This window comes from Hesperophylax consimilis, chromosome 10 (assembly GCF_061612785.1).
Source record: "Hesperophylax consimilis isolate HC1 chromosome 10, BYU_Hcon_1.0, whole genome shotgun sequence".
Classification (NCBI taxonomy): Eukaryota; Metazoa; Arthropoda; class Insecta; order Trichoptera; family Limnephilidae; genus Hesperophylax; species Hesperophylax consimilis.
The window spans coordinates 28,659,478-28,947,835 of NC_142845.1; the positions used below are offsets into that span (position 1 = coordinate 28,659,478).

Sequence of the window (288,358 nt, forward strand, 5' to 3'; positions counted from 1 at the left end):
ACAGGAGACCTTTTGTCCTCTCCAACAGGACTCTCAACAGGAGGGATGGGTTCATACGTCCTAGACTCACTGACTGACGCCTAGATTCCTACCCACCCTTCGTACCTTTTTCCTTCCCAGAACTTCCTATCCTTCATACCCTCCATACAGCATCCCCGAAGATGACATAGGCCCTGAGGGGAATGATTCTCCTCAGGGCCTCCTGTGTGGAGCTAATGTAAAAAAATCTGGGATGAAAACGATGGGATTTTACATGATAATTAATATTTTTCATGATTTAGTGCACGATACTAATATTAAAGAAGTAAGATTAAATCAATCATATATGTATAATAATTATATTATTAAATAAATATATTTGTACGGAGCCTTTCAGGTGATTTTTCAAAAAACGGCGCAATATAAATTAGTAATATATCATTATTATTATTAATAGATTGACAAATATGGTCAAGTTGGTTAAGACGCCTGTCCCGGTAAGACAACATATCCTGGGTTCGATTCCTCAGTTGTGACTGTTACCTTTTTTATTTTCTTGTTCTGTTTCATGTTTTGTTAGGATTTACTACTATTATCTGCTTCTTCAACGATAATATAATATCGACTGTATTTTGGTAAAACCATTCAAGCCACATTTTTTGGGAATGTTACTTTTCAGTGGCTTCATAATAATAATATCATAGCATTTATTATAGTACATCTACGCCTGTGACATCGACTGTAAAATGCCAGTTTCCTCTCGGGAGTTAACCACCCAAGACGACCCTCACCTACAGGAAGACATCGCAGCACGCCCATTACAACCAGCACTTCATCTCGCCTAAAATAAACTATTAAACCTTAATAGTTTATGGATAGCAGTTGCATCCGGACAAGGACAATCACCGGGACGATATACTCTAATCACAATCCCTGAAACGACATATCAACACGTACCCTTCTACGGCTACTTGGAGAAGACCATTAATAAACAAACGAACATTTAGATGAACTTAAAACAACACGCGGCCACACGCGCAGCAATCCCAAAACAAAGGATCGATTTAAGAAAGACCACGTGTTCCACGTGCACTGGTACAATAACCCCATTATCGGAATGACACATTGACACTTTGACACGCAGCCCGAAAATAGGAAGATGACGCCCCACTCCACCGCACCAGCATGGACTATATAAACCCCAACTCCAGCTTCCAGACGACTCTATTCCGTGTATCGAATCCAAGCACTTGCTTGTCGTATTGTTCACTTAATAGTTTCCTTTTGAAATTGTACTTACATATTTTAAGTTGTATTGTTTAAATTAATTAATAAAGGATAAATCATCCACAAGTTATATTCTTTTTTTTAACACTAAGAAGACAACAAAAGTTAACTCGGGGGTACCTTAGGGAAGGATTTGCAATAATAATAATAATAATAATATTTGTATAGCGCCGTTATCGTGAGAAAATCAACTCAAGGGCGCTTAACAACTTAGTTGATACATTTAATGTATTCCTATGACTTAGACTTATAACTTATTACTTGTTGCTTATACAAGTTTAATAGCTCGTGACTTATAACTAGTGGCTTACCTATTTTTACGCACAATTTAAATGGTTCAGAACAGACCATCTGTGTCCCATCTGTGTCCCACAGAATTTAAAATTAATAATCTCATGATTATCGATCTTATTTAATAGTATTTGGTTTGTAAAACATTAACGCTATGGTTCTAAGCAACATTAAATGAACAAATGTAAACAGAAAGTCAATAAATAAACGTTTAACAAGATATAATATAAGCAACGCGTGGAATTTTATCACGCGATGTAAAGACTGAACAAAAATAGCCGAATTCATAAATAAACCACTCTGTATTACTGGATAGATTGGTGCGGCGAAAATAAACAATACACGGCTATCTGAAAGTTGGTGCCGAATGCCAGCCAGACGAAAGAGCAGAAAACTTCCCACGGTTCCCGCTTACGGGACGCAGATGTTTGTGAGAAATTGAGTAAAACCATGTAGCGGTGTGCGACCAGTCGCTTGTGTTATGTCGGAAGAGCGAAATTGTATCGAACGTGGAACGACTCCAAAGAAATAATAAGAATTCACAAATGATTGTGTTAATAATGCGTTTTTTTGATATATTCTGTTTTAGTTAGAATCATTGATACAAAAAGGAAAGGAAATAGGAAAACAAAAAGCATTTCACCAACAAAATGAATAATAAATGGATTAACTAACGAAAAGCGATGTAAAACAATTTCGCGAATGTCGTCGGACAACTGACTTTAGGCCAGTTGTTTACGTATTTATTGGGTTAAAATTCAACAGTTTGAGGAAGCTACCAGCCAAAAATGTGTATATTCTCGGTACACCCTATATTGTAGGTAATGTGCATTAAAATCGCATGACAAACGGAGTCTAGAAACGTACAATTTCAAGCAAAAAAACTGTTTTTTACTTGTTTTGTAAATAATTTTATAAGAAAGCAAAAAGTTAACCAAGTGAAACTGTCACAGATAATCTTAGCTATAAAACTGTATTTTTTAAAAGTTGTTTCCTTTATGCGTTCATACATTTCTATTGAAAAAATATTTTTTGTAGTAGTTTGTATTTATATTTTTATTGAGTAATTTATTTTTTTATTTGTATTCTACTCAAGCGAAGCGATAGGAAAACCTTCAATTTAACTAAAACGTTTGTTTTTTGGTTTTCATAATGTACACCAATTCGTTATAAATATTAATCAAAATAGTGATTTGGCATTAAGCTTCGCCTTAATGTGCAGCAATTATTGTAATCTCTAAACAGGAGTTCATTGAAAATGCGTCCTAGCCCTGTTCATTCTAGAATGAATGCGACAATACTCATTGTAACTTGTAACTTAGAGATAAGTTTAATTTTTCCACCACTTTGAATTTTAACATTAGCACAACAGAATTATTTGTTTCCTACATATGAAATGTAAAATCCCAAATAAACATCTAAAAGCCTGGTATTTCATAATCACAATGTCTTTCAAGGATTAAAAATTTCTCTGTAATACGTCGGTTCGGTACCTTTGAAGACCCTGCATATTATTTTGTTTAAAATTTCCCAAATTTTATTGCCCTCAGCTCCGAAGACCGACTTTATTGCCCTCTAATTGCAATTGCAAGGATGCCGCTAACCTATCATATAATAAGAGCTTACAAATTTCAAAATGCAATCCTAAGATAATGTAAATATTCCTATTGTCACGTCCCTTTAAAATTTGGAAAAAACTTATTATTATTATTATTGTTTTAGACTAAGAAAAAATGTATTTCACACGCCAAATAAGGCGTGGGAGAAAAAAGCCTTAGCAAAGTAATCTTTTTATTGTGTTTTGTATTTTTATAAGGCAGATGCCCCGAGGATGGGGAGTGAGTCATGTAGATTCAGTCATGTAGAGTCAGTCATGTAGAGTCAGTCATGTAGAGGCAGTCATGTAGAGTCAGTCATGTAGAGGCAGTCATGGAGACAGTCTGGGACAGTGGTCTGTCACTTGTGGCGATAGAAGTACCACTAGTGATTAAGGGAACTTAATTTAGTATTAGTGGTCATGTTCTTAAAATTATTCCTACCATACAGATCTAATAATATAACACTGAATGTATACTGTATACACAGCGATGACAAAACAAAGAATGTATCATATGTAGAAAGACATTTTTAATACTCGAAACTAAAATTTTGCGTAATTTTTTTGTAACTCTCAAATCTTTCATAATAATGAACAAAATTATAATTAGTTTCACGAATTTGTAAATATTCTTCTTAGCAGAGGTCATCCGAGGTCGAAAACGTAATTTTTCTATGTACCAACCTTTCTTTACAATATATAATCAAAATATCTTTTAGACCACCTTTTATAACTGAACTACGCTGCTAAAAGGGAACAATAATCGTGTTTGAATTTTCGAAAAGCTTTACACTGCGTTCTTTTTAAATTCCCCTGACCCAAATATGACCGAGAGTCCAAATTTTATAAAAGTATTTTTATCTTTTTTTATCACGCGGAAATACTTATTTTGTTGAAGTTAGAAAGAGGAATAATAATTCTTTCCAGTTTGCCTCAAATATTTATACTCGAATCCATCAATAAAATCGTAAAAATAGCCAAAATGAATAATGTTTATCGCGCCACCAGCGTAACAATCGGTTTAACTTTAAAAATGATTTCTTATTTTTATTATATGAACGAGATAAAAGTGAAGGTACAGTTTTCTTACAAATTCCCCATACAAAACGAATGTGTTTCGAAATATCGAGTTATATTGATTATGATTGGAGTAAAATTTAAGTAAAAATGTGGTTAGCGTTTTAGACAACATTTTTCATGTCATTTAAAAATAGTAATGTTTATTTTAAACGCATACACCGGAAAGATAAGTTTATCTAGTTTCTAAAACAGTATTTGTTTTTACGGAAAATTAAGAAGTAAGATGTACATAGGGCATTTGAAATACACAAAGAATATTGCAAACTGTACAAAAGTGATAGTGCTGAAGGGTTATATACTAAATTAGACTAGACACGTTATATCCATTGAAAAATAACCCCAACACAATTTTGGTTTGGTTCACGTGCACATTTATGAAAAGGCCCACGCATTGTGTCGCAATTTCGAAATGGGCACTGTGAATTGCGTTTTACCTTTTGTTGGTCTAGAATAAGCTATTTTGCTCGTCAGCTATGCTGGGCAAGTTCATTTTTTCAATCACAAAAATAACCCAGCCCAAATATTTTAGATTGTACCTATCGCGTACTTTAATTTAGAAAATGTAATCAGCTGTCTGAATACAAAAAAATACAAGTACCTTAAAGATAGTTTGAGGGCAGCGTATTAATAAATGTGAAAAATTCAACGAGATTAGATTTAATTGTAAAAAGCATTCACTTTGTGGCTCATCATAATTTATAATAAAAACACATAAATTTGTTTTTGACCACGATAGTTTTATTTTCACTCTACCGGTTTCGGAAGATCCCTTCCTTCGTCAGGAGAATATTTAAAACTAATCTACTACACAAAATATTGACACATAAATACAAAAATGTTAAGTGTTTGAGAGAGATGTCGACAAAGTGGAAGGGGTAATTACGGGAATTCCAGGAAGAACAGAGCGGTTAACTGGAAATATGTCAAGAATAGGACTATAAGACAGATTAATTTGGTTATTTATTATACTGGAGTTATTATTGATGGCTTTTCTGATTTCAAGTGCTTCTAAATTATCTAATTTTTTGCCTTTATTACTACGGTGAAGAATTTTAACCCCTGTATCTTTACTAAAAGTATGATCGGTGGAAATGAGATGATTGGCAAACTCCGAAAAATTATTGTTATTTAAACATCTTAAATGTTCGGTGATTCTAATATTTATATTTCTAGTTGTCTTACCTATGTAGAACGATTGACAATCATTGCAACATAGTTGGTAAATGCCTGAGTGGCTAAATTTGTGATCTTTATCTTTAGTATTTTTAAGTAATTTTCTCAAGTTGTTATCAGTATAGAACGCGGGTTTAATGTGGGTAGGCAAATTTTTTGTACTAAGTGAAGAAAAATTGGATATGTATAAAATTTTACGCCATTGAAAGGGATTTATGATTTTATTATTAGTTTCAGGTGTACCAAATAAAAATGTATTCGTCGAAATGAGTTTAAGTTTCTTATTCAGGATTTTATCAATTAAGTGTGTCGAGTAACCATTATTTAGAGCAATTTGTTTTATTATATTCTCCTGACGAAGGAAGGGATCTTCCGAAACCGGTAGAGTGAAAATAAAACTATCGTGGTCAAAAACAAATTTATGTGTTTTTATTATAAGAGATTAGATTTATTTCCGGCAAATTTGTGACGTCACATGCATAACACACCCCCAAGTGATTCCACCGATAGGGTGATTCATGTTAATTATTATCACGTGGTGAGCATACGAATATCACGCAACCAACGCGTGATAATTATTGATGTATTAGTCGTCTAGCGTTGACACGCGCGACAACTCAAGTGTGTGTGATTTATTTGGTCCGTGCATTTTGCTAATCAGGGTTGTATTAAGTCGTCATTACCTTTCGGGTAATATCTGCTTTGCCTTTTCGATTTTTTGCAGAAGAATTGATAGAAATAAAATTGCGTCATTTAATAAATTCATATATTTTTTTTTGTATTTTCGCTTAGGTTTCCCCACAAACCGGAAAAAATGGAGAAATGGTTAGAAGCAATCCGGATTCAATTATGTGACAATAACTGGGTACCATCAGCAGGAAACCGCATTTGCTCTAATAATTTTCACGCCAAACATATTTATCTAACTGCAAGCGGCCTCCGACGTGTAGACTGCAAAGCTTTGCCTGTTTTTCCGGTAATTATTTTGTTTGATTTTTGTGTGAAAACTTAAGCAAGTTTATTATGGATTGATCAGGTTTTAATTGATAATGTCGTCGTTTTCAGGCTGATATCGGACAGTCGCTGTCCACCATGGGCACAGGTCCTGCGAAAAGAGATACCGTCATTGTTTCTTCTCGAACAGGACTGGTTCTCAATCCTGCTGAAACTTCTTCTGTAATCGAAAAGCCGGTTGTTCCTTTACTAGAATTGCAACAACCGATGTGCGTGAATGCGGTAAATAATACGTAAAATCCTATTTGACGGGCGTAAATAAATAAATAAGTATGTATTGTAATCATGTAACCTCCACCCCCCTCCTTACCCTCACCCATACGCTCCCTGAAGCTTTGTCCTCATCATTGCTGCTTATTCATTTGCGAACCGGAACGCGAGCCGAACTACGAATTATGGGAAAGATGAGACGAAGCAACCTAATATTTATTAATAAGTCGTGGTTCAGCTCGCTTGTGAACACGCAACATTATATGATTTATCTCTCTCTTCATGTAAATCTTACATTATGTTTAATGTAAAGTCTTTAGTACTTAGGTTAGTTTTCAATAATGCTATCATGAAGAAGGTTGAGAAACTAGCTGACCAAAACTAGTTGACACAATGTCTTAATTCTAACAAAGTGGTTGAAGACAAAATAAATTTTAATTTAATGATAGTAGTATACTTATTTAATGATACGTAGTGTTGTTCTAGTCTCTATAATTTTTACGTTACTGTTAAAAGTTTTAATAATATTATTTTATATTCATCAGCTTTAATTATTTTGTATAATTTTCGATAGCTTACTAGATATATTCTGTTTTAAAATGCATGCAAAAGCCCGTCTGGGCATAAAACCAAATAAAATAAAATGATGTCAAGTCACAATGTGATTGCTTTCTTTTGATGATATACCATTCTATATAAATACTATGCTAAATTAAAAAAAAAACCTATGCAAATAATAAAAATGCAAACGTTTTTGGTTGTATGGGACCTGTATAGAATTCAAAAACACAAATAAAATAAATTAAAATCATTTTGTGTTTTTTATCAATTCTTTTCCTGATTCAGCCCTTATTCAGCACATAAAATTTGCTGTAAGTGTTGGTTTCTTTTTGGCTTTATGTCCATATTACAACACCTCTGACAGCAAATTCTCCGTGGTTTCGCTTACGAGTTTGAACACTTGTACAAGGAGTTTAAACAGAGTCGGGTTATTAAGTTCATCTCCATATTTGTGACGTACGCTATGTGGGGTCATTTTTAAAATGAATTTAACTAGACAGGGCTAATCTAGTACAATACATCAATGGTTATATAAGATAATTTTTATTAAAACTTTATTCTTGAAAATCAGTATTGCCAGAAAACTGAAAAATTTTGCTTCCATAGAATTTAAAAATATAAAAATAATTGTACTGCAAAATATATTATAGGTAGGTAGGTACTTTATCTACATTTGAAAAGATTCCATTCTTTATCTTCAGTTCTTAATTTAAACATGTCGCACTGGTACCTACGCACTTGCAAGGAAATCGTAATTATTGTTTCGTGATATTTTTCAATTTAATTGGATTTTTTTTCTGAAGTAGAACAACAAGTTTGATGTTTGTTGGCACTTAAAGTGAAATGTCAATAAACTGAGCTATATAAATGCCATGTTATTATTATTATTATTGTGTTAGCGTCAACATTACAACTGCCTTACAACGAATGCCAAATAAATTATTACGAAATATTATTTTTGCCGACACACCGTCGATATACATATAAATACCGGGTAAGTAAGTAGGTATAATTTATTTTTAAACTGTTTTTCTCGTATTTCATAATCCACATTCGCAAATTGCATGAATGCTAAATAACTAGACGGAATAGTAAAACAAAAGCTGCCTAGTAACATCTGTTCAACCGTCTTTTCTTTAAAATACAAACAGCGACCACATGCGGCCAGTCTAGAATTAAATTTTATATTAACACCTCGTACAGCTTTTGAATTCTTTCAGTGTTTCTCAAACACAGCCAATAAAAGAGCAAATGTATTTCATCGAGAATAATACGTACCTCTATTGTGGATAATTTTTTGTTGACCTAAGAAAAATAACTTTTGTAAATTTATTAGATAAGGCCATTCGTACATGGAGATATACAGGGTGTATCGGCACTAACCCGACAAACTTTAACCAGCTATTCCTTAGCACATTTGGAGTAAAAAATGTTATGGGCACTTTGCTGTCCGGTAGCATTTTTTTTTTCAATTAAAAACAAAAAAAAAAAAAATTTCCACACTACATCACTGTCATTGGCATTGCGTTTCGTGTTAAACAGCTGTTATAAGCAAGTATGTCAAAAAGCGTCTTCGCTCTTTCGCACACACTAAATAATAATAGTTAAAAATGAGACGAATGGTGCCGTGGCATTTCGTTGTGATTGTAAGTGTGCGCCAATATAGGTACACACGTGCATTATTCAACGGAATTCGAATAAAATATTTGCCAGATGGGTTTTCAAACTTTGACAAAGGATAAAACAGTGGTGACATGTGGTGAAAATATGAATAATAAATTTTTTATTAAAAAAAATGTTACCAGACAGCAAAGTGCACATAAGATTTTTTACTCCAAATATGCTAAGGAATAGCTGGTTAAAGTTTGTCGGGTACGTGCTGATACACCCTGTATACTTACAAGCGTCTAGAGTTTTGAGTACCTACGCGCCGCTCTTTAGTTTCCGCCATACTATTTTGTTAGTGTTCGTACACGCAGGGGTGTATAACTGAGATCAAAAATTTGAACCGAAATATTGTGACGTCATATGTGTGCCTAATTATATCCACCAATGAAAAACTCTGAAAACTAATGAATAAACTTTCAAAGTTTTTCAATGGAGTATAGCAGGGGTCACCAATTACTTTCATTGGGGGTCCGATTTTTTAATACAAGACCGTCGCAGTCCCATAAAAACAAATGCGTTCCGGAACATTATTTTATTAAAAAAAAAACAAATTTTCTGAATAAAAAGAAGTTTAATGAGAAAAATGACATTTTTTGCTTTGGACTAACCATCTAGTTTGTATAGTTTGGACTAAAGTTTGTGTTATTTTTAATTTTTAATGTTTATCTTGGAAAATGCTGCTTCACAAACATAAGTTTCAAGGCTGTTTCTTTTAATTCTGGGTATTTATTACCACAAACAAATTTTATCTGATAAATTTTTTTTTTGATAAGAAACTTCCTGTTTTTCGTGTTTTAAAACTGAATTTTCTTGGAATTCGATCATTTCTATCTGGAGAGCAGCTTTATTACTCCCGAGAATATTTGCAGGTTCATTGCTCCTTTCATCACCGGGATGCAGTGAGTAAATGTTACTAAGGATTTCTCAATTTTCTTAAAATCTGTTTTCAAATTCTGATTTAACATCCTTAATGAACGTCTTGTATTGGCTGATGTCAAGCTCGGTGTCACTGCTGATTTTTTTTTAAATTAGGAAAGTACAGGCGTTCATCATCAAGATCAATGTTGAAAAGATAGAGTTTTCGCAAAAAGATTTTTACTTCTCTCAGGAGCTCCCATACAAGCTTTCCTTGGTCTTGAAGTTTAAGGTTCAGATCATTGATGTGTTTAAAAATATCTGATAAAAAAGCAATGGAAGTTACATTTTTTTTATTGCTAAGAAAACTTAAGTAGGCATTATAAATATAAGTTTAAATAGTGTAATATTCCCATCAGTTAATAAAAAAATCTATCGTAACACCTGTTTTTAAATCTCTTTTCTCAAACATTGCAAACATTTTTGAACTCTCATTGGAGCAATCTTGTTTATAATTTACGTTAATCATATGTTTAAACTATCACTTCATGGTTAACTCATATCTTTAGCTGACAACACAACAATAATTATCGAAAAAAAACATGGAACGAGATTACCAATGTAGCCAATCGCAACATGAAGGTTATCAGAAAATGATTCGATAAGAATCTATTATCACTCAACACAGAGAAAAGTTATTATATTCTCTTCGCTCTACAAGAAGATGTGGCAAAAATTAATTGAAGTACCTAACCATTCATTCAAAAAATTGCATAAATGACATTACATTTAATACGGACTGCGGTAAACTAAATTATAAATATCTCGGAATCTTAATAGATAAAAATGTTAAATGGAAAGACTATTTCAACCTTACAGTAGAAAGAATAAGAAACTTATCTATGTCTTCTATAACATATACAAGAAAACTATCAAAATTGTCTGTTAAGCATTAAGGGCCTTCCTTACTAGCGATCTCAATCGTTGTATGAAGAATCATGAATTGTCAGATTCAAACGACAATCTAAGTTATTAATCGTCAAAATATCGATAATGTAGCCACGCTTGGCTATCGTAAATACATTTTTCTGTCGAGATATATGTTTTTACTAACAATTTATTTTCGTTAAATACTATATAATGAACATCCAAGAATTCTCCTACTCATTCGGCTCTATGAGGTGGCCGTGAATGCACGCTTTCTACGGTCCGTCGTGTCAATATTTTTTCAAAGTTCGAAATTCCGCGTAATTATTACACTTCCATGAGACGTTTCAACAATATTCCACTCTATGCGTTGCGCGTAGGGACTATAATAGTGTGTCGCCTTTTTTTATGTTTCATCTGTGCGTTTCCGTCGAAGCTGTGTAGTGTCAAATAGTATTATTAAGAACCAATTTATTGTTAACATTTTTTTGGGTTTCTAGGTAATAAACAATTTAATATTATTAAGAATTAATATATTGTTAACATTTTTTCGGGTTTCTAGGTAATAAACAATTTCATATTATTAAGAATTAATTTATTGTTAACTTTTTTTCGGGTTTCCAATAAATATAGTAATAAACAATTTGATGTTTTTAAAATATAAAAGTATATAAAATATTCCAGCACTTACAATAAAATAAAAGAAGCACATCGTATAAAAATGTTTCAGTCGAAAAGATCGAATGCCGAAATCACTTACTTCGAAATTATTGCAAAAAACTTAAATCACTGTTAGAAGTATCCCTTAGCATTGAGGAAGATTGTGTCAAGCCGTATTTTACGCCTGAGAACGGCTGTACGTTGTGCAATAACGTACCGGAAGACTTTGAATTAGGAAAAATAAAACAGTTTTATTTGGATATATTGAATGGTCCAAAACATGTATTTGGAGACCACTCACTATGCAAGGAACGGGCATACTTTTGCAAACGGGATACTGGCGACACTAATTACGTACCCAATATGACTTCGAGCTTGATAATGTCAAGAAACGCTTTTACAATTTTTGCATGCTACCCGAATTAATTGATCCTCGACACAATCGCTGCATGCCTATTAGAAATCCTGAGTATTTAGAAAAGTGCATAATAGCGAAAAGAAACAAAGTAAAATTGGTTTCAGCTAAAACCAAAACATGTAAAAAGGAATTGTTTCGAAGAAATCAATAACATTTTATTTCATTGAAGTGTCTTCAGAAGAAATTTTATTTATATTCCTAATGTATGTAGTCCACATTTTTAGAAATAGGGAAAAGGAGGGTTGGAAAGTTCCTGGCTATTCAGATCTAGTCACTAAACAACTAAAGAAACAAACTACCTTCAAAAATTGAAAATTAATAGTATTATTACTTCAATAGAAGAGAGTCCAAATATAATTACTAATCATATAAATTACTTCTTCAGTGACATTGGTCCAAGCTTCGCTAGTAATTTGTGCAGTGCTAATAAAACTATTGAGATGTGTCTGGTGAATGATTTTAAATCTGAACTTCACGTTACAGGGGACAATTTTTATTTTAAACCAACTAGCATTTCTGAAGTCACAAATGTGATAAATGATTTAAAAATGTCTTTCTCGTGCGGTATTGATTCTTTAAGTGTTATGGTGTATAAAATGCATGTATCCGAATTAGATTGTCTCATATCTCACCTTGTAAATACAGGAGTTTTCCAATAAGAGGTGTAATTTTGATATTTAATCGTAAAATATCAATGGTTTCGTTGCTTGTGTGGCACGTAGCGCCGTCTTGTTGAAAGTAAACGTTGGCCAGATTAATACCATCCGATTCCGGCCATAAAACATCATTCATTTTTTTTCGGTAGCGCAGTCCATTCACTGTTGTCCATTCTGTTGCTCCAGCCTCATTTTCAAAAAAGTAAGGTCCAATGACTCCGCCGGACCATAAACCGCACCAAACAGTCACACGTTGAGTGTAAAGAGGCTTTTTAACAATAACTCTTGGGTTTTTCGAGCCTCAGATGCGACGATTTTGCGTGACGAAGCCACCGAGGTGGAAATGGGCCTCATCACTCAAAATGATTTGCATTTGATTCACTCAAGTGAATTTTAATAAGTTCAATGCGTTGTTGAAGCGTGTATCGTTCCATTTTATTAATGGCGTTGTTTCTACTTGTCAAATGTCAAAAAATGACAGCTTCAAAAGTAACATCTACCGAAATAGCGGGCTATTCAAAATAACACCTCTTATTGGAAAACACTGTATTAGCTTCGAGAGTAGGATGTTCCCTTCTCATTGTAAGAAAGCTAAAGTAATTCCCCTTTTTAAATATGGAGATCGTCTAGATGTTAATAATTACAGACCTATATTCTTACTCAATACTCTTTCAAAAGTAATAGAGAGATTAGCTATGTCGAGATTGGTATCATTCTTAGAAACATATAATATACTCTCTAGCAATCAGTTTGGTTTCAGAGAGAATACAGGAACAAGTGATGTAGTGTTGAGGGTATTGTCCAAAGTCAAAGTCAAACATGAATACAATGTCCTGAAGGAGCTTGCAGAACTAGAAAGCATTACCATAGAAAAATGTGGTCTTTTCATACATGAAGAGTATCCGTATATGGGTGCGACACCAGATGGAATTTCTTCTGAATACACCGTGATTGAAATTAAATGTCCTTTCGCAGCACGCAGCATGCTCATATAAGAAGCAGTAAAATCCAAAAAAATTATGTTAGCAAAAATGGAGAAATTCTGGTAAATACATCTCACGATTGGTTTTACCAGGTTCAGGGCCAATTACATGTAACAAAAAAAGCTATTTGTATGTTTGTTGTATGGACTGAACTCGGATAAAAATCGAAAAAATTTTACGGGATGACGAATTTCGGCAGACTAATATGGTTGAACAGCTGAATCGCCGTTCTCAAGCAACTTTCAATCCTGAATTATGGTCTCTCACCAGATTGATACTGAACGTATCTTCCACTTTTGAACGAGGTACAGATTCATTATATGTAAGTATATAAAATTTATTTTAATTCTATAATAAGACATACTTATATAAATTAAATTTAATTTGTTTTGTCCTCGCCGGCTTTTGAACCCGTGACCTCAAATTAAACTATACAATTTAGTATTAACAGTGCCCCGCCGCACTGCGAAACCAGGCTGGAACAAAGGGAAGCCTTTTGTAACTCTTTATAATTGTATTTATCAAAAAAAAATCCAAATAAAAAGTTATATTAAATGTTGTTACTGAGAACCTCCTCCATGAATCAAGCTATTGTAATATTGCATTATATTCTAAAATATATTTTAACATAATTTTCATAATCACAATATCTTTAATTAATAATAATTTGTTTTGCTCTGTGCGTGTCTTGTATTGAATGGAACGCACCGGCCAGCTGCCAGGTGCAGCGAGTTAGATATTCGAATTCGCGCTAGAAACATTTAGTAGCGAGGGCCGTTAATACAGTCCCTATTGCAATATGGCATTATTGGGTGGGGAGGGGCCTTTAAAGCCACCTTACAGCCCATAATAACAATTCAAAGAATAATTATTAAAATTATCCTTAGGAAACCATACGACTTTCGAACTTTAGAAATATTTCGGGAATTTAATGTACCAACTATTACAGAATTGTATAAAAGAAATGCCTTACATCAAATTTATAAAGAATATTTCATCAATAAAATTCACCCCTTCGATAGCATAAGCAATCGATTCAAAACAAAGGGCCTATTAGCCATCCTAATGCTAAGAACGACCACGGCTCAGCACCAATACAAGTATTTAGGTGTGAAATGGTACAATACATTATTGTACAAAAAAAATTACAGTAGGTACATACTTACTACTCCCATAAACATGAGCTCCTGGAGCTCACCTTTTAATAAATAATTATTTTGCATGCTGTTATAATTTGAAATTTTGGATTATTTTGTAATAAATAAATATAAGTAATTAAATAAAAAATTACACAATAATGCTTGATGATTTTCACCAGAAGTTAGCTGAAGTGGCTATGGTTGTTCACTAAACTTATGAACTTTGACAATACAGATTAGGAAGCATCTGAAAAAGGTACTTCCATCAACATAATATGTGAATTATTAAATATTATATGAGTATTTCTCAAAATAAATGTACGTAACGAAAATGTAGTTACGAAATAGTGTTACGAAATAGTCCTAAGACGTAACTAAATAGTAAACATAAGGCTTGTTTACACAATGGCAAATTTTATTTTACTTTTTTTATTATTTATTAAATTTAATTAGTTGTCGTCTTTTTTAAATGTAAGTAATTATCCTTTACTTTTGTATTTATTGTACATACTACAAACATACATAAACTCACGACCCAAATATTTGTATTTTGTTATACCAAAGGGGTTTAAAAAAAACAAGGGAGTATAAATAAATGTTTTTTAATCAAATTATCAGCTCCCAAATTGAAGTACCTAACACAATATTCAACAAATCTTAAGGAATTAAAGAACAGGCACTGTTTAAACTATTAAAAATTTAATAACATACAATTATTTAGTTTGAATCACTATCCATTAGCGTTTTATAAATTTCTTCCTCATCTTTATAATAATTGAAATCTTTTCGAGACACATTTGGTCAGTTTTTCAGTCTTTGGTTTATCACTCCGCTTTGGCGCATGAATATAGTCATTTAGTGATAGAGATTTAGAGATAAGGCCCTTACAAACCACTTTCTTTTTTGAATGTATATTTTCCAGTTTTTCGTTTTTAAGATAGTCACTCCACATGGTTTATCTTTGATTTTGTTAGAATCTTCATTTTCACTATTCAGATTTTCAATATCAGTGTTATTTTCTATGGCATTATTATTTCCTATTATAACATCTCCGATTTATTATATAATCCAGTTTCAATGGGAATAGCATCATTATTAGTCTTAGTTTGTTTATGCAATAATATTTTCAGAATATTCACTTGCCTTTTCATCCGATTACAGCACTGTCTTAAATTCTTATTTCGACTTTTTAATCGAGTATTTTCTTCAGTCAGCTTTTGTAGTTTTTCCTTTAGGATTTTTTTATTATTTTTTCTACGTTCAAATGTATTATTGTCTTGTGTCGTAGGATTAGCCTTTTTCTTTCGTTCAGCTCTTTTATCATTGGCTTGTCTCCACTTTGCTCGTAGCTCTTCTTTTTCTTCTTATGTAAGAATTTCTTTTTTATTTTTGATATTTTCTATAACTTTTGTTAAATGCTTAATTCGGATTTCCTCATATTTATTTGGCTTTTCTTTTTTCAGTCTTTCTCTTCGGATTTCCTCATATTTATTTGGCTTTTCTTTTTTCAGTCTTTCTCTGTAAGCTTTTTGCCTTTCGGCATTGGTTTTTGAGGGCATTCCTAAAAAAAAGTTATGCTGTAGTTATGGTTTTATCAGAGTAAATAAAAATAAATTTATATTTAAATAAGCTTTTATAAAAAACTTAAGGCACTTATAAATATTGTATAGAGCGCCTGTAGAACGGATAGTGTGTATGAGTGCCTCAAGCTTATTTAAAATAAAACCAGTATTGGACGGCTCAGCTTGATCTTCAAGTACTTGTCATTATTTATAATGCCATATAATCGCGATGATAAAACATACAAGTCCGACGACACCTGCTCTGCCATTGACCATCAGGAATTTCCAGCGCATCCTATGTATTACAACCTACCTACTTTCCAGCGCCATTAACAGATCTGCTCTATGGTATAATAAATTTTATTTTTTTCCTATTATATCTAAATACATATGTATATTTGTGCATTGTGCATAATATATTACATTATTACTAAACTTACATAAGACTTTCATAAAAATGCTAGACACACTTACAATATACTTACTTTTCTTAATCACGTTGTAACTGTGTACACTCAGCTTTACATTGAACTTTTTCGTTACGTTACGAAATTCATAACAAACTTTACGAAATTGTAATAAGAATTTATGTTATAAAAAGTCAATGGTTTGATAAAATTTAAAAGTGTTAATATGTAAGCTTAGCAATGTTCGTACCGCACATGTTACAAAAAGATGAGTAGAAAAAGACTTACCGTTTTGTGAAAAATGGCTAAAATATTTCCTGTTACGAAATAGTGGTCCCACTAAAGAAACACGTTGTTACTGATTTTAAAAAATAATGTTATGGCGGAGAAGTCAGACCAACAACCAATCAGAAAGAGGCTAGTGTTGCCCATGTTAAATTTTACGAATGGGTAAAAAAATTACGGTGGAAGTACTAATAAAACGTAACTAAAGAGTAGTTACTAAAAAGTAAATGATGATGTCTCACTTTGTTTTTTGTGCATAAATTATTAATTTATTATGAAACCCCATAAAAAATTACCTTTTTACAGAAACTACATTTAATTAAGACCCTAAAACTTACAAAAAATCACACATTATAACGTTATTATCGCATTTTATGAAGTATAAACAAATGAGGTGGGTAGGGTGGCAATTTTATTTTGTATGGAAGGTAAAAATCGATATTTTTTAAAAAATTAAAATATTTTCGAATTAATACGATTGTAATGTTTATTCTTCGATATTTTAAAGCCTAATATTTATTCTACAAAATGGTGCATATTTTTTTTGTATGATTAATTAAAAACATGTGAAATTTTTGAACTGTTTGTAGGCACACTTTATGTTTCCAAAATGTACACTTTTTTGAGAAATACTCATATTTGTGCATACATCAAAACATACTCAATTGCTATTGACTTTCGTATTCAACTGCAGATTTAGTTTGTGATTAGGTACTGATTAGATTACAGGCTGTAATGATCTGCCCTTTCTATCGGCATTCCTTCCCGTGGGAACGTGTTTACTTAAGGGCCTGCCTGTAATGTATTTTATGTTGTTAGTCTAAACAAAAATTTTTTTGGAGTACCTTCGTCTCGTTTATTTATGTAAGTGTTCAAACCATCACAAGGCGCCCTCTGAGCAGACAGATTATGAGCAAACAGCATAGTGATATTATGTTGTTACAATTGTTAGTATGTATTATGATGGGCTTTTACTGCTACTAACCTAATATACAATAACACTTTATTATTATAAAACATGCGAGCACCCCAGTAAAGGTACTCATGGTGAGGTGTTCACAAAACAATTATTTACAACTAGCTGTACACCGCCACGTGTTGCTGTGGCTCAGTCTGTCTGTGCAGATAGAGAAACAATAGTGCATAATACAAAAACACAAGCGTATTCGAATGCAACATTGTGTCAAAATTTGAAAGCAATCAGTGATAAACTTTTGGAGATTTGAGATTTTGAACAAAGATTTACGTTTTTATTTATATAGAAGATTACTGATTATTTTACATTCTTCTACCATATTTTATTAGGAACATTTGTTGTATTACTTGCACTTTTCATCTATTTTCCTGTAAACTGTATTCATGTATGTGTATAGAAATAAATAAATAATTACTTATTATGTATTGTGTTACTCAATACAAAATTATTTGCATGTGGTAAGAAGTATGAATAGGTCTATCAACCTTAGATAACTTCATAACAATACTTACTCACACAGATGAATAACTTACAAACAGCGTGTTATTATTATTGCCGTTGTTAAATACCAGTTATTAAAATAGTTCATCTGAATGTGATAATCTTCAGAACTGAAATCAAATGCGTAATAAACAATGACTAGATATGCACTCTTAGAATTCTAACACAGTGAACATATAAACTTGCTGTGCCTTTTCTGCTCGTCACAATAAGTAGGCTCGTTATAATCTATGTGTTCATAGATAACGTTAATTAATTTATTCTATTAAAATACGTTTTTCGCAAGTTATTGCTTTACAATATTAAGACAAATTATTTGTTTGCCCCGTACATATGCAATATGAATAAACAGTTTTGTCTGTAAAAAACCCAATTCTTTCAAGAAAGGCATACTTTTTAATATAAGTGTGTTTGTCGGAAGTGACTTGCCAGGTAAGTATGTTTTGGTATCTTTCCTAAATAACAAATGTAGATCCTAGGAAATAAATTGTACAGCGCCCTTGAGGTGATTTTTCACAAAAACCGCGCTCTACAAATTATCCAATTATTATTATTATTTAATACAATATTGGATAGAATCACCGGTACAATATTGTATTTGTATGCCTATCTCGAAAGAATTGAGTTTTTGAACGAAGAAAACTATTTATTCATATTCATATTGCGTACGTACGGGTCAAACAAATAATATGTCTTATTATTGTAAAGATTGCTTTAATAACTATCAAGGAATATTGACCTTGCAACGTAGATTATAGCGAGCATCGCCTTTAACCTTAAGGTTTTCCGCTCGGTTTAAAACGATTGGTTGACGAGGTGTATGAAGCTCCATACTGTTCTGAAAACGAGCATTTGCCTCGGTTAGCTCGTTTTATGTTCGTTTCCGAAACAGCACGTTTCATACACCCTTTCTGAAACAGCTCTAGCTCATTTAAAAGTAGGCCTATCACGTATATGACTGTATACGTCACACCTTCAACGGTAAATGCTTCACACAATTGTGACACTACCCAACACTGTCACAACACGCTGTTGGTAAATAAAAAAAATAATTAAATTGTGTTCTACGAAATAGACACAATAAAAACAAATAATTTTGCATGTCTTAAAACATGTATTCATTATTTCTTTAACTGCTGACATACACATGATGAGTCTATCGACATATCGTATGCAGATTGGCACGGTTCTCTATTCGAAACACTGCCAAGAAATTGCTCTCAATATTTTAAAATTAAAGTTTGTGCAAAATATGAAACTACAGTCTCAAGAATTTCGGCGAAATACCGCCCCCATAAAAATTGCCGCCCTCGGCAGCTGCCTAGGTTGCCTAGGCCTATAATAATCATTGGATTACTTGTATAGCGCCGTAAAATCACCACAAAAGTCTAACCTCAATTTCTAAGGACGGGTTGTTTCGGAGAATTTGAACAATTCATGAATTTTCAACGTTAATTTTCAGGTTCTTTGAAATTCCTATTCAAGTTCTGTTGTTATATCATTATAGGCTAGTAGCTTGACAGAACTGAAATAATAACTGAACTTGAAAAAATCTTTCACAGAACTTGAAAATTAACGTTGAAATTTGATGAATTGTTCAAATTCTCAGAAACAAGCGTCCTAAGTATTTTACTTTTGGTTGCCAATATCTTCATATAATTTGTCTTTTTTTAAATACAATAAACATAGGAGATGCAGATGTTGTTGATTAGAAGTCGTAATGTCCGTACTCAGATGCATACACTGCACAAACGCCGTTCATGACCATGCTGTAAATTATTAAAACGAGCATTTATGAAGAAGTCCAAATCCCACTCTGGGATGTAGCACTGTAATGATAAGACCAACAAATACATAATAAATTAAACGATATTGATGTTTGAATAAAATAACACTTTATTAAAATAAAATGACGGAATATTAACAGTGTAAGGCACATGAATTACTATGAAAGGTACATCGAAGTTAAAACGCAATAAACCTCCAACTTTATTGCAAAATAACATATTATAAAAATAACAAATAATATACAAAGCCAGCCGATCCACAACAATGAATTATTAATTTCTGGAAATAGATAAATATAAGTCTTTTTTACAAATTGACATTAAGCTGGAAAGCAAGGGATTTTAACGAAATTACAAATTTATGACTTTCTTGTAAAATAAGTTATTCTATACATTTCATGTAGTTGAAATATTGCATACAAAAATAGTCTAAATATAAATTTTAAACTTAATAGGTAAATAATTATAATTACGTAGTGAATTGAATTAATATCTAATTAAACAACTATTAAAAAACATAATTAATTTGCAATACTGATCTGTTCTAAACATTCCAATATCCACTAGAATAAACATAACTTATTTAGGAATTATTAATTACATATATATAATATGGAAAAATCGACTTCAGCTTGGAAAAAGAAATACTTTAGTTCTAATATTATGGCTTTTTTATTCCTTTGTTAAATATGGGTTGTTTCATAGAATTTGAACAATTCTTCAAATTTAAAAGTTCATTTTCAAGTTCTCTGAAAGATTTTTTCAAGTTCTGTTCTTATATCAGTTCTGTCAAGTACTTGGCCTATAATTATATAATAACAGAACTTGAATAGGACTTTTACGGAACCCGAAAATGAACGTTGAAATTTGATGAATTGTTCAAATTCTCCGAAACAAGCGGTCCAAAGTCTTACACATTTAAAAATATAAAAAAATTCTCAGGCACTGTTTTTTTAAAAGGCAATTTTCATACGCAGAAATATAATGAAACAAATGTAAAATATAATTAAATTAGGTACTTAATAATTTGTTAATTACGCATTATTGATTAACAGTATTTGTACCAAGCTCACGATTCATCAAAAGGCATGTGAATAGTATAATTTTTACATGGACTACTGGTGATAATTGTACGTAATTGTCAATAATTCATATATATGTACAAATTATGAAATGCTAGCCTTTGAAATATGTGCAATAGGCACTTTATGTGATTAATTTTCAATCATGAATAATTGGCACATTGACTGTAAGTTGGTGTAAATTGTTTGCAATAATTAATTGGTTCGTAGACTATTGATGCGTTTTTAGTATTGTATTTTTACCACACAGGACACCCTGAAACTTCCTTGATGCTTATTTGTATGCAATCGTGAATAATTTGAATACTATTTCATTACATTCAATCATGAAAATTAATAATAATTGGTATGAAATATTAGTACTTACTTCTTTTCTAAGAACTTCGATATCAAATTATTTTCAAATTAGGGATAGAATAGATAAAATATTTTTCTTTTAGATAGCACCGAATCAATAACTACCTATCCAACTTGTCTTAAATAAATGCAGCGAACGCTCTAAGTTAATGTCACATAAAATCACAAACACTTCCAATCTAACTGGAGTATAACTATTAAGTCTACACTCTTTGGTGCATATTTACACATTGTTTTATAAACAATCCAAAAATATACATTTTTACTAATTGATAGCACAATAAATTTATAATATATTATACATATATGTATGGCCATAACACAGGGGAAAATCTAACATTAATACTGGCTACTTATAAAAATATACCAAATCTTTACAACGCTGGCCTTAACAACGCAATCCATCCCATCACGCGGCACATTTTGACACATTGTGCTTTAGCGAAATAAATGGATCACATACGCTTACGGGGATAGATGCCGATGGATCAAATATGCGACAGCCGCGCTGACAAGATTAAAAAATTATATCATCGAAACATATGATCGACTAAAGGCCCCGCAGTAAGCGTTCAAAGATGGTTTGAAGGGGAGATATGTAAATACGAATGTTAGAGGGAACGCGCTAATATTAAAAAAACAGTAATAATTAAGCGAAAATGGTGAAAATATTTAATAAATCACAACTCGTTTGAAATAGAGCAAAACTCTCTCGAAAAATGCTTTAGTTGCATTTATAGATACACTGTGAATTTTTTCATGCCTATAAAATATTAAATAAGAGAACAAAACGCGTATTTAAAAATTTTCGGAGCTTTGCGAATTTTTTCTATTGAGGGAATTTCACATAGTTAACATTTCGGCATATTTTTTTTGGAACATAAAAATAAAGAGTTAACGAGAAACTTGTTATAAATCGGTAGAAATTGGGTATGCGGGGGACAGTCAAAATCATAAAGTAATCTGTAGCATAATGGTAAAAGCAGTAGATTGTGAGCTCGATTCACTTGAAAGAATTTATTTAAAAGCTACAGTTGTTTTCTTCCAAAAATTTTATCGTATTTTCAGTCGATTTTAATGAAACACACAAAAATGGTATTGAGAAACATTGATAAATAAATAAAGATTAATTGTTCGTCGATAAATAATAATACAAAAAAATTAAGTAAATTTAAAATAAACTTGATAAAATTAATGAAAATAATGGATGATATTTTGAATTTTAGATATAGAATTTTTTATAATAATAATAATGGTTATTGACAGACAAGTATATTTTACGAAAAATTACTATTCAATAGATTTGAATAATGTTGATTTTATCGTCTGTTATTCATTTGAACAAAGACACCGAATATACAAACAGAAGTTCAGCAGATTGTAATTTAAGCTTGCATTGTATGTGTAGTGCATCCAACAAAACATGCGACAACTGTTGATAAGCACAAGGTTTCGCAATTCATTACAAAACAATTTCATTCCAAGAATAGAATTTCTCAGAAATACAAATCATTGGAATTTGTGCGATACATTTACAACATTATTCAAATTGATAAAAATGAGAAGCAAATAATTTCATGGTTCCACTGAAGTTGATGAAACATTTTCAGACATCAACATTATTTTCATTGGCCTGTCTAGGACCTAGGAGTCGATAGAGCTTAGGTTTGTAAAATGGTGAAATTATTTTTCTTTTAAACCGGTAACACCACTAAGGATCTGCTTAACACTAAAGTAATTCTGTGTATAAGGAAATATAGCATAAACCCAATCTCATTTCATAGAATTATTTCTATTTATTTACAAATTATATTTTAAGGCACTATTTCATTCATGGCTCAAATAATTCAATCAAATATAATTCACTATCAGACAATTTTTTTTACAAAAATAATAGGCATATTAATTATTGTACTTCTCATCAGTAGTGATATTTGTATGGAAAATTATTGTATTTGTCATCGGTACTGATATTTGTATGGAAAATTCTTGTACTTCTCATCGGTAGTGATATTCGTATGGAAAATTATTGTGCTTCTCATCGGTAGTGATATTTGTATGATAAATTATTGTACTCAAAAGAATTACACATTTTAAAATTTGTTTTATACCTAAATTAAAATACTAACATTCATTCCAAAAGCGGAAATTTACTGAATATTTACATATTAAATTCATAAATATATGACCGCTTTCACCTTGACTGAGATAACACTTAACGGAAGACTTATCAAAGGATTGAACAATTTCATTTGGCTGACATTTTTTGACTGAGCGAGAATACCTTTTTTACAGCTCAACTCAGCTAAGGTCGGGTCTAATTGACGCAAATATATTGATTAACTTAAGTGTAGCGGCAAGTTGGCAGTGCCAAAAGTACACTCAGCCACGTTGATGACACCGAAATATATGTGCTAATTTTATGTGAGTGTTAGCTCTGTTTGATTGGTGAAAACGGCCATCAATAAGGAAGCATTCATACTTGAAAAAGTATCTAATATTGGACATAAAGACACATAATGTCTTACTTACATTGAATAATTAAAAGTAATATAAAATCTATTACGAATGTTGACTACAGACTCAATATTTCATTATCATTGTTTTATATTGGTGAGGTATTTACAAGTGCTAACATTTTTGTATTCACTTTAGTCTTGACATGTGAACAAACTAACTCAACAACATCCAACTCAAACTCACAATATTTCATTGACAGGCGAATACTCTCTCAACTTTCCCTGACATCCGACAGTTCTTCTTGACAGGCGAACAATCTCACTCAACTTCCCCTGACAGGTGAACAATCTCACTCAACATCCCTTAGCAGGTCAAAACAAACTCACTCAACTTCGCCACAGGTGAACGAACTAACCATTTTAACAGAGAGAAGTTAATATTGTATTAATGGTTGGATATCACAGCGAGTTGTCTCCCTGACCTTCGATTCCATCGCTTGAGTGACTTTTTTGACAGATAGGCGGGGTCTGCTAGACCCGCACCGCATTGGGATGGTGGTTGATGGTGTTGTGGGTGTGGGAGAAGGGCCCTGGGGCTCCTGCGCCCTGGGCCAGCTGCAGGGGGCGCGCCTTGCCCCCCAGCATGCACCGGGTGGTCTCACCGACCTCCACCTCTATAGATAGATCGGAGCCTCTTAACCTGTAAAAAATATTTTCATTAATATAATAACTACTTGCATGTCCAGTGTAAAAATTTTGTGCTGAGAAACATTCCCATACAATTTCACTAAATATTGCAATCTTGTTCATTTAGATGTAAAATAGTAAAGAGTAGTCTGATTAATTCCATTTCTTTTTAGCTGGAACATCGTTTTCACAGCAAGCCCTCAGTTAATTTGTAGACAAATGGTATCGTAAAACAGAGAAATTACAATCTCCCTCTCAAAATACTACATTTGAGGTATTTGGAGAGGGAGTGGGGAAGGGAAGGAGATGGGGAAGAGAAAGGTTGGGAACTTTCTGGCTCTTCAGATCTGGTCACGGTATTTTAGGTTAACAAGGTTGTTAAGTTTTAAGGTCTCTTCAATAAAGAACACACTGATAGTAACAGAAAATGTTTTTACCCTATAAGCTTCAGCAGATCTCTGCCAAAATATGTACACAGATTTAGTCAAGTTCAAAATCTTGAAAATCACAATAGCTTAAGAATTAATACATCTTTTCTCTTTATTTGAAATAAAGAGAAAAGAGGGCGGCTGTCAATCTCTCCCTCAGCCAAGTAAGGGAGTAGGTAGTACCCAATTTTTTTTTTTTTTTTAAAAGCGGAGACGGTTTACACGTAGTTCCTGTGAGCACTTAGGCTATAGGCCCATTGTGCTATCTCCCATTTTACCTCAATCCTTTAACAACAACCCAGTCCCTTTAATAAAGTTCACCAGGGTTGCATTGGGTATGTGGCTATGTCTTCTGGTTCTACTGTATGTCTCCCCAGCTGGTATCTGAGCCTAGTTCCCACCAGGGCAGGACATTGGCACCATAGGTGAATTGGAGTCTCTTCATCCTCTTCACATTTCCTGCATCTATTGGTGTTTTCTACTCCCAATATCTGAATGTGTCTCCTGAGATGGCAGTGTCCCGTTAGTAGTCCTACCAGTCCCTCAATGAGTTTCTGTCCATATCGAGTAGTTTCTTGGTTCGTCACACTACCCAAAATTACTATCCTCCTTATATTAGATTAAATACTTGACATATCATTTTAGTATTTTACGTATTTCTGCGCAAATACATATGTTACCACTAATAATTGACTGAACAATTGGGATTTCTATAGTTTAAAAGCCCATACGACAGAAATATGCATGGGGTAGTCGGAAGACCCACTTGGTTACATACGTTTTGTTTGGCATCTTGGCCTGTCAAGAGTTAACAAAGGAAACAGAGCTTTGGAAAAAAATAGGCACCAGCTTAGTCTTTCAGAAATGAGAAACAAACGTGGCAATCTGTACAAATGTTAGGATCATAACCGGCAATCTCACACTATTGTGGAATCAAAGGCGGCAATAAGTAAATGTCTAACTAACTAACAATCACGCCGTCGCAGGCGTAGGCAGAGAAGATGGACCGCCAAACAACATGGTCTTGGCACTCACTCCTTGCTTCATTCACATTACATACATACTCACATAGCCTGACTCAAGTATCTTAGTTCCAGAAGGGATGTTGCATTACTCCTGATGGCGTATAAACTTCTAAACGGTTTAGTCTCAATACCAGATATTCTGGCTAAAATAGGATTCTATGTCCCGGATAATTTTGCGCGAGCAATATTATATTTGTGCATACATCAAAACATACTCAATTGCTATTGACTTTCGTATTCAACTGCAGATTTAGTTTGTGATTAGGTACTGATTAGATTACAGGCGCCCTCTGAGTAGACAGATTATGAGCAAACAGAGCATAGTGATATTATATTGTTACAATTGTTAGTATGTATTATGATGGGCTTTAACTGCTACTAACCTAATATACAATAACACTTTATTATTATAAAACATGCGAGCACCCCAGTACAGATACTCTTGGTGAGGTGTTCACAAAATGGTGATGCCCTTGGGAAGAATCACTAGGTTAATTAACTGCCTCGCAGGAAATGTGGATATTTTCGACATGTCCTACAACGTATTTAAACGTGAAATATTATTATTCAAGACTTAACATTGTAAACCTACCTTTGAAACTTTTTTTTTTGTCCCACTTGTAAATGTATTTGTTATTAACTTTTTTGTAATTTTTAATTACCGATATTGCAATGTACTGGTTTATACTGTTTTTGCAAATAAATCTGATTCACTTGATCGTGCCATATATTTCTCGGGTGTCCCTGACTTCAGCTATCATTCGTATTTACGTCATATATTCTCTTTACACTCCTTTCTTCGGTCATTCGCTCTACATGCCCAAACCATCTAAGCATCCCATTTTTTGATCTCACTCATTACGCTTACATTAGCCTTGCACTCTTTGCGAATCTCCACATTTCTCGCACGATCATACATGGTTTTACCACACATACGCCTCAGGGATCTCATTTCTACAGCATTCAGTAAATGTCACTTTCAAATATGGCATTTTGGAAAATTCTTTTCAATTCATTTTACGCAAATTAATATTAAACTCAACAAAAAATCCTTCAAGTGAATCAGAAATAAATATGCTACATAAAAAGCAACACATTTATGAATTTTATCAAAGTATTCTGAGAAAGATTTTTTGACTGCTGAAATGACAAAAATGAAACATCAAATTGCAATGTTTGGAATTATAGGACTCTTTAACAATGTACATTATTGTTTTTGTTTGTTGAAATGAGTCAAGGAGAATGTGTCCATAGTCTGGAGCCCATGTAGTAATATGAGTTGCATGATGATACATGCAGCTCATATTACTATCATCAGGCAGCTCATAGTAATATGAGCTGCATGATGATACATAATTTGATATTATGCTTTTGGAATAAGAACCAACACACATGCTAGTTTAAGATGTCATTTGAGAACATGATTTGTCATTATTTGACAGTGTGAATTGTACCAGTTAATTTCTTTTTAAATTAGAATCACACAAACATCCACAGGTTATGAATAACCTGACAATATTTGAATTCATGTTATTTGCATTATTAAAAGTCACAAATTATTGTTGCTTGTATAATGATGGTGTACAGAGGACTGAGCGCATCTTGGTGGGAACCTAACGTTATTGCCCACTTGGCCACTAAAGTTTTTCTGTCTTTCATATTTGTTAGCTGGCATTCTGAAGATATCAACTGAAATCTTAGAATCTTCATAAAAAAAAAGAAGAATTTTCCTGTTTGCTAATGTTTTTTAATCCATCATTGTATTTGAAAAAGACATGTTTTTTTATTCAAAATCAAATTACATGTCTGAAAAACTTTATATGGAGATTTTTCGTTAAAAAAAATTTATTCAAATCAATTTTTTGTAGTAAGTAATATGGCAATTGGGACTCGGACTTGGGGTCGGTGGCCGAGTGGACATCGCACTTGGGTCCCGCTCGGGCGTAGTGTGTTCAATTCCTCTGTCTGGCTAAGTCCTCCATCACAACACAAGCAACATTTTCAGCTTACTGTGGCGGTAGTAGGAGATTTTCAAATATTGTCAGGTTATTCGTAACCCGGGAATGTTTGTCTTTCTTTTAATTAATAAAATTAAAAAAAATATAAAAAAAGTGAAATATTCAGGCCCCTAATAAATATGTATACTATTTGAAATTGGCTTGTTCATTTGTTAACACATTTCTGGCAGGTGTTTTTTTGCACTAGCGCAAGGCTGTCTCCGGGGTAAAATAAAGGTCCGGCGTTAATTTCTTTAAAGTATTTAAATAAAAATTTATATGTAGTAACTCTAATATTATTAACTAATATTATTTAAAATGCAAATCAATTAACCTTGTAATATATTTATTACGGTCCGCCTATCGGTATTTGCCCAGACCTGCTTTCTTTAAATACGCCCGACATCTCTCGCTCGCTTGCACAAAGGAGTTGAGTGGGTGAGGAACACAGATAGAGATTCGAATCGGGTTGCACGGTCATAAAAACCCTCATTCCAGGAATTGAATTATTACAATAACAAAATATGTTATAAATAATATACTATCCTTTTGTTGAAATACCAATGTAAACAAAAGGCACGAAGATAAATAAAAATGAAAGACTTGCATTACGATTCGATAATTCTGTACATATAGTTGGGATCTTTACAAAGAGATTGGTATATAATATTCATAAAAAAACATTGAATAATTCCATCTTTTCTGCCATTGAAATGAGGCCGGCGCAAAAAGGTAGAACTATCCTTCCCGCCGTTAAGCATCAATCGACCGAACGGGTAGAACTACGCTTCCCGCCGTTAAGCATCAATCGACCGAACGGGTAGAACTACCATTCCCGGCCGAAGTGTGTTAATAAGAATGTGTGTAAAACATATGATTTATGTTTAAGACTGTTATTAAAATTGAAAATAATAATTACATAAATCATATTTTCATTCTTTTATCTCGGTACCCCTAAGACAAAATCGGGTCCGAGGAAGACATGGCACGATCAAGTGAATAAAGTACTTGAGTCAGGTCATGTCAAGAATCAGAGAAACAGAAGGGTAAGTATGAATGTGAATGAAGCAATGAATGTGTGCCAAGACTGAGTTGTTTGGCGGTTCATCTTCTCTGCCTACCAGCGTGATGGTTAGTTGATTAGTTAGATGGTATAATTGAATTGATCAGTGCTCACATGTGGTATCTGTTGGCCACAACGCCCACCAGTTCCCCGACCAGATCCTGGCCGGGGCCGAGTGGGATTAGCGCCACCACCAGGTCGTTGTTGGAGGCGGGAACACCCAGCACCACCAGCTGGGCGTTGCCGCTCATCACTCGGATTACGCCCAACTGCAAACAAACACAAAATTAGAAATGTACAAATCATGCCGTACATTGTATTATAGGTTAAAAAATATATATTTATATAGATCAATAAACTCTGAATCCGAATACATAAATTCTATTAAATACAGTGTATGTAGAATTAATCGACATATAAAAATGATTAAACGCGATTTAAACGCCCTGACGGTCGGCGGATTCTGACAGAACTACGGCTGGTTCCTCGCAGGTTGGTCCTCTGCATGCCTGAAGAATGTGGACAATTTTGCGCTGCATGGACCCGCATACCGGTCACCACATAGTATTAATATTTTTTTGAATTCTTACTAATTATAATTTATTTATTTTAAGTTTTGTTGATTTCATATTGACGTTAAAAAGCTGTTCCTAAAATTTAATTAAGACATTTAGAAAAGTCAATAAGGATCCCATAAAAATCAGATATGTTTATCCGAGACACTATCTAGGTTACAAACCAATTTCATTACAAACCTTGTAATTATTTAAAAAAGAAGCTGCCAAAAATATGCGAAAGGTGATATTGTTAATTCTGAATTTGAAATATGACGTTTAATAAATAGTTTAATAAATGGTCAAGTGGTTTAAGACGCCGGTCCCAGTAAGACAAGAGATCCTGGGTTCGATTCCTAGTTATGACAGTTATCTTTTTATTTTTCTATCTTGTTCTGTTTCATATTTTGTTTAGATTTATTAGTATTGTCTTCTTATTGATTGGTACAACCTTAAAATAAGTTAGAGAAAAAGTCGTTCTATTTTATTTTTCATTTAATTCACTATTATTTATGGAATCCATTGCACCACTTGCTAGAGGTGAGTAAAATAAAGTGAAGCCGTTTTAAGTTCTGAAACAGTTTTAAAAGTTTAATAGATTAACAAAAACAAGTGTAACTACAAAAACGCCTGGAATAAATCCGCGGTAAATGATTCCAAAAGAGTACAATTCATTTAAGATTTCCGCGCAAAACATTTAAAATAGCTCCTGCAACACCAAATTGCAATACCCGTCGTAAACCGTTTCAAACAAAACCTTTCGCCCAAAACTCTTTCTCGTGAATGTCCGTCGCCGACCGTTGCTACACCCACATGTGCTACTTACCCCTGCATACCTTCTGGAAGACATGTTATTATTATTATAAATGTTGTTAATTGTTTTACCTCTGAAATGGGTAGTGGCTTCTTCATTGGCTTGAAAGTCTTGGGATCCAGCTTGTAGAGGTGTCCCTCAGTGACCAGCAGGCATCGCTCAGCCACCTTGTTGAAGCGGTTGACCTTGAAGAGGCGACAGGAGAAAAGGGGGCGGGCGGGGGGCTTGAGGGAGGCCAGCGCCTTGCTGTAGGCGGCGATGTTAGGGTTGTAAGCTGGCTGGGAGAGGTAGTCGCCGGTCCAGGCGCGCTGGGCACCCCATTCGGAGCGGCGCCCCTTCAGGCAGCCGGCCGCCGCGATTTTCATCCTGGAAAACAGTCATTTTGTAATGGATTGCAACATTTGCAGACACTGAAATTTTCATGAATGGGGCATCAATTTTCATACTCGTTTTGTGTTCTTTGTTTTGAAATTATTATACAAGGTGTCCGGGGGGTAAAGCGTAGCAACTTCGGGAGATGACTCTACATGATGATAGTACAGGAAAAAATTATAAACAAAGCTTAAAGTGGTACAAAAACATCATAGAGCTAGTTAAGAGAATAAGGAAATACTCATACAGTGTTATCTTAGTAATTTGCCACCAAAAGAAAAACCGATCAAGCGTCCAATTAGTGAAATTGGAGGATTATATTATTTATTTATTGGACAATTTGTATAGCGCCGCTTTTGTGAGATATTACCTCAGGGTAAATCACCTATAGTGCATACATACAAAATAGGCATGATACGTATTTTGTAAAAACAGTTTTGATTGTTATTTATATTCAAAATCATACATTAAACTGTGTTTATTTTAAGTCTCTTAAAAAATCTTCAATATGTTAAATTCTTCTTCTTTCGTATGGTGGGGGGGTCAGAGGGGGACATAAAGGTCTGCGAGCCAGTTTAGGGCCTTAGGCGTCGCCATGTGGACCTCATCAATCCCGCCGGGGAATGAATGGAGAGGGCATTCGTTGACCACATGGTCGGTGGTCTGCACCGCACCACATTCACACATCGCCGACTCTTTAAGGCCCCATCTGTGCATCATGTGGGCACAGCGGCTATGGGAGCACCTTAACCTATTGATGGCTTAACCCGATGGCGGACCAGGTTTTGCGAGGCAATGAGAACCCAGGCTGTCTCTCGGTGGGGTCCTGTATGAGTTGGGCATTTCCCACGTTGGCCGTTTGCCACTCAAGTTTCCACCTATCTTCTGGGGTGAGAGGTAATCGGAGGAGCCTCTCTCCTTCCGCCCAGAAGGGCTTTCGGGACTTCAAGCGGCATGCCGGGTGGGAGACAACATCTTCGTGCAAAGTTATTGCTTCAAATCATCCTTTGAATTTACCTAACCAAACCTTCACTATATCTGAAATTATTTTTTTAACAAATTTCTCATAATGTAATGTAAGTGACTTTTGGTGTAAAATGTAACCAGTGCATGCCGCTAGGCGCTTACAAGAACCACAAAGAACGCTCGAGTCTAGGTACGCGGCGGACTTCTATATACACGAATATCAGCAAATTATAGAGCTTGATTTTGCGCTTTCAACTAGTAAAAATAATGGCGGATTATAAAAGGTGGTCCATCGGATATAAATTTCTCTCCATTTTTTTTGTATTTAAGTTGGCAACTCTAATGTTTGACAGTTGTCATCTGCTGTTATTGAGATTATTAAAATAGAGTTGCTATAAAAAAGAACATAGTCTTGTTATTGTTAAAACACATTACAAATTTTATTTCTAAATGAAATCTGGTGTATCTGATGGACCACCCTTTAGTTATTGTACTGTATACTCGTTAGGTTAAGAAATAAGGTGTTAATATTAAAAGAATGACAGATGTCAGGGCACAAAGGGCTATGAAAAAGTGGGCACCCCAGTGGAAAACTTATTTTTCTTCTTTCGTATGGTGGGGGGGGGAGATCAGATAGGAACATCTATCATCTAACATCTGTCAGTGAGCGAGTCTAGGGTCTCAGGCGTCGCTCTGTGGACCTCATCAATCCCGCCGGGGAATGAATGGAGCGAGCATTCGTTGACCACATGTTCGGTGGACTGTTTAAGGCCCCACTTATGTATCATGTGGGCACAGCGGCTATGGGAGGACCATATCCTATTGATGGCGGACCAGAGTATACGAGGCAGTGAGAATCCAGGCAGTCTCTCAGTGCGGTTGTGCACGAGATGGGCATTTCTCACGTCGGCCAATTGCTACTAGTTTCCGCATATCTTCGAGAGTGAGAGGCAATCTAAGAATCCTCTCTCCTTTCATCCAGAAATATTTTCGGGACTTCAAGCGACATGCAGGGTGAGAAAATTAAGAGTTCAAGAAAGAAGTGGGGTGTGAGCGAGGAAGAAGACAGGATCATTGTGTGAAGATTCTGCAGCTGGAGACGAATGGGTAAGGACAGGTGTTGGTGTAGATTGTTTGAGAGATCAAATCGGTAGGGTAAAGAACATGTAAAAATTTAGATAGTGAGAAAGAGTTTTGAAATTTCTGTATAAAGAAAAGAGATATGTAAAAAAACATCAGTTTTGAGTAGGCAGTTGTATCTTAGTTAAAATATTTGACTCACTTGAGTTGAGGCCACTGGTCCTTTGGCACGGGCTTCAGCACTAACCAAGCCCTCCAGCGGCGGTGTGCGGCCTGCAGCAGCGCCACGGGCACACCACGCGGGGCGGGGGTCGGCCAGCTGTTTGGCGGCAAGGCCCCGTTGCGGGCGGCGCGCACCCGGCGCTGGAGCTCTGCGATGTACAGGCGCCGCTTGCTGTTCCTGGAGTGGACAAATTAATATGGTTAGAGTTTAAGATTGATTGAATGTGAATTAGGACCTTAAGGCGATGCACTACGTCGTGTAATATTTTAAATTTAGCCGCTATCAATAAAAACCCTTACGTAGATGGCGATAAGCTTTAAATTCCCGCTTAACACCATCCGCCTGTTTTGATTGATGCAAGAATAAAACATGGCCAAAAAGTGCCTTTTATTTTATTTTGTGGATGTTCAGGCATAAATATTTAATGTTTTTTTTCGATCATTTCATAAATAACTTAATTTGCCACATTATACAATAAAATCATAACCAAAAATGGGTTCGTAAGTAGGAGATTTTGAACTTTAAAGCAGTTTTCATAGGCCTTTACATTATTTTTTTCTGGGCTTATTAAAATACTTATCTAAAAAATACTCGATTATTTCGAAGGCCAAGATGTATTCACTCACAGTATTTAATTAAAGCATCTGAAACATTTCTAGGCGACCAAATTTTCAAACCAAAAACACATGATTTTGCATTACTACGTATAACATCGACTTAAGAGGCAAATATCATAGTCTACGGCCAGGCACCACTAAGTAAGATAAAACAATTTTCGGTTAAATTATTATACTGGGTTTTTCAATAAGAGGTGTTATTTTGAATAGCCCGCTATTTCGGTAAATGTTACTTTTGAAGCTGTCATTTTTTGACATTTGACAAATGGAAACTACGACATTAATAAAAATGGAACGATACAGGCTTCAACGACGCATTGAAATTATTAAAATTCACTTGAGTGAATCAAATGAAAATCATCTTGAGTGATGAGGCCCATTTCCACCTCGGTGGCTTCGTCAACAAGCAAAATTGTCGCATCTGGGGCTCGGAAAACCCAAGAGTTATTGTTGAAAAGTCTCTCTATCCTCAATGTGTGACTGTTTGGTGCGGTTTATGGTCCGGCGGAGTCATTGGACCTTACTTTTTCGAAAATGAGGCTGGAGCAACAGTTAGGGTGAATGGATTGCGCTATCGAGAGATGATTAATGATTTTTTTATGGCCGAAAGTGGGTGGTATTGATCTGGACAATGTTTACTTTCAACAAGACAGCGCTACGTGCTCCATAAGCAACGAAACCATTGATTTTTTACGATTGAATATCAAAATAACACCTCTTATTGGAAAACCATGTATTATAGAAAGTGTTTTATCGCTCGTCTGAATTATTGTCACAATCATTTCCAATTTTGAAAATGATGTAGTTTTTTAATAATCCGGTTCATTGATCAGAGTTTTAATCACAGACAGACCCATAACCGAAATAATAAGTAGCGGTGAGTATAGGTACCAAAACCAAGAACCTCCCCATGTGAATGGTATAGCTATGCCACTGGGCAGTATACTTACTTCCACGCCCTGGCGATGACATTAGCGGCTTTGAGCTTCTTGTAGTGCATTCTGGCGAGCGCCCCCCTCCATTGCTTCTGCAGCAAGATGACGATGCTTGGCAGCAGCGCGGCCCGGGCAGCCTCCAGAGCATGCAGGGTCTTGGCACTCCTAAAACAAACAAAATCAAATAAATAAAATTTCAAAAGCATTGGAAGATTTTGATTTAATTTCATTGTCAAAAGCAATCAATTGACTAGCAACATTTATTTAATTTTTATTATTTTTTTTTATTATATAAGTACATTTTTGTTTATTTGTTACAATATATGATCAAATATTTCAAGACCCCTCTTCCATAGAAGCATTAGCTTGTGGCTGGAAATGGAGTGTACATTGTTTTATTACAGTATGTAGGTAATTAAAAATAAAATGATTTTAAACTTATTTGAAGACTGGAATGTTACTTAAGGAAAATAATTGAGATGAGTTATTCTTAAGATTAATTCAATTGGAAACATTTTTATTTTTTGTAAGTTTGTCTTTAAAATATTTTTTCAGAGTGTTTATTATTTGGATGTTATCATTAATGTTTCTAATTTCTTCAGGTAGTCGATTGAAAAAAATTCTTGCCCGGTAAGTGTAATAATTTTGTGCAAAGGAAGTGTTTAATTTTGGGCATGGAAAAATATATTTAAGTCGAGTACGGTTTTCAGTTAGAAATTGATACTTGTCTTTTTCTTTTATGATTTGAATTAATGCATTTTTAGTATAAAGATCTTTAAATGAAGGCACTTGAAATTCTTCGAATAATCGATCCGTTGGGTAATCGGAAGGTTTTCTTAATATTATTTTAATTATTAACCTTTGTATCACTTCTATTGGAGTAAGGTTAGTTTTGTATGTGGATCCCCAACTAATGATACCATACTGTAGAAATAAAAATAATAAATAATAATTCTTGTACAAATCTGAAACCGTACCTGATGAAGAGTTTGGTGTGACCATACTGTACGTCGGTAATGTTCCTGTCCCTCAGCAACACCATGACGCCCTCGCGGTCACTGCCCTGGCGGAAGTTGGGCCACGTGAACTGTGACAGCATCTTGTAGCGCTTCAGGAAGCGGTCGTAGCGCTGGCGGTTGGCAAAACCAGCCCTGCGCACGCGAACATTCTCAACGAGACCAAGGTAGGCCACTTGATGGGCCACCTGAAAAAGAGATGATATTAGAAAAGTGCACCATTTTAATGCAAAACACTCTCTAAAAGAAGAATCAACAATGCTAATTGTCTTCAAAGGCATTGTGATCTCCATAAAACACACCAATCAGACCAGTGCTACACGAAAGCTCAGAGGAACTTCACAAAGAACAGTGAAAGTTTATTTGATTGAGATTGGATCTTTGTTTAGAGAGGAAGATCTAGCATATCCACTCAAGTGATTTTCGGCATATTATGCCAAGTTTTGCAAACGTCTTGAATGATTGCACATCATAATATGCCATTTTCCTTTATCTTTTGTAAAACATTCTCGCGTATAACAGTTATCATTGGTAGAAAGCTGATATAAATCTTTCATATTTTATCTATAGATGTGTAAATTCCGCCGTTTTAAGAATGAAGTGGAAACTATTCTAGAAATCATAGATTTTTAATTCTTTCTGAACAAATATTTTTTTTCGAACGCGTCTGTCAAAATAATGCAAATGCTTGTTTTATTCAATGTTTATCACATATTTACACACTGTTCCATTCGTAATTGAATTACCCATCTATCTCGTTAGATAGATGGGTAATTCAATTAAATAATTTTCAATTATTTTTTGGTTTCTAACTCAAACTAAAAATTTAAAAATTTCTGTAAATTTTTTGTTTTATATATATAATTGTAAAAATGAAACTGTAAACTCACTATAATAAGATTTATAATGTAAAGAACCCGTTAGACAAACTGCTAAAAAGCAGTTTATCGGGACTTTTTTGCCGTATATTTGAAAAGTGGTTTTTATTCAATATTAATCTAATCTAATTTGCTGCCACGTTTCTTTTACATTGTCAAATGTCATGTAAATGGCTATCTGTATAAAACGTTTTATTGAAGTAAATAGAGCAATCGAGATTATTCTTACTGAAAATTGTATACAGTGAACTTATTTTAATTTTTTATTTATTTTTTAACTTATTTTACAGCAAAATGTACCAGTTTTTTGTGGTAAAAGTATTTAATATCCTAATTCAGTGAATTCAATTTTGACAGTTCGCGAACCCAAGTTGACACAGATTCTATAAAATATTTTTTGCACAAAATTTTTAGAATATCTGTTTACGATTAAAAATTAAGTCTTGTAATATATATTTGTATCTATGATTATCAAGTGGGCCATAAACTATATACAGGAATGGAAAATATTCATATTAATAGAAAATAATTGATAAGTACAGCAATTTTAAAAGAATAAACTCGCAGAATTCGCGTGTTTATAAAGATTATGATTTTTTAATATATTTTTTATAAATCCTAAAAATTTGAAATAAACGACCAAATATTGATGAATTCATTGGCTATACAGGGTGTATCGGCACTAACCCGACAAACTTTAACCAGCTATTCCTTAGCACATTTGGAGTAAAAAATGTTATGTACACTTTGCTGTCCGGTAACATTTTTTTTCTTTTAAAAACAAAAAATAAATAAAATTTCCACACTCCGCTACTGCCCACAGTATAGGGGTAAAATAATTGGCAACGCCGCGCTACTGTCATCTCTTTCACACATATTCTGTCTCAAGTCCCGTGTGGTTCCCGCCACCCCGTCTCGTATCAGTGGTCAGTGCTGTTTTGGGAGTTCGCATGTCATCAAGTTTCTAGTTTCGTTTTTGTTTTGTTATCTAAGTTTTTACTGTTGAAATATGCCCCTCAATTATCCACCTGCCGAGCAAGCAGATATTGTTTTTGTTTATGGATTTTGCAATGGAAATTCACGAGCAGCCGTAAGGGAGTATCGCATGAGGTTTCCTGGAAGACGCGTCCCACACCATGCTACCTTTGTCCAGGTTTGTACCCTATCAATTGTTTATTGAAACTATTTACATTCATTGATAATGCCAAAAAGCGCTTTTGAAATTTAAACTGGGAACATTAAAAACATAACAAGGGGCCACCAACTTTAAAAATGTAAATTGTACTTTAGGTGATTTGTGTTCAGTGGTCACTAAACGGCGTTTTAAAAAGTTAATTAATTTTAATCTCTAATAAATGCATCATTCACTGCAATTGAATTCACTCCCTTTCTCACCATGGGATTATTTAAATTACTTGAATTCAATTTCACCCCTGTGAATCCAAGATATCAACCGTACCTAGTTAAGAAAATTATAATTTAAAACACTTTGTTATACATTTTACTATAAAAAAATGAAATAAATGAAGAGAAAACGTAAGTTTTCTGATATGTGCCTAAAATAAGTGTTCTTTAAAAATAAAATGAGTGAAAAAGCCCGCGATTGTTTATTTGACATTATTACTGAGCTGAATAATAAAAGCAGTTGTTATTTGTTGTTTTGTTTCAGATGTATCAACAATTGCGTGACTGTGGCATCGGACGGATTGAAGGCGCCGGCGGAGGACACAACATCGTTCCTGTGGCAGTTGAGGAGAGAATCCTGAACTTAATTACCGAAGACCCCACGCTGTCCGTGCGTCGGGTCGCTCTGATGATAGGACACAGGGAACACATGGCGGTATGGAGAGTTCTGAAGAAGCACGGGCTCAAACCTTTTCACTATAGGCGCTGCCAAGGCCTCATGGAGAATGACCACTTTTCCAGAGTCGTGTACTGCAGAAGAATGCTGCATAATGTCATAAGAGATGCAGACTTCATGAAAAACATATTGTTTACCGACGAAGCACAGTTCACTAAAACAGGAGTGCTAAATGTGCACAACTTGCACCATTGGGCTGAACAAAACCCCAAGCTTGTTCGGGAGTCGTCGAGCCAGGACAGATTTTCCATCAACATGTGGGCAGGAATCCTGGGAAATCAAATACTCGGTCCAATCGAGTTGCCTCCCAGACTAAATGGACCGATGTATTTGGAGTTCTTACAAGTGCAACTGGGCGAGATTCTGGAAGATGTGAACCTCGAATTACTACGGAGAATGTGGTTCCAGCACGATGGAGCCCCACCACACTATTCGATTGCCGTGCGGAACTACTTGGATGTCGAGTTTCCTGGTCGTTGGATAGGCCGTGGAAGTCCGGCCATTGCTTGGCCACCAAGATCACCCGACCTGACCCCCCTGGATTACTACCTGTGGGGGGCTCTCAAGGAAAAAGTGTATGCTAAGCCAATAGCCTCAAGAGAGCAACTGCTCGAACGAGTGATGGAAGCCGCTGCAGAAATTAAAGCAAATCCTGCAAACTTAAATAATCAAAATATAACAAGACTACACGCTTGCATCGAAAATAATGGTAGTCACTTCGAACAAATGCTCCAATAAAAAAATTAACATAAACTACATGTCCGCATTTTCATTTATTATTTATTGGTAAAATTCTCACAATGTCATTCATTTACACATCAATATTACCTACATATCAATATTTAATAAAATCTGTAGAAGAGTATGCCCGTCGGCATTCAACAAGTTTTTCGACAAGTGTGTCGAAAAGCGTCTTCTCTCTTTCCTACACACTAAATATTAATGGTTAAAAATGAGACGACTGATGCTTGTAAGCGCGCCAATACGTAAAAACAACGAAACTCGAATAAGAATTGCCAGGTGGGTTTTTTAATCGCTTTAATCTGACTTTAAACAATAATTAAACACGTAAAAATTATTTAATATAATATTACAGTACAGTACTTTGAACCTTCGCAATAAATTTATTTGATTTTAAGTTTAGTTTGTAGAACTCCATTTCAATTTAGAGATTTTTTTTATTTTAACAGTCTTATTAAAAAATTTATAAAAACAGTGTGTTTATAAACAAGTTCTGCTAGTTGTAATTATTATTACGCGTGACAGCTGTTTCACCTTCTGACGGCATTATCAAACTTTGGTAAAGCCACTTACAGACGACGTAAGTGATAACTTTCTTTTTTTATTATTCTGGCTTTATTGATTTCCGAGTAAATTGTCGTAAATTATTATTTGCTAATCCCAATATTATTTGCTAATGCTAATAATTAAGTGAAATTTTAAACAATGCAATAATAGGATTATTGCATTGTTAATTTCACTTAATGTCGTTGGTATTTCCAACTGATGACTCAGGGGTTTATTTCCCTGAATAATTAAGTATTTTGGGGTCTAATTATTATGCATTTCATTACATCCGATAATTTAAACAATTTTTATGTTGAATTGGGGTAAGTTTTATGGCTAAGGGAAGGAGTGGAAGGTGAGGAAGTACCTGGATATTCAGATCTGGTCACCAAATACGGCTAGTCATTTCAAGCAACGTTTAAATTCTAAACCTGGATATTCAGATCTGGTCACCAAATACGGCTAGTCATTTCAAGCAACGTTTAAATTCTGAACCTGGATATTCAGATCTGGTCACCAAATACGGCTAGTCATTTCAAGTAACGTTTAAATTCTAAACCTGGATATTCAGATCTGGTCACCAAATACGGCTAGTCATTTCAAGCAACGTTTAAATTCTGAACCTGGATATTCAGATCTGGTCACCAAATACGGCTAGTCATTTCAAGCAACGTTTAAATTCTAAACCTGGATATTCAGATCTGGTCACCAAATACGGCTAGTCATTTCAAGCAACGTTTAAATTCTGAACCTGGATATTCAGATCTGGTCACCAAATACGGCTAGTCATTTCAAGCAACGTTTAAATTCTAAACCTGGATATTCAGATCTGGTCACCAAATACGGCTAGTCATTTCAAGCAACGTTTAAATTCTGAACCTGGATATTCAGATCTGGTCACCAAATACGGCTAGTCATTTCAAGCAACGTTTAAATTCTGAATTAATTAATCAATTACGAAAAAGCGTGGGGTTAAGAATATTTTTTTTAAATTATAGTTGTAATTTATTGTCGATTTTTTAAAAAAATTGCGATATTTTAAATAAAATTTAATAATTATTGTTTAAATAAATTAGCAATCTGGCAGCATTCATTTGCAGGTGGTCAATCCAATGCAGTCATGACGTTTGTGTGAGTGCTTTCCTTTGTCTCAGTGTGTTGCGCAGCAGTTTTATATGAACCGTTTTTTGATTCATCGGGATTGTTTTTAAAACTATACATTCTTTGTACCTTCAAATTAGTGGAAATAAACTTAAGTGTGTCAAGCTGCTCGTTATATTCCGGTAATTCTGGAAGGCTTTTAACATAAGCAATAATATTCATAAATCACATTCCGCGAAGTTGTAAATAACTAAATTTATTAAAAAATATACGTTGTAGGATAGCCTAGCAAGTAACATTTTGACAGAGCACTTACGGTGATTTAAAAAACAACGGCGCTGTTCAAATAATCCAATTATTATTATTGATAAGTACCTAAGTGAGGAAAATTGTTTTTAAAAGTGCTCAGAATTATTGGACTTCGATTATAAATTCAGGAAATCTACTAATTAGTTTCTTAGTTTCAAAATTAGACTATTTAATACGTGAAACGCGTAAGAGGTGAAACCAAAGCATTCCAGAGGTGAAACAATTTAGATACAAAAATAAAACTGATGTGTACAATACAAGAAGACAATCAGTGATTCGCATACGAAAAATGTGAATAATCATTATTGTTAAATAAAATATTTCTTTTCTGGTACTGGATTATGTAATACGGGCTTCGTTCGCAGCAACACGCGAGAGTTGCGATGTTGCTTTCAAATTTTGACAAAGGATAAAACAGTGGTGACATGTGGTGAAAATATGTTTAATTAATTTTTTATTAAAAAAAAACGTTACCGGACAGCAAAGTGCACATAACATTTTTTACTCCAAATGTGCTAAGGAATAGCTGGTTAAAGTTTGTCGGGTTAGTGCCGATACACCCTGTATAGCACTATATAATCAGTTTGTATGTCTCCATATTAAAGTGGCACACGATCGCTCGACACATATTTCAGCTATTGATGCGATCACTCGAGTGGTTAAGACAATATTGATTTTATTTAAAATAACAATTACGTGATTTTCTTAACTTCCATAACTAGGCTCATGCCCGTTTATAATAATGGAGCAACACAAGACAATGGTCGCTGGTGAACATGTACCAATTTATTGTTTCGTGAGCTGTCAATAAAACTAGAATGGTTTGTAGAAGTAGACGACACAAAAAAGGATACTTTATAATAAACCTATAGGACGAAGGAATATAGGGAGATCAAAACATAGTTGAGTGGACGGTGTGGAGGCAAATACCGCATTTTTGGAAAATTAATTCTTGGTTATTCTGTTTTCTTGTATTTCTGTAACTATTTATGATACTTTCTTGCTGGGAAGATATTTCGGTCATGAAAAGATAGTCAAGATTGCACAAGATTGTCGTGTATTACCTATTTTTGTTCATTATTAACTCCGGACCAAATATATTTTCTTCTCGCTCTGTTAAATATGTGCGTCTCTGTTAGCCACCTAGCCACTACCTAAACTGTTCGTATTAATAAATAATTTTGTGATTTTTTTTTTTCAAGATTATGTGTATGTTATTTGTACGAGATTATTTTTTTGTGTTGTGAATTTGTCTTATACATTACAACAATCTTGATGGGACATGACAATATTGACGGTTAACACCTTGAACGGTAAGTCTATTGACGACCAAGACAATTTTTCGGTAATAGGCAATTTGTCTTGCTCATTTACAAACACCTTTAGACATTCTGATGCTAAAATGTGGTAACAAGATCCCCTAACACATAAGGAGCTGGTAGGAGAGTGAAGAGGGGAACAGACTACAAGAGGTGGTCAGGACTCTTCAAGAGTTAATATTCTCACCAGTTGTTTATCCCAAACTGAAGGACTCTGTATGGGATTAGGTTTCACGCATCTGACGTAGAAAGGTTCCTTGGTCTGCAGGTCCAGCACCAGGGCGGACATGGAGGCCCGGAAGAGGGAGGCGGCAGAGGGCGGCCTCTTGGAGGTCTGCTGGATATTTGTGGCGCCCTCGGGCCACATGTCTCGCAGGCTGGAGTTGGTGGAGGAGTGGAGTAGACGCTTGAGGTCCTGCCAGAGGGCGTCCTTGTTCTTGTCCATGAAGCCTTTCACGCTGTAGGTTACATCACCTGCATAATGCCTGCAAAAAAATAACACGTCAATTCTATTTTTACACTTTTGTTACAAGATTTCGATACAACACGGTCAACAAAGCATAAGTGTAATGTTGGTATTCTCCACTGTGGATGCTGCTGGAGTGAAGGTGGTAGAGAGATAAATAAACGTTATTATTGAAATGAGTATTTATTCACTGTTACACAAATTACTTAACTGGTTGTGTGCCTTAAGCGCGTTTACGCGGTCTAGGTAGCCGTGCTCACAAGGCCGGCCGTACAAAATGAGCGCGTTAACACGCTGTTCTATATGAAGATTTTGCTTATCAAACTCAAGTAATTTGAAAAATCTAAAATATGGAACCCACGGTGACATCTATTGGGATGATGAAGAAATAATTATAATATAACAGTTCACAGATTATATCGACTTTAGAGAAGAAAATGAAGCTTCTTTTGACTTTCAATATGTGTCACTAATGCAGGGTTGCTACTTAGGGGGACTCCCTGCACACGGGGCGACCGTATTTCGTGTTTCGTGATTGCTTGGCGTATATTTCTCCGTTGGAATATTGATTTTTATTGTTGATTATTTCGTTTTTGTGCTGTAATAATTATTTTTACTTGTGCAAGGAAGTATATGTTTTTAGTGTACAAAGTGTGGTCTCTGTTTTTTTACGATTTTGGAGATTTTATACGTTTTTTTAAAGCATTTTTCTGTTTGAGTGACAAGAATTTTTTTTACACCCATTGTAAAGTGTGTGATTTTTTTACGTTCAACGATGGAGGATGGACAAAGTATGCCTGGTGATGACCAACTGCTTGAAGATTTCACGGATGAAGCTGGCCGTACTGCTGAATCAGATGACAGTGATCTTGATTTCGAAATTAGTGAGGAAGAACAAGATGTCTCTTCCATCAATAATAATAATAATAATAATAATAATAATAATAAAATAGTCAAAACACTTCAATTATCTCAACCAAACGTATGTTGACAAAATTTCGTCAAACAAATGGTTGAGTATTGGAGAGTTGAGCGCAGAAATAGAAGGATTTATGCTTGCCATTCAGGATAGAGTCATTAATACTAAAAATTATAGAAAGCATATAATCAAAGATACAAATCAAATTGATGATTTGTGTAGAAAATGTTTGGCTTTTCCGGAAACTATAGAACATATTATATCGGGATGTTCTATATTAGCACCGTCCGAGTATACATTTAGGCACAATCAAGTTTTAAAAATAATTCACCAAAATTTGGTAATTAAACATAACTTGATTGACTGCCGTAATGTAGTACCATATTATGAATACGAACCAAATTCATTTTTAGAAAACGAATTTTATAAAATATATTATGATAAAACTATACTAACAGACCGAGCGATTAGTCATAATAGACCCGATATAGTTTTACATGACAAAATTAAAAAAATAACTTATATCATTGATGTCGCTATTCCAAATTCCTGTAATATTCAAAAATCTGTAAGGTGTAGTCATTGTATGAGCCGTCCATGTCAAGACTGCTTGAAAATCTGATACTCAAATTGTTGACTCTGGTCTGTCGCGATGAGCAGGGGCGAACCGAAAATTCTCCAGGCTATCGAACGTCCAGAGGATTCCGGTCGGCGAAATCCGAAGCTACGATTCACCAGATGATTAACCGCGCAGTTGCAGGGTATTGCATTTTTCAGTTTTTATTTTTTTTTACACAGCATTTTGTTGAACGTATCCTCGGTGTAGATTACATTTAAGACTTTTTGTTGTTGTCAAGTGTAAAACTCCAAAGTTAAAAATAACTTTGGCGTTGAATCACTATTCTTACTATTAATATGGCGATGGTTTACATAAGAAATTCACAAAATAAAAATTTTGCAATTTTTTTTGCATAAATCAAAACTGGCTACTGGTGCTAAGCGGGAATTTCAGCCTTATCGGCATCTATACAGGATAGGATTGCGTGATTTCGCCTGATTCTGAATGTCACTAGTCGAGGTTGATCGCCTTCATAAAGTGCAAAAATGAATTATGTATTATATTATTACTGATGGTGGTTTCAAGTTTTTTCATCATGTGTAAATTTTAATAATACTAACTATAAAAAGAGAAAACCACGGAACAATAAATATTCTAGAGCGGTGTCTAATAAATATATTCTTACGTGATCCTGAAGTGCTCCTTGTGTTTGAGTGCCTTGTCTGTGGGCAGCAGCTGGCGAGAGGTGTAGTGAGCATGCTGGGCCAGTCGGGAGTCCAGGGCGCCGAGGAGGACCTCATCAGAAACCTAGAATCATAATTGGAGAGAGGTTTAAAAATTCATAATTTTATTACAAGTTCTGATAGCGCATGATCTGGAACTAAGTCTCACGTCTCGATTAACGTCTCACGCCTTTCAAAATATCAAATTGACAAACTTCAATCAGTGTAATGCAGCAGCACGGCTCATAACCGGGGTTTCAAAATATTTGCACATTTCAGAACACCTTCGTAACCTTCACTGGCTCAAGTGCCCTGAAAGAATCCAGTACAATTGTGCTGGATGGTGTTTAAATCCATCAATCAAATGGCCCCACCCTACATCTCTGAACTATGCGTACCAGAAAACACTGGTCTGAGGCAGTCAACTCTTATAGCCCAGCTACACTACTCGCGAAGTTGATCGAAGTTGACCGAATACGATAGTGTGGGCACGAACTTCGCTTCGCTTCGGGCAACTTCGCTTCGCTTCGCCCGACTTCCGATTGTTGTCGGTAAATGCGCCCGAGTCAAAGGACTCGAAGCGTCACGGCATAAATAAACCAATCACTGACTGGATGGACTGAGTTACTCGCGAAGTTGCACGAGTGTGTGGGCACGCACTTCGAACTTCGGCTAACTTCATCGAGGACTTCGTCGAAGCGTCGAAGCGAGTAGTGTAGCGGCCGCTTTAGATGAGCAACATCAGCAGCTGTAGGCAGACTGATGGAACCTAAGCGCAAGCCAAATACTAAATTTGGTGATCGCGCTTTCGGAGTATCTGGGCCGAAGCCTTGGAATAAACTCCCTCCGGAACTAAGATCCATAACAAGTCCAAAAGAATTCAGGTCTGAACTAAAAACTTACCTTTTTAAGCTGTCATACCCTTAAATTAAATATACCATTCCTGAGAGAAAGTCCAGTTATATTCAATTTTCCAATTATGTCCTAAAGCCTGTGTCTAAATTTCGCTAATAAACAATTAGTTAATGTTAATTAAGTGTTAATCTCAAGTGACCTACCAGGTAAGTATTGTACTGTATATTATCTCCATATATAGTTAGTAATAACATAGATCATGGTAGAAATGTATTATAAATTTGTACAGCGCCCTTGAGGTGATTTTACACAGGAAAAAGTCGCTATACAAATCATCCAAATATTATTATTTATTTATTATTATGTAGAATGATAATACTGTTGATATTGGTCATTGAGAAGGTGAATGGAAATTTAATAGCCTACCTACTGATAAATTTATATTTGGGTCACACTGTAAATGGGAATTAAACAGTGGATTTGAAATATGCGACGAAATATTAAGGAATGGATTAAGATGGAATTTTTTAACGTGGGTCTCAATAAAAAAAAGAGATATAGATCTCTATAAAAGTAAGACTGATATCAGAAACTGGTTCAACGTACGTGGCTTTAACACAAGAGCAAGTTAGAGAAATGATTTTGCATGAATTCAACATCAAATGTGAATGGATATTCCGCTTACGTTCACCGAGTTCTCGCTTATGTCTACTGCACAAGAGTGCTACTTGTTCCCAGCCGTCTGAAGCCAGTGAGACAACGGTATCCCCAATTAGAGTATGTTTTGAGGCTGAGGGAAGTGGGGATGGGAAGTAGATGGAAGGTGGGGAAGTACAGGTTTTCCAATAAGAGGTGTTATTTTGAATAGCCCGCTATTTTGGTAGATGTTGCTTTTGAAACTGTCATTTTTTGACATTTGACAAGTAGAAACTACGACATTAATAAAAATGGAACGATACAGGCTTCAACAACGTATTGAAATTATTAAAATTCACTTGAGTGAATCAAATGCAAATCATCTTGAGTGATGAGGCCCATTTCCACCTCGGTGGCTTCGTCAACAAGCAAAATTTTCGCATCTGGGGCTCAGAAAACCCAAGAGTTATTGTTGAAAAGCCTCTCTATCCTCAATGTGTGACTGTTTGGTGCGGTTTATGGTCCGGCGGAGTCATTGGACCTTACTTTTTCTAAAATGAGGCTGGAGCAACAGTTACGGTGAATGGATTGCGCTATCGAGAGATGATTAATGATTTTTTATGGCCGGATTGGATGGTTTTGATCTGGACAACGTTTACTTTCAACAAGACGGTGCTACGTGCCACACAAGCAACGAAACCATCGATCTTTTACGATTGAATATCAAAATAACACCTCTTATTGGAAAACCCTGTATATGACTATTAAGATCAAACACGGCTAGTGCAATTTCAAGCAACGATTCAGTTCTGAGTGGAAGTCTTCCACTATTGTACTTAGGAGATTAAATCAAAGAGACCTTATCAACACAATCGATCCCGCCGTGGCATGTTAAATTTATTTTATTCAATTTGTACAAATTTTTCCTTATAACATTACAGATTGGGGTCTTGGTCATTATAATTGTACCGTTATACAAAGTATTTTCAGTGAAAAAATCTTGTAAGAGCGTTGTAGGAAGTGAAAAACATATAAATTTTTTGATCAACTACATTTAGAAAGTACGTGGCTCTCCCCTTCAGTTCCCGTTGAGTTTATGAACAAATTGGTGCGGCTCTCTCTACAATGAAGGATTGTGGTTATGATTATGGCGACGTCCTCGAGAGTGAGACGAATCCCATCGTTAGATATGTAACCATTTATTGAGACAGTGTCTCTAAAGAGTGGTAATTGGTCATATCCAGGATATAAGTAGATGAAAACAGCCAGGGGTAATATCCGTAGAGACGCATAAATAAAAATCTTAAAAAATTCTTCTAAACTCTTTCAATGCACAAAATGTACGTTACTTCGTGTGGGGCCCAAATGATCGAATTTGACTCCAATACACTTAACCCTTTCACACCCTCATTATTGTTTCCACATATATAAAAAATATGTAATGCTTGATTATACCTCAGAAAATTAGATGAAAATTTTTGGTTTTTAATTTTTTTTTTTTGAAATTATTCTACTTTAATTTGGCTTAACATTAGACGTCAGAGGGTATTTTTTTAAATAGTACGGTATAATAAGCATAACACAAAAGTAATACAAATAACTGTTTCATGTCAAAAATGCACAAAATACAATGTAGTGAAAATCTCTAAGGTTTGAAACAAATAACATTCTAACAAAAATTCATTCAGAAATAATCTAGGATAATAATCTTTAAAAATTCGCCATATTAGTCGCAAATATGTGCATCACTACCAGTGTTAATTTGAATGAACATTGAAATTCATTTACTATATTCTGGCAAATGACTGTGAACAGTGAATTGAACTGATGTTATTATTATAGAACACATCTTTATTGTTTATTTATTATTATTGTTTATTGTGTTATTTTAAGTAGGTACATAGTTATCTATGTCCTAATACAATCCTTATATACATATACATATAATTATGGTAACACATTTAAAATGAATCAATCACATATTTTCTTAATTTAATTTTAAATGTTTTTATGTTTTCTTCTGATTTTATTTCTTCTGGTAGCTCTCCAAATATCTTCAACGCTCCGTACATCAATGACTTTTGACTCTGTGTTTTTTTCCTGAAGGGGAGTCTCAATTCATTTCTTTTCTATTATGCGTTAAAATATTCGTAATTCGAGTAGAAACTATCGATATCTCACCTTAAATGAAGTAATCAAAGAAATTCTATGAAACTCACAATCAGCAGATGTCAAAATATTTATCATTTTTGTGGCGGAAATAAGGATTTCAACTGAGTAGAAAAAATAGCCGCCACAGAAAAGATTACAAGCTATAAGAAAACCAAAACATAGCTTTTCTAAATAGCTACCGTTACGGTGAAAAATCACAAAGTTCGTGTTAATTTGAATTAACACTGGGGCTGAAAGTGTTAACCCGTCGTATCCCGGAACCGCATATGTGAGTGCGGCACATTATCTACGAATTAAAAAAAAAAAAAAAAATTATGTGCGATTTTGACCCTTATGTATAAGGAATTTGTAAGAAGAACAAGGTCACAATCGCTTGGGCTATTCTCGTTCTTTACGCAGCAAATACCGGAATGACTTCTAGCTTTTCAGATTTTTTACAAAGAATTTTTCTGTGGAATGCCAACGAAATATTTGCCGCGTTTTTAGTGTCAAAGCGTCTTCTCTCATTATTTTTGATATAAATTGATTGTGGAAATAATAGATTTGAGGTACAATCAGAAAGATAGTTTTATTTACATTATTTTGATGTAATTTTTATAATATTTCACCCAAGAAAAGTGATGAAAATTAACTTCGTAAGAAATGTCAAAATTTTTACGTCATAATGAATAATTATATTTTTAGCATTATTTATTTACAGGTTTCTTGTACAAAATAATATTATTAGTAACAACAGTTGTATAAACTACCGAAATCTGGAAGAATTGTTATCATATACTTATATAATGCGACACAAAAAAAATTTAAGTGGACACTTGACGTTTGATTTTCGAATTTGAGCTTTTGGAAATTGAGCTAGGAATTTCCTGGTACACCACAGGTTAAGAGTAGTGCGTTATATAATAGCCTCAGCGTTAGTGCGTTGTGAATGCTCTGCTAACTAAAGCGTTGATGTGTTGGTGAAAAGTGTTTTAGTGAAATTTCATCACATATGTGAGTGGCAAGATTTAAGATCTGTAAAAAGTATTTGCACACTGTGATATGTATACACATTACTGCAATGGCTTCAATTGGCGTAGCTACAATCCCCTAATTCCAATTCTACTAAATCTCCTTAATTCCACATCTTTTAGATAATTTTACCTGGGTTGGATTGAGGCAGGCCTCATCCATGATGGAGATGATTCCCTTGTGGGGCGCGTCCACCAATTCACAGATGACCCTGTTGTTGAAGTACTGGATGGGCGTCCACTGGATACCCTCGCGCTGGTATTCTTCCTGCTCCTGTCTGAGGACCAGCTCTGGAAGATAGATACAAGAAAATAGATTATAAGGAAGATACAAAGTGAATTTGATACAGAGTATATTGAAGAGAAGTGTCCACTATACCATTTGAAAACGACAATGGTCGAAGAACCCGTCACTTCATCATTACTCTCCACCGTACAAAGAAGAAGATATATAATAAATCTGGCCAGAAACAATACTTTATTTTATTTTATGTAAACGACACAGTGTAAGTAGTAACATAATGGCTTATTGAATAATGACAAGTCTTTTATTGCCGAATGTTAGCAGGACCAAAGAATAGAGAAGGCATGTTGGGAAGGCCTGGCTATTCAGATTTAGTCACTAAATCATCAATAGTAATTGTGAATGGTGGTCATTTAACCCATTCCCTCTGAGCCTCCACTATTTAGGACGGCTATCTTAGAAGGTCTTCTCTTCGGGCGGCCATAATTTATGCATCTCGACAAAATATTTATTTTTACGTAAATATGTAGTAGAATGCATTGCCATCTGAAGATATTTTATCTTAATTTTTAAAAGATAATTAACTTTTTTATCTAGCTTTTATATAAAAACGTAAATATTCATTTGTTAAAAATCTTAAATCTCCAAAAGTTCTTCACAGATTGCTTTGAAATTTTGACACAATGTTGTATTTGAATATGCGTGTGTTTTTATATATCTATATTATATAGATGTCACTTGTGACAGGTAAAAACTTTTTTTGAAAAACAGCGCCATCTGTTGTACGTAAAAGCAACATGCGCTATTGTTTCTCTATTTGCATAGACAAACTAAGCCACAGAAATGCATGGCGGGGTACAGCTAGTCTTAAATAATAAATTTGTATTAGATAAATACAAAAACAAAAAGGTATACAATTTTTACTACATCAATAAAATGAGTACAAAATTTAATTCAGTTGATTTGGTCAGTTTCAATCAAAATTGCTTTGGATGGGATGGGATGGGTTACTGCTATTACTGCAGAATTGGTGTTATAAAAATATCTATTCTTATGGGATATGCGTAATCTTTATGGTAGTCTTCGTCCGATAACATAAAAAGAAGAATAAATAATAATTACCAATAAACAGTTGCTGCAGTTTCTCATTACAATAATTGATACAGAACTGCTCAAAGCTGTTTGTCTCAAAAATCTCAAAACCGTAAATATCCAACACTCCAATCAGCAGGTTCTTATAGGAGTTTGTTGGCACTTCGATGGCTTTATTGATGCGCGTCACAATCCACGTGAAGAGTCGGTCGTATACGGCCTTGGTGAGTGCGTCTCGGGTGTATTGCGCGTCCGTTACGTTGTGTTCTTTGCTGACGAGTTCACCGCCTGCGCTGAGCACTCGGCCGACCAGGGCAGACTTCAAGGCAGACTCGGAGACACCTAGAGCGCGGCAGCAAGGGGCTAGGGGACCTCCGACTTTGAGGTCAGAATCGCTGTTGCCCGGGGAGAATGTCAGCTCACTCTGGAATAAGACAAAAAATGTAAAGATATACTCTCTATGGGACTTGCGGGATTACACTAACCTCCCCACATTGTGGAATAAAGAAATTTCCTATTTTTAAGCTTAAATATGTACAACTTCGGACTGAGGCCAACGGAAGTGGCGCCATCTGTATGATCCGATATAGTATTGTTCGCTGACATGTAAAAAAGGTCCCAAATTCACTTTCAATCGCAGATAATGCATAACATTTTCAATATAATCTTTTTAACACATGTGTCAAAAATAAATTACAGCCACCTTCATAGATGGCGCTGTATGTAAATGCAACTTTAGCTTCCATAATATCAAAATCAAGAGGAATAATTACAACTTCTGTGGTTATGATAGTTATTATCATCTACACTCCATATAGATTAAAATCGCCAATTACCCATTATGTAATTTTTATTTATTTGGACATCCACAGTACATCTTTTACTACAAATGATAAGGTACTAAATATTCACGTACGTAATGTAAGGTTTCAATTGCAATAACGCTAGGTTAGGTTCTATTTTGTCTTGGAACCATATTTAATATAAATATATTTCTTACCAGTAGTATAACAGCAGCAACAATGGTCCAAACATCTCCAGTCTGCTCTTTTGTGAACCCAAGCGATGTGAAAGACGAATTAGTAGCGGAGAAGAGCTTGATATCTTGGGGGGTAGGCTTCTCGGCTCCTGTGAGCTTGTACTGTTGACCCTTGGACAGGCCCCAGCCCTTGCACTGAGCGTCGGAGCTGCCGCCAAGCATCTAGAAGGATTTTGGTATTAGGAGCACAGAATTTAGAAAGTTGATGCATTTTAACAATACAATTTACCTGTATGAAATGGATAGCATCTGGAAGGAGATCGGATATTAGGAGCGTAGAATATAGGAGGATGATGAATTTTACAGTGCAATTACATGTATTGAAAATAGACCCAGGTGGATCAAGACACACTGGCGAAGTGATCGGGTCAAATGTACACAATCTTTGATCTAAAAACGACACATGTAACAGGAGGAGATTTTACAATGGAGCTCGCAGTGATAGAACCATAATATCAAAAGAATATATAAATGGGTCATACATTTTAGGAAATGAGAAAAGTTTGAACGAAGACCAGAGTATTGAAGATAAAATTGAACTAAGTTTTTGGAAAGAACTCTTAACCTAAAATAATTGTAGGTTAGATTCCAGTTTCTGACCTGATAGAAGGCATGGAAGTTCCTTTCCCCAATCTGCTGAGACATGACCCTGGACTTCTCCAGGAGGTAGTTGCTGATATGACCTCCAATGGGGTCTCCCTTGTAGTCAAAGTGGATGTCCATGTATTTTCCAAAGCGGGAAGAGTTGTCATTACGGTTGGTCTTGGCATTTCCAAAAGTTTCGAGAATTGCATTGGACTGGATGAGGACATTCTTTACCCTGGAATTTGATGAAATAGATTAATTTACGAAGAAAAGTAAAGAATACATTATAATACAGTTATATAGCCATACAGAACATAGCAAGTATAACTATTAACAGGACCCTGTCAACTCAGTAGACTCAGTAGTAGAGTAGTAGTGAGATAATGCACCAATAGCTGTGCAAAATGTTCAGAGGATGAAGAAACACCCATTGATCTATTGTGCCAATATCCACTTTAATGGGAAGAAGGCTAAAATACCTAGGAGAAATGTTTTAGAGCCAAGAGACATTTTCATATACCCAATCATAACTTTGGTGACAATGGGTGCTTTGCAAATTGTTTTTGTATCAACAATAATAATTGTCAATACCTTTTGACTGACAATATTCTTATCGTAAAAATAAGTGACAATCCAAACTCAAGATGCACACTGCATACAATGTGCTTACCACGAGTTTCAATGTCTGGAAGTAGGACATTAAACTAAACAGGCATTAACAATCTAAAGAACTACGATAGCCATTGTCAAATGAAAACAATGAATCATTAGAAATAGAAGTTATTTGAAGGATAAAACAAAAACACAAAAAGAAATTATGATTCACATAAAGCCTTGAACCCAAGGGGTGCTATACCTAATAAGTATAATGGCTTCAGGTCCCACAGTTTACATAAAATTGTAATAGTCGTAAAATACCAGCTGTGAAAGAACCATTTGCATAACATTATCAAAACACCAATGTTATGGCTTGCCTATGGATATTGAGATTTAAGTTTGTTAAAAATGCAAATGATTATTGTTATTGATACCTGTCTATGTATTCTCTATGGACTTGTGTAGTGTTAGCAGCTATGTATTTCATGATGAACTTGGAAGCTTCAGTTTTTCCAGCACCAGATTCACCACTGATGAGAATGCATGTATCTTTGCTCTGAAACAAATAAATAAAACATCAGTAAAAATAAAATTATTGATGAATGGAAATAAAATTGAAGATCTAAGAATGCTTTTAAATTCTAAAGGGAATACCGATTAAAATTAATAGATTACCTACTAGTTTATTAATATTGAAGATAAAAACAGAAGTGGATCTAAAATAGATCCTTGTGGAACTCCATTATTTTTTTAAAACTATTATGAAATGAAAACAACATTTGTTTAAAACAATTTTTTAACCTATACTATGTAGTGACGTGCATTGCTACGTGACCAAAGGTAGGCTGTGATTAGTTACCCATAAGAACGCCTACGATTGAAATTTTCAATAGTTTTGATGTACCAAATGTATAACAAATATACTATTGAAACTATTAAAATTACTGAATCTAAAAAATATTCTAGGTCATAAAACCACATTCGGACAAAGAAATTATATTTATTTTGCGACGAAACTCCACAACATCCTTCCCCCTGATATAAAGTGAATAGAAAATTTGAATGATTACAAAACAAGAAAAAAAATCTGGCTGTAAGAGATTAATGAAAAACGACATAGAAAACCAATAAAACAGAAATGAATAACTGCGGTCCGCCTCAGCACAGGTTACCCTAGTAAGGTGACTAAGAAATACAATTTACTATACATATATTTAATATCATATTTTGTATGTACAATGTTTAAATTGTCGCTATAATAATAAAAAATAAAAAAAGTTTGTCAAGTTTGGGTAAGAATCTGAATAAATAAGCGTATAAGTTCCTTACTTATTTAAACATAATATATTTTAAAAATATTATATTCGTTTTTCTTGGGATAGGCACAGCATTTTAGTCCTTATGGACTGCCGCTGACACTAAACAAAGTTTTATTATTATTATTTTTAATGGTAAACTAATGTTTGAGAGACAAGGTTTTTTTATGTGTAGCACAAAGGATAACATATTATTTTTAAGTAATAATTATTACCCTGATGTTGTTGATGACAAATTTCAATTTATATAGGTGTTATAGGCTAAAAATGATTGCTTAAAAATAATAAAGTTTCATTAATTTAATTTGTAGCTAATTAAGGTAAATCTACGAACTGATTGGTTTCTACGAAAACAGCTTAAAATTATGCAATAATTATAGAACAGACCTCGCCGAATATTTATGAACATAAATAGAAAGTGATTTTTTGTAATACTTATAACTTATGTACCATATCTAGATAACCAAAGATAAATTCCCCTCATTACATGGTTATTGGATTACATCACTGGATAAACTGATGATTATTTGATATTCTTATATGTCAAATTCCTAATATCCCAACTCATATAGTTTAATCACATTTTCCAAGCAATATGGAAACTTAAACAAAATAAGTCAATATTGGCTTCAAAGTCCGTGCTTTGTATCGTGATTGTTTAAAATTACAGAAAGGATGAAATTTTCAGCTTTGGTACAATTGAACAAAAACATTATTGAAATTATTTTTATTTTAAATATAAAATATTATGAATGTTCATCATTGTTATATCAATTTTCTGCTGCCCTATCCATTCTGGCACGTGATGTAGATTCATGCGGAGTTACATAGAACAAACTTGGAACAGCCAGTGTAAACTGTAAATAAGTTATTTTTATTTGTTGGACAGAAAGGTATTCCACAAAAGACAAGAAAGCAGGTTGAGAACAAGCCATCTGAGGGTCTATGTTAATCGAAACTGGACACAAGAAACCTAATTTCAAAATGATGATTTTTATATTGTCCTAAAAATACATAAAATAAATTATTAACCAGGCTGTAATAAAATACTGTGAAAAGAACACGTGTGATCTTCGCCTACATTCTGCCTGAGCATTTTTTTTTGTCTTTTCATAAGCCTAGAAAAAAATATTAGTATTAAGATGACTAAAAATGGACTAACAATGTTATATTCACCATAGAAAATATACACGGTGTCCGGGAACTCTTTGTTCAAGCGGGAAACCGATGAATCTACATATCATTTGGAGTCGATTTTGAAGTAGAACTTTTTTTGATTCGAGTCCGAAGTTGGAATTTTTCAGGTAAAATTTGAAAAAAAAAATCGGTCGCTAGAGGGTTAATTTCAGCTATTTAATATGTTGTATTTAAAGCATAGATACGGCTCTAAAAGATTAACCCTTAAGTTGCCGGAAAAAAAATAAAAAATCGAAATACTCAGATCGAAAATGATTTTTTTGGGTTCTTTTTGTGATATAGATTCACTAGTTTTCCGCTTGTACTACGAGTGTCCGGACAATATGTGAATTCAAGTAGTAAAAATATCATGAATTGCAGAATTTCTAACTAATAAGATTTTCTAGTGTATTGTATTGTATAATATTACAAATTTAGTTCGGCAAACTCTGAAGAAAATTTAAAATTTGGGCAAGAGCTCCACAAAACAAAACACGATTTTTTATCAATTTTGACAGGTTTGAGGCGACAAAGCAATTTCAACCGCTCCCTGTACTAAATTAAAGAAGAATATTACCTGTTGTCTGAGGACCCTCTGGCACGCGTCGGCCACGGCGAACACGTGCGGGGACACCTCGAACATCTCCCGGCCGCGGTACTGACTCATGCTGGTGGCCCCATAGATGTCCAGGGTCTTGTAGGGGTTCATGGACACCAACACCTCTCCGATGTACGTGTAGATCTTGTTATGCTGGAACCTGAAAACCAAAGAGACAAAAAATCAATTGAATTCCGTAAGTCTAAACTTAAACTTTAGGGTGCACAGTTTAGTGTTTTTTTTTTTTACACAATTAGTCCAAAATCTTTTTTTTTTAAGTACCCCCCAATAATTCGACGTCACAAATTATGTCACGTTAGTAGGTAGACCAAATCCCCCATCAAATTATGTCACGTTAGTAGGTAGACCAAATCCCCCATCAAATTTGTAGAATTCTTAAAAAAATGTAGCTTTTTTATGTTGTTATTGTTGTTGTTGTTGTTACTGCTTCTTATTGGAGATGCCAGTGGGTTTATGACATCTCCAGTTGGAGTATGTTGTGAAGGCTAAAGTGTGCGGGGAGTGCATAAATCGATGAATGTGCGAAGTACGTAAGGTCGTAAGTCTCCTATTAAAATCATTTTATGAATGCAGCAAATTGGATTGCAGTTTATTTTATATTAGCGCAGACCTGAATTCCAATTAAAAAAAATGAAACAGAAAATAATTTTCTATTAAAAATATTATAGGTATCTACTTTATCGCTTACCTCAATCAAACAAACAAACACTTCCAATTTTAAAAATGACCCTTAAATCCAAATAAAATCCGAGTTTTAGAGTTCATTGAACCGGAGTTACAGGCAGATAGACGGAGTCACAACGGAAATTAGTATTTTGAATGACGAAAAGGTAAAATAAAATAGGTTACATCAGTGTTAAACAGACCCAAAAGTTCCTCTTATTTTTTATTGTTCTATTTTCATAGTGCATACGCTCTCGGTTGGGTAAGGTTAGGTTTGTTGGAGTGGCGCGCAGAATGCTATATTTTGATTTAATAATACCTACTTGCAGTACGCATTTTGCAGTATATTTTATGGTGTTGAAGAAAGAAAACAAATTCATAATAATTACACACATTCACAAATTCTGTTATATTTTGATACAATCAGTTGAAAACTTTTAAATATTTAATTAAACAGTGTACAATGATTCCAATTATATTATATTTATATTATTACAAGATTATTTATTTAAATATGTGAAGTGAACCAATACATTTTGTATTGATCAATATTTACATAAATTAATTGTAACATACACCGCCGGTCAAGGTCGCCGTATTGATTGCAGTGGTAGCAGATGTTCGAGTCAACGTCAAGAAAGTGGGACGTCGGCGAAACGGCCGGTGTCGATATTGTTTACTGACACTTTGGCCGGCGTGACACTGCCCCCGTAACGTGCCGCGCAGTCTGCTCGCGTAAAGGCATACCGTTATACATAACTAGCTGTAGTCCACCAAGCGTTGCTGTGACTCAGTCTGTCTGTGCAGATAGAGAAGCAATAGCGCGTGTTGCTTTTACGTTCAGATGTCATCTGTGACAAGTAAAAACACACGCATATTCGAATAAAACGTTGTGTCAAAATATCAAAGCAATCGGTGAATAACAATAAACGAAAGATAGCTTACAATGGAACTCTCGGGGTGGCAGAATTCACAATCTCTAAATAATAATAATAATATTTAATTTATATAGCGCCGTTTTCGTGAGAAATCACCTCAAGGGCATTAAACAAATCAATAGTATTAAACAAAGTTACTATCCGCGTCTGCATGTTTGTGTGCTTAGTACTTCTAAACTATGCAAAGGAGTTTCACTACCACTTAAAGAATTTCTTCCGGAAGGTTTATATTTACATATATAATACATGGATATTATATTTATTGAAAGTAGAGAAAAGTCGAGCAACGCCGGGTTCACGTCAGGTAGTATAATTATAATGAAGGATGAGTATTGCATTGCGGGGAGGCGAAACAACGATTTAGTTATTGTAATTAACATATGTCTAAATGTATGAAAGAGATATAATAATTATGCCGACGTACAAAAGGGTATGTCTGCTTTTGTTATTGCGTATTTTACCAGTAACCTTCCTTCTAGTAACTTGTACAACAGTGCGACAATAAACAGTGTTAATATTCTACCTACACTGTATTATTATATTTTACCCATCAATAATAATACTCAAAGATCATCTTGTAATCATTTAAAGAAGAAGTACCACAAGTAAAACACAAATGCACTACAGTGCATGAAGTAAAATAAAATTAGTTTTCCTTCTTTATAGCTGTCGAGCTTTTCTTATCTTTAAACCAATCACAGTCATTTCACAAAGTGTCTGTTTATCTACTGCGCCTGCTACGTCGGCTGACAGGGTGTTATGTCGTGATTTGACGGAAATAAGGATTAGGGGATCCGTGAACGGAAATTTGCTCTGACTAATAGGATTTGGGCACGCACTGTGGAACGGAGAAATCAATCGGTCGGATAGAAGACTTTCATTCAATTCGCGAAAGAATGGCAAAAATGATGTCCGTGAAAGTAGAATAATTTGGCAAAATCATAATACTTATTTATTCATACTATAAGCCCATACGGGCTTTTACAAACATGTGATATACATACAGGGCCGGCCATATGCGGGCGCAATTGGAGCGGTACGCTCTGGGCGCCGAATTGTCAAGGTGCTTATAATATCTAACTCCTAACAGTCCTAACACATCACCCTTGAGATTATTTTTCACAAAAAAGGCGCTACACAAAAATACAAATCATCCGAATTTTATTGATTACAGTGATCACCTACCCAGGCAGCCCACATATATTATTATGTGACCGGATAAATCATCAAAATGATAATTCATCACATCTTTAAAAAGTTATATAAAGTCATGGAAAGTGATGAAACAAACTTTATTAACTGGGTTAAGTAGGTTAGGTTAGGTTAGGTTTAAATTAAATTTTTTCATCATTTCTAATGACTTTATACCACTTTTTAAATGTGTGTTGAATTGTCACTGTGTTGAGTTATCATGGAACCATATTATTGACTAGCTGACATCTACCCGGCGTTGCTAGGGGTAGTGAATGATTTGGAGTTAAGTTTTGAGGTTGTGAATTCTTAGAAAAACATCCGACTTTTCTCCACTTTCTATAAATATAATGTGCATGTATTATATATATATATATATAAACCTTCCGGGAGAACTTCTCTAATTGATAATGAAAACCCTATCAAAATCCATTGCGCAATTTAGAAGAACTAAGCGCACAAACAGACAGATACGAATTGCGACTTTATTTTATACTATTTAGAGATTACAGTGATCACCTACCAAGACAGTGTTGCCAAGTTAGCATATTATATGCTAAATTTGGCATAATTACTCCATGTTTAGCATAACTATTATGCTTTTAGCATATAGCATATTTATTTGGCTTATTTTTACAGAAACATGAAATTAATAAAAACCACTTTTTTAACTAACAAAAATGATATCGATTGAAAAACTGGTGTCTCAATGGAGAAACATAGTTATTAAATGGGAATCCTTGACTTCCACTGTAGAGTTTTGGAATGAAGTCATGCAATATAAAGATGCAGCTAATAATAACCCCTTCGGTGATTTATGTCAGTTTGCAATGTCTATTTTAACATTGCCACATTCAAATGCGGACATTGAACGTGTATTTAGCCAAATGAGTCTGGTCAAAACAAAAACTCCGAAATCGTTTGGCAGTGAGAACCCTGAATGCCATTTTGTACGTGAGATTTGGCCTAACGAGAGCAGGAAAGTGCTGTTATTCTTACACTTATCCTGACGAAGTACTACGCTGCATTGGGACCAAAGAAAGTTACGACTCCGTCTCTCAGCCTTCCACATCAGCTGCTGTTAATGAAGAAGAAGAAGATGAAGATGAAGACATTGATATTTTATTTCACTGATTTTATTTCTAAGTTAAATTTATGTTAGCTTTTTGTTGGTATTTTTTAAAGTAATTTAGCATTTTTCTGGCATATTTTTCCCATCACTCTATTTCTCAATAAATACTAAGTTAAATTTATGTTGGCTTTTTTTGGCATTTTTTAAGGAATTTAGCATATTTCTGGCATATTTTTCCCATCACTCTAGCATATTTTGAAGTAGTTGAGTTGGCAACACTGTACCTAGACTACCTATATTATTGATAACTGATCACCTATGAAATTTTACAGAGCCGGCCCTGTTTACATAATAAGTGTCAATTAGTGGAACAGTAATCTAATCATGAAATAAAATTTGCTATTAATTATACAGGGTGTCCGGAAACTCGTAGTACAAGCGGGAAACTGGTGAATCTACATCACATTTGGAGTCGATTTTGTAGTATTTTTTTTTTTATTTGAGCTTTCGTTATCGAGTAAATCGAGTTAGAAGTTGATTTTTTTATTTTTTTTTAATCAAATTCTTATATATTATTACTGAAGATCAAAGTACCCAACTAATTAAAACTATTTGAAAGTAAAACAAATGAAGAAACTCGGATTTGAAGCATTATTTTGAAATCACCCTTCATTTAATCCGGTCTAATCATAAAATATTTCTGCTCTGCAGGGTTAAAACATCTGTTGTTCAACCCTAAACACCAGAAAAAACTTTAACCCTAAAATAGCCGAAAAATATTTTTTTTGTTTTTTTTTTTTTGTGAAAGTGCTCAAATCAAAAAACTTTATGTTTATTTGGGTTCCCCATGTGGTGTAGATTCTCCAGTTTCCCGCTTGTACTACGAGTTTCCGGACACCGTGTATAGAACCCGCGCGGAAGAATAGTATTATGCAAACATTATTATTATTATTGAGGTAGGTATGTTATTATAGTCTTCTTGTAACTATATTCCGTTCAGTAAAATACATTTACAATTACTGCAAAAGCGTTGCTAACTGTATGCAATCTAGATACAAGCGAGTATCTTTAGTATCTTAATGACTCAGTCCTGATATTGTAATTAGCAATTAAAAAGAATTTTTGATCGAGTAGTTCTAGTCGGTATTTTGAAAGTGGTTAGGCTCAGTAAATCAGGGCTAAAGTCAAGTCGGAAACAAGTCTCCTATGAGAGTTATAATAATTTTAATTCTTTCATCAAGTGGTTGCAATTTATAGTTTCTACAGGTAGACCGAGATTACAATAATATACAAACATTAATAACTACATTTATATCTTGTGAACAAGTATAAGTCAGGAATATAAATTATTTAACATCATTGACTAAGCTTAGAGAAGCCCCTGTTTTAACTCGAACGTTTTGCATTTCGTCTATCTTTAAATTTGTTTGTAAGTTCGGTTTCCATTTCAAGGTGGTAGCCGTTTGATTCAATAAAGATTCTATTTTCAAATGTAAAATCGTCATGTTTATTAGGACTTTCTTACTAGCATTTTTCCAATATTATGGTACCTACCTGCCTGAAGAAAGTATGAAAAAGAGTTGTCATTGAGACAGTGACATTTCTTTGGACAAATTGTTTAATTTTTCATTTGATTTTTTTTTAGGTTGCAAAAAATATAAGTACTCATTTACAAATCTAATGATTTCAGCGGAAATTTTGGTTTTAATTTTTTAACTAAGAGAAAATTAGAAACATGGTTCCCTGATGTTTAATCAAAATGAAAATTCAACACACCTTTAAAAAGTGATATAGAATCATTACAAGTGATGAAACAAAAACTAAGTTTAATAGTTACCTATGTAACCTATTTAACCTAGTTTTTGTTTCGTCACTTTTCATGACTTTATACCACTTTTTGTGGGTGTGTGGTATTGTCATTTTGTTGATATACCCGGTCACCCAAATTAATATACTACGGATATGTATACCTTAAAAAGGCCCACAGAAAAGTACGCGATGGCGTATGTATATATTCTAAGGATAACCCTTATCAACGCCGGGTACACGTAAGCTAGTTTATGATAAGTGTAAGTGGCCTTAATCAATAGTTTTATAAGTTAACTAGCTGTACCCCGCCACGCCTTGCTGTAGCTCAGTCTGTCTGTACAGATAGAGAAACGAAAGAGCTTTTGCATCTACGTCAAAATCATGTTTTTACCTATCACAGGTGACATCCATATAGGTATATAAAAACATACGCGTATTCGAATGTAACGTTGTGTCAAAATTTCAAAGCAATAGATGTAGAACTTTCGGAGATTTAAGAGTTTGAACAAACGAATAGCCGCTATCAATAACAACCCTTACGTACATGGCGATAAGGTTTAAATTCCCGCTTAACACCATCCGCCTGTTTTGATTTATGCAAGAAAAAAACATGGCCAAAAAGTGCCTTTTATTTTATTTTGTGGATGTTCAGGCATAAATATTTATTTTTTTCCGATCATTTTATAAATAACTTAATTTTCCACATTATACAATAAAATCATAACGGAAAATCGTTTCGTAAGTAGGAAATTTTGAACTTTAAAGCAGTTTTCATAGGCCTTATACATTATTTTGTTCTGGGCTTATAAAAAGACTTATCTAAAAAATACTCGATTATTTCAAAGGCCAAGATGTATTCTACTCGCAGTATTTAATTAAAGCATCTGAAACATTTGTAGGCGACCAAATTTTCAAACCAAAAACACATGATTTTGCATTACTACGTATGGCATCGCCTTAATTATATTTCGCTAATTTTTTCTTCACCGGAGACTAAAATTTCATCTGCATTTTTACCCCAAACAAGGTCAGGAATCACTGGTTAAGGTTTGTCAGGTACGTTTTTTAACACCCCGTATTTGAACGTCTGTAATTTTAATCTTTTGATTTTATTGCTAACTGCATTGGGTTGACTTTTTAGTAGTTTTATTTTTATATTGCACCTTTGTGTTTACTACCCTTTTGAGAGACGGGTTTTATTGTTGTCAGGTTGAAAGAGCGAGGTTTTCAAAGTACCTGAGTTAAGGCAAACATCGGTTTAAGGCGAAGCTTATAGTGCTAAATCACTATTTTTGATTAATGTTTATAACGAATTGTTTTACATTATGAATACCAAAAAATAATATAGATAAATTGAAAATTTTCCTATCGTTTCCCTTGAGTAGAATACAAATAAAAAATTTAATTACTCAATAAAAAATATAAATGTAAACTACAAAAAAAAAATATTTTTGCATTAGAAATGTATGAACGCATGAAAAAACAACTTAAAAAAATACAATATTATCTGTGCCAATTTCCATTAATTAACGTTTTTTGCTTTCTTATAAACTTGTTTACAATATTAATAAAATCCACTTTTGGGCTTGAAATCGAGCGTTTCTAGACTCCGTTTGTCAAGCGATTTTAATTCCTATTACCTCTAGTCGTGACGATATAAGGCATACCAAGAATATACACATTTTTGGCTTGTAGCTTCCTCTTATTAGACATCTCTTCCAGAATCGATAGATTAGTACATAGGTCTGGCTTCCATGGAATCATGATGATTCTTCGCTGACACCACTTCTCTAGATCGTCTATTCTTTACGCGTCATTTTCACCACAAATCCAGAATTCGTGGATTCAATTCTCATTGAAGAACGTTAAAATATATTGAATTGAATCTCGCTTGTGGCGAAGTATGCTGTAATATTAGGTTGATGTTTTGTTTTGACTATGAGGTGCAGCGACACAATTTCGCAATTTTCGAGACAAAGACTCGATGACATAAGACGCCTGAATTTTAATGGTATTTATAGTTCAAAGAGGGCATTGTTGCGGGTTGCACAAACTCAACTGGACGGCCGTGAGAATCTCAGGAGGCTAGAGTGTTTTGTGAAAAAAGAAACACTGTCACTAGTCTGGAGAAATAAAAATGCCTTTGTTTTCATTATGTAATAAAATACTTGTCTCGTTATGCTACCCGTAAGAAACGTTAAAAAAGATATTAAATTAAATTTTATATCGACTTCAAAAAGAAAGAAGGCGAAATTGTGACATTTACCGAAAACAACTATGTAAGTTTTTTAAAATTTAAAATATAATTTTTTTAAATGTTTATTATTCACAATCATCCAAACATGTTATCTTCTTAAGACAACACAATACCCTAAAATAAAATCGGAATATTAACGACGTAAGTGAAGAAACCGTGTACAAAAATATGCGACGCGCGACCCTGGTGTATTGGATAGACCTACGGCCGAATTTGCCTTAGCAAATATTAACGACGTAAGTGAAGAAGTCATGTAAAAAAATATTCGCTTCGCGCCCCGGCATATTGGATTATTTTAGCAAGCCTAGAAAATCGATCTTTCCGCGGGGTTTATTTTAATTAATTCTGATAAACGTATTATTAAAATCTCAGATGTTCCTAAACGAACGTCTCGTGAAGTTACTAATTCATCATCTAGAAAAATAAAATCCGGTGCTTAGCCCTAATTTTATGGTTGAAGAACGTTTTATAAAATTTTCAAACCGTTTAATATAATTTAAAAAAAAAGATAAGGTCCTATTTATTAATCAATCAAAAAAGCACTTATATTCTAATCTTCTGTAAACAGTTTAAAACAAAGTCACTATCCGCATCTATCTGTCTGTGCGAATAAATAAAAATAAATAAATTATGTGGTGCTATTAAACTACTGAAGGAAATTAAACACAATAATGAAAAGTTGGACCTAATTCTGGCACACACACCCTGTTTTAAGGCAAATTTTGATTAATTCGTAAGAGAACCATTTGATCGATTGATTTCATTTACATACATTTACAATATTACTTGAAGTAAAGCATAAGCTTTCAAAATGAACTTGGGTAACACATATATAATAGAAATGAATGGATCTGATGGATAGAATGGAGCAACAAACTCGGCTATTAATTACATAGAAACCGCACAGAATACGATCTTAAAGGTAATACTAAAAAAACATAGACTGACTGATACAGACCAAATATTCAACAGCTGTGACGTACTAGATATACGCAAATTATACATTAAAACACTACTAAACTACATTTTTGACAACAAAATAAATTTCAACATACACAAAATAACACTAAAAGATCAGTTAGACAAGCGTACAAAGAAAACATAAAAACTCCGACAGTAAATTCAAGCTTTAGACAAAGACACTACCAATACCATGCAATAAAAGCTTTCAACAGTTTAAAACTTGAAATTAAAATTGAGGAAAATAAAAAATAAATTCACACACAAAATTACAAAATGGATTAAAGAACAAAAAAGACAATATTACCAAAATTTCATAGCATAAAATAAAAATAAAACCTACACGTAACACACAAAACCAATATAAACACACATCACTCACAAACACACAAGATTATTTTCAATGTACTATTTTTTTTAATTTCAAATATATTATTATGTATTTTTAATTTTCAATGTTTAATTTTTCTCATTAAATGTATTATGTAATTTATATTTCATATTATAAAATGAAGGCCTCAGCACGGGCAAGCCACCCAGTGAGGCCTACATTACTGGAAAACTTGAATTGTAAAAAATATTGTACCTAATAAAAAAAAAATAAAAAAATAGAGCAAAGAATGCTATTTATAAAAAAATATTAAAAAATTTATTAACAATCTCTTCAAATTATTACTTAGAAGTGATGATACATAATATTTGTTTTAACTATGCATCATTTAGAAAAATTCTTCCGGAATGTTTATATATAGTACATGGCACAGACATAGGAATTAATAGACGAGAAGATAATGGCGAGGGGTAAAATCAACTGTTGAAGAACGAAGGGAGTGAAGCTGACTGTGATTCGTCAATAAATCAATCTGACAGTAAATAGGCATCTCGCATTACAATATCACCATTTACTTCTTAAAAGTAAAATCTGCTCTTGAATGAATAGACATTTTTACATGGGAGCGCAAATTACTCGCTACGTTATGAACAAATTTGCGAAGTCCAAATTCGGCAAAAAAATTCGGTTGTATTTTCAGAGTCGAATATTTCGTTTAAGTATTTAGTTAAGACACTTTTATAAATGTTCATAATTTACTTCCCAGCAACCAACCAGCTTTGTGTTTCGCGTCCAGACGTTTCTCGATGTGATAGTAACAACTGATTCATGTTATACGATGTGAATATGCTTAAAATAAAGTAAAATAATGCTTATATATGGAATGTAATACGACAATTGGGTTTATTCTCTTTTTCACATCTATTTTTACAAGTTTTCATAGTACAAGTCAACATTTTGCCGTTTTATTTCGTAAAATGAACCGATGATGCCTCGACCATAGTTCGCACAAGAATGATGACGTCACGTTTTCAAATTTCACTTGAGGCCATACGCGAGCACAGCCGGCTCCAATGGAACCGGTATGGGGAGTGGGGATAATACGCTTTTAATCACTTAGGGCAGGTCTACTAATATTCATATGTCTATGGTACATGGATATTATATTTATTGAAAGTAGAGAAAAGTCGAGCAACGCCAGGCACACGTCAGCTAGTCGTAAATATAAATATAAATATTACATTCGTGAGTGTCGGTCTAAAATAAAAAAAAAAGACATTATAGATATGAATTCGTCGGAAATATAATGTGAACCTAGAGCAAACCCCCGTTATTAGAGTCTAAAGAAGACGTTTCCAAAAGACAAGGCACAATTTCTATTTTCTATCTTTCAATTTTAAGGCGATGCCATACGTAGTAATGCAAAATCATGCGTTTTTGGTTTGAAAATTGATATATATATATATAAATGTTTCAGATGCTTTAATTAAATACTGCGAGTAGAATACATCTTGGCCTTTAAAACAATCGAGTATTTTTTATACGAGTCATTTTTATAAGCCCAGAAAAAAATAATTTATAGGCCTAAGAAAACTGCTTTAAAGTTCAAAATCTCCTACTTACGAACCCATTTTCGGTTATGATTTTATTGTATAATGTGACAATTTAAGTTATTTATAAAATGATCGGAAAAAAATTAAATATTTATGCCTCAACATCCACAAAATAAAATAAAGGGCACTTTTTGGCCATGTTTTTTTCTTGCATATATCAAAACAGGCGGATGGTGTTAAGCGGGAATTCAAACCTTATCGCCATCTACGTAGGGGTTGTTATTGATAGCGGCTCAATTTAAAATATTACACGACGTAGTGCATCACCTTAATGGAATAACTTTTTAATACATTTTTAAGGTTAAACCCATCAACATTACTGAAGAAGAAAATACTAATAAATTTTAAGTACGAAACAGAATACGACACGGGAAAAAAGGTGACGGTCTCAACTGGGAATCGAACACAGGATCTGTCATGTCTGGGAGAACGCCTCAACTCAGCCATTTGGGACCTAATTATTTTACGTCATTTTTGTCGAACTCAAAATCATAATCAACAATATTATCTTCCCATAGAAAATTTTTATTGTTCTGATTTATATTTCATTTAGGCTATTTCAGCATATCGCTCGCCATACACTACCAATGGGAATGTATAGCGAGCGATATGCTGAAATAGGCTAAGCCACGAGAATATAGCGCGGTTATAGCGTGGTCTGTCACAGGCTTTAGATATATTACTATTCATTTCCTCTGCAATGAAACTAGTTTCATTTGAAAAACGGCTCAAATTGTTCAGCTTTCTATTGGTTCTGACAACGCAATAGGACGATCTCGTGTTAAAAAGGCGTGTTACATAAAATAAGATGACATCAAATAATTGCGGATGTTTATAATCGAAATAGATATGTAGGCAAGTTATGTAAGGCAATTCAACTCGCCCACAAAACTGAACAAAATCAGATTTTTGGGTACAACAATGGATCCCACATTCAATCCTATTAATTGTAATTAAATAGATACGTAATACATTACCAATGAAGAGGAGATTAGAAGCATTAATAGAAAAATGAGACAAGATCAGTATGGGACTGGGAAGCAACCTCCAAACTGATGGACCAAAGATAAAGTTTCTTTAGCCACACGAAGATTAGACGAAGGTGAGACTAATTAGGCTAAGCGTGTTAATGATGATAAGTTTGTCTAGATGAGATAATAATAATATAATAGTATTAATTCCAGTTACAGCTGAAAAAATAACTGAAACGTTTTTTTAATGTAATTGCTAAGGTATGCGTAATCTGTTGTTGACTTTGGTAGAGGAAGGGAGGCCGAGAAAGACGGGTTGTTTGAAGTAGTTGTATTCGAGGTATTTTTTTAACGATATTTCGTAATACTTTACTTCAATCGAATTCAAAGAATCAATTTGGTAATCGCTGGTCATCACGTCGAGGGCTTTTACGGATTTGGCAAGCGTACCGCAAGAGCGGGAGTATGGCCCTCTTCTAAAAATTTGAATCACTTTTAGTATTATAACTTCTATAATGTAATGTCTTTGCCCTTGGGATAAGAATTGACTGTGGTATTGTGATGGCAAAATTATAGTCAATAAACGAATCAAAACAATGTAATGCATTGCCAGGATAATAGATTATAATGAAGGGCGACCGTACAACCATACTCTAATACCTACAATTGTCTCTCTTTCAAGCCACCTGTCCCACTCATACGAGACTCCAGTCGTATATGTTCATTACCCATAATTAATGTTTTATTTCTAAATCTTCCAATTCTTGGTTAGAATAAATAGACATTCGATGTACCGATTGAGAGTCTAAATAAAACGATTCGTGTTGAACTAAAACGCTAAAATGAACGAATAGATTCAAATTGAAAAATCGAACTCTTCACCACTACGAGGCTCACAAATGTATGTACCTACAGCAGCTATCGCAAGGAACACAAAATATTATTAAAAAAATTGGTCCAATCGAAAAAAATTAAACTTCTTCACTTCAAATGAACGAATAGATTAATATTTAAGAATCAAACTTCATACATTAGGACTAAAAATGGGTGTACAGCTGTTGTAATGAACATCGAATAAATAACATACCAAATAAGAGCTTAGATATATACAGTAAATAGGTCTAGGCAGCTTGTATTTACTTGCATCATAGGTATTTATTTCATAATCGGAGTCTCAAAAATCGCAACAAAGAAAATATTTCCCACACGTAACTTTCAATTTCTACAGGCACTGTTATAGTTACTGTTAAATCAAGATTCCACTTCTATGACGAATATAATATGATTGCGGATTTTTTAATAGATTCAAAGTTGTTAGAGGTCAGTTCCATTGATAAAATACGCGAAAGTTTTATAAATAATGACTCATAATCTGGGCATCGGTGATTCAGCAACGAATGGTAAAAAATCGTGTGAAAAATAGTAGTTTTTCTTACAGGTACGTGATAAAATTTACAGTGGGTCATAAATAAATGTAATATAAACCAACTTTATTGAGGTTAGCTTAGTTGGGAACGAACTGAGGCCACCGAATTAGTGCAGGGCTGGGACACTTTGACTTTCCTAGTACAAGAGGTAACTTTTGATAGTAGGTATATTTAATTACGAGTATTTTACAAGCAGAAGTTATCCTCTAACAGTAATAAAAAGGAACCAGAAAATTTTGGTTTGGTTTGGTCAGAAAGTTGTTTTTAGCAAAAACGGTGATATTTTGTAACATAAGTGATGTTATGTTTACTTTTTGGCATTTTGTAGAAAAAAAAACACATATTTTTTTAAATATGATTTAAGATTTTCACGGCCAAAAGTATTTTTGTTGTATACACAGAAAAAATTTGATTGCATTACGTTTTGAGATATGCTTAAAGAATATAGATATTACATATTTTTACCGGCAGAAGTTAGGTACCTACCGGTTAACCACAAATGAATTTAGATGACATTAGAACATTTTTGATTAGATATTGTCCTTTAGCGATTTTTTAAATTAAGTAGATTATTACGTTGCACGTCAAAAGGAACTTTTTACAACAAAACTGTTCTGTTCCTTTGAAACACGTCTTCTTCTTTCGTATGGTGGAGGGGTCAGAGGGGGATATCTAGGTCTGCGAGCCAGTCTAGGGCCTCAGGCGTCGCCATGTGGACCTCATCAATCCCGCCGGGGAATGAATGGAGCGGGCATTCGTTGAAAACATGTTCGGTGGTCTGCACCGCACCACATTCAAACATCGCCGACTCTTTAAGGCCCCTTCTGTGCATCATGAGGGCACAGCGGCTATAGGAGCACCTTAACCTATTGATGGCGAACCAGGTTTTGCGAGGCAATGAGAGCCCAGGCTGTCTCTCGGTGGGGTCCTGTATGGGATGGGCATTTCCCACGTTGGCCGTTTGCCACTCAAGTTTCCACATATCTTCTGGGGTGAGAGGTAATCGGAGGAGCCTCTCTCCTTCTGCCCGAAGGGCTTTCGGGACTTCAAGCGACACGCCGGGTGGGAGACGACATCTAGCAAAAATGTTGAAACACGTGATTCCCTTGCAAAACTCCATCTGACAAGGCGACTCTTTGGTTTGATTAGTTACATTTTAAAATCGAACCCTTTAAAAAGGGATGAAAAACAACTAATAAAGAAAAAAGCTAAGTATTCCAATTGGTTTACATTAAAAATTACAATCGATAATTTAATAGCGAATAATAAGTATCACTGTGTAGGTACTTATGCAAAATATAGAATGACGCGTGTCACATTACGTCATATCGGTTAGCAATGACACTCATCTTGGGTGATTGTGTCACTATATCCAGTGAGTCACATTGCGTGAAACTAATTAATAATATCTATAGTGGCGAAGGCTTCTGAAGATATTGCCGGTTTTATTGAAGCTTTCTGAATAATATTGCAATTCAATTTGAGGGCTTGCGTGTGCTTTGTACATTTATACCTTGGCGTATGCAGCGTTTTATCGCCATTATCTCTACTTTGGATTTATACTTATCGTACCGAATCGATGTCTCAACTTTGTAAAAGTGACTGTAAATAAATCAATGTCGTTAATTAAGTCATTTTCTCCATTTTGTTAGGAAATCTGTCTATTCATTCGTTAAAGGACCGCAGTCCCGATTTTAAACGGGAAAATAAATTTAATGAATTATCAATATTATCAGTGAGATTTCTCCGTGTACTTCGACAGAAATTGAATGTACAATCTACGGATCAAAAGTCGATTATACTAACAGTTACGTTAGACATTAAATAAGTTACTAAATTAAACCAGTTAGGTACATAATAAAACATGCGAAATGTGAAAAAAATTGTAACATCGAATGTTTACAGATCTTCATAATTATTTGATCAAAACCAGTTTCGATCAAGGAAAAGTGATGCGTGAATCACATCCTTCCGAAAACTTGACACTAGCCTCTGTACCTGTAGTTGTTGATCTTGGCAAGATCACTGACTCATCTTCACGCCAGACTATAGACGTTTTACATTCAAACCATTATATTATTATTGTGATAATCGACCAAGGTTTCAGATGACACATTGATAATTTCAACATTATATTGTGATTCTTCTCTTGTATCAGATAAAAATGACTAATGTGAATTTTCCTTTTCTTGAGGGGAGAGTCTGGCAGAAGAAGAACTGTTCGTCATTTTTTTAAATCCCCGGGTAATATTTCTCTACTAGCACGCCATTTAATTATGGGGGAAAATCTTATATATAATTATTAACCACATTGTAACCATAGAGCTATAGGATTAGAGGCGCTATTGCATACTAATATTTCATCCAAACGTGTTAAGAACTCAATAAGCGGTGCGCGTAAACCATATTCGATAGTTTTAGTTAGAGCTTTGAGAGCGTTGGAGGTCAATTGGAGGTAAAAAATTACACATATTTTTTCGCTTCATGTCTCAGCTAATACATATTTGCAATTACATTGCAACATATTTTTTGTTTGTAAATTTTGTAAAATTACTTTTGAATAAATATATTTAAATTTTTATAATCTCCACAGGTGTAGGAAATTAACAGTAGAACGCATTGAGTTTAAATATCACGAAATTGCTTCATATAAATTTTAATGTCATAATTTTTGCGATAGTTCGAGTTACAAGACATAGATGGCTCCAGTGTAGACAGATCTATTAGATAGAGGTTACATACTTTTCCGACAGATGTCGGTAGTATACAGGTTTGCCCCTCCATGTCCAGTACCGAAATGTTTCGAATTTTTATGAAATGTTTGTTCTTTGAGAATATGGCTTCAGTAGTTAGAGCCCAGCCACTGAGAGATCTCTTTTAATTTCTCTTTCTGTTACATGCGTCAATTATAAGATAGAGGGAAGGCCTACACAGGATCTATCAGTAGCAAGCGTTTCCATTAATTGAATCAGGGTCCAGTTGACAGTAGACGTGTGACAGGAGCCCATATTGTATTATTATGATGATGGCATGACGCCTAATAAGTGACAGGAGTGATTTATTACAATTGAAAAATTGGTCGGTAATAAAGGACGCTTTAATTTTGTTGTGAGTAGTGCAATATACCATATAATGTGCCCTGATGATGGACACTGCAATGCTGTCCGACATATAGTACATTGCGCTACTCATTACAATTTTGATTTTTTCATTATTTATTATTTTTAACTGACTAACCATCAAGCAGTTTCCACGCAGGGGTAGGTAGAGAGGACTGACCGCGAAACAACTCAGTCTTGACACACACTCATCGCCTCATCCACATTCTACTCTTCTATTATGCTGACTCTTGACATGGCCCGACTCAAGTATCTGATTCACTTGATCGTGTCTTCCTCGGGTGTCCCCGACTTCTGCTACCATTCGTATTTTCGTCATATATTCTCCTTACACGCCTTTCTTCGCTCATTCGCTCTTCATGCCCAAACAATCTAAGCGTCCCTTTCTTAATCTTACTCATTACGCTTACATCAGCCTTGCACTCTTTGCGGATCTCCACATTTCTCACACGGTCATACATGGTTTTACCACGCATACCTACGCCTCAGGGATCTCATTTCTACAGCATTCCGTCTACTTTCATCCTTTCTATGCCAGTTTCATGCCTCACTTCCATACATCAGGGTAGGTAGGTACCAGCACTCCATTGTGGACTGCTAGCTTCGCTTCTTTAAACAATTTTTTGTTAGCGCCAACTGCGTTCAGTCCTCCGTTAATGGAGTTACCTGCATTTACCCATCTTTCAATATCTCTGTCAGCCTTCCCATCTCTCGTAAGCATACTTCCTAAATACACAAACTCGTCCACCTGCTCCAAGTATTTACTCCTCATTCACAAATTACGCTAGGAGTTTACCTGTGCTGTGGATGACATCTTCATTGGTAAATTACTTAATAATAACGGTGGACCTAAGACTTAGTTATACTATATAAGAAAAAGAAACATTTAAAAGTTAAATATAAAATCGACTCATACGGAGTTTTAACAAAAAAGATTTATCTTGTAAGTAAAGTGACAAAATAATAACTTATGAGGATTGCAGCCAGACATATATATATATATTTTTTGTATTTTGTAAGTCTAGATGTTTTAAATTGTATACCTTTATAGCCATGTATTTGTAGTATTTTTGTGCAAAGTATGTGTTTGTTTTAGGTATTTGTAGTTGGTGTGCATGACTTGTTCTAATATTGGCAGTAGGTATTTTGCGAGGTGTTAAATGTATTATTTATGTTTTTGAAAAGAAAAGTTCGTACATGTTTTTGAATAAAATTTTTGAATTTACATAATTATTAAGTGCATATAAAAAGCCAGTGTAAGTGGCTTTTAAATGTGCAATTTAGGAATATCTTACATAAGAAATGTGTTGTTTTTGTTCTACCAATTTTACACCTATACTGTGCGAAAAGATGCAAATGTGGGACTTAAACGTACTCTGAATTGGTTAAGTTTTTAGATTCTCACGGCCAAAAGCATTTTTGTTGTTTGTTTTTGGGGTGTTATGCCGTGTTGCGCTAACTCCTTCTTTAGCCGACGTTTCGGACAGCGTTGCAGTGTCCATCATCAGGGCAGATCCGGTAGATCCGAAGATGTGTAAATTATCTGCCTTATTAATCTGCCCTGATGATGGACACTGCAACGCTGTCCGAAACGTCGGCTAAAGAAGGAGTTAGCGCAACACGGCATAACACCCCAAAAACAAACAACAAAAAAAAGTACTCTGAATTGTGTGATGTGGACAAATTTAAACAGAATGTAATCTTCATCAGTTTCCCGGAGCCACATCTGTGCTGAACCAAGTGACTCCCGATGACGTCGACTGGCTGAATAACCTCACCGTTCCATTTTTTCCTCCACCACACGAAGAAAAATAACCAACATCTTTGTTGCTTCTCACAATCCATGATATGCTTTTGAAGCAGGAGTGAATTAGTTTACCCCGGAAATCTTATAACGCCGAACAATGACATAATTCACGCAATCAACAGAGGAATTAACCTGGCCAAAAGATGTAAGAATCTGGAAGAAGACAGCGGGATACAGGCAGGAGTTTCCTAGATATGGTCAGGTCAGGACTCCCCAAGGGTTGTAGCGCACGGAGAAAACTTACCGATTGAAAATATTGCAAATTTATTAAGAATCTCTTCAAATTATTCGTAATTCGGGATTAAAAACAAGATTGCAGGCCTTTAACGAATGAATTGACAGGTTTCCTATTAAACTTTCAGTAACACACGAATGTGTTATCGCGATGTCGGTACACGTATTTATAAAAATTCTAATATTTTAGTGCAGGTACATAAACACGTGTTCCGATGTATTAGGAATATACTAAAAGTTTAACAGGAAACGGCCTGCAATCCCATTTTAACCCGATTTTAATAAATCAGCAAATACTCATTTTTCTCCATGCGTTGATTATGATGACGACAAAAGAAAATAAAGCAAGATAAATGGCTGCAAAAGCGTGAAAATCTATGACGCGAAGGAAATGGTTCAGAGAAAGAGTAACAAATCTTGTCATGTTGAATCCTAAAATTTTCAGTTACCTTGAAAAGTATGAGTACCTTCATAACCAATAACGCATAAAGAACGAATGTTATAAAAACATGATCGAAATATAAATATATACCAATATTCACAATGTCTATTTATATAACAAAGTAATGATGCCATAATTGTTGCCAATGGCGTTCGTTAATCAGATAAATATACATTGAGATACGCACCGATAGCAAATAATCCAAAACTGTTCGTATCACGAATTACGATAAACTTAATCAACGAACCCTACATGGTTAAAGGTAAAATGTACACATAAGACACTTTTGTTCTCTGAAAATTATGCTTTTGGCGTAGGTCGAAAAAATTTATTTAAATAACTTATTCCATATTATGCTGTCTCAGCTAAAGTCACAAGAAGGAAATCCATAATTGGTTTTATTTTACTATTTAATACTTATGTACAAACTGATTAAATGTAAACTGTCGATTTCCCGAAAATGAATAAATAAATAAATAACCAGGGTGTCAGCCGCTGTGGATGCGATTTGCAAAATGTGGGTGAACGATGTTGACATGCGTTGTGAGCGCGGTTTCATATTAATTTTAGTTTATGGCCCATCTCTCTTGTTTCCGTTATCTTTGTCAACCAACCTAGAAGCAATTGACATGATAATATCTCAACATTCATTTCTACCGCTTGTAATATTAAACTAGCGCAAACCCGTGAAAATTCAAGGGATATTAATAATTGTAGGATATATGAAGTTGAAAGTTTATGCAAAGAACACATCAGAACAAGGACAATTATTGCTGCAGAAAAAAGGTTGGTATTAAAGAGTTGCTGCTGTAATGTTTTCGTGAATATTTTTTCTTGATCAGTTGTAGAAGTTAGTTATGTCGGAATTCTTGACGCATCAGTTCCAATTTTGAAAATGACAGTTAAATTTAAAAAAAAATAGAGTTCATTGAACCAGTTACAATCACTCACAGAGTAACGGAACCACGACCGAAATTAGAAATTTTCATAAATTATTTTGTATTTTTCCGTTACACAGTACATTATTTTAAAACTTTTAGAAACATAAAATTATTCAACAAAAATTTCAATAAAAATATTTTAATAACTTTATTGTTTAATTTATTAGGTAATTTTATGGCTTGTGATTATGGTATGAACAGATAGAAGTATCGGAATGAGTTTTTCTAATCTATAAATGCTTTATCAGTATGTACGCTTAGGCGATAAGAAAATGTGAATAACTATGAGCCTAAAGTTTTATAGATATATGCGTAAATTTCAATAACATCGGAGAAACTAAATAATGTACCTTACCGGGGCCGGGAGATCCTTAAAACCTTCGCCCCCTCATGTGGTGGTATTTCTCATTTTGTTACCTACAAATTTCACTTATAATACATATGTGTATAACAATCTCGTGGCAAAGCGGTAAGATTATTGGGTTTGCAATTGCGTTTGTCGGGTTCAAAACACGGCGAAGTGCACAAAATTGATTATAAAACTTGGTTCTTTTTGCCTTGTAAACGCTGTACCTGAAAGCTTTACTCGTTCAGATGCCACAATTTCCGTTTCCAAATGAAAAATAGAACTTGCTCTATATTGGCACCTATTTGTGTCCACTTTGGAGAGCAACTAACTATTATGTAACTATTATTTGTAATATTAAATTTTAAAAATGACTTTTTATCGCAATCTTGAAACTAGGTACCTGACTGGTGGAAATAATATATAATAAAGACAAGGGAGATGGGACATGGGATCATGAACATAGTAATTATTAGGAAACCGCGTGCAAAACGAATGTCATTTAAAAAAAATGCATTTGAATTTTTCAAAGCCCGCCAAAACGTTCGAAATCTGACAGGGTACGCGTGACGTCATATGTACCTCGGTTTTGTCGGTTAATAGTAGGGTCAATTCCACTCGGGTCGGTATGAAAACAAAAAAAGATATTTTAAATATTTAGCATGATTTCCAAAAAAACGTAAATTCTTTTGAAATATTTTTTTAACAGTATTATAATATACGCACGCAACTCGGCAAAAAATTGCATTCCGGCTGACCGATCCGTGAGGTAGTGGTTTAAGTGCTGTCAGAATCCACCGACCGATCACAGGGCGTATGATTGTCTTCTGGTTTTAATAGATTAAATGACGATCTATTAACTCTACGTGTAATTATGTGCAATAAAACTGATCAGCGTTTGTTGATCTCTTCACTAAAGTTCCTTATTGTACACCAATACTACCGCAAATCGCATCTGTCGTCTCTGATAATCCGTACAGTTGTGCGTAGCTCGGCGAAGTCGGCATGCTTCCATGCCATATCCCATTTGTTTCTCTTATTAAGACCGTTGTACCTACTAAATGACAACCTCCATTGTAGAATGGTAAGATTCTTGAGTTCGAAATTTCATTTGGCGGGTTTAAAATCAGAAGATTCAGTATAAAGTTTATTTGTCTTAACATGATCTCAAAAATCGACCATTCGGTATTTTTTTAAACTTAACTAATTAATGTTCAGAAGGAACTCAAGAATTGGTGTAGCTGTATTTAATTATTTATGTAAAAGAACTGAACAGAATCGATGTGGCGAAACTGGCTATACTACACATTCCCACAGTTTCCGTTGGTGGTAAATATATTAAGATGGAGCCAAAAGACATTTGATAACCAAACCGCGAAAAGAATTCGTACATGAAATCACTCATGAAATAATAATGGTTGTTTTTCAAATTACTATCGTAAAAATTAAAAGTTCGAAATTCCGAAAAACGTTTTCCGATGCAATCGAGATGCATAAACTTTTTAAATAATTTGAATATCACTTTTATTTTCTTGAATGAATGTATGATTTGGAATCTTGGAAGTGGAAATTAACCAACCTCCCGACATACGATCGAGCTGAAACTCGCCAGATAGACTCGTCGTTGACGACCATGTATTCTACCAACTTTTGGTGGCATTCGCGCATACACACGCGGACTTTATACTCTTATTAGAATTTCTTTTAAAAAATTTATGACATCACAGCAGTGAATATACGAAATAAATGTCGGTTCTATACAATTGGGATATGGCCCAGTTGTTAGCGCGATTGACTCCAATCCCTGGGGAGGAAGGTTCAATCCTCAGTCAAACCAACAAAACAAAAAAGATAATTATTTTAAATATCTATTAGCAAAAAGAAATGTGTAATAGTAACAAAACTTTGTTTTTGGCGGTTTGATTTTCTTGTAATTAAAAATAAAAGAAACCAAAACTCTATAATAAGAATAATAAATTGTCCGTTTCGTATTAAAACACAAAATGTTATTTACGACTTACGACAGTTAGGACGGGTTGTTTCGGAGAGTTTGAACAATTCATCAAATTTCAACGTTCATTTTCTAGTTCTGTGAAAGATTTTTTCAAGTTCTGTTTTTATTTCAGTTTTGTCAAGCAACTAGCCTACAATGATATAATAACAGAACTTGAATAGGACTTTCACAGAACCCGAAAATGAACGTTGAAATTTGATGAATTGTTCAAATTCTCCGAAACAACCGGTCCTTAGTCAACTTTGTTATAAAGCTGAATGATAATGAAAATTATAATACATTTCATGTGGACCAGTGGCGTATCGACAATTTTTCCATGCCCCAGGCAAGCTTAATGGAACTCTGCCCTTTGACAGCTGCTAATGTGAATTTTTTTGATACACGAGACGATGAATTACTTTTAGTAAGCTAATGTCCATGTAATCGTGAACTTTATCAATACAGGTGGTCACTGCGCCGCAGGTGAAAATTTAACGTATCGTATGCCTAGCAATTGAAACATCTAGTCGTTCTAATAAACTAGCATATAAATGTATGTATATTCGAGTTGAATTATTACACCCCTCTTTAGTATAAGTGTGACTTAAGGGTGAGACGGGTAAGAGGAAGGTTGGTACATGGCAGTTCAGATCGAGTCAGATTATATTCCATTCTGGAAGGAGGTAAAATACAATACTATGCTAGCATTCAGTTTAATAATAATAATAGTTTTTCATATTGAAGCCAACAATAACAATGCAGCAAACAACTCGGTAATTACTCGCGCAATCACAACTTACACCCACTACGAAAAATTACTAGACTTAGACATCTTTCATGATTCCTTTCTAACATACAAAACTAACTTATTAAATTTCTTAGAGTGACATATTTCAAAAACACTTTCACTTCATTTTTCAAAACTTCTATGTATTAACAGTCAATTCGTGAGCATATTATAATTCTTGATTTTAATTTTTCTCTCCATACACTTTCTTCGTTTTATAATTATTACCTTCTCATACATAAATTTAAACTTAAATTCATTGATTTTAAAAAATCATTAGTTTTCAGAACAATCTCAGGCGAAATTACATAATGATATTTAATGGACATACGTAATAGGTACTAAAACTATGTAATAACGAAAAATATCCTTAACATTATCTTATTGTATTCTGTATGTATTAATATATGAAATAAAAAATAAAATAAAAATAAAATAAATAAATAAATAGTGAAAATTTCAGACATTATTTGCCTAGCAACTAAAGTTCTCCAATGTTAACACAGTTCCATGATATTTCATCAAACTGACAATTATACACACCTTTAGAAGGTGATAAGTCATTAAACGTGATGAAATAAAAACTAGATTAAATATTTATCTATGTGACCTATTACTTTTCATGACTTTATATCACTTTTTGTAGGTGTGTTGAACTGTCATTTTGATGAGATCCCGGTCACCGGTTTACATATAGTAAACATCAGAGACAAGCGTTTAAAAAGGAATCGTTTGACGCCTCAAACAATTTCAACGCCCCTGCTTAGTAACAACTTAATAAAAGCAGTTAGGTATTGTTCATATCAGAAGTTACATATTATAATAAAACTATAGTATTTCCGCAATTTATTAATAATCCAACAAATGCACAATCAGCTACAATGAAATTAAATGCGGTCGTAATAATTATTATTTTACTTCAAACAGTAATAAAAATATATGATTTCCGTTTGTTTTATGGGTCATCCATGGGATGATCACTTTGTGCGTCATTTCTTTGGAGTCTTGATAAAAGCATACAAAAATATGACATTCAACATTACCTATACAGTTTTTTGTTTGTTGTTGAAGCTTCATTTAGATGTAAGCAATATTTTTCACACATCTAGTAATAAAAAAGTAACATAAAATACAAAATAAAATAACAAATAGAATCATAAAATTATAGGGAAAAAGTAATACACAGTATAACAAAAAAAAAAACAGTATGAGAAATACATTTAACTCCTGTTGGTGACAATGATACTTGTGATCAGTGTATACATTTCACATATATATTTTTTATATATATAGCACATGTTTTACAGAAAGGGTCAAGACTTGAGGCTTCCTTTATGACACTTGGTAGGTTATTAGTTATTATAAAGCTTTTGCCCTTTATAGACACGCTGTTCTGTGTGCACGTAACTTTAGTTTTGGGAAGCCTGAAGTCTAGGCAACTCCTCGTAGGATAATTGTGAACTTTTTCATAGTACATAATATTAGTTATTTGGGGAGCATGTTAATATTAGTTTGCAGATATTTAGGGAGCATGTTATTTTAGTTTGCAGATTTTAGGGAGCATGTTATTTTAGTTTGCAGATATTTAGGGAGCATGTTATTTTAGTTTGCAGATATTTAGGGAGCATGTTATTTTAGTTTGCACATATTTAGGGAACATGTTAATATTAGTTTGCAGATATTTAGGGAGCATGTTATTTTAGTTTGCAGATATTTAGGGAGCATGTTATTTTAGTTTGCAGATATTTAGGGAGCATGTTAATATTAGTTTGCAGATATTTAGGGAGCATGTTATTTTAGTTTGCAGATATTTGGGGAGCATGTTATTTTAGTTTGCAGATTTTAGGGAGCATGTTAATATTAGTTTGCAGATATTTAGGGAGCATGTTATTTTTAAGCTTATGAATCATTGTATTATATATTATATGATCATATATCATATTATATTGATATCATCATATATATTATATGTTGTTCAGTTGTCATCATGTTTAAGTTTTGTAACATAATTTTAACTCTAGTAAAGATATTACATTTCAGAATCATCCTCATCCCCCTATTTTGTATAACCTGTAGTTTATTATTCTGGGCTTCGTTACATAAGAATAGAACACTAGAACAATAATTTAAATGAGTCACAATAGAATTACATATATATATAAGGTGCGTTGTCTTGAGATCCAAGTTATTTCTGATCCTTTTTAAGAAGTAAACTTAATATTGGCTATAATTTGCCGTGTAATACAGTAATAAAAAAGTACAATCTCTTCATACAAGTCTTGACAAATCAGTATCACCCCTTTGTGTACCGGTAGCACCGGGACAGGAGTACTCCGAACTGGATGGTACCTACATAACATTCGTAACGAAAGGCAAGTTTGAAATTTGACATGTCAATTAAAACTGACGATCTTGGCTTTTGCCCGTTCTTTTTACAAAAAAATATATTTTTCTACGATCTTGGACACAGTTGGTTAGATCCACTGTACAAATAAATCGATTTAAGTATGTTGTGGGCGTGTCCGTGACAATAAAAAGTTTTTGTAAAAATTGATTCGTTCTCTTGCTGTCGATATCAACTGTGAGCGGATGTTTCTTGTTAGCAGAGATTATCACCGATGTTGCCGTTCCTTTGGCAAAGTAAACAATTAAATTAATTCAACATTAGTTACAAAATCAACAAGAGTACTATGCATTGTTGACCTTTTCGCTTATCTCAAAGTAAACGCAACATGATTCAGAGTAAGCAATTAGCTTTTACTTTTGCCTTATAAGTGTTTCCTGTGTAATGTAACGTGTACTTTCTTTAATCACCTTCACCGGTGTCGGGAGATACCATCAGATATAATTATATTATCAGAACACGCATTCTTCAGCTAATACGTTTTGCTTAGGTTAACTAAACGATTCCAGTGGCGTGCGATACACAATTGTAAAAAATAATAAGAAAATAAAACTTTCAGTCATGAGTATCGATCGACCATGGCCCGTCTGACTACTAGTGAAGCGTCCTATCCACCAGGCTACCAATCATCCAAATGACCAAAATAAAACAATTTTCGTTACAGAGTGGCAGATTCGCTAAAGTTGTTCCATAGATTTCTGCAGTGGGTTCACAAGATAAAGAATGGTTGATTATCAAACATATTAGTTTGTTAAAGTTTCTTAACTCTACTTAATTATTGAAGTAACACTTCGTTTTAACTTAATTAGTACAAGAAACAGCTATTTACGTCGGGGAGATGGAAAAAACATACACAAAATAGGTTATGGGGTTCTTAGCTTTGGTTATTCAATAATTTATTCGTTTTTAGAGTGAAGCGGAACCTTTCGGCAAACGACACTTCATACTAACAAAATAAAACATGGCGGCAAAACATGTTTTGAACTTAAAAAAAAAAGAATCTTTAAAGGGGGTGACAGATTACGCGTTAAGGTCAAAGCGTTTTATATAACTATAAAATCCCATACAAATCTGTCAAACTTAAAAATATGATGTGCTATAAGTGTGGGCGTGGCGACGATATGCGCTGTGAAGTGCTAGCCAGGCTATATTTAAAAATTATGAGGCCCCCTCTCCTTCCTACGGTAGGAAAATGGGTCAGAACAGAGCGGGTTTGCAGAGCGTCGTAATTACGCGGCTGTCATCTGGCAAATCTCCCAATTGATCTGACCCCCTCTCCTGAGGAAGATTATAGCGTAGTGTGTCACTCCGACATATAATACGTATATGCCACGCCCAATTTATGCGCACATAAAATAGCGTAATGTGTCTGGCTTGATGCATATTTCACCAACTCCTGCGACGTATACAGTCATTTATTGTAGTAATTTTGTTCAAACGAAGTGTTATTTAAATAATTTGTGCATAAAGAAGTAAGAGGAATAAGAACAATGATTTTTTTTAAACATTGTACGTGCTGCAATATTTTGTAGAGGTTATGTAAAACTACAATACAAAAAATAAGGTAAAACGTGTAAAACTCTTGCAAAAAAATAAAGATTTATTGTTTGTTGTCTCATCTTTAAATCCACCGCACGCCAATGTGCTCACTCAAGTAAGTACCATTTAATTAGTAAACATTAATCTAATTTCCTCTTCGGAGCTGAATGAAGCTTGCATAAATGTGCAACACTTTCCTTCAGTTGAATCGGACGTTTCTCAATAATTAATTCCATCACCGATGTTAGATGTGCAATAATAAATGCAGTTCAGACAAATACCGTGGGAAGCGACTTGCATAGGAAAGGTACAGTTCTTCTTCTGTGTTGGTTACAAAAGCGACACTCTTCCGTAGAAATAAAGAAAAAAAATTGTTTTGGAAAGATAAATATGTAGATTTTCGGACTTTATAGTGACTGTTTTACGATGCAGTGTAAAAGTAATACATTAAGATGTAGTGTTTAACCCAAATTGAGAAAAATTAATAAAACTAACTAAAATAATCTAAACTAACTGTCTCTGAACGTTAAATTCTAGGAAAAAACATTATATTTTATTTGGTTTTACGCCCAGCTGGAGACTATAAGTTCAGAACATATAAAAAAGTTTTTAAAGCATAAAGTAATGTAAAACTGATAAACCAAATATGAAACAATATTAGTAAAACATGTAACAGTAAAAATAGAAACTAAAACAATACTAGAAGAGAAACCAATACAACTACATTACCTGCGTTACCATGATTTGTGCGATTCAACAAAGTGCTGGTACAGATTACGCTTGTTAAATGGGGTCAGTAAATATATCAAGAGTATCCCCAAATTTGCTGGCCAGATCATGCATCCTATTGGTTAGTGAGTTGACTGTTAGTTGGTGGTGTACGTGTTGCAGAAAAATGTAACATTTTATTTATTGTAATTATTATCTCATGACACTATTGGAAGATGCTGTACGTCCCGAAGACGTAAGGAGTAAGAATGAAGATAAATTATCACTATGTGGGACTGTGGGTGCCGCATTGAAAGTGACCCATTGAAGGCAGACCGAGCAAGAAGGTGGATATAATGCGTGAAGGAGAATTGGAGCAGGGCGGGAAGGACAGAGGACTGGAAGCAAGTGACGAGGGACTGTAGTCAGCGGAGGGCATTTGTAGAGCGCCAAAATGCCAGTATTTCATGCCAAAAATAAGAACACGGTTGTTAACTCCTGTTAAACTCAGAACGCGAAAGCTTGGGATAGCTATTCTTATGGTGTATACGTAAACGGAATTTTTTGTTTTGTTTTTTCCAATTATTGCCGGTTGTTTTTGGCGTCCTTCCATTATCGTACGTGGAGTCAGTGACCCTAACCCTTCAGCCATCACCTTTTCCTAGTTGAAAAATGATCAACATTATCTGTACTACAACCCTTGGAGAGTCTTGACCTCCTACTGGAAACGCCTCTACTCCTCTTGGTTTCCTGTTGCCTCTCACCATATCCTTACGTCCAAGGATGCTGTGTTGGCCTCCACACCATCCAGCCACCTAAACTTAGGTCTCACAACACTCCTTCGCCCTGCAGGTTTTCCGGTTTTTATTTTTCGTGGTCATCTCATACTTTTGATTCATTTTATTTTATTTATTTTTTTTTACAGTATTACCGCACAAGAGTCCCAACTGCTCCCGTCTGGAGCCAGTGAGACTATGGCATCCCCAATTGGGGTATGTTGTGAGGCTGAGGGTATTGGGGAGGGGAGGGAGATGGGGAAGAGGAAGGTGGGGAAGTACCTGGCTATTCAGATCTGGTCACCAAACACGGCTAAAGCCATTTCAAGCAACGTTTCAATTCTGAATGGTGGTCTTACACCAGGGCGATACTGAGAGTATCTTCCACTCTGGTCTGTCCGGTATAAATCATAGGCCGGCATAGTCCAGTGGTAACGCATTGGACTGCCATTCCGAAGGTCGCGGGTTCGAACCCGGCGTGCGCAAATAAATTTTATTTGATTAATTTGTGTTATTTCACAATTAATTAATTAAAATAATATATAGTATATTTGCGGCACGTTCCAGAGTGGAAGATACTACCAGTATCGCCCTGGTGTAAGACCACCATTCAGAATTGAAACGTTGCTCCAAATGGCTTTAGCCGTGTTTAGTGACTAGATCTGAATAGCCAGGTACTTCCCCACCTTCCTCTTTCCCTTCCCCACTTACCTTCAGCCTCACAACATCCCCCAATTGGGGATGCCATAGTCTCACTGGCTCCAGACGGGAGCAGTTGGGACTCTTGTGAGGTATTCACTATAAAAAAAAAAATAATAATAATCCTTGGCTACTAAAGAATGTTTAAATTAGTTTGGTACTCTCCATTTCTCCAGGACAATTTGAGTATGCGCTTGTATTATGTAGACATTTCAAAGGTTCTATCATCTGTATGAATGCTTGGTTTATGAACTTTCTGCTAATATACCTTTGTGTAATATTAGTTATCATGGATAAAATATAAAGATTTGTGTCTACAGCCCACTGATTCACAGCCCACATTTTACAACCATCACAAATAGTCAGAGATTAATGAATGGGCGATGCATCCATGAGTATTGCGATTACAACCGGTCAGTGTTTTGCGTGAGTGCAGAATTACCGAGGAAAAGAAAGTAAATACTGCATTTGCATACATAATAGAAGTTGCGTGAATCATAATTTTATTTTTACGACTTGTTTCATTAATGCAGCATGAGTATAAAAGCATTATTGAGATGACTCGAGCATTACGCATAAAAATTTAGCACCATAAAAGAAGCCAAACAAAGCAATACAAATTATTAGAATTGAATGACAGAAGATTATTTTGAAGTACTACAAAAGAGCGATAAGCTGGAAAATAAAAGATTCACTCATAAATAAACTACCTATGAAATAAATATAAGTATAATCTGAGAAATATAATGACAAGAAAATACGAGAAAGTCGCATTTTTTTAAGTGAAACTTCTTTACGCGCGTTATGCAATTTCGAGGACGGGAGTAAAACCAACTCATGACCGTCATGAAAAACCGTGATAATTTCGCTATAGGAGCCTAGCCAATATTATATACCTACTTTAGGTCACTCTTCAAACTCAGATTTGCGGTCTAGAGGCAAAGCGCCCGATTGTCATCGTGAAGAACCTAGGTTCGATCCCCGCTTTAACTATTTTTTTTTTCTTTTTGTGATTTTTTTAATAATATTTTTTTTAAAAGTGATAAAATGCTCTCGTGCTGCGACTTTTAGATATTTTGACTATATGATATTTTGGTCGAATACGTAATAACCGCGGTCTAGAGGCAGAGCGTTCGACACTCGTTATGCAGGACCCGGGTTCGAATCCCATATTTTTATAACTTTTAATTTAATTTAATTATCACATGCTACTTATAAATATGTCAATAGACAGAAAAAAGAGAGAATGAAATGAAAAGAGAGAGAGAAGAATACTAAAAGTTTCACTTCCGTCGTGCGTAGGCTTGCCACACACTGTTATTATTTTATGTGACACCTCTCAAGAGCGCCCCTTTCCGTACAATGTAAAGGCAGGGTAACTACATCGCCACCCGGTTGGGCAGCGTAGTGAGGCGGGTTAAGGTAGGGGCTGTAGGAAGGGATTTATTAATACGGGTCTTGAAGCGGCCCGGATTATACGAACGAAGAAAAACAGATGTATTTACAAAAAGAAAATCAATTTCATAAATATTGTACAGTATGAAAAATTGATGTTGTGTTTCAATTCTTGGTAAGAATTCTCTATTATGTGGTTGAGGTATTCAAATTTGACCACGCGTTGATGTCATCCTCGATTGTTTTGGATGAATAATTTTACAGAGGCGCATTTCGCAGTTGGTAAGACTGCAACAAGAGAAAAGTGATTATTTATTTTTCTTCTCGTGTGGTGAAGGCGGGGTGACAATTCTGACAATGTGCAACTTTACAAACCGAATAGTGGTAAGATGATTGTTTGAACCTTCAAGCGGTCACTTTATGTTTAAAAAAAAAAAGTAAATTTATATTATGCAATATCACAACTTACAGCGGAGTACAGAGCGATAAAACTCTTATTAAATGGGTATCTACATTTTATATTCTTTATGTTAGTGTATGAGCTCTCCCATAGATGGCACTAGATCTATTAGGTTACCCATAAATGGTGTAAGCTGTCAAGTATTGTCCTCAAGGACAAGTATTGACCTCAAGGTCGGGGTCCATATTATTCCAAACGGCCGCTAATTATTATGTCAGAGCCCATTGTCAATCTATCGCATTAAAAGTGTTCGTTAAAGCCGGAGATTTATTTAAAAATAGTTTGTGAGAAACAAAAATATAGGCAGGTATATTTGCACATCGTCTCAGAGTAAATAAATTGTACCTACTGTCAGTGGCGATATGGTGAAAGACAAGACAAGAATTGGCTTCAGCCATGCTTAGTGATCATGTTTGTATACCAGTAGAGCAATTTATACTCACTACGTACTTTAAACCATTCTCCAAAATTTAAAACTAATTGACTAACTAACCATCACGCCGTTTCCCGCAGGGGTAGGCAGAGAGGACGGACCGCCAAACTAAACCGTCTCATACATACTCTTCTATTATTCTGACTCTTGACATGGCCCGACTCGAGTATCTGATTCACTTGATCGTGCCATGTCTTCCTCGGGGGTCCCCGACTTCTGCTACCATTCGCATTTGCATCATATATCCTCCTTACACTCCTATCTTCGCTCATTCGCTCTACATGCCCAAACCATCTAAGCGTCCCTTTCTTCATCTTACTCATTACGCTTCCATCAGCCTTGCACTCTTTGCGGATCTCCACATTCCTCACACGATCAAACATGGTTTTACCACACATACGCCTCAGGGATCTCATTTCTACAGCATTCCTTCTAATTTCATCCTTTCTTTGCCAATTCCATGCCTCACTTTCATACATCAAGGTAGGCACCAGCACTACGTTGTGGACTGCTAACTTAGCTTCTTTTGACAATTTTTTGTTAGCACCAACTGCGTTCAGTCCTCCATTAACGGAATTACCTGCATTTACACATCTTTTAATATCTCTGTCAGTTTTCCCATCTCTCGTAAACATACTTCCTAAATACACAAACTCATCCACCTGCTACAAGTATTCCTCATTCAAAACTATATTGCACAAAATTTAAGACTCAAAAATTCGAGTGCCATAGTTCCAATGGTCCCGAGCAATTGGGACTTTGCGCAATTAAAAAAGTAGATTGGTACATACATATAAACACAAAATATAGTTGAGGTGTTTAAATGAAATAAATAAGAGAACAGAATAAGAGACAATATCTGAACAGCTAAGATATTTAAATAACATTCATAATCACGCTGGGCAAAGCAACATTTCAGACAACAATGAAAATACAAAACACCTGTTGTTTTGTCAATATCATCTATTGGGTTGTATTATTTATTACAATAGTAAAATGCAGATAAAACACACTTTTTCATTGAATTTTGCAACTTCGAGTGTCATTAATTAGCTGATTGTAATTCAAACAGTGTTTGAATTGATATTGACATAGTTAGCCGACCTTAACCATTTAAAGGCAGGTTACACGATGTGACTTCATGGTACCGATGGGCGGTTGGACCTTTAATAGAATGTTTGCACAATCTCCAATGGACAAAAGCCTTCGCGATGTAGCGTAATTTTCAAAAAGCTTTGTCTACCATCAACTTAACGGTAGGTATATAGAACTATATATGAAACACGTGTAGACATTAGCACAGGTTCTCTGAGGGAGGTGTTCGCGACACGTTAAAAGGAAGCTACAAGCCAAAAATGTGTATATTCTTGGTATACCTTATATTGTTGGTAATAGGCATTAAAATCGCTTGACAAACGGAGTCTAGAAACGTTCGATTTTAAGCATAAAACTGAATTTTATTTAATTTGTAAATAATTTTATAAGAAAGCAAAAAAAATTATCAGGTAAAATAATCTTAGCTATTATACTGTATTTTTAAAAAATTGTTTCCTTTACGCGTTCATACATATATTTATATTGAAAAAAAAAATTTTTTCAGTAGTTTACATTTATATTTTTTAATAAGTAATTTATTTTTTTATTTGTATTCTACTCAAGCGAAACGATAGGAAAACCTTCAATTTATCTAAAGCATATTTTTTGGTATTCATAATGTACACCCATTCGTTTGACAGATAAATCAAAATAGTGATTTAGCATTAAGCTTCGCCTTAACGTAATAGCCTTTGCCTATCATTCCTACCTTACACACTACAATATCGATACACGTAATGTAATATTATTATGGGTAGGTACTATCCTATACCGTACTTACTGTAGTCGTCGCCACGACTTGTTCAAGATGCCACACGGCAGAACAGATGTTCCAGCACAGCATAGCATGAGAAGAACTTAAAATTAATTCGTCTATGTACCTCCGAAAATGTTAGGAATGTTAAAATAACAAATCTTGTACTAAATGCATAATTAATTTGTCGTACAGTAAAAAATAAATAAAAAATTGTGTAGAAATAAAAAGAAACAAATAAAACAGATGTACAAATCCATCTGCGCAGGAATTCAAAAAAGGAATTCGAAAACAAACTAATAACAACAATAATCAAATTTTTGGTAGACCTAAAACGTACTGAAACGATTTGTTCATGAGTCTAGTTTAGCAACAAAAAATGTTTGTGATCAATTAATAGCAGGTACAAACGTGAATGAATGGGGGATAGGAAAGGAAAGTAGAAGAGTAAGTTCCGAAGTACCCAGCGTAAGAAGTAAGCAGCGTTTTTATTAAAGTGCAAAATTAAATAACCTGAGTTTGTTCAGAACGAATGAAACTAATGAAATGAATCGATTAATAACGAAGAATCGAACCAGTTACCATTGACAGAGCAGAGCTAAATACATTTTAATCAGTTTAGTAACTTAAAATGTTGAATTAGTGACCCCCCATGCAGACTGTAATGAATTTTAACGCTAATCACAGGACAATTGATTCGGTACTCATGTGTACTATGGGACTGTTCCGAACTTCTTCACAGTCTGTCAAACAATGGTTCTTGATTCCTCTGATCTGATTTAATAATTTCTCATTGGTTTTCTGCTCAAAATTAAGAATTTGAAATTTCTTTGGGGGTGGTATGATATCACAAAAAGGTGTTCAACAAGGCTGCGTAATAATCCCCCCGTTGTTTAAATATAGGAAATCTACATTATATTTTTTTATCTATTCAAAATCTCTGTACCTATTCAGGAAATCAGCAAAAAATGAGTGATCATTCCTTTGAACTTATTAAATGATTTAATTAATAGTTTCCTAATGAGAATCCGTTTGTCTGGGTGGTTTAATATCCTTTGTAATGTGTCCTTAGTTAATATTGTATACGTGAATAATTATTTGCAAGGCGAAAGAAAGAAAGGGAAGCTTAGATGGTTGGATACCTATATCGGATGGAAGAAGTCGGGGACTTCCCAGGAAGACATAGTACGATAAAAAGGGACGCTCATAATAGTTTAGTGCAACAGTAATCAAGAAATAAAAAATTGCCATTAGTTATATAGAAATTCAATTTTGAAGAATAGTATTATGCTTAGCTTAGTTATTAATATTATTGAGTTATGTTACTATAACCTTCTTGTAACTATATTCCGAGCAGTTGAACACACCTACAATTTCTGCGAAATTATTGCTAACTGCAAGTAGTCTAGGTAACTAGTGAGAATCAAAATTACTCAGTGCTGATACTGTTGTTGCAATTAAAAAGAATTTACGAACGAGTAGTTCTAGTCGGTATGTTGAAGGTGATTAGGCTCAATAAATCAGGGCTGTCTACAATTCCATTAAGAATAAAAAATAAAAAAATCAAGTCGGAAACGAGTCTTCTATCTGAGAGTTTTAATAATTTGAATTCTTTCATCAAGTGGTTGTAATTTATAGTTTCTATATTTCAAGTTATCCAATTATTATTATTGAGTTTATAGTTAATATATCTTTTATAAGAAATTTAAGCTGAATTTTTTCAATGCAATCGGAGTGGATTGTAAAGACCAGATAGAAGAATTATATTCGACTTGACTTCGAACTAAAAGATTATAAGATTTTTAATGTTGATAAGTCTCTGACATTACGGAGAATGAAGATAATCATTTTCAATATTTTATCTGTTACTATTTTGATGTGAGAAAGAAAATTAAATTTGGAATAAAAAATTATGTCAATGAGAGTGAAATTTTGTTGTAGAGTTTAGGAAGCTTTTTGCTCAAATGATGAATTTGTACAAATAATTATAAGCAACAATTAGTCGCCCGAAATATTAATACAAATTGAAAATATCTCCCGAGTAAAAATAAATGCCGCCAACGGGAATTGAACCCGTGCCTTCTGATGTCCGGTCAGGTGCTCTGTATCCACTGAGCTATGTCGGCTTATTTCCAACCCACCAAATGATTCAATATGTACTAGTACCTAAATCAAAAATTACTGCTTATTATATTTTTTCACCTGTAAACAACCAACTTGAACTTTTTGATGTTTTTAAGACAAGGTTTTATGCATAGCATAAAGGATAACAAATAATTATTACTTTTAATTATTTGTTATCCTTTATGCTATGCATAAAACCTTGTCTTATAAACATTAGTTTATCATTAAAAAATAATGATGAATTTGTAGTTGCTTGCCGGCATAGACTATTGCTGGATATGTTTTTGGTCGTGAGATCTAGTGTTTCTAATATACGTGTACGTTGTTATTTCTTGTGTTTTGTATTTATGAATATGAAGGAGAATTGTTTTAGAATAGAGTTGTTTAATTGACATAATGTTAAGATTGTTGAAGATTTCGTCGGTGCTAGTTATTACAGGGACTTGGAAGAATTTTCATTTTGGATTTTAATTAGTGATTTTAGGATATTGTCATTTGCAATTTGAACCAACATTGTCTAAATACTATCTACTTGGACAGTCAAAGTTTTCTCATATTTGTAAATAACATGTGATAATAAAGAAAGAAATACATAAAAACACCTCTACGGTTCTAAGAGTAATCAGTGCACCACAATCTCACATACTCTACTCCCTCCGTATCTATAGGAATAATTAGGTACATCGATTGACCCAGCTGTACGTCAAACATTCCATGAGAAGAAGTTAGTTTTAAAGTGCCTAATCATGATTCATGATGACTTGCCATAGATTAATTTGTCGATGGCGCCATTAGGATTTATTTAGGCCCGACCACAGATAAACGACCTAGATATAAAGAGACGCACTAAAGAAAGCTGTAAATTAATAGACGTCGAATATTTGAATTATCATTGCCGGGAAACGAGTAAAAAAAATTACATATTATAGGAGAATACATCAGACTTTTCGATTCGGGTGTCCGGTTGTAACGCCAACAGTTACATCATTAAGATGCGTCAATCCGGGTGATGTGCAATAGTTCGTATAGTTACAGTTCAGGGACAGTGAACCTTTTCGTGAGGTGTCAAATAATCAGAGATGTGCTTTATTTCAAATAAATCCATTTCAAATGGAAATGCAAAATGGGTATTTTCCATTTTGCATTTTAAATGCTTTTCTCAATGCATTTTCCATTTTAAATGCTTTTTTGCAACATTCTTCCTACCATCTCCACTCATCTTTTTTTCATAAGCCCCAAATATCAGTCGGTCCTCAACCTCGCTATGAGAGATAATTTCCATGTCAAGTTGCTCCCTGGTAGGAGCCCTGGCAATTGAGTGAAACCATTACAAAAAATACTGATTCAAATACTGAACATGGGGCCATGACGATGTAATATTAAATGTTAGATAGCAGTTTCTATGTTTTTACGTTGGCAACATTAGTCCCGCGCAAATTTTTTGTGGTTTCATAATCTGTAGTCGTGGTGTTTTTGATCTAGCTCTAAATTGAGGCCGTCAGCTCAAAAAAAGTGATTTAGCTTTTAAGCTCGTTTTTTCAGATAATCTAGCTCCTCTTTTATACAAAATTCATCAACAAAAAATGGCAAATTAAATGTTATTTCTTTAGGAACCTGTTATTTTTGTATTAAAATTCTTGTTTTTATCTTAGAATTTTGCTACCCTCCGCCAATTGTTTAAATTTCTTAGGATTTAACTGGACAAGTAAAGTCAGTTTCCGTGATTTTTAGCTAACATGTACTTATCAATCCCAGAATTATAATATCTAATTTGGAACTTAATTGGGAGTCTTGGGTTGACTATCCCTGGTATAGTTCATCCTGTCATTTGTCAAATGTCGCACTGGTGTGTCGCGTGCGTATGCAATAATATATGTAAATTCGTTGTGTGTTCGTGTGTATTGTATATTTATGAACACGCGTGCGTGGAACGCAACTAACACCATCACGCGATACTGATATAGCTTCACAGGAGCGATTCCCCACAAACTTGCGGTCGGAATAATTATTACAGTGTTTTTCCCCACATAGACGATAATAACGTCTAAACTAAAATAATACAAACCTAGTCAGATAAGATATGTGTTCCTGGTCATTGCTGAATAATATTATTTGGAATTATGCGATAAATCTATAACAAATATGCGATAACACGTGGTAGCACGATATAATTATGTATAGGTATTTCATTTCACTATTGAAAATCTTACCTACATCTTAAAACACATCAAAGTATAATTTATTAAAATGGTAACAAATTCGAAACAGATATTTTTCAACTACATTTCCAATACATTCTAATAAATATACGTATTCAAATCGAGTAAGATTGTTTAAAGTTCCGTTAAGTAGGTATCAAAACATTCTTTTACATTCGATAGATGTTTCGCCTTTTGAAGGCAATGTCTAACTGTCACAAAAATTTAAAGAGATTAAATCTTAAGAAGAGAACATGCATATCTTTGAATATTTGCTCCTTAGGAACGGAAAAAATATTAAATTTAATATCATCGAATTTCAAAATGAAATTAACACCTTGATCGTGCCATGCAATTCTACGAAGTTTGACATTTTCTTCTATCCAAATGAGCGTCGTACACGGATAAATAAGTATTGCGAATTAATTGAGAATCTCTCCAAATTATTGGTAATCCGGTCAAAAACGGGATAGCAGGCCCTTAAGGAGTGAATGAATAGGTTTTGAAATTTTAGTAAAATGCGAATATATACATTTAAATATCATTACATATTATCAAGGAAAATGCAGGTGCATGAACACGTGTTCCGATATAATAGGAATTTTCAATCCAGTTTTTAAACGGATTACCAAAATTTTTAATTTGATTCTTAATAAATTAGCAACACTCATTTTTCTCCGTGTACACTTCCCTGTACACTGATGCTGTATTGTATCGATTCATTTCAAATAGAATAATGTAATTACATCATTGTCAATAATGAAAACAGAGTTATAAAAACAAAAAAAACAACCTAAAAATCTCGTGTTAGTAAAAAAAAACACGTGTTTTATTTTCAAGAAGCATCATCTAGTCAGTTTTCTATTTTGAAGTTGGTGTCACCAGTGAACGGCGGTAGATGAATTGATAGTAGGATCATGTTGGAAGGGCGCCAAGTTCAAGAGTTGTTACAATACTGCAACGGAACTGTATCCACATAACTCTGGAGGTGGGCATCGACACAGGCCCGGTATATCAGCTCGACTTGGTTGGAACGTCGAGCTTAGCGCGGCTTTGAGCATATTCCGTATATAGGTTGTAAGCCTAGTTACCAGCAATATTACACGTATTTTCTATGATTTTAATACGGAGATGTGCTTCTTCTTTCTATGTAAAACCAAATTACGGTCTACATGAGTGGTATATCTATGCTCTCTACTGTCATCGGTTGATCGAGAAAATTCAAAATGTCAAATATTTTAGGCAGTTTTAATTGATTTATTTTTTGGTAATGTTGTGTCAAAATTCAATCAGCACGATGCTAGATGCGAGGATACTAATTTTAAATAGTATTTGTTTTGCTGGAGGCAATGCACTATTCGTGAAATTATGACGAACAAACAGCTGAAAATACTGTCCTGACGTTGGAAAATACCTCTTATAACCTAAAAATCTCTGGACGGAGCTATTCGATAACAATTTGAAGGCGCGGGATGAGAAGGAAGATGTATGTAAAATAACAAAACCTTCTTAAATTTTTTAATGACACATCACATTCCTTGTCTCATCAAATACAAAAAAAACATATGCCGTTATAACTGCATTAATAACACAAAAAATATAACAGTTCATTACGCACCATTTGGTATGCAAATCATTTCAAAAGTTTGTCACGCAAGATGGCTGCCAGGCAATTTCGCCTCACCTTAGATTTGGCTTCAACGCCATTCATACAGAATCGCACAAATGCTCTGTGCAGGGCTTTAGGTCCATGCTATCTATTACCAGACCATTTGTCTATTTTAGATTGATTATTAATTAATAACATCAACATCCCTCATAGTTCATAAAAAGTTTCGGTGAGATGGAAGTGCTTAATTACTCACGTAAACGTCATATTTGACAATTGTTACTGCTAGCGACTCTATACACTATTATGCGGCGTAACAAGACGTGAGCGGCCGATTTAGCCCGCTTAAATTTGAGCGAGGAATGTCGCACATAGCGAGGATACGGAACGTCAGATATATCGGGCCATAGTAGATGTATTTCAGTGCTAGTTTGAGGATGAATGGAGACTTCTACACACGAAAGGAACTTGAGCGGATTTCAAGATAGTGTTGCTATTCTAAATAATTACTTTAAAGATTGCTGACTAATACAGCGATTTATGAGTGATTTAATCAACAGAATGATTCATTGACTTCCCATCGATGACTTGTTAGCGATATTTATTCCTTGGTTAATCATTCGGAGGCTTAGGATCACAGGGTCTTAACTACAAAAACTGGTGTTTTGAGTAAGGCTTGGTTTCTGTAATGCCATAATCATAATGTATTAGTGACACGAAGCTCTACCTCATACATACAGCAGTTTGAGAGACACAGTTGGGCATACAGGTGGGCATATGAGCATTCCAATCTTTATTTGCGTTTATCTCAAAACTAAATTTTTGTAGATGGGCCCCTGTGATGTTAAACCCCCGATTTAGAATAGGTAAATTAAATGAGTATTGACAATAATTATTCTAGGAAGAAAATTAATTATTATTCAAGTTGGTTGCCCACACAAACCTGGTGAGCAAAAACGTTAGAGACTGGGAATTCAATCGGATAAAAGTTAACGAAATACTGCAAGATTCGGACGCCTAGAGGCGCCTCGTTAAAGCTCTGAGACCCAGGAAAATCATGTTGAAGATTCCTTACCCCGGAACAAGTTAGAGTTCCAAATGACGAAAAGGGAAGATATGGGAAAATCATACATATTATCGGTCCTGTAGCACACCTAGGATCTCCTGTATGTAAATCGTACATGCCAAAGCGTCTAGGTGTTTTATCCTAAAGTTCAACCATATGAACTTTAAACATATAAGTATATTATCATCATAACACATATGACATATAAAAAGCCCAGAAGATGACCTAGTATTTTTGTAAAGAGTACGATTTAGCAACTTTACCGGAATTATAACGACCAAGAGCTCAATCTGTAATGTTTTAAAAAATTGAAATAAATAAATAAATAAGCTGGTAACTACTATCCGGCCTTTTTCTAGTTGTAATAATTCTAAAAGTAAATGACGAATTAGTTAGACGTTAATATGACAGATCTTCGATTCGCATAACTTATTCCTTGGCAGAGATAAACTTTTTCTAGGCGTATTCATTTCATTACATTTGTATGGAGCGTGGTCGGCTGTGGGCCATAGAACGGAATAATAATGACCACCACACTAAACACATCTAAACATATACAAGAGTGTACAAAATGTACGGAGAACTGGATAGGGGAATGATTCATCAACTAAACCGCAAATGTCATACATTATTAGTTAGTATAAAGATAACAGGAAAACATTACAAGTAACTAGGATGAATTTAATGTCAATTTTTGGTAGAGAGGCTCGCAAGAGCTGAAAATTTCATATATCTGACATTTTTAAATGTTGGTTAGATTCGTAGAATATAATATAGTGACATTATGCGACAGGACGGGGAAATGTGACCTAGTTTTAAAATGGCATATTTTGATGTAACTACATTCTCACAATAATTAAATGGGTACAATATTATCTAAACCACACATAATTTTTTATTTCATTAAAATGATAACTTAGAAGGAAGGTGGATAAGTACCACCCATACATCAGAATATCGATGATTAATAAGAAAAGACATAAAAATATCATAAACTTATACATTGTTTGCATCATCACGAAATGCCACGGCATAAATTGTATTTTATAACCGATTAAAATATTGAGAAAAAAAATAAATCAAAACGCTCCGGTGCAGCTACGCTTACGTCATCCGATACCGATTGGGACTCCACTGCTGACGAGATTGACAAATACAGGGTGTATCGGCAAGTACCCGACAAACTTTAACCAGCTATTCCTTAGCACATTTGGAGTAAAAAATGTTATGGGCACTTTGCTATCCGGTAACATTTTTTTTAATAAAAAAATTCCAACCACTGTTTTATCCTTTGTCAAAGTTTGAAAACCCACCTGGCAATATTTTATTCGAGTTTCGTTGAATAATATACGAACGTACCTACATTAGCGCGCTTTTACGATCACAACGAAATGGCATGGCACCATTCGTCTCATTTTTAGCTATTCTTATTTAGTGTGTATGAAAGAGCGAACACACTTTTTGACACACTTGCTAATAACAGCTGTTGAACACGAAAAACAATGACAATGACAGTGACGGAGTGTGGATTTTTAAATCATTTTTTGTTTTTAATTGAAAAAAATGTTACCGGACAGCAAAGTGCCCATAACATTTTTTACTCCAAATGTGCTAAGGAAAAGCTGGTTAAAGTTTGTCGGGTACGTGCCGATACACCCTGTATATGACGTCATCGGACACGCATTCCCTTCGTTATATAACCCTTCAGTACTTTTTAGTTACAGTAGATTGCAATGTATTAATAAAAAATACTGTTTTAGAAACTAGATGAAATAATCTTTCCGGTTTATGCATTTAAAATAAACATTACTATTTCTAAATAATAAATTTTAAAAAAAAAACGCTAACAAAATTTTTACTTAATTTTTTACTCCAATCGTAGAAAAATTGAGAAAACACGAAATTTCGAAAACACTTTCGTTTTGTTTTAGGAATTTGTAAGAAAACTGTAACTTCATTTTTATCTCATTCATATAATAAAAAATATTTTTTAAAGTTAAACCGATTGTTACCGGGGCGAAATATGAATTATTTATTTTGGCTATTTTTAGGATTTTATTAAAATATTTGAGGCAACTAGAAAGAATTATCATTTCTCTTTCTAACGTCAAAAAAATACGTATATCTGCATGATAGAAAAAAGAGATAAAAATTATTTTATAAAATTTGGATGCCCGGCCACATATGACCCTAAAAAGCTGGAGGGGTTAACACAATTTTGTGTTTAAAAATATTATTATTATGAAAACTTGGTTTAAAAAATAAAATATATATTGACATTTCGGTCAAACGGCGAATATTGTAAAAAATATAAAATATACAGGAATCGCTCTTCATGGTAAGTAATAATTTATGTGTGAAAATAAGACGAACGAACGAATTCCGCTTTCTCGTATTGCGGAGCCCAGCCGACTGATGCATGCATTATGAAGAATGCGAATGACCGATATAATAATTGTTGGGTAATTATGATACAAATGTAATACACGCCTGCTTCCATTAATCTGCATTCGAGTCACGTTTGTGGTTACGCTCCTCACGATGTTCTGTTGATAGCTCCGTTGTAACCGCTCCGTCTCTCTCATAATCGGAGCATGTACGGAGAAAGAGAGGTTACGGAGGAGCTCTCAGCGGCAAGATCATGTATACATTGTACCAGTAGAGGTTTCTAGTCAGTTGCCCTTGAAATGAAAATTTGTTTGTGTTATTTTATTTACTGTTTTGAAGTTCAGATTATACGCGGTGTCCTGAAACTATTGGTACAAGCGGGAAATTGGTCATTCTATTTGTTTTTCGATTTAAGCATTCCGATATTTTTGTGTATTCTAACCTTTTTTTTCAGCAACTGAAGAGTTAAAAACTTTTGGAGCCGACTCTACGCTTTGACGCATAGTCTACGCAGTGACATACAGTAACCCCATAGCGACCGATTTTTCTTTGGACTCGATTTACTCGAAAACGACAGCTCAAATCGAAAAAAGGTATACCACAAAATCGTTTGCGGACACCACGTATATTGTGAGTTGGTGGCTGATTGAAATGTACGTAGAATTTAATGCGAAGAATCTAGTAGTTAACACTGAAACAAAGTTTAAAATATCACGTCGAATGAACATTAGGTCTCAGGTGTTCCATCTCCGTGAAATCTGTGCCACTGACACTCTGTATCTGTGACATTTTCACAAATTAGTCTTTGTCTACTTACCTTCCCCACTCCTACACTCTACAGATTCACAACACACCTTAATTGGAGATGCCATAGTCCCACTGGCCCCGGACAGCTGCGATATTCACATAAAAAAAGTTTTAAAAAAACCCAACATAAATAATCCTAAGACATCTGTCAATTGAGATTTTGCAAATTAAATTGATGACCAATAAACTGTGTACTGAAAAAATACGACGACAATTATTCCCAATGACTTTCCATCTATTTCGATTGTATGATGCCCGAGAGTGTGACGAAATGGTTGTATTATCTTTAAAACGTTCGTAATTGACAATGCTGTCAATCTAGCGTTGATTCGTGGCCCGATGGCAAGGCGATGCATTATTGTCTGCTGACAGAGGTCGCGGGTTCAATACAGGGACAGAGGCCTACTTTGCAACCGCAGAACAAATCTTTTTGAGCATTTCTTGTATTTTGCTGTTTAGCAAGAATCCGAAAGAATATTTGTTTTTTGATAATGTCACGTGGTAACGAACTCCGTCTGGTTCCAAAAGCACGGTAACAGACGATACAGCGCGTATCACGTGATCAGTCGCGACGTATAAACAGTTTGATCAGTGGCGAAGTGATTATTTTAGAGATTATTATTTTTTATCGAAAAAAATCATCGGACAGCAAAATGACATTTAAGTTTTTTAAGGCCACATAAGTCTCTAATAACGAGGTTTGCTCAACTCTCTATTTCTGCTATTTCTGATGAATGTATTACTTAAATCTCAAATGTTTCTAGAGGGATTCCTATGGATGTAAGTTATTTGTCTTTGTGATTAATAAAAACAGAACATTACAACTGAGATATTTTATTTCAAATGGTTTAAAATTTTTATAAAATCAGTGGTAAGAACCAGATTTTATTTTTCTAGATGATGAATTAGTAACTTCCCGAGGGATCCCTCTAGAAACATTTGAAATATTAGTTACACGTTCATCAGAAATCATTAAAATATACCCCACGGAAAGATCGATTTTCTAGGCCTGCTAGGGCAAAGCCGAACGTTTGTCCGCCCATTACGCCGGGCCGCACGTTGAATATTGTTTTTACACGACTTTAACACTGATTCCCACTTTTTTCGAGATTTGATAGGGCAAATTCAACCTTGGGTCTGTCCATTACACCAGGGCCGCACGTCGCATATTTTTGTGCACGGCTGCTTCACTTACGTCGTTAAGATTCTGGCTTTATTTTAGGGTGTTGCCTTGTCTTAATACAAAAATTCCCAGAAACCGCTGGTTAAGTCTGTCGGGTTGTTACAACCTGTATAATAAATTACATATTTATTTACTCAGTTGCATTAAAGATTATACATATAACATAGTCGTACGTATTATAATTAAACAGATTAAAAGCAAATAGAGTACTTTTAATTAATTATTACATAACATCATTATTGAAAGACTCATTATCTCCTTGACGCATTTCGATAAAGAATAGTAGAATGTAATACTCGTAGGTGCGTTAAAACCGTATTATTTATAGCGGAAACCAAATTAAATTCAAAGACAATCATTGATAAACAATCACTTATTAAGAAATTTCTTATCATGAGATTATTAATTATTATTATATCAAGGTTTTTCGATCATACATTACACATGTTGAAGAAAATATTTCAAATGCATAAATAAAGTCCAGGAATAGATTAATTTCTGTGAAGTGTTAAATTAAGAAGTTTTATGATCGATCGGGTAAACATTTTCTGAATTAATCTCTGGAATTATACGTAATCCACCCTTATTGTGAGAGGTTAACATATATGTTCCTAACAAGTATACTCGTGAGAGATCCCATGCACTTTTTTATACTCCGAAAGCGAGGACTTCTGTCTCAGAGAGCGATTTAACGATTCTGCATTGATCAATACAGACAGTTCAGCATCTATCTTTTGACTTATGTCACAAAAAAGTATAACTGAAGCCTCGGTGATGTCCGGAACAAACCATGGTAACGACTGAAAACGGCACGACCCTCCCGACACAAGAGGACCCTCCCAGGTTCATATCCCCACTACACGGGATGTACCGGCCCTTGAGAACTGCACTGTCTGTTTTGCTGCACCCTGTACATTGGAAAACATGAATAAATAAATAAAGTTTTTGGTTATCGACGCAACATATTTACTTTCATCGTCTGAGACACACATCATTAAAAATCTTGGTAGAACTCGGAGGCGATATAATCGAATGACAAATCATTCGATTATGAATTAAGACCATCACTATTCGGTAAGTACTAATACTTGAGAAAAAGTGGATAAGTAGGTACTATGCTATAATAGCAAATTACGCAATGTTGGTATTGATTCGGCGTGAACCCAGATTGCAGACGGACTCTTTTTTGCACGAAACAAAAACACGAAACAGGAACTTAGCATTCGAGGCACAATCGGTTGTATACACGAACGTACCATGGTTGTATACAACAGTTCAATACATAGACAACATAAAAATACCGGCATAGAAACCATAGATCTGATGTAAAAGCATAGACAATATCGAATTAGATGTCACAATTAAAGAATTTATTGAAGAATGGGGTTACCATTTGAAAAAAACGTAAGAATAAATCATTTATTGCTGTTTTATTTTATAAACCGGTTGATATAACCTATTGGATTAATGACTTGTATCACCAAATTCCCTGGGAATTTGAACCAAATAGGATATGAAATGAAATGTTTTCTCAATTTATTTAAATAAATAACCATTACGCCTTTTTCACCACAGGGGTAAGTAACAGGTATGTACCGCCACAAAATTCTGTTCTAGCACACGCTCCTTGCCTCATTCACATTCATACATGAGTACTTACCTTTACAATACAAATACTATACGGAGAAAAATTAGTATTGCTAAAGAATCTATTTAAATTATTTGTAATCCGGTTAAAAACGGAATTGTAGGCCTATAACGAATGAATTGCAAAGTTTCCTGATAAACTTTTAATAAATTTTGAATATATTATTCCGGCATCGTGATAATATATTCGAAATTTACTAAAGGTGATTTTCTCATCTACCATACTAGGCTTATACCCGTATTATGGTAGTTGTACACGATTTAGATTATAGTGTAAAACCATGAAAATAATAATAAAACATAAGGGAAGATAACGTATTTATGGATAAATCAAAATCAAATATATAATATTATACAGGGTGTATCGGCACTAACCCGACAAACTTTAACCAGCTATTCCTTAGCACATTTGGAGTAAAAAATGTTATGTACACTTTGCTGTCCGGTAACATTTTTTTTCTTTTAAAAACAAAAAATAAATAAAATTTCCACACTCCGCTACTGCCCACAGTATAGGGGTAAAATAATTGGCAACGCCGCGCTACTGTCATCTCTTTCACACATATTCTGTCTCAAGTCCCGTGTGGTTCCCGCCACCCCGTCTCGTATCAGTGGTCAGTGCTGTTTTGGGAGTTCGCATGTCATCAAGTTTCTAGTTTCGTTTTTGTTTTGTTATCTAAGTTTTTACTGTTGAAATATGCCCCTCAATTATCCACCTGCCGAGCAAGCAGATATTGTTTTTGTTTATGGATTTTGCAATGGAAATTCACGAGCAGCCGTAAGGGAGTATCGCATGAGGTTTCCTGGAAGACGCGTCCCACACCATGCTACCTTTGTCCAGGTTTGTACCCTATCAATTGTTTATTGAAACTATTTACATTCATTGATAATGCCAAAAAGCGCTTTTGAAATTTAAACTGGGAACATTAAAAACATAACAAGGGGCCACCAACTTTAAAAATGTAAATTGTACTTTAGGTGATTTGTGTTCAGTGGTCACTAAACGGCGTTTTAAAAAGTTAATTAATTTTAATCTCTAATAAATGCATCATTCACTGCAATTGAATTCACTCCCTTTCTCACCATGGGATTATTTAAATTACTTGAATTCAATTTCACCCCTGTGAATCCAAGATATCAACCGTACCTAGTTAAGAAAATTATAATTTAAAACACTTTGTTATACATTTTACTATAAAAAAATGAAATAAATGAAGAGAAAACGTAAGTTTTCTGATATGTGCCTAAAATAAGTGTTCTTTAAAAATAAAATGAGTGAAAAAGCCCGCGATTGTTTATTTGACATTATTACTGAGCTGAATAATAAAAGCAGTTGTTATTTGTTGTTTTGTTTCAGATGTATCAACAATTGCGTGACTGTGGCATCGGACGGATTGAAGGCGCCGGCGGAGGACACAACATCGTTCCTGTGGCAGTTGAGGAGAGAATCCTGAACTTAATTACCGAAGACCCCACGCTGTCCGTGCGTCGGGTCGCTCTGATGATAGGACACAGGGAACACATGGCGGTATGGAGAGTTCTGAAGAAGCACGGGCTCAAACCTTTTCACTATAGGCGCTGCCAAGGCCTCATGGAGAATGACCACTTTTCCAGAGTCGTGTACTGCAGAAGAATGCTGCATAATGTCATAAGAGATGCAGACTTCATGAAAAACATATTGTTTACCGACGAAGCACAGTTCACTAAAACAGGAGTGCTAAATGTGCACAACTTGCACCATTGGGCTGAACAAAACCCCAAGCTTGTTCGGGAGTCGTCGAGCCAGGACAGATTTTCCATCAACATGTGGGCAGGAATCCTGGGAAATCAAATACTCGGTCCAATCGAGTTGCCTCCCAGACTAAATGGACCGATGTATTTGGAGTTCTTACAAGTGCAACTGGGCGAGATTCTGGAAGATGTGAACCTCGAATTACTACGGAGAATGTGGTTCCAGCACGATGGAGCCCCACCACACTATTCGATTGCCGTGCGGAACTACTTGGATGTCGAGTTTCCTGGTCGTTGGATAGGCCGTGGAAGTCCGGCCATTGCTTGGCCACCAAGATCACCCGACCTGACCCCCCTGGATTACTACCTGTGGGGGGCTCTCAAGGAAAAAGTGTATGCTAAGCCAATAGCCTCAAGAGAGCAACTGCTCGAACGAGTGATGGAAGCCGCTGCAGAAATTAAAGCAAATCCTGCAAACTTAAATAATCAAAATATAACAAGACTACACGCTTGCATCGAAAATAATGGTAGTCACTTCGAACAAATGCTCCAATAAAAAAATTAACATAAACTACATGTCCGCATTTTCATTTATTATTTATTGGTAAAATTCTCACAATGTCATTCATTTACACATCAATATTACCTACATATCAATATTTAATAAAATCTGTAGAAGAGTATGCCCGTCGGCATTCAACAAGTTTTTCGACAAGTGTGTCGAAAAGCGTCTTCTCTCTTTCCTACACACTAAATATTAATGGTTAAAAATGAGACGACTGATGCTTGTAAGCGCGCCAATACGTAAAAACAACGAAACTCGAATAAGAATTGCCAGGTGGGTTTTTTAATCGCTTTAATCTGACTTTAAACAATAATTAAACACGTAAAAATTATTTAATATAATATTACAGTACAGTACTTTGAACCTTCGCAATAAATTTATTTGATTTTAAGTTTAGTTTGTAGAACTCCATTTCAATTTAGAGATTTTTTTTATTTTAACAGTCTTATTAAAAAATTTATAAAAACAGTGTGTTTATAAACAAGTTCTGCTAGTTGTAATTATTATTACGCGTGACAGCTGTTTCACCTTCTGACGGCATTATCAAACTTTGGTAAAGCCACTTACAGACGACGTAAGTGATAACTTTCTTTTTTTATTATTCTGGCTTTATTGATTTCCGAGTAAATTGTCGTAAATTATTATTTGCTAATCCCAATATTATTTGCTAATGCTAATAATTAAGTGAAATTTTAAACAATGCAATAATAGGATTATTGCATTGTTAATTTCACTTAATGTCGTTGGTATTTCCAACTGATGACTCAGGGGTTTATTTCCCTGAATAATTAAGTATTTTGGGGTCTAATTATTATGCATTTCATTACATCCGATAATTTAAACAATTTTTATGTTGAATTGGGGTAAGTTTTATGGCTAAGGGAAGGAGTGGAAGGTGAGGAAGTACCTGGATATTCAGATCTGGTCACCAAATACGGCTAGTCATTTCAAGCAACGTTTAAATTCTAAACCTGGATATTCAGATCTGGTCACCAAATACGGCTAGTCATTTCAAGCAACGTTTAAATTCTGAACCTGGATATTCAGATCTGGTCACCAAATACGGCTAGTCATTTCAAGTAACGTTTAAATTCTAAACCTGGATATTCAGATCTGGTCACCAAATACGGCTAGTCATTTCAAGCAACGTTTAAATTCTGAACCTGGATATTCAGATCTGGTCACCAAATACGGCTAGTCATTTCAAGCAACGTTTAAATTCTAAACCTGGATATTCAGATCTGGTCACCAAATACGGCTAGTCATTTCAAGCAACGTTTAAATTCTGAACCTGGATATTCAGATCTGGTCACCAAATACGGCTAGTCATTTCAAGCAACGTTTAAATTCTAAACCTGGATATTCAGATCTGGTCACCAAATACGGCTAGTCATTTCAAGCAACGTTTAAATTCTGAACCTGGATATTCAGATCTGGTCACCAAATACGGCTAGTCATTTCAAGCAACGTTTAAATTCTGAATTAATTAATCAATTACGAAAAAGCGTGGGGTTAAGAATATTTTTTTTAAATTATAGTTGTAATTTATTGTCGATTTTTTAAAAAAATTGCGATATTTTAAATAAAATTTAATAATTATTGTTTAAATAAATTAGCAATCTGGCAGCATTCATTTGCAGGTGGTCAATCCAATGCAGTCATGACGTTTGTGTGAGTGCTTTCCTTTGTCTCAGTGTGTTGCGCAGCAGTTTTATATGAACCGTTTTTTGATTCATCGGGATTGTTTTTAAAACTATACATTCTTTGTACCTTCAAATTAGTGGAAATAAACTTAAGTGTGTCAAGCTGCTCGTTATATTCCGGTAATTCTGGAAGGCTTTTAACATAAGCAATAATATTCATAAATCACATTCCGCGAAGTTGTAAATAACTAAATTTATTAAAAAATATACGTTGTAGGATAGCCTAGCAAGTAACATTTTGACAGAGCACTTACGGTGATTTAAAAAACAACGGCGCTGTTCAAATAATCCAATTATTATTATTGATAAGTACCTAAGTGAGGAAAATTGTTTTTAAAAGTGCTCAGAATTATTGGACTTCGATTATAAATTCAGGAAATCTACTAATTAGTTTCTTAGTTTCAAAATTAGACTATTTAATACGTGAAACGCGTAAGAGGTGAAACCAAAGCATTCCAGAGGTGAAACAATTTAGATACAAAAATAAAACTGATGTGTACAATACAAGAAGACAATCAGTGATTCGCATACGAAAAATGTGAATAATCATTATTGTTAAATAAAATATTTCTTTTCTGGTACTGGATTATGTAATACGGGCTTCGTTCGCAGCAACACGCGAGAGTTGCGATGTTGCTTTCAAATTTTGACAAAGGATAAAACAGTGGTGACATGTGGTGAAAATATGTTTAATTAATTTTTTATTAAAAAAAAACGTTACCGGACAGCAAAGTGCACATAACATTTTTTACTCCAAATGTGCTAAGGAATAGCTGGTTAAAGTTTGTCGGGTTAGTGCCGATACACCCTGTATAAACCATAATAGAAAAAAACTAAAGATTGAAAATAGAAATAAAAGTAGGATTAAAGTACATGCAAAATTAAACCATAAATTATTTTACACGAAGAATTTTAACGCAAATTTTCAAGGTTCCTATCTGGAAGAGTACATATTTATGGCCACATTTGAATTTTTTGATATATAGCTCGCCCCCTTTCAAACATCCAATGTTGAACACGGATGGTAAAAAGGGATGTAGAATTATTTCACTTTAATAATAATAATATAATATATCTTTATTTAGGAAAGTTTACACATTACAACTATACATACATATTATGGTGTACATTGATTTGTAACTTTTATATTTAAGGTTATAAAATTAACAGAAAAATACAAACATAATATTGTGAAGGTAAAAAGAAAATAAAAGTACACTTGAGGTTTCTCAAATACCGCCTCACTAGGCTAGCTTGTGTTGAGGCAGAATTTTTCGTGTTAGTTCCTAATACCTTTGAACATACCTACACTTGTATTAAAATGTATTCGCTCAATAATGTGGTGACTTCAATAACTGCGAATTTGGGTGAATGCACCGATGAAGGCCCTGTTCTTACTTTATATCGATGCTCAATGCATTGCATATTTTGGGAGCGAATGTGGTTCTAGTTTTAGAGAGAACGCATCCAGGGTTTGATGAAAAGCGGGTGTGTGCGTGAGTTATGTTGGGCATTAGGATATCACATAGAAGAATGGCGTTTTTACAATTATTTCATAATGTTAGCTCCACGTGTATTGTGTATACTTGTGCATATCATCAATTTCGTATTTAGGAATCAAATTAAATAAATAATAGAATTTTGTGCTACTTGCAGGAACACATAATTCGAAGGGTCACAAAGGTCAAAGACATTCCAAAATACTGTTCGAAATAACAAAGAATTCTTTACAAACAAATGTTGTCTTGAATAGCAGTCGCGATTCGCTGGTAAAGTTGTTCATAATTAATTGACCCTTCATTCCATCTGCTTTAGGCCCTGCGTATCTTGGTATTAACTTCAATTAAGTTCCCCCAAACCAGAAAAAAACACATACGAACAAGATATGTGTAGACGCCGATGCACCAACAAGTAATAAATAATGACTTTCAAATTACATTCTCCGTTAGAAGCATACTTCTATAGAATTCTAGAAGGTTAGCTGGATAAATGGTATTCAAGATATTCTGAAAGACTTTTAGGATGTTTAATATTCAAGATAATTTCAACCGATCTAGATATTATTGTAGTTGTGAATAAACATTTACAAATTGAGAAGATTATCGAAATTGGAAAAACAAATCCAATATTATTATATTTAAGTCTATAAGATTTATTTGAATGCATTGAAACTGGCTTTGCTTGCAGTTGAATCATTTTTAAACGAGGACCCTTGTTTAAGCCCTGTGGTAATCCACCATTTTCAACGTTGATTAAAAGATAATCTAAAGGAAGATAATATAGGCACAACGCTGATTACAAACGATGCATATAATAGAAAAAGGTTTTAAAATTGAACTCTCGGTAGCAGAACCGCACTATTAAACAGTCCATCGATCATTGCAAAAAAGCTACAAGAGCAAAAAAAATCATATAAAAAGCCAAATAAGAAGTAGTGCGTGTAATCTAGCTTCTTTCTTTCTTCTTAGTTCCAGAGTAGCAGAATCTCCCGTGGTATCTGCGCCTATTCACCTATTCCACGTATAAGAACAGTTAAACCAAACTCTGCAAGTACTATCCAAGCAATGCCCGAGGCTAACACAAGAAGAAGTACATAATGTATGCCGAGAGCGGATACCAAAAGTCTAATAGCTCTACCAAATGTTGAACCGGAGACTAAAATATAATAGCCTCAAGTTGGTGGGACCAGTAATATCCACTGGCAGAATGATTTGGTCGGAATGCGATAAGGCTAGGCTTCGTGACTAGAGGAAATTACCGAATGCAATAGATGTGCATGTCAAAAAAAGACAACAATAATACCGCTGTACAGAAACACGCTGTGAATTTCGTTCCTGTTTAAAATCAAACAAGTAAATATTCTAAACGTATTTGACAAAAAATAGTGCACTAATATATGCGGAATTGCAGTAGCAGTGTAGTAAAGAAGTGTCAAGCTGTACTAGTACATCTGTAATAACCTAAATCCGAATTTTTGAAAAAAAAGTTTGCTTTCAAAACATTTGATAAACAGCGATTTACTCGGTAATAGGCCAGTGTTGAACTCAGTTTGTGTGTGTGTGTGTGTACGTGCTACGACGTTCGACCGCCGACCAACATCGTCCACGCAGGGCCGCTAAACCTTTTACCGCTCTACATTTCGAAGCAGTACCATGGACACCAGTGACACCTTTTCTTTCATCTCTGCGGCAAACCAAATTATAAATTCCTTACAAAATACTATAATGGACCCAAGCAATAAGTTTACAAAAGAACAAATGGGGAAATTGTCACCAAAACTCACAGAACTGCTAGGGAATATAAGCCTTGTTGCTACCAAAATGGGCTTTCTGGAGAATAATCAACCTGCTGATATAAAAAAACAAAAAAATATAAAAAACAAGTACAGTATCTTAATTACTCCAAAAAATAAAGATACATCAACAGAAATACAAAATAAAATTCAAAGGCACTTTAAAACCAGCCAATTAGGAATATGCATTGAAGGCATTAAAAAAATCTCCCAAAATCGAATTGTAATCGATTGTGTTAATAAAGAAGACGCTAAAAAACTACAAACTTTAATTACTAAAGATCTACATGATATTGACTGCAAAGAATTAACAAAGAAAAAACCAACAATGATATTCAAGGGAATTTTCAACGACTTTATCAAAGAAGATTTTACTGACGATATCTTGAACAAAAATGAGGATATCAAAATTGTAACGCAAGAAACAGAAAAAAATTCTATTTTTAACATAAAAGCAATAATTAAAAACAAATACAATGACACCGCTAACTACATAGTAGAAGTAGACAGCACAACCAGGAAGATTCTATTAAATAAAGAAAAAATAAACATTGGCTACCAGCGAGTTACGGTTGGCGACGCCTGCCCAGTAATACAATGCTACTTCTGTCTACGTTACGGACATACATCAAGAAACTGCAACCAGAAAGAGAAAAACAATTCGCCTTCCTGCTCGCACTGTGGAGCTGCTCACTTGTTCAAAGAATGTGCCTCAACAAATCAACCGAGGTGTGTAAACTGCACTTTTCAAAATGAGAGATTTCAACTGTCATTTCCTACCAATCATAATGCGAATGATAAAACCAACTGTTTATATTATAAAAAAATGCTGGCATTCGCACAACAGAAAATTGAATACTAATTTGGATTCAAGGTATATTTTTCATAGTAACTCATGTTTATTGTCAATATATTATGCATGTACCTGCACTTTCAAAATTTTAAAAACTAACAAAATTAATAATGCTATGACATATTCTTTAAAAAAACATGATGTTCCCTATCAATCTCCAGTATATAAAACAAGTATACCTACTATTAAAACTGAAAATTCTAAGAAATATTCAAAAATGATACTAACAATTAAAAAAAAAATGTCCATAATCAAACGAACTGTCAATATTACAAAAAAATACTTGCTCTCACGGAACAAAAACTGGAATATTGTTATAAATTTTAAAGATGTCTATAAAAATATTTCATATCTATTCTCAATGTCTTACAAATACGCATGTACTTTTGAATATCCACAAGCTATAAAAAATAATAATAATATAGTCTATACATTAAAAAACCGACAAATCTTTCATCATTCTACATACTTTAAAGTCAGGATATATGTATTTAAAACCAAAAAATTTAAATCATTCTCTATATATAAGATAAAAAACCTAAATATTTTCTTCATGATAACACATCTCTACTTACTACACTTTTATGTTTATTTTTACAATTCATTACATCTACGTTCTACATTTGTATATTCCTACCAGAAAATAGAAAATACAATAACAATCCACAACTGCATTTATCGAATGCTAGTAAATTACAGAATACTAAAGTCTAATTATAGATATATTAATTTGTCAAAATTATTATTATATACATTACTAATCCATATATCATGCTGCCAATATTCTATATGCAATAAATCTCTACACTATATGTTCACTTGTACTATTGATATATTCTTACAAACGCTTTTTTTTATTGTAATTATTATAAAAAGAAGAACGAATCAAATTAATTATTTCTGTCAATTAAACAAACACTCACTATGTCTCCGAGTATTATCTAAACATAAAATAAATCTTATAGAAAAAATCAAAACCTACAATTTTAGATATGAACTGAAATCGAGCAAGAATAGTGTTATACTAATTATGAGCATTATTACTTATTCATTTACTCGTAGAATTTTATATACATATTATATCACACCTAAATAAATACAATGGAAAATTTTAACTTAAGCGAAATTGATAAAAATCTAAATATAGAAGAATACGTATGTGAAGCAGCCAGTGAATGCAATAAGATCTATGACAATATAATAAATAGACTAACAATCTTGCACCTAAACATTAGAAGTATAAATAAAAACATGGATGAACTTTTGGTATCCCTAAATACATTATGTTCACAGCCAGATTTCATAATACTATCCGAGGCGCACATACATGCAAACATAAATATACCAATCATCCCAAACTACAAAAATTACAATACAAATTATCAGATTAATAAAAATAGTGGAATTGTAGTATACGCTAAAGAAAAATTTACTGATATCAATATTACCGAAATACACATATGCAAAGCAAACTGTTTGTCATTAAATTTTGTTTTAAATAATATGCCATTCAATATAATCGCAATATATCGAACACACAGTTCTGATGTACCTTTATTTATAGAAGAATTAAAAAAAATACTATGTAACAAAAACCATCTAAATTGTATCGTAATAGGTGATTTAAATATTAATATTGGTCCTAATAACCACTGTAAAAATAAATTAGATTATATAAATGCTATGAATGAAATGAACTTTATATCATGTGTAAATAATTTCACAAGAGAATTTGCAAACCAATCGCCATCATGCCTGGACCACATATGGAGCAATATTAAACACACAGAAAAAATTAAATCTATTATATGGAAAAATGATATAACAGATCACCATACAAATATTTTTATTTGTGATTTCAATAAAAACTTAGGATTAAATGACTCTAGAAAAAATATTAACATAATTTCCAAATTGAACAATGTAAAATTAAACAATAAATTAAGTAACGAATCTTGGTCCTCAATACTAAATTGCCAAAACCCAGACATGTGCGCAAACTTCTTTGAAGAAACTTTAAATGCTCATATCGCAGACTGTACAACCTTTATAAATAATCAACCAAGTTCTAAATTAAGGCAAATCAAACCATGGATTACGCAAGGATTACTCATATCTATCCGGAAAAAAGAAAAACTTTTCATAGACACAAAAAAAAACCCTACCAGTAGCCAAGTAAAAAACGAATACAAAATATTCCGGAACAAACTCATTAAAATTATCAAAGACACAAAAGAAAAATATTACAGGGAGAAAATAATCCTCACAAAAGAAAACCCTAAAAAAACATGGAACACTATAAATGAAATAATGAATAAAAATAATAAAAATAAGTCTACAATAAATGTCATAAACAATAATGGAACTAACATAAATGCTATCCGTGAACCAAAAATGTGCGCAAATATTTTCAACAAATTTTTCGCTACCGTCGGTCAAAAACTTGCATATAAAATTGACCAAAATTATCAACCTGATGACATACATGAAGATAAAATAACAAATAGCAATCTTTCAAATTTTAAACCGACTTCAGAAAAAAATATTGAAAACATAATACAATCACTTAAAAATGGTAGTGCGCCAGGATACGACGGTATAACTACAGAAATCTTGAAAAAATACTGCAATTTTCTAACCAAACCGATTACGCATATAATTAATGTAAGTACTAAATACGGAATATTCCCGTCTAACTACAAAAAAGCCATTATAATCCCAGTATATAAATCCGGAGATCCAAAAGAAGTAAACAATTACCGCCCAATATCCTTATTATCCAACATTGCAAAAATACACGAAAAAGTAATAAAAAAACAAATTACTGATTATACAGATAACCAAAAAAGTATTAACCCTAGTCAATACGGTTTTAGAGATAAACTTAGCACACAAGACGCAATTGCAGAATTAACTAAGATTATTTACAAAACATTAGATAGAGGCAAAAAATGCTTAAGTATATTCATTGACCTCAGTAAAGCTTTTGATAGTGTCTCACATTCAAAATTAATTAATAAAGTAAATAATATAGGAATTACTGGCAAAGCTAAAACATGGTTAAAAAGTTATCTCTATCAAAGAACTCAACAGGTTAAAGTAAACAACGAATTAAGTGAAATAGAAAATATAGATTTTGGAATTCCACAAGGAACTGTTTTGGGACCTTTACTTTTTATATTATATGTTAATGAACTTTTTCAACTCCCAATCATTGGAAACATCATATCTTACGCAGATGATACAGTTATAACTATTGAAGGAAATTCATGGAATGAGGTCGTAGTATCAGCTAATAATGCAATAAATATCGTTAAACTATGGTTTGACGAAAATTTATTGACACTGAATGTCGAAAAAACCCATTTTATACCTTATAGCCTAACAGGGAATAACTCAAATGTAAATCTAAACATAAAAATTCACGAAAGAAATTGCCTCCTTAAATTCGCACCCTGTAATTCAAACTGTATAAACATTAGTAGTAAAAAAGAAATAAAATATCTTGGAATAATTATTGATAATAACATTAAATGGAAAAGTCAAATAAATTCCACAGTAGACAGAATGAGAAAACTAATCTATATATTTTTTAGACTAAGAAATATTGTATCATTAAAAATACTAAAAGATATTTATTATGCATTGGCGCACTCTGTCCTACAATATGGAATCGTGGCTTGGGGGGGTGCATATAAATCATCCCTACTCCCACTGGAAACTATTCAAAAAATACTAATAAAAATCATCTTAAAAAAGCCATATTACTACCCAACTATAAATGTTTTTCAAGATTTCCCGGTTCCCCCACTTACAAAAATTTATGACAAAATTGCACTTCTACAAATACATAAAGATTTCTTTAGTCAAAATAATTTACCACAATTGAATATTAGCAAAAGAATAATATCTGTTGGAGGACTAACCGTGCCACTAGCACGAACCACAACAGCACAACATCACTATATATTCAAGGGTGTAAAATTATTTAATAAATTACCCCTTGATATACGATCGGAAGAAAACTACGAAAAATATAAAAAAAAAATTAAATTAAAATACTCTTGTACCACCTCATAACTTTACTTATTGTTTAGAAATATGTTTTTTCCTTTTAAATTCTTTGAATCATTTATTAACTAACCTATATTTTTATTACTTTTATTGTTATTTTTTGTGTTATTTTTTGTTTTATTACTAATATTTTTTGTTTAATTTAAACAAATGTAAAAATATTTTTGTTGTCCTCTCCTAAACACAAGCAGCTGCTTTATTAGGAGAGTGATTGATATATTTTTGTTTATATTGTTAAAAAAATTGTAACCTTGTTTATATGTTTCAATAAATAAAAAAAAAAAAAAAAAAAAAAATGTGGGAGGAAGGGTCTTGAGCCAAACTTCTTTTTCAGATACTTGTTTTACTGTTTTTAGTTGTGGTTATAATATAACGATTAAAATATTTCGCTTTTGACTTGTTAGGAAACCTTTCAATTCATTCGTCGAGGATTGTAGTTTCATTTTTAACAGGAAAACGAAAGTTTTTTTAATAAATTAACAAACAGTATTTCATATCAGTAAGTAAATTATGTTCGTTCATGCATATTCGTCTAGTATTTGTAGACTCTTGAAGAATTTACTGATACCTATGGCACAACTCCAATCCCGAGTCCCAACTACAAGGAGCCAGTGGTACTATGTCACCACCAATTTTCGGAATTTTGCTAGGCTGAAGTATGTTTTAGATCTGGTCATTAAACATAGCTAAATCCATTATAATCAATGGTTCAATTTTGAATTGTGCTTTTCACCAGGGTGATACTGAGAATAGATATCATCCATTCAAGAATCTCGCAAAAAGTCTTTACTGTCTAAAGCCAGTGGAACTATGGCATCCTCAGTTTAGGTAATTTTGTGGGGTAAGCTGAGAGAAGCTGATAGAAGGGGAAGATTTGTAAGTAGCTGTCAATTCAGAACCAATCACTAACACACAGTGAAAGCAAATTTAAGCAATGTTTCGATTTTTAGTGGTACAGATAGGCATACGAGATTATAATGCGTTTATATTCAATAAAATATCAATGAACCCAAATAAATCAACACACCGAACACCTTTATATGTGTATTCAGTGCCTTGCATTCCTAAATAGTATAAAACAAAATCACCATCCGCGACTGTCTGTTTGTGTGCTTAGTTCTTCTAAACCTTGCAACGGAGTTGGATAGGGTTTTCACTATCATTTAGAGAATATCTTCCGGAAGGTTTATATGTATATATAATAAATGGATATTATATTTATTAAAAGTAAAGAAAAGTTGAGCAACGCTGGGTACACGTCAGCTAGTTTCTTTCATAAACGTTTTACACAATACCCTAATTTTGGTTAATTATCATTTTATTGATAATTTTCAAAATTTTGATTTTATCTGCTATAGATATCGATGATTTATTAATAGGTTGGATCTGATTACAATGCATTTTATTTTAACTTGATATCGCATTACATTATAACCTAAGATTATGGAAGACGTCGGTGCTATCAACGTGATAATAATTTTATATGGTTTAGTGCTGATAAGTTGATATAAATATGTTGTGTCAGATAATTCTGAAGATAAATACAGTAGATTTTGTAATAATACTGAGGTTTGTTATATTATGTACGTACATCATTTGATATTTATATAGATGTAATCAATCACAGGAATATCCTTCCATTGACATATCCTGTTGTTGAACAACACAGGTATGGGGGCTGCATTGAAGCCATAGCTAAAATACCCTCTCAGAAGCTAAAACGAACTAAGTAACCAACACGCCGTTTCCCCGCTGGGGTAGGCAGAGAGGACGGACCGCCAAACAACTCGGTCTTGGCACACACTCCTTGCCTCATTCAGATTCATACATCGTCTCATACATACTCTTCTATTATTCTGACTCTTGATATTTTTTTTTTTTTTTTTTTATATTTACTCCACACAGGAGGCCCTGAAGAAAATAATTTCCCTCAGGGCCTATGTCATCTTTGGGGATGCTGTGTGGAGGGTCTTTTTGTGGAGAGGAAGGAGTGAACATGGGTCTTGAAGAGTCCCATGTTGTAGGAGGGAGGAAACACAGAGGCCGGCAGTTCGTTCCACAGCCGAGCTGTTGAACTTAAGAACGAATCGTAGAAGCGACCCGTTCTCATGTGACAAGTGTCAACTGTGTACAAATGTTGGGCGAGCGTTTGGCGTGTATCCCGACTACGCACCGGTGCCGAAGGAATCAATGAAGCTAGTTCTTCAGAGCATCTTCCATTGTAATACCGATAGAACAAGGACAGCATACCTACCTGACGCCTGTGCTCTAAAGATTGCAGTCCGTTTGTTAAGATTGGGGAATCTATCAAACGGACCGCCCGTTTCTGCACAGAGTCAAGGGTTTTTTTCAGGTATTTTGGGGCTCCAGACCAGAGATGGCTGCCAAATTCGACAGTAGGGCGCACTTGCGATTTGTACAGGGTGAGCAGTTGTGTACTATTAAAGTATCTGCGGGCCCTGTACAGTACGCCCAGCTTCTGAGAGGCCAACTTTACTCTAGCTTCGATGGAGCCCCCGTACCTGAGCTGGTCACTTATAGTTACACCACTTATAGTTGAAGGAGACTAGATTATCATTTGGATCCCTTTTAGACGTAATCAGACAGGATTGGGTCTTTGAAACATTAAATTCGACGAGATTATTTTTACCCCAGGAGGAAATACTCTCGAGATAACCGTCCATTCTCTGCTTCAAAGCCCTCCGAGCCGTTGGAGTTTGTGTGCCCTTTGGGGGCTTGTCAAACAAAAAGCTATCATGAACTGTACTGTCATCCGCGTAACAATGAATCGGTACACATGTCAAAAGGTCATTGATGTGCAACAAAAACAAAGTTGGAGACAGAACCGATCCCTGTGGGACGCCAGCATTTATGGAGTGCGAGGAAGAGGTGAAACCGTCAGCAACCGCCTGAATCGACCTATCCCTTAAAAAGTCAGCAATCCACGTACACAGGGATGCGGGAAGTCCGTAAGAATGCAATTTGTTGACAAGTCCTCGGTGCCAGACCCGGTCAAAGGCCTTGGATATGTCTAGTGCGACCGTTTGGGTCTCACCGTGACGTTCCAGGCACCGCCCCCAAACATGCGTCACATACGCGAGAAGATCACCGCACGAGCGGTTCCGCCGGAATCCGTATTGACGGTCGTTGATAATTTTGTTCTTCTCGAGGTATGTGAGCAGTTTGTCGTTGATCACACGTTCCATCACTTTGGACAGAACTGATGTGATCGCTATGGGGCGGTAGTTGGCCGGGTTGGAGCGGTCACCTTTCTTGGGAATAGGGTGAATTACCGCTTTTTTCCAACCAGAGGGCACAGTGCCACACTTCAGGGACATTTTGAAGAGCTTTGTCAAAACCGGAACTATTTCCGCAGCACACCTCTGCAATACCAGGGCAGGTATTCCATCAGGTCCACTAGCTTTGTTAACATCGAGCCCCCGTATGACGTGGAGTACATCCCGATGCCGGATCCTCAGCTTTTTCATATAGAAGCCGCAGTGAGGAACCGACGGCGGAACAGCACCCCCGTCGTCGAGGGTCGAGTTTTCCGCAAACATTTTCCCTAAAAGGTTTGCCTTTTCGGTGGCGGTGTTTGCTAGTGAGCCGTCAGGTCTGGTAAGAGGTGGCAAACTGGGTTTGCAAAAATTTCGACCTATTGAGCCCGCAAGCGACCAGAATGCTCTGCTGCCATGCGGGCAGGCAGCCAGCTTTTTGCTGATCTGCAGGTCGTGTTCGAATTTTGACCTATTGATGATTCTCTTGCATTCCTTTGCCGATTTGTTGTATGCTGATCTGCTTTCGGGCGTTCGAGATGTGTTGTAGGCTCGGTAAGCCGCGTTTTTTCGTCGAACTGCTTCGGAGCATTGTCGACTGAACCACGGCTTTGAGCCCACACCAGTGATATGGTCAGACACAAGTATCTGATTCACTTGGTCGTGCCATGTCTTTTTTCACAACTTAATCGTTATTGATGCTATGACTTGTAGTTATTTTCTATATGAACATTTTCTATTTTACATTGTCTTTGCCCTTCACATTCATGTACTCTCCATTTACTGTCATCTATGTTTTCTTATTCGTGTCAATATTATGGTTTTAATGGACATATTGTCCGTAAATTAATAAATAAATAAATAAATGTCTTCCTCGGGCGTCCCCGACTTCTGCTACCATTCACATTTGCATCTTATATTCTCCTTACACTCATTTCTTCGCTCATTCGCTCTACATGCCCAAACCATCTAAGCGTCCCTTTCTTGATCTTACTCATTAAACTTATATCAGCCTTGCACTCTTTGCGGATCTCCACATTTCTCACACGACCATACATGATTTTGCCACATATACGCCTCAGGGATCTCATTTCTACAGCATTCAGTCTACTTTCATCCTTTCTCTGCCAGTTCCATGCTAAAAATTAAAAAGCTAAGCTACTGTAAAGCAGTGAGGATTGTAGTAAAGGACCAAGGACTCTAAAGAACGTACATACTATAAAGGGCTTGCAGATACTATTTATAAATAATAGTAAATACACAACTGTTGACTATTATTGCAAAACGCAAAAGTGACGAACAGTTGAGTTTGCAAATCCGTCTGGCGGAACTGCAACCGTTGGAACACAGGTGGGAATGCTGTCTATTTTAGCGATATTTTAATGGAAGGTGCTCTGACGAACTACTCGAGACAGGTGTAGTCAGGAGACACGGCAAACGCGGACCCAGCATCCGTATGATTTTGATATATAATTATAATATGAAGAATTGGTCGATTTGTCGAATAATAGTGTTTCCTCCCTCGTACAAAAAGGAATTCTTCAGATCTCAATTTAAAATATCACAAACGGGAATAAATACATATATTTTTTTAAAGTATGATCGGGGGATGGATTGCCCTGATGTTAGCCAACCTTCGAGAGAAGAGGGCATCAGAATAATAATAACAAGAAAGTTTGTTAGTTTGATTGGCTGACTTTCATTTGTGAGAATAAACACAAAACTTTTCTATTTGAAAATGCAAAATGGTTTTTAGAAAAGCATTTCAAATGCAAAATGCAAAATACCTATTTTCAAAATGCATTGAAAATGCAAAATGGTTTCTCAGGTCAAACAATTAAAATAATTATAGAATTTTTAAACAATTATGTCATTTAATAATGGACATCAAGGTAGAACAAACATATTACATGATGGTAAATCCAAAAACACCACCAGACTACAGCGACTACAGATTACGAAACCACAAAAAATTTGCGCGGGACTAATGTTGCCAATTTAAAAACATAGAAACTGCTTTTTTTTATTTGTTTTTGGGATGTTATGCCGTGTTGCGCTAACTCCTTCTTTAGCCAACGTTTCGCACAACATTGCAGTGTCCATCATCAGGGCAGATGTGTTATTTAATAACATTATGTGTTATTTTAAATAACACATCTGTCCTGATGATGGACACTGCAATGTTGTCCGAAACGTTGGCCAAAGAAGGAGTTAGCGCAACACGGCATAACATCCCAAAAACAAATAACAAAAATACTTTTGGCCGTGAAAATCTTAAATCATATAGATACTGCTATCTAAAATTTAATATTACAGCGTCATGGCCCCATGTTCAGTTTTTGAATCAGTATTTTTGCAATGGTATCACTCAATTGCCAGGGCTCCTACCAGGGAGGAACTTGACAAATGTAAATTATCTCTCATAGCGAGGTTGAGGAACGACTGATATTTGGGGCTTATGAAAAAAAGATGAGTGGAGATAGTAGGAAGAATGTTGCAAAAAAGCATTTAAAATGCAAAATACCCATTTTGCATTTCCATTTGAAATGGATTTATTTGAAATAAAGCACATCTCTGCTCACAACACCATTACACATACTCAGCCATTAAATGTTTTAACTAACTCCCTAAAGAAATACATGCCACAAATACCAGCATAATCCAAAAATTCAAAGTACGGCCTTAAAATAATATTTTTATAAAACATATAAAAACGACAATAAGTAATTCTTCTCTCCTTTCCTCCCCTTTTCTATCCTCTGTATTTGTAATCGAGCATAATCTATTTTTACAAATGTATTAGTGGGTTATTTTTTTTTTTTTTTTTGTATTAGGCAATTCACCCTAAAGAGAGTGCTATGTGCCGTTAAAGTTAAGGGAGATGGTTATAATTTTATGGGAAATCTATACGGGAATAGGAAATCTCAAATATTGAAGTCATTCAAGTCTATGAACTTGTATAGAACTGAGAAAATGCGAGAATTGTTGAGAGAAAGTAAATAAGGAATACTAAGAGGAGATTGGTGGGTGATTTTTATAAGTAAACGATAAATGCCTTTGAAAGATGAATGATTTTTACAATTAAAGAAAACATGATCAAGAGTCTCATTATCCATGCCGCACTGGCAGAGTGGACTATCTAGGACCCGGATTTTAAACAAATGGGATGCAATGGAGCAATGACCAATTCTCATTCTCGAGATACAGGATATAAATCTTTTGGATTTTTTCTTCCCGTGGAACCAAGGTTTACTTGGAATATTATTTTGTATTCCAGCATAAAAAGCACCAGTTCGGGTTTTCGTATCAGTCCAATTTTCTTCCCAGGAGCGAATCATGTTGGATTTAAGAATTGGGATGACGTCAGAGATAGGAATTATAAAATCTAAAGGATTAGAGCCAGAAATTGTTCCAAGTTTAGCTAGAGAATCGGCTTTCTCGTTACCCTCAATTCCCAAATGGCCAGGGACCCAAACCAATATTGTCTCGAAATTTAATTCATTTAAAGATTTAAGGGTGTTTCTGATATTATAAATAATATAGTCTTCTGGTTTATGGATATTTGAGGAAATTTTCAACACTGCGCTTAGTGAGTCAGTGCACAGTAAGGCTCGTCGAATATTGAAAAGCTGGATTTGACTCAAAGCTTGTTCAATTGCGAAGCATTCTGCAGTAAATATAGAAATTTCTTTAGGCAATTTATAAGACAAATCTAAATCGAATTCGGGAATGTGTACCGCAGCTCCACAATCTTTGTTATCAGACTTAGAACCATCTGTGTAAATGAGTGAAAATTCTGGAAACTTAGAAGATATAATGTTTTTAAATTTTTCCTCAACATTTTGATTAGATGAGGTTAAAATATCAGTTCGGAAGTCTGAAGTTATAACTTTGGGGATATAATTGATAGAATCAAATGGGATGGTGAAAATAGGAAGGATAGGATTTTTTTGTAGATTTTGGAGGGAAGAAGACAGAGATTTGAATGAAAGAAAACTTTTTAGAAGGAGAGGAAGTCGATTTTTATCTGTCGATCTTTTTTCGTTATTTAAGTTATTGAACAAATAATCAAGGCTTTGTTCTAAAGGGTGACGCGATACAGAAAAGGATTTAAAAATATATTTATCAGCTAGGAATTGTCTCCTCAAAATTAAGGGGGGATCAACACATTCTACCTGGAGAGAATTAATTGGAGAAGATTTCATCGCTCCAATAATTATTCTGAGCGCTTTGGACTGAATTCTTTCAAGTTTTTTGTCCAAATATTTAGGAAGAGGATCGAAAAGAAATGTTCCATAATCTAAATGGCTTCGCACTAGAGCACCATACATTAATTTGAGAGTAGTATAGTGGGTTATTTATTACCTTCTTCTAAATTCCTACCTTGGCTCTGTGCTTATGTGTATATCCCTGTCTGTTTCTTTTTTTGTTACTTAACCTCCCTTTTTCTATTTGTGTACTGTTTTGTACGAGAAATTTATAATTACGATATTTTTCTATTTTTGTACTGTTTCGTATGTGAAACTTATAATGTTGATAACAAAATACCAATGTAAAATTGTAGCTATTAACTCCCACCTATGTATTGTAAGTTCCTCTCGTCCTACAATGAGTTTTGTAACTCATCGGGATGGCTGTAGCAAAAAATAAAAAAAGAATTTAAAAAAAACATCTGAAAAAAAATATGAAAAATTTAAATACACTTAACCTAAAACTAATTTGGTTGTGTGGTATGATATTGTATAAAAAAACAGTGTCAAATTATTTAAGGTTAAAAACTCAAGACTACACTCATGCATTCATGGATCCAGGGGAAGTTTCAAGTTACCGAGAATGAATAATAAAAGATCGACACAGCTGGTTGGTCAAATCTTTGTGGTTAATTTGAATCGAGTTTTCACGGTCAATCAAATACAATACAAATAAATAGTATTCGAGATAATGGGCTTTCGTTAAGCGTGCTAATGAAGAACTAAAAAAAACAGTCTGTTCGTTTGTTAGTTCCTATTTTCACCGCCTGCTACCTTTCCCAAAAAATATCGCCCAAAATTTCAGGTCTAGTCAAGAAAGTAATGACGAGTAATGTTACCAACTTGACTATAGAATAAGAGTGAACAATATAACGTATTGTTGGTATGGGCATGTTTATTTTTAGATTCTTCTCAATTCATGCATCTCCCAATACACTTAAAGCCGTATACAAAAAGTTTAGATGAAAATAAATTTCCCCCTTGTCGTAGGTACCACGCGTCGAATTACCAAAACATGTTACATTCAAATTCGATCCTCAAGTTGCATTGTTTTGACAAACTTAACGAGTGAGTACACGGAGTTTATAAGTGGAAATGATTGAATGATTGAACCACAATTCCTTGGCGTAAGTTATAGAGTTGCTATTTTGAGAGAAGTCAAAGTGGAAAAGGAGAGTTAGTCATTTGTCTTGACATTCTCGCCCACCATTCGGCGGTATTTATTTTCAATTATAGAAACAAACAGTACATTGGTAACAGTGATGACACAATTTACAGATAATAAATTTTTCGTACCTATGATTTTTCCTTGTAATGTCTTTTAAGTGGTATGTATATTTAGTAATTGTGGGTGTATATTTTTGCGCATTGAACAGATTATATTATTGACATGATGCTCCTTTTAAATTTGGACAGTGAATTCGAAAAATTGTCGATGTTAGAGTTTAGATAAATATTTAAACCTTCCGGAAGAAATTCTCTAAATAATAGTAATAACCCTATCAAAATCCGTTGCGTAGTTTAGAAGAACTAAGCGCACAGACATTTATTCCCAACGTATACAACATGTTCCACACTCTTACCGTGAAACTTTAGGTGTTCATAATAATCTAAGAAAAAAATATTATAAAGTTTTTAAAACAAAGAAACCTAATTACAAAAAAAATTTAAATATAATCGTTGTTTTACTTTTGCAAGTAATGCAAGTATTTGGATACCACAATGGCCAACCTAACATTTCAAATCTTATAGAACAGCTGACCGAGTGGGCAGAAATAATAATTATAAAGGTGTGTTTATACGAACGTTTTTTACGAATCACACAAAAATAAGATATTTATCATTTTTTATTTGTGCACCAATAGTTTTAAATGAATAGTCACCTCCCAAAGTTTCGCGATATGAGCATGGAACACGGTGAATAATATTCGTGTAGGTTTTTTATAAATTACTGTCAGCATATTTTAATATGTACATAATAATTACCAAACTGTATCTGTTTAATCCTAGTTTCATAAAATGACATAATAATACCTACCATGAATAATCTATACGCAAATTGACATAATAAGGATTTTGCACGAAAATAGATAAGCTAACCTATACATGGTATTCAAATAACAAATAACAAAATCTTTTAGCCTATATAGAACGTGCCCATGTGTCAAATAATAATACCAAATACTCACGGATATAATGGTACGTATACATTTGCGAACTTAAGAGGAAGCTACAAGCCAAAAATGAACATATTCTTGGTATACCTTATATCGTAGGTAACATTAAAATGGCTTGACAAACGGAGTCTAGAAACGTTCGATTTCAAGACAAAAACTGGTTTTTATTTATTATGTAAATAATTTTATAAGAAAGCAAAAAAGTTAACCAAGTGAAACTGTCACAAATAATCATAGCTATAGTAGGTACAGTATTTTTCTAAGCGTGCATACATTTGTATTAAAAAAAAATTTTTTTAGTAGTTTGCATTTATATTTTTTATTTAGTAATTTTTTATTTTATTTGTATTCTACTCAAGCGAAGCGATAGGAAAACCTTCAATTTATCTAAAGCATATTTTTGGTATTCATAATGTACACCAATTCGTTATAAAGATTAATCAAAATAGTGATTTGGCACTAAGCTTCGCCTTAAACAAATAAGCACCAAAAACCCTATTTATTATTAAGCAGGGCCATGTATTGATAATCGCCTTAGCCCCCGTATACTCAATTTCTACCGATTTATAGCAAGTTTCTCGTTAACTCTTTAAGTTTTGAGTTCCAAATAAAATTATTTTTTAAGATAATATCTATACACTTGTTATGCCGAAACGTTAATTATATGAAATTCCCTCAGTAGAAAAAAAATGCAAAGTAAACACCGAAAATTATTAAAAACACGAATTTTCTGTTATTCAATATGTTATAGGCACGAAAAAATTCACAGTGTATCTTTAAATGTAACTAAAGCATTTTTGGATAGGTTTTTGCTCTATTTCAAACGAGTAGTATTAAGTATTTTCAGCATTTTCGCTTAATTATTATCTTTTTTTAATATTGACGCGGTTCTCTAACATTCGGATTTACATATCACCCTTTCAAACCATCATTGAACGCTTACTACGGGGTCTTAAGACGAGATCGAAAAATAAACCCAGAATCTTAACGCCGCAAGTGAAACAGCCGTGCATAAAAATATGTGATGCGTGGCCCTGTGCATTGGACAGACCTGCGGTTGAATTTGCCCTATCAAATCCCTAAAATAAAGTGGGAATCTTAACGACATAAGACATAAGTGATGAACTCGTGTAAAAACAATATTCAGCGCGCGGCCCGGCGTAATGGATGGACATACGGTCGACTTTGCCCTAGCAGGCCTAGAAAATCGATCTTTCCGTGGTGTTTATTTTAATTAGTTCAGATGAACGTATTACTAAAATTTCCAATGTTTCTAGAGGGTTCCCTCAGGAAGTTACCAATTCATCGTATAGAAAAATAATATTTGGTGCTTACCGCTAATTTTATATTTAAAGAACGTTTTATAAAAATTTCATTCCGTTTTACATAAATATTTTAATGGAAAGGTCCTGTTTTTATTAAATTAAATATAAATAACTCGCATCGGTAGGGATCCCTCTAGATTTTTTTTCAGATTTTAGTAATACGTTCATCAGAAATAATTAAAATTTGAGCGTCAAGCAAACCCCCGTTATTAGAGTCTTATGTCGCCTTAAATGCTAGCGACCTCCAATTCCCCGATTACAGGTAGTTAGTACTTACCCAGTTACTGATAAGGAGAAAATGATAAATACGTATTTGATACTATTCATCGTATTTGTTGCAACGAAGAACACCTTGCTCCCATATTATGACATTTTTCACCTGCCATAGTTAGACACCTGATAAATTGTTCACAGCTCGATTATAAAAAGGTAGAAGCGACATTTTTAAAGGAGATTTGAATGAAAAGATGCTTATTTATTGTTTTCAAGTTTAATTTGTAGAAAGAAGCTTCACCACAGTTTGATAATGCCTTCGAAAGGCGAAAAGGTTGCATTAACATTTCAATTTGCCCTATTTAAAAGCCCTATGGGCGTATAAAAAGATAAAAATAAATAAATATTTCGACAAATAGTTGACAAGTATTGATATGGTCACTGGAAAGAAGAACCAATAGAAATGCGATCTACGAGTAGGTATACGGATTGGAAAGAAAACGATGTCGCAGAAAGAAATTAGATGTTTGTTCAAGTATTTTGATATTTTAAAATGTCTGATCATTCTCCACGCGAAGACAGATAAGATTAAGGCGATGTACTACGTCGTGTAATATTTTAAATTAAGCCGCTATCAATAACAACCCTTATGTAGATGGCGATAAGGTTTAAATTCCCGCTTAACACCATCCGCCTGTTTTGATTTATGCAAGAAAAAAACATGGCCAAAAAGTGCCTTTTATTTTATTTTGTGGATGTTCAAGCATAAATATTGATTTTTTTTCGAGAATTTAATAAATAACTTAATTTGCCACATTATACAATAAAATCATAACCGAAAATAGATTCGTAAGTAGGAGATTTTAAACTTTAAAGCAGTTTTCATAGGCCTTATACATTATTTTTTTCTGGGCTTATAAAAAGACTTATCTAAAAAATACTCGATTATTTCAAAGGCCAAGATGTATTCTACTCGCAGTATTTAATTAAAGCATCTGAAACATTTTTAGGCGACCAAATTTTCAAACCAAAAACACATGATTTTGCTTTACTACGTATGGCATCACCTAGCTACGTATTCTTATCTGTCAAAGTTTGATTGTCCCAAATAACTCATAGTTTGTAGGTAATATCTAAATTAGAAATTACTTAATTGAATCGTTTGGTTTTATTAGTCATCAATAATTATTTAACATATTTTCGAAATTTATTGCATCCTTAAAATTGTGTACCCGATCTGTCATTCTCATAAGTGCCCTCAATGACAGCATTGCTAATGTAATTAGCCTTATAAGATAACTTAATGTATTATTTACTAACTAGACCTAGGTGTTTCATAGATAATATAAAAACACAAAGAAAATTTTTTCAAAACTGCACCAGACTGTACAGTTTCATAATGATAACATTGATAACTTTGCACAGCAAGTCACTAGTTTTAAGCGAGTAATTACAAGTCTTAGTCGTAAGTCATTAGAAATAAGTTTTAGATGTAAGTCACTAGATATACTTCTTAGATGTAAGTCACTAGTTATTATTATGAATGTTAGTTGTAAGCCAGAAATATTTATTATGAAATATACGAGTATATATCTGTACAGCGCCCTTGAGGTAATTTTCACGAAAACAGCGCTATATAAATCAACAAAATATTATTCTTATTATCAGCGCTAATTCTCGACCCATTTCAGCGTTTGATCAACGTTGTGATCAGTAAAGCATGTGATGAAAGGCTTTAAATCACAGTGAAAGAAAAAACAGATAAACCATAGCTGCAAGAAAATATGCAAATTATTTATGAAAACGGACATGCTAACGACATCTGGCGGAGAAAGAATTGATCCAGCTTGCTTGCAGTAGACTCCTGTAATAGTTGAAATTAAATCAAGGTTCCGGGACGAGAGCAGAGATGTCGTAAAATCGTCTAGGACGACTGGTACTTCCCCTTTTCCTAGGCCTATAAATAAATATTGAATTTTGTCAACCAATAGATCTGAACAAAGAGCTATAAAATTTTGAGTAACCAATCAGTGAACGAAGGGGGGTGTGTCTACGAAAGACAAAGGATTGAACCTTGGACCCGACATTAAAAAAGATAATTAATTGCATTTCCGTTCCCACAAAAATTAGAGGTGAACGCACTATGGTATAAACACTGACGTTCAAGGCGACAAACTCTAGGAAATGTTTACAATAACCGAGACATTTAGGTGATGGCGAACCATAGAAAATCGAGTGCTTTGAAGATTTTACAAGTTGAAAAACACACACACGAAAATGCAATGGAAAAACTATAAACGTGATAGTATAAAAAAGGACGGGAAAAGCGAAGGAAAATCACTGGCAGAATTTTCAACTGTAGTACAATTATTTATGATAGAAGGAGGGTGTCATGTTCGATAAAAATCGTACTAAAGAGAGATGAGAGTTTTGGAAACAATGGAAATTAATCGTTATCAATTTAAGATGAAACGGACATATTGGTAAATCAATTTTGAATGAAAATCTCGCAAAAAAATAGACATTTTAGAAAAGTGCGGCGACCGAATGGAAGGATAATACAGAGATTTTGGACTGCTACGAAGGTTCTAGGAAAATGAAAATCGAGTATTAGAAGAAGACAGTAAAATTAAACATATATCGATAGATTAGATTCAGGAAAAGTAGACATTTTCATGATTATTAGGTTAGATATATATTAGAGTTACCCAATATTACGGAGGGGTCGAAACAAGATAAAAGGTTGGCGGTCTCATGTATATTTTGAAGGGTAAACAATCGAAATCCGAACATGATTTTTATTTACGTTAAGGTAATAAACGATTAGAAAAGCGATTAACTTTAACGTGGACCTTATGGAAGTATTTAGATTAGTCAAAAGAGATTAAAACTAATAGGTTTGAAATTAAACTAAATTTACGAGTCTAGTACCAAAATTTTAAACATAAACAGATGTCAATGCATATGTTTTATGTGAATCCTGGTATGAGAAAGATAGAAAATTGGGCGGAGATTGGGTCAGGCAATAAAAATGACAGATATCCCAGAGTCTAATTAGGTATATCTCCCATAGAAGTGTGGAAAACTATATATTAATTAATAATAAATGAAGTATGAAATTTCCCAGGAGACCACACACATCGGGAAAAGTGAAGAAAAGATAAAAGGAAGGGTAAAGAACGGAGATAGGAAATGATCCATGTGGAGAAAAGCGATACAATTCGAATTTATCCGTGAAATTAATAAATACGACTTGGAAAATGAGTAATTATAAGAGTTATGAGAAATGACATAAGAATCAAGAAGAAATTGTGCAAGAAAACGTCGCGGATAAAAGAAAATCCAAGAAGATAAGGAAAAATTCAAATCTGCGGCATTAAGAGAGAATGTACTGGTGAAAATGGAAAAGCCCATATAAGGGACAATAAAATTGAGTAGAATTCAGACGAATCGAAATTCAAAAATGCGTAGTAAAGATTTCAGCATGGATTTAAACAATTTCGCACGAGATGCATAAAATTGAGATCTATATATATGTTATTGAGGACGGACCTATCGCGAATTGAGAAAAAAAGGAACGCAAAATCATGAGATTTTAACTACATTTTTGTATGAACAGAGGACAAAGGGAGCTTGGGCGATTAACACAGACTTACCCGATTCGGACCCTATCGACTTAGATTTGTGAGATAAAAACTAACTACCGCCCAGAGCCGGAAAGCAGAACATCTTATGGGAGGACAATCGAGATTGATGGAAGGGGTGTTTGGATTTACGAGTTGATAGGAGATAGAATTAAGCATCAAGAGAAATTCAGATACGTCTTTTGGAACCTGAGAGGGGTATAAAAGATGGAACTCATCAGTCAGGAGGTCAGTCGCGCCGAGGGTTTGAAAAGTTGTTACGTGGCAGTACTACGTCTATTGGTAAAATTCTAGTGAAATAATCTAAGTGTTAAATTCGGAACAAGTACCTGGACTTAGAAAGTTTTGTAAGAAGTCTTAAATTCAGTTTCTAAATTCTGAAAACCCCACCAGTGAAGTTTTGTTAAATCAGTTTAATTTGGTTAAACAGTGGAAATAAATATAATTTAAACTCAGTGCTTAAAAGTGTTAAGTGAAGTGCAAAAAGTGAATTGTGAATTAATTAAAAATTTAAAAATAATTATTTCATTCAAAGTGAAAACATTCAAATTAAATTTAAGAGTTTGTTATCGTTAATCTAAAGTGAACGTGATCGCGTATTGATATTTAAAAATAGATTATAATTTTGTGTAAAAATAATAATAGTAATAAATATTTACGTCTTAGTTTAAAATAAACACAATCTAGACAGTTCGAAAAGAAATAATAACAAATGCTCAAACCTTTGTTCTAAAATTAACAGTTCGGAAAAGAAATTAATTTTAAGAATCGAGATAATTAAAAGTCTGCGCAATTCGAAAAAATTTTCTTTTAAAAATATATAAAAAGAAATTTAGAATTAATAAATTGTTCAATTAAAATCCATCGTGCGTATAGCGACAGTGTTAAAAGTGTTTGTCGTTTTAACCGGAATTTTAATCATCAGTCTATCATTTCGAAAAAGAATTTTAACAGCTATCATTCAAAAGTCTAAACTAGAAAAGTGTTATTAAATCAACGGGTTTTCTGAATTAGGATTTCGTTCGGAAGAAAAATTAAATATCAGCTAATTTATACGATTCAAGCGAGAATAAAATATTAAATAGGAATAAATAGTCGAAAAGATTTATTTTGAAATTAGTTGAAAAATACAATTAATTAGGTAGGATTTCTTCATCAAGGTTGTTGTGTACTACCCGACCGGAAATACCTTGACGTGGGTGAGTTTTCCTTTTATAAATAATTTTCAGGTCCCAGGAGACACAGAAGGGCTGTGAAGTGGAAGTATATCAATTGAATATTAAATTAAAACAACAAAACAAAGAATTACACATTAATATATGTATATTGTATATTTGTATATATATTTATAAATATAAAATAAAATATTGTATATAAAGAATATATATATGAGTATTGTAATTATATATATGTATTTTATTTATTAATCGAAGCATCGAAATGGTAGCGATTTTTAATACCTACCCGAGAACATATCTATATTATTGAAAAAGAAAATATGTATTTATTAATATTCCAGACTATGTAGAATCATATATTCTGTATTTATTTATTAATATATGTACTCTTTTTTAACATATTTTGACAATAGAGATATGTGTACTTAAATATATATTTATATTTATTCTTCATTTAACCTAGTAAATTTACTAAATTCGGAAAATGAAATAAATAGTTTAACTTCAATAAAGGAATTAAAAATATTTAAATTAACTATGCACAATAAACGGTATCATAACTGAATCAGTAAAGAGGCACAAATGACTTCTAAGGAATTTTAAAATAAACAAATCTCACATTTAGGTTAGTGTGTCAGGAGATGTTTATATTATTTGTTTACAAAACAAAGGATCACTGGAGAATTGGGTCAACCGCATAGTTTGAAAACGACCTTGGCCATAATTAGTTAGTCACAAAGGATTTTATTGGTTACCTGAAACAGCTGGAAGCTGCGTGCTTACAAATACTTATCAATCACAAACGACAATTGAAAAATCACGGGTTAGCCAGATTTATATCAAAAAATTACATGAAACATTTGAATACCATTGATTAGATAATCGCACAGTTTTTATTGGTTACCTGAAACAGCTGGAAGCTGCGTGCTTACAAATACTTATCATTCACAATCGACAATTGAAAAATCACGGGTTAGCCAGATTTATATCGAATAATTATACGAAACATTTGAATTTTATTGATTGGGTGCTCATACAAAACCCCATCAGTTGCCTGAGATATTTGAGGGTCGAGTACTCTCTAATGTGGCAATCAACCACTTGAAACAATTGGAAAATCACGGGATAGGATGAACAAAAATTAATGTTGAACCCTGGAGGTAAAATTTAAAACAAATACAGTTCATCAATAGGAGGCAGTGGTCGCTCCTACAACAAGACCATTAACCAAACCAAATAGAGATGACGATTCTCTTAAATAAAAACGTCAAAACCAAACAAACAAAAGCTTGGAGTTCGATAGCTCTCCAAAACAAACTATCAAATATGACCTTATTCTACTAGTATTTATTAGTATCACCTTATTAGTACGTATATATTCGGTTACCAGACCTAGAGCTTCGCAGAGTTCTTGGCGCGAGATCCGAGCTCGGGATGCGAGGTAGATAGCCTCGTATTGCGAGTTATAAACCTTTCCCAAACTGTATGTATACATATATTTATTCGTATGTACTGTTTACTGGAGAATGCGGACCTGCATACAGCTTGCATTTTAGGTCTTATAGACCACCCTCGCATTTTCTCTTAAACGTGGAATGAGGATTCACGACCCGTAAGTCCACACCAACCGTGAGTATATGATTGTATATAGGACGAAACCGGTTCGCCCTAAGTAAATTGTAGTCCAAGGAGGGGTCGGAATTTGGGGGTATCGGGACCCGGGGGGAAACTTGAATGCAGTACATGATGACGTGGAAGGCTTCTTGGGACACGATAACTTAGGTATCAATCAAGGAGCCGTGTCAAAGGATTGTGCAAATTTCTAGTCCACTCCCGATCATCTCGTTTACTTGATGGAGGATTGGAGCCAAATTATGCCAGCAAATGGGCTATTCCGAGTTCGTCAAATATGCAATTAACTAATTACATTAACCTACTAAATCAATCTTTACATGTACCTTATAGCAGCAGAATCATAAAGGAGTGGTGCCACACAGACACAAAAGTTCACCAAAATCAAATTTACTAACAATTAACCATTTGAGTTATATTAAATTACCTGTCCAAATAAACATGTATAATATCTTTTATCAGCGTTTAACTACGATTTTGTTAGGGTGCAGGGAATCAGAATAATTACAATAGGAAAGTTAGCTCATTCAGAAAATTCATTTAAGTCTAGGTTTGCAATAGAAAGACTAATTCAACTTTGAACTCAACACCTCGATCAGAACCAAGAGGGTTACCACAAAAATGAAAGTAATTAAAATCCTATATCATAAATCAAAAAAATTACACAACGTTTGATGGAATTTAATTACAATATAAATACGGGTATATTTGCGTTCAAGATCGTAAATAACGTATTAATTAGTTAAGTACATATGTCTATAAAGATATATAGTACAAGAGAGCTTTAAGTAGCTTTCTGTAGATATCAAAGAAGAGGGTCCAATTTTCATGGAGGCTTATGTGTTGTAGGGGAGGAATTTTCCATCCCTGCGAACACATATGCAAAGCCTTAGAAAAAAAAAAATTAAACATCGGTCATAGCCCAGAGAGAAGAAAATTCTATATTGTTTGAAACAAAATAAAAGAATGGCGAAAAGGCGAAAACATAACAACTCATAGCCGTGTCCAGGAGGTTCAGGTTTTATAAGTCTTTGAGAGAAAAAAAACAAAGTTATTGGCCAACCTATTGCAAAAACGGAGAAAATAATAATAATAAATAGGACGAAATTAATTAAAGAATTAACAAAAAAAAAAAAAATTTATCAGAAAAGTGCGACATTACATAAATATACAGTAAAATTTAAAAATAATAATAGATTAACGTAAACAAACAATAAATCCAAAAAGAAAGAGTAAACGAATAAATCTTATAATACAAAAAGTGTCCTTATAAATTAAAAATGTGTTAATTCAAATGACCGTGAACTTTAGAGTCAATAAAAATTCTTTTCATACGATAATATAAACAATAAGAAAGGATATGTGGGTTAATGATGTCATTCACTCGAGAGGAATGCGTTCCGTAAACAAAAACATTGTTTATGTTTTGGATTCACCGAACAAATCGGAATGTTGATATGAAGCAAGTTTAATAAACAAGACTAACACGAAAAACATCGAACGTATTGTGACAGCAAAGAACATCGAAAAATTGATAAGATAAACATCGGGCGTAAACACATCGATGTTTTTAAAAAAAGGTCGGAAACATCGTTAAATAATACGTATCACTCTGAAGAACAAAAATTAAATAACAAACGTCGAGATTAAATAAACAATGACCCAAAAACGAGATAACATAAACATTGCGTTCGGATATCGTGGAGTATTGACGTAAACAATTATTGTTTATCTTATATCCGAAAATACAGACCAGCGGCGGTCTGTGGTAACTTAACAAATTATTCACAAAGTCAGGAAAAGAAATTATTATTTTTATCGCTAGACATTCGACAGAATTATTAGAAGATGAGAAAGGTTTAGAGAAATTAAATTGATTAATGTTTTGCAACACCCAATGTACCTTACTAGATATCATTGGTTTTGCAAAAATGGTAATTGCGAAGAGTATAAAATTGATTAATATCAATTGATTAACAAAAAAAAAAAAAATATATTTTTTTTTTTTTTTTGATTTACATTAATATCATTATAAAACAAAAGAAAAACAATTATTTTGAGATGTTGGGGTGTAATCTATTATGATCATGTTATAACATAATAAATAGCGGAAATATTACACCCATATCATGTGATAGATAGATCTATAATAACAATAATATCAAAATAGAAAAGTGTAATTGTATTACATCATAGTTACTCATTAGGACCACGTGTTAGATTCAAATGGTCGCGCTACGTGCCGCCAATGTAGATACTTGTTGTCAGGATCACAAATCTCGATAATCGGCAGAGACATTAATGAGGGTGAAACATTTGATGTTTTGTTTTGTGAGGTAAGATTAATCTTACATAATATAATTTACCATATAAACGGGTAAGTTGAAATAACGTAAGATTTACTCATGATAATTTTGTTGACATTCGGATCAGGTTGTTGACTATTAAGACATATTTTAAGACACAGAGAACCCAGTCAATGGATTCGATAAAGAATTCAAGTATAGGCCAAACAAATAAACGTTGTTTTGAAAAGACAAAGTGTTAGTTGAGAATTCGAGTTTCAATTTCAAAGAAAAAAAAACCAATTCAGAGTTGGCTCGAGATTTTAATGTCGTTGACGAATGTTTATGATGGGATATATATATATGTGTATATATATACCTATTGAAAAGAAATTCATGTTAGGTATTGAAAAAAATCATGTTAGGTATTTCAAAAAAAATCATAATAGAGTTTGCAAATTTTGCAAATTGAATATAGATTTGAACTCAACAATAAATCAATATGGCGGAGAAAAGAAAAATCGATGACGCGAAGGTAAGCACCGAGACAGTTCCTATAGTTGATGAACTAAGAGAAATATTCAAACGATCGCGAAAAAGTTCGTTACAAGTCGAGAATTTGAAGGCACCTGAAAATATGGGTCAGTCAGAGGGGGAGGCTAGAACATATTCGGATATCAAACAAGACGAGGGTATACAAGAGAGTGATGTGAAAATCATAAACGAACTTGAAATTTTACAGGAACAGTCAGGTGATGAAATACAAGAAAAATCTAGAAAAACAAAAAAAAAAAAATAAGAAAAACGAGAAAATTTGAAAAAAAATATAGAATAAGAAAGGCAACATATATATAAATAATTAAGAAAATTAAAATAGGAATATTAAGGTTGTCGCTTAGTAAGAAAAAAATATAGATACATAAGCCGGTAACACTCGGAAGAGCTAAGAAAATGGTGGGAAAACGTGGAATGGGGAGGCAAACAGAAGCTTTAGTGACGGCAATCGAGGAAAATGCTACAGCTGGGACGTCAGCAGTGAACATCGGAGATATTACTACAATAATTCAAGCAGCTTTAGCACCGCTTGTTGATAAAATGCAGGAACTTGAGAAACAATTAGGAAGACCAACAACAGTGGCGGTGACAGGAGAGGATAGTGCGCCGAAAAACGTTCTCCAAGTAGTGGAAATGCTACCGCAGCAAGAACGACCTTCATTTTCCGGTGGAAATCAAAACCCCATAAGTTTCTTAGAAGATATAAAAGAATACACTAGAAAAGTGAAACGTACAGATCCATTAATTGTCGTGCGGGAGAATTTGAAAGGGGAAGCAAAAACGTGGGCCAAACTATACAACAAGCGATGGGAAACAATGTTGGATTTCGAAAGAGATTTTTTAGCTACCTATTGGGGAGACATAAAGAAGAATGAGGTTCGCCGTCGTCTTGCAGAAGGGGTATATGATGCCAAGAGAGATATATCCATGCTCACTCATTTCGCGAATTATTGGGATTTAGCGAAAGCATTAAAAATCACAGAGGCACCGTTAAGCGTAGTTGACGAAATTATGAGACATTACCCTAAAGAAGTTCAATCGCTATGGTTTTCAGGGCAGTCAGGAGATGAGATTGTCGCTGCTGAGTTTCTTCGAAAACTAGATACAATGGTTTGCACACCGGAAGAACGGAATACAAAGAAAAGGAGTGGGGAGGAGTTCGCCAAGAAGGACAAATACCGTGACCGTTACCACGCTATAAAGAAGAGAATTCACGCAATAGAGAGTGTGGAAGGAGGCGCTAGCTGCAGCAAGTGTGCCGAAACTACGACATCTTCAAAGGGAGGTTCTACAATAACTACAAGCGGCAAGGAGCTAGTCATCGCAAACAATTCGGGAAACGGCCGAGGGTTGATTCATTAGCCCTCATGAATACGACTCACACAGGGAGAGGGACGCCGGCACCAAAACACAACACTGCATTGAAGATTATGATGAAATGGGGGTGGAATCCAATGAAAGGACTGGGAAAAAATGAACAAGGTATGATTGCCCCAATAAAAGCAGAAAGGAATGTGAGAAGACGAAAGGATGGAGCGGAAGAAACGAGAACGGAAGCGGAAATAGATGTGGAAGTATGTGTCAATTCTTTACAACAAATAACGGATGAATGGAATTAATTGAAAGTGAACGAAGAGAAAACAAGCAGGGAAATTAGTGGGTTCAACAACATTTTCGAAGACAGAGATTATGAGGAAGTAGAAAAGGGTAGCACTTTACCGTTATTACCGGAAGCCAAAGCACAGATAGATAACACGGAAGTTCACTGTTTAATAGATACCGGAAGTCAAATCACGTGCGTTTCTCAAGAGTTTTATGAAAATTATTTAAATGATCAAACAATTTATCCTATTATGCCTGTAACGACTATACAGATTAAAGTAGCGATAGGACACAAAAGTCAGAGAATATCTAGGTTGGTTCTAGTACCGTTGCGATTTGGAGATGTTATAATAAATACGCCGTGTTTAATAATACCAAAGTTAATTAGGCCAATTATATTGGGTATCAACTGGTTAGACGAATATACAGCTGAATTTAAATGTGGAGAAAACAGAAAGTTAAAAATAAAAACAGGAAATGGGAAGAAGGAAATAGAGTTAGTAAATTCATCCGTAATTCATAGGAAACCTAAACAGGAGGTTAGAAATCAAAATTTCACAAGTGGAAAAATAATTAGTATTGAAGTAAACCCTGAAATAAATAATACGGCGTGCCTCGAGCGTAGAATAACGACCTTTGTGTCCGAGTTAAATTTAGATTCAAAAGGAAAAGAAGGGTTAGAAAAGATTTTAATTAAACATAAGAATGTATTTATAGACAAACCGGGTCTAACTACTTTGTACACTCACGAAATAAGAATGACGGACGAGACGCCTTTCGTTAAGCGATCCTACCCAGTACCATTTGCTTACAGAGATAAGATTGATGAAAAAATTAGAGAATTGGAGTCATTAGGAATCATCAGTAGAGAGGCCACGCAGTTTTCTAGTCCTCTAACATTTACCTTGAAAAAAGATGGGACGGTTAGGATACTCTTAGATGCTAGATTCTTAAACACCAGAATGCAGGCGGAAGTAGAAAAACCACCATTAACTTCAGAAATTATACAGTATTTTCATGGTGTAAAATTCATAACCACAATAGATCTAAATTCAGCTTACTTTCAAATACCTATCAGTCCAGAAAGTCGCAAGTATACTGGGTTTGTATACAATGGAAAATCTTACGTATACAAGGTATTACCGCAGGGGTTAAAAACATCAGTAGGGAGTTTTTCAAGAGGAATGGACAAAATTCTAGGACCAGGGGTGAGGGAATTCTGCGCTAATTACTTAGATGATTTAATAATATATACGTGTGGTAGTCAAGAAGATCATTTTGAACATGTAAACGCAGTGCTTGAGAGGTTAAAGGAAGCAAACATGACTTGTAAACTCGAAAAATGTCAATTTTTATTCACAGAAGTACGTATGTTAGGACATATTATAACGCCTTTGGGAGTACAAATGGATCCGGAAAAGATTGACGCCATAAAAAATTTTCCGGTACCCAAGAAAATAAAACAAGTTAGAGCCTTTCTTGGACTTTGTAATTATTACCGTAGATTCGCGAATAAATATGGGGAAACAACACGGGTTTTGTGCGATTTACTTCAGAAAAATAGAACCTGGCGATGGGGTGACTCAGAACAGCGCGCATTCGAGAGGGTGAAAACATTATTTTTAGAGACAGTTATTTTACATCATCATGACCCAAATAGTACTTATTATTTACAGACAGATAGTTCGGGGTTTGCCATAGGAGGAGAATTATATCAGTTGGATGAAGAAGGGAATCACCACGTTATAGGATTTATTAGCAAAGCTTTAAGAGGACCGGAGTTGAAATGGACCACGTCAGAACAAGAGTTATGGGCGATAATATATGCTTTACATAAATTTGAGACATACTTAAGAGGAGTACATTTAATAATTAGAACGGATCATCAAGCATTGACATTTTTAAAGAGCTGGAAGATGTACAGTGGCCGACTAACACGGTGGATTTTATATTTAAATCAATTTAACTTCACTGTAGAGTACGTCAAAGGGAAGGAAAATATAGGGCCTGATATTTTATCTCGTTATTCTTGTGATGCAAAAAATGTACAGGAGGAGAAAAACACGTGCCCAGAGATAGCAGCTTTTGCAGTGAAAGGTAGACAACAGATTGTTTTTAGAAAATATAACTGAACTACAAAAACAAGACACATTTTTGGGAGAAATTTCCGGATATTTGCGCAAGGGAAAATTTGGGCCGCCGACAAAAGATGTTAATAGGTATTTGAAAAATTACAAAAAAATAGGCAAGACTTTATATTACACAACAGGACTAAACAAAACGGTGTTAGCAGTACCACAAGAGTTGACTGAAGAACTAATAAAAATGATACATTTAGAAATTGGACACGGAGGAGTTTTTAAAACAGGGACAGCTTTGGGAGATAGGTATTATTGGCCAGGCATGCACCGAGATATAAAACGCATAGTGAGAGGGTGTCACCTATGTCAGCTGGCGAAGCGCGAAATTCGACCAACTGTAGGGCCGAGTAAATCCATAATTACCAAAGAAGTAGGACAATTAGCTATGGCAGATTTATACGGACCTTTACCGAGAGGAATAGGAGGGGTTAAATTCATTTTCGTGATCCAAGATTCATTCAGTAGATTTGTAAAATTATATAAATTGAGGATAGCAAGTACTAAGACCGTGTTAAATTGTGTAGAGGATTTTAATAAAACAATACAAATAGATGCTTTGTTAACTGACAACGGATCTCAATTTACATCGAAGAAATGGGAAAACAACTTAAATAGGATGGGCATACGAATCGTACATACTTCAATACGAAATCCCGGACCGAACATAACAGAGCGCGTGAATAAAGAATTAGGTAGAATCTTCCGTATTTATTGTCACGAAAAACATACCAAGTGGGCGGCTTTCCTTAAAGAAATAGAACAAACCTACAATAATTCGATACACTGTTCAACAGGATTCTCACCTAATGAAATAGCTTTTGGGAAATCACCAACTTATAGTTTAGACAGGTATACTCAAGGCTGCGGAAAATCTACGAAAACAATAAATGAAATAAGATTAGCAGCACGGAAAAATTTAGAGAAAAGCGCTGCAAATCGACAGAAATACTATAATCTCAACAAAAGATTAATAACTTATGAGATTGGGACCCTGGTCAAGTTGAAAAAATTTACACAATAAAACCTACTCAAAAAAGAAATAAAAAAATTCAATCTGCTTTACGATGGACCTTATGTAATTGGGTCAGAAGTTTATAGTAACACGTATACGCTAATTGATCCGGTAACTCGGGAAAAAAAAGGAGATTATAGCGCAATTCATTTAGCGAAATATTATACATGTAATAAGGAACAAAAACCGAGTTTAGAGATAGTGGAAATCAACGAATAAAATGCGAAATTTACAAATATTTGAAACTTTAAATAAACAAACGATTGAGAAATACCAATAAAAATGTTAGGATACGATATAATTTAAGGAGGGAGGGAGAAAAAATTACTAAAATATTAGACTATCAGTTTGTTTGTGAGGGGCGGGTCGTCCTTAAGTCTTTAAGGTTGAGTGAACAATTTTTTTTAATAAGCGACAATCATATTCTAATTTACTAATAGAGTAAGAGAAATTTTTTTTCGATAATATTGATTTTCTAGTTTAGAAAAAATTTTGTGTGTTAGTGTGTAGGGAAATTTTGTTAGAAAAGTAAGAACACAGAAGGAAAACGTATAGGAGCTATATACCCACAAAAGGAACAAAAAAATATATATATTATAAATAGGATAGGGTACGTTTTATAAAACAAGATTTTAAATTGACAATGCATAGAGTTAGAATTTTTTTTTTGAAACTTGAAATAAGGTTAACTATAGATTTAGAGTAGACATTAGGTAAAGATAAAAAGGGAACATTAGAAATTACGATATGGTTAGGTTAAATTTTCAAAAAAATAAATTTTAAAGGAAACAGGAACGATGAGAAAATTGGAGGTTAGTTAAGAACATTTATGAAATTAAAAAAATTAGGATGGACAACACCTAGGCTAGAACAACTTGTTTGAATGATCTATGAAAAGACAATTAGAAATTACACAAAAGAAAATTTTAGCGAATAAGAGAAAAAAAAAAAAAAAACAAAATGCTGGAAAAGTTTAAATGAAACATGTATACCACTGATTGTCGGATTGGGTGAGGTCGTGCAAAGATATACATTTCACAAAAATATAATACTTACAAAACCAAAACAAACGATTATTTGCACACCAAGAGACCACCCGCCCTTCAGTTGGTCAATAGACCGCGAGATTGCAAACAATCTTTATATGAATCATTGTGAGGGAGGTCTTAGTCCAACCAGGTTGAGGACCACCTAAACACGCGAGTCGAGGGGCGTGTTTTTTTTCCCAGAAAAAAAAAAAAAAGATTAATTTTGAGTTTATCAAAATTAGAGAAAATTCCATAAAATAATATCTACGCGAAAAGAAAATAGAAAGTACAATGTGATTCAAAGTCAAGGTTGTTAACAATCCAAACAGAATGGAAAGAGAGATAGGAAATAACAGGATGGAAAGAGAGATAGGGAATAGCAGAATGAGGGGGGGGGAGAAAGGAAATAACAGGATGGAAAGAGAGATAGGGAATAGCAGAATGAGGGGGGGGGAGAAAGGAAATAACAGAATGGAGAGAGAGATAGGGAATGATAGAGTGAGGTAGAGAAAGGAAATAACAGGAAGTGATGTAGGAAAAGGAATAACAGAACGAAGGGGGGAGAAAAGCTAGACTACATTTTGAACACAATTTCGATGTCTAAAGTAGTATACAACGTTAGCCACAGCAAATTGAGTTCAGAGGGGGGAACTGTGATGAAAGGCTTTAAATCACAGTGAAAGAAAAAACAGATAAACCATAGCTGCAAGAAAATATGCAAATTATTTATGAAAACGGACATGCTAACGACATCTGGCGGAGAAAGAATTGATCCAGCTTGCTTGCAGTAGACTCCTGTAATAGTTGAAATTAAATCAAGGTTCCGGGACGAGAGCAGAGATGTCGTAAAATCGTCTAGGACGACTGGTACTTCCCCTTTTCCTAGGCCTATAAATAAATATTGAATTTTGTCAACCAATAGATCTGAACAAAGAGCTATAAAATTTTGAGTAACCAATCAGTGAACGAAGGGGGGTGTGTCTACGAAAGACAAAGGATTGAACCTTGGACCCGACATTAAAAAAGATAATTAATTGCATTTCCGTTCCCACAAAAATTAGAGGTGAACGCACTATGGTATAAACACTGACGTTCAAGGCGACAAACTCTAGGAAATGTTTACAATAACCGAGACATTTAGGTGATGGCGAACCATAGAAAATCGAGTGCTTTGAAGATTTTACAAGTTGAAAAACACACACACGAAAATGCAATGGAAAAACTATAAACGTGATAGTATAAAAAAGGACGGGAAAAGCGAAGGAAAATCACTGGCAGAATTTTCAACTGTAGTACAATTATTTATGATAGAAGGAGGGTGTCATGTTCGATAAAAATCGTACTAAAGAGAGATGAGAGTTTTGGAAACAATGGAAATTAATCGTTATCAATTTAAGATGAAACGGACATATTGGTAAATCAATTTTGAATGAAAATCTCGCAAAAAAATAGACATTTTAGAAAAGTGCGGCGACCGAATGGAAGGATAATACAGAGATTTTGGACTGCTACGAAGGTTCTAGGAAAATGAAAATCGAGTATTAGAAGAAGACAGTAAAATTAAACATATATCGATAGATTAGATTCAGGAAAAGTAGACATTTTCATGATTATTAGGTTAGATATATATTAGAGTTACCCAATATTACGGAGGGGTCGAAACAAGATAAAAGGTTGGCGGTCTCATGTATATTTTGAAGGGTAAACAATCGAAATCCGAACATGATTTTTATTTACGTTAAGGTAATAAACGATTAGAAAAGCGATTAACTTTAACGTGGACCTTATGGAAGTATTTAGATTAGTCAAAAGAGATTAAAACTAATAGGTTTGAAATTAAACTAAATTTACGAGTCTAGTACCAAAATTTTAAACATAAACAGATGTCAATGCATATGTTTTATGTGAATCCTGGTATGAGAAAGATAGAAAATTGGGCGGAGATTGGGTCAGGCAATAAAAATGACAGATATCCCAGAGTCTAATTAGGTATATCTCCCATAGAAGTGTGGAAAACTATATATTAATTAATAATAAATGAAGTATGAAATTTCCCAGGAGACCACACACATCGGGAAAAGTGAAGAAAAGATAAAAGGAAGGGTAAAGAACGGAGATAGGAAATGATCCATGTGGAGAAAAGCGATACAATTCGAATTTATCCGTGAAATTAATAAATACGACTTGGAAAATGAGTAATTATAAGAGTTATGAGAAATGACATAAGAATCAAGAAGAAATTGTGCAAGAAAACGTCGCGGATAAAAGAAAATCCAAGAAGATAAGGAAAAATTCAAATCTGCGGCATTAAGAGAGAATGTACTGGTGAAAATGGAAAAGCCCATATAAGGGACAATAAAATTGAGTAGAATTCAGACGAATCGAAATTCAAAAATGCGTAGTAAAGATTTCAGCATGGATTTAAACAATTTCGCACGAGATGCATAAAATTGAGATCTATATATATGTTATTGAGGACGGACCTATCGCGAATTGAGAAAAAAAGGAACGCAAAATCATGAGATTTTAACTACATTTTTGTATGAACAGAGGACAAAGGGAGCTTGGGCGATTAACACAGACTTACCCGATTCGGACCCTATCGACTTAGATTTGTGAGATAAAAACTAACTACCGCCCAGAGCCGTAAAGCAGAACATCTTATGGGAGGACAATCGAGATTGATGGAAGGGGTGTTTGGATTTACGAGTTGATAGGAGATAGAATTAAGCATCAAGAGAAATTCAGATACGTCTTTTGGAACCTGAGAGGGGTATAAAAGATGGAACTCATCAGTCAGGAGGTCAGTCGCGCCGAGGGTTTGAAAAGTTGTTACGTGGCAGTACTACGTCTATTGGTAAAATTCTAGTGAAATAATCTAAGTGTTAAATTCGGAACAAGTACCTGGACTTAGAAAGTTTTGTAAGAAGTCTTAAATTCAGTTTCTAAATTCTGAAAACCCCACCAGTGAAGTTTTGTTAAATCAGTTTAATTTGGTTAAACAGTGGAAATAAATATAATTTAAACTCAGTGCTTAAAAGTGTTAAGTGAAGTGCAAAAAGTGAATTGTGAATTAATTAAAAATTTAAAAATAATTATTTCATTCAAAGTGAAAACATTCAAATTAAATTTAAGAGTTTGTTATCGTTAATCTAAAGTGAACGTGATCGCGTATTGATATTTAAAAATAGATTATAATTTTGTGTAAAAATAATAATAGTAATAAATATTTACGTCTTAGTTTAAAATAAACACAATCTAGACAGTTCGAAAAGAAATAATAACAAATGCTCAAACCTTTGTTCTAAAATTAACAGTTCGGAAAAGAAATTAATTTTAAGAATCGAGATAATTAAAAGTCTGCGCAATTCGAAAAAATTTTCTTTTAAAAATATATAAAAAGAAATTTAGAATTAATAAATTGTTCAATTAAAATCCATCGTGCGTATAGCGACAGTGTTAAAAGTGTTTGTCGTTTTAACCGGAATTTTAATCATCAGTCTATCATTTCGAAAAAGAATTTTAACAGCTATCATTCAAAAGTCTAAACTAGAAAAGTGTTATTAAATCAACGGGTTTTCTGAATTAGGATTTCGTTCGGAAGAAAAATTAAATATCAGCTAATTTATACGATTCAAGCGAGAATAAAATATTAAATAGGAATAAATAGTCGAAAAGATTTATTTTGAAATTAGTTGAAAAATACAATTAATTAGGTAGGATTTCTTCATCAAGGTTGTTGTGTACTACCCGACCGGAAATACCTTGACGTGGGTGAGTTTTCCTTTTATAAATAATTTTCAGGTCCCAGGAGACACAGAAGGGCTGTGAAGTGGAAGTATATCAATTGAATATTAAATTAAAACAACAAAACAAAGAATTACACATTAATATATGTATATTGTATATTTGTATATATATTTATAAATATAAAATAAAATATTGTATATAAAGAATATATATATGAGTATTGTAATTATATATATGTATTTTATTTATTAATCGAAGCATCGAAATGGTAGCGATTTTTAATACCTACCCGAGAACATATCTATATTATTGAAAAAGAAAATATGTATTTATTAATATTCCAGACTATGTAGAATCATATATTCTGTATTTATTTATTAATATATGTACTCTTTTTTAACATATTTTGACAATAGAGATATGTGTACTTAAATATATATTTATATTTATTCTTCATTTAACCTAGTAAATTTACTAAATTCGGAAAATGAAATAAATAGTTTAACTTCAATAAAGGAATTAAAAATATTTAAATTAACTATGCACAATAAACGGTATCATAACTGAATCAGTAAAGAGGCACAAATGACTTCTAAGGAATTTTAAAATAAACAAATCTCACATTTAGGTTAGTGTGTCAGGAGATGTTTATATTATTTGTTTACAAAACAAAGGATCACTGGAGAATTGGGTCAACCGCATAGTTTGAAAACGACCTTGGCCATAATTAGTTAGTCACAAAGGATTTTATTGGTTACCTGAAACAGCTGGAAGCTGCGTGCTTACAAATACTTATCAATCACAAACGACAATTGAAAAATCACGGGTTAGCCAGATTTATATCAAAAAATTACATGAAACATTTGAATACCATTGATTAGATAATCGCACAGTTTTTATTGGTTACCTGAAACAGCTGGAAGCTGCGTGCTTACAAATACTTATCATTCACAATCGACAATTGAAAAATCACGGGTTAGCCAGATTTATATCGAATAATTATACGAAACATTTGAATTTTATTGATTGGGTGCTCATACAAAACCCCATCAGTTGCCTGAGATATTTGAGGGTCGAGTACTCTCTAATGTGGCAATCAACCACTTGAAACAATTGGAAAATCACGGGATAGGATGAACAAAAATTAATGTTGAACCCTGGAGGTAAAATTTAAAACAAATACAGTTCATCAATAGGAGGCAGTGGTCGCTCCTACAACAAGACCATTAACCAAACCAAATAGAGATGACGATTCTCTTAAATAAAAACGTCAAAACCAAACAAACAAAAGCTTGGAGTTCGATAGCTCTCCAAAACAAACTATCAAATATGACCTTATTCTACTAGTATTTATTAGTATCACCTTATTAGTACGTATATATTCGGTTACCAGACCTAGAGCTTCGCAGAGTTCTTGGCGCGAGATCCGAGCTCGGGATGCGAGGTAGATAGCCTCGTATTGCGAGTTATAAACCTTTCCCAAACTGTATGTATACATATATTTATTCGTATGTACTGTTTACTGGAGAATGCGGACCTGCATACAGCTTGCATTTTAGGTCTTATAGACCACCCTCGCATTTTCTCTTAAACGTGGAATGAGGATTCACGACCCGTAAGTCCACACCAACCGTGAGTATATGATTGTATATAGGACGAAACCGGTTCGCCCTAAGTAAATTGTAGTCCAAGGAGGGGTCGGAATTTGGGGGTATCGGGACCCGGGGGGAAACTTGAATGCAGTACATGATGACGTGGAAGGCTTCTTGGGACACGATAACTTAGGTATCAATCAAGGAGCCGTGTCAAAGGATTGTGCAAATTTCTAGTCCACTCCCGATCATCTCGTTTACTTGATGGAGGATTGGAGCCAAATTATGCCAGCAAATGGGCTATTCCGAGTTCGTCAAATATGCAATTAACTAATTACATTAACCTACTAAATCAATCTTTACATGTACCTTATAGCAGCAGAATCATAAAGGAGTGGTGCCACACAGACACAAAAGTTCACCAAAATCAAATTTACTAACAATTAACCATTTGAGTTATATTAAATTACCTGTCCAAATAAACATGTATAATATCTTTTATCAGCGTTTAACTACGATTTTGTTAGGGTGCAGGGAATCAGAATAATTACAATAGGAAAGTTAGCTCATTCAGAAAATTCATTTAAGTCTAGGTTTGCAATAGAAAGACTAATTCAACTTTGAACTCAACACCTCGATCAGAACCAAGAGGGTTACCACAAAAATGAAAGTAATTAAAATCCTATATCATAAATCAAAAAAATTACACAACGTTTGATGGAATTTAATTACAATATAAATACGGGTATATTTGCGTTCAAGATCGTAAATAACGTATTAATTAGTTAAGTACATATGTCTATAAAGATATATAGTACAAGAGAGCTTTAAGTAGCTTTCTGTAGATATCAAAGAAGAGGGTCCAATTTTCATGGAGGCTTATGTGTTGTAGGGGAGGAATTTTCCATCCCTGCGAACACATATGCAAAGCCTTAGAAAAAAAAAAATTAAACATCGGTCATAGCCCAGAGAGAAGAAAATTCTATATTGTTTGAAACAAAATAAAAGAATGGCGAAAAGGCGAAAACATTACAAGCATGGTCATCAGCCTCCCCCATATATATATAAATGTTGGCAATGACAATTTATTATTTGATCAAAAGCTGAAACGCACCGAGAATCGGTGTTCGGGTCCCTTCAAATTTCCAATAATTCAAAATGATGCTGAAATAGCCAACCTCAGGAATGATATCCTGGTGAAAGACTACCGTTCAGAATTGAAAAGTTACTTGAAATGGCTTGTGTGTAGGTACTCCTTTCAGCTTCATAACAATGCCACAATAATTGGGTTGCCATAGTCATACTTGCTCCAAAAGGTGGGACTCTGGTCCGAAAAAAATGAAATAAAAACTCTTTTTTTAATCACATCAAAAAGCTCAACATATTCACGTTATCATCGAAATAATAATATTTATTATCAATACCAAACATCAGATAAATGCAGGAAACTGTTACTAAATGTTTTATCGTATTTTTTATCACTAATTTTAACGACTTATTTTATTATTGACGATTTAATGCCACTTTCATGTGTTATGACAAATTTACTGGCGAAAGAGTCACCGGTCTATGGCAACACCCAAAACTTGAAAGGGGAAACCAGTATCGTCCGTAAGAATAAAATCTACTGTTTATTTATTGTAAATATGTTTACTATCATAATAATAAATTATAATGTTTGGTATACCATAGTTCGCGCAATATTATAAACAACCCAAACAATTTTCAATTTGTGAGGCGGGTATGGGTACCGCCGCTCCGGGAAGCATTTATTGGGTAACCAACACCTCTGCCGTAGGTCACCCCAAGTGGTTCGCTACTTTGGTGACTTAGCAGAGGTGCCCGGGTTCATGGGATTGAAGTTTATTCGGGTCTTGGCGGCGGACCAACTGTCTACCAACTACGTGGCAGGCCGGATCGGGATGGTTGAGGGAGACCTTTTGACCCGTCCAACAGGACTCTCACGGAACATCGCCTTGCACCTTGCAACTAAGATAAAATAGGCCCTAAGGGGAATTATTTTAATGTTAAAAAAACTACTTATGTCTTTGCGAAAAGTCACTGAGAAACAGCATCTTTGTCTTGTTATTCTACCGACAAAAGGACTGTCACGTAATATATACCTCGAACAAATTAAAATATTCGAAAAGTTTTGAAGTATATTCCATAAAATTAAAAAAAAAATAATTGCACAGGAATTGTTTATGGTATATTTATACCGTTGATATTAAATAAATTCTCATTTCTGAAGCCAAATAAGAAATTTAAAATGCTATATGCAAGCGCTGCATCTGTGTACCTATACTAACACATAAATTTCAGTGTGTTATTCGTATTGGTTAAATTATTAAATACATATTTTCATCTTTTACAACAAAGTTTATATTGGAATAATTTTCAGTCTTACAATTCACTGAAGATGTAAACCGATAGAAGCATAATATGGGTGTGTATATGTGTCAGAAATAAGGTCAATTTGATCTTACTTCGGTTGATATTGTCTATTGATCAAACATTTTTAAATATAGAAATTATTTCTTGAACAGATAATCAATTATTATTAATTCACTGGCTTGGCACCGACAATTCAGTAAAAAATATATAATATTTGACGTAATTTAAAATTGTTTGTAAAGGAACAATCAACAGACTGCATGGAATTTGTTTTAAATAAATATTATGAATAAGATATTATTAAATCGAAGTTATTACAGGAATAATGTCAGTATATTTTATTTTAATAATTTTCAAAATTGGAACGGGTAAGTTACAAATAGAATATTTTCAAATCCAGAGTAGCGTAAAAGTGCTTATCTGTTGTCTGTAATATACCTTCACGTATATTCTTTAGGAAGATTATTTTAATTTCATATAAATATTATTGAAATTAAAAAAAAGTTCCAATTAAGTTAAACAGTTCCAATTTTGAAAATGAGAATTAAAATAATTTTCTGTTAAATAATCACATTATAGGTAGGTACTTTATCGTTTCTTTGAATTCTTCACCCAATCAGTTCCAATTTCGAAAATGACACTTTAAATTTGAGTTCATTTACGCAGTCCGCACAGACAACCGAAGTTAGTAATTTTGATGATGTGCAAGTAATATTATTATAAATATTCTGAAAAAACTAAATTTTCATTTTGGCTGTAAGAATGCTGTAGAGGTGAGATTCCGCGTATGTACGATAAAACTATATATGACCGTTTTTAGTTTGTTCAGTAATTCATGACAGAATGGACGATAAACTAAATTCTTATTTAGACTAAACTAACTATAACATCACTCCCGTTTCTCCGAAGGGGTAGGCAGAGAGGATGGACCGCTACAAAACTCTGTCTTGGCACACAAGCCTTGTCTCAATCGCACGTACTTTGCAACGGTCTGTTAATCATTTAATAACATACGAGTCTCTCAAATTACACAAAAGGTCAGCACATGCCTAAATAACCGGCGTTATTATAAATAACTACTTAAAAACCTCTTAGGTGGATTATGGATGAAACGATAATTATACAAAAGTTTCAAAGTTTGTTCATATTTTTAAAATAGAACAAAAATGACAACTTGTAATATTAACACATAAACAAAAGTGTGCAAAATGTATGTATTTTTATTTGCATTGTATATTCTCGACACGCCCTCTGTTTCAGGGACCATTCTGTACCTGTTGTCATCAAAACCGCACATTCAAAAAGTATAATGTATTTTTTCAGCCTACCTGAGGTGCAGGTTATCCATGAACAGTTCTGGAGTCAGGTCATCCAGCAGGACGAAGTCCGCCACTCCAACTTCTGGCTGTGAGGCCATGATATAACTTTGTATTTTATTAACAATTCACTGACACCGCACAAATTTAGCCGAAGTTTGACATGTCAAACTGAAACTGAATCACAACCGTCGAACGAGCGCGCGAGGAACAGTGTTGCCAGCGCGATAACAAGTTAAAAATGAAATGAGCAGTATTAGAGATGGTTCACATGCTTGCGGCCCGGTGACTGATGTCACTGGATCGCCCGGTATTATTTTTTCTGAAGAGCTGACTATTTTTGGAACCGGTTCCTTTTGATATTTTTTTGTCAACCTTTTTAAGCCGCGCGATCGTAGTTAAACCAAACAACATTCAGTGAGGATTGTGTGCATATGTATACAATTTTTACAGTGATGTCATTGAGAAACATTATTTTTTTTTCTTGCTCACGCTTATTTACTTGTTCAATTGAAAAAAGGACTACAAGTATCTTTTTCTTTTTCAATGGCGCTACAGCCCATTTCGAGCCTTGGCCTCCTTTAACATGAGCCTCCTCCGCCCTCTGTAATCGGCCGTCGTCTTCCAATCTGCAACATGGAGTAGTCCTCTGGCATCTTTCCTGACATCGTCCTCCCATCTCAACCTAGTTCTGCCCGCCTTTCGTTTGCCTCCCGGGTGTCCTGTTAGAACCTTCTTTGGTACACGTGTGCTTGGCATTCGGTGCACATGTCCGGCCCATCTTAGTCTTTGGAGCCGTAAATGAGTAGAGAGTCTGGGAGCTTGGTAGATGTCATATAGCTCCTTATTGTGGCGGATTCTCCATGCCTCTCCCTCTCGCACCGCTCCTAAGATTCTTCGAAGTACCTTTCTTTCGAAGGTGTCCAGCCGTTCCGCAGACTTTGCTGTCAGTGTTCCCGCCTCACATCCATAGGCCCTACATAGGACTACAAGTATACGTTGTTCGAATTTGAATAGTCGAAAACTTTTAAGGATTTTTGAAACATTTACATTTTGACTGTATTTTTCTGTCTGATTGACAATTCGTTGTTAACAGACATATTGCCATCTCTAATGCACATACGCAATAAAGGCATGTTCCACATGTATTTTAATTGAGCCTGCTTATGTATTTCCTCTTTCAGACAATCCGAGTCTCTTCAACACCTGCATTAATAAATTCCTTAATCCAGCCCCCCCCCCCCCCTTTACCTGCCCCTCAGAGCTGCGCAACCGGGTGGTGACATAATTCCCACATCTTTTTACTGTACATACAGGGGCACTTTTTTGAGTTTGCGCATTAAAACAAATCTTTCTGAACGTTTTACTTGTAACTCGATGTATGCATCCATGCATCTGTGAGAATACTGTTTTCAATTTTGATTGTGATACCCATAAGTATGTCTATGAATAAAACATTCAAAAATGGTATTCGAATAATATCGGTTTAGACCGAGGAAGGTAATTAACTGGTTCCATTTCTGTCTCCAGTAACTGGAACCGCAGTGACGGCCTATTTCAGGTACCACCATCTCTAGTAGTGATTGTTCTTGTGAGTCAGGCGGCTAGACCTACGCAACTACCCAGCACACATGTCGCGCCGGTAAGACCTGTTTTGACGATGACAAATTCTAGAAGCATAATTTTGAACCTGAGTAATAAAATTCGAATACATCGCAAGCGATGTAACGCTTTGAATGTACATTTTGTCAAACTGCATCACTGGTTTTAAAACTGGTTTTCTACTACACTTGTTGTAAATCAAATCGTACCATAGAATCAAAAGCATTCAAAGATCTTTCGTTCAGTATTTGAAACGGTTTGTACCTTTTTAATATGTGTTGTTTTACTATCACACACAGAATTTAAGACAAACGAAAATGATGTCATTTTACGAATGATACCATCGGTAAAATTATTCCACACATTATGGGAATCAGTCAGTTGTACGAAAACGCATTTATTACGTGGGTGCATATTAGGACAATGAAATTAAAAAATGTGTCATGTAATTAATAATAATAAGGAAATATTCGCAGATAGTATGTGAAAGTGTGTTGTGAGTTTTCATGAAGATTTTTGTTTTCTTAAGAATTCATTACGTAAATATATTTTTAATTCGGTCTCTACTTTTTAGTATTACAACTTTTTAGTATTTTACTAAAAAGTATTAGATTATTTCACAAGATTTGCGGTTAAGGTAATATTAAAAGATTTCATGATATATGAAAACGGTTAATAATAAAACGGTTGTATTGTAAATTTTTACATTATATTTTTCATTTACTTATATACATTTGAACATACTTCACACACCCACAATTACACTGCTCAAAAACAACTGAAAAAATGCATTTGAAGATTTGCACCTTTAGTATGTGCATATTTTGATACATATAAACGAATCGAGAGTCTGATATATTTGTTACAATTTTAAGTATTAATAATTGCAATGTTTTTTTTTGTGTTTAGAGTTAAAAATATAGGTTCGTTTGAAAACTTAAAAATCTACTATCATAGCTTTACATGCTTTTACTTATGGCAGTGTAGTTGTGGGAGGCCAACTTAATATAAATATTAATATTAGTACTTTAATTTTAAGTAGACATTAATCTATTATAGACATAAAAATAAATTTTAAAACATGTGATTTATAGTTCGGCAGTGCTCGGAAATAAATGATCAAGGTATCTCGGGTTATCGAATGACTGCAGCGATTTTGGCCTAGAAGTTCTGTTGCTTTTTCCTGAACTTCTTCCAGATTTTCTTCCAGACCTGTGTATTCTAGTAAAGCCAGGGGGTTCCGGTGTTACTACGGGAATTAGAGGAGGTGCCCCCAAGGGCCTGGAGACAGTCAGGTGGGTGGAGGGGGTACCAAGTCTGGAGATGGTCACGTCGTATTGGACTCGGGGCTCCAGGATAGAGTATACGTGTTCCTTTTCAACATCCACGGTCTCCTGAAATAAATAAAAAAATATTTTATGAGCATTAAGTCGAATAGAACAATGCTGTAGGTTAAATACGAACACCCATTTATTGAAGTCAATTTAGAATCATCTAATTTTTTTTCTTTGAAATAACTACTAAATGACAAACCTAGGAACATGCAAATTTCTCTTGTGGAATAATCTTTTTAACTATTTTTCTCTCTATGATGCTAGAAAACAGTGGCATGAATTTTCTATGACCAAAGGTAGGCTGTATGTAGTTTTAAAGTTCGGGTATGAATAATATTGTACAGCGACTAACTGAAAATAGCCATTTTATTATCACCTGCCTCTGATTTTTGTGGCCATCTGAATAAATGAGCGCACAAGATCTTTACGAAATCCATGAAAAAACACATTTAGGTTAGAAATTTGTCGTATTTAAAAAAAAAAATATTTATATGGTTGGTGTTTCTAAGGGTAGGCACAGCTTTTCAGCATTTATAGACTGCACGCCACTAGTGTTGTAATAATTTCACTTTAATATTTAGCTAATAATCTTTTTGTCAATAACAAGAAGTGTCAAAGTAGTTACTTGATCATTTATATTTCTGAAAACATCTTAATTTAGGGTTTAACTCCACCATAAAAGATAAATAACTTTATCCAGAAGATTGTTAGTTTTAAGTGTGTACAAATGAAATCAACCTTCATTCCCAAATACCACAAGTTTAGTGTTGTAGAGTAAGAGTTAGTTAGTGAGTGAGGTGTTGAAGAGCACACACAAGGGCACACGTGTCACACGGTGGTGGGAGGCTGGAGGATGAGTGCAGCCCTCCGCACCTTGAGCGCGTCCGGGGAGTAAACACGGGACGTGGAGTAAACTGCATCTGCGGGCAGGCCCATGCCCTTGTTCCTATAACAATATGGTTTAAATTGTATGATTATTATATAGTTCGCAATTGCGCAAAATAAAACAATGAAACAATGGCCTAGTGATATGAGTATCAAAGTGGTTATCATTTACTCTTCTAACATTTTTTAAATGATGGCTTTATGAACACCAGCGTAGGAATTGTCGACTATTTTTTTAAATGGTTAAGATTTTTTATGGTTGTTTTAAGAATATGAATCTTTTAAGAATTAAAGTAAATAATTTTCAGCAACTAATTTTAAATCAATATCGGAAGTAATTTACTTTGACACTTTTAGCACTAGGCTGCAGAAATATTTTTCATTTTTCACCTGTACTAAAAAGACTTGAGTTGATTTCAGTTTAGAAACGAACTATTTAAACAATGGAGTAAATCGTACATTTAAGATATCTATGTACCTATGAATTAGTTCACATGCTGTTTTTGTCCTTCGTAATGGAGGTAAAAAAATATTTGAGTTTATAAGCTGTATAAGAGAGAGAGGGTGTGAAAAATTTACCCTTTGATGTTTTATCTTCATAATTTTTTTCTTCTTAATTTACCTTGATTGTATGGAAACGAAGCGTTTATTTTAAGTAAGTATTCATAATGATTTTAAAAATAGTAATATTAAATGTTTAATCACGAAATAGTCTTAAAAATATTTAATTAAATAAAATCCGCGAATAATACGGTGATAACAAGTGAAAAAGTTTTTTCTGGGGAAAACTGTATTTAACTACTAATAACACTACTCACTGCTTGGCCATCCCTATCGAGCAGGGGTTCTCAACTCGAGGCCGCGGGGGACTGTCGATCCTGTCTATGCTTTTACTCTCCTCCACATCTATTTTCTCTCTGCATGCAATAATCATAATGTTACTTTGTTATTCAAATAATAGTTACAAATTACAAGTGTTTGTATTTTAATATTTTACTTACTTTGTCTTATTAAGTAAGGGGCTTGTTTTATATTCTTACTTTCTGAAATGTTAATTAATTGTGATAATTTTAAATACAAAGCACGATTCATTTACTGTGGAGGTTATTAGATTATAATGTATATATTATTTTACTGTTTAAGGATAGCGACACATTACGCTATACGCATCATGGCTAGGTCTATTTTAGCATATCGCTCGCCAAACACTACCAATGGGAATGTATGGTAAGCGATATGCTGAAATAGGTCAAGCCACGAAAATATAGCGCGCTTATAGCGTGGTCTGGCACAGGTTTAATTTGTAATGATATTATATTATCATGTTTATTTTGCACTGTGAAATTACTGCACAATTACGACTGGTTAATAGTTAAGTGATATGTGTATTATTTTATTTATATATCCATAAAGTTTTTAATTAGTTTAAGTTAGGGTTAAGATAGTTGAGGTTGGGTTGGGTTTTCACAATGATTTTTAAAAAAATAACCCAAACTAACATATGCTTCTCAAAATGATTTCGGTAGTACGCAAGGACCAAACGTCGTTATTTGTATTACTTACTCATTTAGCTCTGAAGAACTGTATTCATTTTTGTCTGAAACAAACAAAACAAATCAATATTGGAGCACCATCTCGGGTCGATATTTCGAAGTAATGACATATTATTAGTGCTTATAGGCAAAGGCATGTTCTGGTGATATTCCTATTCCGACATGCGACGACTGCATGTTATGCTGCGTATAAACTGGATAAAATTTCCGAGTCGTCCCGCTAATTATGGGAAAGGAACGACGCAACCGCAAACGGCGCGACACGCCGTACGAAATTTTGTACAGTTTGTACGCAAATATGATGGAAAAGAGGTCACAGCGGAGTTATAACGGCAGTAACGCAATATAAATATGGTGACCATTAGTATGAAAGAGACGCTACGAAAGAGTTCTAAGAAAGGACTACAGATCCCTCCGATTGTTCAATGAATCTTCTCATCACCTGTTACTCGAAATAAAACATCATACCGCCATCCATATACGTAGCATAATCAAAATGATTCATATCGGTTATGTGTCTGTCCCGTGCAACTCTAGTTCAAAGAACTGTAGAACCTTTTGGATGTAAGAACAATTTTCGAAATTCGAACTGACCGTGAAAAGAATTCAGACCAGCAATAAAGTTCTTACCTTAACGGAAATTATATTAAATGTCGCTTTCAAAATTGGAACTGGTCTGTCAAGAATTCAGATTTTTCACGGGTCCGTGCTAGTTTGTTAAATATTCCTTACCTACCATAAATGTTACCAGAGATGTACGAACAAACGAAAAAGTTTTTCCCGGGTTTTTTTGTGATTTAATTAATATTAGACACTCACCTTGAGTACTCCTGCATCTCCTAATGATGCAGAATATGGCCAATAGTAATGCAGCTACCACAATAGCAGCACCGATCACCGGAGCCAGGGCTGCATTTTCTGTAAAGTCAAAATCTGAAATGTAATGGCGCCTAAAATTAGAGTTGTCCACTAACATCATAACATCCGATCACGAAAAGCAATAGAAACAGATGATGGAATAAAGAATTATTTATTCTATGGGAATGACGCAAGTCAAAAATTATAATTTAATATTTTGAGTGCGCATGGAACAGGATCATTGATGGGTAAAGAATAATTAAAAAAATGGAATAAAATATATATAAAGTTTTTTTGTTGTTATCTAGATCTCGCAAGGAAAAATTAGATGTATTTTTTTCAAAATATAAAATTTACTGAAACTTGGCATATTTTGTAAACGAATTTTTCTTTATCCAGTTACTTTTGGAACCGGTTCCACATTTTTTTCCATTTTATAAACATTCTAAGTAACTAGTTTCACAGATAATTAATATTAACGGTTCCAGTGACAGCAAATGAAGTAACAGAGACATAAAGATCGATCATCTTTAGAATCAACCCTTTATTTATTTCGCATGCATAATTATTATTCAGATGTCAATAATAGATTGCTAAAAGTAGGATGAAACATGTTTGGATGAAATTGTTAGTAGTGTTAGACAACTGTGTGAATGCACAATGAATTTGAATAACACGGAAACGAGAACAGCTTGAGTATATTCATTTCGTTACAGCTTCTTTTTACAAAGTCACAGAATTATTGCTAGCCCAAGAATAGGCTCAAAGAGTTGGTTTAGTTTAAGTAAAACAAGAAAGATGTGAAGTAGTTGGGAGGTTTGTTTTAGAGTTTCTGTTTGATCTTGAATTGAGTGACTTCCAGAAACGGAAACGGAATAAATTATCGGATTTTCGTTCCTTTTTTCAACCTTTCTGCACCCACCTAGTTTTCCGTGTCACCGCAATTATTTTTTTATTAACTGCCATATTTATCAATTTCAAATTTCTTGGTATTTATTAACAATCTTTTTTGGTTTTGAATTTTTCGTTTATTATTTTTTCATACATTTGTGAGCAAAGTTCTGTCTCAAAACAGCAGAAAACATAGATTATACAGGGTGTTTCAGCACGTACTCGAAAGATTACAGCGATTCACGGATACCTGAACTTATTGGTGTCCGATTATATATTTTTTCAAATAAAAACAAAAACAAAACATTTTTCTACCACACGTCGGCACTGATCACACTGCTACACGTCGCAACAGATCACGTGATACGCGCTTTGTCTCGTCTGTATACGTATACAATACAGTGCTGTTGGAATAAGACGGAGTGACGTGTGATGTAATTTTGTTTTATTTGTTTTTGAAAAATATATACCATTGAACAAAACGACATGTACATTATTTACTTCAAATAAGCTCAAGAATCGTTGGTCAAAGTATTTCGGGTACGTGCTGATACTACACCTTGTATGATATAATAAAATGGTCAATCTTGATTCTATTTCGTATTATTAGTATTATTTTTAAAACTAGTTTTATTTTTTTGCTACAATCCTCACAGGAATCTGCCGTGCTGAGGATTTTATTTACGTAAATAAAATTTAGTAATATGGATAATACGAAGTTATTATAAATATACTTCGTAGTGTTTTTTATGAATTAATTATAAATATGTTAGATGGTGTTTTTTAGTGCAATTGACTTAGTGTCAGTATATTTTCTATTTCCGATCTCACCATGTTATGTACCTAGTTTTTATTTGAGTTAATGATTGTGGGATTTTGGTCATCTTTTTTGCTCATATGATGTACTTGTAATTGCTTGATATTAAAGTTTAGATAAAATTAAAATAAAAAAAAAAATAATTAAATATATAGTAGGTTTCAACCACAGAATAAATAATGGTATAATTGAATACGTAACTTACCATGAAGAACAAGCATGGCCGCATGAGCAGTGGCGCCTCGTTCATTCTCAACCCTCAGCAGATAAGTGCGTCCGTCCTGTCGCGTGCTCGACAGCACGTTCAGCACGTACAGGTAGCACGCGCCGTGCTTTACTGGCTCGACGGATCTGTAACGACCTGTGGACCAAGAAATCAGCCATCAAGCAGAGCGTTCTAAGTTAGAAGGTTCCCGCCAGACCGAAAATTATAAGGTTCCCGCCAGATCGAAAGTTAGAAGGTTCCCGAATCTCGATGTAATTAGGAAATCCTTATCAATTTCGGGACTCCCAGGGGCAAGCGAATGACTTTGTTTTGAAATGTTTTTAACCCTGTTTACGAGCTTAAATGCCGAGCGACCCGCCATGCGCCGGACATGACACTTTTTTTCGAAATAATTACTTGTTTTTTTTGCAAAATGATGCTTTTGTAAATTGTACCATCTTATCAGATAATGTGTTTATATGTGTATATTTATATTATGTAGTTTTCCCATGATAGCTTCTTACATTACACAAAATATTCTTTAGTAATATACATAACAAAATAAGAGTTATTCACAACAAAAATAAGTCATAATATGGGGCTGTCCTGTAAATAAATACAGTACTTTCCATGACTTTTGAACGTGAAAAATTGTGACTTTTGACACGGAATTTCCTACATGCTTTTTCGCGCATAAAAAATCGTTGTTTGTAAGTGACGAAACGACAAGCTAGAATAATATTAAGATACAATATCCTTGCCAAGCGAAAAAAATATTTTAGTATGCTAGGAGCATTTTTTGTTCAAAACAATATAACACTGAGAGAAGTGCGGTGAGTTCCTAACAAATCCATTACGGATTTGAAGGCATTCCAAGGGTTAAAGATGGATTCCAAAGTGTGATCCCAGACGGGACTTGCTTATTGTTGGTTAGTAACATAACCTAAATTAGTTGGATACGTTGCTCGCAAAATTGGAAATTCAAATCTGGAAGCTCTCACAAGCAAAGTAGAAAGCAAGTGAAGTCGAGGTCAATCACCGATGCGCTGAACTGACCAAGAATCAGAGGCGTCTGGAACGTCGGTAACCGAGGTCGATTCCATTCAACTCTGAACCGTAATGACTGAAGGAGTGTAGGGGCGATTCCAGTTCTGCTTAAGGATAAGGTATCGTCCTTAACCTTAAAATGAATAATGACTTTTTCGCTAACTGCAAATCGAGAGAGGAGATTCCGATTCTACTGAAGGATAAGGAATTGTTCTTAACCTTAAAATAAACGATTTTTTCGCTAACCGTAATTCCGGATTCCAGTTCTCACAGCCAGCGAAAAAGTATTTGATTTTAAGGGTAAGGACCAATTTATATCCTTAACTTAAAATTAACGGTAATTACAGTTGTTACGGATGACAGCGAAAAGCCTTTGATTTTAAGGATAAGTACAATTCCTTATACTTAAGTAGACCCGAAATCTTCGGGAATATCAGTATTTTTAATAATATTACTGGATGCACCCCACCACGCATTTCTGTGGTTCAGTCTGTCGGTGCAGATATAGAAAGAATAGCGCGTTTTGCTTTTACGTCCAACAGATAGCACTGTTTAAAAGAAAAAAAAACACGCTTTTACCTGTCACAGGTGACGTATATATACTATATAATGCAACGTTGTGTCAAAATTTCAAAGCAACCGGCAAAGAACTTTTGGAGTCTTAAGATTTTGAACAAACGAACATTTTCATTTTTATTTATATAGTTTGGCAATTTTTACCTATTTGAGCCGGAACGCTCAAGGTGAGACTACCCCAGTGCCAGGAGGCACGTCGTGGAGGGGGTTCTGCACACACTAGGGAGGAAACTCGAGCATCAGCTCCTAACCTGGCTTCTGCTGGACCTCCTGAACCGGGGCCTTCTCCCACTGGAGGACCCACCTGGAACAAGAAATTACAATTTGTTAATTTAGCTAGATACTTTGTAAGGATATACAAATTATGAGGACCAAAAAGTAAAAGGAAAACATAAGATGCGAGGTGCGAGAAGAACCAAAAAGGTATACAAAAAATTGATAGGTATGGGTTAATAGAAAAAAATTTAAAGAGTAAAATAACATCTGCAAATAAGCACGAGAATCGCTTCTTTGTCTGTCTGGCTTATCCCGTTACAACCTGGTACCAGTACCAGTGTACCTATAATGTGGTAGATGTGTAAGTGTGTAGGAGTGTAGGAGTGATTAGTCAGCGATAGAAGTAATTAGTTCTATGCAAATGACATATGTAGGGTAGAGTGTTGCTGTATTGTTGTTTTGTTTAAATGTATAGCAGTCATAGATATTTCAAAGCTTGATAGAGATGCCACCTAAAAGGCTGTGGGTATTTACATTACACCAAAAAGTTTTTGTTGAGAAAGACAAGCAGATTTTCTGAATGCATGACGGGGGTCGAGATACCAACTCTATCATGTATCAAAGACACTATATCATTTTATTGTTTGACATGGTCGTTTCTTTAATAAATCTGTAAAATGTTAAATTTTTCTTACCACTACTAGAGATATGGGATCAGCGGCATGCCATCGCTCCCTGCCGGCGATGTTGTTGGCGGCCGTGCACCTGTAGGATCCCTGCTGGTGGTAGGACACGTTTGGCAGCACCAGCTGTGAGTCCCTCCCCACCGGCATACCGCCCCCAATATCTGATCCCGCTGCTTCCAGTGGCCTAGAAAGCAATCACATAATTAAAAAAATGGAAATCCATATTTGTTATGCTTTGATTGGTTTCTTCATCAGTTAAAACAACAAAAAAACATCAGAAAAAAAATAATTTAGTGGTGCCACACTGCAAAGACGGGTTTCCAACAAAAAATCATTGTTGATGGCAATGTAATATGTAATATCAAATTTTAAACATTGTACACATTGCTGGCAAGCGATAGTTTATTGCTAAAAATCTATTAGCTTTGTTTTGTGGCCAGAATTGAATTAACTGGGTACTTCCCAACATTCCTCTTGCCCTTATCTTTTTCGTAACTCACTTCATTCAACCTCACAATATTCCCCAAATGGAATCGGCATAGTTCCAATTGCAATCCAGTCCTTGTATGTTAAAGAGACGAATTAAAAATAGGTTTCCGATTTGTTGACAACGGGTTCCGGAAACCATTGTAAATTCGCTGACAGCACTGCGTTTACCCAGTGACAAAAATCCATGATATACATAGGTAAGCGTAATGAACGTAGGTCGGAGATTATGGAAGAATGTTGAACGCATGTCTCTGATGAAAATCAAAGGTAGGTAGGTATACAAGTTCGCATATCAGTAGCTCTCTTCCATTTTGACCGTTTAAAGAAGATGTTGTACTTTAAATATTACAATATACTGAGATAATATTACAATCTAGTCTCTAGTCTCTAGTACAATCACGTCTAGGAGTCTTTATTAGATTTTATTGGGCCTTTCTATTTTACAAAAACACATTCATTTAAGTAAGTACGTGGCTTGAAACTTGGAGTCACTGGAAACTACGTTTACAATTCCGCATACTTTTAGAAAATGTGCGTCTACTTACAAGTGCGTCCACAAGTATCGCGGCGGAGGGTTGCCTTCGGCTCTGCATTCTAGAACTACCCTCGAGAAGAGAGAAGATTGAACCGCAGGCTCTGGTCCAACCCATACCACGTGAGCAGCATCTAGAACAAATAATGGAAGATGAATGAAAAGTGAAAGGAAATTAAAAACGAAAAATAATAATAATTTGGGCTCTCATATTTACGATAAAAGAAATTTCACCGGCTTTCCAAAAAATACATTTAAAGGAAAATATAATAAATCTGTAAAGTTCTTACATCTCACGTCTATTTCAATGCTGACAGGATCCGATTCTCCCATTGAATTCTTGGCATGACAAGTGTACGTTCCTGGAAATGTTAAATATTTGTATAAATGTTCAATATTTTACAACGTGAAAGATAGACAAACAAAAAATTACAATTCCTATAAACTCAAGACATGCTTGAAGTAAGTTGAAACAGCTTCTTAAATCTTAGTTATAAAGTACAAAACTGATTATATGACGCAGATTTACTCTGGATTATTTGTACTCAGAAAGTTGTAAATGCTATTAGTCGACTCGGCATGGTTTAGGTAAACAAATTAAAATCAAATAGATCCGTTGTAACCTCTCGCTCTTTCTCAAAATCGAAGAATATCACAAAAAAAGGGCTTCCAACAGAGCTTTCAGAACCATTCCATAAAAATGCCCACCATACGACATTAGGATTTTTTTTGTATAAAATACGAAAGTTCATTAACTAAAATAACTCGAAATCTTTGAAGTAAAATGTGCCGCACCCGAGTGGTTCCTGGCGATCGGAGCCAGCAGCAGTGTATCAGCAGGATTTGTGGGCGGGGGAGTCATGGATGCAGACCTCACCCACCAAGCTGAGGGCGTGGGGTTACCCTCGGCCTGGCAGCGGAGGGACAGAGCTCGACCACCCTCTTCAACTGCACCGAGGTCTTCAGCACCGGTTATGTGCGCTATTGGAGGAACTGGAAACAAATAAATCATAAAAAAATAAGTTTGAACCATCTCTGATCTGATGATGATATTGTTAACAGAGAAGACCTCCAAAGTCAATCCTCAATGAACTAAAAAAAACATTCTGGCAATAGTTGGTTAAATGTGAACTTCAAGAAAAGAAGGCTCAAGAAGAAGATGCATTGGAGGCGAAGGAAGAAAGACACTGGAAGAAAGGTGAAGAAAAAGAACAAATAAACCTAACACAACCTAAACTAAACTAACCTAACCCAAGCTAACGTATTATTTTGTTCATCATGCCCTATTTTATCCGGTTGTCAGTGGCATAAAGCTAACAAATACATTATAAATAAATGCTGCTGAAACTGTAGGTACACTTGATACTCTTCAGGTAAAGTCCAGAGATAGTATCAGTGAGCTTGTAATTAAATTGGCCCACTTCTTCATGGTTCGTAAGACACCGCTGCAAGAAGTATGTAGACAAAGAAGCTGCCGAATGAATCACTTGTGATTCATAGTGTAGACACTGATTTCACGGTTAAAATAGGGTTTCCAGAAATCTGTAAATAATTTTATATTTCTGGTAAAAGTAAGTTATCCTATACTGAACCATTTCCATCCAGCCCTTATTTTTATTTATTTATTTACTTGTTTTTTTACAGATGTTTTCACTTGAGTGAGAACAATCCGGTTATAAAACTCAGTTATATGTATAATAATACTAATAGTTTTGTATATATGAGTAGTGCAATGCAATACATTAAACATAAAAATGTATGCAAGCAGCCGTTTATGGAGACTATTTGACCATCTCCCATCTCCAGAGGGCCATCAGGGGAACTTCAACCACGGCAGTGATGATTGTATTATTTGATTGGCGTAGTCTGTGCCATAAGCTTTTCATGTGGTGGTGGAGAAGTGCTCTGAATGAGTGTACTCGTCTTTCCCGGAACATTTCCGGAGCGCTGCAGTATCTCAATAACGCATAACATAACATTACAAAAACCTACAGTAAAACGATACAAAACTCTCTCAATTGACAAATAATACAAAGAGAGGCAAGCAACATATGACATACGAAGAGAGACCTGAGTGGTAGGTACAAAGTATAATTAGTTCAACAATTGTTACATAATTTTGAGTAGTAGCAGATTTTTGTTCAGAATCTGTATAAATTATCGACGAAAATGTCTACTTCAGCACACTCTATCTTATTATGGAGTCGACGTATTTGGGAATAAATCATGACCCCAGAAAAATTGAACTCAACGACAACCCAATCGAGCATTATCCGTAACAACGTTAGGTTGCCGAGGATATTTAGAGAAAAGAATTTCATTCAAAATTCATATCTTCGTATGCCAGGCAAGGTTTTTCTTACTGTTGGAAGAAATTTTAGGAAACGTTTTCACAAATGATCTATTTGATATATATATATATATATATAAAAGTGGAGGACGCAACTGAAGGGGAGCGAACTATCACAAAAATGTGGCAGAGGTTACAACGGAGTTTTCAGTGGTACGCCCATAGAAATGATAAAGAAGAGCCCGATGAAGGATGATCCAACAAAGTCCAAGACGACGGAAAAAAAAATTGAAAACGAAAATCACGGATTACGGCTAATATTACCTCAAAATCAACAGATTATCAGAAAATTTGACATTTTTTGAAAGAGTCACCACACCATTCTTCATTTCGATGTCATTGAGGGGAACAAAGCCGTAATATTTCTATCATGTACAATTATTAATAGTCTTGCCAAATATACCAATGTGCATATTGTATTAAGATTTTCGTGTTCAAAATTGATCATAAATTATGCTGCACGACTGAGATTAATATAAGCATGCTAAAGGAACCTTGAGGGAACTGACAGGCAATTAATTTAGGTAATTACTCGTACGGGGAGGAAAATATGTAAGAGGATAGAGCCCAAGGTAAATGAAAATGTGGCCAATTGATAAACCCTAAAAAAAGCTACCAAAATTACTCATGCATTGATAAATAGATCACTTTTCACAGAAAACGAGAAAACATATTTAGATTCCTCTGCTCAAATGAATCTTTTGTCTTGGAGAAGTGTGTAAACATTTTATTTTTATGCAAAACCATTGTATTTGGTATCTTCGTGAATTTTGGCTAGAAAGGTTAATCAAAGTGTAATTATCAATCTCTTGAAACAGTCAAATATCCCCCAAAAACGACTATTCTTCTTGTTAATATATTTAACTACTTTTCTGATTTTATTTTGTTTTACTCTGATTTATTTATTATTTACTTTGAATTTCAAGCACAGCTGGGCTTTAACATGTTTTAAGAACATCTAAATGAGTATAACATCACAAAAACAAAATGCTCCACAAATTATGATGGAAAAACATCAGATTAGGAATAGTACAATAAATAAATTAAGTAAGTCGATGCAGAGCTGGGCAGTTTGTTTAATTATATTTGTTGTTCTGCCTGCCCATATAAATTCTACTAAGACCTGTTTATATTTAGTGACTATGTCAACAACATCCTTATAATCATCATCGCAATTCGGTATACCGCGAACAGGAGGTTCACGTATTGAAGTTGTCGCAATAATATGGTAGGTATTGTATTGATGTTGGTTTGCGAGGCATATCGATGGATGATATGACATAGATCACATCCGAGGCCACCTTTTACCCTAGAGAGGGGTAGGCGGGATGGCCGCCCTGCAGGCCAGGACCCGCCCGTGCGAGGATCGATGAATTGGTCAATAAACTATGCGTTAACGTGATTAATGAGGTATAGTCTCCTAAGAATTGGTCAATAAACTATGCATTTATGATTAATGAGGTATAGTCTCCTTACATGTGACATCCAGTGTAGCCGTGGCCACCTTGTACCCTGGAGACGGGTAGGCGGGATGCGCCGCCCTGCAGGCCAGGACCCGCCCGTGCGAGGAGCGCGCCCCCACCAGCTCGAGGGCGGATCGCGCCGCCCACACCCTGGGTCGCTCCGTCTCAGATGAGTTGGTCTGACTCCACGCGCTGAGCTGGTCATCGTCTGAAATAAAGATTAAAATTACTTATTAAGTTTTCAATTAAAAATCACAAAACTCTAATAGCCTCACTAAAAACTCCGTGTAAATAAATATTATCTACGTGGCGCGTAAGTTCAGAACAGGGAAAAACTTGACTTGATACCATGTCGTTTGTTTGGTTAAAACGGTCTTAAACCAGGCTTTACCACATCAACATTGAATAGGCGTGTAAGAATCTAATTATTAAAACGATAAATATACTGAGTGTAAAGAACCAGAGAGTGCAGAATTTTCAATCACCGTGAGGGAAAGGTTATAAAACTAGTCACAAAATAGCAAGGTTTAGGGCATGTGGAAACGATCCCTGATATGATATCTTAGGAAACGATAAACGTTAGACGGAGAAAAATGAGTACGGATGATTTATCAAAAATACTGTTAAAAATAACGTAACTGCATGCCCATTTCCTAATAAAATATTTGTCATCAGAATATATGTGAACACGTGTTCACGCATGTGGCCTTGTCCTAATAATATGGAATAATGGACGAAATGCGAAAACATTATAATTTTTAAGAACATGTGCTCCGTTTTCCTCATAACATATTCGTGCTTTACTGATAGTTTTTTATGAAATCTGTCAATTCATTCGCGAAAGACTTGCAGCCCCGCTAACGAAAACGAATAATTTGACCAGATTTTTAATAAATTAACACTATTTTATGTCAGTGAGTTTTCTCTGCGTACTTAAATATTTTGAAATTTTCGAAATCAAAACAATTTATTGAACCAAAGGATAGAAATCATTGAAGATTATTGGGTAGTGTTTGTTGATTATCTTTTAACTGAATGTATTTGCGTGGATTGAGTTTGGACACATAACTTTCTCATTGCACCTTCAAGTTAATACCATTTAAACTATTTAAAGAAATTATTAGAAATGCAATAGTTAGAAAAGAGGGCAAGCTGCTTTCACAGTCTCTCTAAGAGCAACATTAAATGTTTTTTAAAAATCGACATACAATAATTTGGCAGATGTTTTTTAACGACTAAACACACATTTTGTTATCGAACTATCATTGCAGATTTGTCAAACCACTGCTAGAATTTACCTATTAGGTATATATTAAAGCAAAGATACTTCCATCCATTACATACATCCCTTTTACTCGTAACTCTACTCCACTGATATTTTCTCTAAGGAATCTTCTGCTAATAAGGAACTAAGCATCCGGATTGCATGTTCGCTAGTCAAAGATTCCCATAAAAATAGGTGACGTCGAAATGTAAAAAGCATAGATAATAGAAAAATGTCGACTGTCGCCGAGCTACGACCAAGCTGTATGGACCATTAGAGCAGAGGAGTCAACAAAGAAGCGGTGTTGTACCATTGATAATGGTTCATGGCCCACCTTCTTTGTGCGCGCACATAATCTATTAAAATAAGGCATCGTAATACGACTAAGCAGTGTTTTATGCACTCACCAAGATACCAAGAGATTGCTGCAGGGGGGTTGCCATACCTGGCTTCACACAACACCGAGGTTCTCTTGCCCTGTGCGGCGGGCAGGGGCCTGCCGGGGGCCAGTGGGGCCCCGTCCAGCATGATGCGGGGGGGCTGCGGGGGGACGTGTACTGACAGGGGCACTGCGGGACTAGATAGGGCATCCTGGGGGGAGGGGGATGAAAGTGATAGGTTAAATGAATTTATTGGAAAACATCAAACATTCATGATACTTTGCGGTCATACCCCTGAGAGCTCAGTACTTATCAATAGTCATAACTACAAAAAAAACCTCCATTTCTACTTTTCATTGCCACTAAATACCTAATTTATTTCTTATACTGTAAATCCGAATGCAATATACGTTACCATGTTAATCTTTACAAAGCCACTAATACTGTAAAAAAATAATTAAATTTAAATATATATGTTTTTCTTCACTACACAACTTAGTTGCAGAGAAGAATGAAATTTTTTGTTATGTAATTCTGTACATTTCTACTAGATTTCAACTACACCTGTCAATTTGTCTGTTCTGGAACGGGAAACTTTCCTAGTTGGACAGGCAAAGCTTCCTTATACGTAATTTGTACTTTCTTTTGTATCTATCTATAAATAAATAAATAAGTTTATAACACAGCGAGAGTTTTCAGGATGAGCGCAACATTAACACATTGGTGGAAAAACGAGTCTCTTCTAATAAAGTCCCTCAAGGTAGCGTTGCAGGACCAATATTATTTTTCATGTACATAAAAGCAATAGCTACTCTTGCAATAAAAGGAAATATATTAAGCTTTACCGATAATCGCTGCATAGTCCAGCACTAGGACACTCCACAAGGATCTCACTCAGAACCCACAGGGAATAGGAAAGTGAAAAATGGGGCGCTTAAAACACTTATTTGAAGAGACGCACACAAGCACGAGAGAGGGTGCCGACACACAGTTTTGACTGCCAGCAGTGCCGCCCACTAGCAAGTGATTTACCTGAACATCATAGGAGCTGGCCGTGACCTGGCACTGCCAGAGGCCATCGTCCAGCTGTAGAGAGGCCGCCCTCACCCACAGCGAGCAGTCCTGGCCGCCCGCAGTGCCGCCTGCCGCGCCGCCCGCCCACTCGTACTTCCCGGCATAGGTACCCACCGGCTGCAAATAAGGGATGAATCAGTACATTTGCTGGGAGCAATGGATCAATTTTGATTAATGTCGTAGTTAATCAGTAGCCAGTGTCTTGGCTATTACCATACCTTCTGTAAGTCAAATTCGTACATTTACATTATTTAAATTTATTCAATATACATAATATAATAATATGTAATATTTTAATAAAGGCGAGCATTCAGTATACCCAGGAGTCAGGAAGGGGTTGAACATTGAAATTTAATGTTGAATAGGAGTTGAACATATTTTCCTCATCAATCTGATGATAGGCCACCATTCAAAATCGAAATGTTGCTTCAAATTACCGAAGCTATGTCTAGTCTTCTCGTCGTGTTTGATGATGGTAATAGACTAACACCTACTAACTTGACTCTTCCTTCTCCTTCCCCTCCCCTACTTCTTTAAGCACCACAATAGGTAGAACAGATGTTGGTGTGATAGGTCGTAAAAATATCAGGTACGAAGGACTAAATCCATGACCCCGAAATAAAACCCCGATATGAAATTTACACGAAAGGCCATTATATAATTTTTTTCCATTTAAATAGTAAGGTATTGTTAGGAGAGTCCAACTCAAGATAGCAAAAGAACTCTGAATGAACATAAGTTGGACAGAAAAAAACACCTTTATGCAGATGAAATCGGGGTCGTGTTAAAAACCACATAGGCATAAAATATTGACCAAATGCAGCACAACAATCAACGAAAACGCAAAACATCCATCATCTCTTCTTGGAATACCATGTCATATTTGGTGAGAATGGATGAGATTTGAGAAGACACTCGACACCTCATCAGTCTCCCAGTTGTGTCAAAAACTATCCATTCAACTTGTAAGAAGCTTATCTTTTGTCTACCTGAACACCAACGCGCGCATTCATACATTATGGCCACGCAATTCAACAAGTCTAATACAAAAGATAAAACATCGCACGTTTTGTCATATCTCACATTTTACACTGTATCACAAACTTTTACAATGGGGAAACCAAAGTAATAATGAAAGTTAAAGTTCTCGTCGGTATTTTTCTCATGTTTAAAATGAACACGAACCTTGGCATTGAAATATCCGGCACTAAGCATTGTTTCCGATTGGTCTCACGGTAGGTATTGTATTTTAAGTTTACGATATCCCACAGTTCCCTGTGGGTAGTGAAAGTAATGGAGCCATATGGCTGTCTTCGGACTAATGGAATTCATGTTCAATCAAAGTGCTTAACAACTTAATGCAAACTTTGATTGAATCAGCGGAAATTACACAGAAATTACAGGTCCATTTAGATTTATTCCCAGTGAAAAGTTTTTAGGAATGGTTTTCTTTCTGGTTTTGAAAATATAGCTGTGATCATCTGGTAATATCTTCATATATGATTTGAGGTTTTCACGGCCAAAAGTATCATAGTGATTTTTTTCGGGGATTATGCCGTGTTGTGCATATTCTTTAGCCAAAATTTCGGAAGGCGTTACGGTGTCCATCACCAGGGCAATTGTTGTCATTGTGGCAATACATCAGTATGAACACTGTAACGCTGATCGAAAAGTTGGCTAGATAAGGAGGAAGCGCAACACGGCATAGTACCCCAAAAATAAATTACGCTTCAATACTTAAATTCTTCCGAGTTATAACTCATATATCAGAAATCTTTTCTCTTATTGAACATAATAATATGGAACAAATAATATGAAACCTGACTTATTTTTATCACAGTACTTTAATATAATATCGGTCCATATCGCATTGTGGAAATAAGAGCGAGAGCTGAATTTAGTTAAATTATGAATACTAAAAAAATTATTCAATTATTAAAATTACTAAACTTAATTAAAGTACGTATTTAAATTATTGACATATTGCCTTGATATATCTAATATCATGACTGAGTCATTTAGATACTTGCTTGTAGATACCTAGGTTAAATGCAGTTGGTAATGCTTTCGAAGAGTAATGAGTAAAACCGTAAATTGTCATATTTAATTAAAGATAATATTAGCGATTCTTAAAATAAAGTTTGAAACAGAAAAATCAGAAAAAGATACGGTTACATGTAGGAAATGAACCCAGAACCCTTGCCTTGCCTCTACCAACTGGGCTAATGGGACCCTATCTCCTTCGGTCATATTTAACTCTATCAATAGTAGATATGTTCAAATGCACGGAATATATGTAGTTGCAAGAAGGCTATAGTAAAATACCTCATTAATATTAATAATTAGGCCAAGCATAATACTATTCTTCTGAATTTAAATTAATAACGAATATATAAATTCCTCAATACGATTCAGAAATGATGCGTTGCTTAAAATAGTCTAAGCTCTGTTAAGTGACCAGGTCTGAATATCGAGGTACTTCCGAACCTTCCTTTTTCCCTCATTACATCTTCCACCCTCACAAAATACTGTTAATTATTGGGGATTCCGTAGTTCCACCGAGTTGAGCAGTTGGAACTCTTGTACACGAGCAACGTTTCATATCTAAGCGTTGGAATTTAACAATGGCTTTACAATGTTCGATGGGTTATACTGAAAATATCTTCCCATCTTTGTAAGACTCTCCCAATTTTATTATTAAATTGGTAAGTAGGTAATTATTAGTAATTATAAATAATATTAACGTGTGAAGATTTAACAGCATAGTTAATAGACCATAAAAATACATAATGCATTATTCCCGGGTTCCGTGGGAATGAACCAACCAGTACTTATTTAAAAACCCCTTACGATAATGCATTGTGATGAAATAATCCCAACCGAAACAAGGCAAACGTTGATTTGAAAAGCAGAAAGACAATGGAGTTCACCGGGCCTTATGGATCTTTTTTGGATCAATTGGACCAATCAATAAAGTACGTAGCATCTAGCACAGAGTTTCCCAAAGCCAACTGGCCCACATTCCCTTTTTCAGATAAAGTTATTTTTCTTTCTTTCTTTCTTTTCACTTTTTGCACTAATAAGAACGTTGTCGACGAACTATCAATGTTTCGAAACACAAATGTTGCATCCGTAATTATATAGCTTCATAGGACTGTAAACAATTTAAATGTTTGATTGAATTGGGCGATGGTAGGTAGGATAGAATAAAATATAGAAGGAAAGAGGTAGACCAATCACTTACCACTGGAACAGCTTTGCGAAGGAGCACATAACAACAATCACTCTAATATATTTAGTTCTACAGCGATACCTCGAGGTAATCTAAACGTACGAATACCTATCTATAAGTAGCTAAGAGATTATATATACATACACGAACAACACCAACATAAATAAACCACTCACAACACCAACAATCTGCTTTCATGATAGTCCAATTCCGTATTTTTGGTCCAAAACAAAAACACTTGCACAATTTTCTTGCAATAATGTTCTAAATTTTAAACAGTTTTCCAGCAAGGTGATAGTTGGGGAAAGGTAGGAACTAAATAAGCAACAAAATAACTGAACATTTAAATCTATTGCTTGAACATGTTTGAACATTGAGCGAACATTGAGCATTGTAGAACGAATGAACGAAGAAAGGAGAGAAGAATATGTGATGCTTAAGTGAATGAAAAAAGAGGTCGGGGAAGCCCAATCAAGCGAATCAAATAATTCATTAGTTTTATCATGTCAGGTATAATAGAAGAGTATGAATGCAAACGAAACCTACCTCTGCAGCGAAATGAAGTGTTGGTTTAGTTTAATGAAAAAAAAATGTTGAATAGGTACTCGTATTAGGATTAAGATGTATTTCTAGAATTTCGGTTGGTTGATATATGAATTTAGTATAATTCCATGGAAAACAAAATATGTTTAATCAACCTTCTAGTTTTCCAGCAGAGAAGACAATCATCCCGTGCTTTATTTGCTTCCGAGAAAGATAATGGTGGAGTATTAATCTTTTAAACGCCCCTCGTGCATGAATGGCTCACATGTGATTCTATAGAAACGTGGAAAAATATTTAAATAAAAAACAATCAAATTATTTTCGATGCCTTCTTATTGCCCTCACCGCCCTTTTTGGTAATCCCTGCTCTAGCGTGTGGCCAATAACGACCAGCCTTCCAAAGACTCGCGAAGGATTGGTGGCATAATGGGCTGGGCTTGGGTGCCACCGTCGGAACCAATGCCGAAACCAGCCAACGGAAGAGACACTCAAGCGGAAAATCATCAAAGAAGCGTTAAATCAGGGTGACCTGATATGTTGAAAATCGGCTACGTTTCTTTAGATTGTTATAGAGCTACATAACGAAAAACGGAACTCTGTGTCTTCTACACTTCATTCTACAATCTCTAATTTTTTATCGTCTTTGTTAGTTTGAATCCTGAAATACCGGTAGTGTGTTTTTTTGGATCAGTAATTCAATGGGAGGAATTCCGAATTATTAATTCACGCGGCAAACGCACCAAACAAACACGGACCTATATTTGAACAAATTGTTTACATGGATAACCGGACAACTCAACACAACCAAAAATAAAAAACACCTTTGATAAGTGATATAAAGTCATGAAGTGATGAAAAAAAAACTATATTTGAATAACTGAACGAGTAAAACTTAAATTGTCGTGGCGATTGTTAGAAGAAAATTTGAAACACAAAAATCAGAAAATGATAGGTCACATGTAGGACATCAACCTAGAACCCTTCCTTGCCGGGGCACAGCTCTACCAACTGAGCTAATGGGACCCTATCTCCTTCGGTCATATATAAGTGTATCATAATTCGAATAAGAACTACCAACATAATCTTCATTTTCTCACCGCACATTTTTACTGGCTGCAATCTTTATGTATGATCGCAAGCAACTAAATCGCAATGAACTAAATGCTATCCAGACAGTGTATTGGATAAATATATTGTGATGTATGGTAATAAGGTTGAGTATTTAAGCGATAGATTGCGCTAGTCATAAAGCTTACTCCAGAGTCCGTCAGATGTCGCTAGAGTGTAACAAGTACTTGTGAAATTATATTGACAGGGAACAAGATTCTCGAACCAGAGAATTACCAAACCTCGGGTAATGAACAGTGTAGCTAAATCCAGACATATTAATTGTAACGTAAATAAACACAATTATAATAAAGAACCTTTTACTTTAAGAGTTCCCAACACCAAAATCTGCATAGTAACGCATATATAACATATATCTTATTTTCATTCAATGTGCGACATCTGATGGCTTTTTCTGCAAGTCTAGGATGAGTATTTTTTATATTTGAAATAAGTTAATGAGTAAAACCTCAAATTGTAATACGAGCATTTAATTAATTACAAACGAAAATTCTTAAATTCTTAAACGAAATTTAGATACAAAAATCAGAAAAAAATACGGTCACATCTAGGTCAAACAGGTTAAGTAGGTTACGTTAAGTTAGGTTTTTAGGTTAGTTTTTTTCATCGCTCTGACTTTAAATATATCAAAGGTGTTTTGTTTTGTCGCTGTGTTCAGTTGTCAAGGAACCGTGTTTCTAAAACCAACAACCTACATATTATGTGTAATAATTAACAATTTTCTAAAAGCATGGGGCTTTATTGGCCTGGTACTTTGAATGTCAAATTATGAAAAAAGTTGAAATTTTCAATATTCATATCTAAAAGATATACTAAATGATTTCATCGTTTCACTGCTAGTTCAGTTAGTGTAAACCGCCTACTTTTTTATTTAAAAAGTGGATTTTTGGAAACATACCTTACTATCCTTTTGCCAGGAACATGCTCCTCTCCTGTTTTGGATTTTGCAAGCCAGGAGAATGTCTTTCCCTGGACTCACTTCAGAAGCCGAAGGAGTTTCCAGAAATTTCTGTAGACCAGCTAGAACAACGAAAAAACAAAGCAAAAATAGAAAAAAATGTATATGGTCAAACTCTGATGCATCCGCTGAAAGTGTTTACTGGACAATGAATAACAACATTGCCGGAAATGATAATTAGATACCCCCCGTTGTACGAGTAATACGGGGGGTTTACTGAGTTCTAGGTTCAGTATCAGATCTGCCATATGCCATATAGTAAGCGTTCAAACATGGTTTGAAACAGTGGCGGCTCGTGATTTTTGGATGTATTAGAGTGCTAACATTATAAAAATGGCGTTATTGATGTTGTTGTAGCTGAAAATGATTTATTATTTTTTTTCGAAAATTTGATTTTTTGTTTTTTGGAAATCCGTGCGGCGCACGGTCAAACTGAAAGTTTCTGAAAATCTTCATACAAAAAATCAATTGAAATTTTTTGTAATATTAGCACTTTAATAAACCCAAAAGTCACGAGCCGCCACTGGTTTGAAAGGGAGATAAAGATAGTGAAAATACGAATGTTAGAGGGAGCGCGCTAATATTAAAAAACGATAATAATTAAGCGAAAATGGCGAAAATATTTAATAAAACACGTTTGAAATAGAGCGAAAATCTCTCAAAAAAGCTTTTTGTTGCATTTAAAGATACAATTGTTAAAGTTACAACTGTGATTTTTTTCATACCTAAAACATATTAAATAACAAATATCAAAATATAAATTTATTATATTTATTAAATAGCAAAACGTGTTTTTAATAATTTTCGGAGCTTACTCTGCGATTTTTTTTATTCATATAACGTTTTGGTATAACAAATCTATAGATATTATATTTAAAAAAAAAAAAATTTTTGGAACTTAACTTAAAGAGTTAACGAGAAATTACAACCAATAACATAAACGGGGCACGTTTGGAACACAGAAATTTTATTACTATTATTATTATTATTTATTACTCCACGCAGCATAATGTTGTTGGTTCGACCCTGGTTGTCCTCTGTGATTTGTTTTGATGGTTGTTTTTACCATTGTCCTCTAACGATCAATATCGTTACACGACCAATAACATAAATGGGGGAAATGGAACACGTAAACATTTTGATAATATTATATTTTTGAATTTCTCTGAGCCAGAAGAGTAAAATGTTGTACGTCCGGTCCTGAATGTATATGCACACAAACGCACGGGGGGTTTTACTGAGTTTTAGCTTGAACGCTTTTCCGGGACCAGGGAACATCAAATGGCATTTTAAATGCTGCTGTTTTGTGCCTAATTGGTCAGAAGTAAATTGGGAAACTGTTGCGTTATGGAATTATTTCCATTCTTCGTTATGAAAAGAGAAAGGGTGATTCTAAGTATCCTCATTATCCGTACAGCACAGAACTGATGTATATCACTGGTCTACCAACCACAATACATAATATGTGTCTGCGTGTTGCTGGACTTGTGACTTGATGAGATCTTGCGATGAATAGAAAATAGAAGAATGGGATAATAATGTATGTATATTCTATTATAGTAGAAGAAAAGCCATTGAAAATGCAATTAAGAATAAAATTCTACAAAGTTATTTTCACAAATAAAATTTTTATAATGGAGATGCGCCAACAAAGTAAAGAATTAACAAAATGTAAAAATTCTAAATTCTGAATACCTAGTCCAATAAGTTTGAATGTACATATTATTGCATCATTAATTAAAACCAGTATAAGTAAACACTCCGGATGAGTTATGACGTCATTTGAACCATTTCCATTGGATACGAAAGTGAGAATGATAACTATTTTGGATACATATGACGTCACGCATATCGAATTGGGCCATTTTGGGGTGTTTAAAAAAATTCAATCTTTATAAAGAAAGTAGGTACCTAACCATAATAACATGATGTTATTATGGTTGGGTACCTACTTAGGTTAGGTTACAAAAAAAACGAAATATTTTGGTAATCAAGTTAATTGTTAATATTAATAAAACTTTTTTGGATTTCCATCATTACAACTGAGATTCGGGAGGCTAATTGAATTTTTATAATGATCTTAACCTAACACAAACTTTGAAAAAATGTGTCGTGATTATAAGTTATTGTTTAATCCTAAGTAATGGTCTGGACTCACCAGAACTTACCAATTTAATAAATCTTCATATTCCGTCTAGATCAACCCGACAATCTGATTTATTTTATCTACCCTCGTGTTTGACAAACATTCGAAAAAAATCCCCAATTCCTCGTATATGTGCACAATATAATACAAACTTTTACAGCATTGACATTTTTGGCAATAACCTAAAGAAATATCGAATATGAAGTAATGCGTACGATCGATTATTAATATGAGAGTATGGAATGTATCGGGAGCATCTCCTATCCTCTTCCTCTCCCCTTCCTTTAGCACCAAATTAATTTTAAGATATTAAAACTTCATTTCCAATGAACTTTAGCATAAGAAACTTCTGTGGCTTGACTTCAGTTAACTTGTATATTTATATCTATCATTGTATATTATGTAAAAGCTGTTTGTTTCTAACAAAATATTAAATTAATAAATAAGTACCTACTCAAATCATAGTAAAGCGAGATGATACATTTGAGTCATCAAAAATCCATCTATTTCAATATTGCATCATATTTCTTTCATACCATAAACAGTCCATTGAATTGGTTCATCACGAATTTAATGTTGCACGTATATTTGGACTTCTCTCTGAAAAGGTCGGATAAGTACTTTAGTTCCTCTGCTGGTAAAGGCTACACAATGGTTTTGGTAATAGTACCTACTCGGTGTGACCTTAGTATTGTGTAGCACATCCCGATACTTGGTATTTAGTCCAAACCGAATCGTATCAATCGGTTTTTGGAGATCGCGTGAACCATTAATATGAATTGTAAAGGTAATCTCGACGTTTTTTAGATCTGGCAATAGTACCCATAAACAGTAGTTATTTATGTACGTATCAATTCAACCAACCATCACGTCGTTTCTCCGTTGGGATAGAGTTAAAAGAAAATTCCTGTGTGTACATATAAATATAATTTTAACACTGATTTATTATTCAATAATATACCACACAGCCAAATTAGCTTTAGGTAAAAAGTAAATTTAAAGTTTATTCTTAAAATTGTCATTGTTTTTTTCAGCTTGTATTTTTAGGGAGTTTGTTAAAACATTTAATGGCTCAGTATGTGCAATGGTGTGTTTTCAAACGACGGTTTTTTTAGAATTATTTTAAAGAGTCTTCTTTGGACTATGTACTTCCAGTGGAGCTAAGTTAGTTTTATGTGCTCCTCCCCAGCCTATTATTCCATATATATTATATCTTATTGTGATATTATAAGTACCGTTTGGGGTGAAAATCGATTAATTATTCGTGATGTCCCTATGTCATCTTTGTGATGCTGTGTGGTGGGTATTTTGAAGATAGGAAGGTTAGGAAGTTCTGGGGAGGAAAAAGGTATGTGTGGTGGGTAGAAATCTGGCGATAAGCATGTCCAGGAGTGATGAACGTATGAATCCATCCTTCCCAGTGCGGTGCAAGGCGATGTTCTGTTGGAGAGGTCAAAGGGCCTCCCACAACCAGTCTCGTCTCATCCGGCCTGTCAAACAGTTAGTGGGCAGACGGATCTGTCGTCAAGACCCGGACCAACCTCTCCTCATGAACCTGGACACCCCTGCTAAGTAACCAAACGTAGCGAACCACTTGGGGTGACCCATGGCAGATTTTTTGGTTATCCAATAAATGGTGATTAGAGAAGTTTGTGAAATATTAGAAAAGTAAATAGAAAAAGTTTGGTAAAAATCTTCTATTTCTGTCGTAAGCCAATTTGATAATAAATGTGAAAGAACAAACCAATCGAAACATTATCCTAATCAGCACCCCATTGTGGACTGTTCTGGTTTCACTTCTTTCGACAACTTTTTACTAGCGACTACCGTGTTCTGATCGTTTTCCATTAATTTAATGGAATACCAGCGGGTGATATCCTGCAATTTGCTTCCACAATAATAAAAAAAATATTACATTATACCACCGCCGCTAATTATTAAACATACTGATTTCGATTGTCGGTGCATGGGTGCGCGATTTGTAGTTGCATTCCCGCGTAGTGCGTAAAATTATTATTCAAGTTCAATGATCTTTTAGGTTTCAAAATTAGGTAACTGATAATAAAGAAGAAAACTAGAAGAGCCTTAAATACAAATTTGAATGATTATATATCGCCATCCCATTTGAATTTTGTAATCATGGTGAAATACAGTTTTGTATTGCAGGCCGTTTCCCGATAAACTTTTAGTAAATTCATAATAGCATTTATGCACCCGCATTTGCCTTGATGATATAATATATTTATATATTGTGATATACGATATTATGGACACGTATTCCGACACCGTGATAATATATTCGTATTTTACTAAAATGTTTACAGGAAACCTATTAATTCACCCAATGAGGGCCCGCAATCCCATTTTTAACCGGATTACCAATAATTTGAAGAGATTTAATTAATTAGCAATATTCGTTTTTCTCCGTGTACACATTAAAATTGTTAAACGTCTGACATTTAATTTATAAGTTTAAATCATATCAGGCAGGCGATAAAGCAGGTAATATAATTATTTCAGTAATTAATAAATCTTTATTTTAAATGAATATTCTTTTGACTAACGATGGGTTGTTTCGGAGAATTTGAACAATTCATAAAATTTCAACGTTAATTTTCGGCTTCTGTGAAAGTCCTATTCAAGTTCTGTTATTGTATCAGTTTCTTGACAGAACTGAAATAAAAACAGAACTTCAAAGAAAACAAAATCTCTCACAGAACTTGAAAATTAACTTTGTTCAAATTCTCCGAAACAACCCGTCCTAAATGTTTGAAAGATGCTTCATAAATACATAGTAATTTTGCAGGTTAAGAATAATATTCAAAAAGTAAAATTCTTCTTTTGAAAAGCATTTGTAAAGTCTTCCGAAAGATTTGTGCGTAAATATATTTTTTAATTAATTTCTTCTGAATACTACGGTTTCTTTCAGAAAATTTGAACAATTCATCAAATTTCAAAGTTATTCTCTAGTTCTGTAAAGTATTTTTTTTTTAAGTTCTGTTATTACTCGTATGTCGTTTTGGGCCAGTTATTTTACAAAACTGAAATAATAACCGAACTTGTAAATTTGATAAATTGTTCAAATTCTGTGAATGTCCTAATTTAGCTTCACAAATCCTACAATTATAAAATGAATTTTCACGGGTCTGTGCCTTTAAATAAAAACACAACTTTTGGTGCGCGTGATCTATGTAGATGATTTTGTGTGCGCTGAGTATGAAGAATTGCAAAAATAATATAATATGAATAAATTAGTTGAGTGAATTTGGAATTACATATTATTGAGGTCGTTGGTGCCGGAAACTCGGACTTTGTTGAGTGACTCAGTTTATTGTATTGAAATTGTCACAATAAAAATATGTTTTAAATGAGGGATATTATGATATTATATTATGTTGTTTCGGAAGCAGGGAATTCCATATGATTTGAATAGCTTATAAAGGCAATGTTAGTTTAAATAATTAAAAATCATTGCTATTTTTTAATGATAAACTAATGTTTATAAGACAAGGTTTTTATGCACAGCACAAAGTTTATATTAAGTTGAAGTTATAAGTGAAATCACTATTTAGATTAATCTTTACTACAAATCGGTATAGGTTATCAATACCAAAAATATACTATGGATACATTGAAGCTTGTTCAATCGCTTGGCTTGATCAGAATTAAAATAAAATTGTTGAACGTCATGAAAAATATAAGCGTAAACTACTAAATAGATTTCTTTTTCAAGAGTTTACTATGAACTCGTATAAGAAACAAATTTAAAAAAAACTTTTATATGGTTATGTTTATTTGCTACCACTTGACTTGATTAAATTTTTTCCGTTTTTATTAAATTATTCACAAAATATTAAAATCCACTTTGGTGCTTACGTAATAATTTTTTGAGTAAAAAATTGTATTCAATTCTAGTATTTAGTTAGAAGTAATTTAAGATTGAAGTACTTGTGCATATTGAATTATTTTGCGGGTTGGGAATAAGCAGAAGTAGCTCAGTGGTCCAGAGCACCTGACCGGACATCAGAAGGTGCGGGTTCAATTCCCGTCGGCGGTATTTATTTTTACTCGGGAGATATTTTCAATTTGTATGGATATTTCAGGCGACTAAAATTAATGCTTATAATAATTTAAAAATCATTACACCCAAATTTGAACTAATTATGCAGTTACCATGTACGTGTTAAATATTAGAAGTTGTATAATTATCATTGCACTATTTTTAAGCATCAGTTTTATAAGCTGTGGTACAAATTATTATTGCGCTTATGTAGTCGTTCAAATATATGATATGCACTACGTATTTTATACAAGAAAAGAAATTGGGTGTATATTTCCATCTTATTATATATTTACTTACATTATGGCGGACTTTGAATATGTTTTGATTTGCAAAAAAATAATCCAATGAAGATTAAAATATTATCCAATATTTCGAATAGATAAAATAACCTTTTAAATGGTAAATCTAGATTTTAGGGTTTTAATTAATTAGTTGTATTCGCTGTGAATTTTATTTATGTTACTAGTGCAGACCAGAGGTATGAATTTTCGACAAATCAGTTCCAATTTTGAAAACACAAAATAAAATAATTTTCGGTTAAAATATTATATTGTAGGTACCTATTTATCGTTTGCCCGTTATTCACATTTTTAAGTGTAATTTTGAAAATTACACTTAAATTCAAATCGAATTTGAGTTCATTGAACCAGATATCACGCAAGAATAACGCACACCACAGACAACCAAAATTAGTATGGTTTATGATGTTGACGTTAAATTATAATACCTACCTAATTAAACACAGGATTTAAACAACCAATTTCCCTATTTTGATTCATACAGTGAAACGTGCATTTAACAAAATATTAATAATGATTGTACTTACATGCATAAGAAAATATAGCGAGTATCCAAAGAAGTGCAGTGCCACAAAGGCGCTCCTTGCGAACCAACATCCTCTGAATATTCTCGTATCTTGTTTATCATATCAAATTAATATCTCGAAAATCTTGCAGCATTTGTCGAATCCACATTACTGTACTCCACTTTAAACTTTTTCAATCACACATTGTTACTTCATGTATGTTTATAATTTTCGTAATTGACTACAAAACTGTCATATTCACTTGATTTTCGAAGGTTTGTAGTCTTCTAAAAATACTTGTTGCTTGAAAGCTGGAACAAAATAGTTTTACGCTAGGTCAGGTGTGAAACCCGTATGCGACTGCCTGTGGGGATGGCTCGTGTCGCGTAGAATTATAATATCGTTACGTTACGGGACGTTTACTCCTTTCAATTCAAGGCACAAAGGAAAACAGACATTACAAAGTACTTTGCGTTTATTATTATTTAATCTCAGGAGACGGACAACGGACAATATGGAAATTTCCTGACTGATGAGCTATTCAACAAACTGGAAACCGGAAGCAAAATCACAGAGCAATGGGATTTCAAGAGGGTTATCTTTTAACAAAGTTATTTCAAATATTACGGTTATTTTGTGGGTACTATTTTTAAACACTTTTGATAATCTTTTAATCACTATCAAATTTGCTATGGCTGTAGACAATGTTCCACTTTGAAAAACTGTTCACCCCTTTTACATTAGAAGTCAATGCACTTTTTTCACTGTCATTCTTATCAAACAACACATACAGCAATCAAAAAACCAACCAACCAATCAATCAACCAAACATCTAGAGATTTTGGAAAAAGCTTCCCGTAGCATCTGGTCTTTTCAGCATTGGTCTTTTCTAATATTGAATTTCTCTTCGAGAGTGCAGACGAGTTTGTTGCTGAATTGAATTTATCTTTGAGGGTGTTGCGAACTCTTCGATTGAATTTGAATTTGCCTCTGAGTGTTGCGAATTATTTTCTGAATTTGAATTTGTCTTTGAAGGTGTAGCGATTTTTTCTTCTTCTAAATTCGAATTTCTTTTTGAGAGTGTTCCAATTTGTTCTTTTGAATTTCTCTTTGAGGTGTTGTTTACTCTTCTTTTGCACGTCTTGTACTGTCCCCGAGGTTTGCGGCTGTGTCTTAGTTGGGAGCCAGTGCTGAAGTAGGTGCGGATGCGTCCAGTGCAGCGGGGCTTGTGATGGAACTGGAGTGGATGTCTCCCCCACCGGAACTGCGGTTGACGGCGCGCGACGGAACCCCACCTCTGCGCCATCAAGCAGAGACGCGTGTTGCTCAAAATGTTAGACATTACTTTGCGCTTTTATCGGCGTAACCATTAGTACATAGTTAAATAGACAATATAGGATGTAACAAGTTATGTATTTGTTGTTATACACCGTGTTTTACAATTATACTTCATAACTTCAGGGGGTGATTTCGTCATGAAGTTTTGAGAGAAAAAAGTTATAAACAAGTTAATTTGATTTTCAAACAAAAAGAATCTACTTTTAAATACATTTTATTTTGTTCGTACTTGTTGATATTAACTTTTGTCTACCGGGCGAGATAAATAAAAGTTTCCTCCTTTCTATTTCTATCTTTTCATTAGGGAAAATAAAATAAAACTTATTTTTTGTTGAATTCACCTCCTAAATTCACGGTAGGTATAATAGGATACCACATCACGATGAAAGTAGGTACTTATTCTAAGGATGTATCACCTTGCCGCCGTTAAGCCAAATTCAAATTTAGTCAAAACTTCACTATATGCTAAAACTTCACTTTTTGTCAAACTTCAAATTTTTATTAAACATCACATATTGCCAAAATTTCACATTTATCCAAAATTTTAAATTTTGCCAAAATTTAAATTTTGCCAAAATTTTACATTTTGCCAAAATTTTACATTTTGCCAAAATTTTACATTTTGCCAAAATTTTACATTTTGCCAAAATTTTACATTTTGCCAAAATTTTAAATTTTGCCAAAATTTTACATTTCGCCAAAATTTCACATTTTGGGATAATTTCCCATTTTGCCAAAATCACACTTTTTGCCAAAACTTAATATTTTGCCAAAACTTTACATTTAAACTCAAACAACAATATTTCATAATTAAAAAAAAATGATGTAGGAACAACAAAGATTGAATAATATTAAGCAATTTGAAAGTTTTGGAATCTCTGATGCCACGGTTTTACACATCACCAATGCGTGTGGAAGGAATTAAGCAGAGTTTTATCGAAAATGGTTGGCCCTTTGTACTACCTACATCCACCTTTCGTTCCACTCACCTCCCCCAACATCACTAGACCCATACGGTCCCTCTGTCTCTCCTATCTTGATCTGGCTGGTACTGTTAACCATAATAAAGTGTGGTATACTACTGTATATATGCTAAACACTTGCAGCGGGTTTGTAAACGAATCACTAGATATGTACCATTATTTTAAACTAACTGTTTTAAATGAATCTGGCACACAATTTTGTTCGAAGCAATTAACAATATGAATGTATGCATTTACACGTGAATATAAATATGTATTACAGATTTAATGAAAGACATCTTTGGTATAAAGTAGCAAAAATCCTCAAATGGTGAGCTTCGGCTTCATGAAATTTGTACAGAAGTTTCTGTATGAAATTTCTACCAAAATACAGCCATTTTCAACTTGCAATGTCTTTTCCGTCATGAACTAGAGAGCTACTGTTTAGGTGTTTTTAATGTTTATGTAGAAGTCCAAAGGTAATAATTACTAATGCATATAATAATTGAGTCTCACGAACAATGGATCAAACCGTATAATACGTATCAACCAACCAGTGGCGCGACACGAATCGCCCCGTCAGTCGTCAGGTAATTTTATTATAGGTATTATTTTAAAACGTATCCTTAATGTATGTTCTTTGTATGTGTTTATCCTATTTAACCCGTTTATTCTACTTATCCTACTGATCGTATTTATATTATTCATCTTTTTATCCTAATTAACCTATTATTACTTATATGCCTACCATTTAAGAGTTCACAATATAGGGGGGCCGGCATGGGTACCGCCGCCCCGGGGACCATTTATTGAATAACCAACACCCCTCACCCAAAGAAGTTTACTACGTTTGGTGACTTAGCAGAAATGCACAGGTTGATGGGGAGAGATTAAATTGTCTAGGTCTTAGCGGTGGATGCGTTTGCCCATCTATTGCTTGGCGGGCCGGATCGGGAGAGACTGGTTGAGGGAGACCTTTCGATTTCTCCAGCCGGACTTCCTCGCCTTGCATTGCAGTGGGAGGGATGAATTCAGACGTCCGTCACTCCTGGACACATTGACCCCCAGATCCCATACCATATACCTTTTTCCTTCCCAGAACTTCCTCTCCTCTCTTTCCCTAAAAAAACCCTCCACACAGTATCCCAAATATGATATAGGCCCTTAGGGATTTTTTTTCCTCAGGGCGTCCTGTGTGGAGCTAATGTTAAAAAATCAGTTACGGTGACAACTGCGTAGGTACCTACCTAGATTTTGTTTGTGAAAGATCATTTACAAAAGCCTATACCATTTCAGTTATACTAGATGAGAATATATATTATGATAGCAAAGTCTAGTTAATATGTTAGGTTAGGTAAAGCCTAGTCTGATGCTTAGGTTACCACAAACAAAACTAATGTAATGTTGCATAACCTTGTAACCCTGATGGGGGGAGTTTTCCTCAACCCAAATTCTTATAGACAAAGCTGTTGTGGCTGAAAGCTCAGATCTCATTGGCTCAGAGCAAAAATTGTATCTTGATCTCTCGCTCTCTACCGTAGCGACTCGTGTAACAGAAAGAGAAGCTAAGCATGTGTTATGCTCCGATAAAAAAATAACGGTAATTTCCAAGACGCCATTTCGCAGATTGAAGTCAGTTGAAGGTAAGCGTAAATATTTTGAATTTTCTTTCACCCATCTAAAAATAATGTTGCGTGCTAGAATTCTTCAAGGTGATAAATTAATGCCGTGTTGTGTTAAAGGTTGCTCAAACGGATTCGATAATCCAGTGCTAGGAAGAAGCAGCAAGAAATACGTTTGTTTGTGTGTGGCATTTCGCGATTGAAATAAAAAAACGGTACTTTTGGGATTAAAAAATAATGCGCTGCCAACGCTTAATCTTCCAATCATCATAAAATATCCGGTCTATCTCCACCAATTGAAAGAAGGACCCGATCCCGTTGTTAAATACAAGTACTAACCTCTCGTTCTTTGATACAATGTTCATGATTCCTGAATGTACTTCATTGGCTAATAATTTGATTAATTTTCCTTTTCAGACCTATCCGTATTCCGACTCGATCTTATACCACGTATTAGGAGACTAAAATTGCTAAACAAAGCCACGATTACATCAAACAAGTTCATTTAAGGCGATTTAACCAGCGGACGAGAATTCAAATTTCGTTAAAAGACGATCTCGCGATCGGACGTTTTTTTAGACCGAGACAGAAATACCGAATTCATTCCGCTGCGAGCCGTACACTCGCGCGGCAGTGAAAACTACAGCATGGTTCCGATGAAATAACAATTATTGTTGTTTAATTCTTGGTTGTAGCTTTCTTCCTTATAAGTAGTTACATACATGTTTGTAAATTATACGTCGGAGTGCGTAAACATAAATAAATACAAATGCAGTTTGTTGACATGGTAGATATAAAATATGTAGGTATATAAATATACATTTAAAAAAAATTTCAAATATTTGTTTAATTTGTTTTTTTTTTAAATATTTTACACGAGTTTTCTAAAGGTGAGTAAAAATCTTTTGTTTTACTTATTTATTCGTTTGTCCGAAAGGTATTACCGGTAAGTTTTATTTCTAATACTTATCTTCAAAGTATTACTTGATTTGATATGTACGACATTGAAAAGAGGGTTTATTCCTTACAACTGAAGTAGTTTATATATTAAAACTAGGTTTTATTTCCAACTATTTTCTACGGTACCTACCTAGTGAATTGGACAATAAAATAGAAATTATGAACAAAAAAATGATTTGAATCGCACATCACGAATCGAAATTCATTTGGTTCGTGTCACTTTTTGACCACCAATCACAAACAGTTTCACGTACTTTGGCATAAGTTTTAACATTTATACATGAAAAAACGATAACAGACATAAACTCCTGTCCATAGTTGATTCTTTTCCCTGGAAATTAAACAACACAAAATTATCGCCAAATGTTATAAAAAATATGTGCTTATTCTGACTGATTCTTTCGAACGACCCTGTAGCATATAAGTACGAACAATGTACACGGATAATTAAATATCACTAACCTTTGTTTTTTCTGAAAATATATCTCCCACGTACGTTTTTGATGTCGTAATTTGTGCTATCTAATAAAACTTTTTTTCGAGGGTATTTTCCTCCTCATTTTTAAGCGAGGAATTTCTTTAAAATGTTATCAAGTAGACTGGCGTGGAATAGACGTCTGCTCGCCGCCCTGTCGCAGCGGGGAATGATAAAATTTCGGCTTGCGCCTGGGCAAGACACAAACAACAAACGCGAATCGAAATTAATTACTATTATATACTTTAAGAATATATTTTTTGGTCATAAATTATTTCTAATGTTTCAATTATGTCTTGGTAAATTATTTTTCTAAAAAAATCTGAACTATACCAATTTGTAAGACCATAAATAAATAGTCCAATTGAGGGATTTTCTTCACAAAACGCGTGCTCGGATTTATTTATTAGTAATTTTATTTGAAATAAAAACAAAATTCTTATACATACATATGATAGATAATTTATTGATTGTTTATACATTATTATTCAATGATTTTAAATATTTGTTGTATAATACAACTTCACCTTTGAAAATGCAACAAATCTGCGCATCGTCCAACGGTAACACTTTATTAAGATATGAAAAGAATATTATTTTTCAAAATTTTACATCTTACTTTACAAGATAAAATAACGATCTTTCGAAATCAATTTGTGTTTTTTTCTAGAAAAGTGTCCATACGTCTAAAACTGGCCTCAAAAATTCCAAATTTCAGGTCAAGTCTACCTATTTCGCCTTAAACCTCTCTAGAATTACATCATGTAAGTACCAGTATTTTCAATGATGTTTGTTGACGACAAAGCTGTGAAAATCATATGAAACCCTTGCAAGAGAACTTGAATAACTTCTAGTGCTATTTTGTGTATATATTCTTGTATTTTTGTCCAAGGTCAAATTAAATACTATTAAGTTGTTGCAGTAAGACAGAAATCCTGGGTTCGATTCCTAGTTGAGACTGTTACTTTTTATTTTTTTGTGTCTTGTTCTGTTTCATGTTTTGTTTAGATATATTAGTATTATCTTCTACTTCAATGATAAATCAATGCTCAATACATCGGTTGTACTGACCCTGTTTTGTATTACTGTCCATTGTCTTTTTGAAAATAAAAAATATTTTGATGTGTGCATAGCTGTGGGTTTTTTTTATTTTCCTTTTCCTGCATTCCAGTATTTTTTATTATATAATTTTTTTGGGCTAGTGAATGAACGATGTTAGCTGGGTGCAGGTATATTGTCTATGTTTGCTCTTTTTTTAAATGACCTTGAGATTTCTTTATGGTCCACCATATATTTACCTGTCTGGACCAAACGACCGTTTTATCTGTGGTTAAGGGGGTAACAAAATGGCGCCATACAAAAAGCCCGAAGATATCGATCTAGAGAGTGGTTTATTTATGACTATGACTTAAATGGTAAACCCTTTCAGGCGTTGTAAATTTATAAGCTACCCGGTGTCCACTGCCATTAGTGCCCACACGCAGGGTCTCCAATCTCTTGATAATCATATATTATAGTTCACTGGTTAGAAATCATTTCTCTTGATACGCCGTTGTTACTAACCAAACGAAATAACTATACCTAACCTTAAAATATTATATACATTTTATCGAACTCTCACCAAGAAAAGTCCATCCATAGTCCCTCAGAAACCATAGACAATGTCTGTAGAGACATGAGTCATCATCATCACTTTTGGCTCTACAACCCCTGGTGGGTCTTGGCCTCCTCAAGAGTCTTCCTCCACTCATCTCGGTCCCGCGCCAGCTCTCTCCAGTTTCGAAGCTCCAAGGCAGATAAATCTTTGAGGACGTTGTCGCTCCATCTTAACCTTGGCCTTCCCAGGCTCCTTTTGCCTATCGGTCTTGAGCTCAGCAGGGACTTTGGTTCTTGATGCTCGGTCATTCTCTCCACATGACCTAGCCACCGAAGTCTTCCCAGTTTTATGAATTTTGTGACGTTTAGCTCCTTAAACAGAGTATAGAGCTCATTGTTATAACGTCTGCGCCAAAATCCATTTTCTAGAACCGGTCCGAAGATGCGCCTCAAAATTTTCCTTTCAAAAACATCCAGTGCTCGCTCATTCTTCTTAGTTAGAACCCACGTCTAGGCTGCGTACGTAAGCACTGGTCTAATTAGTGTTTTGTACACTAATACCTTGGTGGTTCTGGAAAGCAGTCTTGATTTTATTTGTTTTTGTAGGCGGAAATAGCAGCGATTTGCATTCACGATGCGCTTCTGGATCTCCTCTGTAGTGTTGTTATTGTTTGTTATCAGGGAGCCCAAGTATGTGAATCTTGGTACCGTTTCAAAATTTTGGCTTCCACATACGAGAGAGGGGGTTTGTTGGGTACATCCTACGGCCATGTATTTGGTCTTCTGCTGGTTTACTATAAGACCCATATTTTTGGCAGAACTTTCAAGATTTATGAAGGCGTCTTGTAAATCATCGGGATTTTTCGCAATTATGTCGATATCATCAGCGTAAGCCAATAGTTGCACAGAGTTGTCAAATATCGTTCCTCTTTTCTCAATGCCTGAGTCACGAATAAATTTTTCTAAGGCTATGTTAAATAAGAGGCAGGCCAATCCATCTCCTTGTCTCACCCCGTAGAGCGCTTCAAATGGTTCGGACAGATCACTGCCAACCCTGACTCTACACGTTACTGGGGACATTGTCAGTTTCACCAGATTGATCAGCTTACGCGGTATTCCAAACTCACTCATTGCATTATACAATGCGTTCCTATTAATACTGTCATACGCGGCCTAGAAGTCTACAAAGAGGTGATGAGTCTCGACATTGTATTCTAATGTTTTTTCTAAGATCTGTCTCAAAGAGAAAATTTGATCAATGCATGATTTGCCTGGCCTGAAGCCACATTGGTAGTTGCCAATAATTTCCTCGGACATTGGGAGCAATCTTTTGTACAAGATGTTAGACATAATTTTATAGCCGGTATTTAACAACGTTATTCCCCTATAATTACAGCACTCGAGTTGGTCGCCCTTCTTGTGTAGTCGACAGACAATTCCTAGTCTCCACTCTTCGGGCATCTCTTCTTCTGTCCATACTTTTTGAATTAGGTTATGCAGGTATTGAGTAAGCTCTCCACCTGCTGCTTTAAATAATTCAGCCACCAGCTCATCTGACCCGGGGGATTTGTTGTTTTTCAGCTGTGTTATTGCCTGCTTCACTTCCTCCAGCGAAGGGGGTTCAGTATTGTCATTGTACGAGTCATCTCCCATGCTCTCCACCGTGTTGTGCTCCACCTCTGCCGAGTTGTTATTGAGAACCGTATCAAAGTGTCTCACCCATCTTCTCAGGATGTCAGGCTTTTCACTCAGTATCACTCCGTTCTCGTCCTTGCATATATTTATTTTTGGCTTAAACTCAGCTCTCATGTTATTTACTTTTTTGTAGAAAAGCCTACTCTCATTCTTAAGCCTGAGTGCTTCAGCCTCTCTAATTTCTTTTTGTAAATATTCACGTTTCTTTTTCCTGTGCAACTTCTTTTCTCTCTTCCTTGTTTCCCTACAGGTGTCCATAAGTCGTCCTGAGCAGTCTTGTTGTAACGTTTTTTGGTAGAGTTCATTTTTCTTTTTCGTTACTTCTGCGCAGTCTGAGTCAAACCAATGGTTTCTTCTGACAGATGTTTCTTTACCCAGGGTTTCGAGAGCAGCTGTTGTTAAAAGGTTTTTGCAGGCCGTCCATTGTGAGTTGATATCATTTATGTCACACTGCGCTATCCTGTTGAGTGTAGTTCGAAACTCCATTTTTGTCGCGGGGTCTTGTAGTTTGATGGTATTAAATTTTGTGATTTTAGACCTTGTTGTTTTACCAGCATTTGATATTTTAAACCGAAGTCGACTTGCAACGAGAAAATGGTCAGAGTCAACATTAGCTCCCTTATAAGTGCGGACATCTAGTAGATTGGATTTATGTCTAGCACTAATAAGTACATGGTCTATTTGGTTTTTTGTTCTGCCATTTGGGTGTTTCCACGTGGCTTTGTGTATATTTTTGTGTGGAAATAACGTACCACCTATGACCATATCGTGAGATGCTGCAAAGTTTATCAGGTGTTCTCCATTCTCGTTTGAGTGTAGGTGGAGACTGTGTTTTCCTATTGTTGGTGTGAAGTGGGGTTCCCTACCAACTTGCGCGTTCATGTCCCCTATTATGATTTTAATGTCACGCGGTGGGCATTCATCAAAAGCTTTCTCCAGCTTGTCATAGAAATCTTCCATTATATCGGTGGGTTTGTCCTCTGTGGGTGCATGGACATTCAGTATGCTCAGATTGAAAAATCTTCCCTTTACTCTGAGATACGCCATTTGAGGGCTGAGTGCCTTAAAGTCCATGACGAGGTGCTTAGCTCGTTTGCTTACCAAGAAACCTGTCCCCTTTATGTGGTACTTTTCGTGACAGCTGTAATACATGCAGTAGTCTCCTTTTTCAAAGATCCCATTTCCCTGCCATCTAATTTCCTGTAGAGCCGTGATGTCTGCTTTATATGCATTTAGTTGATCTATTAGTGTCTGAAGGGCGCCAGGTTGATATAGCGTTAGAACATTCCAAGTGCAAATTTTTAGATCGTGTGCCTTTTTTCGTTTGCCGGGTCTGTTATCCTCATTCCGTTCCGATGTTTTCCGAGGCTTGTCTTGAGGTGTCGTAACAATATGTTTTTTTTTATGGGGTGGAGTTGTTAGCCCTACGCCCAACCCCCAACCTGGAGGACCAGGGTTTTCTGTTGGGGTTTTCCTTCCCTTAGCTGGCTGGTTCCCGTTTTATGGCGCCGGAATTTCGCCATTCGCCCTCTCTCTATCTGCTGTGATGTTATATCGGTGGTCATCACATTGCCCAGGGTTCGCGGGGTTAGAGACATGAGTACTTCGAACATATTAATTGGCAACTCTGGTCCAAATTCACATTTAAGTGGATGTAAATATTTTAATGCAGGTTTTAAACACCGGTAATTTGTTTATCATGGTTCAATGATATTTCATTAAAATGACAATAAAACACACATTTAAAAAGTGACATAGAGTCATTAAAAGTGATGAAACAACAACAAGGTTTAATAATTACCTATGTAACCTATTTCACCTAGTTTTTGTTTCATAACTTTTCATGACTTTTTGCAGGTGTGTTGAACTGTCATTTTGATGAGATACCCAGTTACCGTTTATCATGACGTGTGGTCATGGATCCTTTTTTGCACTTTGATTTCAAACTATAGCATTAGTGATGAGATGGCGACATTTTACCTAGTGTTCTTTGATGTTAAAAGCGGAATTCAAATTTTCTGACTCCCATACCAAATACAGCGCCGGTTGAAAAATAAAAGTAGGCTTTTTGAGACGGTTGTCTGGTGACGTCACTGGTCACCTCCCATGGCATGATCGGCACGATCATAAATAAACCACTCTGGCATGATATAAATAATTTTAGGAATAATACATCGGCATAAATTTTCCCTACAAAAAATGTAGGGAATATTATTGCCATTTTATTTCCGTGGCAACTGGCAACACTGTAAATCTGACAGCTACGAACCGTGCAAATTTCACAATGTTTTTAAAACTTATGAAATAATGTAGACAGGCAGATTTGCTAGCGAAAGAGTTCGGTCTTTACGTTGTGTCGGGTTTGTCGGACCAGTTCTGTGGCAGGGTTGTGCAATTTTTGTACATTAGTGTCTTGTGTTTTATACGAACTTCATATAAATTGTAGATAAATAAACTTATCGGTTGACAGCTGTAATTATAACCTCAAAAATGGATTTGAGTATTCGCACTAGTAAAGTTTACGACTTGAAGGGGTTTGAAAAATTGATAGATGGAATCCAAGTCGCAGCGTGCATGATATCTGATGCACCTCCAATCGGTTAGTAGCAAGAGTTTATTTACAATATTATTATTTTGTCAATATTAAAAACTTTTGCAAATTCGAAACGTCAGTTCGGCGTGTCACTATCGTTCCTAATTTAGTACTACTAGAATTTATCTAAGATATGCAGTAACTGCACAGTTTCGATAAGTCTCAATATTGGGCATTATTATTTAGTAACTCAAGATTTGTATTAGGTAACTCTTCCTGATTTTGGTTACTATAAACAGTAGATATTCCTGTAAATATACAGAAAATAGGAACACGCTTAGTATCCATATTTTATTTTAAAGACACTTTGTATCAGTAAGATAGATAATAATGAGAAGTAAGTATTTTCCGGATATGCATTTTGGGTAAAGGTTACGAATTCCGCTTCACTCTTAATACGCAATATTTCACTTTCAAATAAATGGATTTAGCTTTATTAATTCAAAACATGATTTATTATGTCGGGGGAGACGGAAAAATAAGCACTTTTAATTTTAATCTCGTTTATTAAGTCACTTACGCGATATGTCACACGAGATTTCAAAGAAACAAAATAATGTGACATTTGCCGGAAATACCACAACTAGTTATTTACCTAGCCAGTGCGCGGGTTAGGTACAGTACCTACCTACTAACTAATTCAGTTTAAGAAAATAAAATCTTGAAAATATTAAATTAAAATATATATATATAACCTAACCTAATCTAACTGTGATTTTCTATAGCAAAAAATGCCCCTTTAATAACGCCTGCTCGCGTCCCCTTTAGAGTTACATCCCAGTTTTCAAATAGTATGTGGGCTACGCTAGGTTTGTATAGACTGGTTTGTGATTTAATTCTAATACCTATTTTCCATGTTCTAACCTAACCTAACCTAAACGGAATACGTTTAATCACATTTTATTCTATTTGTTTGTTATTCGGGTTATTTTATTTAATTATCTGTTGATTATTTGTTATGAATAATACATTGACTTACATATTAATATGGATTAATTATACACGATGATATTATTTATTTAATATGGCAATACTAATTTTTTTGGTTGGCAGCAATATCTATGAAATATTTTGTAGGAAAGAATTACGATATTATGAATATAATCCAACTCTTGATATGAACATAGTCGCTTTCGGCGGCGCCGCATACTAATTGACATATCGCGTAAGTGACTTAATAAACGAAATTAAAATTAAAAGTGCGTACATTACCGTCTCCCCCGACATAATAAATCATGTTTTGAATTAATAAAGCTAAATCCATTTATTTGAAAGTGAAATATTGCGTATTAAGAGTGAAGCGGAATAGGAGAAAATTAATGCATTTTGTAGCTATTTCACAAAAAAACTCATTATTTGACGTCTTTTCTTCATGCCATGTTTGACATAATAATATTAAGGTTAAACGCAACGCTCGTTGTATTCTACGTGTTTACAGATGGCGTTAATTAATTAATTTTGTTTAAATACGCTTTTGCAAGGTATTGCTTTACAGTATTAAGACAAATTATTTGTTTGCACCCTCATATACGCAATATGAATGTGAATAAATAGTTTTGTCCATATAAAAACTCAATTCTATCGAGAAAGGCATACAAATACAATATTGGATTGAATCATCGGTAAAATATTGTATTTGTGTGCCTTTCTCGAAAGAATTAAGTCTTTAAACGAACAAAATTATTGATTCATATTCATATTGCGTATATACGGGCGCAAACAAATGATTTGTCTTAATATTGTAAAGCAATACCTTGCAAAAGCGTATTTAAACAAAATTAATTAGTTAACGCCATCTGTGAACACGTAGAATACAACGAGCGTTGCGTTTAACCTTAAGGTTAAACGCGTCGCTCGTTATATTTTACGTGTTCATAGATGGCGCTAATTAATTTATTTTAGTCAAATACGCTTTTGGCAAGATTACAATATTAAGACAAATTATTTGTTTGCGCCCATACACCCGTGTTTTATATACCTATACACGGTGTCCGGAAACTCGTAGTACAAGCGGGAAACTGGAGAATCTACACCACATGGGGAACCCAAAAAACATAAAGTTTTTTGATTTGAGCATTTTCAAAAAAAAAAAAAAAAAACCAAAAAAAAAATATTTTTCGGCTATTTTAGGGTTAAAGTTTTTTCTGGTATTTAGGGTTGAATAACAGATGTTTTAACCCTGCAGAGCAGAAATATTTTATGATTACACCGTATTAAATGAAGGGTGATTTCAAAATAATGCTTCAAATCCGAGTTTCTTCATTTGTTTTACCATCAAATAGTTTTATTTAGTTGGGTACTTTGATCTTCAGTAATAATTTATAAGAATTTGATTAAAAAAAAAAAAAAAAAATCAACTTCAAACTCGATTTACTCGATAACGAAAGCTCAAATAAAAAAAAAATATACTACAAAATCGACTCCAAATGTGATGTAGATTCACCAGTTTCCCGCTTGTACTACGAGTTTCCGGACACCCTGTATAATAAACCATTCACCTGTGACAGGTAAAAACATGATTTTTTTTACGTCCAACGGTGGGATGTAAAAGCAAAACGCGCTATTCCTTATTTATCTCCTCAGATAGACTGAGCCACAGTAACACTGTTAGCAATAAAAGTCCCTGTGATTGTATATTCCAGTGGATGAAGACAGCGTAGTCCGGCGGGCGGGCACACTCACTCTCAGCACCGGGCCTGGTACCTCGTGTACCAGCTGCGGCGAGGGCCCCTTCGCATCACGCCTTTTGCAGACACAGCATTACCGTAGCCGCTGGCACACGCTCAACCTGAGGCGCCGCCTGCTGGGCAAGACTCCCCTCAAGCAGCAGGACTTCGAGGCCAGAGAAGGTGAGACACCATAGTACACAAACCTGTGTCCTGGCGGATCTCTGCAATATTTGATCCCGCAGATTTGCGGGATTTTCATGTGTGGGAATAAAAACATACTACATTTGCACAAAAATATGCTGTTTCAATTTGCATGTGCTACAAATTGTAGCGAAATGCCCGTTCATTTACAGGTATATACTATACTGTGTATTTTTTTATTTTTTTTTATTTATTTATTTATTGGCTCGCCAACAGAATACATCACATAATTTTAACAGTAATTTACATTTATACATGGTTATAAAGAAGTTTCTAATTATAGGTGAGCACAACATTCATCTCAATATTATTTGTGTAATAGTAATTGGTTAGTTACAGTAATAATGAATTTAATTACAAGAGTGTATATAAAAACAAGGAGGATCGAAATCAATTATTAGGAAGAAACTTACATACTTAATATATTATACATATATATATATATATACATGCATACATCTAAATACACATATAAATACACATACATACATATATACACACATAAATAGATGCGTACATACACATTTAAATACAAACACACTCATAAGTGTGTACACTGTATGTATATTGTATGCAAACATATATACACATATGCACGCATGAATCATATATAGTGGAGCTAATGCATAAGTAGGTGATTGGTAAAGAAAATGAAATAATAAAATGGCTCTAAGTGAGGAGATCATCAGATATAAGTATGTGTAAGTTCTTTCTGAAGGTATTAATTGAGTTTGAAAATATATCTAAATCTAGAAGATTGCAGTATCTATTATACAATCGAGTCATTCTCGATGTTGGTTTGAAAAAACTTGTATTACTACGACAAGTATCTATCCAAAAGGTTACAGGGTTTCTTGTGGATTTCGGTCTTATATTAAGGTTAATTTGATTAATTAAAGATGAATCATATACATTGTTAATGATTTTAAACAGAGAGATTATATCTGATATGTTTCTTCTTTTGGCGAGTGAGACTTCTTTAAAGTGAGTAAGCCTTTCAGATGTATACTCCATATTCTATGTTTTTTATGATTTTTTTTTATCAACGACTTCTTAGAATACTTATTACGTTATATTTTCAGAGTATTTTTAATAATATTACTAGTACCAAAGATGATTGATCTCAAATGACGGTGGAGAGTCCAATCATTTAAAAGTTATGTTTTATATACAATATATTTTTTTAATCACTTATTATCTTAAAATATTTATTAATTACATTTATTATGTTACCTTTTCAATATCTTATAAATGCAATCTCGCGAGATGTGCAAACCGTGAACATACTTGTATTGTTCCAGCAGACAAAGACAGCCTATTCCGGGTTAGGTTAGGTTTGTTTAAGAAAGGCATTTACAATGCGATTATAGTAAGTGTTGCTTATTGAATTCTGTTCTGATGCACCTTGTTTATTAATTTGTTTGAATGATTCTAGATGGCGCCTCCAGCACCTCCTCAGAGAGCGAGTCGGACTCGGACGAGGCGAGTAAGCGGGGCGGGGGCGAAGTGTCGGAGTTGTTCCTAGCCGCCACGCGCCATTGCCGCGCTTACTTTACCAACAGGCAGGGGCAAGTGCTCTCCGTCTACAGGTGTCTGCTTCACCATAAAAAGGTAAGTTTTAATCAACTGAATATGAATCTATTATTGAATTATAATTAAATAAATAATGGAGATGAATTCACACCACATTCTAAGAACATTTAATGTTCAAACTTGTAGCGTCACCCTACTTGTAGTATGGGCCGCGCCCATTGCAGCCTGGATATTTGGGATGAAAGCGCGCCGGCCTTCCCCAGCTTCTAGAACTGCGGAGCAACTCCACAAAGGCACGCAGCATTTATATAGGTGTTGCACCAGCTAGTCAGCCTAGCAAACACAGTCAGTTCAGTCAGTCTAATACGAGTACTCACCATGAACTGCTTACGCCTGGCGACACCCGCGTCGTCGGTTGCATTGTGCAGTGTATCGACATACGTCTTCAACTTCACGCACCACCAGTTGACCTTTCTCCACCAAGCTTCCGCCCGTCGAGAACCGCCCTCATCTCTACGACCACACTCTGGAATTCACCACTGTATATTCTCTCCATCCGCGGTGTTGAGCATCGGTCTGGGTGAATTCGCCACTGTTCATATCTATCAGCCATGGTCTCTCCAAAAAAAAACAAATGTTTAAAACATAAATATATTTTCACCATTTTAATGGTTCAGTGTTTTTTGTTCCCAGGAGTGCATAGGAGGCGATGGACTGGGCGAGCGCTGGGTGGGGGCATGCAGAGAGCTACTCAAGTCCGGGGGCTGGGCGGTGCTCATGAGCGCAGGGGGCCACTTTGCAGGGGCCATCTTCCGAGGGGAAACCGCAATACCCATCAAGTTCGTATAAACTGGAAATCATACTTTAACAACACAATGCTTAATATAAAAGTTACAATAACTTGATGAAAAATGAAAACAATGTAAACAAAATTACAACAACTTAGTACATCATTACAATAACTTAATGCACAATTACAATACAAAATTTCAATAATTTAATACATAATTTCAATAACTTAATAAAAATAACAATAAATTAATACAAAACTTTTTTAATGCTGCAAAACAGTACTTTTTTGGTGAAATTTCTAATCTATTTCTGAAATGTGTCCAGGCACAAAACCTTCCACTCCTACGTGACACGAAAGGGCCAGGGGAAGGCCCAGGGCACCAGAGACAACAGGGGGAATACCCCCAAATCAGCTGGGGCATCCCTGAGAAGACACAACCAGGAACAGTATTCACTGGTATATACATTATTTAATAATGTTTCTAAGAATTGCTGAACTCCCGGGATAATAAATAGAAAATCTAGTTGTAATTTTTGTTATTGCTGTTATGTATTGCTCTTTTTGAAATACATAAATTATTAAGTATCTGGCGACATCCCTGACTGCAAAGTTAAGTTTGTGGATCTGAAAATGGGTTTTTTGATTTATATTGAACTACTGCTTGATATGGTATTTTTTTTGCACAGTTTTGAAATGGTATTGTATTGTATTTTTATTTTTTTTATTTTTTTTATTTTTTTATTTCCTTTATTTTTTCCCTATTTATATATTTGACATTACAAGTTTTATAATTGTAGGAAAGGGAACCCACTAAGGCGCAGCCTGTGCGTGGGTAATATAAGTTTATACATTAGATTTTTGTACCTACATATACAAAGCTTTGTGGTAATATCAGTTCTTATTAGAATTCTAGTTTCTTCCAACCCCGTGCTTACGCTGCCCAATAATTGTGTCTGAGTAAATAATTTTTTTTTTTTTTAACTTTATTTCTTAAAAAACAACCAATCTCCCATTTTCCTATACATTGACCCCTCAGACTAATTTGTTAATTTGTTAACTTGTTAATTAACAGCTCATATAGATCTCATAGAAATCGTTGTATCGCCCTCTTCCTGTCATGATGAGAAGTATGAACTGCTGCGGTATTAGAAAGAGGAAACACCATGCTTTATATTCAAATCCAAAAGTTAACCACAGGCAAATTAAAATGTACACCTCAATTTTGATTTGATTTTGAGTTAGAAAAAACATAAGTAGAACCATTTTTAAAACTTTTTTATGTTTGCATTAAAATTTTATATATATCATAAACTGTATGTTTATTTCTAATAATAAAATTTTTATGCGTATTTATCATCTTTCAAAAACAGTTTTCGGATAAGTTCAGGAATATTCCATTTATTTGGATTTTATTGCAAAGCGGAAATACCTTCTGACAGAATGTGCCAGAGGCCTAAAGGGTTAATGTACTATATTTTTTACACAGTATTTTGTGGAATTACAAATAGAATTAATAGCCCAGTCAATGAAGGTTTTGTGTCGGAACTAATTCCCCGGAAGCTGAATTTTTCACAGATGTTAGAAGACCTTTAGACATGTATTTTTACAAAAGTCCCCGACTTTCCCCCTTGTGCTTCCTTCCCCACCCCCCCCTTGAATATATTTTTCAAAGCCTTTCGGAATATGCTAATATCTCCTTAATGGTTTTATAAAATCAGATTATTTATTTTTTGTTTAGTTTCTTATTAGTTACTCTAAAAAATTGTATTGTTTCATTTTTGCAAGAAAAGCTATACAATCTCTACAATTTATTAGTAAAGGAAAAATATCAGTTTTTAAAATAGTATTTCAGAATATATTTGCACATAACTTTTTTCTGAGCCTGTTAACGAAAAAAAATAAATCAACAAAACTTGTAGACAATATTTCTAGCTATAAAATAATGTATATAATGATGGGTTTTAATTTATAATAAGGCACATAGGCTGTTAATAAGGAGCACGGCGCGCGGCGGCTCGAACGCGCAGCTGTTCGCGGCGCAGCGAGAAATTACAAAAACCTTAGGAAAGTAATGATTAATTCATGTGTTTGCTTTTTTTATAACAAATTCATCTAACGTTGAAGAGTTTTATTGTTATTTACCAGTTTTAGTTCGGAGGGGAGGGGGGGAATATAAATATTTTCCCCTGCCCAATGAAGCGCTTTCATTATCAACCAACCGCCGTGCCCCGGTCTGGCTAAACAGTCATATTTTGTTCTATGATTGTTTGTAACTTATTATTTAAATAAGCCAAAAATACCTACAACAGCGTAGGACTACCCTTTCACAACATTAAAATATTGCAGACCTTATGTTATGGCGAAGTTCTGAAAAATCTTTTGTGGAGATTCTCACTTGTTTTATTATGTGCACCTATCAACAATAAAATACCGAAACAACAAATCACTTAAAATAGTGCATAGATCTTAAATGGTTTACTTTCAAACAAGCTTCTTAAAATATACCTCAAAAATATTATAATGAAAAAACGGTTTGTAAATTATATTATATACTTATCAATATTATCTATGGCAAATATTTAAATAATTTTCTAGTCAAGAGAGTCTTCCATTTATTCGTCATACTGGGGTGTGTTCAGACATGATAATCCGTTACGGTTGTAGCACATGGCAGAGCAGGTAAATCCAGATTTTCTGCAGCCACAGTAATTTCCACATCCAGACTTGCAGGAACAGTACACCATAGAAACAAGGTCATCAGGAGCAAATGATTTCAAAAATTTCTCCAGTTTATAGGGTTTAGTTTGTTTCCTAACCAAAACTGTACTTGCAAATAAACTCTCAACAAATGTTGATGACACGATTCTGAAGTCGGAGGTAGTCAAATTTAGTTTTAAAAGCTGATTTTGTCGTTAGTCTGGTAAACTTATAGTATCGAGCTTCGTTTCAATTAGAGTAGCTACCAAGACCATACATGGCGAGAGCGAATTTTTCTCCATTTTGCAACAAGTTCTCTTCAGTTGCATCTTTTTCCAGAAATGCCTCAGCTGCGTGTTTTGCTTCGGGATTGTTTTTCATCATGTCAACAACTTTTATCTTTCCTAACCCATATAAAGATAGGGTCGTATCACAGCCCGTAATGGCATGGGTAAATAGCATGTGTTTTCGAATATCTTTACGTAACATTATAGGTTTCTCTATGATGTAGAAAGTTCTTGAAGGGGGCTTTCCACCAACATCTTTACAGAAAAAAATAGATTTTCCTTCAGGAGCAATACTTACAAGTAATACCAAAAGATCACTATCCGTGCCAACAACAATCACTTTTGAGAAGATGTTGAGTTGTTCGATGCCGGTTAGTACAATGTCAATATCGGCATCACCTGCGGCCGTGACTGTTTACAAACCAGATTCACTAAATTCATGACACAGTGCTTCAATCATTATTTTTGTTGTTTTTCTTATTAGATAAGAAAGCTTCCTTCTTAGTCAAACAACGTGTAGTGCAGTTTAATTCAATATCGCACGATGAGTTGTTAGCCGACCTTCGTCTTTGCTCTTCATATTTTACAGTTGGTTCTTCAGGGTATCCATCGAAAACGACAATAGAATGTTTGCCAAATTTAGTATGGACGAAACGTGAGTATGATTTAATGATGTCTCCGTAAGTAGTTTAAGTTTGCCAAACAACAGAGTGTAGGAGGTATCCCCCATCGATGACTATTGCAGCATTTTCCAAATCAACTTCGTCATGAATACTTTCGATAAATACTTTCGCCATACATGATTTTGTTCCTTTACGAAGGGAGACTTCATCAAAAATAGAAGGGGTCTTGAAGCCAATTCAAATCCTAAGTAGGTCTAAAGCTTGCTAGAACTATCACTAATGCACAGTATTCTGTTAAATAGCTGCTGGGGGTTTACTGCAACTTGTCTCGTCCTAACAGTTGCGGATTTGAATCTTGCTGGGTAGTCACCATGTATTTCCTTTTCAGTCGTATATCTCCAAAATTACATCCTTTCATTTTTTGCATAGCTGCCAGGCCCACCTCATAAGCGTTATCACAATTGACACTATTATCCGAAATAAACCCTGAAGATAAAGACACCAGCTCCCCCAAGAGCTTGGTGAACGGGCTATGCTATCTTAGCCATGATATATATTTTCCTATATCTAGCTAATCCCTTTTCTTCCGTGATTCGCGCAGCTCAACATGCTGGTCAGTAAAATTAAATTCTATACCGATGAATTCTTCAATGCTCTGTTGCACTTTCACGCAGTAAGTGGTTCCAAGTTTCCACTTTGACAGAGCGCTGTCAGTGATTCCGCGCCCAAGTGTCAAACCTCCTACTGACTTCATTGGTCGCATGAGACACTGCTCGATGATCATGTCCGTCCACGTACCGGACCAATATCTGTCGCTTCTTCTTATTGTAAAGTACCCATTTTCAGTGAATAGTTTATATTCTTCTTTAGTTATTCTTGATTCGAGTTGCAACATACTTTGAACGTACATATGTGCTGATTTTGCGTATGGTAAATGTCCTACCGGGTGGAAAAATGGAAGCATATCAACAATAGTATTTAGGTGCATTTTCCGATTCTCGGACTTCTCTGCAAATATAAATCTAAGCATGAGGTTGATGCAATGTAGAAGGTAAAGCCACAACTTGGCAGTCCTATTCGATGATTCCTTAATCCTGTCTTCACTGGCTTCAGTATATGAAATTGTCTCTTTTAGATTGTCATCATTATTAACCTCCTCCATATCTTTTTTCCACGTAACACGTAAAATCTTGATACATATTTTCTATTTGTCTTAATTTCCCATCAATATCTCGGTATTCTTCTCTGATTACGTGAACAAGAGACGCTGCTGTTAAAGTGTAGGCTCTGTTTGCCCGAGAATATTCATGTCCCTGGAGCATCTGGGTTACTGTTGAGGATGCGTAAACTGATTCCCATAAATTTCCCACATACTTTTATTTAAATAATAAGTTACAAACAATCATACAACATAATATGACTGTTTTGCCAGACCGGGGCACGGCGGTTGGTGGATAATGAAAGCGCTTCATTGGGCAGGGGAAAATATTTATATTCCCCCCCCCTCCGAACTAAAACTGGTAAATAACAATAAAACTCTTCAACGTTAGATGAATTTGTTATAAAAAAAGCAAACACATGAATTAATCATTACTTTCCTAAGGTTTTTGTAATTTCTCGCTGCGCCGCGAACAGCTGCGCGTTCGAGCCGCCGCGCGCCGTGCTCCTTATTAACAGCCTGGGTGCCTTATTATAAATTAAAACCCATCATTATATACATTATTTTATAGCTAGAAATATTGTCTACAAGTTTTGTTGATTTATTTTTTTTCGTTAACAGGCTCAGAAAAAAGTTATGTGCAAATATATTCTGAAATACTATTTTAAAAACTGATATTTTTCCTTTACTAATAAATTGTAGAGATTGTATAGCTTTTCTTGCAAAAATGAAAGAATACAATTTTTTAGAGTAACTAATAAGAAACTAAACAAAAAATAAATAATCTGATTTTATAAAACCATTAAGGAGATATTAGCGTATTCCGAAAGGCTTTGAAAAATATATTCAAGGGGGGGTGGGGAAGGAAGCACAAGGAGGAAAGTCGGGGATTTTTGTAAAAATACATGTCTAAAGGTCTTCTAACATCTGTGAAAAATTCAGCTTCCGGGGAATTAGTTCCGACATTGGGTCTTTTTTTCCCTTCATTGACTGGGCTATAAGTGTTCTTTACTTTGCAGGTGGCCAAAAGACAAAACAAAAGAATAAGAAACTGTTTATTTTTAAATCCATAGATTTTCAATTTTATTTTTTTTTTTCACACTAACCCCACACAGAGAGTCCACAGGAAAATAATTTCCCTCAGGGCCTATGTCATCTTTGGGGATGCTGTGTGAAGGGTATTTTTTAAGGAAAGGAAGGGGAGGAAGTTTTGGGAAGGAAAAAGGTATGAGGGGTGGGTAGGATCAGTGTGTCCAGGAGTGACGGACAAATGATCTATCACTCCTGCTGCAGCGCAAGGCGATAGGTCCAGCTGGTTGGCAGCGCATCCTGAACACACCTGACCCAATGAACCCGGGCACCCCTGCTAAATCACCAAACGAAGCGAACCACTTGGGCTGACCTATGGCAGGGGTGTTACCCAAACCCGCATCCCAAATTGCAAGTCCAAAGTTAATGTATCCAAAATACCCCTGACTGCAAAGCTAATGCATGTATTTATTTTTCCACCAGAATATAAAAGAACTCCTGACTCTATGGAAAGAAGATCTGCAGGCTTGTTCACTGATTCTGTACCGCGCCGTGGGACCGCTAAATCAGGCAGCCCTCTTTGGGCCCGGCTCCCCATTGAGGAAGACAGACCTTCGATTGCGCACCCTGCCTTTTCCCACGAGGAGGCCTTCGCAACGTGAACTGCTGAGAGCACACGGCGTTCTCAGCACTGTGGAAATATATGGTGAGTTCAAAAAAATTTGTAACTTATTAGAATAATTTTTTTTTTATGAAGTTTAGTATATTTGCACACTCTAGAGTGATACTCTCAGTATCGCTTTGTTGAAAGACCAACATTCATAATTGTAACGTTTGCTTGAGATGATATTAGCCGTGTTTTCGTGACCAGATCTGAAGAGTTTGGCACTTCCCAATCTCCTATATCCTTCCCTCCCCGCTCTTTCAGCTTCACAAAATGCTCCAGTTTTGGATATCATAGTCTAACCTAACCTAACATTATTTTTTCCCATCTCATTCCCCTTTCCACTTCCTCCAGCTTCACAAGATGCTCCAGATTAGAATGCCATAGTCTCACTAACTTCGGTCAGTTGAAACTCTTATTCATAAAAAAATTGATAGTTGTAATATGCTATAATTTATTCATAACTCTTTTCTTTCAGAAACTTCGGAGATATTCCAAAAAGCTGTTGGAACAGCCAACAACACCGGAAATACTAGTGCCAAAGATAATAGCAGAAGACCACAGAAATCCAGTCCTGTAAAACTGGACAGGGCCAAATCCAGAGAAGTGGTCCCGAGAGAGATCCCTGAGGGACCCCCCATGTCCAGTGAAGATGAGACTCCCACCTTTCAACCCTCCACTTGTCCAGCTAACTGGACTGACACCTTATCCGACTATGACAAGTCTCTCAAAAAGCCTGAAAAGGATAACATCTTGAGGCACGACAGTGACGAAGAAACCACACCTGTAATTAAAAAAGTTACAAAGAAATTGAATAATCTCGACTTGACGGGTACTCTGGAAGAGTTTGATGATTCGACTAAGAAAAAGAAGAAGACAAAGAGGAGAAATCCGGATAAGCAAAAGGGAACAGAAACTAAATTGGTGCAAGATAAGGTCAAGAAGGATTCAGATGAAGTTGTGAAGGATGCTAGGGAAAATTCTGTAGAAGATGGTAAATCAAAACCAGTCAAAGGAGGAAAGACAGTGTTGAAAATTGGAGCTATTGTTGAAAAGGTATTTATATTATTGTACAAAACAGTTCCACGTAACTTAGTTGATATAGTTTTTTGTTTAATCACTTTTCATGACTTTAATCACTTTTTAAAGGTGTGTTGATTTGTCATTTTGATGAGTTATTCGGCCACCGTACAAAATGAAATTTTCCTACAATATCCCCAATCCTATGTATTCTCGTACATTGGGTAGTTTGCTTTGGGTTTTTAACAGATTTTCCTGCAATATCTCCAACATCAGTTTAGCAGCTCTCATTGGTTTTTAGAAATATTTGGGTTGTTACTGCGACGCATTTCTACAAACATTACCGCAAATATTGAACCAAAAAATTAACACAAACAAAAATGTGTATAGAAACACCCCATTCCTCATGTTAGCACAAAAATTTGGTTCAATGTTTGTTGTAATTTTTTGTTTGTGGACCCGTTACATGTTGTGAATTTATCTACCATTTAGAAACTTGTGTAGGTATGTGACTGGCGTCGTTTGATTTTAGTTTGGTGACTGTTAATTATGTATTAATTTTATTTGTAAATGTACAGAATGTGGGTTTTTGAACTCTTTTTGTGTTTCCTTTTACTAACTAGCATTTTATTTTGTAGTTATGGGAAAGTGTTAAGACCGGGGGCACAGTCCTGTCTCTGATGCTGGACCGATGGGAGGGTCCCCCTAGCCTCGAGGAAGCCATAAATACCCAAGACCCAGCAGATGGGAATACGGCGCTGCATAAAGCAGCTATAGCAGAACACCCTGAAGTTGTCACGTAAGAATTATTTTGTATTATGTACTACCAAATATTCTTCGCATATAATTTTTCATGTTATTTTCAATATTTAATTCAACTTATTAATTTAATTTATGGTACGGAAGCGTGCCGATTGTCACCGAGCTACGACCAAACTTCACGGATTATCAAAGCAACGGACCCAATGAAAATTATATGTTTGGTGTGTAGGCATATTGAAAAAAGTTGGGGCGCTGCTGTGCGTAGATGCGATTTGCATTTTTATGGGTGAACAATATTGGCGACACAACGCATTATGTTGTATGCGCATTTTCATACTAATAATGGCTCAAAGCCTATCTTTCTTGTTTCTATTATCGATTATTGGATATTCTCTTTGTTAATTATTGTACTTTTAATACTATATTTTATTATAAAAAAGTTCAATAAATTATTGTCTTCTTTAACTTTCAGGCAACTCCTCAATTTCGGAGCTGACCCGTGTTCTCGCAATCAAAGTCTTCAGACTCCTTACTCCGCCACCTCCCACCCGGAGACCAGAGTGGCTTTCAGGCTCTTCCAAGGATTGCATCCTGATAAACACAACTACGCCAAGGTATGAATTTTTCATGGTGGTGTATTCATAGGTGTTGTTCGACAACAACAAGCCCCCACTGGATTTTCATCAAACCTGGGATGTGTGCTCCCTAAAACTAGAACCACATTTACTTAGTGACAATTCTGGTTCATCGCTTCTAAAATATATATCGCATTGACCACCGATATAAAAGTAAAATAATCCCTTTTTACTATTCGTGTTGACATTGGATATTTGAAAAGGGAAGAGCTTTTATAAATAGATATACACGAGTTCCTAATTGATGCTCCATTCTTTCATTTTCCAATTTACAGCCATGATTAACCTGCGTTACAATTTTTGTCTTGTATAAAATAATTGGTGAGCTTTTTAATGTTTTATTTATTTTTTTTTTCTAATCTTTTTAAAATATCTTTTTTATCATTCAGTATAATTTTAATTTCTATTATGGTTAATATATTATGTATTTTTATGATTTCTTCTTACAAAATACGATTTTCCTTGTTCTTATATTATATTTTAAATCTCCATGAGCAGGGAGGCATGAGCCTTGTATGGTACTAAAGTTTATAAATTACAAAACTTGTAAATTATAAAAATTGTAATTTTTTTTCATCCTACGGAATTTACATTCTTGTTTATAATACATTTATGCCTGTTTCACCAAAATGTCGGTAAAAAGGAAAAATAATTAATTCTTGGTTCACCGTTCTATCACCAGAGTGCTGGATGTAGTAGCGCTGCTATCAACACTGGTGGTAAAAATGAACATTACATTAACCTTATTTCAATCCAAACCAACCATAACTTTGAGCAACGCCGGGTACATAAGAGAAGCTAGTTAATCAATATCAATATTCAATACATATTATAAAAGTAAGTGCACAATGTGCGTGCCGGTAATACTCAGAAACCAGTCCAGGTACGATTAAGGGAGTTATACGTTGGGGTAACCCTCTATCCCACATCCATCAGGAAGGTTCCCGTTTTTACCTGAAGGGCGTGCTTTTGACGATATGATGGTTGATAGTTTTGCCCTCTAGAAATTTCTAGAACAGTTCAGAACATTCGAGAGCATTCCACAACATTCTAGTACATCCTGTAACATTCTGGAATGTTGTTGAATGTTCGGGAATAGTCTGGAACGATCGGGAACGTCCCAGAACATCCCAGATCATATCCTGACAATTTTTAGTAAATTCGTAATCGTGACAATACATTACTATCTCTAAATAGTGTAAAACCACAGACATATGAATATATAGACTAGAAATTAAAGGTGAGGGGTAAAATCAACTGTTGAAGAACGAAGGGGGTAAAGCTGACTGTGATTCGTCAATAAATCAATCTGACAGTATATAGGCATCTCGCATTATAATATCACCATTTAGTTCTTAAAAGTAAAATCTGCTTTTGAATGAATAGACATTTTTACATGGGAGCGCAAATTACTCGCCACGTTATGAACAAATTTGCGAAGTCCAAATTCGGCAAAAAAAAAATTCTTCTATTTTCAGAGTCGAATATTTTGTTTACGTATTTAGTTAAGACACTTTTATAAGTGTTCATAATTTACTTCCCAGTAACAACGATGCGCACACTTGAGAATCGCTACATTCGACCAATGTTGGCTCGATGTGATAGTATATGTTTCTACAACTGATTCATATTATACGACGTGAATAAGCTTAAAATGATGCTTACATATGGAATGTAATACGACAATTGGGTTTATTCTCTTTTTCACATCTATTTTTACAAGTTTTCATATCACAAGCCACTATTTTGCCGTGTTATTTCATAAAATGCCTCGACCATAGCTCGACGCTAGTTCGAACAAGAATGATGACGTCACATTCTCAAGATTCACGGGAAGCCATACGCGAGCCCAGCCGGCTCCAATGGAACCGGTATGGGGAGTGGGGAATAATACGCTTTTAATCACTTAGGGCAGGTCTACTAATATTCATATGTCTATGTATAAAACAAAATCTCTATCCTCGTGTTTCGTCTGTTTGTGCGCTTAGTTCGTCTAAACTATGCAACGAAGTTTGATAGGGTTTTTACTATCATTTAGAGAATTTCTTCCGGAAGGTTTATATATATATAATACATGGATTTTATATTTATTGAAAGTAGAGAAAAGTCGAGCAACGTCGGTATACGTCAGCTAGACATAAATCACAATGACTGCTTTGAAATTTTTTTATTATGAACCGGTGATTTGTTGTATGTAATTAAAGATTATTGAGTTATATGTTCTGTTGTTGCCAGGCCAATATACCCGGACCACTGACTATGGATCTGCTGGAGCAAGAGAAGGAAAAGAAAGCCGCACAGAAGAAAGCCAAGAGACAGAAGGACAAAGAAAAGCTGCAAGAGAAAATCAAAGTTGGCAAATTCATGGACCTCAATGACAAGCAAAAGGTTTGTATTTTTTAATTTTTGTGTAAAAAAACGCACAGTAGTCTTAAGTGGTCCCAATCGTCTGGAGTTAGTGGGACTGTGGCATCTCCAAGAGGGAGGTGGGGAAGTACCTGGTTATTCAGATCGAGTTACTAAACACGGCTAAAGCTGGATATGATTAGAGATTTTCACGGGCAAAAGTATTATCTTGATTTATTTTTGGGATATTATAAAGTGTGCTATGTTATAAATGCGCCATGTTGGAAGCCAGTAGCTATGTTATAAAGTTAAGAGATAGGGGGCCTCACAATAGGGCGCCAGTTGCTATGTTATAACATGGGGGCCCTCAAGGGAAGGCACGTGCCTACTGGTATCGAACCAGGGGCACTTGTGTAGCTCAGTAACGGAGGCGATGAGATCCTTGTCTGCAGGGAGTGGGAGACTTCTTAGTTCTCCTCGAGCTCTCCAAGGTCAGCACAGATAAGGTTTCATATATCACAAGTCAGGGGTGCGGTAAAAAAAGGGTTTATTTAGATAGTTTACAACGGGGTGTACATCCTAGCCATAAAAACGGTATCAATCTCTCTCTTTCTCTCAACTGGGTGTATGGAACTACTGAAACTACTGAATTTACGAAGTGAACACAAAATAAGGGGGTTTTAAGTTGAAGATGGCTTACGAAATCGTCAAGTCATGATGCAGGCAGAGGCGCTTGCTGTCCACAGCCGGGAGTTGAGTCGGTACACACTCGGATTCAACACTAGGTTGACTCCCAGAACCCGATTACGGCGGTCCTGGTCCATGGTCTGAGGAGACACCGGAAGTATTATCGTGTCCAAACAATAGATATACGACGCGTATTTGACCGCGTTGTTTGTGGTTTCGGCGCGAATGCCACGTGTTTGCTAGCGCGGTGTCTGGTTTCAACTGCCGAAGCGGCTGCCTGCTTCCCAGTGTATAGGTATGCGGGGAACTTGTGGAGCTTTTAATATTTAGGGTTGCTTGAATTTGTATTGCGTTAATGTCTATTAGAGTGGACCGTGTTTCGTAACAAGTGTTGCAACGTTTTGGAGAGCTTTGCAGTGTCCCATCATCAGGATAGATGTGTAATCGGCTAAAGCCATTCTAAGCAACGTTTCGATTCTGAATGGTGATCTTTCACCAGGGCGATACTGAGAGTGTCTTGAACATGCCGCAAATATACTATGAATACTATTTTATTTTATACTAGCTGTGCCCCGCCACGCGTTGCTGTGGCTCAGTAGGTTTGTGCAGATATAGAAACAATAGTGTGTGTTGCTTTTACGTCCTACAGATGGCGCTGTTTTTAAAAAAAAACCCACAATTTTACCTGTCACAGATGATATCTAGATAATTCAGGTGTATATGTAAAAACACATGTGTATTCTAATACAATTTTTTTTCAAAATTTAAATGCAATTGGTGAAAAACTTACGGAGATTTAAAATTTTGAACAAACGAACATTTACATTTTGATATTTAATTAAATGCATTTTACTTAGGCATGCAGGGATTCCATCTTGCGTCTTTTGGATTTGTAGTCTAGTCCTCTCAACCAAGGTGGCCATCAAAGTTTTTTCTTACCGAACAATAAAAAAAATATGGAACAAACAATAATACAGCACCTTGCCTTATTTTTTTAAATTTACCGTCACGAGCCTTACACACGGTGAATGGAAATTATAATAGTTAGTCCAAGCAGAAAACTGTTGAATCTACATCATATAGATAAACTCCAAAAAAAGTTTTTCGATCTGAGTATTTCGATTTTTCATTTTTTTTATATTCCAATTTTTTTGGCACCTAATGAGTTAAATAAAATTTTGTAGCCATTTCCAAACATGAATAAAAAGTCCAAGTAGTGACCGATTTTCTAAAATTTGACCTAAAAAATTCCAACTTTGGGCCCGATTTAGTCGAAAACTAGAGCTCAAATCATAAAAAATCCAACACAGAATCGACTCCAAATGTGATGTGGATTCTCCAATTGAACCGCTTGAACCAAAGATATTAGAAGAACGAGATGTGCTATGAGCAGTTCATACTGTGTGGAATTGTTTTACCCAGTGTCGCCGATTTTGTTCACCAATACTACTGCACACCTTCGCTTACGCTAAGGTATCCGCACTAATATATAGAACAGATTTCTGTGCGTACACGTCCCGATAGTATTCAAAGTACCCTAATTAGGTAGTACTCCGCCTACGGTCCGGCGGACAACATAGATAATCTCGTTCTTCTAATATCTTTGGCTTGAACTATGAGTTTCCGGACACCCTGTATAAATTCTTTTCACACAAATAATTATGTAACAATAATTTATTTATTTCCAGATTGCTCTAGTCACAGAAAGGCGTTGTTTTTCCTGTGGCTCGGCTCTCGACTCCAAACCGTTCCAGTACGAAGAGTTCATGTTCTGCACCATCAAGTGTCTGCAGAATCACAGGAATACACGTCCTCTTAAGTTATCCGCACAATAAATAGTTAATTACTGATGTAATCATGATTTAACTGCAGTGAAACTCTCTTATAAAGTTTTTCAGGGGACTGGGAAAGAACTTATATTGTGTGGGATAACAATATGTATTTTAAATCGTGAAAACTTCATATGAGGTATCTTATAAGTGGATTTCACTGTACAGTAGTACCAGAGAGAGGTTGTATGTGACGTCACCTTTCTAATGGTATTTTCTGTCTTTTTCGTTTTCATATAAGACGTGTGAGAAGGAAGAGGACCATCATCGATGATGTACTTACAACCTCTCTCTGGGATAACATTAATTGAAAACTTGACTGTAATTTACACATATATTATTGATAGTAATAATAATAATAGGAACGACTGAGAACATTAGTCAAAATATTATTAGAAATTGTTTTACAACCCAAATTCTGTCATTAAATATTCTAGTTTACTAAATGTGGGAATTTGAAGTGAATTAGTCATGAAAATTAGTATTTTCATTAAAATCTTTTATAATCAGCTTTATCAGAGAATTTTATTTGAGCCATAAATAAAATTGACGGCAATACCTTGCCTTACTTAATTTATTTTATTCCCGTTTAATTGATATTTCAAAGCTCCTTAACTCATCATTGAAAGGATGTTTTGAGTTGAAAATTGTTGTGTTGACACAGAAATTCCAGACAGAGAGAGTTGTGCATAATTTCTGATTAAATATTTATCAAATTGTAGGTAATGCACTAAATTTTACTAAATAGTATGAAAATATTTTCATGTCAATTTACCAATAATTATTACCATTTTATCATGATTAAAACTACAATTTTTAGAAATCCAATATGTTTGTAACATTAATTTAACCTTTTCATGCTCCTTTGTATAAAAAATAATTAATAACAGGGATATGTAGTACTTTTTAGGACGTGTTGTTTTGGAGAATTTGAACAATTCATCAAATTTCAACATTCAAAGATTTTTCAAGTTCTGATTTATTTCAGTTCTGTCAAGCAACTAGCTTATAATGATATAATAACAGAACTTGAATAGGATTTTCACAGAACCTGAAAATAAACGTTGAAATTTGTTGAATTGTTGAAATTCTCCGAAGCAACCCGTCCTTAGAGTCATATTGCTTTTAAAGCTAATGCACAAATATAATATGTGAAATTATTTGTGTGTTTTACTAATCCTGTCTGGAACAAGATTTAGGCTAAACTAGGATTTGAACCATGGTTGTTAATCTTAACACACTTCCGGCGGGAAGAGTAGTTATACCTTTTACGCCGGTCCTACTTGAATGGCGAGAAAGACATTGCTGTCCGATAATTTTATATCAATCTCTTTGTAAGGATCCCGACTAAATGTATATGTATTTAAAAATTTTAACCTGAAGTGAATGTGAAGTCTTCCCCATTTCAAATATTATACTTTGCGTGGAAGAATATTTAATCAAAAGGAAAGTATATAAAAACCCTTAGAACAAGAAATACATCCTTACACATATCGCACGTGTTGTAATGATTTGTGCGATAACAAAAAAAATTGTAATGTAATAAAATACTTGCATTTTTTACATATACAGTATAAGGAGTCGTAATACAGAAGTAGGCTTTAATTTCAGACAATAATTTTAAAGTTGGGGTGAGGAGAATGCTATGTAAAAAAATCATTCAAATCATGTATTATATTCAAAGATATAGCTGTTTAACCCAATCGCTGCCATTTACGCGTATCGGCGTACGAACGATCCGTGCCACAACTGCCATCTACGCCGTATCACGTAAATCGCCAGTATGAATGTTTCGAAGATGATATTTCTAAGTTCTAACGGTAGATGGGGCTAAATATTATTTTGTAAAATATTATGAACTGTTTCTTTGCGACATCTCTGGTAAAATATGATAATTTCAATTGTTTATACTACGAAAAACAACATCCAAAAAAGGTCAACAGATTTCTTGACGCAGTCGTTTGAATCTCCCGCCATCGCAGCGTCGTGTGTGTGGATATCACGTGGTTCTTATTACGTTCTCTGTGGTGTGGTTCTAAAAGTTTTTTTAATATTCGGCGGAAATGTGGACTTGAGTTTTTTATTCCCGAATTGAGAATTTAGTTTGCATATTTTTTTTTAATTTAGTTCGATATTTCTTTTCGTGTGTACTTTTATAAAATCATTTTTGAAACTTTATTTTTAATATCCCTAAATATGTCAAGACGCGATCTCAATGAAGAAGAGATAAGAGAATTCGTCCTCGATATTGACTCTGAAATTGAGGAAAGTGATGATGACTCAGATATTATAACGCAACTTAGTGACAATGAAGATGAGCCTATGGAGACTGAAGTTACCCAAAGAACTTCGTCAGGAAATTGGACTGTGAATTCCGGAAATTTTAAACCAATCATCCATCAATTTAATGATTTTCCATCTGGAATAATCGCGACCCCATTATTATCAGAAAATTCCCCGGAAATAAATTTTTTTGAACACTTTCTAAATACAAATATAATGGCCGAAATTGTCAAGGAGACAAACAAATATTATCAAGCGACTATTAGAAATAAAGTTATTTCTGAACATTCACGGCTTCGCAGGTGGAAAGATACATCAGTTAATGAACTCTACATATTTATTGCAGTGACAATGCTAATGACCAGAAATAAGCACCACACGATAGAAGAGCACTGGTCAAAAGATCCCCTTCTGACAAGTAATATATTTGGCAAGACGATGGCAAGAAATCGTTACCAGATATTGCTGAGTATGCTGCATATGTCAGACCCTGATTCTCAAATTGCTGGTGACAAATTAAATAAAATTAAACTTCTGGTCAATCACACTCGAAAAATGTTCAAAGAAACAATGGTGCCATACGAAAATCTTTGCATTGACGAGAGTATTATAGAGTTCAAAGGACGTCTTAAGTTTAAACAATATATTCCATCCAAACGCCATCGGTTTGGAATAAAAATGTTTATTTTGTGCGACTCGAAGACAGGTTATATTTTAGATATAATTATTTACTGTGGAGATGGGACGGATGTCACTGACCATCAATGTCTTGGGGCTTCAGGAGCTGTTGTCACCACTATGTTAAATGACTACCTCGGTAAAGGCCACAAATTATATGTAGATAATTGGTACACTAGTCCAATATTATTTAAATTTTTGCATGACCACCAAACTAACGCATGTGGAACGGTGCGAAAAAACCGTAAAAACATGCCAAAATTCAACAAATTGAAGAAAGGGGAAATTACTTCTCAGTATTCCGATTCACTGATGGCATTAAAATGGCACGACAAAAGAGAAATTCACATGTTAACGACGCTTCATGATGATAAAGTTTCTCCAACTGGGAAAATAAATTTTAGAACTGGAGAAGTAGTTTCGAAGCCAAATTGTATTCAAGATTATAATAAAAACATGGGCTTAGTAGATAAAGCGGATATGATGATAACTAGTGTAAATTCGCTTAGAAAATCAATTAAGTGGTACAAAAAAGTTTTCTTTCATTTAATCGATTTATTTTTACTGAATTCGTACATTATGCACAAAACCGTTACTTCCAAAAACATTACTTTTCCTGATTTCCAATTATATGTGATAAGACAATTATTAGAAAAATATCATACTACATCGCACCCTGAAGTTGGTCCATGTACGTCACAAGATGTGCCATTACGGTTATCTGCCAAAATGCTAGTAAAACATATGCCGATACCTATACCCGCAAAGGAAAAAACCCAAAAACCTTATAAAAACTGTTATGTTTGTTCTAACACTAAACTTAGACCAAAAACAAGAAAAGCGACGAAGTACATGTGTGGCGAATGTAACGTACCGTTATGTGTTTGGCCATGCTCAACAATATTCCACGAGAAAAAAGAATATTAATTTTAAATCTTAAAAACATTGTGTAAATAAAATGTAGTACAATTTAGTGCAATATCAAATATAAAATGAGAAAAAAGTTGGAGAATCGTTGCCGACTCGATACAATCCATAATAACATGTGAGTGTTTATCTTATATCTCTTTGTTTATTTGTGTTAGTGAGTCAGCACTATGGCGGTTCACCGCACTCAATTATTCTGTCGGTGTTTATTATTTATGTCGAAAATACATAACGGGACACACTCGAGGATTCAAATATCTTATCAAGTATGTACCAAAGATATCAGTAATGAGCATCTAGTATAAACAAAGCCCTCAATGGCAATGGGAATGCCGTAAAGATTAATTTAATTGAGAACTTAAAAAAGGCTGAAATAGCTTGGCGTGTGATAGTTGACAGAGTATATTGCTTGGGCAGGCATTGGGTTAAAACGAAATTCATTTTCTTGAATGGGACCCTTGTTTTCGCCCGCGTGAAGTGTGTTAAGATGGTTGTTTTGTACCTTTGATGTTGTGTAAGTTTTCAAAATACTGGAATTTCTTGTACACATAATGAAGTTGACGGATTTTGCCTTTACCAAATAAAGTTGAATTCGAGGAATTACTACTGTATGTAGCAGAATTTATTTATTTATTATATAAGACAAGTCACTGGCCTTATATCTGATTTGGAAATCAAAAACATAATAATATCATGAGGTTTATTTGTAAGGATGACAGAGGCCTGTGTATGGGGGACTTTTATTTTGTTACCGTTTGGATAATGTGTAATAAATTATATCTGTTATTGCAGAAATTTTGTGCTTGTCATTTGATTTTTATACCTTGCTGAATTGTGTTGATTGTAAATTTATAAATTATTTGTTTTTATTATAAGTACCTAACTGAGTAAGCAGAAAGAATGAAAGTCCACTCGACTCTGTCCTGGCACACACTCCTTTCTCCCTCCATATTCATACACACTCTTAGTTAATTATATTGACTATTGACATGACCCTATACAAATAGGTACTCAATTCACTTTATTGTGCCAAGTCTTTTGGGACACCCTAATTTCTCTCATCTATTTGTTGTCCGTTGTTTATTATTTAATATGATTTATGTATCAATTATTGTCTCCGAAATACAGAGTTTTATATTAAAATTTGTTTGTTTTTACTTACCCTTTGAAACAATCTAGATTAATAATTTTTTCGTACTAGGACACCCGGTACATAGGCATTCCAGGACATCTGGTACATGGGCTTAAGGCGTGCCAGGTTTCGTACCAGGGATTAAGGCAACGTGTCACAAGGCACCTGGAACTAGGGCGTAAGTCATACCAGGACTCTTGCAACCTGGACTAAGCACATACCAGGACATCTAGTTCCCAGGCTTAAGGCCACGTCCGCACAGACAGGCGGCTTGCTTAGCGCCTAGAGCCTAGTGGCTTGCATTCTGGCTACTTGCTAGGATACACGGTGTCCGCACTGAAGGTGGTTTGCGTGGTGGGTCGCTAGGTGTCTTGGTCATTTGCTTGTCGTCTAGTTGACGAGATGTCACTTTCAAAAATAGCTCTAAAACTGCTACTTACAGAAAATTCATCTTTAAAATATACCATTTCACGGCCTTATCCATCATGTTGGGTTCATGACATAAATAAGTCACGGTCATGTCATGGGCAGTTTAATGTTCTGTATAAACAATTGCGTAATTTTGACGAAAAATTTTACCAGTCCAGCCCAAAGAATCATTTGATATACTTCTTAGTATACATAATTCAACGCCATAACCATAATTAACGTCTCATTGTAAAAAAAAATATGACATAATTATTATTTTTTTTTTTTAAGACAACTACATTTTTATGTAGTTCATTAGCTGGATTCCACAGAGGTTCTCTTTTAAAAACAGATGCAATTAATATTTCGTCCATTTTTCTCTTCAAAAATGCCTCGCGCCTAGTGACAAAAAACCAACACGTTCGTTCACTCCGATACCCGCAAAGCGACTAGCATAGCGACTAGCTAGACGCCAAGCGCGCAGTGCGGCCAGTCGCGAGTATTCTAGAACGTTTGTTTTCCTAAGCTACTCGCTAGGTGACTCGCTAGACTCTAGGCGCTAAGCAAGCCGCCTGCCTGTGCGGACGTGGCCTAAGGAAACCTGTTACCCGGGCATAAGGCATACCAGGACACCTGGCCCCGGGTTTAAGGCGTACCGGAACACCTTGCCCTGGGCTTAAGGTATACCAGTACACCTGCTACCCGGGCTTAAAGTATACAAGGACACCTTAAAACTTCCTAGGCGTAAAGCATACGAGGATACTTGATACCATGGATTAAGACATACCAGGAAATAAGGCACTTTATTAATATGTTTTTTGCCGTGTTCATTTGTTGTGCTTTTCAATCTCATCAATGTTATCGGCGTCGAAACTCTTTTTATTGGCACTAAAACACGGCTTTACACGAAACCCCTCCACTTTGTACGTTTAATAATGTGGTGTTGGCACCGCCCTACTACTTATGAAAGTCTCCCAAATTTCTTCATCCTGCAGATTTATTATAGAGAAGTGTATTTGAGGGTCGGTTGTCGTGCATCCTTGCCACAAGGAAAATAACAAACGCTTTACCATTAAAAACAGAGCAAGAAAACCACTTTATGAAAATTTGGGCTGAAATATATTTGAGAAGAGACTGAGACGATCGATCAACCTTTTGAATGTCATCAATTAAAATTAATAATAGTAGAGGTCCTAGGTTTGACCCCTGTGGTACTCCAGAGAATGCAGAGACCTAGAACCATATCCGTAGATGCATACATACCGTTTCCTATTCCTCAGATACGCTCAATTGTCCAATTTATGATGACACACAAAAATCATAAATTGGTAAAGACAAATTATTACCGACTAAATTTCACGAAAGTAATCTCTAAATCAAGGCTGCCCAACCCCAGGTCCGCGAGCCACATTGTGGCCCGTGAACGAATTATAAGCGGCCCGCGTGAACCATTTTCAAAATACCCGCCAATTATAATAATACTTGGATCGAAAAAATTGTTGTATCATTGCATCATCCACCAAGAGGCGTTGTGTGCAAAGGACATGAAGTTGAATGATATAATGGAGCCGGTAGTACGCTGCATAAATTACATACGTTCAAAAGCTCTTCACATACGTCAATTGAGAGTTTTATTTGAAGAAGAACTGAAAAACACTGCACGGAAAAACCTTTTTGCAGAAAAAATATTTTCCAAGTCACAAACTTCTTCAGAAGAATTTGAAGGTTTCTGGAAATTGGTGCCAAAGGAAGACTGGTGTTTCAATTTTTAAGTAGTTTTGGATCAACGTATGTTTGTGAAAAGTTTTTTTCTAATCTTAATTTTGTAAAAAATAAATACTGAGCAACATATGTCTGATTGGTTGCTACTGTCAACATCTGAACTGACTCCTAACATAGGAGGATTATGAAAACAAAAACAATGTCAGAAATCACATTGATTGTACCAATTACTTGGATTTGGATTTTTGTTACATAAAATGTTGTTTCGTTATTTGGCAGTAGATGCTATTTATTTTATTATTTCAATAAATGACAATAAAATTTCAATATGTTTATTTGTTTGTTGCATAAAACAAGACATTAAAAAGCTAAGGTAACAAAAATAGGAACCGTCAGTAGTCAGTGGCCCGCCAGTGACTTTTAAATCGTCAATTTTGCCCAACTGTTAAAAAGGTTGGGCAGCCTTGCTCTAAATAGTATAAAATAAAGTCGCTATCCGCGACTGTCTGTTTGTGCGCTTAGCTCTTCTAAACTACGCAACGGATTTTGATAGGGTTTCCACTATCATTTAGATTTTGATAGGGTTTCCACTATCATTTAGATTTTGATAGGGTTTCCACTATCATTAATATTTTGATAGGGTTTCCACTATCATTAAGATTTTGATAGGGTTTCCACTATCATTTAGATTTTGATAGGGTTTCCACTCTCATTTAGATTTTTATAGGGTTTCCACTATCATTTAGATTTTGATAGGGTTTCCACTATCATTTAGATTTTGATAGGGTTTCCACTATCATTTAGATTTTGATAGGGTTTCCACTATCATTTAGATTTTGATAGGGTTTCCACTATCATTAATATTTTGATAGGGTTTCCACTGTCATTAAGATTTTGATAGGGTTTCCACTATCATTTAGATTTTGATAGGGTTTCCACTATCATTTAGATTTTGATAGGGTTTCCACTATCATTTAGATTTTGATAGGGTTTCCACTATCATTTAGATTTTGATAGGGTTTCCACTATCATTTGGATTTTTTTTACGGAAGGTTTATATATATAAACCATGCATATTGTATTTATAGAATGTCGATGTTTTGTAATCCAGTCGTAAGAAAAATATTTTAGGACGCTTACATCACTAACGCTGGGTAAACCTTATGAGATACGTCAAAATAATGTACTACGGAATTGTACATCTTGAAAAGGTCTACAGAAAAGTTTGCTATGGTATATGTCTATCTCCTAAGGATTACCCCTAGCAACGCCGGGTACACGCCAGCTAGTAGTATATAAAATAAAGTCGCTATCCGCGTCTGTCTGTACGCTTAGTTCTTCTAAATACAGTTTTTGATAGGGTTTTCCCTATCATTTAGAGAATTTCTCCTGGAAGGTTTAAATATGTAACAATACACCCATATTATATTTTTAGATAGTAGAGAAAAGTCATCGTTTTGTAATCAAGTCGTAAAAAATATATTTTTGGGCGCTTACATTGCATTGAATTGTATATCTTTAAAAAGCCTCACAACCTCTAAACTTTCCCCAAACCATTTATAAGTCCTCGATTAACGTCGGGTACACGACTCATATAAAGTAACAATCTCGATAGATAAACCGGAAGTTTATGATAAAAATAGCACATTATTCATTTCAAAACTACTCTTGTGATTTCCTTAACAATTTTCAATGAAATTACATTAATATTTATTTATTAGTGTTACTGCAGTACCTACTACAATATTAAATATCTACATATAAAATATTTATTTTTTCACTTGTAGAAAACACTTTGTGGATATACATAATTATAATAATTAGGTTTAAGGTCTACGCCTCAACAATTTAGAAGCACTCGAGATAAAAAAATACCTTAAAGTCAATAAAATCAATTTATTAAATAAACAATTAGATTTATAAACAGCCCCATTTTAAATATATTTCCACTCCCTGCACCTATGTTTACCCCCTCTCTCTTACCTAAATCTTCCACCCCCTCCAAAGTTGATGTTCTCTCTCCCTCTTCCAGCTTAACTATAAGTACCCATACACCTCTGTAATTAATTTAATATGTTTTTATTAACCCTGATGAAGGTTCGGGTTGAACTGAAACCGGTTGGTTATAAATATATACAATAAAGTGGTATTCAAACAAAGTTATTTTATTTTAATTATTATAAAATATTTCCTCACTAGTTAACAATTTTCTTATCATCTGTGGTTTTGATCATTTTAGTGGGATACATGTTAGTGTTCTGAAAACATTTCAATATTTTATAAACTGAAGTGTATTCTGTGGTTTCTTTACTTTATTGTAATTTTTAACTAAAATTGTTTTGTGCTTGCTCGTCTATTTCTGGGACAGTGTCTTGGTTCATCGTCCTGTCTTCCAAACTTCTGTTCACACTAGGACACTGGGTGCGGAGCTGGGACAAAACAGTATTGTATTTTCGTTGTGTGATCCCGGCATTGGGCAGCTGCGCCTGGCGCGAGTAAAATTTAAGGACCCTTGTCAAAACCAGCGAACGCCTAGGTAGATGATCATCGTAGATTATGAGCGCCTTGGCAACTCGGCGCCTAGAGCAAACTGCTCCAATTGCGCCTGCATACGCGTTAGGTATTGTCAGTGCCTGGAGTGGACTGCTCCAATCCTTCCAGGGTGAGAATTGGGTTTTGCGGGCTTTGTTTACAAAAGTTACTCTTAGCAATAACCAGGTCTTTTCAACATACGAATCTTTATCTTTCCCATCTCCTTCCTCTCAGCACTTCCTTCAGACTTTCAATACAAATTTGGGGTGCCACTGGATAGTCCTACTGACTACTGACACGCATTAGTCACATTAAACAAGTCAGCTTTTAGAGGCCTACGAGGAGTTTTTCAAATCTTAAGGCGATGCACTACGTCGTGTAATATTTTAAATTGAGCCTCTATCAATAACAACCCTTACGTAGATGGCGATAAGGTTTAAATTCCCGCTTAACACCATCCGCATGTTTTGATTTATGCAAGAAAAAAACATGGCCAAAAAGTGCCTTTTATTTTATTTTGTGGATGTTCAGGCATAAATATTACATTTTTTTCCGATCATTTTATAAATAACTTAATTTCCCACATTATACAATAAAATCAAAACCGAAGATGGGTGCGCAAGTAGGAGATTTTGAACTTTAAAGCAGTTTTCATAGGCTTTATACATTATTTTTTTCTGGGCTTATAAAAAGACTTATATAAAAAACACTCGACAATTTCAAAGGTCAAGATGTATTCTACTTGCAGTATTTAATAAAAGCATCTGAAACATTTCTAGGCGACCAAATTTTCAAACCAAAAACACATGATTTTGCATTACTAAGTATGGCATCGCCTTAACAAAAATCGGTAGGTATTAAGGGGTTCGGAGAAGATCAATGTCAATTATCAATGTGCTTACGCCATTGACAATGTAATGTGACGTAACTTTAATCGACCTGTTAATATTTTCGCCCCAATTGCTTTGTTGACGTCTGCGCATAGATATACTATTCCGTCTGCGAAAACAATACCTAGCTAAAGCGTGCGAATAAAGTGATAAGCATTTGATTTTACTTTTCATTGGCTGAAGGGTGTGGGGAGGAGAAAGAGATGGGAAAGAGGAAGGTGGCTATTCAGATATGGTCACCAAACACGGCCAAAGCCATTTCAGGCAACGTTTCAATTCTGAATGGTGGTCTCACTGTTGAGAGTTTCTTCTACTCTGGAACGTGCCGCAAATATACTAAAAATTCTTTTAAATGAGAAAATAGTAAACGATCAACTAGCGATAATTGTCAAAAACATAATTGACTTCAATTGATGGAATCGTTGACATTTGACATTGATCGATATGGCCCCCTTTAGACAAAAAATGTCAATTGAAAAACAAAAAAAATATATATTCACATTTAATCGACCTTCCCAGGAAAGGGTAGTTACATAATTCTAGAATTGTAAAGTCCTTAGATCTTAACCTTTGACTGGCTTCCCAATAATGTTACAATGCTGCTAGAATTAATTAAATTCCAGTATTATGAAAACATACAAACATCCTGCCCAAAATCGAATATTTCAATGGAGACTCGAACAATAAATGCAAAATATTCAAATGCTTAAAAATTCGGTTCGGCCGTGACATTTTGGAAAAAAACAACTACTTTTGTTACTCTTCACAAAGTTTGACTAAAGTTTTTCTTTTGAAAATCTTAAAAAGCACACACAGACTTAACCCCTCAGGCCTCTGGCATATTAACCATAATAATAATGCTGACAGATGGTCGGAGAACTTCTTTGTATTTCCACTCTGTAAAAAAATCAAAAAACTGTGTTTGATAGGTGATAAAATACGCTATTAAATTTTATTATTATAAATAATCATATACTAAAATTTTTATGCAAACATAAAAAGTTTTAAACATGACTCACCTTACGTTTAACAAAAAAACACACATTTCATTAGAGATATGTATTAGAAATATTACTGTAATCTCACTCTTTTGTTGTTTCATATAAAAATAACAAATAATAAGTTACATAATTTTTTCTCAAATTACGTTCGAATCCTTTGGTTTCATAGAGGTGTAAATTGTAATTCTTCTGTGGTAACTTCTGTATTTGAATATAAATCTTGATGTTTTCTTCATATTTATAACTATGACAATAAGGGGACTTAACAATTTCTATGATAATATATGAGCTGTTAACAGATAATGGCTGTTTTGTTCACGCCCTAAGGCTCAAATAAAACGATAGGTAAACAGCTTTTGAATAAAAAACAACCACAATAACAACTGAATACGTAACACACAACACTCATTTTGGAACATTCAAAATATCAGTATTTTTACATTTATTTTTAGATCTTTGTGACGCATTAAAAAAGGTGACAGATTTCGCTATAAGTTCAAAGCGTTTTATATAACTCCATATTGCCCGCTATACAATCCCATACAGACCTGTTACACCTAAAAAGATTATGTGTTATAAGTGTGGGCGTGGCGAAGATATGCGCTGTGATCTGCTATCCAGGCTATATTTGAAAATTATACGAACAATTTACGGAGCGCCGTAATTACGCGGATGTCATTTGTCAAAGTAACGAATCCCATCATGATCCCATACAATAAATGATATTCCGCGGCAGTTCCCAATTTGATCTGACCTTGAGGAGGATTATAGCGTAGTGTGTCATTCAAACATATACATAATACGTATATGCCACGCCAAAATTATGCGCGCATAAGATAGAGTAATGTGTCTAAGGCTTTATCATGCCATATGCTATGCTGATCTGTTCCATGCATTTAAAGAATACCAATAAATCTTTCGATGGAGATTTGTAAAAAAAATCCTTAAATTAGTGCAAACATCGCATTTGAATGCTTCTACATTACTACAGCGAGTTTGTGGAATATTATGCATCTCCTTGAACTACTTCCAGCTGGATTTTTACGCCAGTCTGTCTTCATAAAAATATTTTTCCATCTGTGAATACAAATCTGGTTTCACGTATAAATTAAAAAAAACTTGCGGCTCGTTAGGTACTTAACCTAACTAGAACAAAGAAATAAATAATTATCTTATGATTGTTCCTTTGATTGCTTGTTGGTAAAAACAGGTTTCCAGTAGACATGGGCAGATTCATTCACAATAATGAATCAATTCAGTCTTATTCACCTGGTCAAGTGAACTAATTCATTAAATTCATTCATTTAATTCCTTGATTCGACACTTCATTTTGGTTTTGTACCTAGATTGCTCACATTTAGGAAACTTAAAGAAAGCAATAATGAACCATTTTTTCGCATTCACATAAATGTGTTCGTTTTGAAAAAAACATTTTATATAAACATAAACACACAAAAAATATCAAATATAGGGATTTATTTTGTACATTGCAGAAGTACATTTATAACTTTACTTAGAAAACCTGTATTTGTAAGCTTTACACTTTATAGCACAGAGTTCTTAAAGCGAGGAGAGCTTTGGAGTAACTTTAGTAAAAAAAGATATGTCGTTCCACAAAATAAACATGTTACAAACTTTTTAATAAATATGTTATTTTACGAACAAAAATAAAAAGTAATTTTACAAGTCACTAATAAAATCGTTGAAATGGGTGCCGCAAAGGCCACGGAAGGCGCAGGGCGCTGGACCTGGAGAGGAATAGTCGGATGTTTATTTTTTAACTGCCATTTCTAAATTGTGGAGCAATGCATCCCTCCATCTACTTCAGAAAAGTAACACTAAAGTTCTATCCTTTTTCCGGAAGACATCTTGGCTATTCAATATGTTGCTTTTTCCTATAAAAAACGAAGGTAAAACATCATTAAACGATACCAAAAATAAAAAGTCCCACTCGATTTTTCTTTTGTGCATAGAAAATTTTTGCTGGCAAACTGAATCCCAGAATAAAAATTATTATTATCTTTCTTCGTAAAACTATCTATATATTTACTACAAAATGTAGGTACGTTAAGATAACCTTTACATAAAAAATATATTATTTTAGGGGCAATGAGATACGTTCTTAAAGCAATTATAAGAACTATATTATTATTATCCCACTTTTGTATATCCGACCCGTTCACCTGGAATAAGCTTCAACCACATATATATTATATTTATTTATTTTAATGTTTGCAGGTACTTACCTCAATGGTAATTTTAAATCCATGCGCCAAATAAAAACTGATTGAAAGTTTGAAATTGAGTGGCATACAATTCAGTACAAAAATACAGAAATCAAAACAAATTACATGTTATCATCACCCACAATTTGACAGTCAACTGATCTCTTTTTACGTCTACAAGTAGGCAGGTACATAAAAAACATACTTATAAGAACAATAACGTAAACATCGTTTTGTTTCTAAGCGTATTGCATTATTTTCGCATTAGGAAAGGAGAAGAATACAGGAGATACTTTCGCTTTTTTATTAGGATTCAGATTCCAAAGTAGAAAGTTTTCACCTGACTAGGTACTAAATCGAAGGTTTAGCCACGCGGGAACTAACGACGAACCGATTGACAGCTGACATAGTGCAATGAATTAGGAACTTCTGACTAGTAAGTGTGTTGTGTCTATCTGCGACATTAATGACTTGCGTTCTTGCAGACGGTGCGGACGGACCTGTAACTAGTAAGGAAAGGGACTCGATAACGAATAGGGAATTGGGAACTCTGTCTCGAGTGTCTATGTCTCTGTCCTGTTTCACTTATTCCCTGAGATTGAGATTGAGCGCTTGTCCGGACAGACTCGGTACATGGGACATAGGATTTGTGTCACGACGCGTGACGTCACAACTGAAAACGGAATAAATTCATTAATTCCTTGACTGGGGACTCGATGAAAAGAGTCTTTTGGATTACGGCGCGGGACGCGGGATACTAGATACGCGATTTAGTGCGACAGGGCACAGTACATATGTGATTGGTTTATGTATGGTACATATAAACTTCGCGTCGCGCCGCCATAGTACCGTAATAATATTTAATTAGATTTCTATGAAACACATCATATAATTATTAATTATTACCTTATTATCATGAAATAATTTAATTGTAAAATGTTTAGAAAAAAATGCCAACAATACGGAATTAAGATTCAATTCCTTTTTAAAATGAGAATAAGATCGATTGTGTTACAAGATTGAATTAATTCATGGAATTAATTCAATCAATTTTGCCCACCTCTAGTTTCCAGTAGTTGGCAGGTATCTCATATTGATGATAGATAACTCATCATTCAAAGACGGACACAATTCTGATAAATTATATAATTTGCTTTTCTCTAATGATCAGTGTCTTTACTTTAAACATTATGAATTGAATGATTTCTTTCTATCTGTTATTATGGTCATTAAGAATTTAGCCCAGTTTACCTTCCGAAATAAAGAACTATTATTATTTCCGAAATTAATTAACATTCTAAAAATCTCTACACAATGAACCTTTATTCATATCTAAAAAAAATGAGTTTCATGCATTACACAAACCAAAAATGAATATTTTGTCTAGTTAGTCTATCTACTACTTCCGTTTTTAAAATATTTATTTTGCTTCATAGCAATCACGATGGGCTATAAAACCCTTTTCTGGAAGGGGAGGAATTTATTTGTGGAATGGAATACAATTTTACATATTTTAAGTTAAACTAAAATTATAAATTCCATTCTAAATCAATAAAAAAATAAAGAAGAGAGGTAATTAATGTAAAAAAACATACAAACTTAAGTAGAAATAAATTAAAAAAAGAATAAAATAACAATAAAAAAATATTAAAATAAATAAATAAATTAAATATTATAACCATATTATGAATACCAACCAAATTCATTTTTAGAAAACGAATTTTATAAAATATATTATGATAAAACTATACTAACAGACCGAGCGATTAGTCATAATAGACCCGATATAGTTTTACATGACAAAATTAAAAAAATAACTTATATCATTGATGTCGCCATTCCAAATTCCTGTTATATTCAAAAATCTGTTAGTGAAAAAATAAGAAAATACACAGATTTAGGAAATGAAATAAAAAGAATTTGGCATTCTCAGACGATAAAAATATTACCATTCGTTATTTCGGCTACTGGCATTATACCTAGCTCTCTAATTAAAAATTTAGGCATATTAGATCTATCAAAAAATTATATATAAATATGCAAAAGTCGGTCATTTTGAATACATGTAGGATAACAAAAGATTTTTTAAATATTTATGTTGAGGGATCAGTAGGATTTATAGGCCCTGTTAGAAGTTCTACCGAGCCGAACCCTCTGATATGAAAATATCTGGAGTCGGTGAATTATTTTCCCATTTGATCTCTGGTGAGTTGACGTGTTGTTCTTGTATTGTTTTGTATTTATTTTGCTTATATAATGCACTTACATAATGTTGATTGACTAGATGATCATTTGTGGAAAAGTGAGTGGAAGGGTTAAGTTTTTCCTTTGGGGAATATTTAACCCGGACAACTAAATCGGAAGTTAAAAAAAAAAAAAAAATCATCATATTTAAAGTTATAAGTTCAAAACCAAAGTAGGAATTAAAAAAAAACAAAGTTGGTTGAAAAGCTTGTATTTATTCGCATTAAAAATATGTAGAAAGACTAGTAGTATCAAAGATTGTGATCAGTAGTTGTTAAAATTAAAATTCATACATTTTTCCAACACTTCTACTAATTATAATTAATTATGAGAACGACGAGAAGTGAAAAAAAACAGCCAAAAATTAAAAAGAATAAAGTAGTTAACTGGTTGAGGAAAAGGTCAATTAATTAAATTAAAAATCACTTAATAATCTAGACAATCTTTGGTAATTTTATGAAAAAAACCGTCATAATGGTTATATCCTCTAATCCAGTTTCCGTCATGGAATGACGCCAGTGTAAAGAATCCTCATTCAATCATTGTTCGGTGTATTTTTGGTAAAATGTGACTTTCTTAGGTAACTGGGTGGTTTGGGCGCCGGTTCCATGGTAACTCAGGACAAAGAAAATTCAACACACTTTTGAAAAGTGATATCAAATCATTAGGAGTGATTTAAAAAACTGTCATATAAACCTAAAATAATTAACCTAATTTTTCAATTCAATCATTGTTAAAGACTTTTATCTTGTTATCACTTTTCAAGACTTTATATGACTTTTCAAGAGTGTGTTAATTTGTCACTTTCCGGAGTCACCCGGTTAGCGTGGACGCCAATAACACAGCGTTAGACATAATTAACGGGAGGCAGCTGGAGATCTGCAGGATTGGAGGCGTTTCCCTAAGCTGGCCAAGACTCTCCAAGGATTGTTTATTATATTGTATTTTTATTATTATATTTTTATGATTTAATTTCCATGTTAGGCTCTCCTAATGTTACTTAAGATAAATTCATATTCTTAAAGCTGAAGTTTTCCATAGAATAAAGAAAAATACAAAAATGAGATTTGGGCGTGTTTCGTGAACCAAAGTCTGGCCAATCCAGCCTCAAATTTTAAATACAAAACTGTGTTTCATCATAATTATGAAATTCAAATGGGATGGCGATATCCGATGTCAGACCGCCCGTAATGGCAAGAACCAAAAGGTATTAAGTCAGTGGCAACATTGGTTGTCATTCAAATCTAAATGGAAGGCATATCTAGTGCATAATATGTTTTCAGTGGGGTTGACTGAGTGAATGACACTTGGTGCCACTGTCTTGGTGACACAAGTCGATGGGTTAATCAGAACCTTATCTATGGTCCCAGATATTTTGTGGTTGTGTTTAGTCCTTATTAAATCGAGGATGTGGTGGTCTCTCCTCCACTGGGTTTCTTATTAGAATATTCAAATGATTGACCAGTTGAACTCGCGTTTGAACGGTACCTAGACCTCGGACCGTCAGATTCCGAAGGTCCGTAACGCAGTGTGTTATATCTGAAAATATACCAATAACATTAATCTGACACAGAAGCCAAGTGCATTTACTAAGATTGGGGAAAGTTTAAATTGCGGTTCTCAATGGTACAGCCTCCCTTGCATGTGTGCAAAGAGTTTACAAGATCAAGATTTGAAGTGTATCGTCTGAATTAGCAGCCTTTTACTTAAATTTAAGAATTTGTTTACACTTCTCGGATTTTTGGCCAACTTAAGATAGTGTCATACATCCCACCGTGCTGTTGTGACACACCCTCCAATAAATGGTTCCCGGGGCGGCGGTACCAAAACCCGCCTCCCTGTTGCTGTTGATGAAACCCCTTTATTAATATACAAATTTTTCTAAAAGTGATATGGGATTTTAAGTCCAGCTTTCTAATCCTTTTACGAATTTCTAAAAGACACCAAATAATCTAAATATTACAGTGAACAAAAGTTAGTTAATTATAGTTCCTACCTTTTAATGATGAGATTTTTGACCTGCTTCTTCCAGACGAAAGTAAAAAAGATGAATACGCCCAGCATAGTATTGAGGAGGTCAGTAGTAATCCAGATGTATGCGGACCCTCCAAAGATGAAACTGAGCACTTCTGTTATCCAGTTCACTCCCATGAAGATGAACAATTTGAGATATACGAAGAACCTGAAAATCAATTGATAAATTAATAAAAAAAACAATAAGAAATGAGCAACCGAATGTAGGATGTTTTTTGTTGTTGTTCAGGAAGGATTTCTGAGGTAAGCACAAAACATTTTTGAATACTCTTTTGAATCCTGTTTACCTCTGCTTTTCGTTGTTGTACTGGTCATTCCTTGTGTTTCCTTCAGTGTTCAGCACTGTGGTTTCACGTTTTATCGTTAGGATCTTGTAGCTGGTAATGCTGAACAGGATCAGGTTTAACACCACCAGAATTAATACCGGTACGTAGAAATACAAAAGATTAGATTTCCAATCTGAAACAGTAAATACATGTAGGTATGTAAAATAAATACTTTCTTTTATTAGTGCCGTGCTAACAATCTTTGTCAGCTGTAATTAAATGTGAATTTGGTGGGTATCCCATATTATTTTCATCCGCCGTCATACATCGGCATTCAGCGTTCAGTATCATGCATTTATTTGACATTTAATAAAAAAAATAGCTTTTTTATTTGAATACCCCCCAAGAGACGAAACTGCTCTACACCGCCAGTGAGAATATGGCATCCCCAATTTGCGTGTGTTGTGAGGCTGAAGGTATTGGGCAGGGGAAAAAGATGAAAAAGAGGAAGGTGGGGATGAACCTGGCTATTCAGATTTGTTACCCAAACACGGCTAAAGCCATTTCAAGCAACGTTTCAATTCTGAATGGTGGTCTTACAATAGGGCGATACTGAGAGTATCTTCCACTCTGGGACGTGTTTTGTGTAAATGAACCATTTCTCATTTTAAATGATAAAATTGTGAAATAACACAAATCAATCAAATAAAATTTACTCTCGCACGCCGGGATTTTAACCCGCGACTTCCAAATTGCTAGTCGAGAGCCTTGGCCCTCGATCACGGATCACCGAATTAAATTTGAAAACGTCGTGAATAGTCTAACGCTAATGATTTTAGCTCTTACCCCTCGATGACTGAATCACAAGGGAAAATTCATAATTTTAAGACGATTGTTGTTGTATTATATAGCCGTATTTCTACAGATATAAAATATAAATTACTTTATCTAAATTAGTTATATCCCGTATGAATTCCACGCCCAAAGCTTTGCTGGAGTAAAAAAATACACACTCACATGTTGTCTTTTATTAACATAAAAGCTGTTTTTGGAATGGGCACAAATTACTGTTCATTGGATAATTTGCGAATAAGTCCATCTCATTAAGATATGTTTCATACCATTTTCCATGAAAACTATAAATCACATGACACGTATCCTGTGCTGTACAAAATATTGAGAAAATTATATTAATTTTTCAACAGTTACACGTCATGAGCATTACAGTTTTAGAAGAGGACCCAACGCATCGTACCTTATGGAACTCCGCATATCCCTTGTATTAAACGCAATAGGGCACCGTATGATCATACCCTTAATCAGAATCTATTCGGAATAAGAAAAGCTGCAAAGTGCAAGAAAAAAGAGTGGACAATAAATAGCAAAAGAAGAGGATTCAAGGTCTAAGACAGGAAAGGGGTAAACGAACAATAGGAGAAGTTCACGATTACCGTAAAACCAGCAACTCATTACTCCAAAATCTGGCCTAATGTAGGACGTTGGTAAGTCTTCTTTGAATTGCATGAAGGCCAACACGGCTGTGAGAGGCACGGGGACCCCCCAGCCGTACAGGCAGTAGAGGATATAACGCCGTCTCTCAGATTCCCGTCGGCAATGATGGGGCGCGCGGACGTTCCTGTTAAAAAGGTGTATAAAAGTTTAGTCGTTCGACAATACAGCTTATTATTTTTGTAATCTTTTGAAAATCACAGTTGCTTTGTTTTTCAGCCATTGCAACATTTAACATCTCTACAGCAGCGAGTAGAATTCCTAGGTGCGAGCCAAAATTGTTGTTGAATTTCGCCACTATTCGCGGCCTGCACATACATTTAAGCTCCTTCTATCACAAAGTCCCGATCTTCTTTTTCTTTCTGAAACTTAGATGGCCGAGCCTCTAGACCCCTCCTATCTGGACTTCTCGGGCTTCACCCTCGTAGGCAAGTTCAAACCCGTAGGAGGTGTATGTTTCTATGGCTGAGCTGACGTCAACCGTTTGTGATTGTTGAATCCTGAGATAGCATGAATGCTTTTAAGATAGTATTTATTACAAAAAGTTTTACAACCGGTAGGACGTAAAATTAATCAATATTTCAATGGAGAATCTCTTACTTTTTTAAGAATATTTTTAGTAATAATTTTTTGTGTTATTACTATCGGAAAAACATTAGTCTTATAAATGCTTTCCCATGCAAATGCACCATACTGTAACACCGACTGTACCAGAGCAAAGTAAACCATTTTAAATTTTAAAGATTTAGGAAATTTCTTAATCGTATAAAAAACATAAGAGAGTTTTCAAGTTTTTTTAACACAGTTATCGACATGTTTTTTAAATTTCATATTACCTTCTATAGTGATCCCCAGATATTTGACATCTGAGGTTTTCGTCAGGAATTTAAATTTAAAGTTACATACATCCCTAAACAAGAACGGGTGGGCAACACCACTCCAATGTTGAAGGTAGATGCAGGGTCATTAAGGAAAAAAGGCATATGTGATGTTTTTTCTACATTACGACAGTAAGTTATCATCAAACCATTTCTTCAAAGTCTTAATATTATCATTCGCAGCGATTGTCACATCTGTTCATGTTATTCCTTTAACGATGATAACTACTGCGTCATCCGCATACCAGATGACACACAAGGAGGGAGACTGAACATAATATCTTTGACGTAAATAAGGATAACTTCTTGTCGATAACTGTAATTTCTTGAATTTGATCATACGTATATTGATAACATCAGAGATATTATAATGTTTGAGGGAAAAGCAATAAAAAAAACTTATCTACTAGGTAATAATTATTCACGAAGTGTACATTTTTACACTGTAGTGAGTACTGAGGAAAATAATTTCTTAGGTAAATAGGTAATGAAGGAAAAAGATCGCCTCATTAAAATACAACATGTAATCGAAGACCTTGGAGTAAAACTATGTTTCCGACAAGACTTAAGCAATCTTCTGAGGTCAGCAGATCTAGCTGTTGTTAATAACGATAGAAAGGAAAAAAACATTAAAAAATTAAAAAGATAAATGTCTTTCTGACGTTGCTCTAAACCCATTTAAAGAATATCTCCAGGAAAGAAAACAGGTAATAAAAATTGAAAGCCCAATATCAGAACCGGTTGAAAACAACCCATGTGTTCCACAAGGGTCAGTATTAGGTCCAGTTTTATTCATAAATTACATAAATAATATGATAAATATTATAAAACTTTTCAAACTTACTACTTACTTATTAACTTACTTCAAACTTACTACTATTTGCGGACGATACATAAACTATGTTTCGTGTGAAGAGTAATTAGATGCAATAAGTAAAATAAATAAAGACCTAGAAAACTGAACGTAAACCAAACAAAATGCATGGAAATAGGCAATAAAACGCATAACCTAAGGTTAAATTAGGAAATTAATTTTGAAAAAATGAAAAAAAGTGATTGAAATAAAATGTGTAATATTGGGTTCAACAATAAATTTCTTAACAAAATTTGAATATGTGCTAAAGAAGGTATCAAAAAAAGAAAATTATCTTAGAAGCCTTAGAAATAAACTAAATAGAACACTACAGGGCTCAATTTTTGAAACCATAGTTGCTTCGCATTTAGCTTACTGCTCCTAGATATTATATTTGGCAAATGAATGAAATTTGAACAAAATCAGGGCAGATGTGTAATTGATATTTATAAATTTTAATAATATAAATTTTACTGTAAAACTAGCTCGTAGAGTAGTGAGTTGGCAACACGGTATCGCACAGACGTACTTAAACACACATTTCACCACTATCAATTACACATCTTCCCTGATGATGGACACTGTAACGTTGTCCGAAAGGTTGGCTAAAGAAGGAGTTAGCGCAACACGGCATAACACCCCAAAAACAAGTAACAAAAATACTTTTGGCCGTGAAATTCTTAAATCATATTTGAAAATAGAAATTATACAAAACAGAGCTATGAGATGTTTACTAAGGAAATGCAAAAATTAATCAAATCAGAGAAGAGCTAAATTGGATTCCAATATTAGTAGACTGCGGTAAAATATGACTGAGAACCAAATGCCAAAATACTTTTAAGGATGAAATTGTTTTTAATAAAAAAAGTAATTATGAATAAAAAATTGTAAATAGAGTCACAGAAGTGCTTAATGTGTTAAGGCCTAAAACGTATGATGAAATGCTTGAGAGTCTGAAGAATGAATATATTTCAAAAAAGTTGTTAAGCTTACTGTAAAAAGATAATTTTATTAAAACTTATTAATATTTCCTGAATTTAGCCGAATTTAAACCGTCTTTAAAAAACATATATTTTTTTAAAATCCCAACTTTTTAATTTGATTGTATTCAGCCCATCGATACATAAAATAAAAATTTAAATTTTCTGAAACCTTCGGTAATGGTTTGGTTTTGGTTTCCTCCTTATTCAAACATTGGGATTTATAACTAGCTAGAAATTTCACCAATATTAAGTGTAAACGATTATATTTTGTGTTAGAAGTAAATAATAAAAGAAGTAATAAGATTTCTGGAACCAACATTAGAATATTTATGTACAAACTAAATAAAACATAATATTATATAGGCAAAATAAAATATTACGTTTTATAATTTTTAAAATATATATTCAAGCATTTTTTTAAAACTAAAACACTCTTTTAAATGATACGAATATTCTAAAATTGTTGGACAGAGAGAATATCACTGACAATATTACCATATAAAAGATTAAATTATGATATTGAAAGTCCAGAATTGCTTGCATTAATAAGATTTCGGATACTACTAGATGTCGGGATTTGATTCAGTACAGAAATTCTAGGATCAACTACCATATTATGTATTCCTCATTGCCCAGCATATTAATGGAGGAAAATAATTACATACGTCGACTCGGTGAATATCTTCAATTTATTAGTATCACTAAACAAATACAACAAATTGTTACCGAGGCTTTTTGGTTGTGTATGACATAGTATAATTTTTACTATTCCAATGTGAAAGCCCCTAAAAAGGTCGTTAAAAAAATGAATAATGTTATTTTTGCTGACCATAAGTGGGCGTTAAACCTCAAGGATTTGTTATTTATGGTTGTTGTTGTCTTGTACTATTGTTATTTTTTATTCTCTTCCTGTTGCTTTGAACAAACTGTAAATTTGTTATATTATTATTGCTTTGTATACATATATAAACGGGTTATTTTTTCATTTTTATTTGATCAACTGCATTATACAAGGAGCATTGTAGAAATAATTCTTAAGCACATAACTACGGAATGGGAATTATAAAAGCATTATTTTTACGTTTATTATAGTAAAGCTCACTTGAAGCGAACTAACAAAGCTGCGATATACAAAAAATGGTGTATCGTTATTGTAAGAACACTTTTTTTTAGAGTTTTCAATCTAATGATTTATGGATATTACATTTACTTCACTGAAGTGCAAAGTAAATGTTGTTTTTGAATAGGTAGTTGTATTTTCATGCCAGCTACATAATATACTTACACATATGAACTTACAATACATTTTAAAGAAATGCGCATATTCCCGGATGAACGAAAACTCGAAAACATTTGAATTATCCCTAATTTCATCATAACAAGCGGAAAGTATTGCTTGTCGAATGATGGGGAAATTACAAGTTAGCAGAGGATTAAACCCGTGATAATATGTAATCCATTATGTATTAATAATTATGTCCATATTAAATGCTTCAAATACTGAAGTGTTATTATCATACATCAATATAGTGTTATAGTTACAGGATAAACATGTATGCGGTTTTAATACCAAAACGACGGAATCATTACCACATCTTGTTTTTATAAACATTTATACAAAAATGTACTTAATGAGGAAATATTCTCAAGCTGAGGAATTTTGTAAGGCAAATTGAAATGGATAAGGAAAATAATAAGGTTGAATATCCCCCGTCTATTCAGATTTAGCACTTCTCTAAATAGTATAAAATAAAGTCGCCATCCGCGTTTGTCTGTCTGTGTGTGATCTTAGTTCTTCTAAACTACCCAACGGATTTTGATAGGCTTTATATAAAGTAGATAAATGTCGAAGTTTTGTAATCAAGTCGAAAAAATTTATTTTTTTTGTGCAAAATCTTACATTTCTGAGGCTGGCTAAGCCTTATGAGATCATCACAACCTCAAAACTTTACCCTAAATCATTCATAAGTCCCCGAGCAAAGCCGTGTAAACGTCAGCTAGTAATATGTATTGGCGGAAACAATTATTCAAGCAATGATTCTGAATAATTTTTTAGTGTTATATTAATAATTTTGGGCCATACAGTATTTTTCAACAAGGAAGTGCTGTAGCGCCAATAACACTTAGTTATTATTACGTTCAAACTAAAAGTAAAAGTAAAAGTAAAAAGTTACCTGAAAGTCCACCAGACATCGATGCACATGATATTCAACCAGAAAAAGCTCACCATGAAGAAAAAATAAGTTGAAAATGCTGAAACAAGAACAATTATTCACATTTAAAATCAAAAACGCCATGACTGTACGGAAACAAGTCAGTTTTGCTGATTTATTAAAATCCTGTTAAAAACTATTAGTACATTCAGAATATATTGGAATACGTGTTCGTGCAGCTAACCTAACCTAGTTCCTGCAACCTAACCTAACCTTCTTAACCCAGTTAATAAAGTTTTTGTTTCATCAATTTCCATGACTTTATATAAATTTTTAAAGATGTGATGAATTATCATTGTGATGATTTATCCGGTTACCCGCCATAACACATTCTCGTTTTACTGATTTGATTTACTGAGTTTATTAGTAAATCTGTCAATTCATTCGTTAAAGGTGTGCAGTCCCGTTTTTAACAGGAATACGAAAAGTTAAAGAGATTTTGAATAAATTAGAAATATTAGTGAAACATAAATAATATGATCATCATGATACGGTGTCTTAAAAAATTGCTTTTTGCTGACATGATCTGTTTTTGCTGACATTGTCTGTTAGGTATTTTTTCACAAATTTTTACAGACCTTCTAGAATCTAGATAAATGTAACAAATTTGGGTTCCAGACATAGAGTATAATACATCAATGGTTCCAGACATTAAAGAGGGTACTGAAAAAAATTCGGATACAAGGAAATGGTGTTATTTGCAGGTGTTTTATCAAATAAATTTTTTAAAATTTATAGGTTTATTACCATTTTTTATGCACCTTCTAGATTATTGAATCAATAAGAAAAAAACGGTGGTTGAAATTTAGATGCTGAAGAACAATTCGCTTCTACATAAATAACTCTGCGAGAATTGATTTTCATCTTCATTTTCATGGTAATTTGAAATCCAAAACAAGAAAAAAGTTGACTGTCAAAAATGATATGAAGATGGCGATTTTGAAGCGTGTCAAAAAGGTAAAATATCAAGCATCGTATTAATGTATAATTTAATAAGGCAGATTAAAAAAAACATATGTTAATCTAATTATTTAATGAAAAATAAGAATTTGAGAAAGTTATATAAGACCAAAAAAAATATCCAGAATCCTCCTCAACCAAACCGTCCTAGATCACAAGGCCGGGACACTCTTTCAACATCCTCCTAACTTGTATGTGACTCTACAAAATAAATCGTTTCAATTGTTTTTCTATTTATTAAAGTATCTAGGAGGTATTGCCACAACCCCCCTTCGCGTTCGCTGTCTTCGTAAAAGTACGTGTAATTGTAATAAATACAGACAATACTTACCCATGAGAACACAACCAGTGACGACCCCTGATACATCATTATACATGATCCTCTGCTGAATAATAATCAGGGAAATGAAAGCAAAGATGAGTCCGGCTATGTAGTTCATGATCGTCTTTCCATGAAGGTTCCTCAGCTCTGGGATGAAAGCATACACCAGGAAGGTTGCCAAAAGGAAGGGGATAGATATAGCAAGACCTGAAATATTAACCATTATTAAGACGAGTGCCTACGTATTAGATGTCTTTCGAGGTGTTGATCCTATCATACTAAGATCAGAACAAGGGGTGATAGTACCAAAAATGTACACATCATTTCAACAAAGTTTTCATATTTTTTTAGCGCGTTGGTAGGTATATAATGGATTCAATCAACAATACAATAAGCATAAAAAAGACATTCTTAAAAGGCGAATTACAGTATGACTGATGGAAAGAAGTGGCACAAAGGAATCGGAAAGCTTCCCGAATAAAATAATTGTCTGACTGAAGAAAGATACACCTGAACCAATCGTTGTGGAAATCGGGGAAAAGCATATGACCACCCAAACCGTCTTTATCTCTATTATCGGTCAGTATATGAAGAGGACTAGACTTGGAGAAGTAGATTTCTTGGAGTCTGCTGTTATCCAAGATGAAATTTCCGGATAAGCCCACCAACATCGAGGCACCAAATCCGTTAGTCACCTATAAATGGGTATCTGCCCAAATAATGGAACGGAGATGACGAATAATTATAATTAAAAACGTCTATTTGAATTTCATATTGGTTTTCGTGAATGAGTTGGAAATTGGACTTGCTGTCGATGACAATGTATTACATTTACTTGCAGGTACTCACGCACAGACAATGAAATTGGCTACTAGCCTGCACGAAATATAAAAAACTTTATTTTTATTACAGGTCGATTTTTTTGTTGTTATTCTGTAATTATTAGTTTGACTATGTCCTTTTATAATTGTTATTATTATAACATATTTTATTCTTATTATTTGTATTATGTTACCACCAAATACCGTCATTTGCCTAGTTTGGGATATTTTTAATAATAAATAAAATAATAATATGTTATTAATTTCCACGCAGTTTCAGAATAACTGTAGGAATAATCCAACTGTCTCCTATTGTTCATAATTTGACGATTTCAACAGAACGGCTGGCTTCGGACGGGTGAGAGCTGCCATAATTGAGGGAGGATTATGCCCAAATATGGAAGTCAAATGGCTCACAAAGAAGAAGAATATTATTCTGATAAACCTGTAGTGGTACGACACTACTTTCTATAAGTTTAATTCTAGAAGTTTCGGCTTTTTCCAAACAAGCTTCTGGGATGTTCTTTTATTTTTTAATTTTAGTTTGGCAATATCTACATAGCAATCAAAATGTTCGAGAATCTTCTTCACCTTATAAAAGCGACAGCGTGAAGGAACTCAACGGTCAGTCAGTCATCAGTCATTCAACAATTGACAACCGTGACAACCCGCGCCCCTCCGCTGCGCGCGGGGCGTTAAAATCCGGCTTTGCACGGTTCGATCATGGACTCCATTAGGATCAACACAGCGCCCTGGCCCCGGCCATCGTCCCTGGCCAGCGCTACACCGGATAACAGCGCCCTGGTTCCAGCACATCTGACCAGTGCTACATCCACGCATCTAGACCACGCGACATCCTCGCTAGTCTATGCCATCTCCCGCACAACCGCCGACCAGGTCCACCGCACCTTTCGGCTACCCTGTTCAGCACTGGAGCACCCGGAAGACCCACACTCTTCACCAGTTCCTGACAGTAAACGAGTCCGGTCACCAGCAGCGGCGTCGACTCACTGACCCGCGCTTGACCAGCACTTCACCGCCTGCATCCGGAGTCTTCATCATCGGTCCTCAAGTCATCTCACATACGGCAACCTGACTCAAATAAAACACTGTGACCTTCACAACATCTTTCATTTCGTACCTCCTCACCAGATCCCCAAAAACCTATATGATCTTGTGATATAAAATGGTAATTGGGTTTTTACTTTCCTTATGTGCATCCGGTAGAAGAACAAACTTATAATAAACTCGCCTGTGGATAAACTGGTAAAGACTCCACTGTCCGGCTCGTTTGAAGAATTCTCCATACAGATGTAAACCAGATATCTTGTGGTCCAATTTGATGCGGCCGATACGGGGGTCAATTCTCCGGCTGCCACGGCGGGACTGGGCTCGTCGATAAAGGCGTCCAAACAGTAATCCATCGGACCCAAGAACAAGTCGGGGAGACCGAGATAAGGCACGTAGATCCTTCCATCCTGAAACACATATAATTTTTACTAACTGTGGATGGAGTTATAACAAGAATAGCGAATTGTTTCTGTAACCTCTCTTGACTCCCATCCAGCTGTCGATATCGACTGCTTGTGGCAGTTCGTGTATTGTCAGCTTAATGTTTCTTTGTGTAACGTCTATTATTACTAATATAGTAGATGTGAAAATAGCAACTATTGTACAAATTAAATTTATGTCCTGCTGAGTTATTGGCGCGCAATAACATCCTGTTTCTGTTATTAATTATCCTCATTAATCGGTATTTAGGTGCTGGATTATGCAGCCAGTAAAATAATATCAGATGAAGGTATTCTCCGGTGTGAAGGTGTACACTATTCTGTTTTTTAAATCTTACCACTTAGCACCCTACAAACCACTCAATTTGGTTGATTCAACCACTGTGTGTCAACCGTTAAGAGTCGCGATGGTGCGTTCAATTCCGTCAAATACCTTTAATTATTTTAGAGAAATCATTTTACAATGTGGTTGTATCATGCGCGTGCATTTTACTCAACTAAATTATAGTTATAATTTTCCTCATTGTACTAATACATTATGTATTTGACAATTAATCAGAATATTTATACAATTAACAGGAATTACATTTTATAATTGTAATAAGAGATACGTACTACATGATATATGTATAAAAGTAGTTGTGTATTAATCAGTACCTACAATGTTTCAAATCAAAGTAAAAAAAACCATTATCGTGCACAATGCTTTTAAATATTTAAAAAATGTGTAAAACTGCAGTTGTCTTGTCAGGTAAATATTAGATCCTAGGTAGGCAGATTGCTTAAATAAAAGATTAATTTGTATTTCTGTTCAGTGGCTACAAATAAGTAATAGGTAATACAATATTAGTTCAAAACATCATTTGAAAGGTTGTTGCTGTTATCCATAGCAAGAATTGATATTGCCACACCAGCCCATCGCCACGTATTATAGGGTATGCGTTATTATTCTAATTACTCTAAAACGACAAAAGCCCAATACGGCTTTTCCTCTATTGATATACTATTCTTATTTTTTCCCACTATTTATATACTATTCTTATTTTTTCCTCTATTTATATACTATTCTTATTTTTTCCAAGGGATTTGGGAAGTGGGTTAGGTTTAAACCACTTGTGTAAGCCTTTGACGATGGTCAATTGTAAAATTTTAATAAGCTGATAGCGGTCACGTCATTATTAAAAAAATACCACTTGATGGGGGGGAAACAATTTTCACGGTACCCCACAGAATAGGGAATCTATTGTTATAATTACTTCTCAGTTAATCGGTTTAACCGGAAATAAATCATTTTAGACATCATATAAATAAGTCGTTTCAACGTGGTCTAACCATAGTTTCAAAACTGCCTCGGACGCCAAAACAGCTGTCACAATAATAAAACAACTAAAATACTTCCAAAAATTAATAATAACATTATTAAATTTGATTTACATTAAATAATAAAAATAAAAAAATGGACGAATTAAACACAAAAAACCAATTAATATTTTAAATAACTTTTCATTATTACCTACTATTTCTTCAATAAACATATACAATTTTTTTTGTTTAATTTTCAATCCTTCATGACTCAGTCCCCTTAGACCTCTGGCGTATCCCGCCAGATGGTCTGAGTGTTTCTGCTTTGCAATAAAATCCAAATATCTAAAGGGAATATTTCTGAAAGTGTCCGAAAACTAGAAACAGTTTTTGAAAGGAGACGTAAAACGCTTTTAAATTTATATACAAATGAATTACAAACTTTACTGTCACCTCACATTTTACTTTTTTCCTGTGGTTAACTTTAAGATTGTAAAATAATGCATGGTGTTTTCTTCTTCTAACACTGTTTAGATCATGTTTCTCACCATGACATTGAAGGAACATCGATTTCCATAGAAACCACATGAGCTGTTCCCAAAAGCGAGCAAATTAGAGGGATTAGGCTTTTGTTGCACTAAGCAGCTCAATTATTCTCTCTAAGGGATTACTTAAAGCAAACATTTTTGATACCTACTTCTTGCAAATAAAATTCGTCTTCTGGGTTTGCTAGGCCTGGCTTGAGAATAACCTTTGAAGTGTCTTTGCGGCATAAATGATTGTGAACAATACCAAAATGATTCTTCACCGTCAATTTGGGAGTCTCTTTGTCCAGTAAGTGAATCCGCGGATTAAATTCTTTCACTATTTCTTCTCCACTCGGTACACATTGGTTATATTCTAAACCTTGGCCCAGAGGACAGCATTTTCTCATACAGGTTTTAACCGAACAAAGGCATCCTCTCGTTTGGGTTTCGTTGACTTCATCAGTAAATTTAAAATACTGTTCAGATGAATATCTGAGTCCATTATGGACTGTTTCACCACTAAGAAGTTTAGATCCATTAGTTATATCAACACTCAATAGTAAATGACACGGATCCTCACAATCGCAGCAAAAAATCAAAACAGAAATTAAAACTAATACAGTCAGTATTTTGCATTCACGCATTTTGGTTACATGAACACCACACCAAATAGTTTAGAGCAATATTTAAAACGAATAGGTTCGTGTAAAAAAGGAATCGGTAGTATTTTCGTAGCCAATTTCTCTTGTTCCCTCGTTCTGGCACTTGTATGTGTTGCGACAAAGGAAACAGTTAAACTAACGCTATTCTTCAGGATACCTCTGGCTATGCGGTCACTTGTGATGATTAAATACTAACTTAAGGCGGAACACAGTGTAAAAAGTAGCAATGATCATTTTATGGTAAAAAAAAAATGAGTCAAACATTTTATAATATCGCAAATTACAGCAACGGCTATTCTTCTTGATGAAGTCAAAAATGAGGTAAACAATATAAAAAAAAAACATGTGCACGAGTAGAACAACAACAATTGATTCTGAATAAATGAGTTTTACAGTAGAATAAATTATGGACATTATTTAAGGCTGCTTCTAATTAGATTCTTTTACACTGGATCAATGTTGGTGTGGTAAAGCCGGCCTTGAGCCTGGCCTACGTCCGTTTTAATCAAACAAACACCATGACATTAGGTCAAGTTTTTCACAGTTCTGACCTTATGCGCCGAGTAGTATTTACACGGCGTTTATAAATAAGGGGTAAATGACAAGAGCGATTTAAAAAAAAATTATAAAAAACCAACATATCTTAAGGCGATGCACTACGTCGTGTAATATTTTAAATTGAGCCGCTATCAATAACAACCCTTACGTAGATGGCGATAAGGTTTAAATTCCCGCTTCATCAACACCATCCGCATGTTTTGATTTATGCAAGAAAAAAACAAAAGGCCAAAAAGTGCCTTTTATTTTATTTTGTGGATGTTCAGGCATAAATATTACATTTTTTTCCGATAATTTTATAAATAACTTAATTTCCTACATTATACAATAAAATCAAAACCGAAAATGGGTTCGTAAGTAGGAGATTTTGAACTTTAAAGCAGTTTTCATAGGCTTTATACATTATTTTTTTCTGGGCTTATAAAAAGACTTATATAAAAAAAATACTCGATAATTTCAAAGGTCAAGATGTATCCTACTTGCAGTATTTAATTAAAGCATCTGAAACATTTCTAGGCGACCTAATTTTTAAACCAAAAACACATGATTTTGCATTACTACGTATGGCATCGCCTTAAGACGACACAATACCCTGAAATAAACCTAGAATATTAACGACGTAAGTAAAGCAGCCGTGCACAAAAATATGCGATGCGTGGCCCTGCGTATTGGACTGACATGCAGATTAATTTGCCCTAGCAAATCTATAAAAATAAAGTGGGAATCTTAACGACATAAGTAATGAAGGTTGTGTAAAACAATATTCGGCGCGCGGCCCGGCGTAATGGATGGACCTACGGTCTGCTTTGCCCTAGCAGGCATAGAAAATCGATCTTTCCGTAGGGTTTATATTAATTATTTCTGATGAAAATCTTACCAAAACTTCAATTGTTTCTAGACGGATCCCTCGGGAAGTTACCAATTCATCGTCAAGAAAAATAAAATCTGGTGCTTACCGAGAATTTTATAGTTGAAAAACGTTTTATAAAATTTTCAAACCGTTTTACATACAATATTTTAACGATAAGGTCCTGTTTTTATTAATATTAAATATAAATAACTTGCAACCTTAGAGATCCTTCTAGAAACATTTGAGATTTTAGTAATACGTTCGTCAGAAATAATTTAAAGGTGAGAGTCGAGCAAACCCTAGTTATTAGTCTTTTGTCGCCTTAACGCTCCGGCTTGGCTCTGATTTATTCAATTGTGATCAGAACGTCAATCGCGGAGTGATTATAACTGCTTATATGCGTAAAAATAATGGGAATAAAGATTATAAAATAATAATAATAGTTACACAAGTCATCTGAATTCCTTTAAATTTACTTGGCACTTCAATTATTGTATCCTTTTAGATGAGTTAAAATAATATTTATGCTTTATTCGAGTTTTTTACGTTATTTTAAAGCTCTCCCTCCGCCTTAATGTCAAACTGATAACAGAATATGAATTCTAATTTGTGGTCGGTCTCGTTTCCTATCTTATGACTGATGACTGTACGGACAGCAGAACCTTCTCGCAATATTACCACTCCTTTTAAATTATTCTAATGTAAACATAATAATACCTACTTGTCCAAAATGTGCATTGCGAGTACCGTGACTCAGGGATTAGAATTTGTTCAATTGATTAAGCGTTTCATGTAAGTAATTTTGACACATTGGTACAAACCACGATCTATGTAATGTAAGATATATAAATGTTGTCTCCCCCGATCCTTATTTTCTTCTTCGTATGGTGGAGGAGAGTAGGTGGAGGTTATAATGTGATGCAGAAATGTTTATAGAATTCGATGCCTGGTCTACACCAAAATTAATGAATTCTATAAACATTTCTCAGTGCACAGAACGTTGCGCAGATAACAAAGAATGTACACAAATGCCTGAAGGGACATATCGGTTTGTCCCCTGCGTTATATTTGTTATCTGCGCGCAACGTTCTGTGCACTGAGAAGTGTTTATAGAATTCATTAATTTTGGTATAGACCAGGCATCGAATTTTTTTCTTTTAGCAGGTTTTTGGAATATCTGGAGGGGTCTGTCTCCATCGTCCACTTGAAGAGAGCGCCACTGATGAGATGCCGAGGCTATTAAGCCAGTCGACGGCATCGAGAGCCACTTGATGCCGCACAGATAGCAGCATGCGTGCGAGTATTAAAAATGTGCCTCTGTGAATCTGTTCTGTTGTTTCAATTTGTCCACATTCAAAGAATTTAGAGTCTTTTTTGGTCCCGCTTGTGCATCATATTATAGGCACAGTGACCGACACCGGATGTGGCTTAGTGAAGTCCACTTTTTCCAAGGGAGATAACGCTAGCAGTTAAATAGTTGATACCGCAACAAGGTGCTTTGTTATAATGTCCGAGTTCTGGTACTGAGTTGGAGTCGAATCTTTAGGATCGTCGTGAAGGGTTTCCTAATTGGGAGGCGGTAGACTGGAAGCACCGCAATGTCGTATTAAAGAGGAGAGTTGATATTTACGACCTTTTCGTATTCCCCGAGGGTTTCTGTCTTTTAAAGTTGGCCAACATCTGAGTATTCGTTGCACGTGTGCTAAATTTCTTTTTATTTTGTTTTATTCTTCTTTTATCTCCAAATACGCGGTTTTAAAGTATCTTTATGTTAAAACGCTCCTTACAACATGTTTTTATTTATTTTTAGATAGTGGTAATCAATAAATATTCCTTTTACATATTTGCATTGTCTGTTACATTTTTTTTTGAATTTTTAAATATTACATATTCGGAAAATTATAACAAGACTAGAGCAGACCTGTGAAAAATCAAGCGATATTACAATTATTTAGGATTTGTGAAGCTGAAAGTATTATAAAAAATATATATTTACCTCTCGAATGTTATTAATTACAAAATGTTAAAATTCGTAAATACTATATTTAATGATTGATTAAATAAATGACCGCAAAGTCCATTATTAGAATCTTCCTCACCCTTATCTCCAACCCACGCTGCGAGTTAATAGCTTATATTCTATGAATTGCACGGAAAAAAATTTTCAATGCCAGTCTAACTGTCTGGTTTAAAAGTAAGTAAAAGTAACAGATAAGGATACTTTTTTTTTGGTGAGCCGCCACTTGACCCGCCGACAGTGATCCCCCGGGTAGTTGATGACTGTCATGGAATAATTTTCAAATTTATCCTAAATGAGCGTTCTATCCAGTGTCGAGTTGAGGATGGTGTTTTATAACATTTAGTTAATATTAATGGGACTTACAGACCATTCAATTTGCTTGGTTCAACCCAGACTCAACCGCTGTGTGTCAGCCGTTGATTGTTAATCTTACCGCATACAACGCATCTGCACACTGTTCAATTTTATGTTCAATTCAACCAGATGAAAACAACGAGTCATTTCTAAGGCCGGTTAGAAATAATGTATAGTAATAATTATTACAAGTACATTATATAAGTTACAGTACTAAGACAAGTACAGGGTTTTCCAATAAGAGGTGTTATTTTAATATTCAAAGAGCTATCGAGAGATGATTAATGATTTTTTATGGCCGGAATTGGATAGTATTGATCTGGACTACGTTTACTTTCAACAAGACGGCGTTACGTGCCACAAAAGCAACAAACCCATTGATCTTTTACGGGAAAAGTTTCCGGACCGTGTTATCTCTTGAAGAAGTGATCACAATTGGCCACTGAGATCTTCCGACTTCTTCCTTTGGGGTCGCGTGAAAGAGAAGGTTCTACGCCAACAGCCCAGCGTCGATTCAAGACCTCAAAGATGGAATTCGTGAGGCTATCGAGGACATAAGGCAACCACTTTGCGATTTGGTTATGGAAAATTTTATGAAAAGGATATGGTCCTGTAGGCGTGGTCGTGGTGGTCATTTGACTGATGTTATTTTTCACTATTAACGGCATACCTTCTTCTTTATAATGAAATAAACGTCCGATCATTTATATTAAAAAATGGCAATTTTCTTTTTTATGTATTAGTATGAAGTAAGCAGAGATGTGCAAAATGGGTACCCAAAACCATTTGAAATGCAAAATGGAAATGGGTCAAAACTTTTCCATTTGAAAATGCAAAATGCAAAATGGGTTCCATTTTAAACAGAGGCAAAGAGGTAACGGTGACTATAGACCGTCTCAAACCTGCGTACATTGCCCAGGAAACTAAGGAAACTACGCAAGGAATAAGTTCAACCCTTCCTTTGCCCGCTACCAACCCGGATCGCACTCATACGACCACACATTCCGGTAGGCGTGTTCGTTTCCCGGACTACCTTAACGCCTAAAGGCACGTTCAACCCAAAACGCTATCCCACGCTTTTTGATGACGAGGAGTGCTGTAGTGATCAGTTAAGGCACCACGGAGCATCATGCACCCGACCATCTCCGCACAAGCGCGGTAAATAGTGCCACCATGGTTATCTGAGTGTATCATCAGCCTGTGTTGTGTACATGTGTTTTACAAAAAAAATTTTTTTTTGAAGTGTCACAATTTAAAAGACGTTCGTCTATGAGCTGTTTCTTCTATCGCAGCCCTCAGCAAAGCTGCTGGGAAGGGGGTGTCTGTGGCGTCGAGAATAATCCAGATTAAATAATTAATAATAAACCGCTCGACCTACTTAGGTACGCACTTGCTAATTGCTACTTAGGTACATATTTGCAGCCGAAATCGTAAACAAGAGCAACCTACGTACTTAAAGTACCTACCTGCCTATCGATGACAATAATACTGCAGTCCGTCTCGGATACTACGAGAACTCGCCAGAAGGTTCGAGCCTACGGCCTAGGCATAATTGCCACGCCGTCGAAAGTTCGCGAATGATCCAGATCGAGTGAGTGTCTTCGATTTAGTTGCCATCCATCTACCTACTGCTACCGTCGGCCGTCTAGTATAAATAGGCCCGACGCAGCGAGCATATTATCAGTGTTCAGTAATTACTATCGTTCGGCTGCACCTACCTACGATTTACTACGGCTTAGTCTCGCGCGCATTCCTAGTATTTGTACACAACAAACGCCAAATATTGTGATTGTAAAATCAGCTGACAATTTATCAATAAACGCTATACTGAGTGAGAGATCTTTTCATTTATACACCACGATAACCACAAATCCAAAAACACCACGACTACAGATTATGAAACCACACAAAATTTGCGCGGGACTAATGTTGCCAACGTAAAAACATAGAAACTGCTATCTAACATTTAATATTACAGCGTCATGGCCCCATGTTCAGTACCTATTTGAATCAGTATTTTTTTGTAATGGTATCTCAATTACCAAGGCTCCTACCAGGGAGCAACTTGACAAATATAAATTATCTCTCATAGCGAGGTTGAGGACCGACTGATATTTGGGGCTTATGAAAAAAAGATTAGTGGAGATAGTAGGAAGAATGTTGCAAAAAAGCATTTAAAATGGAAAATGCATTGAGAAAAGCATTTAAAATGCAAAATGGTTTTTAGAAAAGCATTTAAAATGCAAAATGGAAAATGCCCATTTTGCATTTTGCATTTCCATTTGAAATGGATTTAATTGAAATAAAGCACATCTCTGGAAGTAAGTTAGCTAATTCTACTACATTATCATCAACAAAGTTTAAATTTACAATGTTGATTTCCCTAAGATTATATATAACGTCTAAGTTATTTGAACCTACTGTAATATCATTGGACATTTCGACTAGAATATTATCCAAACTATCTACATTCAGTGCATCTGATATGACATTATTACTTGTGTTAATTTGTTCTAAATTATTCCCCATTTGCAATCTATATGCCACTTCCCTTTTAATCTGTTCTAATGTGACCACAGGAATTTAATTATTTTTGGAAATTGCTCGCTTTTGGTCGCTTTGGTCTTAATCTTTGTTCGTTTACTTGGGCAATCGGATAATTTTGTGAGAAAAGTAAATGTAATTTTTTCTTGTATAACAACATATCTGTTTCTAATTTAGTTACATAAAAATATGAACGAACAATGAACATATTAACATCGTTCGTCCATTTCATACGCTGTCTAGGAATACCTGCTTTTGTTTTTTGGGGTCTTAGACTATCCATGTTCATCTGTACATTTGACATAATGATCCATATTAATACTAGTATTACTAGTGTTACTAGTATTACTAGCCGACGTGTACCCGGCGTTTTTCGAATTTTTTCTAAATAATAATAATAATAAATTCTTAATTCCAGGATGTGGGGAGGTGAGTGCAATCCCACACATCCCATAGAAAGTATAAGTACAGATAATATTAACATCAAAAGAAAATAGATAAAAAATAAAAATAAAAATAAAAAAAGGGATTAAAGCAGAGAAGCACGGGAATCCATCGGATCAAAGATTGTGGGAGCAAGTATATTTCTCCAATGGTCTTCAATGCTCGATCCTGGAGTCAGACGGGATTCTATGATAAGAATATTTCTGGAATGGTTTATCCTTCCACTCAATCCTTCAATCCTGGTTCTTAATAGAGCTGTAAATCCTGGAACTCGCCCTTCTGTAAACATTGAGGAGGCACTGCAGTGCCTGGGTAGTCCGAACATCAATCGGTAAGCGTTGTTATATTGCACCCGAAGCCATTCCATTGTTCTTTTTTTGAAGTTAGCCCAGAGCTCGTATGTGTACAGGGTGGTGCAAAAGGCTATGAAGAGTGTCCTTTTCACTTGTGGACTACAGAGCCGAAATCTTCTACTGAGCATGCTACATTTTATACTCAACACACGCCTCTGCTTGTCAATATCTTCATCATCCATTAGCTTATTGTTGATGACATGTCCTAGATATTTTGTGGTTTGTACTGTTTTCAGAAGCTCACTATTCAAAAAGGCGGGGGATTTTTTTGGGCCTTCCCCGTGTTTTATGCTACGTATACATACACGAGCCGAACGGCCGAACTGAACCTCAACTTATGGGAAAGGAACGAAGCAACCGCAAATGGCGCGAAACGCCGCTTGCAGTTGCTTTGTTCCTTTCCCGTAATTCGTGGCTCAGTTCGCGTTTCAGTTCGCAAATGTATACGTACCATAATGTCCACTTTTATGGTACTTATTAAGTAAACTGTAAAAAACTTATTTGAAGTAGATAGGTGTATAAGTAGGCAACTACTTAAAAATCTTATGATATCAGAGGTGATTTTGGTTTAGATTTATTAAACAAGAAAAAAATAAGAAAATACTTTTTGGACACGATGTCTACCATACACAGAAAATCTAGTTTGGTGAAGTATTTTTATATCTCTTGTCTCTCCTTATATTAATTGTGAAGCAAATTTACAAAGAACGCCTGAGCTTTTCGTTGTCCAAATGTTAATATAGAGTTGCCGAATTTTGGAAATGGGAATGAAAATCATCTTTAAACTAGGGTTGTTTCGGTTATAAATGAGACTATTTATTATTTTGTGAATATTGATGGATAGAGAGATAGATGGATATATTTCAACCTGATAACATTTCTCCCTCTTCTTGCGTCGACTGGGGGTGGTGCATAGATGAGGAGATAATCTTTTCTACCCGGAGAGCGGGCTGCCTTTTACTACTGTAGGCCTTCTTTTGTACATATAATATTTATATCAAAATTTTAATAGCGGTATGTACTGTTTATTGTGCTTATAGATATATTTCATATAAACCCGCTCATTGCGGTAAAGTATGGTATATGATGGAACTTGGGCGTAGGCTGGTTGAGAGAGATCTTTCGACCCACCCCTCATCACCTTTTGCTTCTCAGAACTTCCTTTCCACCTTTCGTTAAAAAAACCCTCCACACCTCCAATACCCAAAGATGTCCCGCGTGAAGCTAATGTCAAAATAACAATTATATAAAAACAACATTTTAAAGAGTGCGTTTTAATGTACTTGTGCTCACCGAGAGTGGTTCAAATTGGTTCGAAATAGTTTGGTAAACCCTCCAGCAGTCCCCTCTTACCCCTCAGAAATCCTGCGATACAGTTCACCACTACGCAAGCAAGAATCTCAAGTGATTTTACTATAAACATTAATATAAGACTGGTGCTTTGTTATGTTTGATGGGCTGGATTTATGAATATTGTGGCCTAATTTAGTATTCAAGCACAGACTGGTAAATATTCAAATTAATCTTAATAAGTATACTTTGGTATACGCGGAGAATGCTGGCATATTTAAAGTGGGTTGCTCCCCAAATAATGTATATATAAATACAAAGTAGGTACCTACTATTTGCTAGCCTTTTCATATTATTTTAACCAGAACAAATTTTTCATATTATTTTAACCAGAACAAAAAAAATTCAGGTAGACACTCTGAGGCAATAAACAACGAATATGAGAGCGTTGGCGATTTTAGAAGACTGACTTTGAAGTTAATTGATTTTTTAATCGATGAAAAACTAAAATATTTTTGGTATTTTTTTTAAATGTTAACTCCACCCATAGAGATACTATTAGAGGCCCTACTGCGTACTAATATCTCATCGATGATTTTTTTTAATGTACGTTGAAAAAAAAGAAACATCAAAAATGTAATCGGATTCCAAAATTTCGTTTGGAATCCGGTTTTTGCTCCAAATAATGTCAGGAATCACTAGTTAAAATATGTTAAATACGTCCTTTACCCCGTGCATATATTTATTTTAAATAGTGCAATCCAACATAAATTTGTAATATCACACATTTGAAAGATTTGGGAAAAATAATATTTTTCTTCTTCATGCCTGAGCCTGCGTCCAGCTTTGGACACAGGCCCACCTCAAAATTTGACAGTTTTGTGGATTCTCGGCGGCTCTCACCAATCCTAAATCCGTGGAATCAAATATAGCATGTCTTATATCAATAGAGAATAATATGGATCAATTTGCATCGAGTCCGAGTTCAATTGGGTTCGAGTCCCAGCTGCGACCTTGGGATTTTGTATTTTTTTTTCCTTTATTTTTCCCAATTTTCACATTAATTACATACAATATTATATAAATCAATACGAATAATGGGAACCACTAAGGCGCAGCCTGTGCGTGGGTAATATATTTAAGTTATTATATTATTGTACCTATAGATAAACAAACTACGGGCATATAAAACAAAAACAAGATTACATTTTGTCTAAGCGGTTTGTATAAAAAGTGTTTACAAGAGTGTATAGTGAAGTTATAAGTGTTAAGTGTAATATATGGTGAATATTTTATGAGAAACATAAATCGATAAAAATTAAATAAAAAAAGTTTCAACTGTTGTATCGAAAAGCCACAATTTTAACTCTTTTAAATATTGAGGAATTTTAGTAATCATTTTGATGATATAAGTTGAATATTTTTCGGTAAAAGATTGAAAGTACGAGGTCCAATGAAACTGCAGTGTGTTTGCATTTGTTTTGTGTTCGTTTGGAGACTATAAAATACATTATTATTTCTAATGTTGATTCTGTTTTTATTTATTTCGAATTTATTTTTGTTTTTAAAGATGTATTTCATAGTTTACAAAATGAATAGTTTACGGAGACAGAATAGTTTAGATTCTTTGTATAACTCATTTGTTGAAAATGTTCTTTTCCGATTATACATAACTTTGATGATATAGTTTTGTGTTATTTGTAAAGGTTTTTTTTTTTTTTTTTGTATTAGGCAATTCACCCTAAAGAGAGTGCTATGTGCCGTTAAAGTTAAGGGAGATGGTTATAATTTTATGGGAAATCTATACGGGAATAGGAAATCTCAAATATTGAAGTCATTCAAGTCTATGAACTTGTATAGAACTGAGAAAATGCGAGAATTGTTGAGAGAAAGTAAATAAGGAATACTAAGGGGAGATTGGTGGGTGATTTTTATAAGTAAACGATAAATGCCTTTGAAGGATGAATGATTTTTACAATTAAAGAAAACGTGATCAAGAGTCTCATTTTCCATGCCGCACTGGCAGAGTGGACTATCTAGGACCCGGATTTTAAACAAATGGGATGCAATGGAGCAATGACCAATTCTCATTCTCGAGATACAGGATATAAATCTTTTGGATTTTTTCTTGCCGTGGAACCAAGGTTTACTTGGAATATGATTTTGTATTCCAGCATAAAAAGCACCAGTTCGGGTTTTCGTATTGGTCCAATTTTCTTCCCAGGAGCGGATCATGTTGGATTTAAGAATTGGGATGACGTCAGAGATAGGAATTCTAAAATCTAAAGGATTAGAGCCAGAAATTGTTCCAAGTTTAGCTAGAGAATCGGCTTTCTAGTTACCCTCAATTCCCAAATGGCCAGGGACCCAAACCAATATTGTCTCGAAATTTAATTCATTTAAAGATTTAAGGGTGTTTCTGATATTATAAATAATATAGTCTTCTGGTTTATGGATATTTGAGGAAATTTTCAACACTGCGCTTAGAGAGTCAGTGCACAGTAAGGCTCGTCGAATATTGAAAAGCTGGATTTGGCTCAAAGCTTGTTCAATTGCGAAGCATTCTGCAGTAAATATGGAAATTTCTTTAGGCAATTTATAAGACAAATCTAAATCGAATTCGGGAATGTGTACCGCAGCTCCACAATCTTTGTTATCAGACTTAGAACCATCTGTGTAAATGAGAGAAAATTCTGGAAACTTAGAAGATGTAATGTTTTTAAATTTTTCCTCAACATTTTGATTAGATGAGGTTAAAATATCACTTCGGAAGTCTGAAGTTATAACGTTGGGGATATAATTGATAGAATCAAATGGGATGGTAAAAATAGGAAGGATAGGATCTTTTTGTAGATTTTGGAGGGAAGAAGACAGAGATTTGAATGAAAGAAAACTTTTTAGAAGGAGAGGAAGTCGATTTTTATCTGTCGATCTTTTTTCGTTATTTAAGTAATTGAACAAATAATTAAGGCTTTGTTCTAAAGGGTGACGCGATATAGAAAAAGATTTAAAAATATATTTATCAGCTAGGAATTGTCTCATTAAAATTAAGGGGGGATCAACACATTCTACCTGGAGAGAATTAATTGGAGAAGATTTCATCGCTCCAATAATTATTCTGAGCGCTTTGGACTGAATTCTTTCAAGTTTTTTGTCCAAATATTTAGGAAGAGGATCAAAAAGAAATGTTCCATAATCCAAATGGCTTCGCACTAGAGCACCATACATTAATTTAAGAGTAGTAGGATGAGATCCCCACCACACTCTGGAAACAGCTCGCATAATATTTAGCCCCTTTTCACACTTAGCCGAAATGTTCTGAATATGCGGGAGCCAGGAAAGTTTATGATCCAAAAGTAGTCCAAGAAATTTAATTTGCTTAACGATTTGAAGAGGGACATTATCAAAGCAGACAGAAAAGGGGGGTATTTTTCTTTTGCGCGTAAAAGCCACTACTTTGGTTTTAGACGTAGCTAAATTCATCCCATTTGTCAACAACCAAACTTTAATATTATGTAAAGCCAAATTCAATTCCTTCGCAGCGCGCGATAGATTTTTGTGTGATAAATATATAAGGAAATCATCAGCAAAATAAAGACGCTTGATAAATGAAGGAATTACACTGTCTAAATCACTTATATATATATTAAATAATAATGGACTGATTACGGACCCCTGAGGTAACCCCTTCCATAGTTTGCGATTTATAGTTTTTGAAGAAAAGTGGATAATAATGGATCTGTCTGTTAGTAAATTAATAATAAATTGAACTAGTTTTAAGGGAATTTTTATTTTAATTAATTTTTCTTTCAAAATGTTAGTTAATACATCGTCGTAAGCTGACGAAAGATCAAGAAATGTGGCCAGAGTGCAAGAATTAAGGGACTGAGATATACGGATGTCTGTTGTTAACACACTTAAATTATCTATGGTTGATTTCTTTTTCCGGAAGCCATATTGATTAGGAGAGATAATTCTGTGATTTTCAACAAACCATTCCGATCTGTTCTTTATCAAGTGTTCTGCTACTTTCATTAAACATGACGAAAGAGCAATAGGACGATAGGATGAGATTTCAGATGGATTTTTGCCAGGTTTTAAAATCGGAAGGATTTTTTGAACTTTCCAGACTTCCGGAATAAATCCCGTTTCGAACATGTAATTAATTAGGGATAAAAAATATTCAACCGACATGTCTGAGAATGCTTTAATGAAACTATATAAGATTCCATCAGGGCCAGGAGAAGAGTCTGGAAGGGAATTCATTACTCGATTTAATTCACTTATTGAGAAAGGAGAGTCCAGCCAGCTAGAGTGAGATGGATAAGAAATAAAGGAAGGCATTTCCTCACATCTGGCAACTGACGGAGGAGCTATCTTATCAGCAAAACCTATAATAATTTCTTCTGGAATATGTTTAGAACGCTCCGGAGTATATGACGAACCGAATTTTTTTAAATTGGACCATACGGATGACTGGGGAGATTCAGGAGACAAGCGTTCACAGAATTTTCGCCATCCAGACCGCTTTTTGTTTTTCAAAACGCGTTTCGCTTCTGCCTGGGCGCGTTTCACAGAAAGGTAATTTTCGAAAGACATACATTTACGGAAAATGGAAATTGCTTCTCTTCTGGATTTAACGACACTAGTGCATTCTTCATCCCACCATGGGGTGGAATGTTTTATCTTAATGTTAAGATTACGTTTTTTAAGTGTTTTTTCTGCAGCTTTTATTATCATGTTAGGAAATAATTCACATTGTAAACTAGTGTTGACAAGGGAAGACTTAGATTCTTGAACAATGAAGTCTAATTCTGAAGAAAAATTTCTCCAATTCGCGTCTTTCGTTTTAAATTTAAAACTATTGTTTATCGAAAAGGAATGCGTGGAAGATAGATGGTGGAAGGTAATTATTATAGGAAAATGGTCACTGGAAAGGGGATCTTTAAGAATGTTCCAAGAACATATGGGAATCACCGAGGATGAGCAAAGAGATAAATCGACTGCACTTTTCCGATGTTGAGGGGCAGTGAAACGAGTTGGAGATCCATCATTTAGTATACATAAATTATAGGTATCCATAAAATCTAATAGATTATGGCCAGAACGGTTTGTTAACTCACTGCCCCAAGAAGGAGAATGAGCATTGAAGTCCCCAAGTATCATATACGGGGGACGAATCTGGGATATAAATGTTGACCATTCGTTTTCAACAAAAATTGTAGAGGGAGGGATATATATTGATAGTAATGTAATATCAGATATAACAGCAGCTACTATCTGAAAATTATTGGAGAGAGTGTGGAAAATAATTTGTTTAAAAGGGATAGAATTATGTATAATAAGAGCAGTGCCACCTTTGCCATCCAGTCTATCATGTCTTAGACAATGATATCCAGGAATATTAAATTGGTATGAGGGTTTTAACCACGTTTCGGAGATGGCAGCAACTGAAATATTATGTTCATCAAGTAACTGTACAAGATCAATTTTGTTGGCAAATAGACTTCTACTATTCCATTGAAGTATTTTGCTCATTTGTGGATACATCGGGAAGGCTAGAGAGTAAAGATTTTATATAATCGGCAGCGTTGGACGGTACTTTATTGTTATTTGAAAGGATCGTAATTAATAGGGTAATTAAAGTTTGAATAAAAGAAGAATTTTCAATCGTGACTTTAGGGAAGATATCGGAAGTGGAACAGTTTTTTAAGGCAGTCCCATTGGGAGCCTGGGATTTATTATTCCCATTCGGGTTAAGTAAAAGTTCATTATGTAGTTTTTTATCGAAAGAAGGAATAAATCTAAGATTGTTGACTGAGCATTAAAAATCACTGATACGGTACGCACGTCTTACTGTCGCGCTGTCATTAAAAAAATTTTTTTTCGCGAATTTTGTTCACTGCTGGATCGAATAATGAGTGACGTCGTGCTCCTAGAGCTGAAGAGCATCATTCTCGAACAAAGTAGGACGATTAACGAGTTGTTGGACCGTGTAAAGGCCGTGGAAGCGACATTAAATCGGCAGGTAACAAGCAAAAGTGACAACAAAAATGCACTACCTACAAATCCCGCGACTCAGCGCTGGGCTGACGTAGCGGCCCCCGCTGCACCGCACACCGCGCCCGCTACCCTGTCAGCAGTAACGCAAACCAAGGAAAGGATGAGAACTAGAGCGGCCACCAAAGCAAAAAATGACGCCGGTCAATTTGAAACCGCATCTTTTAGCGGCGCGATCCCCAAAACGCACGCCACGGAACCACACGTTCCAATTTCCGAGCCGGAATCAAAAACCGCTCCTAATACGGAAGATTGGATAAAAATTAAACGCAGACAACGCACAGTGAAGAATTTAACTATCGGTAACTCCGATAAGTCTTCGAGTATAAAATCATATCCAAGAATAAAGAATATTATCGTGTCTAGATTACATAAGGACACAACAGTAGAAGAGATCCGGGCACATCTGGAGAAAAACGAAATAACAAAAAGTGAAATAGAAAAATTCATCGCACATTCTCAAGAATACGCAGCTTTCCGTATAGGTGTAACGGAGGATCTATACGAAAAACTTTTACGGGAAGATTTATGGCCTCGAGGAGTACCGGTAAGACATTATCGGTACTTAAAACCAAAACAAAATCCTATTGATGATAATCAAAACCGGACCAAAGTGAATGAAAATGCCGCCGCGAAATGACTAGAGAACCCCCTAAAAGTGAATTCTCTCCCTTGCACAATTTTTTACCAAAATGTACGGGGATTAAGATCCAAAACCGATGATTTCCTACAAAGTGTAATAATACAGAACAACGATCTTATATTACTATCAGAGACATGGCTTAACGACAGCATTTACAATAGTCAACTCTTCGATCAACGGTATGACGTGTTCAGAAAGGACAGAACCTCGGGACATTCAAGGGGAGGAGGAGTACTGCTAGCCGCGAGACGTGACCGTGCAACTCAAACCCAGAGACTTACCTATCTGGAAAGTAAAGACGAGAATATGTGGATAAAGACATGCCTAAATGATTTTGGTGTTATTTACATATGTGTTGTGTACATTCCACCGGCATCGCCAAATAAAACATATACCGATTTTTTTGATAAGGTTACTGAGAATTTTAATTTTTTAATCAATAAAAAGATTATTATAATAGGCGACTTCAATCTAAAATCTAGTAACAAAGGCACCGAAATGGATCTCATATATTTTATGAATCTTTTCCAAATGGAACAAAGCAACTCTATTACAAATGTGAAGGGAAGCACGCTGGACATTGTTATCAGCAACATTGATTTAAAAGTATATAAATCCTTATACTCACTAGTTAAAGAAGACGCTTATCATCCATCGTTGTGTATAGAGATTTCGCCGAACAAAAACACAACCAATTGTCAAACACGAAACTTGTGGAATAATATTGATAATAGTGTTAGGCGAGGATGGAACTTCGAACATGGCGATTTTAAAGCTCTTTATTGCCATTTACAATCTCATGACTGGCAACCTTTGAAGGACATAAATGATGTTAATTTAGCGACACACTTTTTCTATTCCATAATTTATAAATATTTTGATATGTGTTTCAAAATTAAGCGCACTCCGAGGAATGGTAGAAAATATCCTAAATGGTTTTCTAGTGAGATTGTTAGCGACATAAAACTAAAATTCAAACATTACAAAAAATGGAAGAAAACTGGAATGGTGAGTGACCGGGAAATGTTTTGTCTACTTAGAACAAAAATAAAACGCAGTATTCGATTAGCACATGTGCAATATATTAATTCTATTGAAAAAAATATCAAATGCGATCCCAAATCTTTCTGGAAGTATATCTCGTCCAGAAGAAGTGATGGCGGGTTTGTTGACCATGTTACTTGGAATAATCAGTCTTTCTCAGGAGCAGATATTCCAGAAGCATTTGCAGACTATTTTAAATCAACTTATAGTAAGGAAGCTGCGGACTTGAAATCTTTTATACCTGGAAAAAATACGCCAACAAAAGCACAGAATGTTGATATTCAAAATATTACAAACACTGACATCACCGCTGCTGTTAAAAAATTAAAATCCAAAACTTCTTTTGGACCGGATCTTATTCCGTCATTCGTGTTAAAGGGATGCTTTGAGCCCTTATTAACACCTCTCGCGTATATTTATAATCTCTCACTTAACTCCGGAATATTCCCAGACCTGTGGAAAATCTCTAAAGTTACACCGTTACATAAAACTGGTGATAAGGCTTCAGTCTCTAATTATAGACCAGTGGCGATCCTATCCTCTCCAGCCAAGTTGTTTGAACTAATAATTCATAAATGCATCTATACCCAAGTTGAACCCTTTATAATTGACCAGCAACACGGTTTTAGGTCTGGCAGATCTACTGTGTCTAATCTAATGGTTTTTACGGAGTACATATCTCAAGCTCTTGATAGTAACAATCAAGTAGATGTATCATACAATGACTTCGCAAAAGCCTTTGACTCAGTAGATCCGCTTATTCTCCTAAATAAACTCGACCAATTTGGATTTTCAGCGAAACTTCTATGTCTATTTGTAAGTTATTTCTCAAATAGACAACAATACGTAACTTATGGTATTTTCCACTCTTCCAACTTCATCACAAACTCTGGAGTTCCACAGGGGTCGAATCTTGGACCCTTACTTTTCTCGCTATTTATCAATGACATTTACCATTGCATAAAATTTTCCAAGTTTCTCTTATTCGCGGATGACATGAAACTATTCCTTTTAATAAAATCTTTGGAAAGTTGCTTGCAGCTACAAAGTGATATAAATTCTATCGTCGAATGGAGTCATACCAATAAATTAGGGTTTAATATTAAGAAATGCTCCATTATGTGCTACACCAAGGCAAACAAAACGATTTACTATAACTACAAAATGTCTTATTCATCTCTTCAGCACATTGTTATTTCAAGAGATTTGGGAATCGCATTTGATACGCACTTAACATTTCACGTCCACATAGAAACGATATGCAACAAAGCTTTAAGAATGCTAGGATTTGTGCTAAGCAACTCCAGACATTTTTGCAGCTCGGCCGCGATTCGTGTGCTATACTATAGTTTAGTACGTAGCATTTTGGAAAGTGGTTCTGTAATATGGGGACCAATGGATTTAACTTACTCTCAAATGATAGAGAAAGTACAAAAGAAGTTTCTGAGATATTTATATCTTAGAGACTTCGGATATTATCCCTGGTTATATCCATCAGCCTTTTTGTCCGGCATGCTGGGTATTAATAGCCTCACCGATAGAAGGAAAACTGCTTTGCTGATAACAGCATATAAACTTCTAAATGGTAACGTCTGTATTCCCGATATTATAGAAAAATTTGAGTTTTATGTCCCCGACAATTATACAAGAGCGCGCAGGCACAGAACCTTTGTCGTTCCAAAATGCAGAACCAACTTACCATTAGTAATGCCGCTCGGAAAAATGATTATGTTACTAAATTACCTGTCCCCTGATATAGATATTTTCCAACTTAATATTCACCAGTTCAAAAACGCTATTATTACTTAATAAATTAAAATAAAATGTATGTTTATTATTGGTTATGTATAACTGTAAATGTGCATTTAAAATAAAATAAATAAATAAATAAATAAATAAGATTAGATTTTATCGGTTTGAAAATTGTTTCTTTGTGGGAAGATGATAGAGGGGATTTAGGGGGAGAAAAATGAAAGAGAGAAGCGTTAGACGTTATCTCTGCAAAAGATTTTTTTGTAGGAGCGAATAATTTAGAGGCCTGAAAGTAAGAAATATTGTCTGCAGCCATTTACTGTTTGATATTTCTCTGTCTAGATAACTCTGGACAGGCCACACTAACAGCAGTATGGTTGCCCTTACAATTAATACAAATAGGGTTATTCGTTGTATTTTGACACTGTTCAAAGGGATGATCCTCTCCGCAATGGAAGCAACGAGGAGGGGAACGACAAATAGGTTTTGAATGGCCAAAACGGCAACAGTTGAAACATTGGATAGTCGGGAATCTGTATATTTCAACGGGAAGAGCGTTATAATAAATAAATACACGGGATGGTAATGTTTGACCTTCGAAAGTAATAACAACGGATTATGAAGGTTTCCATATAGTGGTGCCGGTGGAAGTATCCTTGAAATTCAAACGACGTGCTTTTAAAACTTTTGGAGTTAATTGAGAGTCATTAAGAGCATCTACTATTTCTGTTTCTGATAGATCGGTTGGGATACCTCTTACTCTGCCCATTCTGGTTAAATTGAATGTAGGTATGAAAGATTTAAATTTATTATTTGAAAGAGAACCTATTTTTTTAACAAAATCATTAGCTAATGTGGCTGATTTAAATTCTATGGATAGTTTGTATCGACCTTCCGGTTTTATTGATCCATTTATAATACCGAGGTTATTGAGTTTTGAGCTAAAAATAAATTTACCAAAATCCAGGGGATGAATTATTTTCCCCTGTTCAGTCCTTTGGACATTGACAATAAATGGAGCTGAAGATGAAATAGAATACATAAGCTCAATGGCTTTTGCTTCTGGAGGAATTGTTTCATTATAACTTCCATGAGAGATTGGGGCTTCGTTTGATTGTGAAAGAGATTTAATTTTAGGAGGTACATTAAGGCAAAGCGGAGGACGTCGTTTTCGTGAAGGAAGGGTTACAGAAGTCTGGGTATCATCAGTATCGTAGTCGTCTACAATATTAGAAATGGGCTCTGGGTCCGGAGGTCGATTTTCATCTTCCTCCATTTCAACAAATTAAAAAAAAATTTAACAATAATTATTATTTTAGAAATAATAAATGATAGAAATAATACACGCAACTTCGTCGCAAACCAATAACACAAACAAAAATAATGAATACGAAAAGGTAACAATAAATAAATCTTATCTGTACGCCGCGCCGCCGTCAAAGTAAGCCATCAAACACAGAGCACTGGTAAACACGACTGCACACTACCGAGGTTCGGTGACTAATCCCTATGTAAAGGTTTTATATGTGCATGAAGCGCACCGCCCCATCCTATTATTCAGTATATGAGTGAAGATTGCACTAAAGAAAAATAGATAATTTTCAGTTTTTCAACATTGAGCACTTCTTTTAGTCTGTAAAATGGGTATGTGAGATATCTTAATTTACAGACGGTATTATTAATTTGTGACTGCCAATTTAATTTTGTATCAATAATAATACCTAAATATTTGATCTTTTCAACTTTTCCGAGTTGAAAGCAAGATGAGCATATTTATTGATTACAGTTAACATTATGTATTCTAATTTTAAGGTTATTGGGGGGTTTATTTTTACTATTTTTATAAAAGGTTAGGTAAAATGTTTTACTATAGTTTAAGAAGAGTCCATTACTTTTTAGCCATGGTGAGACATATGTAATACATTTTGTTGCCTTCAAAAAAGTTTCAGGCCAGGATTTTCCATTCACTATTATTGCTGTATCATCAGCGTAAGATACAATTTTACCAGGGATAATAACATCACATAAATCGTTTATGTATGTATATTAGAAAAAAAATTGGGCCAAGCACAGTTCCCTTTGGTCCTCCATTTTTTATTCCTGTTTCAGTACTATAAAAATCCCCTTGTTTTCTGTCTTTGAGATAGCTAGTAAGAATTTTTAGCGTATCATTTATGAAACCTATTTGATTCGTTTTTTTTTATAAGTAGATTGTTATTTACCGTATCAAAAGCTTATCTTAAGTCTAGAAATATAGTTAAACTCTTTTATTTTGATCAACAGATGTGTATAATTTTTTAGTCAGATCGAATATTGCATCTTCAGTGCTTAGTTTTGTTCTGAAGCCATATTGATTTTGGGACAGAATTTTGTTTTGTTCTAGGTAATTCATTATTCTATTTTTGATACATTTTTCAAATATTTTTGAGAGGTTTGAGACTAAGGAAATAGGTCTGTAGTTGTCTAATATGTGCGTTTCTTCTGATTTGTGAATTGGTATTATGATAGAGATTTTTAATTGTTTGGGAAAATGTCCCTCTTTTAAGGATATATTAAAAATATGTAGCAATGGAGTTAAAATTTAATGTTGTATTTTTTAGTGTGTTACCTGATAAACCATCAATTCCTGTAGAATTTGTTGATTTTAGACCGTCAATGTGTTTATCAATTTCATTTGTTGTGATGGGTGAAAAATATTTTAAGGAGTTAATTGAATCGTTAGTTGAGACAAAGTGTAAAGACGAGTCTACGGGTATTGTATTATCAATTTTACTAGAAGATTCAAATACTTGATCTACTACATTTGTAAAAAAGTTGTTAAAGTTTTCTGCAATAGCCGATTTGTCAGTTATAATATTTTAATTTATTATAATCTCATTGACATCGGTTGATACTTTTTTTTTGTTCGGTTTTTCGTTAATAATTTTCCTCGTTTTTTTGGTATCATTTTTTGCACTATCGATTTGTTCCCAATAATGCTTCTTTTTACAATTTCTTACTAACCTATTTAGTAAATTTCTATACATTAAATATTTCGTTTTCATAAAAGGCATAATTCTTGTGTTATTTTTTTGACAGGCCGTTTGAAAATTTAACATCTCTTTGTATAGTTTATCTCTTTGTTAAATAGAGACTATTAGTCCTCCAGTGATCCAAGGCTTAATTTTTTTATTATTTCTCTTAGCGATAACAATTTTATTTGTGCTCTTCGTAATATAATCTTGTAGAGTTTTATAAAATAATTCTAATGCTGAATTTGGGTCAGCTATTGATAGTATGTTGTCCCATTTTTCTGAATGAAGTAAATTGATTAATGTGATGTAATTAATTTAATTTATTTCAACAGTGTTAGAGTATACTTTTGAATTTGTGGTTAAGATGCTGTGTCCGTAAAATGTTGGGTAGTGGTCAGTAATGTTTGTTTTCCGAGTTGAAGATTTAGTTATAACGTGTTTGTGTGTTTTGATAAATATGTGATCTAGAGTCGTGGAATTATTCAGATTTTCTCTTGTTGGTGAGTTTATGTATGATTGATATCCTGCATGTGACAAAAAATTTAAGTATTCATTTATAGATTTTGTTCTTTGGTTATTTTCATTTATGTTTATATTAATATCACCAGTTAATATTGCAAAATTAAAGTTATTTCTGTTAGTCATTTTTAAAAGCGAATTAAGTTCATTATTGAATAGAGATTAATTTAAGGAAGGTGATCTATAAATAGCTAATATCTAATATTTAATTGCATTAGCTGTTTTAAAGTCTAGAATTTCGAAGGCAGTTTTTTTAAGACAATTTTTTATAAATACAGTGATACCATCGTGACCAGTATGTTTACATTCGGATGAAATAGTTACATATCCTGGCAGGTTATAGGGGATTACTTCTTTCATTTGTGTTTCTGTTAAAATAACAATACTAGGATAAAAATCTAGACTGTCGAGAAAGAGGACAATGAGGTTTTAAACTTCCAATAAGTTTTTCCTAATAATGTAATATTATCACTAATAATTAAATTTATCAAACCTTAGTATTACATTGCGTTGCATAATTATGGATGTATTCAATTTCAATTGTGTAAAATAACATATCTGATACTGGCAACAAAGGTAATTTATTAAAAGGTTTTTATTAAAGGTACTACGTAACTATCTAGAGTTGATTTAAATAGTTCGTGTATCAGTTGCTTCACAATGATTTGACAATGCTCTTGGAAGGCGAAAAAGCTGTCCTAAGTAAAAAGTTCCACATAGTGGAACTTTCTTTAATTATAAAAAACTTAATAATACATCAATTATGTAAATTTACGAATTAAACTCAAATTTTTGAAATTATCTCTAAGACGAAAAATATTTGACATCCTTTAATGTATAAAATTGTTTATTCAAGATTGAACTGCCCTGAAGCTATAAATTTGCTGTCAATTCATCTACCTTCAAAACGTACTAGATGGAATACATAATTTCACAACAATAATTTCGTGTTTAATTCTGTTATGAAGAGAATACACAGGCTGGGCAACGAGCTTGTATATGTCGTTGATATTTTAGATTTAAATCTTGATAGGTACATTAAATTCCAATTTAGTTCGGCATTTTTTAGTTAGTGTAAATCACGAGTAATCATAAATAATAAGTATTCACAAATCTTACTTTTTTATTATTTTATTTTTCTTATGTAAATTTTAAGGAATCTTTAAAGATAGTGTGATAATAACTTAACAAGTATGTTGCATTTTATGATTTATGTTTTATACCCTTTTTACCAATGTTATACCTACTGTTGTTTTCAGTTTAATTTAATGAATATTCCAGTAAATAAATAAAATGTAAAATTACAATGGGGTTACAAAATAAACTTTAAAACAATGAATAAATAATAACCTTAGTAGTTTAGTGAGAGTTTACTAATCATAATGGTTAAATTCTCTTAGTCTAGTTTTGTTATCGAATAAATTGAATGCAAAAGTCCTCTGAAGGAAAAAAAGGGAAACTGGACTCTACCAAAAATAAGGCAAAATGATTAGAACTGGGTTTCACTAAGTAAGCTATACCAGTAAGCATAGAGCTATTCAATTGGAGGCGCCACTGTGTACATCTTGTGGAAACGTATGCCACTAACGATAATCCGTGCGCACTGTGCGTAGACTGGATTTTGTAGTTTCCTGCCAAGAGGCCAAATCAAACAAATTGGCGGGCAAAATCGGAACCTATTTTTTCTCTTCACGTCTCATCTAAATATAATCCATGGATGCAAGTAAGTCAGTATGTTTCAGAACCTTCTCTAGTAGAATCTCTACGACTCGGAGGATTTGAAAAAAGTGATGGTGACCGCATTGGATATTCAAATGATCCCATTTGAGTTGAACTACCATTTGAACGGTACCGTGATCCGTAGGTGGATTCCGAGGGTCCGTAACGCAGAGTGTTGTATCTGGAAAGACACAATAATCATTAATTTGTAATATGCGGGGTGCATTTTCTAAAACAGAAGAAGTTTGAATGTACACAATTTCCTTACAAGACGGATTTGCCCCAATTGACCAAAATGATATTTAGTCCAACATTAAGAAAATAGATTTAGAATACTTATCGACAAGCAACAAGAAACAAGCAAGCAATCAGTTACCTAAGATATAAACAGTTAGTAAATACCCAGTAGGTACCAATTTACCTTTTGATGATGAGATTTTTTATCTGCTTTTTCCAGACGAAAGTGAAGAAGATGAACACGCCCAGCATGGTGTTCAGAATGTCAGTAGTAATCCAGATATAGACGGAACCTCCAACAATGAAGCTCGCCACTTCTGTTATCCAGTTTACTCCCATGAAGATAAACAGTTTGAAATACAAGAATAACCTGAAATTCAAACTGAAAATTGTAATCGAGAACAATTTGGAAAGTCAGATCGGCTTTTTATACCAATAATAATCTAGGTAAATTTCTAATCAATTAAAAAGATAAAGACGACAAACTAAGCCATTCAGGCATTTATAAATTAAATTGTAATAATTGTGCGGCATTTTATATCGGTAAGACAACACATAATGTTAACATTAGGATTAAAGAGCATCTTCGTTGTCTCAATAATAACGGTTTCTCTGAATTTGCCAATCATCTGATAAGCAAAGATCATACTTTCTGTCATAACACAGGCGCTAATATTTTACATACAAATGGGCATGGTAACAGACTCAATAATCTAGAAGCACTGGAAATAAAAAAAGCTGTAAAAACCAAAAGTCCTATTCTTAATAATCAATAAGATATATCAAGTAGTCCAATATTAAATTTGTTCCCAATAAACCATTAAAAATGTCCAAGTTCTCCTTATCACCCCATGTCAGTTGATGCTTTGTTTCTCCATATACATTATTATAATCCATTAGTCTACATAATTATCGTTCGGTTTTTCCCATGTCTTTTGTACTTGTGTAAATGTATTCTATGATTTCTCTGTGTTTGTTATATTTATATCATGTTGTCGCCCTCAAAATTTTTTTTTATATATAAGCTCACACTTTGTACTTCTTGCCTAATAATAATTTGTACCCTAAAGATGCTTGAGTAAAGCGAAACCCTTCGGTTCAAAAAAATATTAAAGACTCGTGGTTTTAAAACAAAAATTATTTTATTTCATTTTAAATATGTCAAACCACAAAGTGATTGCTTTCTACAATAAGGTAAAATATTTGTCTAGAATACTTTTCACATCTTCTTTTGAAGACATTTAAATAATAATTTTATATATGTTTGGTGCTGCAATCCTTTAACATTGTTCTGTTTTAGATATCTCTTGCTCAATTTTTTTGTTTAGGAATGTAAAAAATTATGAAATGTGACAGTATAAATAAAAAAAGAAATGTTGGTAAATAGACCCTTTGGAAGAGAGACATCTATTGACACAAAATATAACATTGCATTAAATATGTAAACTGCCATCTCTTAACACAAATTAATACTTTGACTTTGTTTCGTAAAATTTATTCAAAGGTTATATATTTTTTCTTTTGGTTACCTCTGCTTCTCAGTTTGATACCGGTCATTCTTTGTGTTTCCCCCGGTATTCAGCACAGCGGTTTCGCGCTTTATCATTAGGATCTTGTAACTGGTAATACTGAACAGGGTCAGGTTGGACACCACAAGAATTAATACCGGCAGATAGAAATACAAAAGATTAGATTTCCAATCTGAAATAATAGTAAATTTATCATTGAAGAATAAGATAATACTAATAAAATAAACATAAATCATTCAAATAAAAATTGTATACTAAATTTATATGTATTGACAGAGATGTGTGAAGACTTTTCTATATTGCATGACTGCTTTTTCAAGATCGTCATGCAGCCGAATTGAGGTAACAAAGTTGCGACGAAAATTTGGCAAAATTTTTGACGATTGGACATTTTTTCAATTGTGAGAAGCCTAATAAATGTCAACATCGCAATCCACAATGTATTTTATGGGTGCACAAAAACCGTTGATTTTAATTATTGAATAAATTGTTTGTTTTAAATTCTTAAACATTGTAGACAGCCTGCCACCTGTCACTAATGTTCAGCTCCTTATATTTAAATTGCTGATATTCGTTGGGGATTATATTGGGGATATGCTTCTTTCTTGTTTATTAATATTAAGTCCTTAATAGTGGTGTTTCTGTAGAAAAATATTAAATCATTTACATTGTTGATGAGCACGAAAAATACCCACACAAGAAGAGGACGTGTCCGTAATTTACTGTGCACTTTAATAAATGTCGTAGATTCCTTTACTAATACAAGAGCAAAATTAAAACTATTAATACTTTTGTTATTCAGTAAGTTGATGTTTCACAATAATCGTGAAAATCGAAAATTATCTCATGTGCTCTAAAAAAACCTGAATTATAATATAATCTTAAAAAAAACACTTCCAAAGAGTAAAGTTCTATTTAAAGCGGGCCAAACATCGTATCTTGTGGAACTCCCAGTACCGTGTTAAATGCAAGAGTTCTATGTTATAAGTGCACAATTTTGTGATTCCCTCAATCATTTTGAAGTCTGAGAAAAAAAGCTACACGATCCAAAAAGAACTTGCAAAACCCGAAAAAGGAGGACTTACCAAAGATCCGAGGAATAAGAAAAGAAAGCGATGAATGACAATGAACAAAAGAGATAGTTCGTAGACGTACCAGAAAACCAGCATCTATCTTCTCCAAAGTTTGGCGTGATGTACGATATTGGTAAGTCTTCTTTAAATTGCATGAAGGCCAAGAGAGCAGTGAGCGGCAAAGGACCCCCCCAGCCATACAGGCAGTAAAGGATATAACGCCTTCTCTCCGATTCCCGCTGGCCAAGACGGGACGCACGGACGATTCTGTTAAAAAGGTTCCTGTTGAAAGAATGTTGCTCTAAAACAAGTTGAGTCGTTTGACAATAGTATCTAGATCTATTATACATATTTTTTAAAGGACTATGTTGGGATGAAAAAAGTTATTTTGTTGTAAGGTCAATTTTTTTTAGCTATTTTCCTCGCAATTAAATATACTATCACTACACAAAGTGAATTCTGTAAATAGTCTGCAGTATATCAGAATTTTTGAAAATTGTTCTTTTTAAATTCAATATCAACGAAATAGATAATGCGTAATAATTAGCCAATTAAATTTGATGAATTTCAAACCACTTCAATTCGAACTTCCCAGTGGCATGGCGGTTCGTGGTCTTTTTCACTTGGGGTTCAGAAATTCAAGGGAATAATACAATAATATATTTATGAATCTACAAATTTCATCTAATTTTATGGAGTTATATCATTTTTAATTTCAAGCCCCCTTTCAAAGAAAATCGCATTATTTTTATAAAATGTAAACAACCCTATTTTTCGCCATTGTACAGTATTAGGCATACCTAACAAGAATAACCGCGACAAATCAATAAATGCCTGCTTTTCGAATAACTGCTCTCTAGTTGAAAATCGGAAACAGTCTAGAGAAAGCGCTACACAATATTGCAAGAATTCTGGGACAAACTACCATATGCATTCCTCATTGCCCAGAATACTAATGGACGGAAATAATTATGCCGAGTGGAAATCTTCAATTTACCACTAAATAAATACAAAAAACGTTACTGATGCACTTCAGTTTTGTATAATAGGGTATAATTCTTAATGATGTTTTCTTATGTAATAATAATGTATTGCATATTGTATATGGGATGTAAAGAACAATTAGTTATCGATTCTGTAATTCTAAAACAGATTCAAACTCGAAAACGTAATTTACATACTTGCTATATAGACTACCAAAAGGCTTTCGATAGTGTCCCGCACTCGTGGCTGATCAAAGTATTAAAAATATATAAAATTAACCCCATTATTATTAGCTTTTTGGAAAATATTATGTCCTTTTGGAATACCAATTTACTTATCAATTTAAAAGGTAAGAAAATAGTAATACCGGGCATTTCAATTAAAAGAGGGATTTTTCAAGGAGACTCATTGAGTCCTCTTTGGTTTTGCTTAGCATTGAATCCTCTATCTAAAATGTTAATTAAAAGCAAGTTTGGAATAAAAGTTAAGGGTAATACAAGGGAGAGTAGTACAATTTCGCATTTATTATTTATGGATGATATAAAATCATTTTCGAATTCTGAACAAAATTTAGAGAAAATGATCGAGGTAGTTAAAAACTTTTCAGATGATATCAAAATGACATTTGGTTTAGATAAATGTAGAACGATCCATATAGAGAAAGGCAAAATTGTAGATGGGGACGAGAGTATATTTAGAAATTTCCAAATTACTAGTATGAAAAGGGATGAGGTTTATAAGTATTTAGGATACCCACAATCAAATAGATTAGACCATAGTAGTATTAAAAATGATATTAGGATTAAATTTCAAACTAGGATAAGGAAAATTTTAAAATGCAATCTATCTGCTAAAAATTTAGTAAAAGCAATAAATACTTGGGCAATACCTCTATTAAAGTACTCATTTGGCATAATTAAATGGTCTAATACAGATTTAGATAACTTAGAAAGATTAATTAGAACTACGCTAACAAAGTTTAATTGCCATCATCCAAACTCAGCTATAGAACGAGTTAATTTACCTAGAAATTTAGGAGGTAGAGGTATAGTCAAAATAACTTCTTTGAAACATAATCAGGTAGAAATGCTAAGAACTTTTTTCCATAGGAAAGCTCATAGCTCAGAAATGCACAAAATATTTTGCAAGGCAGATATAAATATTACACCTTTAAATTTATACGATGAGAATGCCAACATTTTTATAAATCCCAACCAGGAATTATTAGATTCCTGGTCAAATAAAATTTTACACGCAAAACACTTCAATTATCTCAACCAAACGTATGTTGACAAAATTAAGTCAAACAAATGGTTGAGTATTGGAGAGTTGAGCGCAGAAATAGAAGGATTTATGCTTGCAATTCAGGATAGAGTCATTAATACTAAAAATTATAGAAAACATATAATCAAAGATACAAATCAAATTGATGATTTGTGTAGAAAATGTTTGGCTTTTCCGGAAACTATAGAACATATTATATCGGGATGTTCTATATTAGCACCGTCCGAGTATACATTTAGGCACAATCAAGTTTTAAAAATAATTCACCAAAATTTGGTAATTAAACATAACTTGATTGACTGCCGTAATGTAGTACCATATTATGAATACGAACCAAATTCATTTTTAGAAAACGAATTTTATAAAATATATTATGATAAAACTATACTAACAGACCGAGCGATTAGTCATAATAGACCCGATATAGTTTTACATGACAAAATTAAAAAAATAACTTATATCATTGATGTTGCTATTCCAAATTCCTGTAATATTCAAAAATCTGTTAGTGAAAAAATAAGAAAATACACAGATTTAGGAAATGAAATAAAAAGAATTTGGCATTCTCAGACTATAAAAATATTACCATTCGTTATTTCGGCTACTGGCATTATACCTAGCTCTCTAATTAAAAATTTAGGCGTATTAGATCTATCAAAAAATTTATATATAAAGATGCAAAAGTCGGTCATTTTGAATACATGTAGGATAACAAAAGATTTTTTAAATATTTATGTTGAGGGATCAGTAGGATTTATAGGCCCTGTTAGAAGTTCTACCGAGCCGAACCCTCTGATATGAAAATATCTGGAGACGGTGAATTTTTTTTCCCATTTGATATCTGGTGATTTGACGTGTTGTTGTTCTTGTATTGTTTTGTATTTATTTTACTTATATAATGCACTTACATAGTGTTGATTGACTAGCTGATCATTTGTGGAAAAGTGAGTGGAAGGGTTAAGTTTTTCCTTTGGGGAAGACTTAACCCGGACAACTAAATCGGAAGTTTAAATAAAAAATAAAATAGCCACTTAAGATAATTATTAAGACAAAGTCTGTTTATTAGTAAATAAAAATGCAAGTAAAAGCACAAAAAATGGACAACATTAATTATACAAAAATTTACAACTAACTGTTATAACCACTCGAACGATTTTTGGCATATTTGATAACAAACGTCTTGAGCGATCGCTTGCCAAAATTACAGAACCTAAAAATGTGGGGTAAACGGAGAAATCTAGGTGGGTTCGTTGAACAGTGTCCACAATATGTTTCCATAATAATATTTTGCGGAGTGATGTTAAAATAATAAAATATATATATAATAGTATTTTTGTACAATATTTTTTTACATTTCATAGTTATCCAGTAATGTTGGCCTCATTGGATGGCTTACCCGTGCTGAGGCCTTAAATACACACCCATAGCTCAAATAATATAAAAAAAAAGTGGGTGTGTCAAGCCTACGCAAGACAGAAGTGAAACTTCTAGTATTCCTCTCTCTCTATTTTCATTTCATCAAAAATTAAATGAATTAATTAAATGAACTACAACTATAAATGTAAATGTAAACGCAACACAAAACGCGAACACAACTTATCACAGCGGGAGCACGCTGCTAACTGATTCACTGGCCGTGGTGGGCGTGGCCGCGCAAGTGCGCTACCGGCCGACCTGCTAAACCGAACTCGTATCTCGCTCGTAACTCAAAGCAAAACGTTCGTGAGCGGCTCCCCCACCTCAACAAGCGCATATGGTGAGAGAGGGACAGTGAACGGTGAGCGGTGGGGGGGGTACCCGCATTTTCGTGTCGATCCTGACTCGGTTTTACTCCGTCTCAGAAAATCCATTACGCGCCTAAAGAATTTTCACTTCAAAAAGTGGGTGTGTCAAGCCTACGCAAGACAGAAGTGAAACTTCTAGTATTCCTCTCTCTCTATTTTCATTTCATCAAAAATTAAATGAATTAATTAAATGAACTACAACTATAAATGTAAATGTAAACGCAACACAAAACGCGAACACAACTTATCACAGCGGGAGCACGCTGCTAACTGATTCACTGGCCGTGGTGGGCGTGGCCGCGCAAGTGCGCTACCGGCCGACCTGCTAAACCGAACTCGTATCTCGCTCGTAACTCAAAGCAAAACGTTCGTGAGCGGCTCCCCCACCTCAACAAGCGCATATGGTGAGAGAGGGACAGTGAACGGTGAGCGGTGGTGGGGGTACCCGCATTTTCGTGTCGATCCTGACTCGGTTTTACTCCGTCTCAGAAAATCCATTACGCGCCTAAAGAAGTTTCACTTCAAAATATTGGGTCAGGACCACAATGTTTTTTTTTGTTTTCCATCGCCACAGAACACATATTTATTATACAAACATAAAAACGGTTGTATTAAAGTTTGGGGTACTATTGATTTAATTACTGATTCCATTTACAGAATTAAGCTTTAAACTCCAGCACTTGTTGAATCTCAAAAATTATGGTAGCGTTGGTAATGTAGTTTTAGATATTTATCTCATATGTAGTTTGATTTTAGTTTCTATTTTATTTTATGTGACTGTTACCTATTTTACTGATACTGTTTCATATTTAGTTTATCTTAACTTTATTTGTAATATTCGATAGCTCCCTAGGTGTATTCTGTTCTTATAATTCATGTAAAAGTCCATCTGATCGTAAAATCAAAAAAAAAAAAAAAAAAATAAATCAAATAAATGATAATAGCAATAAACAGTGAAAACATATCGACAAACAGGACATGTAAAATGTTAGTGAAACTTCGATCACAACCAATAACACAAATTCTTCAATAATTGCAAAATATATTGATACAAATATTGACCTGATGTAACTACTGTACAAAATCTTACCACCTTAATTAATTTACACTAGTTATTTATTTAGTTGTTTCCACAGAATTTGAACAATTCATCAATTTTCGAAGATAATTTTAAAGACCTGTGAGGTTCTATTCAAGTTCTGTTAATATTTCAGTTCTGTGAAACAAATGGCCTACAGTGAAATAAAAAGAACTTTCACGGAATTTGAAGATCCACTTTGAAATTTGATGATTTTTTCAAACTCTACCTAGCCCCTAGTTATATAAGGCGTTCTTATTACCTGTCGGAGAAATAACATTTTTTTGGTATCGTTGTTTTAAACGAAATTGAAAATATTCAATTTACAAAGTATGAAAGTTACCTGAAAGTCCACCAGATATCGATGCACATGATGTTCAACCAGAAAAAGCTCACCATGAAGAAAAAGTAAGTAAAAAATGCTGAAAAAAAACACCATTTTAACTGAGCATAAAAGTGACATAAAAATATGAGCATTACGACGCGCGACGCTACATACCATGTAGACTATAACACTAAACCATGTAGTTTTGATAATAACGGTTTTATGAATCAATGACTTAAATGTAATTTCAAACATCTAAATAATGTTGTAACAGCTAGTCTGAAATCTCCAGTTTTTCAAATGTGTTTATTATATAATAGGTCATCAACACTAACAATTAATAACTTACGTTATTAATTCTTCACAAAAGCAGTTCCAATTTTGAAAATGAGATTTAAATTCAAAGCAAATTTTAGTTCATTGAACAAGATTTCACACAGATTCGTGCTAATGCGTAGCACAGGCAGACGAAACGAGCGTGTTTCATTGGTAATGATTTCAATGGTATATATTGGTCACATAAGTTATCCTTTTTATTCTTTATTAAATAATATAAATTATCTGACCTTTTAAATCGGGTCTCCAGCGAGCAAATGTTTTCAAAACATCGGAAAAAACAAAAATAAAGGTTTTTTATTTTTAATCGGCCACAGAAAACAAAAACACCGTGGCCTTACCTCGATGTTTCATTTTAACACAAACATTTGGTGCAATGTTTGTGGTAAAATTTTCTTTATAAAAAACATTGTAACAATAAAAATAACACAGAACAAAAGAGGAATAAACTAATGTTTAGTAGTTCGGCATTGATTTATATCAAATTATCAGAGAATAATATTTGTTTTGATAAAATTAATGATCAATTTTTAAATATTTCTCTTTCTCGCTTGTTTATTTCCTCCTCATATCGATATAGATCACATTATGCGTAATATGTAATATTAAATAAGCCATTACTCACCCATCAGAACACAAGCGGTGACATCCTTATTATAAGTGATCCCCCGCTGAATAATAACAAGGGAAATGAAAGCCAGGATTAGACTGGCGATATAGTTCATGATTGTCTTTCCCTGAAGGTTCCTCAGCTCCGGGATGAAGGCATACACCAGGAAGGTTGCCAAAAGAAAGATGATGGAAATCGCAAGACCTGAAATATAAACCTTAATTATTTCGTATGCTAGGTGCCTTTTGTAATTTTGATCCTATTAACGCAACAATCATCCAAAGAAATCCGTTTTTTTAACATTAACGTATTACAGGAAAATTTTTCCCTCAGAGCCTACGTCATCTCTGGGGATGCTGTGTGGAGGGCCTTTTTGAGGAGAGGATGGAGTGAACATGGGTCTTAAATAGACCCAAATCGTTCCACAGCCGAGCTGTTGAGCTCAAGAACGAGTCGTAGAAGCGACCAGTTCTCATGTGACAAATGTCAACCGTGTACATATGTTGGGCGCGCGTTTGGAGTGTTTCCCGATTATGCAATAGTGCCGAAGGGATCAATGACGCTAGAACATAATAAAAATAATAATATTTAGATGATACGTTTTTGTGCGAAATCACCACATGGACAGTATACCAACCTAAAAACAAAGACGGAGACAGAACCGATCCTTGTGGGAGGCCAACATTGAATGGCGTGAGGAAGAGACGAAACGATCGGAAATCGTCTGAATCGACCTTTCCCTCAAACAGTCGGCAATCCACGTATACAAAGATGGAAGAAGGCAGTTTGTTGACATGTCCTCGGCACTAAGCCCGGTCAAAGGCCGTGAAAATGTCCAGAGAAGCCGTTTGAGACTCACCGTGACGTTCCAGGCACCGCCCCCAAAGATGCGTCACGTACGCGAGAAGATCACCGCACGAGTGGTTCCGCCAGAATCCGTATTGACGGTCGTTAATAATTTTGTTCTTCTCAAGATATGTGAGCAGGTTTTTGTTAGATCACCTTGGATGGAACAGATGTGAACGTTATGGGGCAGTAGTTGGCCGGGTTGGAGCGGTCAACTTTCTTTGGAATAGGATGAATTAACGCTTTTCCATCCAGAGGGTACAGAGCCAGACTAAAGGACACTTTAAAGAGCTTCGTCAAAACGCTCCTCTGCCATACTAGGGCAGGTATTCCATCAGGCCTACTAACGTCAAGTTCCCGTAAGATCTGGAGTACTTCCCGATGCCGGGTCCTCAGATTTTGATATGGAAACCGCTGTGAGGAACAGACAGCGGGAAAGCACCACAATCATCACCATGCTCTTCGTGAGAAACCTCAATTATTTGTGAGAATCCTCAATGATTAGATGTATATATTCTACTGTAAGCTAAGTTTTACTTATAAGGTCAAATTTCATTATTTTTGCCTTTTGGGATGTTGATCCTATCAGCGCCGCAATTATCCAACCATATCCATTGTTCGTGAGAATCCTCAATCGTGTCTACTTGACTCAACAGTGAGCTGCTAATTGCTGTTTTGGAAAAATGCTACCGAATTAGGTATAGAAACACCGACTAGAAGATAAAGCTTTGATGTTTTATTGCTGTTTGAGGTGAAATAAGTCTGGAGCAGCTTGTAGCAACGTATTCATATTAGAGCACTGTATTTAGTAGGAAGGTGGATGTTTAGCCTGCTGCTATTTTGTTCGCATAAGACTGGACCTGAGAACCATACAGTTTAAGAATAAGATTCAGAGAACGGCCGCCTAGGATCGGCACATCTAGAAAAAACTAGGGAGGCCTATGTTCAAATCAGAACTCCAGAAGGCTCTTGAAGAATAATTAGGTTAGTCTGATAAAACGGTTTAATCTTGTGATATTAGATCTTGGCAAATCCATTTTTAACTTTTCCTGTGTCCAACTTGTATAAGAACAGACAAAAATTTGGTACCTGCCTATGGATAAAATTGTAAAGATTCCACTAGGCGGTTCGTCTTGCAGTTTTTCCATACATACGTAAACCAGATATTTTGTGGTCCAATTTGCATTTGGTTCAGGGGGCAATTCGGCGATACTGGGCTCGTCGATAAAGGCGTCCAAACAGTAATCCATCGGATCAAAGAATATATCGAGTTTAGACAAGTAAAGCCTTCCATCCTGAAAAACAAATAGAATATTAATAATAATAATTATTTTTATTACAGGATGTGGGTAGGTTAGTGCAATCCCACATGTCCCATATATTTATACATATTTTTGTACAATGTGAAAATGCAAAAATAGATAGACTCACTAGATAAAGAAAAATAAATTAGCAATTAAGGACAACTATGTAGGGCGTGGTCTTGAGTGAGATAGTCCTCAGAACTGGCGCTTGGTGGTGAAAGGCTGCGGTCACCACCGTGTTGGCGGAGGCCATTAGCCGCATCCTGCCTCCAGTGACCCGGTGACTCGGCAGGCCGGCAAATCCATTTAGTCCTAATTCCGTGAGCATTGTCGATGCGCTGCTGTATCTTCGGTATCCAAATATGTATCTACAGGCTTCATTATATTGGATTCGGAGTCGTTCTATCAACCAAGTTTGGTAGTGACACCATGTCTCACACGTGTACAGGCCACTACAGAATGCGTTGAACAGTGTTTTTGTAAAATTTTTGCTACCTTTGTAAAATCTGCGGACAATAATATTAGAAACTATGCCTTAGGCTTTTTAAGGGATAGGTCGATTCAGGCAGTTGCTGACGGTTTCACCTCATCCTCACACTCTATAAATGCTGGCGTCCCACAGGGATCGGTTCTGTCTCCGACTTTGTTTTTGTTGCACATCAATGAACTTTTCCACACAGCATCCCCAAAGATGACATAGGCCCTGAGGGAAATTATTTTCTTCAGGGCCTCCTGTGTGGAGTAAATATAAAAAAAGGCTTCTCCTTTGTCGTTCAATATCGCCATCGTCTGATAGGACTTGATTAATGATGTGCCCCAAGAGTTTTACTTGTTTATGTATTTATTCTTGTCTCGTTAAGGTGTACGGGGAGCGTCTTACTTGTATCTGGATTTTTTCCGTGGTGGAACGCAATCAATTTAGTCTTCTTCGGATTGTACACCATATTGTGCTGTTTTTCATATTCTTTAGAAATATTTAGCAGTAATCTTAATCCCTTTATAGACGGAACTAGGAGGATTATGTTGTTCGCGTAGCTCAAGTACTTATTATATAATACTTTCGGCCGTGAAAATCACAAAACATATAATTTTACCGCATTTTTTCTGTAACATCCCAATACTGCCATCAAGAATATATTATTATTTACTCCCTTGAAGCTGTCGATATCGACTGCTTGTAGCAGGCTGTGTATTGCCAGTCTAATGTCGCAATGTTTGTTAATGTAACGTCCCATTATTATTTATAGTTGATATGAAAATAGCAACAAAATGGCAGACGTTAAACTTATGTGCGCAACTAACACGGCTGTCAAATTTCAAAATGTATTATGTATTTTAACAAAAACTATTCAGTAAGGTCAAAAAACTGTTTTTGTGTTTTTTGTTTTGTATTTATTGTTTTTGTGTTTGATTCATAGAACTCCATTTAATTTTTTTTTTAATTTATATTATATCGGGATATTCTATATTACCACCGTCCGAGTATACATTTAGGCACAATCAAGTTTTAAAAATAATTCACCAAAATTTGGTAATTAAACATAACTTGATTGACTGCCGTCATATAGTACCATATTATGAATACGAACCAAATTCATTTTTAGAAAACGAATATTATAAAATATATTATGATAAAACTATACTAACAGACCGAACGATTAGTCATAATAGACCCGATATAGTTTTACATGACAAAATTAAAAAAATAACTTATATCATTGATGTCGCTTTACCAAATTCCTGTAATATTCAAAAATCTATTAGCGAAAAAATAAGAAAATACACAGATTAAGGAAATGAAATAAAAAGAATTTGGCATTCTCAGACTATAAAAATATTACCATTCGTTATTTCGGCTACTGGCATTATACCTAGCTCTCTAATTAAAAATTTAGGCGTATTAGAACTATCAAAAAATTTATATATAAAGATGCAAAAGTCGGTCATTTTGAATACATGTAGGATAACAAAAGATTTTTTTAATATTTATGTTGAGGGATCAGTAGGATTTATAGGCCCTGTTAGAAGTTCTACCGAGCCGAACCCTCTGATATGAAAATATCTGGAGTCGGTGAATTTTTTTTGCCATTTGATATCTGGTGAGTTGACGTGTTGTTGTTCTTGTATTGTTTTGTATTTATTTTGCTTACATAGTGTTGATTGACTAGCTGATCATTTGTGGAAAAGTGAGTGGAAGGGTTTAGTTTTTCCTATGGGGAAGATTTAACCCGGACAACAAAATCGGAAGCAAAAAAAAAATAAATAAATAAAAAAAAATAAATGCAGTTCTGCGAATTAAGCACAAAAACAATAAATATATTAAAATATTTTGTATAAAAACGGTTTGAAAATTTTATAAAACGTTTTTTAAGGAGGAAATCGAGGGATTTTGATTTTTTAGTAAAACGTTCATCAGAAATAATAAAAATAAAAATCTGAAACAGAAAAATCAGAAAAGGATATGGTCACATCTATGACACGAACCCAGGATCCTTGTCTTTCCGGGACACCGCTCTACCACTGAGCTAATGGGACCCTATCCCCCTCGGTCACTTTTAACTGTATCATACTTCGAATAAGCAACTATCTTTATGTATGATCGCAAGATTCAACCCGAACTAAATGCAAACTAGACAGCGTCTTTTTTAGATAAACCTATCTTATTTTTTATTTTTAATGTGCGACATCTATTGACTTTTCTGCAAGTCTAGAATGAATATTTATTTTTCGGAATAAATTTATTGAGTAAAACCTCAAATTATAATATTAAATTATTGAAGACAATATAAGCGATTTCTAAACGAAAATCTGAAACAAAAAAATCAGAAAAGGATATGGTTACATCTAGGACACTAGATCACATCGTGTCCTTGTAATATTGTCTTCAATAATTAAATATTATAATTTGAGGTTTTACTCAATAAAGTTATTCCGAAAAATAAAAATTAAAATAAACCTCACGGAAATATCGATTTTCTAGGCAAAATTGTACCTACGGCCTACACTTTTGACAGCTGTGATGGGAAAAATCGAAACCAGAACTTTGCTGCCTAAAAGTATTGTACACATTGACAGCATGGACGATGTCCATTCATTTTATCGCGAACAGTGAAATGGTTCAGATTTGTGAGAAAAAACTATTAAAAATGATAAAAAATATGCATAACAAGACATTGTATCATAGAAAATAGTAGTGAAAAGACAATCTCTGATGGTTTTCCTACTAAATATAACAAAATGGGTACAAAATATGAAAACCCGGATCTGAATTTCCAAATCCTTAATTTATAAAATCTGAACCCTGTTACTTACTAACCATATATATGACGGCTAGGCAGAGAGGACGGACCGCCAAACAACTCCGTCTTGGCACACACTTCTTGCTCAATTTACATTTATACATCATCTCATACATGCCCTGTTATTCTGACTCTAGACATGGCCCGACGCAAGTATTTGGTTCACTTGATCGTGACATGTCTTCCTCGGGCATCACCGACATCTCCTGCCATTCCTCCACTTCTAATAAAACCTATAATACTTCACTCGTTTGAAAAATGTTATTTTTTTACCAATTTGGCTATCGGGGCAATTATGCTGTATGGCTTTTATGCCTATTTATAAAAATGTCTTGTCAAAATGCATAATTATTATCTCTCTTTTAGGTGAGTTGAACTTTTAGAACTACGGAGTTTTGTGCAAATCTCTCGTGAGCAAATACATCTAGCATATTAGTTAAAGATAAGGTTAATTAAGGGTTAAATTAATGAATCATGTTCTTTGATTTATGTCCTTTGATGGGTAATTTTAATTATAGGGTTAATTTACTGTAAAGCATCATTAATTTAAAGTTGTTGCTGTTTTGTTCCTGAGCTTAAGTAACTATACATTAATCCAATGATTCTTATTTTCCTCCTTGGAGTAAATATCGTTCTGCCTTTAACACAGGAGAAGATGAACTTTATTATTTCATGTGATTCCTTGTACGGTTCGTTCATTTTTAACCAATATAGCTAAACTTTTCCAATCATTACTTCAATGGGTGATGTTATAAACAGATATTCATTTTTTATGTAAACCCTGGTGTAGTCGAATTAAGAAAAATAATATAAGTTCAAATATGGAAAGGTATTTTTCTAGTGTATCAATGTAAATCCTATATCGATAGCCGAGTGTACGGTACAGACGTCGTTTTCTTATATTGGAGGACACTCAATATCAAAATCTTATTTTTTAATTTCTTCGTGGTATACTTGAATTTCACAATAATGCCTACCTACAGCAATCCGTGTGGACATTAACTTACATTATGAAGTAAGTACTTAAGTTTTTCTCATTGTTAATGCACAATTGTGTCAATGAGTAGGTAGGTTCAGCATGGAACATAAACATGGGGTGTTTAAATTCTCCATTCTTACCAGTGTTTTACTAAAAATTGACTGAAATGGTGAATTTTTTCGGAGGGGTGTAAAACTTCAATGTTTCGTTTCCATTTTTTATCCGGAAGGTCATTCACAGTGTGCTATGTTGGGAAGAGAGAGATGAAATTTTTCATCACTTCTGGGCAAAAAAAAATTAAACCTGGAAAGGGGAATTGTAACCCGATCGTCACAAAACTGCACATCCCTATTGATGTTATCCCAACTCTAGCCAGAGTTTGCCGTAGGTAGGTCCCCGAACGCTCGTGCTGAACGATCAAATCAGGCTCATTCATGAAAGTATTTTCAAAGAGAGCGGCTGGGATTAGGCGCTCCCCTCAAAGGAGAATCTTTAAGAGAAGCAGGTCACGGACTGGAGACTAGACGTTACAATGCGATAACATGGAACGTAATACCTTCTGATCTGAATTAAATTTTAATTATTTAGTATTCACATCTGTTTGAGGCACGAGAACATCGCAGGCTACACCCCAATTCGGGAAAATGCAACTAGCGGGGAATGGAATCATATGATTACAATTCCGGATCGTTTGGGGCCCACTCACGAGGAGCCTGCCGGTTCATTTAATACAACGTGAAGCCAATAGCACACCATTGATGTTTACCTCCATAAAATTCCTTATGTTAACATAAAATTAAATCAATAATGAAGATAAACTCTCTCTGGTCTTAATCATAGTATATATTCTAAGATCCATTCTCGTACTCCAATTATATTAAATTTGAATATTGAATTGTTTGAGAACAAGTGAGTTTCTTACTCGTGAGTTCATATCCCACAATCCCTTTGAACAAGATTAACATGCTATACATTTTACACACCACAATTACTTGTGACAGTACCTCACAATTCATAGTATGGGGGAGGGGTAAGGAAGTGTGAACAATAAATTGGGGAAGTACCTTCCTTTTCAGATTTGGTCACCAAACCCACCTAAAGCCATTTAAAGCAACGTGAAGCGTCTAATACTATTTATGATTTGAGATTTTTACGGTAACAGTATTATCGTAATTAATTTTTGGGTTACTATGCCGTGTTGCTCTTTCTCCTTTAGCCAGCGTTTCGGACAGTGTTACATCAGGGCGGACGGAGACGATGGGCACTGTACCGCTGTTCGAAACATTGCATAAAGAAGGAGAAAGCGCAACGGGGCATAATTACCCAAAAATGAATAACGACAATGATATATTAAAAAAGAAATTTAAATGAATAAATTGTGAAATAATATTTAATAATACATGACCGGTCAGTGGCACCTCGTATGGGTTCCATCCAAGCGTCTGGAGTTAAATTCCTTGGCTGGCTAAGTCGTCCATCAAGGCACAAGCAACATTTTCCGCTTAATGTGTCTTTCAAATATTGTTAGGTTTTTAGAAATGCGGGAAAATTGAAATTTAAAAAAAAATTATTATCACACACTTCCTAATCAAATTTTATAATACCTACTTCTTGCAAATAAAACGTATCTTCCGGGTGTGCCTTGTCTGGATTGAGAGTAAGCTTTTGAGTTTGTTCGCGGCATAGATGGTTGTGAACAATACCAAAATGATTCTTCACCGTCAATTTGGGAGTCTCTTTGTCCAGTAAGTGAATCCGCGGATTAAATTCTTTCACTATGTCTTCTTCACTCGGTACGCATCTGTCATTTTCTAAACCGTAACCCAGAGGACAGCATTTCCTCATGCACTTTTTAACCGAACAGATGCATCCCCTCGTTTGGATTTCTTCTACTTCATCAATAAAGTTGAAATGTTGGCTAGAAGAGTATCTGAGTCCATCGTGGTCTATGGTACCATTAAGTAACTTGGATCCATCAGTAATATCAACAGTCAGTAGAAAATGGCATGGATCTTCACAATAACAGCAATAAAACAACACTAAAAGATAAAGCACTTCTGCCAACCGTTTAAATTCACACATTTTAGCAAGAGAAACGTTTATCTATCTACAAATATAAGGAATCAGGAGTATGTGCAACAAAGTACTGAAGGTTACTTTAAGATCCTGTTCTTTTTGCGCCTGCGTGGACGTGTCGGACAAAGGAAACAATTCAACTGAAGCCATTTGTCAATATAATTTGCTTAAGCCACATCAGGGTCTGCGGTCACCTGTTATGATTAATTACGAACTTAAAGCGGACTCACGCAGTATATTTTAAGAATAACAAAGCGGATTCACACAGCGTATTTTTTATTTTTTTTAAATGTACGAAGAGCCAGATATTGAAATCTTAAAAAACTCCAAAAATATGCCAGAAAAGTATGTTAATTAAATGAAACATGCTTCGTACATGATAATAAAAATTCCTAACAACATTACGGGGAAAACCAATACTTGTTACATTAGATCATTGAAGGGGCTCCACCATTTTCCCAAACGACGGTGTAAGGAAACTGATTGTTTACCTTCTTCGGCGTACACCTGAACACTCTATTTTTTAAAAATAAAACGAAGCTACATTTAACATCACGACAGAACGACTCTAGACCCCCCAGTGTCTCTGCATTGAGTGTTTGTTAGTATACATATTTACACCCTATAACAAATATACAGCACATAAAAAAAATTGAAATAATTTTTCTACTGAATTATGCGTTATAATTAGCCTGGTAGTGAACAAACCAAACGCTTAACCCTTAAAACTTGTTCACTGGGAGGTTTTATGAAGAAATCTGAATTGAAGAAAAAGGGAGAAACTCCTAAAGACTCTAAGGGAAATGTAGTGATTCTCGATTAATAAGAAGGGGGCATCAGACTTGTTCTAAAATTTCCCATGCAAGCTCATAACTTTGGGGGAGGCGCCATTGGGTTATGAGGTGACTGCTCCAGATTGTTTTAGCTTGACTGATTGCAGGGTCAGGGTCTATCCATTCCCTTGAAAGGGAAAAATAGATAATAATTAACGGTAGTCAGTATTATAATAAATACACAGCTAGTCAACAATCCCCATTATCAGCGCTACTGGAAATCCAAGAAAACTATGGTCTTGGATGTCGAACCCCTACTTAGTTTAGAAAGTTTCCCTCGAACCACCGTAGTACAAGTACTGAAAATGTGCCTACGTATTTTTTCCTATGCGTTATCATGTTCATACATATTGTTTATTTCTTTCATGTCCTCATCGCTCGACCTCGGGCAAAATATTTCACAAATTATAGTGGGATGATTGATGACAGAAATGATCGTGATGTCAATTTTCTACCCCAGAAAACACATTAGCAGCGATTTTCCCACACTGCTCTTTGAACCTTGCGAACAGTCAAAAGCTTCTTTCCTATGTTTTTGGACGGAGAACGGAAGAGTCGGTCGTTATTAAGTTTCGACGAGTAATAAAAAACATATTTTTTTCAAACAATATTGTAGATTCCCCTGGGCTAATCTACGAGTTAAAAAAATGTTTGATTTCCACGAAATGTGATGGAAAATGGTATTAATATTCCTGTATAAGAATACGTACGCCCTAAATAAATTGAACAGGTATATCTACTAGTAATCAATTATAAAAAACAAGGAAAATAACAAAAAATACAAGATTATTAATAAACACGGAATAGTATAAATAATTTTAGTGTTGGTTTTTCTCTGCCATCCTCTAATTATCATAATTTCCCTCCCTAATCTCCTTCAAACCTCCTGATATACTTACCCATTTTGAGAATGCCATAGTCTTACTTACTCTGGGAAGTTGGGACTGTTGTGCGGTAGGTTTCTACACATAAATATTCAATGAAGATTTCACAATCCGCATCATCTTGATAAGCTCTATCAATTTAAAAAAAAATCGATATTTATTTATATAGTATTTCCTATTCGGTACTAACCTATAAATACTGGCTACATTTATTTTTTAAGTTTGCCAAGTTTATTTCTAGTTCTATTTATTATAATGAATAGTTATCGAGAGGATGGTGAAATACTTCCTAATTTTGATTATGGGTGTATTTGTTGTGATTTTATAGTTTCCAGTCGATTGTTGCGAACCAACTCTGATATTTTCTCGAATGTCTCTATTCTCCCTGTTCATTCCTCAGGGTAGCATTTTTACATAGGTACATGATACAGATTTTCGTTATGTCCATTTTTCATGCCAGATCATCTATATCTAAAAAGTTTAAATGTTCTTTAAAAATTAATTTGAATTAAGTTTAAAAATTCTTAATGGAACTAATTTTTACCTTGATCTCCTCAATGCAACCCTATATGAAAATAGATGATTTGATATTGTTAAGAACTTTACAAAGAAAGTGTATTTATTTTAGCTCGTGTTTTAATGGAAACACTTTTAGTTAGGTACTGGTGTTTAAAAGGTGTTATGTTATGTTGTTTTAGGAGTGTAAAAATGTTTGTCGAAGGACCTTGAATGTTAGTGTAATTACCGCTGCACATAAGACAATAATATGTTGTATGGAAGGAAGGACTCACCATTAGGAATAGGGGCACTCGTTTTCTTCCTGTTTATTCTCCTCACAGCAATGGCACTGAACACATAACGCTTTTGCCCGATATGGGCGCGGATGAAAATGTAATAAAGTAAGCGACATAAGATCTCGCGCGGATGCGGTTTTTATAGTAAGCTATGCAAGTTATTGTAACAGACTGACTGCAATGTGCACAGAAAGGTGCAGGATTGGATAAAGGTAGGACTAGGAACAACAATATTCTCTCAGTACGGTGGTCGCATGTATGTACATATGTATGTATGAGATATATGTTTGATGTCTTAACCTATTGTTTGATTATGTCTCATGAACCAAAAATGTTGATTTCAAAACATTTTTTTAACATGACGGCTTTCGCTGTGGATATTCAATTTAAAAAATAAACAAATGTTCAAAGTATGCGGAAAACTTGAATTCACTTTGACGGGTAAACAATGAAAAATTTTCCCGTCTCAAGTTACCAAGATTGCTTCAGGAGTCCGCGAGCAAATTCAACAGCGATACATTTCTTTAAAATATTTTGTAAGAAACATTCTACTGTCGAAAAAAGATTAGAACTCTTGTTTCCTACCTAATCATCTTGAATAATAATTTGGAAAAATAATATTGAAACAATAATGATAATACACGTGATATCAATATGATTACAATCAAATAATGATAATACATCTGTTATTAGTGTGATTACGATCTAATAATAATAATAACATGGCATTTATATAGCGCAGTTTAGTGTCATTTCAAGTGCGCTTAAATAATGATAATACATCTGTTATCAATATAATTAATCAAAAATCTGTTAATTAAAAAATAAGAAAATACACAGATTTAGGAAATGAGATAAAAAGAATTTGGCACTCTCAGACTATAAAAATATTACCATTCGTTATTTCGTCTACTGGCATTATACCTAGCTCTCTCATTAAAAATTTAGGCGTATTAGATCCTAAAGATGTCCTAAATGCTGTATCTAAATTTCGCTAATAAACAATTAGTTAATGTTAATTAAGTGTTAATCTCAAAACATAGTAGAAATGTATTATATACTTGTACAGCGCCATTGAGGTTATTTTGCACAAAAACGGCGCCATAAAAATCATCCAAATATTATTATTATTATAGATAGCAAAACTAGAGTACACGCGACGAAAACATACATAGGATTGCGTGTATTACCTACCTACGTCGCTGAGATATAGCCCGTTGGTCTTGCGTCCGCTTATTGTTATAAGCAAAAGAGAGACAACAAGTGTATACGGTTATCGATTTTGAATATTATTCTGAATGTTTTTAAAGGGTGTTCTTTAATTTATTAAATAGTTCAGAAAAAAACTGAAACACCTTGGGGGAAATATTTAATGATTCACCTGATGTAATAAAAAACGAAATAGGCTCAAAATTATAAAAAAAAATTCCATTTTCTTGCAATAATTGATTATTTTACCAATGATTTTCAGATATGTTTATAATTCTTTTTTTCCATGTACTTATTAAATTTCTATCAAATGTTTCTAATGTTTGAGTATTACACTGGAAATTTGTATAAATATTTATAAGCAATTTATTATAATATTATTATTTATAAGCATAAATTTTTTAAAAAGAAAAACAAACATTCCCGGGTTACGAATAACCTGCTAATATGTTAAAATCTTCTTCTAACAGTAAGCAAATATGTTGCCTTTCTCGTGATGGAGGACTTAGCCAGCAGAGGAATTGAACGAACGACCTTAAAAATAGACTAGCTCCCCAGTTTCACTACTAACTTGTTAATTAATTTATTATTTAAGAAAATTATTTCCGACATTAATATTCTATTTTTTTTTATTTACTCGAATAATTAAAAAAAAATTATATATACATATATGTATTCATTATTACTTCAGGGAAACAACAATTTAAAAAGAATATTCAATCCGAATTTTATTTTCAGAAAATGAATAAAAAGTTTGAAGCATGTTGTATGCAAACAATGCATGTGTGTGTGACAAACAAACACCTTCAGTGTTTGCCTCAATATTCGCTAGGATATCTATGTTTTGAAATATTTTTTATGAATCTTGTAAATAATATCACGAACATGGCTCACTCTCATTTCTATCTACGCATGTCTAAGAACATGGCTCAATCTTATTTCTATCTATGTAAGTCTAAGAAAGAAGATGGCTCAGTCTTATTTCTATCTATGTAAGTCTAAGAACATGGCTCAGTCTTATTTCTATCTATGCAAGTCTAAGAACATATTCAGTATTATTTCTATCTATTTAAGTCTAAGAACACGGTTCAGTCCTATCTCTATTTATGCCATGCTTCTTAGGTTACTCAATTTGTTTCATGACATTTATCTTTCAGCAAACGTTTCAGAAATCTTTACAGTAACCTAAGAAGCATGGCCATAAGGGCATGAAATTTTTGAAATGAACTAAGGTAAATTGTGATTTTTAAGCAATTCTAGCCTTCTTGTTCTTAGAGATGCATTTATTATCAAAGCTACGTAGCTCATAGTGAATGTGCATTGACATCGAAGTTCCTTACAGCAATAAT

General features: G+C 34.5%; 6 protein-coding genes across 8 annotated transcripts; 1 reads left to right on the forward strand and 5 right to left on the reverse strand.

Moving 5' to 3' along the window:
* Positions 1-20,193: 20,193 nt before the first annotated feature.
* Myo31DF (Unconventional myosin ID) lies at positions 20,194-150,447 on the reverse strand. The gene is made up of 15 exons (XM_089636815.1): positions 150,239-150,447; positions 56,412-56,592; positions 53,777-53,898; positions 52,761-52,980; positions 52,122-52,322; positions 51,152-51,545; positions 49,919-50,076; positions 45,076-45,197; positions 42,634-42,931; positions 35,653-35,879; positions 34,691-34,840; positions 33,103-33,300; positions 30,554-30,848; positions 29,229-29,383; positions 20,194-24,614 (listed from the first exon to the last, which is right to left on the reverse strand). The coding sequence occupies exons 1-15, from the start codon at positions 150,325-150,327 to the stop codon at positions 24,446-24,448; spliced, it is 2,979 nt and encodes a 992-aa protein (XP_089492941.1). The 5' UTR covers positions 150,328-150,447; the 3' UTR covers positions 20,194-24,445.
* Positions 150,448-152,737: 2,290 nt separating this feature from the next.
* LOC149420579 (irregular chiasm C-roughest protein) lies at positions 152,738-181,479 on the reverse strand. The gene is made up of 15 exons (XM_089636215.1): positions 181,345-181,479; positions 174,250-174,371; positions 168,407-168,565; positions 167,402-167,585; positions 165,744-165,938; positions 162,713-162,910; positions 162,208-162,279; positions 161,931-162,051; positions 160,906-161,080; positions 160,139-160,298; positions 158,372-158,527; positions 156,420-156,518; positions 155,611-155,644; positions 153,978-154,108; positions 152,738-153,222 (listed from the first exon to the last, which is right to left on the reverse strand). The coding sequence occupies exons 1-14, from the start codon at positions 181,412-181,414 to the stop codon at positions 153,991-153,993; spliced, it is 1,863 nt and encodes a 620-aa protein (XP_089492341.1). The 5' UTR covers positions 181,415-181,479; the 3' UTR covers positions 152,738-153,222; positions 153,978-153,990.
* A 102-nt stretch (positions 181,480-181,581) lies between these two features.
* LOC149420580 (uncharacterized) lies at positions 181,582-191,123 on the reverse strand. Its single transcript, XM_089636387.1, has 3 exons — positions 190,724-191,123; positions 189,671-190,363; positions 181,582-181,634 (listed from the first exon to the last, which is right to left on the reverse strand). Exons 1-3 carry the CDS (start codon positions 191,121-191,123, stop codon positions 181,582-181,584), a joined length of 1,146 nt encoding a protein of 381 aa, XP_089492513.1.
* Positions 191,124-192,223: 1,100 nt separating this feature from the next.
* LOC149420581 (tRNA endonuclease ANKZF1-like) lies at positions 192,224-214,534 on the forward strand. Its single transcript, XM_089636816.1, has 11 exons — positions 192,224-192,570; positions 195,207-195,413; positions 196,870-197,045; positions 197,661-197,806; positions 198,084-198,216; positions 204,039-204,261; positions 204,698-205,275; positions 205,878-206,038; positions 206,474-206,615; positions 208,872-209,024; positions 211,358-214,534. Exons 1-11 carry the CDS (start codon positions 192,462-192,464, stop codon positions 211,502-211,504), a joined length of 2,175 nt encoding a protein of 724 aa, XP_089492942.1. The 5' UTR covers positions 192,224-192,461; the 3' UTR covers positions 211,505-214,534.
* Positions 214,535-227,753: 13,219 nt separating this feature from the next.
* LOC149420582 (G protein-coupled receptor Mth2-like) lies at positions 227,754-242,527 on the reverse strand. The gene is made up of 8 exons (XM_089636216.1): positions 241,890-242,527; positions 239,632-239,857; positions 237,568-237,765; positions 236,238-236,316; positions 231,292-231,476; positions 229,862-230,033; positions 229,537-229,722; positions 227,754-229,079 (listed from the first exon to the last, which is right to left on the reverse strand). Exons 1-8 carry the CDS (start codon positions 242,361-242,363, stop codon positions 228,938-228,940), a joined length of 1,662 nt encoding a protein of 553 aa, XP_089492342.1. The 5' UTR covers positions 242,364-242,527; the 3' UTR covers positions 227,754-228,937.
* Positions 242,528-264,355: 21,828 nt separating this feature from the next.
* Positions 264,356-283,412, reverse strand: LOC149420583 (G protein-coupled receptor Mth2-like). 3 transcript variants are annotated; one of them, XM_089636218.1, is made up of 8 exons: positions 282,822-283,412; positions 276,725-276,926; positions 274,801-274,989; positions 273,858-273,936; positions 268,467-268,651; positions 267,312-267,483; positions 265,967-266,152; positions 264,356-265,726 (listed from the first exon to the last, which is right to left on the reverse strand). In XM_089636218.1, exons 1-8 carry the CDS (start codon positions 283,293-283,295, stop codon positions 265,555-265,557), a joined length of 1,659 nt encoding a protein of 552 aa, XP_089492344.1. In that variant the 5' UTR covers positions 283,296-283,412; the 3' UTR covers positions 264,356-265,554. The 3 variants fall into 3 exon arrangements, with proteins under 3 accessions (XP_089492344.1, XP_089492343.1, XP_089492345.1); XM_089636217.1 differs by having other exon boundaries at positions 268,467-268,666; XM_089636219.1 differs by lacking the exon at positions 282,822-283,412 and adding an exon at positions 277,063-277,112 and having other exon boundaries at positions 268,467-268,666.
* Between the last annotated feature and the right edge of the window lie 4,946 nt (positions 283,413-288,358).

Excerpts from the sequence above, each read along its gene's own strand:
- Myo31DF (XM_089636815.1), bottom strand. The coding sequence starts at position 150,327 with ATGGCCTCACAGCCAGAAGTTGGAGTGGCGGACTTCGTCCTGCTGGAT. Across the intron at positions 52,981-53,776 it reads CATAGAGAATACATAGACAG|GGTAAAGAATGTCCTCATCC; the intron begins GTATCAATAACA and ends ATCAAATTCCAG. Across the intron at positions 42,932-45,075 it reads AAGGAGCACTTCAGGATCAC|GCATTATGCAGGTGATGTAA; the intron begins GTAAGAATATAT and ends ATTTTTTTGCAG.
- LOC149420579 (XM_089636215.1), bottom strand. The coding sequence starts at position 181,414 with ATGTTGGTTCGCAAGGAGCGCCTTTGTGGCACTGCACTTCTTTGGATA. Across the intron at positions 174,372-181,344 it reads CGCTATATTTTCTTATGCAT|CTGGTCTACAGAAATTTCTG; the intron begins GTAAGTACAATC and ends TCGTTGTTCTAG. Across the intron at positions 162,280-162,712 it reads GATCGCCAGGAACCACTCGG|GAACGTACACTTGTCATGCC; the intron begins GTGCGGCACATT and ends TAACATTTCCAG.
- LOC149420580 (XM_089636387.1), bottom strand. The coding sequence starts at position 191,123 with ATGTATTACAGCTGTCACGAAAAGTACCACATAAAGGGGACAGGTTTC. Across the intron at positions 190,364-190,723 it reads TCACGATATGGTCATAGGTG|CTGCTCTCGAAACCCTGGGT; the intron begins GTACGTTATTTC and ends TTTTAACAACAG. Across the intron at positions 181,635-189,670 it reads GGGCGACCAACTCGAGTGCT|CTTTCAAGCAACAAGTATTT; the intron begins GTAATTATAGGG and ends ATTTTGTTCCAG.
- LOC149420581 (XM_089636816.1), top strand. The coding sequence starts at position 192,462 with ATGGATTTGAGTATTCGCACTAGTAAAGTTTACGACTTGAAGGGGTTT. Across the intron at positions 195,414-196,869 it reads GGACTTCGAGGCCAGAGAAG|ATGGCGCCTCCAGCACCTCC; the intron begins GTGAGACACCAT and ends GAATGATTCTAG. Across the intron at positions 198,217-204,038 it reads ACCAGGAACAGTATTCACTG|AATATAAAAGAACTCCTGAC; the intron begins GTATATACATTA and ends TTTTTCCACCAG.
- LOC149420582 (XM_089636216.1), bottom strand. The coding sequence starts at position 242,363 with ATGCGTGAATGCAAAATACTGACTGTATTAGTTTTAATTTCTGTTTTG. Across the intron at positions 230,034-231,291 it reads AATGAGTTGCTGGTTTTACG|ATTGGAAATCTAATCTTTTG; the intron begins GTAATCGTGAAC and ends TTACTGTTTCAG. Across the intron at positions 229,080-229,536 it reads AAAAATCTCATCATTAAAAG|ATATAACACACTGCGTTACG; the intron begins GTAGGAACTATA and ends GTATATTTTCAG.
- LOC149420583 (XM_089636217.1), bottom strand. The coding sequence starts at position 283,295 with ATGTGTGAATTTAAACGGTTGGCAGAAGTGCTTTATCTTTTAGTGTTG. Across the intron at positions 268,667-273,857 it reads GATATCTGGTGGACTTTCAG|GAACCTTTTTAACAGAATCG; the intron begins GTAACTTTCATA and ends TTCTTTCAACAG. Across the intron at positions 265,727-265,966 it reads AAAAATCTCATCATCAAAAG|ATACAACACTCTGCGTTACG; the intron begins GTAAATTGGTAC and ends GTGTCTTTCCAG.